This window comes from Talpa occidentalis, unplaced genomic scaffold (genome assembly GCF_014898055.3).
Source record: "Talpa occidentalis isolate TD23 unplaced genomic scaffold, MPIMG_talOcc4v2.1 talOcc4.16, whole genome shotgun sequence".
Lineage (NCBI taxonomy): Eukaryota > Metazoa > Chordata > Mammalia > Eulipotyphla > Talpidae > Talpa > Talpa occidentalis.
This window is the reverse complement of record NW_023601653.1, coordinates 59,532,949-59,794,774: the sequence shown is the minus strand read 5'-3', so window position 1 is coordinate 59,794,774 and position 261,826 is coordinate 59,532,949. Positions and strand designations below refer to the sequence as shown.

Here is a 261,826-nt window from a genome sequence, read left to right as displayed (position 1 = left end):
AGGTGCAGGGGGTGAAAGGATTCACCAGAGACAGAGTGGGGAGTGGAACAGGCAGATCTACTGAAATACACTGCTGAGGGGAGCAGTGGGCCAGACAGGAGAGGTCTGCTGCGCCATGTGGATTGCTCCCTGGACAGGGATCAAACTCAGGCCATCTCGGTGGGCTGTCATGGTGATAGCCCTGAGATTTAACCCCAAGGCCACCAGGGAGGCCAAAGAATGACAAGTCTTGAGGGCAGCCTGCCCAGATGGGGAAAGAGCACCGAGAGGCCCAGGGCTCCAGCATGTGCAACAGCTCATTAGAGTGCCCAGGCTGCTACATTTGGCATTGCCATGAGGATTGTAGAGACTTAAAAAATTTATCAGCACACTACACTGAAAGCAAAAAAATAAAGAAAGAAATTAAAAAGGAGTGAACAAGTGTTGAGAGAAAATCATTTTTACCCCACCTCATTCAGCCACGTAGGGTATGGGCAGGGGACCCAAGCGGTGGCTGAAATCTAGTCCACCTCCCCTTGACCTACGTTGACTGGGGGCTGCCTCCAAAAGTCCAAAATTCAGCTTAAAATTCACTTGGGGGTGCCCTTTGTGAGGGGTGTGGCTCATCACTCTCCCTTCCCTGCTGCATGAATTGGGGCTGAATTTTGCAAAGGGGACAAATCTTGAACTGGAGGTGAGATTCAGGTTTTCATTTAGATTTGACTGGAGATTTTCATACCTGAAAAATCATAATATTCTTATCATTCATAAGAGTGACTGGGATAGTGTGGAATCACCCGACAGCGTTCAGGGATGGGGGAGAAAGATAAAACAACCAACCCGGAGGTAGTGGTTGGAATAAGAATACAAAGCTACATTCTGCCTTTAAAGTCCAGCTCATGTATTAAAGTGGATGCTTACAGGCATTTTGGTCTCCACCCCACTGCTGCTGATACAAATAATCTGTGTAATATATTCATCACGAAGTTGGCACTGGGGGAAAAAGTTTCATTTCTCGGAAAAAAAAAAAAAAGAGGCCCAGGAGGGAAGCTAACATTGCTCGATGTGTAACTGTGGATTGGACCCAAATCCTCTTCCTCCCCTTTAATGGTCTAGCAACCCTCAGGCGAGTTGTTTTATGTTGAGGAAACTTGAAGTTCTGAAATGGTGAATGAATTGCTCCATGTCAGGGCAATGGTGAGTGGCAGACCGGAATGCACATTTAGGCCTATTGGACTGAAAGGTCTTTTAATTTCTAATGCTCTACCCTGTGAAAGCAGTAGCAGCCAAGTGGGCCCCTCGCAACCTCCTGCACATTCAGAGCCCACTTGGGAGCACGCAGGCGGATTCTTTACCCCCCCTGCTCGTCTGGTGCCACCAGCCAGCCTTGACCTCGGTCACAGTAAACTAGAACTGAACGGGCCTGTGTAGTCTGCTTTCTAATCCAAACAGCTGAGGAGCAGGGAATGTGCCTGCTCACTGAACTGTAAATGAGCGGCCTTCCTCACCGGGTACCCTTTCATGTGGAAGCAGTGAATTGCTTTCATATTTGTTGAGAACAACTTTTTTAAGTTAGATTAATGTATTCCAACTCCTTCCTCTCTTCTGGGAAATGTGTATCCTCACCTGTTTATGCTCGTTTCTTCTCTCTTTGATCCACTGCAACAGTTCTTCTTTGATATGGAAAAGAAGGACACTCCAACCTACTCTTTTATTTCCCTCCTGACAGTGATGTGTTATTTTCTGGGAAAGGGGAGTTTACTTCTTCAGAGATAGTTTTCATCTTCTATTCCAAGCATTCAATCTAATTTCCTCCAATTGGACACAAGAATATTTTTCTCAATTTCTAAAGAAAGAAATAATATTCTCTACTTCAATTAGATTTTTTTTTGCTGATTTATGACAATTAATTAGACCATATTCAGTCAGAATGAGAGACATTAGGAAAAAAGAGGGATTGGAAATCTTCTAGATGGTTTCATTTCATAGCTGATGAGACAGGAAAGTGAGCTGCTGGGTCCAGGCTGCAGAGCTAGTAAGCGATTCTAGTGGAGTGTTCAGAATGGTTCTGAAGTCATTTATAGACAGTATGGAAGCGTTTGCTGTGACTATAACAAGAGGGCAGGGGTCTCTTACTTTTAGAAAGGTCATGTTAGGCCACTTGGTTTTTATGTTAAGATCTACCTGTTTTTGCTAACTGAAAGAGATCTGGAAAGGATTATGCTGTAGGACAAAAGGTGAAAGGTGAGAAAGCATCGCCACAGCCTTTGCAGCAGCATAACTAGAGGCAGCAGTCCCTAGAGCAGCGCTAGCCCCCACCAGGACCGTCCCTGAACTGCCCTGTGTCGCGCCCCTTTTGCTGTGAACTAACTCCCAGAAACTTCTGTGCTTCATCTGGACTTCCGCACTCCCATTAGTGAAAGGTGTGCTAAGGTACCAGAGATGTTTAAGATTGCTGATAAGGGAGTCACAATGAACTCAAAACTGGAGTCATCGAAACCAAACCAACAGCGAACTGCTGCAAAGTGAAACCGAGCAGGACTCAATGTAAAGCACCGCCTGAGACGGGCTCCCAATGCAGGACCTCGGTGATTGCAGACAGGTGTGGCTTTAATAGCATAAGGGCACGTTGGTTCAGCACAAGCTTGCAGAGTGATTTGAGCATTTCCAAAGAACTGTCTGATAGAACAGGTGTGAAGCTAAGCCCTCAAGCCCCCTGTTGTATTTCCAGCATTCTGCTGCAGCCTCAGCAGATGACCAAATTTCATGGACACGTTGTTGGTGTCTGCCCTGATGGATTCAGGTGGAAATGTAACAGATGACCCTCCTCCTCTGGCCTACACTGCAGTCCCCTGGGCCTCCTGCACCCCAGCCTGGGAGGACTCAGGCGAACACCCACTGTGGCCCCCTCTCAGCCTCCCACTGTGCTCACTCTTCCCGTCTGGTAAGTGAAAACTACAGCGTTCACACACTGTTGCTACTTTATGCAAGCCGTGTGACATTCCATTGCTACTTACTATGAGAGTGTTATTGTGAGTTTTATCTGTTACTTGGAAGGTTATTTGGGGGGGTCTGTGAGTGCTCAAACTTTTTTTGTATAAATGAATGGTAATTGATTCTTTGCCTTATGCCATTTTGGCTTAGGAATGGCTGCATTTGAATAGTGAAGGAAACCGGTATGAGTATAGTAACAGAACAAATACCTGTCAGATACTCACTAACCATGGGGCGCCCCATGCTGTGCTTGCGAACCTTAATGTGCACACAGACAATAAAACAATTCAGTAGTTCGGCTTTATCTAAATTTTGGTTTCTCTTCATTCCACATACAAGTGAGACCATCCGGGCGTTTGCTTGTCTCCTTCTGACTTATTTCATTCAGCATTATCCCCTCCAGCTCCATCCACATTGCCACAAATGGCAGGAGTTAGAGCACTCGAAAAGTGGCTACACAGCCCAGGTTACCAGAGGGGCGGGGGTAAAAGAGAGCAGGGGCAGGGGAATAAAGTGCAGACAAAGCACAGGGGACTATGGGTGTTTTGGAGGTGGGTTTGGTGTGGTCACAACACCTGAGGGGCGTGTGCGGAGAATCCTATACTTATAAAACACAAACAGCTAGGTAAACCAGTAAGTCAGTAAAAAAGAGAAATAAAAATAAAATGATTCAGTAGGCAGGCTGAGGTGTGGTGGGGAGTAAGGGTATAGAAGTGGGAGGCAGATTTTAGGCATCTGCTTAAGTCAGAGACCTGTGGTCAGTGCACTACCTTTGGCACTACTAGTGTTATGATGGGAGGTGACTTTTTTATGCGTGTCTATGGCAGCTTTCAAGCTACAACAACAGGCAGAGTAGCAGTGCCAGACACCATTCGCCTACAAAGCTTCAAATAGCAACTCTCTGGCCCTTGAGATAGTTATCAGTCTGTGTCCAGGAGCTTTGGGGGCCCTCTTGATTGCACACTGCAATCACCGGGGGATCTTTCCTAACCCTGATGCCCAAAGCACGCTCCAGGCCAATTCATTTAGAATGCCAGGGGCACGATCTGCCCCTTTGGTAAACATCATTTAAAAGTGGACAACCTCTGTTCTGGAGCAGGGGTTCTAAAATATCAGTGAGCACAAGGATCACCTGCCCCCAGTTAAAAGTGCAGAGTCCTGGCCACATTCTCAGAGCCTCATCCTGTGGGTCTGGGATGGGGCCCAGGACTCTACGTAAACACATGGGCTCCCCACACATAGGCCCCAGGACCTCCCTGCTGAAGCAGCCAAGTGAGACTGACTTTTTCTAAGGTCACAAAACTTTCTTGAAAGTTCTGCATCCATTCTGGTGTTTATAAGTTAAGATTCACAAGAGTAACTGTTCCAAAGTACAACCAGTACCAGAAACTGCACGTCTTACCCAGAAACAAGGTTCTGCATATAAAATCTGTTTCACTGGCCTCCTGATTTTGCCTGACCTTTCAGTGTCATTACTGTTGTAAATTACAGATTATAATAATTACAGAAGAAAAAGGCAGCATTCTCCCTCAGAACTATTCACAATCTGAGGTTGCACTGAGGAGTTTGCTTTTTTTTTTTTGAAGAGCAGCATCTTTTTAAAGATGAGCCCTTCATTTTGTTTTAGGTTACCTACAAGAAACATCAGTTTTATTTGGTTCAGCTGAATTAAGTGTTTGCTTTTATTAGTGCAGAGAGGAGACAGGAATAACTGCTACTAAACTGAAACACCTGGGAAGATCTTGCATCCTCCCACCGCGTGATTGCTGTTTAAAGATTAGCAGGATAAACTGCTCATTTTCATTTAATTGTGATGTTAGGAAAGTTAATAACAACCGTTTCTTGGGTTGCAGTATAAGTGGAATCAACTCTAATCAAATTATGACAAATACTTACTGGACTCCTGTATTGAGGGGAACTGCTCGTCAAATAGGCTGCATGCTGGCAAAGATGTCAGGGCAGCAGCTCTAGGTCTCCCCAATTTCCTTCATAAGGTCGTGTGTTGCCATGTGTAAAGGGCAGGAACGGCCACAGGGCAGGTTTTCTATGATCCCAGCAGACAGAGTAAGGGAGGAGTCAGGGTCCTGGACCCCTCAGTGGCTTGTGCAGGCTTTTATTGGGATTTACCGGGTACATGGCAGGTAGGGGTGCTGGGGGGCCAGGAGGCTGGCAGGCCTCCCAGCCCCCAGCAAGTCTTCACTCTGTCTGGGCTCTCTGGCCTTCTGTCATGTTCTCTCTGCTTCTCTGCTCTCCTGCTTCTGCTGTCATCCCTGTGATACCGCCCTTAAAAGCCCACTCTCAGCCCAGGTGAATCCCATCTACCTAGGCCCACACCCTACTCTAGGTGCCCGCTGTCAGGCATGCATTGAGGACCGCAAGGATCCGTCATCGATCCTGATGGCGGGAGGGCAGAAAAGCCTGACACTTTTTACCTTACCCTATACCATGGCTTTCAGTGAAAAGTTCGTCTTGCTTTTTGGGCATCGCTAGGGCATGAAGATGGTTGTGGCAGCCAGGGAGATTCCCATCCAGCCTGGCTCTCATACTGGCTGAGAGCCAAGAGCACAGCCCCATCCGGTCTCCTGTGTTCCCTTTGAGGAATTGCCATCTCATCACTAATTTATCTGTTGTTCAGCCTCATGTCTACTACAGACTTATTAGGATCGTGGTTTATATTTGTGTGTTTAGAAATCTGTTTCAACTGAGAAGGTAAACAGACAAAGGGAAGGAAAATGAAGGGATGGGCATAGGGGATGTTAAATGCCTGTTTTGGTTTCCCGAGATGCATAGAAGCCAAATATCTCCTGTGTTTCTTGGGGAAAAAACTCCCACCCTATACATTCTGGTAGTTAATTCTTTTGGGTACAAGCCCAAACATATTTTTTTAAAGAGTGAAATGTGTACATGTCTTTTACTAGAAGAGGTACAGAGCTTCAAAGGGTGGATCTGGAAGGAAATAAATCAGCTTCCTCTGCATTGTGGGGAATAATGGTTCTAAAGCAGGCAATTTGTGGTAAAGGGCTGTTCCTCTGTCAAGTTCCAGAATTAAGAAAATCAACACATGTCATGTCTCAGGTGGCCACAAGGTGGCAGGATTTCAGCACCTTCCTGCAGATAGATGGCATCCTCTCCCCAGCAGGGTTAATGGATGGGAGTAATTTGGGCTCCACACTCTCAAGAGATTTCACTCGCTGATAAATGAAATACAAATATGGTTCAAGAACTTATGTTTTATAGTTTTCAAATGTCAAGAGTCAGCCATTCACGTACTATAGTGGCATTCACAAATGGATCTCTGCTCCTGGGATGAGGTCTGGGAACCCCCCTCTGGGCCTTCCCCTTGCTAAGGCTTTCTCAGAAGGGACAGGCAGTGCTGCCATCATGGACACACTGCTTCTGCAGCTCCCACGGACGTTGTGGGGGAAAAGGAAGGTGGAAGGTAAGGAAGGGTAGTAGAAATAAGTGAAATGTTTGTGGGAGAGGACAGAAGGTTTGCGCTTACAGAGAAGTGGGCCCAGCAGAGAACTGAGAACACGACAGCCCTATCATATCCCTCCATTCATTTCTCTGCTTAGTGTTCATTCCAGCTTTTTGATTAACTGGAGCCGCAGAAAGAGGAGTGAGACAGGCTGCCACCGTCACAGAGCCAGCCTACCTTTAGAGATGACCGAGAAAATGGCAAACTCTCCTTGACAATTAAACAGAAACACAGCAAAATAAATTGGGAAACAATTGGGAGAGAAATTGACCAAAGTGCAGGCAGGCAAAGAGAAAAGGGGGCAGAAGATGGGGGTTACCAAGAGGGAAACAGGGGCCATGAGATAGAGGAATAGAAAGGCCAATTGGGAGCCAGTGTGTGGGGAAGAACTCTGGGGTTGGAATAAAATGCAGCAGCAACAACAAAGCCCTTGGGTTTCCTCTGTGAGGCCAGGACCACCTCCCAGGGGGACCTCTGCCATTCCACCAGATTTCTATGTGGAGCTCGTGATGACTACTCAGGGAGTCAGTAAGAATATTAAAGGAGAAACATAACAAGTGTGTTTAGATATAACTGGGGTTTTAAATTAATTTTAATTTTATTTTATTGTGGTAACATAGATTTACAGTGTTGTTCATATTTTAAAAGTATAGGATCTCTCCTTTCAGGTGTTATTACCACACCATCCCTACCGCCCATGCCCCCACAGTCCTCAACTACAGTCCATTGTATCTCCTTCCCCTCCCACTATGGAAGCCTTGGTTCCATAGTTACAGCTTTCTAAGGTTTACTTGTTTTGCCTTTATTTTTGACTTCTCTCTATACACATATAAGTGCCACCATCCTAAGCTTGTCTTTCTTCTTCTGACTTATTGCATTTAGCATAATCTCCTCCATCTCCATCCATGTTGCCAAAAATGACAAGAGTTTATTATTTTTGATAGCTGAGTAGTATTCCACCGACTGGATAGAACTGTTGATGACAGAACAGTTGCCTTACTTCTCTTTCAAATCTTTTACAAAAGTTAGCAGAACATGTGAGGTGAGCAAAGGACCCCTCCATGCTAGGTACCCACACCTGATACAGGTTTGCGCCAGGCTCCTGGGATTCCCTCTGTATTTGTACCTGTGGTAATCTAACACCCTAGACTCAAAAGTCCTGGAAAGGCAGAAGCATTTCGGTGAGGGGGTGTGCAAAGAAGCTGTTTGCTTGCTGGTTTTACCAACATGGCCATGGATAACTGCTCCTTCTGATAGATGCAAAGAGAAGCCGAAAGTCAGTTAACTGCAACCCCCTTTTCTCTGCCATGCCTCTTTTCCAACCATAACCACATGTCAGTTTGCGATGTGTGTTCTTTTCATTTCTGGGATGTGGGGTGTGGTATGTGTGTGGTGTATGAGTATTGTCCACATGGATGTCTTCCCATATGTCCGTACATGTAACATGCTGGCCTCTCAAGACCTGTCTCTCCCCTTTTCCAGTCTTCAAGCCAAAGGTGCCTTCTGCTATGGTCTGCACACAGGACATTCACTCTTGGGAGTCATATGTAGTTGCAGGCAGAGTTCATTGGTGGACTCTTCTCTACAAAGATAATTGTCTTTGTCTTTCAGCCACCACTTAAGTTGGCTTCTCTTTGACCTTCCTCACCTCAGCCCCCTACTCTCTGTTCCCTGCCCCATGAAATTTGACCCACAGGGTTAATATACAGGGTTAACATACGGGGTTCTTCCCAAAGCTCCTTTTCAACAAAGATGGTCTCTTTTCACAAAATCATTTCTACACCAATTATAAAGATGAGGAGCTCTCTGTATTGTAATTCTATCTGAATAGAATGACATTCACAATTATGTATACATTTATACATTTGTTTTTTAGCATGAGATCATAGAATGATATTGTACGTATTACATACACTATACAGACATATTATACATATGTGTGCCTTGTGTATGGACTTGTGTACAAGCCCCACATGTGGGACTTGGTAGAGTTCTCTGTGCTCTACTTTTGTTCATGGCAGGAAACTGTATCATAATTCAGGATTACAATGAGAATTCATCAGGTAGGATGCCAAAGATTTCAGTTGCTGGTAATAGTGGTGTACTATGTCAATAATATAAATCAGGGCCTCCCCTGTGGTGCAGTGGGTTGAGCGCAGCACTGTGAAGCTGTCTGCAGCCTCTGGTTCAATTCCCGGCTGGCCAGAGAGAGACCCACATGGCACAGCAGACCTCTCCTGTCTCGTCTGCTGCTCTCCTCAGCAGTGTTTTCGGTCCATCTGCCAGTTCTACTCCCCGCTCTGTTTCTGGTGAATTCTCTCACCTTCCCACACCTCTGGCCTGTACCCCAGTTCTTGTATAAATAAATAAATCTTTAAAACATAATAATATAAATCATATTTGCCATGGAAAAAATCTGATGATTCAAATAGCTACTTATTGGCATTTTTCTATGGGCCAGCAACTATTTGAAGCCATTTGTATGCATAGTAGGAATAAGCTGAAAAAAAGTAGATTAGTAGAAATTTATGAATACAGAATTCGTAGTAGGAATATGAAGTAGAGGAAGGTTATTCCCATTTTATAGTATATTGGTCACGGTAACACAGCCATTAAGTAGCATGGCCAGGATGCAATAAGCCTGATTCTAGTGTCTGTGTTTTTAATCATTAAAGCAAATGTCACCGGGCCTCCCTGGTGGTGCAGCGGTTGAGCACTGGGCTGTGAAGATGCCCACAGCCTCTGCAACGCCAGTTCGATCCCCGGTTGCTGGCGAGGGTCCCACATGGTGCGCAGACCTCTCCTGCCATGCCCGCTGCTCCCCTCAGCAGTGTATTTCGTCAGTCTGCCTGTTCTGTTCCCAGCTCTGGCTCCGGTGAATTCTCTCACCCTCCCACTCTTCTGACTGTACCCAGTGCTTGTATAAATAAATAAATAAATCTTTAAAAAAAAAAAAGCAAATGTCACTCACTCCAACTGCAAAGACTTGGTGCAGGCTCTATTGCTAAAGACCCAAACTGGCTGTCACTGACCAAATTTACTAAAGGTTCTCACTCCAAATGGAACTCCAACTGTGCCTGGCCTGGCCTCTCTGCTGCTCAAAGTCAGCAGTCAGACCCAAAGAAGATGTGAAATGTCCTTGGAGAGCAATGTGTGACTGTTCTGCCCAGCAAGGCACGGCTTGGAGGGGAAAGTGCAAGGGACAGGGAAGCTAAAAGGAAGAGCATGCAGAGGAACCCACCAGCAGCTGGCCCCTCTAAAAGCCTCTGAGGTGAGCCACCAAACCTAGGCAGCTTTCAGCCGGCGCCCTGAATAGCCCCAGCAGGCTGGTTGCCAGTGAGTCACTTACTCCGACAGGGCCGGGAGCACTTCATCAGATGCATCCGGTGTGTTCTCCAGATACTGGCTGGACACATGTGGTTGGCGGCAATGAATTGGCTGCCCTGGAGGGGGGCAGTCCTTGCCGGAAGCCAGGTCTCTTACAAGTCAAAGCCTAATCTTTCTCTTCCCTGAGTGCCTGCTATAGCTCTAATTGGCTCTGTACATTTATCCCTATGAAATAGACTCTTGAATGAAGCGGAGATTTTTCTTTCTTGTGATGACTGGACAGAAATTCAGAGTATAAGCTGGCAGGCCACCTGCATGCCTCACTTGGTCCAGGTCCCCAACAGCCAAGGCGGGTGCATCCTGCCTCAGGCATGTGACAATGGTAAGGTGGACCATGCAGCAGGCCCGGGGAGACTGGCACAGAAAACATGACCCGGGAAAAGCTCCCTTTTCTGCTAGGAATGCCCACAAAGCACGCGTTTTCGTTGTTACCCATTGGCCTCCAGATCAGCCTGGACTGTGATCTTCCAGCTCGCTGTCTCCACCTACCTTGGGGAATTACTCATGATTTGAGTACTTTTTCTCCTGACTAAGAGGGTGTGGCAGATGCCTTGCTGGCCACTCCAGATTCCCTTTGCCAGGCCAGTGTGCCTCTCTTCCAGGTCCATGACTGCTGCTTTCCTCTCCTGAGGGTTGCCGCCTCACCTGGAGATGCCCGGGAAATGCTGCTGCTGTTCCCCAAAGCGGCCTCTGGCCAAGAATAGACTCAAGGTGGGTGAAAACAGCGCAGACTCCTGACCCTTGAGCACGACGACTTGTTGCATTTACACCCCACAATCCTTCATGGAGTAGTTCTGAAGCTAAGATTCTTCTAAAACCCCTATTTCACGGAGCTGCTTCTCTATACATATTCCCTCCCTTCTGTTCCTGAAAGCATACCCCCAATAAGTCACCTATACAGAAATCCCTGCCTCAGGCTCTGCTTCATGGGAATTGGACCAGCATGGAAAATATTTGTTGACAAAGATTGTAAGTTAAACACACGACTCTGCAAGCAGGATAAAAATGTTTCTCAAACTTCATTTTTCACACCTGCATTTTTGCCTTCTTTGCAGAGTATTCTTACGCATCAATTTACCCAAGAGTTGTTTTTGAATAGTTTTCAAACTAACTCCTTTCTCAAAAAATAACTCTACCCTAAAATTTATTTCTGAAACCAGGAGTCTATAATGCTAATTAAAATTTTAATACGCAGTAATGTGTGTGTATTTAAACATCATTCCTTCATCTACCATGAATCAAATGCACGTGGACCACCTTTCTAAACATGACACAATGAAAAGTGTGTTTGTGTCTGACTTCTAAGATCTGGTTTGACTGCTTGATAGGACTATTGCAGAGCTGTGCTCACAGGAGATATGGAATAAATTCTTGTTGATTTTCTAAAATTCAATAAATACACTTTTATTTCCTTTTCACTTGTGATTTTGCCTAATAGCCCTAAGGGAGATGCTCAGGATGTGCAGTGGAGAGGGAGAAGAAATACCAACTTGTATTTATTTGTTTAAATTATGTTTATTGAGGTAACATTGGTTTACAATAGTACATATTTATGGGTCACATTTCTGCAAGTGGGCGTCATCAACTATACCCAACACCAGCCCAGTGATCCCCCACCAGAGTTTATTGGGCGCCCTTGGCTCCCAAGTAGAGTGTTTTAAATACTAAAATCTTTAAAATATTTTTGTAAAGAAATAGAGAATGGCCATGAAAATATTTTGTGTGACACAGAGGTTTACCAACCTTTTAAAGTACTTTACCGAAACTTACCTGCAAACCAGTTTTTAAAAAGTAGAAATAATGCAACAACAGTCTTGTGATTTCTATATCACCCTTCCATGTTTGCATTTCTCTGGAATCATCTGACATCTTGTTGTCACAGAGAAGCCTCTCCCTGGGTGATTAAATTGAGATTTACTTGCCAGGGAAGCTACCGTTTTAGCAACCAGAAGCCTTGATTGCAGGGTGCTAATCTGGCATCAGTGGAGGAAGAGGTACAGGGGTGGAAGGTGAGGTTAGGAGGTGGGAAAAGCACAGTGAAGCTCTTGTCACCTAATCTTTTCTTCCTCTGCATGGTGGCAATGCAGTTAGAACACACGAAGGCATCATGATCATCACAGGTGGAAGCTGAGGTCCAGGGAACAGTCTTCAAGAGAGATATGCAGGGTGGATCCCTTCACCACAGGTGGGGGGACCACAGGCTCACAGAACATGGGTCTGAGGTGGTGGCTCTGCCTCCTATATGCTCCCACCTTCTTTGCCTTCACTTTGGATTCTGTCCATGGCTCCTTTGAGAGACACGGAGTGCTGCAGTGTGGAAGGTGAGGCACCCTTGTGCGTACCATGTTTGGATCAGGGCATTGCGTTGCTCCTCCAGCAAATAGTGTTTCTCCACCACTCATCCTTCATGTGTTCCTTTTAGAGTCTCCTAGTACTGAGGGCATGGAAGCCTGAGGTCCACTGTGACTTGGAGAGCTGGCTTGGTAGATTTGCAAGGATTGTCAGCATCTGATGGGACATGCTTAAAATAGACACTGAGAAAAAGTAACACCTATAAATCAGGGTACCAGAGTTCCTAAATTCCTGCTTTACTGAATCTTAAAATTCTTTCCAAAGTAAAAATCCAGTATTAAGCATGTACTTCTTGATGTTTTTAATCCATTTGTGTTCACCTGACTGAATGACAAGCTCTGCTGGTAACATTAGTTTCCTTAATATATCAGTTAATATCTTTGCCTGTGGGCTCCCCAGAGCAAAAAAAATATATAATCTGTATCTTATTTTGAATTTCTTCTTGAAGTGGCAAAAGTTTCCTGAGAGATTTGTTTTTATTTTCTGGAAGTTACATGAGCTGAAATGTTCACTGTGCTCCTGTCTGTCTGTCTGTTCCCAGAAATGTCCTCACAGACTTGTCCTTAACAGACATCAGTCCTGGGAAGAGGGTTTTTTTTTTTTTTTTTCCTTACAGGTTCTTGGTAGCTGTAAATACAAAGTCACCGTGGCTGTGGGGCACACATCCTTTTTCTTCCATCTCTCAGTAGCTATGGCCTTGGAGTCTGATTCTCTTCTTTCTGGTAAACCTCTAATCTGACGGAGGAAGTACATCTCCTAAAGCTAGCCCATTCCTTTCTGGGTTCTGGGCTATGGATTAAAATGCCTTTTGAAAAACTATATTTTTGAGTTAAAAAATAGGAAATGAAGCTTCCCTAACATGTCATGTATGGACAGATACAGACCCTAACTTACTCTATGTAAACCTGTGTATGTCCCCTTGGTGTCCCCAGGCACCTGGGGGCAGGCAGCTGTTCTGAGCTTGGAAGTGGCTGCAGGGAAGGCTCACACTTGATGCCACCCTGAACAATGCAAATAAAACAGAGAACTTGACCTAAACATAATACCAGTAATTCATAGGCAAGCAGCAAACATTGGTAGACACTTCTCTTTGTAATTTGAGATCTTTATCCATGCAGATGACAAGAGGAAGTCAGAATAGTTCCTAGTTATCCAGACTCTTTGAATTTTACATTAAGTGTGTTTTCTGCCATAAAATGTTAGCTGATGATAATGTGGAGCCATCACAATTAGCAAGACATTTAGAATCTAAGCATCCAGAAAATGCAGACACACCTTTACAGTTTTTCCCACTGATGTTTCCAGCTGCCTGGAACTCAATTTGCTCACCTTTTTAGTGAGAACAAGTGACTCACAGAAATAGGCAACTCTTAGGTTATGTTCCCCAAATAAACAGACTTATTCTGTTCCTTCAAGGGAATGGTGAGAATTTAACAGATTGAGAACCTACCTGCTTTTAAAAAGAGCTGCTTGTCAGGAAGAGCACATTTTGACAATTGCTGTCTGCTAATGTGTGTGAATGTTGCTAAAAATGATGTAAGTGAATCTTTTATGAAAACTATATTTACACAGTTTAAAATATGACCATAGATTGATATAACCTGTTCCAAAATATTTCCAAATAGTTTTGATAGATTTTGAATGGTTTAACATAAAAATGTATGTATTTATTTAAATGCATTTATAAGTATTTTTCAAGAACAATGGTTGGCATCTGAGAAGATCAGAATTCAAAAGCTACCTTCCAGCAAACAGGTTGTGTCATTAATGTAATGAATAGAAAAATCAGTATCATGGTATAATAAGCAGAGATGGAAGAACACTTCATTAATTTGGGTCCATATGTACTTGAAGATATAATTTTAGATATAACAGTCATTCAAATCAGTTTCAAGTAGTCTGAATTCAGGAACTTTTGCTTCTGCCAAAGATGGAGCAATAGAAACCAGATTTACCTTCCACCCTGAAATATTTAAAGCAATGATTTTCATAATGCTGGAATTCTAGTATAAAGAATAATGAATCTTAAGAAGTGGAAACAAGACATGCTTATGACTGTCCCAGCCTGCTGCCCCCCATCTCCAGACAGCCTCCACCTTGTCTTGCATGATTTGGCAGTAGGCTCAGGGTTTTTGAGACTTAGCTGAGGAAAAGTTGAGCTGGAGAGGCATTTAGTTTGGGTGTAGGAACATATTCACTTTGGTCCTAGTCACCTCCAGGAAATAGCTTGTGTGGGTAATGGCTTCCGGGATGCCTCCCAGTGTCCACTGTCCTCATAGTTCAGCATCGTGACACCAGGAAGAAATGGTAGACAGCACTGAGGACTGGAGGTCTGAGCTCATATGGAATCTGGAACATTCTTCCAGCCTTCAGATGTTGTGTCATAAGGAGAGGAATTTCTCTTCAGTACTTTGTTAAAAGAAATGTTGTCTCCTGTCAAGAATATTTTTTTGTGTAAAGAATAGTTTTAAAATACAGCATAGATAATTATGAACAGGTCACACATTTTGTTTTCTATTTTGAAAGGAATTAAAGAAAAAGAAAGCAAAATTTCTGTGTTGTTAGGATCCAAACAAAACCACATTTAAGGTGAAGACATGGAGAGTAAGTGTAGATGTTTTATGTATACCGAATATTGATAATGAAATATAAATTTTGATCAACCAGGCTAGAGAAGTAACTGGATTATATTTTTCTTCAGTGGAAAACAGTATTAGGATATTATCCTCAAACAAAATGGCAAGCAGAATATGCACCAAAACTGTGGGGAAAAAATTGATAAATGTATGATTGATAAAAGCAAAAGCTGTTTTCCTAGATGTGTATGATGTTTGTAGTAATTAGTAACTTAAAATTTTATAATTTGTTGCAATTTCTTATCATTTACTATCACACCCTATTTTTATTTTCAGTTTTTTGCTCCTATTTTTAAACAAGTTTTCCCAAATCTAGGCTCTGAATTTGCTTAGTGCCAGTTGATAGAATTTCTTCCTCACAACACAAATTGCAAAGCTGTCACCATAAAAAGACCATAGGGTAGTCATTTCTACTTAGTGCTAGTGTTAAGATGACTGGGGAATTTGGTTCTAATTACTTCTAGGAAATCAGAAGTAGAACTATTCAGACCCAAGCTTCCAGGACTCACAATATTACCACAAGTACCAAGGTAGGATACATTACCCACATATAAAACTGAGTCCATTTTAATTACATGTTACAACTAGTAAGACATTACAAAAGAATTGACAATACTTATTTATTTTTAAAGATAAACTTGTCTACATTCCCAGGTCTCCACATATACTTTCAGTCTTCAGCACCAGTTATCTGGAATCTTTGTATTAATTATTTAGAAACATTTCACATAAAATATGAAAACTCTTATAAAGTACTTTAAATTCTCTCTGATGTGATTTGAGGCTAGATATAAATGAATAACTCTTTGCCTGTGTGATGGAATAAATTATCATGTTCTAAGATTTAGAAGATCAGAAAGGACAAGTGACAAAAAATGCCCTAGAGTAAAAATGTGTGCTTGCTTGAGTCAGAAATATATAAGCTGTGTTAATCGTATATGCTCTGATATCAAATCCCATGTTGATATGTGTGTGTGAGTGTGTGAAAAGAAACAACATACATATATTCCTATTTTTCTTTTTTTTTTCTTGTCTCTTTCCTCATTCTCTAAAACCTGAACCAGATTTGAATAGTTATTCTTGCAAACAAAAAAATCATATATTCCTATTTTTCAATCATCCTTGTCCCTTCTAACCGCAAGAGGGTAATGGAGACATCTTCCTGGCTCATTATTTTGATACCAATAACCTCTCTGTCACTAGTGTCTCTCTCTGACATTTTAAGTACTGTTACTTTCTAACAAAGTTCAAAATCCTGAAGAAAAGGTAAACCTTGTGAAGGATCTCCCTGACTTGCTGCAGAATACTGAGCAGCACAGATATCTGATACTGACATAATCCATCATAGTGCATGGAAAGAAATTTATTCCAGGACCAGGGAAGAAATTTATTAGATATCATGCAGAATAGCATGTGTTTTCTGGGCTCTGGCTGCTGCAATGTAACATGCTGTAGTAACATTGATTCTTTTTCTCAAGACATAGATTGAGAAAAGCTTATTTGCAACTTGAAATTAATAGTCATCGTTATAATTGTGTCTTGTCATGGCTGTCCAGGAGCCACTGGTCAATGAACTCATGATATCTTTCTAATTATGAGGGACTCTGGAAGGAACTTCTTCCTGCAGATATTTATCCTCATGAAACAGTATATGACTAATCTTCTAATATCTTTTTCAAACGCACTTATTCTGCCTCCCTACATCTCTCATATCCATGTCTTTGATAGCAATTCATCCATATGTTTAGAAATTAACATGTAATTTTCCAGATCTTTGTTTAGTGGATAGCCTCTCTATGATTTGTTTTGTGTACGTTTTTAAATGCATTCTAAAGTCACGGGGCTCCTCAAACATACTCTCATTGTAAATTTTTTGAGCATTGTAAAAGTGTGAAGAATAAATGTAGAAACTCTTCTGTGATTATACTGCCCTCTTAAGAAATCAATACTGACAGGTTTTTCTGTCCTCATAGCTACATCATAAATGGTTCTACAATATATGTTTGTCTGTTAATGTCTTCTTTCAGCTTTTCTTGTTTTACTTTATCTTTAATTTGTGTCCTTTAAACTTAGATGTGTTATTCATTTGTTTTTTGGTTTGGATAATACCAAAATTCAGACCCACAAATTTCAGGTTATCTAGCATTTTCCAGAGTGTAGAGGATAGATGTCCCTTTCATGAACATTCATGGAAAGTTAAACACGTAACTAAATCTTTCAGATTTCCTAAATATATCTTTTTTTGTTGAGTTCAAGTAATAACATTTAAATTTTTTTGTTTGTTTCTGGGTTAAATTTCATTCTCTGCAGCAAGAACTTCCCATAGTAATAAATTCTAAACTCCTTTGTCCAGAAACACAGACTTCTTTCTCTTTCTCAGCAGCGGCTTTGGGACTTCTCAGGGCCTGGTACATGCTTGAACTTTTCTTGCACATCTGTAAGTAAACAAATGTTCTTACCCTTGATCTGGGTCTCCACTTTTATTTTAGCTGCATTTCCATATTGTGACCCAGTAACAGGAGGTGATTTCATGCTTTCTGAAGATATTTGTATGGTTTTAGATATTCTGTTTTTAAGAAATGGAAAAGCTGGTTGTTGAATTTCTGATTCTACTGATACCGTGTCACATGGTAATTTACATCAACTCAATTTTCCACCATGTTAAAGGTCAAAAGTCATAAGGAAGGTTAAGAAGGGACTTATGTTACCAAAACAAATGAATCACTTCTCTCTGAATCACTATCAACATGGTCACTTAATTTGTGAGACTCTAGGAATCTAGAGATTGCCTGTGCCTTTTAAAACAATGTTTACCTCACCTTGAAGTTATCATTTGAAAAATGACTCTACATTACACTGAGATTTTATATTTAAGGAAATAAAAACAACAGGAATTCTTGGTTATGAAGGATAATCAAGTGCCTTTCAGTTGGGAGCAAGAGGAATTTGGTAGTTGACAAAGATAAGTGAAGGTCCGAAAAAATCAGTAACTTCAAGAATTAAGCAGTAAGAGTCTCAGAACATCCTTCATCTCATCAAGGTCATTGCCAAAGAACCCCATAACTTTAATATTTAATTGGCTTTTTTTACTCAAAGTAACTTAACTCACTTGATTTTAAAATCTTGGATGTAGCAGTAGTGAGAGTTTTTAAAATTATTTTTTATAACATTTCTGAACATGAAATTTTGCCGATATTGCTATGGTTTTAAAATGGGAAATGCATATATATTTGATTTTTGCATATCTATTTTCAGCTCTCTAGAAATAGCAATAGTCACACTTGCTTTCTGCTAAGATATCTAAATGATAGTTTTTGAAAACATAAGGAATAGAAAAATAATAAAATTAACAATATGTGTAACCACATTGGACCTAGCCAAAAATTCTTGATACTCAGTAGACACTTAATAAGTACCTATTGAATAAAATAACAAATGAATGCTTGAGAGATTTTTGTCTCCTTGTGTATTAGCTAATTATAAAATAAATACTAAGCCAAATTAAATTGAAGTACTACTGACAAAATGTTTAATAAAGCATAAACATACGAGAAGTTTTATTTTGGTAGTTATCTATATGTACATATTCAATTTGCTCCATTAAGTTAATTTATGATATTTACCTTATAGCTTATACTATCATGTAACTATTGAAGAGCAACTCTCCTCAGATTATATAGAGGTATTACAATCTGTCTTCATCCTGATAGAGGGGGAAAGTAGGATTTTCTCTCCATCTGTTTCTGGAGATCCTATTGCTGCATTCTATAAAGCCAAGATAAACAATCAGACCAATTCTCAGTTCTTTGATTTCTTTCCTTCTGTATCTACACTTTCCCTTGGTGATCTCGGTTTCAAAGTTTGAAATGTTATTTTATAATTTGAATCTGTGTAAATGTGTAACTAGTTCAGACATAACCTCCCATTTCCATAATGATTTGTCTAACTCCTATTAAGCACCTCTATTTTCATGTCTAATTAAAATCTCAAAGTCAGGGCCTCCCCTGGTGGCGCAGCGGTTGAGCGCTGGGCTGTGAACTGCCCACAGCCTCTACAGTGCTGGTTCGATCCCCGGCCGCTGGAGAGGGTCCCACATGGCGTGCAGACCTCTGTCAAAAGTCACACCATTTTCAAAATGATGGCAAGTTCATTTTTTCTGTCTAGGTAAAAAACCTGAATGCCATCCTTGGTTCCTCTCTGTTTCTCCCTGTATCTAATTCATATTGAGTTCATGAACAAATCTGGTTGTCCTTGCCTACAGAAACCTGTCTTGACTCTCAGGATTTCTCAGCGTCTTCACATTACCATTATTTCTTGCATTATCCAGTAGCCTTCTGATTCATCTCCTGTCCTTGGCTCCAAGAATATTTTCTCAATACAGAAGCCTTGTGAACATCTAAGATGATTTCACTCCTCAACATGAGACTGAACTGGCTTTTATCAGGCTAGAAATGATGTTCTTTCAATGAACTTCATGGTCCTACTTAACCTTCCAACAACACCCCTGCTCTTATCAACCACAGCTGGGTTTCACTCTTACACATTTCATTCTAAACACACTGGCCTCCTTGAGTAAGTTAGCGACATCACTTGGTTCTATGCCTCACAGCATGAAGAGTGCACCTTCATGCAAACTACCGTAAACAATGGGTTTTGTAATTGATAATGAATCAATGTTGGTTTACGAATTGTCACACATGTAACACACCATCACTAGATGTCAACAGTAGGGGAAACTGTTGGGATGGAGGGTGGTGGAAGACATGGAGACTCCCCTCCTTATCTGTTGTTTTTTTAAAATCTAAAACTGTTGTGAAACTAAGTTTATTAATTAAAAGGTAATCATTAGCCCATATGATACTCCTGTAGACACTTCAAGAGACCAGCAAATGTTGACTAAGAACATGTGGTTGGTTATTGAGAAATCTGTGCCTAGATATTTTGGTTTTATGGTAAAATACTCCAGCAACCATGCCAGTATTTTTCTCACGGGTATGCTTGTTTGCCACCTGTCCCTGCCCTGCCTCCTTTGCCCCACTGAAAGAATCCTAATTTTGTTCAGCCAGTGAGCAGAAGTCTCTTGAACTCAGGGAAGGTGGGCCCCTCTGCCAGTAGGTGTCAAATCATGTTCAACTCAAGTCAGACACAGCGTTTCCACCCTGCTTTGCTAGATGCTGGCTTTCCCTTCCTCCCTGAGGCTGTGGGCCTGTCAGTCAAGTTCTGGCCTGAGACACAGACAGTGATCTGGAAGGTTTCTAGGAAGGGTTTTCTTCCTGATATACAACAGAGCATCGTGATCATCCCTTTCAGAGGTGGCCTTCTTTTGCTCACAGTGAGAAGATAGGACATTGGAACTTTGGAGCCAACTTTCAACCCTCAATGACAAGTTTGAGGACAAAAAGCTGCTACACTAATGTGAAGGACGGAAAGAGCCTGGGTCTGTGATGATCACCCTTGAAACCTTGCATCTCTAGCCTTCTTGATAAGTAGATAGCAAAGGTCCTCCTAATGTACATTTTCTAAAACTCTGGTAAACATGACAGAGAAGAGGAGATGAGTGAAAAAGCCTCTTCTAGAGAAGAATCCTGCCTAATACTGAGAAACAGAAATGCTTTTTAGAAAATGCTTTAGAAATGCTTTTTAGGGCCTCCCCGGTGGCGCAGCGGTTGAGCGCTGGATTGCGAAGCTGCCCGCGGCCTCTGCGGCGCCGGTTCGATCCCCGGCTGCTCCCCGGCCACCGGAGGAGGGTCCCACATGGCGCGCAGACCTCTCCTGCCGCTCGCTGCTCCCCTCAGCAGTGTACTTCGGTCCTTCTGCCTGCTCTGCTCCCCGCTCTGGCTCTGGTGAATTCTCTCACCCTCCCGCGCTTCTGACTGTACCCAGTGCTTGTATAAACAAAACAAACAAACAAACAAACAAATAAATAAATAAATAAATAAATAAAAAAAAAAAAAAAAAAAGAAATGCTTTTTAGAAAGCATCTTGCAAACCCAAAAAAATCTAAAATCTGATTCATGTGAGATTCATCAATGAATGCTAAAAATCATTGAAGAAAGACTTACAAGAAATGGACTATGTGGGGAGTTTAAAAACACAGCTTTCAAGTTACCTATTAATTATGAAGAAAATATACTTTTACCAACAAGAGATTTGCCAGTCACCAGCTTACCCATTTCTTCAATCTCAGCATCACAAATAATGGAATAAACTGACATTATGAGACTCAAGTGATCCAATATGAAATGTACCACACCCATAAAGTATTTTTGCCAAAAATACTTAGTCTGAGTTTATAAAACCCAAAGTTCCAATTTCTGACAAACACAGGATACATGTGGAAATATTTAGTTAAATGTAAAATACAGGGCATTCTTTAAGACAACTGTGTGTAAGTTGGGACTGCCAACACCACCAAAATTTAGAACATTTCTGTCACCACAAAGTTCCCTTGTGTCCCTTTTTAGTCACCCCCTTCCATCCCTTCCAGCCTGTGGCAATTATTGATCTGACCTCCTCCACCTGTGGTTGTTTCATTTCCGTAATGACACATCAAGGCATCATACAGTGGGTGGTTTTTGAGTCTGGCTTCTCTTCACTTAGCATAATGCACTTGAGATTCACTTATGTTGCTTGGATCAGTACTTCATTCATTTTCATTCCTGAATAATGGTATGTTGGCTATATACGCCATGCTTTGTTCATCCATTCAGAAACTGAAGGCTTGCCTGGATTTTGAGTAAAATTATCAATCCTTTCCTAACTGCTCTTTTGTGTTGTTCTCCTTGATAATTCTCCAACCTTAGGGGCTGCACAAGTTTCCGTGGAATGAGTTTTGTGCACATATTGTTAACTTGCCAACCCCCCCAACCCTCGCCTTATTTGTTGTTTTCTAAAAATGTGGAAGTGTACCTGGAGTAGAATTTGATTTCCCACACTGAACAATGAAACCAAGATATTAACATAAGTCTTTCACATTTCCATATTTTATAGTACAATTATCATTGGCAATTATGCTACTTTATTCATTCAACTAATATTTTTGAGTACCTACTTTACTCCTGGAACTGTCTTAAGTGCTCTGGAGAAAGTGGCAAGCAAATACTTAACATAATTTTTATGTTTGCAGAGTTGACAGTTTAATGATGAAGACATTAAGTAAATGGTGATAAAAATAAAAATAAAATATCAATGGTAAAATTACTAGATGGCTATGGAATTTTATTTTTTTTAAAGGATGGAAGTCTTTTTTTTTTTTAAGGATTTATTTATTTGTACAAGCACTGGGGTACAAGCCAGAGGCACGGGAGGGTGAGAGAATTCACCAGAGACAGAGTGGGGAGCAGAACAGGCAGAAGGACCTAAATATACTGCTGAGGGGAGCAGCAGACGAGACAGGACAGGTCTGCTGCACTGTATGGGAATCTCCATGGCCAGCCGGGAATCAAACCCGCACTGCAGAGGCTACAGACAGCTTCACAGCGCTGTGCTCAACCTGCTGCACCACTGGGAAGGCCCGGCTATGGAATTTTAAATAATGGAATTAGGCTGAGAGACTGAAGGCTAAGCAGAGATCCGTTTAAAGGAGAGGTCAGAAGGCTTCCAGGCAGAGACAACAGTGCATGTCTCAGTGTCAGGGGACAAGGGAATAGTGTGCATGAGTTTTGAAAGTTCAGAGGGCAAAGGAGATGGGAATGTAACCAGAGGCACTAGAGAGGTTGACAAAAAATAGATTTCCTTCTGTGGCCTGCTGAGAATGGTATCACTATCCTAGATGTCTCTGGAAGGCATTGCTTGTATTTATGTGAGCAATACATTTATGTGAAACAGAGTGATCCGATTTGAGTTTTAAAAAATGAAGCCAACTGGTTACAAATGGAGATACTTTTCTGCTGTGCTTCTGAGTGAAGTGTGGGAGCTATGGGGGCCCCTCTTGTTCTCAGAAGGTATGGCAATTGTTCAGTAGGCAATTGTTACAGAAGACTTTGAACCAGGAAGCAGGTGGTGGCATGCAAAAAAGTGAACTGGCAGAAGAAATATTTCAGAGATTAAAAAAATAAGGGTGTTAAATCAAATTATATGTGGGAGGGAAGCGAATCACCAAGGATGATTCATTGGTTTCTGGTCTAATGAGGCATCATGTATCGAGATAGGGCACTCCATATCATGAGTTCAATTTCAGATGTTTAAAATTTGATGTGTTTGAAACGTTCCAAAGGGAGTCAATTGTAGAAGAATTTCTGTGAAGGTCACTTTATTATCCCTGACTCATCCGCATTGGTGGGATTAAAGTCCCAGTTGAAGATTAGATTGGCTTGGGACAAGAATAGGAGGAAAATAGGAGAGGTTAGGATTTTGCCTTGAGAGTTGCAATGTTAAATGGACAGAATGATCCAGCAAGGGAGATTTGTTTCAATAGTCAGAATGAGGAAAAATCAGATGTGCAGGGTTATGACAAGCCAGTGGTAAATGTTATAGGGAGGTTCTTACTGTGCATACGACCTCACTGTGCTGATGAGGAAACTTCTGATTGAGGAGACTTCGGGGACGGGTTGAAACTGCAGTGAGACTAGCTATTAAGTCTGGGTGGGAGTCCAGCATGAAGGTCTGTTCTTTCTATTTTTTTTTTTAACAGTATATACAACACTTTGAATGATATTTGCTGTGAAGGGGCAGTGCTGGGGGATGAAAAGTGGCGGGGCAGAATGGTAGCAGCTGAGGACATGAATAATTCAGCAAAGGTTCTCTTTCCCTCACATACAAAGATATGAGCATAGTTTAAAAGCCAAGTGTTGGAATCCTTTAAAAGGCTACAAAAAAGAGGGCAAGTGGATTGGAAGGAACGGACTCTAGAAGGAAGGTGGTGGAGTGAGCCTTTGGTGGAATGAGAAAGAACTCCTTGTTCTTAAGAAAAATAGGAGCAGATATGAGCGAGGTTATGTTTACTGTCAGGGAACATGAAAAGTTGTCCCTGTATCCAGGGTCTCTCTCTTCAGTGTGGTGCAGCAGGTGAAGCCTAAGTCCTTACAGGGTCTGCAGGGCAGTTGGAGGTTCCAGAGAAGTAGAAGTGCTTAGAAGGGACCGTGCAGATGAGGGGTTCACAGAGAATGACCACAGGCTTGGCACATATGGGTCCCTGATTGGATTCCACTGCAGTCATCATTCACACATGCATTAAATGCTTACTCTCTATGACTTCTCCGCATCATCAAATTACCAAAGGAGAGAGATGGGAAGTCTGCATTCAACTCCCTCTCAAATTGCTCCTCTCACAGAGAGTCACACTCTGCAGGCACATCTAGAAACCCACCGCTCCCCACTTAATGCTTTTCCTTCGTGTCCCCTGAGGAGCAGGATATTATGTGCAGGATGATCCCTGGGCCACTGGCATTTCCCCAAAACATTCACGTCTTCCTTGATTTTTTTCTTCTAGAGCTCTCTGCTAAGACAGGTAAGGACACCAGTTTATCAGTGATCTCCCCTCCCCGTCTCTTCAGACTACAGTCCACTTCACCCCTTCCCTCACAGTCAGATTTGAGAATACTATTAACTTTGTAATTTTTAGCATGAAACTTGATTTGATGTGATTGATTGGAAGTATAATTGTCCAAGTAATATTATTACACCTATTAGTAAAATCCCAGAAGTTAAGGCAGTGCACTTTCAAAATATGTGATTAATTTTTCATAGTTTCTTCACAGCCCCTGAAATCACTGACAAAATTTTCCATAATTAAAATATTTTTTCCATAATTAAAACTTTTTTGGTGGCTCATGTGGATCCTATGTGTGATACCACACATGGTGTGTTGCGTCCTCTCTTTACAGGGAAGTGAAGAAGGGAAAGAAGGAAAGGTCAGTAGACACCATTTTCACTTAGTAAATAATATGTCTTGCTTGGTAGATCCATTATATTTAAGTTCTAATATGGTTTTTTTGGTTGTTGTTTTTTTGCCAAGCTCAAGTGAATCTTTCCACACAGGGTATAAATGGTTTAAATTATAATTGGTTAAAAAACCTGGTTATAAAGAAAAGCTAACTGAGTAGATGATATAATGCCTAGAATCCTCAGAAAAAAATCATAGCCAGCACATCACATGTAAACAAAATATGTGATAAAACGGTATAACTTAAGGATGTTTATTTTTTTAATTTTAGAGCAATTAACGGAAATGTTAACAATCAATTGTAATTCTAGTATATAACATTAGGAGGCAATGATATCTCAAGGCAAAAATTTACCTTCCTAACTTGGGATCATTCATCTCAGATACCTACAGTATCTGATGATAAATACCTAATTAGTTTTCCATAGAGCTTTCCTTATTGCTTTGAGCAGATGATTCTTATTCCTGGTAACACGGTATTCTTCTTTGATTTTCCTTAAAGCCATGTAAAAGTCAAACAAAAAAGGTAGATGCCTTAATTAGATTTATTTAAGCAGGAAAAAGAGCCACTGGGAAAAGTGTCTCCGTGTGAAAGCAAAAGTGACCTTCTGTTGATTTCACCATTCCTCAAGTGGGGCAGGAATAATAAGTCTTGGCAGTTGGGCCATGCTTTTCACCTGAAGACTGTCAGTCATTTTTACTTTGAAAGACACAGAATTTGTGAATTGTCAACACATCTTTTAGGTGAGAAACCAGTGTTCATCAAGAGAAGAACTAAAGCAAATGCTCAAATAAGTTGAATATTAAAATGCTGCCTGGTCATCTCATTTTAAGGACAAATTGCAAATCTACGGTTCACATGTTGTAGTAATTGCAAGACATGGGACATGGATGACAAATTGACTGTTCCTCTGCTTTTCAAGTAGAATACAATCTGGGATCAGCTGTTTCCTGCTTCCCATGTGAAGCAAACTATTCGTCATGGAGTAACCCTCATAAATACAGTTCTGATATCCAACCAACCAACTGCCTCGTAGGCGATTTCAGGGCTAGAGGCAGGACCAAACACACAGAACTGCATTACTCTTGGTCCCTGGAAGACAGAATTGAGCTTCCTTGGCAAGGGCTCTGTAAGAGTTCCATGTGACTCATTAAATGTCTCCTAGGGATTACAACCCCTTCTCTGAGGATACTATGGCTTCTCTTTCTCTAGAAGAGAGCGATGTGAGCACAAAGGCATGGGCATGTTTTTACAGATTTCAGAGAAGATTGCTTTTCCTAAGCAAAACAGCCTCCCACCCATTTAAAAAAATGTCTTCCTTTCTCTCGATCAGTAACATTCTTACTCCCATTTCCAGAGGAAGTAGAGAGCTTCATTTCAACTTTTGAGAATTTGTTTTTTAAGCACCTGTCTCAAGGCATGGAAGAGATTTTGGTTTTTCCACATTTTCCTTTTTTTCCCAGGAACAGCAACACCAGGAGACGGTCATTGGTGATAGAAATTTCAGTCTTCCTTACCCAGCAGTATTGCATGATATGAAATCAGGACAGGCATTTTGAAGCATTTGGTGAGGTATATGTTAGTAGAAGATGCACTCTGGGTGCATCTTAAAACTGGCACGAGAAGATTTATCATACTTTGGAAGTTTTTGCATCAGAAAACTCGTCAGTAGCTCAAAGCAATACACAGCGTGCTGTGTGGTTGAAACTCCCAAGTGCTGATGACACAGCATTCACATTCTTGGGAGTACCCACCAGGAAGACCCACAAGACTGTTAGTGTTTCCTGTGTAATAAAAACAAGTGAAATGATTTTATCCAGTAACAGCTATGCAAATACTTTCCTCTGGAGAGGAAGCTTTCTGTGATTATGAAATAAAACTTTCAGTCTGTAGGCTGTCTAATCATCATGTTGCTTAATGGGATATTAATAATGCTGATTACAAATACTTTACTAGGGACTGCTCTACTGCTTAATGTTTACAGTTATGTTTCCAAAAAGTGATCCATATGTAGAAGGGCAGAAAGAACTAAGCAAATGGTGATAATGTGATGAAAACTTGGAAAGACATGGACAAATATGATTACAGGTATTCCCCACTTTTTGAAAATTCTCCTTTTGCTACCTTGCTTTTATGTAAGATATGCATTAATACTTGTTTCACTGATGGAAAGAAATTTGAAGGGGATTTCCACTTTTACAACAAAAGGGAGGATGGGGTTGATGTGGGTTTTATGACACTATTGTAGAGACAGCGGCAGCCAGAGCAATGAGGGAGGCCCCACAGCTTCTGTACTTTATACTGCTGGGTATTTACTACATCATTCCCACTTTTACCCTTATGTGAGTGTTATTTTAGGTTTTAGGTGTAATTTGTATGATTTGATAGGTTATTTCTAAGGTCTGGGAATGCTCAAACATTTTTCCATATGAATGAATGATAATTGCTTCTCCCTTTACACCATTTGACTCAGGAATGATTTCATAGGCTCCACTTTACTTTCACGCAGCTGGAGAAAGCTGCAGATAGAAGTGTGCATGGCTGTGAAAGTTCTCTTTGCGTTTACAAGATGAATGTATGATCCGTGAAATTGCTTTCTAACACTCTACATACATCAGGTAAGCTTAAATCCTTGTGTCTGCCTGCTCACAAACACACTTGCATACACATGTGAATATCCTCAGACAAAGTTATAATTCACAGCACAGACACACACTCTTTAAAGTCAAACTGTTCAAAAGAGGAATCATTGGCATCACACCAGATGAGGATGATGTGGCCACTGGCCTTTAGTTCTTGGCTTAAGGTCACTTTTAGGAATGGGTAGAATAGAAAACAGCTTTCAGGAGCTTCAAAATAAAAGCAAAACGTACAAACTAATGCTCCTACCAGTGTAGTACTGAGGGTAAACTTTTCAGTGAGCCCATGAATCTGACCCAGGGGATTTAAGAAGCAGCTAGTATTTTTCCAAGAGGAAGAGAAAGTGCAGGTCAACAAAGCAGGGGTATAGGGCACAAAAGTGAGCATATAAGGGGGAAGAGAGTGACAACAAAAGAAGCTTCTACGGGACACCAAAGACAATCTCCTCACATATATTCAAACCATCACCCTATATTTATTTATGCATTTGTGTGTGTGAGTATATTTCTCCTATTATCTATATATTCCTCCTATTAGTGTATATTCCTCCTATTAGTTTAATCTGTCTTAAACCTTCTCACACACACACACTGCTTTTCTAGCCAAAGGCTGAGTAAACGTAGCCCTGGGTGCTTTGCCCTGCCACTAACTGTGTGACTTAGCCAGTATCTCAGCCTGAAAAGTCTCATCACAAGGAAAAAATTGTCACTATGTGTGTTGATAGATGTTAACTAAATTTATTATGGTCCTCATTTTGGAATATATACAAGTGTCAAATCATCATGTTGTACACAAGAAACTAATGTTATATATATATATATATCAATTATATATCAATTTGAAAAATAGTGCAGAGGAGTCCCATGTACCCTTCACTCTTTCCTCCAGAGATAACATATAACTAGTGCTGTATGAAAAGTAAGAGCTGAGGTTGGTTATTTAGATTTTGCCAGGTGTACATGAATGTGTGTGTGTGTGTGTGTACACTTCTGTTCGGTTTAATCATCTAGGCACATCTGTATAACCATCATCATAATCGAGACAGGGAACTGTATGCCTAACATTACTGCTTTTTAATGATGCACCTTCCCTTTTACTCTCCTTCCCACCCCCCGCCCCCCCCAGTGCTGGTGGGAATATAAAATGGCATAAGCACTCTGGAAAGTTGGACAGTTTCTTTAATCATCAAACATTATTTATGAATCTAAAATCCTCTCTCCTCTAGTCTGCTTCTGGTGACCCGACAGACTTTGGTATCAAAGGACAGCCCTTGAAATTTGCAAGAACAACTGATTTCAAATGGAAACTCTAATTGTGTGCTTTCCTCCTGGCTGAGTGTGAGCTGCAGGGAATGAGAGCGTTTAAATGGGATGGAGAGAATTAAAGCGGAGAGGGTTAGTCTCCACATTTTCCACCCACATGCACCCCACGATCCCATCACTACTTTCACAACTACCACTATCCCCCAAGGGCAGGGTCCTTTATAACAGCAACTGAGAGCAGTTGCAGGAGGACTGAGAGGTGACTGGGATCTGCCCCTGGGTTGTTCGAGAAGAGTCAGGAAAACCCCACACAACTCCTGGGTCCCAGCGACTGTGGAAAGGCTTGGGCGGGGCCTGGAGTGGGGGCTGCCCAGGGCCGGAGGCAGTGAGGCAGCAGCGGACTCTGGTGGGAGCCCTGCGAGGCTGCTGTCACCGTGTGAGTCTGCAGCTCAGAGTGAGTGTCCCTCCTGCCTAAGGACCTCGGAGGACTCGGCGCAGCACCCCCTCCCTCGCTTACCACGCGGACCCCCACCCCCTCTCGCAGCCACGGTGGCAGCAGCGGCAGAGCCTCGCCCACTCCAATCCCCACCCTCTCCATCCTTAGCTGTTGAGGAACAGCCGCTCGAGGCGCGTTCCTGGAGGACCCCGGGCGCGGAAGAGGAAAGGAGCAGTCGCAAGGGGGCCGGGAAGGCAGCATGTGTCCTCCGGGAGCAGCCTCGGCACCCACCGTCTGAGGCTGCAGCCCCAGTTCGCCATTGTGCGCTACCACCTGGGGAGCCCGGCAGATCCGTGGTCCGTTCGGGTCCCCGTCCTCGCCGCGATGGGGCACCTGCCCACGAGGACACGCGGCGGCCGTCGCCTCCTGCCTCTGCTCTGGCTCTTTGTGTTGCTCAAGGTAGGGAAGCCCACCATCCCCTCCCCCTTGCCGGCGGTCCTGCCTGCGGATGTGCGCGGGCGCCCTCGCTCTGCAGCTGGGGAGCAGCGCGCTCCGGGGCGCGGTGACCCGGCCGCGGGCAGCGCCGGCCGTGCAGCCCGGGGCACGCTTTGTTGTTCGGGCGTGTGCGAGCTCCCGGCTGCAGGGTGGACGGGTAGGGAAGTTTGCTCCCTCCAGCCTTCACCCTTTGTGCTTTTGCCGCTGCCGACATCCACATCAAAGGTGGGCTGGTGGAATAGTGCATCCTCACGCAGAATGAGGTCACTTTCCCTTCTGGTCGCGACTGCACGCTGATGCTGCTTAACCTTTTCGCCCTCCCCCCTGTGGAGTGTGTGGCTGCTTTGTCTTAATTTACCTTCTGCTGGAATTAGACGCTGGGGGCTGAGCTCTTGGTTGCAAATGCGCTGCCAGGCTGGATCGCGAGCATGGTTCTCTTTGAATAAGGAGTGTCCCATTGAGTCTGGAGAGAACTCTTCTCCCCAAGTCTTCATCTCCGAGGGAGGATTTCCCTTATAAAGTCTCTGGACGTCCCCAGACGGTATTTGCAGAGGACGCTACTAGTTACCTTTGCATTTAAATGGCAGGGGAAAAACTTGCACAATTAACTTTGTCGTGTCTTGTGTGGAATGTTGCTGCTTTAGGGTTTTTACTTTGAGGGATATGAAAAGGAAGGGGCTGATTAAAAAAAAAAAAAATCCGAGTTTGACAACTATCGTGTATGTGCATTTTTAAAGGACATTTCGGCTAGCGGTTTCCTCTGAAAGTGGTGTGAAGTTACGAGGTAATTTCTACCACTCGTGGGGCTACTTTAGTTCTGTTCTGACTGTCCTTTTTCCTTCTCACAAAGCAAACTCTTGTCTGTGGGCAGGTGACCGGGAGCTATCCTTTCAGCACCGCGATGCTACCTTAGAAATGCAGGCAACGTCAGTGGATGCTTGTCAGAGAGTTCCTTCCTGCTTACATGCATCATTAATTATGAATATTTGACAAGGAGATAGTAGAACAGGACAGTGGACTAAGAGCAGCATTAATTTTAAATACCCCATATTTTTATTTATCTAATGGAAAATAGAAAAAAATAGTTTCAGGGAGAAACAGTAACAATGACAGGTAAGAACCAAAACTCTATTCAATATGTGTTTTCATTTTTCTTAAGTCATCGATAATGCTTTCATATAAAGCTGGCATAGAATAAGCTTGATCTTGTATCTTCACTGTAGGAGGCTGCTCTTCAGTACACTTTAGAGATACATTAGATGATTAAGTTTTCTATTATTAATTTTTCTATTTGTGAAATTCTGTCCTGAACTGTCATAGCTGTGCAACACTTGTCATGAATCCAAAATGAGAAATTGAATCACCGCACATTATACTAAGGAACAGCCCAGGCTTACATGTGTGACCTCTGATCCAAACGCAATTGTTGACACAAGTACAGGTTCTTACTTGAATTCCTCATAATGGATGAAAATTCCAGAAATGCTGAAGTGGTGAATTTGGGAGTGGGGGTCAAGCATTGCAGTTAAGATGTAAAAAATGTGACAGAAGTTTGAATCAAAACTAGGTATCCTCAGTGACTGTGATAGAGGCTCACCCTGTTCCAAATAATAGGTGTGTGCCTGCACTTTTTCAGGTCAAGGTCAATTATGGCAAACTGCATCACATCGTAAATATAATGCTAAAAGTGTCATTTAAAAATATATCATAATTGGACAAATAATTCTGTAAAGGAATTCATTACCCTTTATATAAATTCAGTGTTTTATGTCACCTGAATATAAAGTATGCACAGAAAGGAAAAATATACATTCTGAATATATGTTCTTAATATGAATCTCATATGAATCTATGTACTGAATATACATATGTATACATATATGCACACATACAGACTGAATGCCCACTATGTGTAAGTCAGCTGCCCAGAAATTTCACATATGCTGTTTCATTTGATTTTGTTTTCTTGGCAAGATCTCTTCAACATGGTAAATTGGGCACAAGAGGATGTAGGGTGATGTCTTTACATCTTCAGAATAGTATATTGCATGATATATTGGTTACAAAGTATAATTTCCTTATAGTTTGGAAATAGTTTTGTATTCAAGTTCCTGAATGAATGTCACTAAAATTGGTGTAGCATGAAGGTGACGATAGGAACATGAAGGATATTTCCTGATTAAATACCAAATTGTTTATCAAATTTACTGATAAGATCTAAAAAGGGGGCTTCCCCAGTGGCGCAGAGGTTGATTGCTGGGTTGCGAAGCTGCCCCCAGCCTCTGCAGCACCAGTGTGATCCCCGGCCACCCAGTGAGGGCCCCTCATGGCACGCAGACCTCTCCTGCCGCCCGCTGCTCCCCTCAGCAGTGTACTTCATCAGTCTACCTGTTCTGCCCTCCGCTCTGACTCTGGTGAATTCTCTCACCCTCCCGTGCTTCTGAATGTACCCAGTGCTTGTATAAATAAATAAATAAATCAATCTTAAAAAAAAAAAAGATCTAAAAAGGTCTGTGTGCTGAATCAAAACAAATCATGCCTCAACTGCCCCCTGAAAATCTCTCAGTCCTCATTATGTCAGTCCTTTACTATTCATATGAAATATCTTCCTCATAAGAGAAAAATTCCCTAATATGAAGCTTGATTTATAGTTTCATCTTTTCCACAAATCAGAAATAAGCAGCTGGTATAAGTGGTAGAATAGTCTAAAAATTTGAATTTGTGCAAGTGACTATAAGCAGTTTGATTGAGGTGGCCTAAGTGTGTCTGGCCATGGAAGTCTTGATGCTTTATTCCTTATTCATGGCTTGTCACTGGCATATTTAATCAGGTATTCTAGATTGTCTAAATCACCTACTGGTTGTTATGATCTTAATATCGGCACAACTGATATTGCACAAGTACCTTATTGGCTCTGGAAATTTCATAGCAATATTGACAGTATACATAAAAATAGTAAACAAAAGTGAATTCTATGGTCAAATATATTGGGAGCAACCAATCTCAAATCTTCTACCTACATAAATGGAGGATTGGAGTATTTATGTGGTGAGGCTTACTTTTTGTGCATTGTCCCCTAATTCCAGTGAAAACAGTGTGACTTCTCTCACCTGTTCTTTCTTTATTAAACCTCTCCCTGAAATTACTTCCTGTCTCAGTCCATTCGATATAAGTATGTTGTCAGCCAAGATGCCAATCGTAGAGTATGACATCATAGGAATTTAAATTCAGCTTTCCCTGAAATGGTGCTCATTAGTAGTCAACTGGAATGTTCCTTAAACTCATAGGCTTGGCATGAAGCCTTCTTTCTCTCCTAACCTCCTCACTATATTTCCTTCTATTCGTGCTCTTACCTGATAGATAATCAAAGAACACTAAATTTGAAAGGGACTTACTATGACATTTTCTAAAAGAGGTTTGTGTTTCATTCCATAAGGCATGAGTGTTATGATGCTGGCTCAATACTTTCATTCTGGAGAAATATCTACTTCCCAAGGTCTCTACCTTTCTCCACTCCTGTCACTGACCTCTATCCTCTCTCATCCCTTTCTCCCCCGCCTCTGCCCCTGTATTCATATTTTTTCTACCTCCCTCTTAGCCCCACCCCCCAGACACACACACACATACACACACAAACACACGAACTTTCACTTTCCTTGTTGAGATTTCTATCCACATTCTGTCTTTATAATATTGGCAGAGAAGCCATGATCATCTTATGTTTCTGGAGCAGCTTAGATCACCCTTCTAACAGTGATGTTACTGATATTGACTCTTTTGTCAACTGTCTTCTTTGATAAATGTTACTGCCAAATGCTTTTACATATAATATTCCAGTAAGTTGAACAAGGTTCACTGGGCTGGGTGTCTGCAGAAAATTAGGTGATTATCCTTCCCACTGTGCAAATATGTTTGCTTTTGTCCTTTGTCATGTGAAAGACTGTTGTTGGTTAAAGAACAAAAAATTCACATTGTAAGAATAACATGGCCCATAAAAAAGTACACCCACCCCCCTCTCATTTTTAAAATGTGATGTACTTTCTTTTGGAACTTGGCACTATTCCTGGCATCTAAATGCTAAACTTAAATGTATTTATTATTATAAGCACATTGACTCCTGATTATTGTAAATACAATTTCAACTGGAGTCTTGAGGATTTGCAAAGGTCTTTGGTGTTGCATGCAATTGGTGACACAATAGAAGGCTGAGTAGCAATGACCACAAATATTTCTTTCTCATTTCCTCCCTAATATAGTGTCCTCAATATACAGTTTCAGTGCTTTTGTAGGTTCAGAGGCATAACCTCTATCAGATGATGAGCTTTACTGGAAAACAGTACATTTATCTAATTACAAATATGTTGTGACTTTTTATTGATGCAAAAGGGATGTTTATTGCACTTGTCTTTACTCTGCCTACTATATGCTATAAGGCATATAACAGAAGGTTGATAAACAGAATTCAAATCTTTGGCATTATGTATATTGTTTATGATGGAGAATGTTATCTATTGTAATATTGACTTTTGAACATATCTTTGGAAAAAATATGAGAAATTATTATGTGAATTGAATCAGTAACTACAATGCAATAGTTAACACTAAGAGCAACATTTTATAGTAATTTATATTAAGAACTTATTAAAATCATAAATCAAAATACCAGTGTGCTATTTTCCCAAATAAGTGATTGTCCATATTGCTCATTTATCTATCAGTGTCACCTCAACTGTGATACACTGCCATCCGTTAAAAAGTTGAGTTGAAAGCCCAAATGCCCAAAAATAGATGAACGGATCAAGAAGATGTGGTACATATATACCATGGAATATTACTCAGCATTCAAAAAGATAAACACATGCAATTTGCAGCAACATGGATGGCGTTGGAAGGGATCATGCTCAGCGAAATAAGCCAAAAAGAAAAAGAAAAATACCAGATGGTCTCACTCATAGCAGGAATCTAGAAAACTTAAATAAGGGACCAGGAAAATGAATATAAGAAAGTGAAAATCAAAATCAACAAAAAACTATGAACCAGAGACACTTTTTGGGGGTGGGGGCGGGAGGGGAGGGATTGGGGTCAGAATGGGGGGGTTGCAATTGTATGGGGGAATATAAAAATAAAATTTATTATTTAAATAAAAAAAAAAGTTGAGTTGAAGTATGGGGAGAATGGCTTTCCTTAGCTTTTATGTGACCTACAATTCCAGACAATACCCAAATAAGCAGGTTAATGTCCTTGCTTCTTCTTCTATATCATCTCTTTTTGTGACCACTATCAACCAGAACTGACAAAGATTTCTGCATTCCTCTAATAGGAATCCTTCCAAATTTTTGTCAGACCTTTGCTCTTAGAGATGATTACTTTTCTACACCCACCCTGATCTTGGTTATATTTGTGGTGGTGCTTAACCAGGAGTCATAATCCAGTGCCTTAAAAAAGTCATGAAGAAGTCTTAAAGAAGACCCATTGGTGTAATCTCTTTCTGCTTAAGTGAATATATGAGAAAGTTTTTCTGTGCACCTGTGACATTGATTTGAGGAGCCAAATGAAAATTAACATGGAAATTGACAAGTAGAATGAGCAAGGGATGGGATGAGGCTGGAAGCATAGTGGATCTTGTTTTCTTCTCTTTTGGTGCTATAGGCTCTAGAAGGTTCCATATTTTTTCTACGAGACATTCAGAAGAACATGTGGATAAACAAATAACTCTCATGAATTTGCAGTCACTAATTGATCCTAATTAAGTAAGTTTATCCTTTTGCAAACTTGTCATAGGTCTCCAGAGCACTGATTCTTATTTTTCCCCCTCTGAACAAAGTGCTTTCAAATTTATTTCCGTGAGTACAGCCATATTTTAACCCTGTGTCAGAAAATCATCATTACTGCATGTCTTGAGAATCCAATTCTCCAGTGAAAGGTTTTTGCTTTCCCTAGTTGTTCTTCTTCCTTAAAAGGCCAAATCCTCTTACTAAATTAAAACCACCACACAAAAGGAGGATTGAAACAATGATGTAGATATTTCTTGATAAAACAGGCTTTCTTTTCCTTTTTGTTAGGAAATTGAGATAAAAGAGAGAAAACTGATAGATGCCTAGAAAAATATTTTAGAAACAGAGTGAGAACTGGAAATAAGACTCTGAATTGAGAGTTGAATTGTGCATTATAATTATGGATGACAATTTCTATAAGAAAATGGATATAGGGAGAATTAGAGACTCAAATGAGAGAAATTTGCAGAAAACACACACACACATATATGTATATATATATATATACACACACACATATATCCCTCTTCATCTTTCATTAATATGCAGATAAATTATTGACTATTCTTCATTTATTTGGTCTTTCACGCTTTCCAAATAGGAATGCTGTGCACTTCATTTAAAACTATCATAAAATAAATTAAAACAAGATGAACCTGATAATTTTTGTATCTTTACAATAAATAAAATGAGTAAGGATACTCTTTTTAGATACTCTTTGTAGATACTTTACCTACAATATAGAGTTCCAAAATTGGAATTGTGGGGTTTTTTTAAACCAAAAATATGTATAGGTGATTGAAATGATGAATGTTTCCCTTTTTTGTATTATCTCATTTAACTGTTACACAAATAACTGAGACTTGTTATTTCTTTTCTCTTTCTGTCCATGGACTTCTTTTTTTCATATATATATATATATATATATATATATATATATATATAATTTTATTTTACACATTTTTTACATCGTTTTTTATTTTTGCACAATGTATGCATTTTTATCTTGGTTATAGTCCCCATACAATTCCCACCTATCTTGTTTTGATCCTACTCCCTCCTCCCCCCACCCTGTAGTGTACTCATGCAATTTGCAGCAACATGGATGGAGCTAGAAGGGATCATGCACGATGAAATAAGTCAGAAAGAAAAAGAAAAATACTGGATGGTCTCACTCATAGCAGGAATTTAGAAGACCTAAATAAGGGACCAGGAAAAAACCTAATTCTAATAAAGTAAAAATCAAAATCAATAAGCAACTACAAACAATGGACTTCTTTTAAATAAGTGATTTATGTGAGGATGAGAAAATATTATGAGTCTAACAGGTCCTTAATCTTGTTCCTTTATTATGACTCTTCTATTGGCCAAATGAAGTGCAAAGAAAGATCTGTCACTGCTCCCTTTGCCCACAACCCTTCCCAGAGACTGACTGTGGGACTGTGTATTGACGACACAGGTGGTCATTTCCTCGTGGTACCACCACCTCTGGGAGCTTGTGACTGGCACACACAAACTAATTTTTAGAGGATCCCACAGAACCTTCAAAGTCCTTTATAAATTTGACCCTATCTGAGATCTGGCTCCTAACTCCTTGTACCTGACTTTCTGAATTAAGGATTCCACTTTGATAAACTCTTCTTTTTTGACCTGGGCTTGGCTTCTCATGAATCTCTCCTTGTCTTTTAGTTTCTTTGAAAGAGGATCCTATAGCTTTCTTGGCTTTCCTCAAACATTAAGATGTTGTTTTTCTTCTTCAATATTAAGCTGTCTTTTGGATTCCAGAAGAATGATTAACTGCCCAATCCCATTCTGTTAATGAAACATGCATTGGGCATCTATTGTGTGCCAGGAATTGTACTAGATGTTGTAGATACTGGAATGAATAAAATTCAGTAAAATACCACAAATGCCATAATGGGGAAATAGATATAGAAGGAGGAAATATCATTAAAGTGTGGTCAGGTTTGTTGTTGCTTTAATACAGGAATGTAGAGGGTGCGTGAGGACAGACACTTAACTATTCCTTATAAGATGGTGCCTGAGTAGAGTCCTAAGACACAAATAGGAGTCAGGTTAAAAAATGTGGTTGTAAAGCAGACATAACCACATGAACAAAGGCCCTGTGCTGAGAAGGCATGACAGTGTTTAGGGAACTCTGCCATTTTAGAGAGAGCTGTTGGCTGTAAGAAAGGCTATCCCAAAGGTGGAGCAGGCCTGGAAACAGCTAAAATAACCTCATTATTTTAATGGTCCAGTTAGAAGATGACAACTGCCAACATGAGGAAGGGAGGTAAAGGAACTGGAGGAAGAGAGACCATGGTAAAAAGAGCTAATTCGACAAGAACCATCAGTGTGGGTAAGTGGGGAGAGAGGAGTCCGGGGCATACTCCACCTACCCCACGTGCCTGCCTCTGCCTGGGATAGTGCATGTGTGCTGCCTAGTGTCTGTTTGCCTCCAGATGCACTTACCCCTTTCTCATCCTGCACAGTACCAGGAAAATTCCCTACAGGGACCACTTTTTCAGCCTCCCTTACCCTTTGACCTGTATGAGTTCGACTAGTAGAAGCTACTAGCAGAAGATTACTGGAAGGAGAGAAAAACAAAGCTCTTACTTTGCAGTCTCCACTCTGGCTGGCCTTAGCTAGGAAGTGAGTTCATTCTCTCTTCCAACCCTGTAGTCCACCCCTTCTTAGAACTGACCAGGTTCTAGAGACAGCTCCCTCCCCTTGTCCTTTAGAGTAACAGCTTTTTACTACTGGGTTCCTTGCATCCCTGCTTAATATCATCATTCCTTTGGTAAAAGTCTCTTGATTAAACTCTTAGAATTTCTTTTAAGTATCCTGTTGAGAACAGGCTGATATAGGACTTAAGGTTAATGGAAGACCTCTTCACTTTGAAGCACCTGTAGAGAACAGGCACCTGGACGAAGGTCCGGCATTTAGGGGAGAGGGCAGACTTGGAGTCATGAATGAGGGTGAACCAGTAGAGCGGGCGATGGGGCAGGATGGGGCCTTGAGGAGCACCAACATTTAAGAAGATAGAGAAGCAGACAGGTACAAGAGGATAGCAGGATCAAGGGAATCCATTTCTGGGAAATTCTTAGTGGGAGCAATTGGCCAATAGCCTCAAACACAGTAGAGAGATCTTATAAACTTAAGGGATAAAAAGTGTGGATTGGAAAATAGGTAGGCTGTTGGTCTCTGTAGAGCTTGAGAGGGATAGCTTGCTTCTGGGAGTTAAAGAGTTGAGAACTGGCTACGTATTTGCTAAGAGCAAGGACATCCTGGGGCCTTCGTGGTGGCACAGAGAGTTAAGATGCAACCTATGAAGCTCTCCGCAGCCACTGCAGCATGAGTTCGATCCCTAGCCAGGGAGCTACCCACATGGCATGGTGGACCTCTCCTGTCTTGCCCGCTGCTCCCCTCAGCAGTATATTTCACTCAGTCTGCCTGTTCTGTTCCCCACTATGTCTCTGGTGAGTCCTCTTATCCCCAAACCTCTGGCCTGTACCCCAGTTCTTATAGGCATAAATAAATATATATTTTTTTAAAGAGCAAGGACATGTTATCAGAGAGACTTGATTTCCATCTGGGCTATCTCAACCATGACATTTACCAGCAGCAGGCCCAGGGCAATGGTTTCACCTCTCTAGGGTCCCTATGTATTTACCTCATAGGATCATTGTCCAGGAATAAGTGAGATAATCACTATAAAGCACTTTAAATGCTACTTAGGATACAGTCAGCACTTACGGAAATTTATATATAGAGAGAAAAAGGAAAGAAATGGAATAGCAAAAGTAGGCAAAGCAAAGTCAAAGAGGAAGAACAATAAAAAGGTGTGCAGAGCATCATCTCCCAAAATGTACTGCCTAGAACACAGAACTTGCAACATTAATGATGTTATTAAAAATAAATACTTCTGGTGACATAGATTTAGGAAATAACTCATTTAACTTTAAAAAACTAGTATCGGGGGCCTCCCTGGTGGCACAAGGGGTTAGGCACTGCACTATGAAGCAATCCACAGCCTCTGCAGCATGATTTCGATCCCTGGCTGGCCAGGGAGCAACCCACATGGTGAGGCAGACCCCTCCTGTCTCTCCCGCTGCTCCCCTCATCAGTGTATTTCAGTCAGTCTGCCTGTTCTGTTTCCCACTCTGTCTCTGGTGAATCCTCTCACCCCCTACATCTCTGGCCTGTACCCCAGCTCTTGGATGCCTAAATAAATAAATCTTAAAAAAAAACCTAATATCAATTCATTTCTTTTTTTTTTTGTACCAGGATTTCTCAGTATCTTTATTTTGTTACTAGGCCTTGAGGAGCACCAACATTTAAGAAGATAAAGAAGCAGACAGGTACAAGAGAAAAGCAGGATCAAGGAAATCCACTTCTGGGAAAATTCTTAGTGGGAGCAATTGGTCAATAGCCTCAAACACAGTAGAGAGATCTTAGGCACTATGTCTTCTGGAAGGGAGTCTAGTGTGTATCATTTATCAAATTTGATTACAGAATCTTTTTTCCAAAAATAACTTATGGGACTATTGAATACACTCTAAGAAACAATGACTATGCTTGTAAAATAGATACTATTTTTATTTTTTTAATAAAATGGGAAATGCAATCATAATATGCAAAGCATGGTAGCAAGAGTGATTATAATTTTATAATTCAAATCTCAGAATCAAATGAATTTGCTTAAATTATAGCAATGGCTCCCAATTCTCTTAGCAGAGTAATATTCAGGAAACTATCTTAGAGGAAAAAAATGTATGTTATCTTCATGTAATGGATTGTACTGATTATGGATTTGGAAATTGAACATGCAATAATTTTTTCCCAGGTTTTGACTCTTAAAAAGATGGCAAATTCATTTTAATACCATTTTATTATATGATTACCTTAAAATATTTCTTTCACTCATAAAACCATACTTCTCAAAAACCATACCAATTCAGAACTCATGCTGATGCTTAGGTCTGCTCCCCATTGCTCACAAATGGGGGATTGCTCTCAGCTGAGTGGTGGTGGTTCCACTTCAGACAGCCATTTGGTTGGTTGGTTTGGAATTGAGATGAACAGATTCTAGTCAAAGCTTTCAGCTATGGCTTCCTGCCTGTTCTGAGTAACTGCTTGCCAATTGATCTGACCGTTTATAAGGTGCCTGTTATCTCTGCCCTGTACTTAGCCCTCTATCACACCACATCCAGCTGTTCATACTAGCCCAAGTTTCTGCCCATTTTCCTTCCTTCTCTTTCATGACCGCAATCCTCACTTGGGTAGAAGACAATTCTCATTCTACCCAAAGGGACTCCACAATGATCTGTGGTAGGAGCTGAATGTGTTAGAGTGAGAAGAATACTTAGTGCATTGTTAGCATTCTATAAATGCAGGCTGGACTTTATTTCAATTTCTGCTCAAATAGCATTTCCTCAACATTGTCTTTGCTGATCAACCAAACTAAATCACCCCATCACTCTAAAATCTTGCCATTTTTACCCTGGTTTATTTTCTTTAGTGAATGCATCAATCACCATCAGACATTATGTTAGCTCTTATTAAGTTCCTCCCTTGGAATGCTCATAGAGCCATGAGAGCAAAGACTATCTATTTTGTTCACTGTTGTATCCTCAGCTGTTGGGAGTGTGCCTGGCCCATGGGAGATGCTCAGAAATATTTGCTGAATGGGGGTTAAATGAGTAAGTGAGAGAGGTCAGACAGAAGTATGGGACAGACTCAAGACAGAGGAGGAGCAGGACAGAAGTGTGCATGGTGGGAATGGAGCTTATGCACAGGGAGATGAATTAGCAGGGAGTATCTCAGGCAGGCAGCACTGAGGGGGTTTGGGGAGGGAGTGCGGTCAGTCAGAATGGGGAGATCACCTGAGTTGCTGTTCTGTTGGTCTTGTGACGGAAGCAGAGGACTTATCACCACAAGTGAAAATGGACTATTAGACATCAAGATAGGGTTCCTCACACATTTTTCTCTTGCCATTTTATTAGGGCAGAATAAATCATTGAGGACAAATGATGTATGTCCAAGTAATTGCTGGGCTCTCTTATGTGACGAAGCCTCATCTGTAAATGAAGAAAAACTCAGCTTTGCTGATCATCTATTCTCTATCTTATTCATTCACTGTGCACATAATTTACTTTAACTTCTAAAGCAAAGTAGTTTTCTGAGTTCTTTTTTTTTTAATCTAAAATGGTCTTTTCTTGGCTCTATAATTTGAAAACATTAAAATGAAAAGAATTTTTAAATCATGTTTTCCCTCATTTTTCTCTTACTATGCATGTTGAGATACCCAGATTGGCTCCAGACTCAAAAGACATTTCTGGAAACTCACGTGACTAAATTGCTGCTCAGCTGATACTATTTTTCATCAGTACTTAAAACTTATGATTTTACTTATTTTTGAAAATGATATTTTTATTTTTTAAAATACATATGATACATCAGGAGTTTTCAAGTGGATTTTTCAAAATAAATGTCTTTTCCTAGAAAGGTTCCATCAGGTAATTTTATATAGAAACAAATGTAATTTTCACACTTAGTTGAAAAACGAGATAATAAATATTGTCTTATTCAAACATGGGCAATGAGTTAACTAATCTGATTAAATTAGCACTGCATTCATTAAAATATTAGCACATATGCACCAAAAGCCTGGATTGTCAAAATTTCTGAAGACAAAAATGTGTGCTTAAAATCAATGCTATTACTTAGATAATTCAGTATTTCACTAAAGAATTAAAAGGTATTACATTATTTTGAAATGTACTGGTAAAACACAGACATTTGGATTAGTTGTAATTCTTTTTCTGTGACTTTAGTTTTGTTTTTGTTTGCTGATAAACCGATAGATCCTCTAAAGTCGAAATAGAAAGAAAATTGTGATCAGATCTTTATATACTTGCTTACATGACTAGAAAGAGGGTCTCCTTTCCACGAATTTTTGTTAAGAACCAATGCTCTGAAGAGTAAACTATAACAGTAATAACTCTGATTAAAAGAAAAATTTAATATTTTTATATATCAAATAAAAATTTCCAAGAAATTTTGTCTCTGAGCCAGAATGAGGATGATTGTTATTTGTCATCTTTTCTGTAAGATAAACCAGAAATTTCCTATTTAAGTCAAGCTGATGTTCCATAAAATAAGCATTCTAGTAATATTACTATGGGTTTTCTATCTAGGTTGATAATGTGCTGAAAACAAAAATGTACTTAAAAGTAGGGATGTTCTCCCCGGTGGCGCAGCGGTTGAGCGCTGGGTTGCGAAGCTGCCCACAGCCTCTGCAGCACCGGTTCGATCCCCGGCTGCTCCCGGCCACCGGAGGAGGGTCCCACATGGCGCGCAGACCTCTCCTGCCGCCCGCTGCTCCCCTCAGCAGTGTACTTCGGTCCTTCTGCCTGCTCTGCCCCCCTCTGGCTCTGGTGAATTCTCTCACCCTCCCACGCTTCTGACTGTCCCCAGTGCTTGTATAAATAAGTAAATAAATCTTTAAAAAAAAAAAATAGGGATGTTCTTGCCAAATACCAAAAAGTAGAGGCATCATATTTATAATCCACTTTAACATCATTACTTAAAATTCCTAAATTTTAATGTAGGAGGAAAAATTGGTTTCTAAATTTCTGAAGGTTAATTGATTAGAAAGGCGAATAATAAAGACCAGGGGAACTGTATATTGTTAGTCATGTGTTATTAACAGTGAGTCATGTGGTCCTCCCTTACAAGATTATAGAAAAAAACAGGGCATTGTTAAATGCACTGGTGCAATAGAGTTATTTACATATAAACATTATATGAAATATTGCCAAGTTTATTTCACTTTGTCATAGGGAATTTCCCCTAACTAAATTATAATTTTTAATTAGTCTTTCAGAAACGATGATAGGCTATTTTCAAAATGGTTAGATTCTTGGGATTTGTAGGATGGAGACAGAGAATTGTCGAAGTGGTCTAGAATGAATTCAAATATTAAGCACTGTGGACTTCATTCTAAAAACTTAGGTTATATATTTCCTTTTAGTTAGCCAAAACTGTTACATTTGCTAAAATTCACCACTCTTTGGATGTGCTCCAGGTTGCTTTCCTAAACTCACTTTTTATGTATTTGAAACTAACAAAAGTTAGCTGTATCTTGAAAGTTGTTTTTCATCTGATTGATGAAAATAAATCTTTTGGTTTTTTTTTTTAAAGTTAATTGGTAAAATAATGAAAACGTTTCTATTGAAATATTTGTTGCTATGGTGAGGTCTTCAACTACCCTTTTTACTCTGTGGCTCCTTGTTTTGAGGAAGAGAATTTTTTTTTAATTGAGGTAACATTGGTTTATAACAGTATATGTGTATATATATGATCATATTCCTCTGAATCATATATATATATGATATTATATATATGATATTTGGTTCTGATTGATGTTTGTTTTGTTTCTCTATATTTCACAATAAGTGATACCATCTAGTATTTGTTTTTCTCCTTGTGACTTATTTTGCTACAAATGGCAAGAGTCCATTTTTTTTTTTATAGCTAGGCAATATTCCATTGTGTATATACCACATCTTCTTAATACACTCGTCTGTCCCTGGGCACTTAAGTTGTTTCCATAACTTAGCCATTGTAAATAGTGCTGCAGTTAACATAGAGTTCGTATCTCCCTTCAAATTACTGGGCAGATACTAGGAGTGCATTGCTGGGTTATACGGTAGATGTATTTTTAATGTTTTGAGAAACCTGCATACTGTTTTCTATAAGGATTGGACCAGTCTACGTTCCCCATCAAAAATATACAACAGCTCCCTTTCCTCCAAATTTCGGTAATGTTTGTTCTTGTCTTTAAAGGATGCTATTGAAGCTTTGATAGGGATTGCATTGAATCCATATGTTGCTTTGGGTAAGATGGCCATTTTAGCAATGTTAATTCTTCCAACCTGTGAATATGGAATATCTTTCCATTTCTTTGTGTCTTCTTCTTAGAAGGAGGGAACTCTTAATTTAAAATCTTTAAGTAAATCTGAATTAGAAATGCCTTGCTATACATAGGGCTTTTATAATAATAGGTATGGAATTCAAAAAATAATGCATGTTCACTGTGCAAAATATATAAAATATAATAGGCAGATAAAGAAGAAATTATCATTCCTACACACACTATTTCAAAGTTACTACCATCTGGGGATACAGCATTCCAAATTTTTTTCCTCTGTCTGTGTATCTGAGTGTGTATGTAAAAAAAATGTATCAAACTGTCCTCCTGTTTTTGCATACTCTTTTCACTTAAATGTATTATAATAGTTTTTTTCAAGATCTGAACATTTTTAGTCCTCTGCAATTTAGGACATTAAACTAGAATCTGTTGGCCAGTTGTATTGTTTCCAGTTGTGTTTGCTTTAGTTAAGGACGCAGATAATCATAGCCATTGACCGTAACAATGGTGTGTCCTCTATGTGCCTCCCATTATACTTAAGAATTACCCACATGGAAAAACTTTACTTATATTGATAAGCATATATTTCCAATTTCTTCACATCTAAATACTATTTATAAAAAATCTCATAACTATAAATTTTCTAGTCAGAATGATATCAGATTGAATTCTGGTTGTGCTTTGTGCTAGCTGTGTGGCATTTGATTGTGTACTGACCTCTTCATAAAAGACAAATTCCGTGGCTACCTGAATCACCATTCTTCCTGTCACCAACTCTGCCATGTCCTCCCTTCCCCCAACTCTCTCGTTGTTCCTTTTCCCTCTCTCTCTCCCTCTCCCTCTCCCCTGAGAGGAAAACATTTTGATCTTTCTATTCTGAAAGGGGGATACCATCCTCCTACTTGACCTCAGTGTTTTGGACAGAGTGATCAGTCAAGGGGTCAACTGAGCCAAGCTAAGCCATTTTGGGACTGCATCTTATGAACACTATCTCTGAGAGTGCCATGTGATCTAATCCAGACTCATCAAAACTTACACCTGCAATAACTTTCAAACTGGCAGTGGTTGGGAAGACTACACTTCTCTTCATTTGTGGAGCTAAAACATAAGCTTGGAAGCTATCCTCAAGCATACAACTGACTTACAAGAAGAAATATTTTCTAGTATAAGAGAAAGAGTAGAAATAGTAGAAACTTCAGCATGACTATCTTTCATTTTATGAAAATGATCTCATTTCTCAGAGTCCAGAGAGTCAGTCCATAGGCACTCACACCAATTACAAAACAGCAGTCTGCTGAAGTACAATTCCACCATGGTCAGACAGGCATAATAGTGATGCTTGGAAGTTTTAAGTAATAAGAATCAGAGTGATTTATAATTTACACACCAACCTGGGCACTTTCAAGAGCGAAGGTATGCCAGGATAGCAGACATAAATTAGTGTGTTCTGGGAAAACCTGGACAGATGTGTATTCCTTCCTGAACATTCTAACAAACATGGCTGATGCAGTGTAGGAACTATCTCCTGACTCAACACACCTATTTCTGAAAACCTCTGTTCTAAATAAGATGAATTAGCCATATAAGAGGAGTTGTAATTACCTACATCAAAAACTAAAGCATATGTAAACTAAAGCATATGTTTGTAGCAGCTTTGTTTATACTAACCAAAATCTAAAAATAACCAAATTGTGCCTTAATGGGTGACTGGTGAAACACAAATTTTGATATTTCCATGCCATTGGGATACTACTCAGCAATGAAAAAGAATAAACTTTGGATACATATAGCAACTTGAATGAATCTTAATTATACAAATTTAAAAAGTTAATGTGAAAAAGATGCATATTATATGATCCAATTTCTCCAACATCCTTGAAATAGCAAAATTATGGAGCTAGAGAGTAAATTTTTGGTTGCAATATTAGAGATTGAATGGGAGAAGGGGTGTACCTGGCTATAAGAGAGTAGCATGAGGAAGAGTTGTAATAATGGAAGATTTGTGTCTTCCTTGTGGTGGTTGGGTATTACAGGCATGAGTTTATCTTTTTGGATTGCTGAGTAATATTCCATTGTGTATATGTACCACATCTTCTTGATCCAGTCATCTATTTTTGGGCATTTGGGTTGTTTCCATAGCTTTCCTATTGTATATAGTGCCGCTATAAACACAGGGCTGCAGGTGCTCTTTTGAATTAATGTTACTGTGTCGTTTGGGTAAATACCTAGGAGTGGAATTGCTGGATCATATGGAAGCTCTACCTTTAACAGATTGAGGAATTTCCACACAGATTTCCATAGTGGTTGGACCAGTTTGCGCTCCCACCAGCAGTGCAGGAGAGTTCCTTTTTCTCCACATCCTCGCCAACATTTGTTGTTGCTAGTTTTTTTAATATTTGCCATTCTCACTGGTGTGAGATGGTATCTCATTGTAGTTTTGATTTGCATTTCACTGATTACAAGTGATGCTGAACATTTTTTCATATGCCTGTTGGCCATTTGCATTTCCTCTTTGGAGATGATATATGAGATGTCAATCCTGGAGAGACAGAGTACAGAGTACATAGGACCCTCCCATACATGTTTTTGCAACTTCCTATAAATCTTTAGTTATCACAAAGATAAAGGTTAAAAAGCCTTATATTTTGCCTTGCTTTGGTATGTTTGTGTTTTTGTGTCTACCACTCTGCTAGGTATTTTAACTCACCAGCAGACAGATATAACCTCTTACTAGCACTGTCTCTCAAGGACAGTACACTTGCAGGGGAAGTAAGGCTATGTGAGCAAATGTAAAAAAAAAAAAAAAACAAAAAAAAAAACTCAGGAAAATACACTAAAAACATAAGGACCTTAATAAAACTCCATTAGCTGCAAACTCAAATGCATTATGAGCTAGATTGCATATTGAACTATATTTTATGAGATTCATCTGCTGAGTTCTAGAAAGGACTAAAAGTTAAAGCATTCAGGCATTCCTGTCCATTGTTCCCGTAAGACCCATGTTAAAGACAAAGACAACATTTTAATGACTCTTCAGAGAATCAGTTAAAAATGGAGTCACGGAAATTACCATTGTGGGAGGTAAAGGCAAAATACTTTATTGATTGATGAAGTAATGCCATTCTTCCATTCTTTTAGCAATTGCTACATAACATCTAGAAATAATAGAAATAAATTAGAATGAAAGACAATAAAAGGCAAGCCTAGGAGACTTAATTGAAATAGGGGTGGTGAATGGAGGAGTTAGGGAGATGAGTAGATGTTTAAATATTTCACAGTCAGTCATCAAATTGAACATATAATTAAGAACAGTATTTATCATTTCTGATAGTATAAAGCAAACTTGAGTTCTCAGGAAGTTATAATATAAGGGAAAATAACCTAACCATGTAACAGGTTAAAGAGTAATGTATGGCTTTATCCCCTAAAAGCAGCTTGAAATAGTAATATAGAAGGCAGACAACGACATGCAGCCAAGTGTTCTGGAAGTTGGTCCAGGAAAGAGAAGACTCTTAGCCTTGAAGAAACAGTGTTTCCACGAAGGAAGGCAAATTTTAAACTGAATCTTGTGTGTGATAAGAGTTCAGATACACTGACTGGGCTCAGGAAAATATTATAGATTGGAGAAACAGAAGAACAAAAGAAAGAAGGTGGGAAAATGTTAGTCATATTTCAGAGATTTGTCTAGAACAGTCCAGGTGAAATCAGGTATTGAGGAAGGGTGGTGGGAAGCAAGGTTGCGAAGGTGGCTTTGCCCCACTCTGAGCTTCTATCCATAACCCTCTGTTCAATCATGTACAAAGCAGACATTAAAATGAGCTTTAGCTCAGCAATGGCATGCAGGAAAGAAATTATCATACCTCATTTTAGCTTTAATTGCTTTTATAATTCTGAATTTGCTGTTAAATGCAAATGCTTAATTCTAAATACGTGTGCTCTGTCTTAATTAGATAAAATAATCCTCTGTTGCTTGGGTAGTTCAGTAAATTAGTCCCTAGACTTAAATTCCCCTGGATCGTGTTGTTTATGCATTAATCTGTATGCAGTCTTTGAGATAAATGGATTTTTTTCAAGACAAGTTGTAACTGTCAGCATACTTTCAAATTCATATCCTCTGTATGTGACTAAAAATTTGCCATGTTTGTTATAGTAATTATATTTCATGTCTAGATGCCCTCATAATTGTAGAGATTCTTCTGTGTTTTTGTACTTTATTTACAACTACAAGTTAAAATTAGATTCTGTACGTCAGAGCTAAATAGGGGAGCTACCCCTCTCTGTTAATATCATAAATATGCTATCTGTTTAACAATCGAGATCCTACCAATAGTGTAGCATTAGTATATCAGGGGATTCCCAAAGGAAACCATCCAGTCCCAAGTATCTCAGGCAGAAATGAGGAAATAAGTTCTTCCAGACCCTTTGCCTTATTGAAAATGATGATGATGGCACTGACATCACTATCATTTATTGAGTGGCTGCCGTTTATTGGGGGCTTCACCCAGGGACTTCACATATGTGCTCTCTTATATTTTTTGTATATCATGATCACCATTTCCATAATGGGGCAACTAGGAGTTCTGATGGTTAGGAATAAAACTCCAGACCATTTGACCATAATACCCGTGTACACTCTGCTGCAGGTGACAGTTCTGATATGAATTTTCTTGTCCCATTCACTAGTTTGCAACTTCTGCCTCTTCCTCTTATGACAGAAATTTCCTGAGACACAGGTGATTGAGCCTGTTTCTAAGTCCTTGATGGGTACAGCCACTTGGACAGAAGTGGGGTGTGGGTTACCCCTGGACATTTGATTCCTGTTCATCCAAAATCTTTCTTTTTTGTGAAGTAGGCTGTCAATCACATGTTCCCAGACCAAGAGCTGATGTCTGAGAGGATTCCCAGACATTCACAAGTGTCAGGTTTATACTCTTTGTTTATCAGCTTCTTCAGCTTAATGGCTGTGGAGCGTCTGCAGTTCAGTAGATAATTGCACAGAAGCTGAGTGGAATGGAATGTGCTGATGTGGAGAAGCCGTGCTTTCCATTTTTATTTGTCTAGAGCTTTTATAGTCTGTGATGTCAGCTCCCAGGAAGACTTCTGCCTTTAGAAGCCCACATGAGATCATGGGGCTTCCAGGCTTCATGTACCATTTTTGCCTGGCAGAGGCCATCCCTCTATGAAAGGCACCACCTGGACAAAACCAATTTTAGCACTCATGTCTTCCTTTTGATTGCATTAGATTTGCAAATTAAACAGATTAATGGTAGTGTTCTGTGTTCCTCTTAGCTCTTGTGTTTAATACTCTTATCTGATAAAGTGTAAATAGAAGACATAATTAATTACTCATGACTTGCATGTCAAGTTGCATAAAAATTTACATCCCAAGAGGCCCATTATTACATATCTGACTGTTCTGTGAAATCAGTTTTGCAAGGAGAAAGCATACCTGAGAATAAGAGTTTTATGTTCCTTTTCTTTTTATTTAATGCATGAGTGTTGTCTACAAAAATATGTGGAAGAGCATCATCAACTGTTAACATGTTAACACAGTTTTAAGGAGCTCACTTCATTGGTGCCAGGATATGTTATTGGTCCTGTTTTTAATTTTTCTGTGCATTCATGAGATACTAAATTCTGCAAGTAAAGGTTATAGAAATGAAGGGACTTATTCAGAAGGAAGTTACCAGAATATGACTATTATCTCTTTATAATAAGTCCTGCTGAGAAAATTAATAGCCAAACACACTGTCTTGCTATCCTCTCATAAACCGTCTCAAACTTGAGCTGGAAAAGTGCTACCATGACTGAAAAACAAAATAGAATAATTGTTCAGCCATTTCTTCTGTCTCATCTGTCTGGAGTTGATCTGAATGAAATGAGGTCTCTGCCTTAACTGGAGAGCTCAGCATTTCATATTTAACTCTCAATCTGTTCCATGATACTTTTCAAAGGAACAGACTGCTCATGGTAAAATGTGCTGTACTATTATTAAAGGTATACTGCCATTACACGTTTCTACCACTTTGCAGCAAAATGATGGCTGGGTAGAATTTTTGAATGAGAATATTTTTCTAATTTTTTAAAGCTCTTTAATCAAATGTCATGTATACATTAGGTTAGAGAAAAGTATGTGATGAAAAAAAAAGTATGTGATGAAAACTGATGCTAGTTAGTTATCAATGAGTAAGGCAGCATAGAGGAAAGATGACAGCCAACAATCATTTAGGCCCTTCTCTTTGTAAAAATGAGATTCATAATCACTTCTAACTCATGGGATCACAGTGCAATCTAAATGAGGTAATCTGCGAAAGCACTTTGTAAGTTGTAAAGCATCATTTAAATACGTGATATTATCTTATTAAAGTGATCACATCTCCTGTTTCATTTGCTCTGCTATAGAGGTGTTTTCTTTCCCCACACCTATGTGTATTTGTGTGGCAACTAGTGTGTCACATAGAATGCTATAGTGAATAACTTAGTACATTCTTTTTCTTTTTTATAATGAAGTTTGCCATACCCATTAGATTTGAGTCACCTGTAATCACAATTTGATTATATGACTATGATTATTTAATATTTAAAATTTATGAAATATTTCTGATGGCAAAATCTTTTTATTATTTATTTTTGCTGAGGCAACATTGGTTTGCTGCACAGTGTGTGATTCAGAGGTATAGGATCGCATCATAAGGTGCATGCCACCACACCACACCCACCACCAAGGTACCCACAGTCTTTCACTGTAATCCACCATGCCCACTCCCCACTCTGATCTCAGGCCCCTGCTTACCCTCCCTTAAATCTACAGTCCAATTTCTAGAGTTTGTTATGAATTGATTTTATCTGATCCTTTGTTTTGTCTCTTTATATTCCATGTAGAAGTGAAACCATCTTGTATTTGTGTTTCTCCTTTGAATTTATTTTGATTAGTGTTATACCATCCAATTCCATCCATGCTATCACAAATAGCAAGATTTTGTCTTTTTTATAGCTAAGTAGTATTCCACTGTGGCTGTCAAAAGTTTTAAGTCTGGGAATAGTCTTCAAGTATAAAGTGTAAACATCTTGTTTACAAATATTTGTTGTTGTTTTTCTCCCCAAATTATGTTTCTTGAGATAAAGTGCTTTTAAATATCTTTGTATCTGCTCCAGGGGTTATAGATTCTAGCCTCTAAAAATGCATACTTTCACACCCTGCCTGACACCAGTAATGGCAAAATATTTTTTTGTGAGGTTCACCTCTTATATACCCATCAAATAATTTCCATAAAAATGATTTTTCACCTGACTTACACCTAATACTGCCAAGCACTCTATCATATACTGTGTCGATGATCATCAGCCATCTTTCAATTGCTATGTCCAATCATCCTTTAATGAATATGTACTGAGCAACAATTCCATGCCAGATGCTGAGCTAGTCAAACACTGTTTCTTCAGGATTCATGCATTCCCACCACAGGTACATAACCACAGTAATAACTCCAATTGTATAGCAGTTGGTCCCTTTGATCACATGAGGCATCTACTTTCTTCTTATAAAGTGTTACTTCAGGTGTTTGTTAGACTATCCACTGGGCATTTGCTGTGGAACCCCAGCCCTCTGCATTCACTCTGTAGTGCCCTCCCAGGCACTACATTCCCCATAACAGATCCTCCCTACCCCCGCTCTAACTCCTCACCCTCACTTTCAGCTCCAGTACTCCCTATTGTGCTTGGATTTTCCCCTTCCCCTTTTAACTAAAGCTTTTTTACTGGATCAAGCTTATATTTCATCTTTCCCTTCACAACTTTTCAACTGTGAACCCATAAATTTCTGGAACTCCTGTCCCACTAATTCTTCAAGCATGTCTGAATTCCATTTAGCCAGAAGCTGAGACTATCCCTCTCCCTATTATTTGTAGTAGCGAAATCTACTAAAACTACTTTGATCTCCCCCTCATTTTCCTTGTCCACTTTCGGGTGAGCTGAATATTATGGACTGCGAGGTAACCAAATTTTTTTTTAAAGATTTATTTATTTATTTATACAAGCACTGGGTACAGTCAGAAATAAGGGAGGGTGAGGGAATTCACCAGAGCCAGAGCAGGGAGCAGAACAGGCAGACTGAAGAAACACACTGCTGAGGGGAGCAGCAGGCGCGGCAGAAGAGGTCTGTCGTGCAATGTGGGACCTTTGCTGGTGGCCAGGGATGTAACCGGCACTGCAGAGGCTGCGGGCACCTTCACAGCCCAGCGCTCAACCGCCGTGCCACCAGGAGAGGCCTAGATAACCAAATTTTTGATAGCATACAGGGAGATGAGAAAATAAAAAGATACTCTTACTGAAAAGAAAGAAAAAGGCCTGTGTCAATACATTGTGTTTTATGACCTTTATAAAACTTTGTCATTTTAATTGAAGGTGAAAATAGATACAAGGTCGAAAGTTTATTTGTATTTGATATTCTACTCCAGATATCTTTTTCTGAATTCCACACTGGTTGAGATACTGCAAATTATTACAAGACCTATTTATTTCAAAAGTATTTACATTTTGTTTAGCTGATCCAAATAAGTGTCCATTTTACATGAATTCAAAATAAAAATTAAAAGCATATTTTATCCTTCATATGAACACATCCTAAATTGAAGGAAAAAATTTTATGAGTCTGCAGAGTCATTGTCATATTCTAACTGAAATAAAGGTAGATATAAAAAGAAGACTTTAGGGCCTCCCCAGAGGCACAGCGGTTGAGCGCTGGGCTGCCAAGCTGCCCACAGCCTCTGCAGCGCCGGTTCGATCCCCGGCCACTGGGGAGGGTCCCACATGGCGCGCAGACCTCTCCTGTCACGCCCACTGCTCCCCTCAGCAATGTACTTCGTCGTCAGTCTGCCTGCTCCGCTCCCCACTCTGGCTCTGGTGAATTCTCTCACCCTCCCGCACTTCTGACTGTACCCAGTGCTTGTATAAATAAATAAATAAATCTTTAAAAAAAAAAAAAAAGAAGCCTTTACATAATGAAAGAAGGAGTAAATAATAAATTTGCACCATTTCAAAATTCCTGCTTTTGAACATTTAAAAAATCCCAGAATTAGGAGAAATATATCATACTGTAAGTGTAATACTTGCAGATCATATAATTTTCAGAATCACTAGTGAATATGGCCCAAATGGTTCAAAAATACATTTATTTGGACATTTCAATTCAAAGAGCAGATTGTCTTCAAGTAATATAATATATTTCATAAACCTAGCACTGATTTTTAGAGCATCCTTTTATGAGGGAATTCAGGATAGCCAAATTCCACTAGACCTCCTTCCACAGAAGTCTTAGAAACCTTAGATATATGCAAATACATAAATGAAAATAATAAATTTTCATTTATTTCAAGTAAATTTCTTCTCCCTAAGTCAACAATTTAAGATTAATAAACATCTAATTAAGAGAAGTGAAAGCAAATGTGATAGATGTTATTGATGTGGCTCTATGTCATAAATTTTATAAATTAAAATTTATGTTATCTTTCAGATCGTGACAATATCACTAATGAAGTTTTCAAAATATTCTAGAAAAAAGTGGGTTTTTAAGTTTGTGATTTCATACCTCTTTTCATATGCTGATCTCAGTTCAATATCAAGTCTCTCTCTTTTCACAAACCATCTGGGAGATTGACAAGTTGCATCTCACCAGATGGACTAACATACCAACCTCTCACTTCCATGGCACCCTACCACCGGGTAAATCCTGAGTGCTTCGATACGACATTCCCACTTAGGAAGAACTCCATGGTTCTTGCCTTTAAGGGTCAGTTCACCACTGTCCCTTTTATTTTCCATGGTTGAGAATGAATATGATTTCTACTGGGTGCTAACCTTTTCTAGGGTGGAGGGACTCAGTGATTCCAGCTTTGTACTTTCTCAGCTGAATATCTTCCTCTCACTCTACAGTTTTTCTTCTTGCTCTATCTTTTCCTCTCTGCTCCCTAGTCTATACTTTGATTATTTGCTCTCCATGTAGAGAGATTCCTTTCTTCTTTCTCCTCTCTTTTTTCTCCTATATGTCATTGGAATTTATACATGAGAGCATCAAAAAACTAGATAGGTTTGAGCTTTAAGCAAGTGATAATATTGTCCTGAATCTAGCTTGCAAACTGTTTATACAGCTGTAACAAAAAATGCAATTTTATGTGCCAATTATTTTATAGAGTAGCCACATATTTTAAAGTTATTGCTTGTAAAGAGGCTCTTATAGCCCTGCCTTCCTTTTGTTTTTATTAATATCAAAGAGTTCCTGGAGTAGTCATAAGGACAAGGGGCTTGGAAAGGACTCTTTCCCTCTCCCACCACTTAGAGATCAAATTTGACCTCAATATCTTCCCCTATTTCTTCTCCTGCTCCTCCCCTCCGAAATCCAGAACAGAATATGAGTCTGAAACTCTTAGCAATATGGTGTTCTTGATTCTCCAGTGTTGAGTAACTTTCTTTTAAAATACTGGATTTTAGCTACCAAGTTTTGCTTTCTCACCTCTTTCTGGACATTTAGGTTTTATTGCCTTTGTATTGTCTGACAAATATATATCCACAAACTTGTGTTTGAATGCCAGGCCTTAGTTTTTCTTCTCACTTAGTAGTAATTGATGGCTGTATACATACTACCTCTGTAAGAATAAATCCTGTCACATAGAAATTTACCTCAAGGAGCTTTTATTTCCAATCACCATTTTACTTAAATTTTCAAAATACTACCTTTATGTTGTTTCTTCCTTTGCATCTCACACTGAGTCTGATAAGAGTATATCTGCATCATACATGGGGGCTTGTTTCCCATTCTCTCAGATGCACAGTGATAGGAAGTTGTCCACATATTGCCAGAGACAAAAAGAGTTTGACAGAACTCAGTATCAATCTGATACTGATCCCAAACCAGTTTCATGCTTCTTTTGGGTGTGGCTTTGTAGATTAGAAGAACCTCAGTCAATCTTTCTCTAGAATCCCGCTTGTTCTAGTTGGTGTAGAAAAAGAGAGAGATTGGGATGATTGATGAAAGAGCAATTTATGGATATAAACCAAATAGATTAGCTCCAGTGTTGGGTGGGAACCACCGGCTAATTCAGTTAGCCAAAAGATGATGGAATTGAGCAAGATGAAAATGTGTCATCTCACTTTCCCGACTAAAACATTAATGGCTTTCTATGGTTCCTCAGAAAAAAACCATACTCCTTTATGGGCAACACTTTCTCTAGATCTGGTTTATTACTTTGCCAGTATTCTTCCCTCTTACTTGCTTTTTATGCTGTGGGTATTTTGAATTTGTTTTGGTTCCTTAGACTTGATGCACATTCTCATCATCCTCCTGCCCTTTGTATATGCCACTCTCTCTCCCTGGAAATTCCTTTCTTCTACAGCCTTCCTCCAGCCCAACATGTGCCTGTTCTTACTTCAGGTCACAGCTAAGATGACCTTTATCCACATATCCATTCCTGACCTTCTCGTCTCCCAACTACCCACATTTTCCCTTCCAGAATCCCGCCTCATTCCATCCCTACGTGTCCACCTGAAAAACTCCTGTTTATTCCCCAAGCCACAAGAATAGATCAGGGAGAGGCACTCGGAGAGCCTCTGTCCTTGCTGGCTTTGCCAATGAAGGGATGGGAGAGCAAACCAGGTAGACTTTAGAATTTGGGAATAGTCCTCAGTTCACAGCAAGGGAATAGGTACCTCAGGGCTATACCTGCAAGGAACTGAACTCTGACAATGACCAGAATGAGCAAAAAGGTAGATTCTCTCCTAGAGCTTCTGGAAGAAAGTCCTTTTGACAAGTTTAACCCTGTGAGACCCATACCACATTTCTGACACTAGATCTGTAAGATAATAAAGTTTATGGTCAGGTTTCTATACCAGTAGATTTTTTTTGTCTTTCCCCTAAATTTATTTATTTTATTTTGTATATATATATTTTTATTTTTTACATCATTGTTCATTTTTAAACAATATTTGCTTCCCCCCACCCCCTCAGGTATAGTCCCCATGGAGTTTCCTTCACCAATGCACCCGTGCACCATCACCTCAGTCCCCTGTGCTCCTCCCTCCCTCTGAGCCCTCTCCCGCCTCCTCCCCTGCTGATTTATAATTGTCCATTTTTGCTTTGTTGTGTTTTGTACTGTTATTATTTTTTTACACTGATGCATTATTTGGTTCCCCTATTTTCCTGCTATAAGTGAAACCATCTAATACTTTTCTTTTTCCTTCTGGCTTATTTCACTGAGCATAATTCCTTCTAGCTCCATCCACATTGCTGTGAATGGCATGAGTTTCTCTTTTTTGATTGCTTAATAATATTCCATTGTATATATGTACCGCATCTTCTTTATCCAGTCATCTATTTTGGGGCATTTGGGTTGTTTCCAGGTTTTACCTATTGTAAATAGTGCTGCAATAAACATAGGTGTACAGGTGTTCTTTTGAATCAATGTTTTTGTGTCCTTCGTAGATCCCTAGGAGTGGAATTGCCGGGTCATATGGTAGCTCCATTTTCAGTAGACTGAGGAACTCCAGATAGCTTTCCATAGTGGTTGGACCAATTTGCTCTCCCACCAGCAATGTAGGAGAGTTTGTTTTTTTAAGATTTATTTATCCATGTGTACAAGAACCGGTGTACAGGCCAGATGCGCAAGAGGGTGAGAGGATTCACCAGAGACAGAGTGGGGAACAGAACAGGCAGACTGACTGAAATATACTGCTGAGGGGAGCAGCAGGCAAGACAGAAGAGGTGTGCCGCACCATGTGGGATTCTTGCCTGCTGGCGGGGATCAAACCCGCACTGCAGAGGCTGCAGACAGCTTCACAGCGCTGTACTCAACCAACCGCCTGTGCCACCGGGGGAGACCCTGTTGCTTGTTTTTTTGATACGAACCATTCTTACTGATGTAAGGTGGTATCTCAATGTGGTTTTAATTTCATTTCCCTGATTATAAGGGTTGTTGAACATTTTTTCATATGCCTATTGGCCATTTGCATTTCCTCTTTGGAGAAATGTCTTTTAAGTTCTTCTGCCCATTTCTTGACTGGATTGTTTATTTTGTATTTGTTGAGTTGTGTGAGTTCTTTGTATATATATGTAATCAGTCTCTTATCAATTGACTGGAGTGCAAAGATTTTTTCCCAATCAGTGGGGTGTCTCTGTTTTGGTTAATGTCTCTTTTGCTGTGCAGAAGCTTTTCAGTTTGATGTAATCCCAGGTGTCTATGTTTTCCTTGCCTTTCTTTGCTTTGGCTGGTGAGTCTTTAAAAATGTTATTGTGATGTATGTTTTGTAGTGTTTTACCTATATTTTCTTCTACATATTTTATGGTTTCAGGTCTTATGTCTAGTTCTTTTATCCATTTTGAGTTGATTTTTGTGCACGGTGAAAGGTAGTGGTCTAGTTTCATTTTTTTTTTGCATGTGATGGTCCAGTTTTACCACCACTATTTATTGAACAAACTGTCTGTGTTCCATTGCATATTTTTTTGCTCCTTTGTCAAAAATAAGTTGTCCATATAAGTATGGTTTTATTTCTGGGCTCTCTATTTGGTTCCATTGGTCTGTGTGTCTGTTTTTGTTTCAATACCAAACTGTTTTAATTATTATGGCTTTGTAGTATAGCCTGAAGATTGGGAGTGTGATACCTCCTTTCTTCATTGTTTTCACCAGTAGGGCTTTGGCTATTTGTGTTTTTTTGTGGTTCCATATGAATTTCATCAGTATTTGTTCTATTTCTTTGAAGAATGTCATTGAGATTTTTATTGGAATAGCGTTAAATCTGTATATTGCTTTTGTATACCAGTAGAATTTTTTATGGCAACAATAGGAAACTATACAGCACTGGATCAAACTCTTGGGAGAGAAAAATAATTAACACAAAGTCTTAATCATAGTCTGTTATTCAAGACCTTCTTGAAGACCATGGAATAGTCTGGCCAGGAAAACAGATTTATGGGTAAATAATCCCAATGCAGTGTAATTAAACCTATAATAGAAATATACAAGAAATATACAAGTTCAAGAAACTGTGATGGAATGAAGGAAAGAGTCAGTTCCATTTGGTGTGGAATTGGGGAAAGTTTCAGAAAAGAGACAATTTGAAGATGGGTTGATAAGTGAAAATGCTAGGTTTCTCACTGATGGATGGATAAAAGGACAATATGCCAGTTGGTAAAATGTTGGACTAAGAATGGATGCAGTTTGAGATGGGATAAATAGATGAGTGAGTGACACAGGGACTTATTTATCATACAAAATATTTTTGGATGAGTAATGTAGAAAGATTTGCATTTTATGAAATATACTCTAGCTTGAGCATGTGGAATATAAAATAGAGAGGAGGCAAGACTATGTACAGAGAGACGGCTACAATGTTTGTAGCAGAAAGGATGGCATCCCAGCTTAGCAATAGCTACCAAATACCAGACCTTTATTAGGTGTCAATAACATTTTATATTGTATACCAAACTTTTATATTGTAATCTAATTTAATCCTTGTGAAGTAGATGTCACTTCCTATTCACAGATTAAGAAACCAAAGCTGGGGCCTCCCTGGTGGTGCAAGGGGTTAAGACGTAACCTATGATGCTATCCGCAGCCACTGCAGCATGAGTTTGATCCCCAGCTGGCTAGAGAGCAACCCACATGGCACAGCAGACCTCTCTTGTCTCGCCCACTGCTCCCCTCAGCAGTGTATTTCACACAGTCTGCCTGTTCTGTTCCCCACTCTGCCTTTGGTGAATCATTTCACCACCCCCACACACACCTCTGGCCTGTACCCCAGTTCTTATATGCATAAATAAATCTTTAAAAGAATAAAAAGAAAGAGGGCCTCCCTGGTGGCACAGCAGGTTGAGCACAGCACTGTGAAGTTGTCTGCAGCCTTTGCAGCGCGGGTTCGATTCACGGCTGGCCAGGGAGATACCCACATAGCGAGGCAGACCTCTCCTGTCGCAACCACTGCTCCCCTCAGCAGTACTTTTGGTCTATCTGCCTGTTCTGCTCCCCACTCTGTCTCTGATGAATCCTTGCCTCTGACTCTCCCGCGCCTCTGGCCTGTACCCCAGCTATTGTATAAAAAAATAAATCTTTAAAAAAAAAGAAACCAAAGCTTGAACAGCTGTGTCCCTGCCCCCCACCCCACACACATAAAGACATACCCACCAAAGAAGTGATTAACATGGGATTTCAGGCAAGGTGTTAAAGCAGTTAAAATCTGCACTATAATCCATTCTGCCCAGGCAGGAACGAGTAGGACACAGAGATTGAATAGGTAAAATAAAATGGGCAGAGACCGATTAGATGTGCTAATAAGGAAGTAAGAGAAGTTAGGACTTACTGCCAGTTTTCTGACTTGAGTTAGTGGATTAAGAATGATGCTGTTAATTAAGATAGAGGCCTTTGTAGAAATCTACTAAGTTAAGGTGATATAGGATAAATTTTAAAATTTGGATGAATTTAAGATATAAATGGGATATCCAAGTAGAGATTCCAAAAGCCAGTTAGGTATAAGTCTGAAGTTTAGATCGAGGACATGGACTGAAGATAAGGCTTTGAAAATCACCCGTCTGTAGCCAGTGCTCATAGACCAGAACATGTCATTTAGAAACCTTAGAGAAACCTCTATTAGACAGTACGTGAGTCTATCCTTAACTGTGTTATGAAAGAAATTCTCATCTGAGGCTAGAGGATGGCTCAGCCAGAGGTGATCTGCTAGATGCCCTGTGGGGGCTTCTGGCACAAAGGCAGATGACTGCGACCCTGGATCCTGCCGCTGAGTCCTTCTGATGGGATCAGAGCCTCATTCCCATGGAGATCCTCTGTGTCGTGCAGCTCTGTTGCCTTGCAAGCCAGTGTGAATGTAAACACTTTGCTCTAGATATGTTTTCTTAACCCTTTAATGAACATATAGACTTCCCACCCTTGCCCTCCCCCCACCCCCAGCTAGCAGAGCATCAATCAATTAGCAGATTGACAGCTCAGCCAAGGCAACACTGAAGGCTGGCATTGCAGAGAACTGTTAAAACTGGCTTGGGTTTGCTACTGGAAATTCCTGAACAAAAACAACAAATGAAATAGTTGCCATCAAATTTTCTGATAGAGGATTCTTGAAATTGCCTGGTTATTTATTAGAGGGAGAAGCAGTTACTAACTGCAAAAGACTACCTCTGTTGTACCAGACACACAAGAAGAGATTTTCACCATTGCAGAGCTATTTATACACAGCCAGCTTCTGTCTTCAGTTCACATGCACACACAACTCCCATTGATCTGAATGGAAGCTGCAGACATGTGGCCGCGAGCAGGACTTGGCCTGCAGAGCTGCAAGGCTGGCATTCTTTTGCTCACTATGACAACTTCAGAACTGCATCCCTTAACATATGAGCTTTTAGAAGATAAATTTGTGATTCCTTTCCTCCCCTCCCCCCATCTCTGGGAAATCTTGGCCTTGAAATACAAAATGGAAACTTGAGAAACTGCTGGCAGCATAAGCTGTGTGAGGAACTTGGAGAAACTGAGACCTTCTAAGGTTTCTGGATTCCAAAACTTGACAAAATAGTTCTGTGTAAGTGTGTGGTAGTCCTCTGGGAACAGGCTAACACTTTGACTGCACAGTCAGCCTGGCTATAAAAGCCAAAGATGTCTCGAAGCAACTTTGGAACCCATACAATTCTTAAGTCCAGCATTTAGTTTACAAATGACATATTGCAGTAAATATTTGAAGCCCATACCTTGTGTTCTTTCTTATAGAACCTATCCCTTCTCCAGTCTTCAAGATTCTGGCTTCCAGGACCCTATTATTAGGTTACATGTCAGGATGGGCAGTGAGGGTATCCAGTCCCTCCACAAACTGTGGCCCACAGGCAGGCACATGAGTCAAGGAGGATCATCCATGAATGCTATTTCTAAGACTATAAGGAAATTGAGGCTTTCCTGAGATGAGGAGGTGAAAGGACCAAAACTTTTAGCTTTTAGCTCTTTGGGGACAGTTTTCTGTCACTTTGAGAAAATATGACAAAGACTGAGGCCAACAGAGAGGACTGTAAAGATATTAAAGAAAATGACCATTTGGGGGACACATTTAAGTACCTGGATATTACCACGCACTACTAGATTACCCCAACATGGGAAGAAAAGAAATCTCTTTTAGTCCCAAGCCGCTTTGAGTTGAGAGAGATTTAACCAAAAGCTTTGTTCCCTTTAGATTGTCTCTTCCAAAATGTATTTTTTCCATCCCATGCAAGTGCTCCTATTTCACCAGCTAGATCCATACTGAAACTTTCCTAAATAAATATCCTCAGGGGAAACATGTCACTTGCAAATCACAATGCATGCTCTGCACTCTAAGAGAAAATGCAAAGCACACAGTGTCTCAAGTCTGCTCTGCAGGGAAAGAAGCGGCAGCAGGGGAGGAGTCTCTTTGGGGACACACTTTGAGGAAGGAGCTCATGTGCGGCCTCCTGGCTCTTGCCCAGTGGGGTGCCTGATGATGTCTGAGTCCCATTTGTGGACCTGGTCATGGGTCTGGCAAGAGGAGGGGTGTGTCAGAGAGCTCATGCCCCTTGGCCAGCTACCATCACTACACCAATTCTCCTCCAGTTATTTGAGAGCCCTTTTTAGAGCAAGTTGGAAACTGTTTCTGGTTTGTAGCTGCAGAAACTACTCTTTTCAGAGAAGTATAAACCAAGTGGAGAGGTGGGTGGGATTTTCAGAAGTGAGAAAACCTAGAAAGAGTGGGGATGACTTCTGCCATTGGGAAGGTGTTCTGCCCAGGTTATTACCCTAAAGATAGAGGAATGTGATTCAGCCTTGATACGCATGACTTAGAAGAAGCGCTTACACAAACAGGTTTTGTAAGGTACGTTTCATACAGTGATGAATCCACACAAAACCTTAATGGTTTTTCTGTGCAGATATGTCCATCGTTCATCCAGAAAATAGATGTATTAGGAGTAAATATCTGCTATCTTCTTTCCGAGAAATTTGATTATTGAAGAAATTCTTTGCTTTCAGTACAGTCTGATTTCTGGCATCATTATCAGTGTGTTTTCTCACACATAATAACTCCTATTCCAGACTTTCACCTTAATTCACACTCCTATGAAGGTTAAAATACCCATTAAGTACACACATAAACATCCTAAAGCCAAAAAAAAAAAAAAAAAAAACACCTGGAGTTTATGTAGTTTCACTCATCTGAGAGAATCACAGGCATTTATTTCACTGTAAGTAACAAAAAATCTCATTTTCCTCTATTTTAAGCTGTGTATTTATGTATTACAGAGTAGTAAGTGGAACCATCAAAGAGCGCTTGCTAGAGGTAATAAAAGGCACTTCTCCTGGATTGTCTTACTGAATAATCAGCCATATGAGACAAGGGAGGTCACCTCTGGTTTGCAAATGAGAAGAAACAGGGCTGAGAGACATGAAGCAACTGAGCGAATGGGTTGGACTCCAAAGCCCATTCTCATAGCCTCTAAGTAAAGTTAAGTGCATTGTTGTATTCTTTTTTCCTAAAGATTTATTTTATTTGTGCATACAAGAGCTGGGGTGGGGCCTCCCCTGGTGGCGCAGTGGTCGAGCGCTGGGCTGTGAAGCTGCCTGCAGCCTCTGCAGCGCCGGTTCGATCCCTGGCTGCTGGCGAGGATCCCACATGGTGTGACAGACCTCTCCTGTCTCACCCCCTGCTCCCCTCAGCAGTGTATTTCGTCGGTCTGCCTGCTCTGTTCCCCGCTCTGGCTCCGGTGAATTCTCTCACCTTCCCGCGCTTCTGACTGTACCCAGTGCTTGTATAAATAAATAAATCTTGGGAAAAAAAAAAAGAGCTGAGGTGTAGGCCAGAGGTGCAGAGAGGGGTGAGTGGGGGAGGGGTGAGAGGCTTCACCAGAGACAGAGTGGACTGACTGAAATACACAGCTGAGGGGAGCAGCGGGTGAGACAGGAGAGGTCTGCTGCACCGTGTGGGTCAGCACCCTGGCCTGGGTTTGAATTCATGCTGCAGTGGCTGCTGATAGCATCATAGTGCTGAGACTTAACCCCTTGCACCACCAGGGAGGCCCACATTGTTGTATATTTTAATGAAACTTTATAAAAGTTTCTCTAAAGGCTTAGATCCCACCTGTAAGGCGTTGCAAGTACAGACACTCTACTGCTCTGGGTATTCCCCTTCCTTACGCCACGATACTTGCTTTTAGTCTGTACTGAGTTCACTTCTCTTATATTTGACATTCTGAGTTCTAAAGGAATTTGGAAGAGGGAGGATGAAGGGAGACAGAAAGGAAGAGAGAGGCACACAGAGTAACATGAATCTAGAGCTTAAGGCAACCGTGACTCCTGTTGGTGACATTTTTCTGTCTCCTTCCTGTGCTCTGTCTGAGATGGGCCAGAGGTTAGGTGAGTGTCTGACAGTTCTCACTGCTTCACTGCCAACTCTCTTTTCTTACAAAAGTGACCAGAAATTATCTGTCCCATCATGAGTCACAGGTCAGTTAGGGTTTCATGACATAAACTCTGAGCATGCTCTCCCTCCCCATCAGCTTCCATGTTCACTTCCCAGTCTTAGGCAGATGACTCTGTGAGTCTCCCTTCTCTGCCCAGAACAGCCCAGTTCTTGCTGGGAGATTTCAGTTCCCACTATTAAGAAAACACTTCCAGCATGTAAATACATTGCCTGGTGAGATCCTTTTTGAGAAGCAGATTTTCTTCAGATATAGGACAAACAATATAGCAATTTATTTGTGATCTCCAGTGTGTGCTGGAGGTGCAACAAATCCTAGTCTCTCTTTTTTTCATCTGAAGTTAAAAAAATTTACTTGAAATCTTGCCCCACAAAAGAACCTTTTGGTCAAATCTTTTGAATTGAATAAACATGTATCTTCATTAAAAATTAACAGATTGTTTATTACGCTGAAGGGTTAGGATCCAAACTCCCCCTGAGTATAAACTGAAATTTTTCATGGCTACTTATTTTATTATATAAAGGAAAAAAACAACAAAAAACTGCTTTTATTAGTTTGAGGAGGTAGCTGGTATTTGCTAGCAAAGGAGAACTGCCATATAATTAACTGTGTCAAAATGTTTTCTTTGTTCACAGTTAATCTAACTGCAGCTGCTAGGAGGCAGAATGCATAAATATGACTGTGTACTTTTAATTACAGAAAATGACAGGCGTACGTTGTGACTGGAGCCTTGCCTGATATTGTTATAAGTGAAAATGTTGCTCAGAGACTCATTGAATTAATAAGTAGCCTTTTGTTTTGTGTGTGTGTGTGTCAAAATTTTATAGATGTTAATAGCTACTAAAATAAAATTCAAATTCAAAATTTTAATCAACCAGAGGAAATTTAAATGAAATCAGTGGAAGATATATAGCAAAATCATGGCATACAAAAAAAAACATTTTATTCTGAACTTTAGTATTTCATAGGTGTGACTTCGCCTTGGAGAGAGAAATGATCCACAAATGTGAACTTTCTAGAGACATCTTTAAAAATTAAAACATTTTCCTAATTTTCCTCTCCACTCTATGCAATGAAGTCACTCCTACTTTTACTTTTTGTGCTAGCTGTTCTGTTAATAAATGAAGAAAAATATTTCATATGTGCTTGTTTCTTTATTTCAATGATATGTGTTAATGCTCATAACTGGGCCCTGGAGTTTGTTCTTCTCTAAATCTTTATACCTGTGAGAGTATTAACTAGGGACAAAACAGCATGTCATTCTTCAGACACTGTTCTCTTGGTCCCCTTCTCTATTCTACATTTGACCATTGAATGATTATGCCAGAATATTCTCTAGGCTTTCCAGCAAGCATCATAATTTCACTTTTCTGTAACCCTGAGCAAAGTACTTCTCGAAAAATCAGTTTATTCTTCTATACAGATGTAATAGGATAACCAATGTAAAGTTTAAAATATTGTGATCTTCAAAAATGTTATTTCTTTTTAGTTCTTTCTTGAATAATGATTTTTTTTTAAGTCCCCCCCCCCTTTTGTTTTATTCTTCTGTATCTTTTCTATACAATGTTCGGCAGGTGGGGGTGTGGTTGTGGTTGGAGAGGTATAAGGAGTCATGATCAAGGCTGCAGATAAGTGCAGTTTTCGGCTTCTTTATTGCCTTTGGCCTACTGTTTATCCCTTTACTCGGTCACTGTGGGGGTGGCTGTCACCTTGGTGACAGCAGATTTGTGCAGCTCATGAGGGGAACAGTGCAGAGCATAAACAGGTCTGCTGTCTCGAGCAATTCAGTGGAAGCAGACAGGCGATTGCCTTTGTTCTCTTAGAAGCTTGGTGCTGAGATGCACTAATAATAGAACATGTTAGTTGAAATTGGGCCTCTCCATCTCTAATTACTGCATGCCAGTGTATTCTGACTGCTACTGTCAACAGCTGATGGCTGTGGGTGATTGTTTCAAATGGGGCTTGGGGTTCTACTCTTCCTGCCGTTGCTCCGCTGCCTAGTGTGTGCAGTCACTTGGCTGTTTTATTTCAATATGCTGAATGGTTAAATGAAATAGAAATGAACATTAAGAAAATATTTTCAAACCAGCCAATGTTCATGATGTGTTGACACTAAAGGAACATGGAACAGTCCTAGAAGTGGTTTATAGATCTTTCATCCATTCTTGAGTCCATTTTGGTGGAGGCCTTTATTTAATGCTATCCTTGCTCCTTCCTACTCCTCACATCTCCAAGCATTTCAGACAGGTATTCAACCTTCACCTGGCTTAATTCTAGCTACAGACAGTTCACTCTGCTCAGTCACGGTTTGAGGTCTTAAGAGAATCTCTCATCCAGTTTCCAGAAATTCAATGTTAAATGAATTGTCCAAGTTCTCACAGTAAAAGCAAAGTTAGAACAAATCTCCCCCTTTCTTATCTGTTGATCCTGTATACTTTCACTTCATTTTCTCCATCTTTCCCCATAAGTTCATGTCACAGAGGTTGCTGAACAAATGTGAACAGAAGTTGCCGGTGGCAGGTACAAATCCCAGACCAAAAGGGGAAGTCTGTTACTTTTGTTAAGTTTTAGTTACATCTGCTAAGGATTTTGAGTGTGGTTTATACAAATCTTCCCAAAGACTGTCAGCATTTTTTTTAATCACTTTCATTTACATCCCATTATACTTATGCATATTTTCTGTAAAACATTAGACAGGTGAGGTCATAATGATTGTGTACAGTTTACATTTTTATGCTCTGAAAGTTGAATTTTAGGTTTACTTAGGATTTGGTCTAATTCTGTAATATAAAATGCAGTGGAAACGAACCTCACTATCTTCATACATTTTACAGAAGATCCAACCTGCTATTTCTGAAAGAAAGAGTGAGTGTATCACTAAGAGACCAATAGAGACAAATTGTATTTTGTGGTGTTTTTAATGGTAGTTTTGATTAAGGGGATAGTTAACATCATTAATAATATTAAAATAATTAATAATTAATAAAATTAATAATATTATCACCCATATTTGGAAATAGATGTATCCATTTATTGAGTCCTTCTTTCAGGTCTTTCAAGAAAACCTTCTTTCTGTCTTTCTTTATGTTTAATGCTTTTGTTATTTGTCTTCAGATGTTCAAAAGTTTAGATTGCTATTGTGAATGGACCTTTTTTCTACCATGTTTTTAAAATTTGTTTTGGTGATCTACTGGAACATAGTTGATTTTTTTATGTTGACCCTGTGTCAAACATCACTGCAGAACTCTGTGATTTGCTTGATGAGTTTGTGTTTCCACTTCCTGGGCTCATTTTGTACAGCCTCCAGACCCTTGCTCATCCACACTGACCTTAACTAGTTCCTGGTGTTCCCCAGTCATTCTCCCTATTCAGAGTCTTTGTTCTTCCTATTTCCTGTGCCTCAAACATTCTTCAACATTTGAAGTGGTTAGCTCTTTTTTCTTTGTCCTTCAAGATTCCATTTAAAAATCAACATATTCAAAGAGTTTCTGATCATACCATCAAATATGGGCACTCCCTCTATTTCAGGCTCTCAATTTTATTTTACTTATATATGTGTCTATTTTTCTTCCAGATACCATACTATTTTGATACTTATAGCTTTATAGTATAGTTTGAAGTTTGTAAGAATAATGCCTCCTTTTTTATTTTTTTTGTCAGAATTACTTTTACAATTTGGGATCATGTGTGATCCCATACACATTTCAGTAATGTTTGTTCCATTTCCTTGAAGATATTTTGATATGCATTGCACTAAATCTCTATATTGCTGGGCCTCCCCGGTGGTACAGCGGTTGAGCACTGGTTTGCGAAGCTGCCCGCGGCCTCTGCGGTGCCGGTTCCATCCCTGGCTGCTCCCCGGCCACCGGAGGAGGGTCCCACATGGCGCGCAGACCTCTTCTGCAGCCCGCTGCTCCCCTCAGCAGTGTACTTCAGTCCTTCTGCCTGCTCTGCTCCCCGCTCTGGCTCTGGTGAATTCTCTCACCCTCCCGCGCTTCTGACTGTACCCAGTGCATGTATAAACAAAACAAACAAACAAACAAACAAACAAACAAACAAACAAATAAATAAATAAATAAATAAAACATGCCTCTATAAAAAAAAAATTAAAATTAAAAAAATAAATAAATCTCTATATTGCTTTGAGTAAGATGACCATTTTAACAATGTTAGTTCTGTAATTTCATGAGCACATTTCCTTGTCTTCTATTTCTTTTAACAATGTGTTATGGTTTCCAATATTCAGATCTTTAATCTCCTTTAAGTTTATTCCTTGGTATTTAATTATTTATCAAACAATTGTAAATAAATGTGATTATTTTCTTGATTTCTTTTTCTTCTAATTTGTTGTTTGAATATAGACAAACAACAGTTTTGTATATATTGATTTCGTAGTCTTCCACTTTACTAATTTAGTTTTTAATGGATTCTTTTTTTTTAAAGATTTATTTATGCATACAAGAACTGTGGTACAGGCGAGAGATGTGGGGGGTGAAAGGATTCACCAGAGACAGAGTGGGGAACAGAACAGGCAGATTGACTGAAATACGCTGCTGAGGGGAGCAGAGGGCAAGTCAGGAGAGGTTTGCTGTGTCATGTGGGTCACCTCCCTGGCCAGGGATCAAACTTGTGTTGCAGTTGCTGTGGATAGCTTCATAAGTTGTGTCTTAACCCCATGTGCCACTAGGAAGGTCTTTTTGTGGATTCTGTAGGATTTTCCATGTATATTATGTTGTCTGAAAATATTAATACATCTTTTCCAATTTAGAATATACATTTTAAAAGCATATAGTGATATGCCTTGTATTCATTGTCAAAGAATACAAATAATATGTCATTGCAATGAATATCCATGCCAAAATTTATGAAATATTCTGTTTCAAATATGCAGGAACAACAACAAAAACAACAAAATCAACATGTTATTAAGAACCAGAGTTTAAACAGTTGATAACCTCTTTAGTCATTTTAACCTATGATATATAGTTATATGTTAAAAGCAGGAGAATAGCATATAAACATTTAGAAAATAGTTTGGGAATCCCTGGTTTCTAAAACTCACAACAGTAGGAGGATGAACAGTTGAGGCTCATTAACAAATTTTTCTTATCAACCTTGAAACTACCACAGGGAAAAAAAGGTTATTCTAACCTGTCAGATAAATGGATCCAGTTACAGGAGCACATTGTTGAAGAGCACAAATGACTCAATGAATAGATGAGTTCTGAAAAATTAAGTGGATGTTTTACAAATGTGAGGATAAAAAAACCTTTAAATCTTGCTGTGTACATGTTATACTGTTTTAAAATATACAGTTCTTAGTGTTCAGCATTAAATCAAATTTTAGTGTGGAGAAGAATAACTACTATTCATTACCCTGTTCTCATAGCAAACTCCTATAACAGCATAACCTATTAGCACAAATTATCCCATACACTCCATTCATGGGTCCATTTCCATGTTTGTCACTATTCCTAGAACACATACTGACATTGCATTCCTTCCTCCAAGCTTCTGGAACATCCTTGAAAATCATTGAGGATTTTGGGTTTACCAGGAACTTTTTTTTTTACCAAACCACCAACAACTACTAAGAAAAATACATGAAGTGTAATCCTGTTTGGATAGTATTGAGGCACAAATGAAAATCTCCTCACCCTTCTGGATTCTTCTAGGGCTGGTCAAGTAATCGAAACAACATTAGATGGGGTTGGCAGAGGAAAAAGATCAATTCAATTGCATGCACACAGGGGAGCTGTAGAGATTATGCAGGTCTCAATTTCAGTCAAAAGAGTGGGATTTAAATCCTAAACTGAGAAATGAAGTTAGGGGTTTTTGGGGGGGCAGGCGGTCCAAGGAGAGAGGAGGAAACTTTACATAAGGAGGGGATGACTTCATCTTTACTCTGAAAGTAAGAAGCCTTTCTCATATAGAGATGGCATGTCTACACATAAACCTTCCCTGAATGATAAACCCCAAACTACATTCTGCTAGGTAAAGGGAGCAGTGATTGCTTCTTCAATTAGGGGTAGGGCAAAGGGCTTAGGAGAAAGGCAAGAGCTTCTCCTTAGCCTCATGGTCCTTCATTGTTCTCAACTCAAAATAATCTGCATGCCGAAGCAGGATGTGTTATGGAAACTGACTTTGAAAATCTCAGGGTGATCTACTTTGAGTACCTTCAACAGTAAATAGGAAAGTAGGTGTTGGGTCCACAGACATATTCTTGGTCATGTGCATCAAAGCTAGATGACAATTTTGTACAGTAGTGTTATATTTCTTTTATTTTACAAATGCAATGTATTTCCAGTGTTACAATTTCAATTATTCTTAAATGTGTTTCTAAATATATTTTATCTAAATATTTTCTCATATAGGATTTACTCTCTATCAGGCCTTTAGAGAGTGAAGAGCAGTTAGGTAATACTTGACATTTACAGAGCATTTTCTCAGGCTAATGTATATTATTATCATATACCCTTTCTGCTGTGATCTACGATACAGTGTTTGAGTTAACTGGAAAATGAATTAGGAGCTAGGAACTAGATCTATGAAAGAGAAACCAGTGTACAAAAGGAAAGATATCCTAATCCAGCAGTGGCTTAAACTATAATGTAAATTCTAGAGTCAAAGGAAAAATGTAATTATGACATGCATGTTCAGTAGGAATGAATAAATTACATGAAACTTCTTAAAAACATGAATCTGAGTTCTTTATTCTCATTTTTATAGATTAATATATACAGAACTTCTAGCTCCACAGTGGAAAAGGTAAATCTATTTACCAAGATATTTTCAGTGGAAGCATTTTAAAAGTAGTATATATTTATTATTGAATTTTTAAAAGTAGTGATTCACATTAATCTTGGAACACCCTGCAAAATGTGATTGGATAAAACTTGCAAGAAGTAATAAGCCATAAATTCAAGATGGCAGAAATTTAATTTCTATGCTGACCTTGAGTATGTGTAGGGAGGAAACTTGGCACTCTCTTAACAAAATAAACCAGGACTTAGTTTCTGTATGGAATTAAGTTTGAAATGAATATGGAGTGAAAGTAAATACTTAGTAGATTAATTCATTGAGCTTCCTCAATATCTTATTTTTGCAAGACTTTGAAACTATCTTCTCCAGGGACAAAAGAAAGTAATTACCTCTCCTCCACATAGTGTTTAATCATGCTCTATTTTTCGAAGAACAGCTGTGTAACACTGGCTGGGCTACAAATTAAACACACCTCCTTCAACTTGCCTAGATTTAAAAGATAATGAGTATGTTGGGTGACAAAAATCTGAATTCAGAAAGATTTTAATGGGTCAAAACTATAGACTGAAAAGGACATGAAAGTTGTCAGGAATAAATGTAAGACCTTATACATGGGTCCAAGAAATCAAATGAGCAAACACAGCATCTGGAAGATATGACTTAATAGCAACAGAATTGAACGAATTAAAAAATCACAAAATTTAGAAATTTCAACAAAAAGCTAATTATGAGGTAATGATTTGATCTGATTAACCAAAAGATGAATGTGATTTTAAAAGCATTCATAGTTCATGACCTAATTTAGGGAAAAATAACTGTAAAGGACTTGAGGCTCTTTGCAAACAGATGTTATCACTGGTAAAATTTCTTGAGATAGATCGAAGAATCTGAAATGACAGGATATTCATTTAACTAAAATTCCAGGAGTTCCTCTTAGATCAGAATTTCTAAGCTGGTAGGGACTTGGGGGCATCACAATATTATGTAAAAAATATTAGCATATACACTACACATAAATCAACTAAACATGGTACACCTAAAATGAGCTTATGTTGGAGAACAATCCATTTTATGTATGCCACACTTGCTAAATCGACATTAATTTCATAATTCTGGTAAATGCTGAGAATTGACCATTGTTCAATACAGAAGAAAAGATATGATCTACATGAAAATCACAAGAGGATCTCAGAAAATAACATATAAGACATTGCGAGGTTTTAGCCCTGATTATAGAGAGTGCAACATGACACATGTGCCAGGAGATAAAATAAACCTCTAAGCATATGTAAAAGAGAGAGGGCATTATTACCTTCGTGAATATTCATTATTACAGAATTGGTACATTTCCCAGGTGGAAAAAGTGTTTTCTTGGCTTCTCACTCGACAAATAAATCACTATAGTAAAAATTCTCAAAGGAATGTCAGGTGGGTCTTCCAGAAATAGTTACCATAATTGATTTCTGTGGGTTCCTAAATGCTTTATTCCAAAGCCTCATTTATCAACTTTCTGTCTATTTCATTGTAATTGCAGAGTTTTCTATTACTATATCATGATAGGTCAAAACAATACTGACAAGGAGACCCGTGTTAGAAGGGAAGAAGCACATTTCATATGCCAGCCCAGCAATCTGGATCTGGGCTGTAATTAAACTTACAGGGGAGTTATCTTTATTTCACAGGGAAGGAGGTGGAATGATTTGCAGGACTTATTAAGTCTTAGCAAAACACTGCAGGACACCTGTCCCAAAAACTTGCCCTAAATTTTCTGTCTGTACACATTTGGCTGAATGAGAAAAGATGCAATAATTTTGTTCTACTACAGAGTAGAACACATTTATATTGCTGAGCAATATACTGGAATCCTAGAATCATTCTTCCCACTAATGGAACAATACGAAGATGCTCTTTGAAGAAATTCATATATTGTGCTATTCTAATGCCACTTCCTTGCCGTTGGAGACGTTAGACCTGGAATCTTGAAACGATGCCATTTTTAATTGCTATATCGCTCAGCGTCTGCCTTTTGACTTGTTCTTTATCTTTTCTTCTTAACTTGACTCATTTTCCTTTTCACAATTGCACTTGTCCTGGCTGTCAATCACTTCTCCAGCTTTGACCATTTTGCATCTCACTTTGCCAAGAATCCAGCACCACTCTACGGTGCTTTTTCTACACTTGGCACACCCCCTTTCCATTTAGTATGGTCTTGAGGAAGCCTGGGTGCTGGGTGCCCTGGTTTCTTCTCCTTCTTCTACTTACCTCGCTTTCCTCCCAAATTTTGCCAATCCACATGGTCATTTAATTTTTGAATGTAAGTTTCAAACAGAAGTACAGAAAACTTGTTTTCAAAAGGTAAAAACTATTCAGATTTTGTAATATTACTGCCATGAACTCAAGTCCTTTGGATTTCAAAACTGCTTTTTGCCATGTAGGTTTTCTTTTGCTTAAGGTTGGGGGTAGGGGAATGGTCGTTAAATAACTGAAAAACTATTTAATATATATTTTCTACAAAAGCAAAACTACCTCTTAGGTAAATGGAAGTTGAGTTTTATCTAAATAATAAATTAACATTAAAAAAAGTCAGTTTGATGAAAACTCATCAAGCTAAATTTGGTACAACCCTAAATACTTCAAGTAGCCGAGAAAATTCTTCGATGGCAGATTCACTCCCAGGCAGATTCACTTCAGGCTCCTCGTGAATCCAAGTCTTATTAGATAAGAGATGACCACACAAGCTCCCCTTGCTAGCAAGCATTTCCAGTTCTCTCAGGCTTCTGTTGGCTTCTGTAGAAAGGTCAGCCCTTCCTATGGAAAATGGCGGGCACCACTCTTGCTACCAAACCCCGCTTTTGGCCACTGAATATGTCATGCTGTGATTGCTATTATTTTTTTCCTTTGGGAATGGAGATAGAAAGATTTTGGCAGAGAGTCTAAGACAAAGTTGAGAGAGCAAGAAAAGAACAGGATTCCAGGGTGCAATGTAGATTTTCTCTCTTTTTTTTTTTTTTTTTGCCTCTACTTGTGTTGGATTTTGGTGCTGTCTACAGTAATTCAGCATTCTGTCCCTACTCAAGTGCTCTTTATTACTTGTGTTTTATTGACTCTAACTTATTTTTAACTCCAAAATTTGACCTTTACGATTATCCTTATTTTACAGTTGAAGTTGAAGAACAGGGAGGCCAGGTCACACAGTTAGTAATTGGTAGAACAGACTTCTTAACCACTAAACATACTTCTTCAAAGAGACCTGACGGTACTCATCTGAACTGGAGTCCACACTGGTAGCAAGCAAACTCAGTAAACTGTCTGCTTTTTGTGACTCCCTTTTATTACAGGCTATGTAAAACCACCAATAGACATTAGAGTTATTTGAATAACTACAGCACAAAGTATTGGAAACACCTATTATAGTCCAGCCTCTGTATTCTGGATTTTTCTATGCCTGTCAAAATTTCACTGTGGAGTATTCTTTGGATGTATAAAATTCCTTTTATTCATCTGACATATACAATAAATAGATCAATAGAATGGAACAGTTCCTGTTTCTCCATTCCATGAACAAATAACCTTTTCAGCCCTAATTAGCTTGCTTGCAAGTGAATGCCCTTGGCATAAGAGAGGCAGACTCAGATTCTGAAGATGGATCAGTGTGCATCCATCCCTGCTAGGAGGACAGAGCCTGTTGTTATTCAATCAATGACAATAGCCAGTTATGTTGGGCGTTGTATTGATCCTGGATCTAGGTCCATTAGACAATGGAGCAAAGCAGAAGTTGCCTATGTACAGCAGTTCCCAGCATCAGTATTTAGCAGGTAGTTGATAGAGTATATGATACTACACTTAGATACATCTGCAGGTGAAGTTAATACTCAGTAGTGCCAAGCCAACCTGGTACAACACAATGCAAGATAGTAATGAGGAAGCCAGACACAACCTCAAAACAGGTGCCGCTTACCAGGTGATAAATACTATACACATATAAAGTGTGCATATGTTTTGTCTTGTTCCTCTTGTGTTATTTCCATGTGCTCTCTCCTGAAGATGAATTACATCTAATCAGTTTGACACAGTATCTAACCCATAATAATACTTGCAGGAAAAGCTTATTACTGAAATTGTTCCTTTTTTACCTGTTGGCCCATGTGTATATAAATGTGTATGTGTATTATTGCCTGGTTGGGGGGTTGGGGTAGGGTGGGGTGGGGTTCTATAAATAACTATGGAGTGACCAATTAGCTGATTAGGAGATGGTATAAGCTAGCAAATGTCAAAGCTCAGTAAGGGATCAAATGATTTCAATAGCAAAGTATTTTGCAATTATAAAATGATAAAGAAAAAAGTTACTTATTAATGACAAAATTTAATGAAGGAATGTGGTGCAATGTAAGGAAATGGTATAGTCACTCCACTCTAGCATGATACAAGATAAATACTATAACCGTAAACAGGAGATGTTATTTGTGATGACTCATTTCTCCAGAATACACCAATGTCATCACAGCTCAATTAAGTCAGTACATATTTTCCAGGCATCCACTTCCGCCAAAGCAATGTGCTCTGCTCTCATGGATGCAGATATGTACAACCTTTGGTGTCATTCCTAAAAGTAGGAAAATATGTAAAGAAATATTTATGAGACAGGACTCTGGTTATGGTGCAAGATAGTAAGAAGCACTGCAACAAAGCATTAACTAATGGTCTAAACCACCAGACTACAAATGACTGAGGAAAACCTTAGGTAGAGAGAGGAAGTTAGTTTTGTAGAAATCTGATGGATTGAATGAATGGAGAGGAGTATGTGTCAGAATAATGTGAGCAAAAGTTTAGATTCAGACAGTCTTGAGAATATTAAATAAGGCAATTTGGTTAGTAGAACCACGCTAAGGATAATAGAGGTTTTTCTTTTGAAGCTCCAGGAGAGATTTTACAGGCTGCTGGTTATTTTCACTGACTTGCCCATAAACCTTTCCATTGCTTTGTAATTGAGGTACCATCAGTTCCATTGATAATCTATAATGAGTAGACCTCAATTAACAGTGAACATGTCTTGTGGTTTTTATACCACAATACATTGAAGCTCTTAAATTAATAACTCTAGTTTGGGTTTACCCTGGAAATGCAGGGTCACATATTCAATTATATAGTTAGGATCATCTCTACTAGGATGTCTAATGGGCAGCTCAAATTTAACACTCCCAAAACTAGGCTCATCATATTCTCCCTCTAAGCCTCTTTGCTTGTGGTCATCCATCTCAGTGAGTGGCGATTCCATCTTCCCAGTGGGTCAGGTCAGCCACTGTTTCATCTTTGACACTTCTCATTCTCTCACAACCCCCTGATGCCCAAGCCCATCTCAAATGAGATGAAATGGATATAATGTCCTTTGAACTTGATGGGCTGCTGTGGGTATAACCACTATGCTCTACTCCTACCCTGCCCTGAGTTCAGACTGCAATGGAGAAAGTCGTTAACTCTACTTTATCTGGGCAGTAGTGTTCTTCCTCCCTCTCTGAGTCTAAGGTTGATAGAGGAGATGAAGAGGATGGCTTGCTTTACCCATTTAGTCATCCAATGAATGGATCAGTCATCTGATCATTTCTCCATAATGCATGTTGGTAGCTGCATGCCCCACTGAGTACTTACAATGAGCTCATACCCTTCATGGTCAGATCCTGCTCTTCTTACCCCTGTGATCCTATTCTGTGCCAGCCTTACTCTGCTTCAGGCTTTTGCTCTTCCTTCTGTGTGCCAGGGACACTCGCATTAGGAGCTTTGCCCCCTATGTTTTCTCTGTCTGGAATGCCCCCATCATTGTTCAGTATTCATCCCTTACTATATTGGGCTATATCTTCAAATGTGACTTTCTCAGTGAGCCTTTAACACTATAAGTTAATTCTCTCCCCATTATTGGCAACACTTTTTAGCATGATTCCTTGCTTTCCTTTCCTCTTTAGAACTTTGCCACTGAAAAACTATGTAACTCACTCATTAGTCATATGTAGTGATTATCTTAATTTGTATAATTTTGGCAGGGGTTTTTCCTGATTTTTGCCCAGCACTTCAGATAGCACATAACAAGAGTAGAGCTCAGCATTGTTGGATCAATGTGTTGTTGAAAATAAATAAATGTCAAGAAATAAATTAGAAATTTATTGATGAACTTTGCATTTATCCTCCAGGTAAATGTCTCCAAAATTTTGATCCTCTCACCCTCGTATTGTTTCTCTTAAAATGTGCCTCCCAAATTTTCATACTAGCTCAAACTCTGAAATTGTTATAAGTGATATAATTCTTGCTTATGGCTAAACCTTTAATTCTTGGAAGTAGTGAAATGGGCTTATTTCTGAAATGACTAAGAGAATTGTCCTTTAGTTGAAAATAATGCACCTGGTGGCACAGGTGTTAAAGACAGCGCTGTCAAGCTATCACAAGCCATTGCAACACATGTTTGATCCCCAGTCGGCCAGGGAGGTGATCCACTGGTGCAGCAGAGCTTTCCTGTTGCCCCTTCTGCTCCCCTCAGCAGTGTAGTTCAGTAGATCTGTCTGTTCTGCTCCCTACTCTGTCTCTGGTGAATCCTCTCACCTCCCGCACCTCTGGTCTATACCCCAGTTCTTGTATGCATAAATAAATAAATCTTTAAAAAAAAAAGAAAAGAATGCATCTGCTAAGGGGCACTCAGGCCCTGAGGGGTTAGAATAGGAGGAGAAAAAATAGACAACAACCTGACATATCTTTATATATATTTCTCTTCGACATAGTGAAGTCCCAGTATAGTGAACCATCTGAGGAGGCAAATTCTGTATCTGTGAGGGGAACTGCTGTGAATTTTGAAAGGAGTTTTAATTGGGCTTTCAGTTAATACAGTTAGGAGCATTGCCTCACTGGAAGGATTCAGTGGTCTCATAATCTGCAGTGAAAGGAAAAACCCCATAATCAAAGCAACTCTCCACTGAAAAGCTGTGACAGGGGAAAGTCATCATTTTTTCTCCTTGAAGTCTTCAGCTTTCCCATCACCTCCTCTTACAGCTATCCACTATCAAAAGTGCAGTGCTCAGTGCGAACCTAACAGATTAGATGTGATTTAGTTGAACAATCCAGCCAATATGACCTCTTCTATTAGCCTCCCTAAATTCAAAATGCATAGTGAGTTAGCTAAAACATTCATTTGGAATTACTAGATTATAAATTTGATACTTAACTCAGACTATAAACTTTTCACTGTATTTGCTGTTGTCTCTTTCCTCATTAGTTCACTGAATATAAAAGAAATACTTGTGGAATTAAAGTGATTTCTAGGCTCTAAATTTTCCTCCAATATAATGATAATATATTATATATATATTATATATATTATAATGACACAGTATCTAGAAAATTCTAACAAGTGAAAACTGAGGCGTGTTAATTAATAAAAAATATAAGTATAATTTCTACTCAAAGATTAATATGAATATGTTATTTTCAGTTATGTGACATATAACAGACATTCTCTAAGTAAACTTCTTGAGGGCATAAACTTTGAATAAATTTAACATCTTCACAAAAACTATAAGCATTTAAAAAATTTATATTGGAATGTTTTCTTTTTTGTTACTCTGCAGTCCTATAATCCCAGTCTCCTTTATGTCTAAATCTGTCACTGATTTTTTTTTAAAGGTAGCAAATAATGTTATGAATAGAAGCTTCAACTCTGTCGTAACCAATTCAGTGAAAAATATCTGTTATACCAAAATAAATTCCAGAATGATTAAGTCTTCAATTCAAACTATAAAATGATTTTTTAAATAATATGTGAATATTTAATTATAGCATGTAGAAGACTTCTCTAAAGCATAATTCTAAAGCATAAAAATTTAAACTTTCTATATCAAATGTCATTATAAATAAATGTCATGAAAAATTAAGAGGGAAGGATGATAGCAATATGTATATAAATGACAGGTAATTGAATTTTTTATATTCCTGATGCCAAATATATTGAGAATTTTTTGCAAATTACTTCAAAAGAAGAATATTTCAAGGGAAAAGTAGGCAAGGGGATTAATGAGTGATCTAAAATGGGAGAGTACAAATGGCCAAAAAGAATGAAAATGTATTAGAGAAGTGAATATTATAAAATTTACAAAAAAATTAATTCCTTTGCTTTTCTGAGTCACAAAATAATAAATCCTAATTCTCCTTCTTGGCAGTGGTACAGGAAAACTTCTATAAATTTCTTTAACGCATTAAAAACTGAAGGTATACATTTAATTTAGTAATCCCACTTAGGAATCTATCCTATGGGATTAATCAAAGATAATTCAAAGTCTTTGTCAAACATGAATGCTGTGATACATATAAAGAATATCCATTACAGCAGTACTTAAAATATTAAAAAAAAAACTGAAGCAGTCCTAATTTCCACAACCAGAGGTTGTAAATTATGGTAAATTCATACTCTCTGAGTAAGAAAAATAATTTTATACAAAATAACAGCAGTTTAGGAAATGTTTGTGATGTATTGCTAAATGAGGAAATAAATGACCTGCAGTTACTAGAATGGGAGTATAATAGGGAAAGATCTTCACCAAATGTTCATGGTAGCTATTTCAAGTTGATGAGATAATGATTTTTCTAATTTTCTGGGATGAGAAGGAATTATATTTGTAATTAGCAAAAACTGATACCTTTTAACAGTACAATACTTTACGATCAGCAAGTGTGATCTCTTAGTGTTAAAATAAGTAGCAAACCTTAAGCTCACATTTCAATTTTAATCACTGGTTACATGAAAATGACAATCCTCAGGCATTCACTAAATCTGCCATATATTGTATGCAATTTTGTTTGATTTCATATATGTGCAATATTTGCAATATTTTTGCAAATTAAACTTATCTTTTAAGGGAGCTTCACTTTGCAAACTTCTTGAAGTTATGAACTCCAGAAAGATATTCTGTGCACCAAAATTCTTAAGAAGTCAAGCATTTGTAGTGTATTAATGTTTGTATATATTCCCAATGAATAACTTTTTCACATATGCTGATAATTTTTATATTTTATTTATTTATTTATTTATTTATTTATATTTGCCTTCTTACCCTGTTGGGATCTAGTTTAAAACTTGAGATACTTGATTAACACGAATCTTTGGGCCTAAAGAGAATGAACTAGTATCAATTTCTCTCTGCTATCTGTAGCAGAAGTCACACATACAATAATGCCCGTTTCTAGTTTCATAGCGTCTTTCATCAGAAAGATTCTGAAGTCTATTAATTAGGAGAATTTTACCTATTTTAAAACCCAGCCCCTCTGATTTGATCACAGTTGCTAGTTGGCAGTAGAAATAGAATTTCATAGTTCCTTTTTTGTCTTGAGAGAGGAAGTGAAGGATAACTTCTCTCATAAAACAACTATTACTTGGTGGGATTTATTTTTCTTAGAGAAGAGGACAGTGTAATTACACACACTGGAATGCAGCCAAAACAGTAAAGCTCACAACTTGCAAATGAAATACTACATAAGAATTTGCCAACATTAATAAAAGTGTTGGATGTTGGGGGTGATGCGCATGAGAAGGTTACCCAAGACTCCCCTCTCTACTGGCTTGTGAACTAAGCCTGCCAGTGATAATCTAGACCTTGTTTTTGAAATATGATAAAAATACTCAGTTTTCCTCTATAATTTAACCTGGGAAATAAATAGACTCTTACCAGTGCCGAAATTTTCACAGGCAGTGCTGCAGAGGGTATTATTTTGTGCTGGATTCAGGCTGAAGCTGGTGCATGCAGGTGGACCATCTATATTTGTCAGTTGATTAATTAGAGTTGGTTCTGAGTCAGTTAATGACATGACTGTCACAAGGGCAAATTGGAGTGTAAGTTTAGAGGGCAGGCAGTAATTATTGTCTCCAGATGTTTTACATGGAATCTAGTTAAAATACATGGAAAAATTAAAGTAGAAGTAATTATAGTACCTTTGAGAAGCTGTTAACATATTCAGATCCATATCTAAAATGTTAAGTAAAGTGGTCACGGGGGCTTGGGGGAAACAAACATAATTATGGAGTCACAAAGTCCTGTGTAGGCTTTGCTGCCTGGAGCTATTCATGCTGGTAAACTGTCCTATGAGAGACAAGCAATAGGGCAGAGAAGAAAGTAATTTAGGTGCTCTAATTGTCATCACAATGGAAGCCCTGAGAAGAAATATTCATCAGTTATTTTACATTGTTTTATATTGAAAGATCTTTAGGAGGGGAGATTTTAGGAGTGGTGGGATTGAGAGATGCCTGAGGTTTCCCAGAGTCCATTTTGAATCTGTTCTCAAACTTAGGGTAACATTCACCTTCCCCCCCACTCACTCTGCTGTTTCTTGAGTGTAACATACCATCAAGCTATTCTAGTTTTTTATTAAGGGCAGTGGTTACCTGTCAAAATATGAAGAAACATTTAGGGAGACTGAAATAATACAGGTGAAGTCATATTGACTCAAAATACATATTTTAAACAAATATTATGCATACATCATTTTAAATAACAGTGACTGACATTTAATCAGCACTCAATAAATGTTGATTACATCCTTCTAGCTTACTATTAAGGATAAATTTTCTCAGATACAAAGATGATAGAAAACATAGGAACAAAATTATAAACAAATGTAGTGTAAAATTCCAAGAGACCAACTCTAATCTGTATTGCAGAAAGATCTTAGGGATTCAAGCCCAAAATGCGGGAGAAAAAGGATGTATTTTATACTCACATGTCTATATTTGGGAGAATGAGAATTGCTCCTATCATTTTTCTTCTAAGATTCTACCACTCAAAATATCTATCTATCTATCTATCTATCTATCTATCTATCTATCTATCTATCTATCTATCTATACATACATCTATCTCTATATATATGTGCACATATATATGTAAAACAAAAACTGGTTGTAAAAAAACAGCTTTTTATAAGCTGATTGGTATAGGCAGTTGTTAATAATTGTGCTTCAAAAATATTTAAAAACACTATATACTTCTTGCCTGATTTGTGAATGGCACAGAACAAGTAATATTCATAGGGAGGATGGTCTTCTCTCAAATATAAACTAGATCATTGAATTATTGGGAAGTGAAGCATGTGCATGTAAGGAGGTGTGAGGTTGTACTCTCAAATAATGTAGTTATATAAATAGCTGTCAAATCAGTAAAATTTGAGAAAAAAAATAAACTTCATGTAAAAAAATGATACTGGCAAAAGAGTAGTATAAAAATAAAGAAGTGATGGGAGGCGCGCAGACCTCTCCTGCCGCCCGCTGCTCCCCTCAGCAGTGTACTTCGGTCCTTCTGCCTGTTCTGCTCCCCGCTCTGGCTCTGGTGAATTCTCTCACCCTCCCATGCTTCTGACTGTGCCCAGTGCTTGTATAAACAAAACAAACAAACAAACAAACAAACAAATAAATAACATGCCTCTGAAAAAAAAAAAAAAAAAAAGAAGTGATGGGACTCAGAATGTCTGGAACATCACTCCTTGAGTGATGAACTGGGGGAAGGGGTAGGGAATCCCACAGTGCAGGCTGTGGGGGAGGCACTGTCAGAAGGGATCATGGTAAAGTCCCTCAGAGCCCATGCAGCACAGATGGTGGCAGCAGCAGGGGTGTCAGAGATGACAGTGAAATGGGGCCTAGAAAGATCTGCTTCACCATTCTTCAACCAAAGATTTTGTAGAGAAACAAGACAACATATTCAAGATCAGGGGACAGAAAAGAAGCCTTCTGAATAAATATATTCAGGTTCTACTCTTGGAGAAAGGGCAGTGTACCAAGGTTTGATTAAAACTGTATCAAAAGGACCATAAAAGTAAGAATTTTGTAAGACATTGCCACTAAACACAACTTTTGGCATTCACTTTAGATCTGTATATGTATTCTAATTCTTCTTGGTCAGCTTACTGTATTAACCACATCAGATTGACAGAATGAGCAAGGCGGGGGGAAGGAGAGGGGAAGGATTGAAAAAGGAAGAGAGGGGTATCTCTGTCTCTTCTTATAAGGCCATCAATCCTTATGACCTTATTTAACCTTAATTACCACTTTAAAGTCCTATTCCAAATACAGTCACATTACAGAGGGTCTAGTCCAGAAAACAGTCTGGAGGTTTCTCAAAATAGAACCATCATACAATCCAGCAATTTCACTTCTAGATATCTACCTGAAGGGATATATGTACTCCTGTGTTCAATGCAGCACTGTTTATAGTAGCTAAGCAATGGGAACAAGTTAAGTGCCTAACGACAGATGAGTTGATTAGGAAGATGTGTTATATATACACAGTGGAATACTCAGCTATTAAAAACAGTGAAATCTTGCCATTTGTAGCAATATGGATAGAACCAAAGGGGATTATGTTAAACAGAGTAAGTAAGAAGGAGAAAAGTACTGGATGGTTTCACTTATATGTAGAATATAGAGAAACAAAACAAGCATCAATCAGAACCAAACCAATAACAAACTGTAGAAGCCTGGTTGTAGAATTGCAGCTACCAGAGGGGGAGAAAGAGGGTGGAGCGTAGCATGTGAAGGGGTCCCATGGACTATGGTAGAGGACTATGGATGCCTTGGTGGGTTGTAGTGTGGTAGCATACAATCGGAAGGGCTGTGATTCTATACCGCTGAATCATATGTGGTGTTGTAATCCAGTAGTTTCTCAATAAAAAAAATATAAAAATAAAACAAGGACAATCACATTGGGCATTACAGCAGCAACATAAGAATTTGGGGGAGATACAATTAAGTCCATAGCACTCACATATCACAAAGAATAAATTGAGTTGTTAATATCGAATTTGAGTGATCCAAAACACTTTATTTTTTGGTGATTGTTATGATAGAAATATTTCTGGGTGCCAAGAATTTTCAGTTTTACCTGTATATGACAAAAATTTCATCTCTTGAAAAACAGATCTATGGAAAAAAATGGAGACTATTACTATAACTCAGAAAGCATTGTTACTTTGTCAGGTTTTCAGATAAGAAAATTTTAGATATTGATACTTTCTTAAATTGTATATGAACCATAAATGTATCTGTGCAGATTTATTTGAGCTTCAGCATAATATAGTTAGCAGTAAACAAAGTACATTTGATTAGCTCGTTTTTTTAAAGATTTATTTATTTATACATATAAGAGCTGGGGTGCAGGCCAGAGGTGTGAGGGGATGAGTGGATTCACCAGAGACAGAGTGGGGACCAGAACAGATGGATTGAACACTGCAGAGGGAAGCAGCGGATGAGACAGGAGAGGTCTGTTCACCATGTGGGTCAGCTCCCTGGCTGGTGATCGAACTAGTGCTGCAGTGGCTACCAATAGCTTCATAGTGCTGAGACTTAATCCTTTGCACCACCAGGAGGATCCTAATTAACTTCTTTTTACCAGAAGTTTCTCGGGGCCAATTTCCATACAATCATTCATTCAGATCAAGTTCCTAGAACCTGTTAGACATAAAGTACTTTGAAGGTAAACTTGAATAGAAGAACTGAAGAAAAGAGAGGGAAATACTGGTGCTGAGGTTGACAAGAAAGAGCAGAGAGCCAAGGAGAAGGACAATGGTGAAACTTCCTCACAGCTTGAGGGCACTGTGCGTCCACTATCCTAGAGTTTGATGCCAACACAGGACAGAGAACCTGTATGGAGACCAAGTCATACACAGTCAAATATGGACAGGTCTACACTGTGGAGATGAAAAGGTTGGTGGGGTGTGGACTATAAGAAACCTTGATCAGCTATGACAAAGAGCAGTCTGTATATGTGAGTCTTGACTTTGGAACTGGGTGGGGACTTTTTTCAGTCCTTTTTTGAGATTTTGTAAATATAAACTAAATCATTTTTCAGAGTTAGGAGCTGCATATCACACCAACTGTGGGCCTCTCAAACTGTAAGACATATTTTATTTATCATGACTGTAGTTCTGGGATTCTCACAAGTATTTGGAGCAATATATGCTTTCACTCAAGCCTCTTAGGACCCCAAAATAAATATGAACACACTCAGAGTCACCAAAAATCCCAAGGAAATAAGTCAGTGTGAACTGGACACTACAGAAACAACAAACCAGATGCTTGAGATTTCTATACTTGCCTGATAAGATACAAAATTTGCAATAAGAATAGGTGATATGTATACATGAATTAAAGCAGGAATAAAAAGTAAAGAGCCAGAGAGTATTAAAATCGGTCACTATAAGAAACAGAACCAAACATAACTTCTACTTATGAGAAAATTTAATGAATATTAAAAATTAAATGGAAGTTAGCTAGCTGAATATAGTCAACAAACAAAAAGATTTAGTGATTTAAAAAATTGCAAAGAATGCAGTATAAAGAATACCGATAAGGGAAATGTAAACAAAAAGATTGAGAAGGTACAATATATTTAAATTTACAAAAGGGATTAATTTTGAAAAAATTGAGTATTTTTCTTCATAGTATGATTTTGTTCCACTATTCTTAAAATATAATAATCATTTTGTTAAGAGTTAAAAAAATCTAATAGTTATGGTATCTGAATTTATTATTATAAATGCATTTGAATTTTAAAATTAAGTGACATTGTTAGAACAATACTCATTTTTTAATGTTTGTTATACAGGGAGTAATATATGATTATATACATATATAACTTATTTATGAAGTATATATACTACATAATATACATACATGTATGTATGAATATATAATGTGTTATACTGTATTATATATAATCTATATTCTATATGATCATATAACCTGACTGTGTATGTGTTGATATATGTAACATTGATATATGTAACCTTATGTGTGCATGTGTTTTACTTTGAACCATAACAATTTGCTATTTTGTATGTCAAAATTAATCACATATAGACTTTCCATATGGTTAAGCCTATGTATACATAATGGATTAAAAGTGCATTATATGCTATGGGTTTTCCAGATAAAGGCAAGAAAATTCCTGTAAGGAGTCTCAGAATCTGTCTCATAGCCAGTGGCCTGTGAGATAGCTGCCTTTTATTCAGGATTGGAGAACCCATACATAAGGTTATACCTGTAGGTTAGCATTGCTCATGATTAATGCTTAATCCATAACTGATGTTGAGACATCCACCAATATCTCCCCAGCTTCTTCCCTAACAGGCAGGTGTCTAGGTCTAAGGCTTTTATTTCTACAAACCCGCTTGTAGTAATAGCTATAGATTTTCCCTGCCATTTATTTGAGGGTCATCTAGTACTAGGACAACTGATATTAGACTTAAGATGAAGATTGGAGACTGACTTGAAATGTCAGAAAGTTTATCTAGGGCCTCCCCAGTGGCGCAGCGGGTTGAGCACAGCGCTGTGAAGCTGTCTGCAGCCTCTGCAGTGTGGGTTCGATTCCTGGCCAGCCAGGGAACTACCCACTTGGCACAGCAGACCTCTCCTGTCTCGCCTGCTGCTCCCCTCAGCAGAGTATTTCAGTAGATCTGCCTGTTCTGCTCCCTGCTCTGTCCCTGGTGATTTCTATCACCACCACCCCACTTCTGGCCTGTGCCCCAGTTCTTGTATAAATAAATAAATATTTTTAAAAAAGTTATCTATTTTCAAATTATATAGCCATGAAGACTCTACTAATCCAGCTCTGTCTTGGAACTAAAATAACATGAGCAACCTAAGGAAAAATTATTCCACATATACACACATATCAAGAAAAACACTTTTTGTTATGCCACCCTACTGCTCAAATACATTCAATGGCCTTCATTCCTTACATGGTCCTGTCTAGATTCCTTTTTTTTTTTTTTAAAGATTTATTTATTTATTTATACAAGCACTGGGTACAGTCAGAAGCGCGGGAGGGTGAGAGAATTCACCAGAGCCAGAGCGGGGAGCAGAGCAGGCAGAAGGACCGAAGTACACTGCTGAGGGGAGCAGCGGGCAGCAGGAGGGGTCTGCGCACCATGTGGGACCCTCCTCCAGTGGCCGGGGAGTAGCCGGGGATCGAACCGGCGCTGCAGAGGCTGCGGGCAGCTTCGCAACCCAGCGCTCAACCACTGCGCCACAGGGGAGGCCCTAGATTCCTTTATATATTATTCAGCTTCTTCAGAAAGCTGTCTCCAGCCTTCATTTCCAGCCTTGCACCTAGTAACTTAAGGATCTAGTATGTGGGCTTCAGAGTTATCATCTCCTAAAAAGGTTTGTTCTTTTGCACTGTCTCTAACACAGTTTCTGCCACCAGGAAATATTCCAAACTCCTTAAAATGATGTTAAAAAACAAACAAACAAACAAACAGAAAAAACAATGGAAGAAGGGATGTCCTTACATAGAATTTCCTGCACATGTCCACTTGCTCCTGATCTCCATCCTTTTCCTTATGCTATTGCTTGGTCCCTAAGTTCTTTTCACAGTCTGGTCACACCTACTTTTTTTTTTTTTTAAGATTTATTTATTTTTATATAAGAGCTGGGGTACAGGCAGAGGTGCGGGAGGGTGAGAAAATTCACCAGAGACAGAGCAGGGAGCAGAACAGGCAGATGACAGAACTACACTGCTGAGGGGAGGAGCGGGCACGACAGGAGAGGTGTGTGGCAACATGTGGATTCTTGCCGGCTGACTAGGATTGAACCCGCACTGCCGAGGCTGCAGGCAGCCTCACAGCGTGATGCTCAACCCACTGCACCACCGGGGAGGCCCTGGTCTCACCTACTTCTGTTCACTCTTCAGTGAAGCCCTCTTTGATGGCCTCAGAAGAGTTTAGCGCATTTTCCTTTATGCTTCCCTAGTGATTTATTACCTTTAACTGCCTCCCTCTCCCACTAGACCATAAGCTCAGTTAAGCAGGGTCAAGCCATGTCATCTCTGTATGTCAGTGTCTACTACACAGTCTACCACTGCGTTTTTCTACTGAATGAATGAATGCACTAACAAAAGCAAGTGAGTGAAAGGCCAGTAATGAAAGTTATTTAAATAAGGGAAATAATGCTGGAATACTATTATTTTTTTTTTAAAGGAGAACTCTTGTTTTTTTTTTTGTTTGTTTGTTTATTTATTTATATATTTATACTAGCACTGGGTACAGTCAGAAGCGCGGGAGGGTGAGAGAATTCACCAGAGCCAGAGCGGGGAGCAGAGCAGGCAGAAGGACCGAAGTACACTGCTGAGGGGAGCAGCGGGCGGCAGGAGAGGTCTGCGCGCCATGTGGGACCCTCCTGGGGCGGCCGGGGAGCAGCCGGGGATCGAACCGGCGCTGCAGAGGCTGCAGGCAGCTTCGCAACCCAGCGCTCAACCGCTGCGCCACCGGGGAGGCCCATGGAACACTATTATTTTACCATGTAACAAGCCAAACAAATATCTTAACCAGCAACATTCAAACTCAGAAGTGTATCTCTCTCCTGAAACCAGCCTTAAAGGAACAGTTTGTATACTAGAATTCAAAGGGTTTTTCTGGTTCTTCCAAAGCCATTAGCTAGCTTCATACCCTCAGGGCTGATGATTCCCCTGACCTCACAGTGTGATTTATGGGGATCGCAGCACCCTAAAAGAAAAGAAAAGAGAGATCCACTTAGCTGTGCCCAGTGCACATTATAGAACCACCTCTAGCCAGGCCAATGTAGAAGGCCTTCAGGAAGACTAAAGAGAGAGCACATTGTTTCCTCCGAGAACACATTACTTTTTTATTATAAAATAACAATATGCAAGTTTGTCTTCTTAAAGGAAGTATTATTAATTTCCATCAAGTGAGAAAGTAATATATGGAATACCCAAGGAAGTTTTAATTTCAAACAATTTCTAGGAGACATTATGCAAATTCAAGAATAAATATTACATACACATTTTCTGCACCTCTTTTGGATATTATAGAGGAGTTATCTACCACCCCACCTCCCAGTTTTATCTGAAGATGGTGTTTTTGAATTAAAAATACATCGAGATTTTTTTTCTTCCATATTTTGAACTGTTTGGGAATTATACAATTTGACAGACCTTTGGTAATAGACTGAGAATCCTGCCATTTAAAAATGTCCAAAAAATAATGAAACATATAAAATGATAAGGTGCTAGTGTCTGAGCTGAATAGTGCTTTAATTGGAAAAAGTTCATGTGTTAATATTCAACATTAAGCCATGATTAGCAGATACGCTATATGCTTGCTTTAGCAGGATAGATACCAACTTGTCCAATTTTAATGTAAATTTATTGGAAAATTGTAGCATGTTACTCTAAAATGTTCTGACTTGTTTCAGAAGAGAAAAAATTATCTTTTATCAGTGAGCACATCCATTAGATGTTAAGAGCAAAGTTCCTCAAGTAATTTTATTCTCTGAAATTGGCTGGAAGGGTGTTATGTTTAATAACCACGTCTCATATCCTATTTTAAAAGTGAAATACAAATGAGGTGTTCATTCTTTTCTCCAACCTAGAATAACTTATATTCTTGTTGACCTCTTTCTTTGCTCTCACTTCTGATCAGAAAAAAAAAAAAAAAAAAAAAAAAGCCTATGTTTTCTGTCTTTTTAAAGAAAGGTCTATTTTGATGATTTCTCTACCCTCCAGGGAATCTTTAAATAGCCAGGTAACAAGAATCCTTAGAGCAACTGGTACATGAATGTGAAAGTGAAGAATGACATTCAGGACAACTTCTCTAGTTTCACATTCAGGATGCTCAGGTTTTAATTAAGAGATTTAGTCTAAGTATATTTTCCATTTATTTCTGTCACATTTACTCAATTGCTATTAACTGTTTACTATAAGTTCATCCTTTCTCAAAGATTTGTCAATAATTGAATCCCGTCCTTTCACCTTAAATCCAATCTTGCAATACCAAATACTTTTTGGACGAATCCCATGTTCAATATCGCAATGTGAGATTAAACTATTAATCTCCCTGGGGCCTCCCTGGTGGCACAGCGGTTAAAGTCTTGGTGCTATCAAGCTATCACCACCCACTGTGGGATGAGTTCAACCCCAGCCAGTGAACTGATCCACATGGCACAGAAAAGCAAGGGCAGATGTCAGATTGCAGGGGGGCTTGAGAAGTGTGTGGAAACTGAGGTAAGCAATGAATTTAGATGATTTTAATAAGTTTACCCTTGAAAAGCAAAAGAGTGAGAGGATAATGACTTCACATGGAGAAAGAAGCAGAGCAAGGTAGTAGTTGTGATCATTTAGAATGGGGACAGAGATGTTTGAATTAGATGACAGAGAGAAATCAAAGATACAAGAGTGAAGACAATTCTTACTTCCCCCAAGAGTCTACATCCTTCCAGTTCCAACTTGAATAATAAAAAGTCTTCCCACAGCCTCCCCCCTACAATAGAATCTTTTAGTCTCTTGAATTGGCCAATTTTATGACCAACAGCTTAATTTTATTTTCTTATTGCTTGTAGTTTAGTGAAGTAAGATGCAAAACTATTAAAGGTCAGAATGCAGCATGAGAGATGGAAGTAATATGTCTGCAATTACCTTGCCCAAATTGAAGCTGTCCAAATTTGAATTACTAGTGAACAATAAAAACCTATTTCATTTTATCTCTTAACATATGACAGCATAGCAGAATTAAAGATCACACACTCTGATGATGAAAGTCCTTGTATTGGATAATAGGATCTTCTGGTGTGCCTGAAAAGATTGATTGAGCAATGAACAAAGACAAGTATATGGTTGTTTCAGGGTAATCAGGCCTTCGGGACTACTTAATGTTATAAACAGAAGCAGGTGTCTAATTTCTCACAAGTCCTTTTATCATTGAGAACACAGATCACCATTGTGTGTGTGTGTGTGTGTGTGTGTGTGTGAGAGAGAGAGAGAGAGAGAGAGAGAGAGAGAGAGAGAGAGAGAGAGAACATTTCCAGAATGTCCTATATTCCATAAAAGTTCATTTCCTTTCTTTTTAGAAGTAGGGTGCCTCTTTAGATGTGTTCTCATAGAAATGTTTCTGGATATACATGGTGTGGGATGTACAAATATGTGTGAATTTGCACATAAATATAGAGGTTTGTATATGTAAATATATTTTTGAATGTTTGCATGTACAAATTAAGATTTAAGCACAGGTACTGCACTCATTTGAATACCAATTGTTTCATCCATGGTAGTTTTTAAAAATGGGAAAATCATTCAATTCAGCATGTGTGATTAATTTTGAAAAAAAATGTAGAAATCCTAAATAATAGTGTAATCTTAAATGTTGATGAATTGCTAGATTTTTTTTAAACTGGAAAAAAGTTCTTTGAGCACACTTTTTATAGTTGACATTTAATTGTAAAAATGTGTATACAAAATATGATTCTTGAAGTGATGTGAGAATAATACAGATTAGGGAAAAATCTAGAGGAAACTACATTGAACAAAGAATCCAGAAACAGAAACCCACAGTGTTATATAGTACTGGGAAGTTCTTTTTTAAAATTTTTTATTTATATATTTTTTACATTGTTCATTTTTTTTCTACATTGTTTAATTTCTCCTCTCAGGTATAATCCCCATAAAATTATCACCACCAAGATACCCATGAACCATCACCATAGACTCTTGTGCTCTTCCTACCCCTATTCTGCTTCCTCTTCCCCTTCCCCTGCTGAATGTCTCCAATTTGTTGTTTGCCTGCTATTTTTTCTTCTTTTTTAATTCATTGTATGATTTCCCTATGTTTCTCCCATAAATGAAGCCATCTGATATTTTTTCTTTTTCTTATAACTTATTTTGCTGAGCATTTTCCCCTCCAGCTCCATCCATGTTTCCATATATGGCATGAGTTTATCTTTTTTGATTGCTGAGTAGTATTCCATTGTGTATATATACCACATCTTTTTGATCCAGTTGTCTATTTTTGGGCATCTAGGTTGTTTCCATATCTTAGCTATTGTAAATGGTGCTGCAATCAATAAAGAAATGCAGGTTTCCTTTCAAATTAATGTTTTGTTACCTTTGGATAGATTCCTAGCAGTGGAATTGCTGGGTCATATGGTAGCTCTATTTTTAGTAGTTTGAGGGTCCACCACACACCTTTCCATAGTGGTTGGACCAGTTTGCATCCCCACCAGCAGTGTAAGAGTTTCTTTTTCTCCACATCCTCACCTGCATTTGTTGTTGCCAGTTTTTTAATACAGGCCATTATTACTGATGTGAGGTGGTATCTTATTGTGATTTTGATTTGTATTTCCCCCACTACAAGTGATGTTGAGCATGTTTTCATATACCTATTAGCCATTTGCACTCCCTCTTTGAAGAAGTGTCTTTTTAGCTCTTCTGCCCATTTTTTGACTAGATTGTTTGCTTTGTTTTTGTTGAGTTATGTGAGCACTTCTTTGTTTTTGAGTTCAGTCCCTAATCAGTTGCATGGAGTGCAAATATTTTCTCCCAATCAGTAGGGTATCTATTTTGGTTTTTGTCTCTTTTGCTGTACAGAAGCTTTTTATTTTTTTATTTTTAATTCATTGAATTTTTATTTGTTGTTTTTTATTAATTTATATATTTTACATCATTGTATATTCCCCATAAAATTCCCTCCACCAATTCACTGTGAACCATCACCATAGTTCCTTGTGCAGAATGTTTTTAGTTTGACATAGTCCCAGCTGTTCATCTTTTCCTTCAATTTCTTTGCCTCAAGAGATGAATCTTTAAAGATGTTTCTGAGATGTGTATCATGCAGTTTTTTTGCCTATGTTTTTGTCTATATAGTATATGGTTTAGGGTCTTATGTTCAAGTCATTTATCCATTTTGTGTTGGTTTTTGTGCATGGTATGAGATAGTGGTCTAGTTTCATTCTTTTGCATGTGGCAGTCCAGTTTTCTCAGCACCATTTGTTGAACAAATTATTCTTGTTGCATGCATATTCTTTGCTGCTTTGTCATAGATTTGTTGTCCACATATGTGTGGATTTTCAATTCAGTTCCCTTGGTCTATGTGTCTGTTTTGGTTCCAGTACCATACTGTTTTAATTATTATGGCTTTGGAGTATAGTTTGAAGTCTAGGAGTGTGATTCCTCCATTTTCCTTTTTTTTTTTTCAGGAGAAATTTGGCTATTTGAGGTTTTTTTTTTGTGATTCCACATGAAATTTAGCAATATTTGTTCTATGTCCTTGAGAAATAGTGAGTTCTTGTCTCATGCCATTATAATTCAGGATATATACCATAAAGAGTGAATTTAAAAAAAAAATTCAGTGATAGGAAGGCAAAAAAGCTCCCTGCAGTGACAGGGAGGGAGCACCAGAGCAGGTAACTCCAAAATGCTCATGTTTAGATTCTTTTACTCCAAATACAGCTTTCTAGGGGGCCTGTATCTGTTGAATACACACACATGGTGAGGTAACTTGTTTAGAGTAGCATATAAGCAGCTAGAAATTCTGGAGACTTGCTAGAGATTAACACTCACAGCCCAAAATGCCGGGTCATCACCCCTTCCTTTTTTTTCGGCAACTCCTGCTCACAGACACAGGTGCTGTGCATTCCCATTCTGCTATAATTTTTCTTCTGCCACTTTCATTCTCCCTAGGGTCTCTACCCTGTTTATCTAGCCAGATTTTGTCTCAGTAGGGTATCAGGTCAGCTACCACCAGGCTCAACCCTTTGAAGGCTGTCATCTGACACATATGATTCTGTAGAGGAAGAAAGTAAAATGAATGTCAAGGAAGCATTTTTACTAAGTCATTTGCTCCTCCTAATATATTTCTTCCCTTTCATCATTTGCAATAAAACAGACTTAGTTCTTTCTTTTGCATGGGAAATCTAACCAATGAAAATGGAATTGTAGAAAAACTGCTCACAACACAAATTATTTTTAGACACTGCTCTCCCAGGAAGTGGGTGAGTTCTATGACTGATGTAATTAACAAAATCTTAGGGAATTCTTGCCCTTTGAGGATATCCAAGAGCTTGACATGAGCATGAGTTTTTGGATATTTTTCATATGCTTATTAGGCATTACTAAAGACTAAGACTATTCAACATTTGCCCTCATTGGGTAGATACTGTGATTCATTGAAATGATAGAATATTTTAGTCACTGGCCTATCATCAAAATTTGTAGCTCAAAAATTACAGTTCTTTCTAATTAGGTTTGCTTTCCTTAGCCACCAAGAGCTAAGCAAATGATAATATTTATATGTCTAACAACTGTGTTGTATTTATACAAAGGAAGAACAGAAACAAGCTTTCATTAAGCCACAACTATGTGCCAATGGTTAGGAAATATGCTTTCACATGTGTTGTTTACTCCTTTCAATAACCTAAGAGATGAATATCATTATCCCCATTTTATAGACAACCACAAAGAAGTTAGGTTCCAAGGAAGATCTTTCTGCTGAAAAGCCCCTGGCTGCCTCAGGCTGGAGAGGGATGACTTACTTCAGTTACACTGTTCTGAACTGCCCTGAGTTATCCAAAATTCTTCTAATCACACACTTCTGTAAACTTGGACTTCACAAACTCATAAATATGTACAACCTTCAGTGCATTCCCTTGAGCAGTTCAAACGGCCCTCAGCAGATAGGGTTTGTGGCTTTGGTCCTAGTTTACTCATGAGCATCTATGAGCCATCCACTATTTCAGGAGCTGGAAATGAAACAAAATAAGTTCCAGTCCTCATGGATCTTATATTATTCCATTGGATCCTGCAAGGGGAAGGTGGGGGCAGACGTGCAGATACTACACAAAGACAACTGAATACAAGTTGACCAATGTAAACCAAAAGCATACCTATTTAACAACTTAAATGCTTCAGGTAGGCCTTATGGAAGTTCAGAATATGAATTGTTAGGCCAATGGACTCTTTCTGCTGACTCCAGACTCTGTTTAGCTACTGTGAAGAATAAAGAGTAGAAGGAATAAATCCCAAATCGAAACTAATATCCACAAAATAGGCAGACTGGAGACCACGCAAGAGTTAACTGATGTCCCCTACCCTTCACCATACCATCATCTTTTATGTGAAATCAGTATGAAAAAGGTAAGGAGAGATCTAAAGTGGTCATATTATGGCAGGACTGATGGTAGGGAATAGTGAGCCACTTGATATACAAGTAATATAAACCATACATAGTCTGCTTATTTTACTGGTGAAATCAGCTGTTCATAGAAGTTCAAATGTTCCATAAATTTCTTAATTACCCCCGCCCTTTTTTTAGCCTTTTTGAATAGAGGTTCTTTGGCACCCCAAAGTCATGTATTCTTCCCATGGACATTTTAAGTTTCTCTTATTACTTTTGGCTTTTAATCCTCTGGGTACAGTGAAAATAACCTGACAGAGATGTGTTCCAATTCCAGGTCTGCTATTTATATACTTGCCAGAGCTATATTTCTTCAGGAAAATAACACTTTGAGTCTTGGTTTCTGAGTTACTTCATTTGTCCTATAAGAACAATAATACCCACCACTAAGGGTTGTGAGAATGGAATGAAATTTAAGCTGCCTGTCACATAAGTAAACATTGATTATCTTAAGTCCCTGTAATATCTGTTCAGTTTCAACGCCATATGAATAAAATCCTTTGTGAAACCCGTGATTTTTTTAATTTTTTGTTTTAATTTTGGGATTACATTTCTGTCTTTCACTATGTGTACATGTTCCACTCACCCTCCACCAAACCATCCATGTCATGCCTCCTGCCTCTCTCCTCCATCTCCTCCTGTCCCTCTCTGCTCAGTCTGGTAACCATTAAATTTTTTAAATTATATGCCTAAAATAGGTTCCTCAGTGAATACTAATGTAGTGAATGTTTACATTTTATATTTTAAATTAAATATAATGTAATATATTTAGTGAATGTAACCATCTACAATTTAGTAATTATCATGTTTTAGGCATATCAAATTATTACACCACTAGTGAATAATTTTAGAATGGGATCCCAGTCTTTTTAATGTGTTCTTTAGTGTTCTTCAGAATTTGTCTCACCCTAGAAAAGCTTCTCAATCATTAGATTGGGTTGTTCAGCAGTAAGTATCAGCTTTTTGCAAATGCTAACAAAAGAAGTAAACTGGGCATCCATCAGAAAAGTGGTAGAGATTTCTGAGTTGAAATTGCTTAAGAAGCAGTTTCTCTCTCAATGATAGTATGATCTAAACAGTATAGAATGTTTCATTTACAAGTAGGGAAGAAAAAGGAAGCTTTATTTTCCATTGCTTATTTAGCAGGGACACTTTTTTTGGTTTGTTTTTTTAAAAGGTTTATTTATATACGAAAGAACTGGGGTGTAGGTAGGCCAGAGGTGTGGGGGATGAGAGGATTCACCAGAGACAGAGTGGGGAGCAGAAAAGGCAGATTAACTGAAATACACTGCTGAGGAGAGCAGCAGGCAAGACAGGAGAGGTCTGCTGCACCATATGTGCCCTGGCTAGGGATCGAACTCGTGTTGCAGTGGCTGCAGATTGCTTCATAGTGCTGAAACTTAACCTCTTGAGCCACCAGGGAGGCCCCTTACAGGAACACTTTGAACATTATTCTATCCTAAATTCTCTTTATCAGCAAAAATTGTATCTAACAGTAATATAATCCTGCCAGGCTCTATTCTGAGTTCTTTATCTGCTTTAACTCATGTGATCCTTACAACAATCCTATGAGTCAGGTGTTGTACAGGTGGGAAACTGAGGCACAGCAACATTAATTAACTTGCCTAGGGTCAAGTTAGCAAGTGATGGAGCTAAGACTCAAATCCAGGTAGTCCAACACTAAATCCTACGTGCCCATTGAAAAGAGCCTCACATAGCACAGCACTGCTTCTCTTGATCCAGATTTTGTCCAGCTGAACCAAAAGTTCCATTAAAGACACAGACCTGTTTTTGCCTGCCATTAAACTCACAGTGGCTGACACGCTATAGGTAACCAATGCATGGTTTTATGGCATGAAGAGGATACTATCTGACTCCTATTTTTCATGTCATTTGTAGATTATTATTTACCTAATTAGAAGTAAGAAGTGGTTGGAAAATTTTTGTTTATCCAACACTTAGCACCAAGCAATATTTAGAATCACGTGGTATAAATACCTAAAACATGGTCAGATGACCTTACTCAAAGTAGGTAAGAATAAAAAGCAAAAGCAAGGGTAGAAACATACCATGGAGATGGATGATATGAACACAGAAACTACCCTCTACAGTTACTTCAAATGAGTCACGCATTTGTCCTTTGGTATTCAGCAGCAATGGGGGAAGGGAGAAGTTGATCCATTTCAAATTTTACCTCTCCTGAAAATATAAGAATATTTCTTAGGAGCAAAATCTCCTTCAAAGATCTTCAAAAGAAACATTGGCAAGGAAATGAATAGTCTTCCACCTCATTCCACCTCATTCTGTCTGTATTCTCTTTCTATACTGCTTTCTGATATGAGATTCCAAGTTTCTTTAGTGGTCCCCAAGGTTTTAACCATGAGTTACCTACTCCAATCCAGGAATGTACAAGCCACTTCTATTTAAAACTCACTGGTCAAAATTAGTGACCTAGACATATCCTACCTCAAGGAGTTAAAGGGGAAGGACAAAACTACAGTTATTGGCAGATGTCACTACTGACTAAGAAAGAGAAATGAATAAATATTTGAGGAGAAGATAGACTGAATCACAGTGAAGACAGGCTCTGCCACAGATAAAAGCCATGTCTCCTTTTCTGTGGGAATTTTTCTGTGAAATATATGTGTTCATATGATGTGTGTAGGATGTATAGATCAGGCTGCTGATAAAATGAGCTTGTGTGGCTTAAGCTCATATATGATGTGATGAAACCCAACTAGGGGTGACAGAATTTCCATACCCACATATAAAATCGATAGCTACAGCCAGTAACTGAGAATTTACTACATATCAAAAAATTGATTATTTGCATGGGCTATAAAATACTTTATGGGTTGAATTTCATGAGACTGTTTCACATGGCTGTTTTCTTTGCCCTGTTTTCCATGTCAGACTTACACACAGGCCACAAGGTTGATGGAAAAGCAAGATCTATTGCAAATGTGTTGCCTTCCCAACTGTAAGTTTGTGTTTTGCGTGAACATTCAATTTTCTGTATTTAATTAAAAATTAATTAAAATTCATTAGACTGTAAATTGTACCTCATCATTTCATTGAATCCTACTCTGGGTTACGCTTCTTAAACACAGAATTTTTTTGCAATAGTAGAATTGTCGGGATTATTTTGGTGCCCAGATGGGGATTTGATGTTCGTTGGGCTGAATTCTGTCTTTAATTTAGAGCATGAAAGGCGTTTTGGGGACTTAAATTAGAAGTTTGAGCCAGAGCAATATGAAAATCCAATAGGAATTCCTCTTTGAGACTAAAGGCTTTTGTGAAATTGGTTTGCCTCTGTTTAGTGGGGTTTTCAGATGCCAAATTCTGACAATTCTGAGGCCCTCTCTGAAGTACAGTCTACAATCCAATGGTAGAGAGCAGAGCCTCCCCACTGGGGTCCTTAGACATACTCTCACCTGAGTGATCTCCAGGTAAATTATTCATTGTTGTTTTTACTTGATAATGATCCAAATTTATATAAAATAGTTAATCGGGATGATAAATACTGACATTTCCTTTATGTCTGGCTTTTATTTTTTTTATATTTACCTGTTTTATTAAGAACCCAATATGAGAGCTATCCTCTTATATTATTGTTTGCTTCAGATACTGTCTTGTATAGCATATTGTCTAGCTTATTATTCTTACTTAACTGAAACTTTGTACCTGTTAATTAAAAACAACCAATTTCATATTCCCCACCTTTGATAATAACCATTTCAGTTTTTGATTTTTATGAAATTGACTATTTTTTTTAATTGAAGTAACATTGGTTTACAGTGTTGTATGTGATTCAGAGGTACACGTAGGTTCATACCTCTTCAGATGTCATGTTACTACCCCACACCCCCCTCCAAGACAGCCATTGTCCTCCACCACAGTTTGTTGGATCCCCATCCCCTTTACTCTTTACCTTTCCTCTCCCCTTCTGGTTTTCTCAATTTTACAGTCAGAATTCTAGAGTGCATTTTTGTCTTAGTTTTGTCTGACCCTTTGTTTTGTCTCTCTCTATTCTACATATGAGTGAAACCATCCAGTATTGTCTTTCTCCTTCTGGCTTATTTTGCTATTTTAGTTGCCTCATATAAGTGGAATCATACAGTATTTGTCTGTCTGCATCTGGCTTATTTCATTTAACATAATGATGGCCTTATGATCCATCCATTCTGTTGTGCATTGCAGAATTTTCTTTTTTTAAGGTTGAGTAACATTTCATTGTTTGTATATACCACATTTTCTGCATTCATTCATCTTTGATGGACATTTAGGTGAATAGTGCTTCAATGAATGTGGGATTGCTCACACCTTTTAGATATCTGATGTCTATTTTCACTGTCACCAAACAGAACTACTTTGGTTATCCTAACTATTTAGTATATGGGGTACAATAAGAAAAATAATGGATTCAAGCCAAGTAAGGCATAAATGATAAGCATAGTTTCAAAATAACTAAAATAAAAATTTTGATGTTAATGTAAGTATGTATAATTTAAATGAACCTGTACTGTCAGAGTTGGTACTAAATATACCCATCAAATTTGATTTAGCATTAGCAAAGGTCATCTGCACTTTAAACCAATGTTGACTATTAAATTTTACCAGTTGCTAATTTTATTTCCATTCTATTAGTAAATAGTTTATACTCTATATGTGCACTAAATCTTTGATTTCTTATTTATTTCTTATCTATTTATCTAAGAAAAATTTTGCAGATGACTCATGCTTAACCACATCTTATTCCAAGTCCATACTCTTTTCATTCTGTCAGCTGATTTCTGCACTTAGAATCCATATATCTCAATGTTTGGCAGTAGATAGTTGGTAGTCAAAACAGTTTATATCTGTTTTGACTCAACAAGAAGAAGAAAATTCAACCCCCTTACCATAATCTGTAGGACCCTTCGGGACTTGGCCCTTCCCACCTCACCATTCCCATATTTCCACTCTGTGCTTGGACCATGATGTTCCAACTCTACTGGCATTTCTGACAGTTCTTAAAGCACACTCAGCCCTCCCTTAGCTCAGAGCATTTGCACTTGTTTTTCCCTCTGGACAATATTTCAAACTCTTAACAAAGCTAGTTAATTACTTCTCATGTCTCCAATTTTAGCTTAATATTCCCATTGGGAAGGGGTCTTCCATGACCTCCCTATCTTGTCTACCATCACCTTCTATCGGAGTCCTCTGTTCATTTCCTTCATGATACTTAACTCAATTTATAACACTTTATTTATTTTATTTACCTGATCATCTCTTGATTGCCCTAAACACCAGACATACAAACACACTTCAGGATGGAAGGTTTATGAGTAAATTATACTCATTGTTTTACTCTTCATATTATCCTTGTTTCTTAAAAGAGTGCCTGGTACATAAAATACCTACATTTGACTGAATAACAAAAGTATCCCTCACTAGTCTCTGCTACTTCCTTTAGTGAAAAGTGGTGTGCTATTATTTTAGCTTGCTTCTGATTACTTATGACTTTTAGTGTTTTTATATGCGATTAAATAATCTTTACTTGTGTTATTTATATAGCCAGGACATTGCTTAATCATTTTGTGTATTACAAATATGTGATTTTTAATGCTTTATGATTTTTTGGTACCTAATTCTTTTTCTGTATGATGTGAAAGTCGGTGCTATCAATAACATTTGATAGGTGACTAATCTGAGACTAAGAAAAATTTTGCAGATGACTCATGCTTAACCACATCCTATTCCAAGGCCATACTCCTTTCACACAATGTGTCAGCTGATTTCTGCACTTGGAATCCATATATCTCATTGTTTGGTAGTAGATAGTTAATAGAATCTATATTTCTGTGCAAATGTTTGAGGGGAGAAATAAATCTGATTGCTTTATTGTCACATTCATGTGAATATATCATGAATATCATCTAGTAAAAGATCTAGGGATACAGGAACTCTCCATTTTAGAGAGGTAGTCCTGGGGTTTCTTATGCAAATTGTTCATTGGCCTGTACTAAAACTGTGTGGGTCAATTGAAACTTAATGCTTTTGAAGACTGGGTCAACTTTTTTTTTTTAATCAGAAGCTGATGATCCTCTATATATTTAGTTAATACAAATGGGAAACTGTTATTTCCCAATTGCCTGTGGGTAGGTAAAGAGATCTAATAATACAGAATTGACAAGGGGAGGAGAAAATCAATTCCTGGTGAGAGAATTTATTTTTAATTTTTTTAATATCCAAAAAGACAGGTTTATTATAAAAAGGGAGAGAAGAGTGAAGGAAACACACAGGAACAAGCAGGAAGAAAGAGCTGCCCCCGAAAGGGACAGTTTGTTGAAAGAGAGACCTGCATCGTCACAGGCAGGCAGTCTTAGGAGGAGAGCTGCCACTGCTGCTTTGCAAAGGGAGGTCAGTGAAGAGAAACACTTGCATAGGCACAGTAAGCAGGAGAGCTGCTGCTGGAAAAAATTTATAAGTCACTATGCAAGCTTATCTTTATTCTAATATGACTATATAGAACATCGCACTTTAAGAGAAGGAAAGACTTCAGAGTTATTGTTTCTCATTTTTAATTTACTGAAAGCCAATTAATTATCACTATTCTAAACAATATGTCCTTAATCACACTTTTTTTTAATACTAGAAGATACATTAATAAGGCCGTGCTCCATTTTATCAAGATTGATGGAATATACAGTTCTACCAATGGAGGCCGAAACAAAGGAGCAAGACATGAGTTACAGTGAATTTGGGGTGAAGTGGAAATCCCAAATATTTTTGTTTAACTGTTAAAGGAAACTTCAGATTAAGTTATTAAAGTCATTACATCTATTTTTTTTGTCTAATTTATTTATTTAAATCTGAAGTTCAGTCAAGTTGTCTTTTGCCTGAAATGCCATAAGAACTTGGTGGTGGTGTTGGGACCAGAACTCAGGGGTCACCTGAGTCCATTGCATTATTCTTGTAACCATGACTGACTATTTACAGCCTAAAGGATGGCTTGATTCATATCACCATAACTTATACAGTTCATCGGCTGACACTGTTTATGTGGCCATTGTACATGGATGCTGTTAAAATCACTTGGACAACGATGTATGATACATGCTGGAAAGCGGTTTTGTAAATCCAGAAGAGAGACAAAGAACCATGAAACTTCAATGAAATTCATGTTTCTGGAGCTGCCAAATCAATCAAGAGCCCAGCAACTTCACTCAAGAGTAGGCTTTGATAAGCATTGATTTTTATGGTAGTTACCTCTGAATACTCTCATTTTTGAAAAAGATTTAGCTACTAATTTATAACCTTCTTTGGAATTATAGCCCCTTTCTCTGATTACTTTCTGATTTAGATGCATTTTTCCTCTAGTCAACTTCTTCGGTTAAACAAAGATTAATACTGGGCCTCCCTGGTGGCACAGGGGTTAAAGACACAGCGCTATCAATCTATCACCAGTCACTGCAGCCAGAAGCTGACTCACATGGCACAGAAGACCTCTCCAGTCTTGCCCACTGCTCTTCTCAGCAGTGTATTTCCTCGGATCTGCCTGTTCTGCTCCCCACTCTCTCTGGTGATTCCTCTCATCCCCCTGCACCTCTGGCTTACACTCCAGTTCTTATATGCATAAATAAGTAAATATTTTTTTAAAAAAAGGTAATACTGACATGCCCTTAGATTAGCTTCCATTATTACTATTATAAATTAGGTCACGGTGAAAAATAAATGCTATAATTCAAAGTAAATGCTTTGTATAATTCAAAATAAATGCTATAATTGTACTTATGAAGGATATGTACAATGCTTCATCAACAATGAGGCTCAGAAAGGATCTTTACATATTTTGTTAACTTTCTGTTGCATTTGATGAAAAGGATGACTGAAAAATTATATTAGGAGTACAATTTTGCACCAACATTAAGTGAAATAGCATAGTATTTTGCTTTTCCTGATTTTTTCCCTAGAGTTATGGATTTAGAGATTAAATTGTATTATCCTAATTAACACAAAAAATGATGAAAGAGTCTGTGATTTTGGTACATAAAGCGTTTTACAGCTATTCATTATTTGCTCACAATCTGAGTGATTTTCCTGAGTTTTGGCTTGTAGGAATCAGAGGGTCCTTGATCCTCCTCCTCTGCCAGGCCTCTGTCCACTCATGATTCCTGTAGAAACCTTCATCTCTCAATTAATGGTAGAATTATATTCTGACCTCCAGACTATTATTATTTTAGACATAGCAATATTTAGAAGAATTGAAGAAAAAATATCAGTGTGGCTTCTGCTCATAATCCAATTTATTTAAAGGCTCATGGAAACTCATTCAGAACATAAACACCAAACAACAGGTTTCTTTTCCAATTCATTTGATTATCAAATATGAAATTATTGATTGAATTCTTAAAATTTAAAGCAATGTCTAATCCAAAAGGCATTTATACATACCGGTTTTGGGCAATTCTGGGTCCTGTTAGAGCAACACAAACAGCAGAAGGGGCATTTCTTTCTTCAGGTAGCTTACCATCTCCATTGATACCAAAGCAGAACAACTAAAAAACAAGAAATACATGTTGTAAAATAGCTTATGTACTAGAACCCATGCCCAATTTCCAAACCACAGTTACTGCCATGAATTTCTAACTTTCTTCTTGCAACTACCCAAAACATGATGTTATCTTCCCCTTTGTAATGTTTATTCACTAATGAAAATTAGAACTTACAGGATTACAAAAGGGAGTGGAAAGTACAAACTAAAATGGGAAAACATAGAGATCACCATTCCTTCAAATTTTTCTTTGATCTTTCGTGCGAGAGACATGAAACAATCTATTTATTTATCAGGCTCATTCACTTTGCTTCCCTAGCAATTTCAAAGTTGACTGCTCATACATGATAAGAAATTAAATGATGAGAGAGAGTCAACACTGATGGGGTGAAATGGGAGATTTGAAGGAAAGGACTGATTTGATCTCTTTAAAGTCCTAGAGTCTAGCTGAGATTATTTTCTTAAGTATTCTCCTTTATCATGATTTAATTTCGGTCTCTAGGATTGAGTTACTATGGTCCAAGAAAGAAAACACTTTATATCAGCCATGTGAATATTTCCCTCTTTTGGATATGTCAGTGTGCTTCTGAATCGGGGGTGGGGAGGTTAATGATGTTTGTAATTACCATTCTCTGCTAGAATCATCACCATTCTTGTTTTCATTATCCCACACTGGAAAAGAAATTTGATTATTATTACTTTATTTTTTATTTTTTTAAATATTTTATTTTATATAATTCTTACATCATTTTTCATCTTTGCACAATGTATGCATTTTCATTTTGGTTATATTCCCCATACAATTGCACCCCCCCTTATTTTGATCCTAATCCTTCCTCTCCCTGCCCTGTCGCCCCTCCTGCCCCATAGTGTGTCTCTGGTTTATAGTTGCTTGTTGATTTTGATTTTTACTTTGTGTTGATTAGTCCTTTTCCTGTCTCTTATTTAGGTTTTCTAAATTCCTGCTATGAGTGAGACCGAAAACTCTATGCAAGGCTGTACTATCAAGTATCTCTTCCCAAATAAAATAAAATAAAAAAATCCTATGTTTGATGAAGTAACCACAGTGTTGGAGAGGAAATCAGTCATGGGAGGTTCCGATCTTTCTATTTCATTTGAGAAAGTCTTTTTTTTAACCTTGTTGGAAGTTGAATTTTCTGTGCAGATTTTTTTTCACAAACCTTCTCTGAGGAATGAAAATAAAATGTCCTATTTCCACTTTAAAAGTGACATAACAAACTGTAATTTCACTTAGCCTGTGTCTTTGCCTTAAAAACAGCAATGCTAATATCAACTTCTTTGGCCTAATAGAAACCTCCTTGGACTCTAGATACTTAGAGATGCTATGTATCTTAAGTCTGTATTTGCTTCAAGATTGAATTCGAATCTAGTTCATTTTAGAAAATTTCTCATGAAAACTCAGCCTTCTTTGATTATTAACATTCTAAAAGCTTCTCTGTATTTGTTGTATCTTTTGGCACATGCTACTTCATACTTATGTTTATCCCTTTGGTAGGTCATCCAGTCTCCCCAGGTGGTGAGAATCTGATGAAATAATAGAGAATGAATCACGCCACTTTTTATCTCTAGGACCTACCTAACAGGGCGTTTGGTGATTAGTCAACTCTCATTAAAAGTTGAAGATAATTTAATTATAATTTCACTTCCTTGTTTTCTTGAGTAAATGAAATTTTTTTTTATTAACCTCCCAGAATTATAATTTTTAAGTATTTTATAGCTTAGATCTATAGCTTAGATGATCTAAGTCAAACTCTCACAAAATCCATTGCAGAAAAAATAGGATCTGGTGGAAGTCAACCAATAAATATCACAACTGTGTCAAAACATGGTAGCTGATTTCAAATACTGGCCATGTCTCTCACTCTGCCAGTTCACTTTCCCAAGATATCCCTGCTTTGAGAGGTCTGACAACAAGGACCTGAGAATTATTGCCAGTTTACACATATCCATGACGTGCTGGTCACCTCTGCTGAAAAGTGTAGGCTTACACAGGAGTTTTCTTTGGAGCTTAGAATTAGGGGAGAGTTCAAGCCAAGAGAACATTTGCTTCTAGTTGTCAGTGCAGCCTCAGTATTTCATATAATCAGTAGAGTGGGATGTAAAAGTAATGTTTATTTTAGTGATAATCCATGTGAAGTATCACCCATCAGCTTATAAGAAATTGTTCTGCTCCCTCTTATTCTTAGAGTAGGGACCACTAGTCACAGAGAAACAGAAAGAAATAAAGAAGGGGACAGAAGATTTACAGTTGTAAGGAAAAGAAGGATAAATGTACATAAAAATGACACAGAAATAGCAAAGCGGTAAACACATCTAGTGAAACATATATAATGAATATATTTCCCTAAATGCAACAAGATCTTTGGACTTTATTTGCTATGCAAGCAACTGTTAATCAGAATTGTCATAGAATAGTTAAACTCTATGACCATTTTTTCCTCACAGTTGCCTAATTATATTGGTAGGATTTTTATTGATTATATTACATTGAAAATCAGTGTGTCAGAGGGAGAGAATAATGTTTGCAAAGATAGATAATCTCAAATTTGAATCAGGTTTCTCTTACTCATTTCCATAATGTGTAACCAGAGCAAATGATTCTAAGTCTTGGTATCCTAATCTAATAATAGAGATTTCTTTCCTTACTGATGGTTGAGAGTATTTTCAAATAAATGTACTATGTTTGACATTCAGTATGATGGTTCCTATGTTGTATTTGTATATAAGTTTTGGACTTAAAGAACGATCGCAAAATTTTAGCATTTTGGTAATTTTGCATGTGATTGTTTTTGAGGAACAGCAAATAATATTTGGCAGGGTAGTACTTTGAGAGATAAATAGAGAGTTGGAAGAGCTATGAAAATGTCCTGCTCTGAGATGGTAGGAAAGGATGTATCTAGAAAAGGGAAGGAAGGAAAAAGGTACAGGCATTGGGTACAGGTAGTGAAAAGACCTTGCTGATAGATGGCAAAAAGTTCATTTTGTCATAAATGAGTTGGGATTGGTATGGATGGGGATGTCAGGGGGTGTGGTGGTTATTGAGGGGCATTGGTACCAAGAGGGAGGGACCATAGACTAGTGCCATTGAGTTGGGTTTCTCAGTCTCCAGAGTACCATCCTCTTTTGGAGGACATTTTACACCAAGCAAGGATAGTACTGAAATCTTGCATTTGATAAACATCTTGTCTGGGGAATCTGGCATCTCTGAAGTGGACTACCTTAGTAAAGATGAAACACGGGGGAGTAGAGTACCCGATAGGCCAGCCTGGTCCTGTTCCCCTTTGCTCTTTAGTTTGTGCCATGGATGTACCTCCAAGGAACAAAGTAAAGTGTATCCCAAGGGGAGATATTTTGGGAGAAGGTTTTAATTACACATCTAAATTATGGGAAAAATAGCAATGGTTTACATTAGAAAAAGTATGTAGTATCTGAGGGTTTTTCTTGAACAGCAGCCAAATTAGGTCTTCTGGGGGAGAAGGGCATAAGAGGAATGCTAATGTCTTTGTAATAGTTAACAAGGGATGTTCACAAATGATACTGGATTCTTAGAAATTCTAATCATGCTTGTTCAGTTCATTTCCAGTGTGAAATGAAATTAAGTGTCAATTTCTATCCATTAATTAAACTGAAATATTATCAAAATAACAATAATAATAATATATATTACTTATTATGTATCATTTACAAAATAGGAGTTTATGTACTTTCTGTAAATATTTAACATAATTTCATAATCCAAACAAACTCCAAATTGATTCTGTATATTATTCCTTTGTAGCTAGTAAGGGCAGGCATTTTTAAATCCTTTTTTGGCAATAGAAAAAACAGAATGAAAAAAGTTAAAAACATGCTGAAAAAACAAGTAGAGTTTAAATATGAGCCTGTGTATTCTATATAAATTAAGTTACTTTTGGTGGAAATAGATTTCATTCATAAGTTTTAGGTATAAGTACAAAGATAAATTTAAATTACTCTCTGTAATTAGATTCAAATCTATTTGTCATCATCAGTTACTGGAGAGGCCTGCCAATAGTGAAAATATTTTTGCATCTTCATGGGAATGTAAGAATTTTGATGAGAATGCTGTAGTTGGGGGATTGAACTCTGGGACTATTCATGAAGAGGAAACCACAGGTTCCTCATTGAAGGCATGATTTATTATTATTTTTTAAAGATTTATTTTTATTTATACAAGAACTGGGGTATAGGCCAGAGGCTCGGGAGGGTGAAAGGATTCACCAGAGACAGAGTGGGGACCAGAACAGGCAGATGGCCTGAAGACATTGCTGAGGGTAGCAGTGGGAGAGGCAGGAGAGGTCTGCTGTGCCATGTGGGTATCTCCCTGGTTGGCCAGGAATTGAACTCATGCTGCAGAGGCTGCGGACAGCTCCACAGTGCTGCACTCAACCCTCTGTGCCACCGGGGAGACCCAGAAGGCATGATTTATTATTACTTCCACATCTAATAAAGTTCCTCATATTTGGCAAGAATATTGGAAGGGTAGGTATTTAAATCTTGGCACATTGAAATTATGTGCTCCTGACAGCTAATTTTCCAAGCTGAGATCAGGATGCTATGCAATTAACTTTCTAAAGGAATTACATGGACAATTATGCAATATTTTTGGTAATGAGGAATTGTTAGCTTACTAAATTAAAGTCTGAGGAAGTAAATTGCTATGAGTAATGTGAAGTTGGTTATGATAAAAAATGACATTTGAACTGTGTCTTAAAGATAATGAATAACCTTTAGTCATTTAATACTTAGGAAAATTACTTAATTTAAAAAAGGTAAGAAGGGCGTTTGGTAATTCATAATGTATCTTTATTTCCAGAGTCAATAAAAGCAATTATCTGGATTTTTTTTTTTTTTTTTAGTAATGTTGGTTTATATCATTGTATTTTGGGTCATATAGGGTCATATAGGATCATATTTTGGGTCATATAGGATCCCCCTCCAGTGTTATTACCATTCAGCACCAAAGCATGAATAGTCCACTATCATCATCTGCTGTGCTCCATCCCCATTTGTCCCCCCAGACCCTCTGAATTCCTCAGGTCTATCGTCAGCTTTCAGGGGTTAGCTTTTTTTTTTTTAAGATTTATTCATTTATACAAGAGATGGGGTACAGGCCAGAGGCATGGGAGAGTAAGAGGATTTACCAGAGACAGAGCAGGTAGCAGAACAGGCAGACGGATCGAAAGCACTGCTGAGGGGAGCAACGGGCAACAGGAGAGGTCTGCTGCGCCTTCTGGGTATCTCCCTGGCTGGCTGGGAATCGAACCTGCGCTGCAGAGGCTACGGACAGCTTCACAGCACTGCGTTCAACTCAGGGGTTAGCTTTCAAGTTTGGTTTTATCTGACTCTTTGTTTGGTTTCTCTATATTCCACCTATAAATGACACCAGGTTTTTGTATCTGACCACCTCCTAATCATTGTGTTCCAATAATGACATAAGGTCCACATTAATTATTTGCCTAAATTGTTCTGGGTATTTGCCTCCATTGTTTACACACAAAATGTAGATTATTTCATGGGAAAATGAAATGGAGAATTATGTGCGTAACCTTTTCAAAGTGACTGAAACAAGTTTGCTTTAGAGGAAAAACCAATTTTTAACTTATTCAAATCATCTCTCCTTGTTCCTCCTGGACTTATGTCTCACTCCGACAAAGGGAACAGACAAACTAGGTATGCCTATGGAGAAGGTGAAAACAAAGTCGTAGTAGGTCTCTAGGCTCTCCAAGGAGTCACAGTGGCTATTGGTACAGAATGTTCTAATATTGTGTAATAGTGACAATTCTTAGACCTGAACATAACTCTGGGCACATTCAACCCTAACATACAAGTTTGGAGAGGCATTTGCTATTTAATATGGAGAATATAAAGGACAATATTAAATACTAACATGATGCTTAAATTTGGCAATTGGCCTACAGCCTACCTGTAAAGTATTTCATGTTATTCTATTTCTTTAAAGAACTTAATCTCACACAGTCTATGATTTTCACGACGACTCAAGAGTATGGGATCATTTTGCTTTATTTAACCTAACTCTTCCACAGTTCACAGGAAAATAGTTATATTTGGCCAAATAGCATGCTTTAGGCAGTCTGAAAACAAGCTAAATACTTATCACTAAGTAACAACAGAGTTATCCAGCCTCAGGGAGGGAGGAGCATGTTGGCTGTTGTGCCAAGGTCATTTGCTGCCTTGCTCATTGTTCACACCCCAGGACTCCTCCCTGGAGTTCTATGCAGACCCTCCTGCTGATCAGCAAAATGTGTTGGGGCCACTCACACATGGGTGAAACCATGAATCTTTAATCTGGAAATGCCAGATTTTTGGTAAGACTAGCCTTCGAAAATGCCTTATAGTATTTCAGAATTTGATGTTATTATTTCCTTTTCCTTTTGAAAGCCACATTTTAGAAATTAGACTTTTTTCAATAACTTATAAGTCCTTAAACCAATGTGCAGCGTCAGCTACACATGTTATACAAATTTTCAAAACTAGGAAGACTTGTTTATTAACAAATTTATATTTAGCTGTTAAAATGGTGTAAAATAAAATGTTTTGCTGGGGTAATGTCTACCATGAGGTCATCGATAAGTTGTCAGCAAAGGTTTTTTATGTTTGTTAAGACTTAAGTATAGCTGCTGCTGCTGCTTTAGGAATGAAGAAAACCCTTAATTAACAGTCCTGTGACAATCCATATTTTGTCATCCTATTTATAACTAATGAGTCATTATAAAAAAAAGCAACTTAATAAACCTAAGTAATTGTTTTGGATATGTTCTTCTAAATTGAAAATTTGATGATCTTTTCATTCTCCTGAAAGATTTATTCTCTGAAGCACTAGACATTAATTTCTGGAAGCAGTATTATGTTTTGTAAACCAGCTCTAGTATCTACGAGAAGTACAGGTTAATGGCTAGATGTCCCTGATACAATTAAAGATTGACTGTGATTTTTATAGAGAATGATTATATACTTTGAATATGAATATGCTAAAAGATTTTAAAATCACTCTTTTTTAAGATTCAAAATAGATTTTTAAAAGATTTTTTATGAAGCATTTTTAAGTGAAAATATTTTCTTAAAGGATTTCTTTCATGGAAAAAAAAAAAAAAAAAAAAAACCAGTAGCTTAAAACTACTGATTTGTGATCAACATGTTGAAAAAAAAAAAGTTTGTATCAATATGCTAAATATTTGTACTTATCTAAGTACAAAATCTGTATTGCAGAATACTTATAAGACAAAAAATTGATCCTTCCCCATCTGCTATTGTACTGATGTTTACATAGTTCTAGCTTTAACAGACTTGTCTACCCTTGCGATTTCTAGAGTTCCTTGTTAAAATTCTGACTCCCAACAGTAACTTAATGTATCACGATATACGTTTAGGAAATGTTGATGTCCTGTTTGCATTAAAGATGTGCTCCTCAAACTTACATCAATAACATAAGGCTTAGGAATCTTGTTAAAATGCAGATTTGGATTCATTTATCACAAGTTCCAGAATGATACTAATGCTGCTATTCTGCAGTTCCCACATTGAGCAGCAAAACATCTTAGAACCACACATACTAGAAACACACATACTAGAACCACACATACTGAGGACCTCATATAGCAGGTCCTCAGTAAGTGTTGCTCAATCAGAATCTAACTAGGTGCACAGGCATAAAACATTTTTTCTTTCCTCTATTTTCCTTTGCTCTCAGTGCATCCTCTGCATAAACTATTTTATTTTACCCTGGTAAATTGAATGCTTGGGCTTGTTCTGTTAGAGATGTGCCCTTTCTGTTGAGGATCCTTCCACAATTCAGAATGGTCTGAGTCATACTTTGACATTTCTTAAAATTTTATTTAACTGTTTGATCACAACCAGAAATTACCTTTTAGCGTTGGCTCCCTCAGTTACTTTGCTCAGAAACTTGATTATCTGAATACCTGTAAGAGAAGCAAGAAAACTTTTGTGAATATATTCTTTTTAAAAGCACTAGAAAAGAGGAAATGGATGTGATTATTTTTTCTTGAAAAAGGAAATTTGGTCCTCTAATAGTCATAAAGAAAAGTACCATTCCTGACTCTGTACTTCATCTTATGTACTAATTTGATCTAAATCTACCCAATTATTTTTTTAAAGATTTATTTATTTATGCATACAAGAGCTGGGGTACAGGCCAGAGGTGCAGGGGGTGAGAGGATTCACCAGAGACAGAGTGGGGAACAGAACAGGCAGATTGATCAAAGTACACTTAGGTACCAAAGTATCTCAGTTCACTGCTGAGGGGAGCAGCAAGCGAGTCAGGAGAGATCTGCTGCGCCATGTGGGTAGCTCCCTGGCCGGCCAGGTATCGAACTCATGCTGCAGTGTCTGCAGATAGCTTCATAGGTTGCATCTTAACCCTTGAGCCACTAGGGAGGCCCAATACCCAATTATTTTTAAGCCTATGTTGCAAACATGGACAATACAACGTCAGTACTGCCCATTTATTTCTTTAAGAATAAGCTCAAAAACTACCCGCACCAATGACAGGAATCTAGAAAGTATTTAGTGCATTAGAAATTCTAATAAGTGAAACACTGAAGAGCTGGTGTAGCTGAAACAGAGAGGCTAAGAAAGAACACTAGGAGACAAGAGTACAGAGACAGCTTGCCATGTTCACTTCACACAAAAATACTCAAAAGATTTTGGAAAATTCATAACCTAAAATGTTTTGTGTCTGGCCTGCTGCCCAAAGATAAAATGCTCTGCATGACCTCTTAGCAGTCTCCTAGCTAATCAGTAGTTTATTCAAAAAAAGGTAAGCAAAATTCAGTTTCAAATTTCCCTGGCTTTTCCTTCTTTCCCCTCTCCACTTTCTCTAATATAAATCAGGAGTTTTGACAGGTGAAATAATTTTACTATACACTCTGTTGTTTATGTTGGTAAAATAGTGTGTTAAGAATTACATGCTTTTCTTGAGTATTTAGTTTCAAAAAGTCTCTGAATGACAGCCACTTACAAATGTTAGAAGACTGATGAAAAAGAAAGAAAATTTTTCCATTTTTTTTTTTTTTTTTACTACAGAAAATCAAAATTGCGTCATCAGGCAACACTCCCAGAGAGAAAATTTTTTGTCCGACATGCTACAAAGCTTTCTTATCATCAGAATCCCAATAAGGACTTCTGCTTATGTTCAGGGAGGTATAACTCAGGGCAAATAGTACTTTTCATATGTTTAATACCTAATTTATTTGTCTGTAAGCCCATAAACAGTGAGCCACTTGAGACTAGGAACTGTTACTCATCTTTGTACTTTCTGCACCCAGTTCAGTGTCCAGCTCATATTCATGGGGAAAAAAATACCGAGCTGTACTAAAAGGCACAGACTTCAGACTTTGGAATCACCCTCAAGCCCACGTCCTTGTTACATTGAACAAATGAATGAATCACGAACCTCAAGCTTATTTAATGTTTGCCTTGTCTGGTGGTTAGTGGTCAACCCAAATCTCAGTTCCTCTCTGTTAATCTAATTCCCCAGGATCTTTATTGCCAGCCTCTTAGGAAACGAGCAATGTCTATATCCTATCAGTGGTTTTACCATTTCCTCTTTGCTTGCCTACTGACATGCTCTTTGCTGTGACTAAGCACAGATTTTTCTCTAGGTTGTAAACAACACTTGAGTTCTCTGGCTTTCCCTTCATTACCTTTGTGAATTTACCCTTGTGGCCAGGGGTTGGCCAGACATAAATAATAATAGAAAATCAATATACTGTATGTCTTCATACTGGAAACATGGCTGGAATATACCTTTTGTCTATAGAGCGTTATACAGATTGGATGTAATTGAAAGTTTCTCTTATTTTCACCCTCTCAGCTTCCACATGCACCTCCCTGTCACAAGACCCTAGACTGACAGTGCTGTTGGAAACTCTCTGAATGGTTTTCTGGAAATTGGTGTGACCCTTTATTCTTACCCAGTCTAACCGCAGGTAACAATACTCAGCATGAGGTATGAAGAGTTACTGTACCTGTGTGAATATAAGATATCAAAAGAGAAATGAGTTATTTCTATACATGTTCCCTATGAGGTTTGAATAAACCTGAACACAAGATAGAAGATCTTTAATTCATGTCTTCATGAAAACAGCAAAAAATATAGTGAGGACTACTGATTTTGCAGTAATGGTATATGCAATGAACTGTAAATAGAAACAAGTCTGGTTATTCAATGTGGCCCACTATTTGGCTTGTTAAACATGTAAAAACGAGACCCTGCACCTGATTTACTAAATTGGAATCACATTCGTAACAAGGTCCTCCGAGATCTGAATGCACAGTGTTTGAGAAGCTACTCTAACAAGTACATAGTGAGTATTGATCACAGCACAATTCCTCTTCGCAAAGGAACCAAGGTGATTAAAGGAATGTAATTGGAGAAAGGTAATTGGTCTGTACTAAATTCTCTTTTGTGTCTGTGCTGTCCCCAATGTCTACTCTGAACTAGGATTCTTCAGGGTATTACTAAGATTTAGTCTTACGCACAAACTCAAATGACAGCGTTGGTGAACTGGGTGTATGTGGATGACTCTCAACAAGGTTGGAGATCCAGGGAAGTGCAATCTAAAGTGAGGTCAGAAGACTGGCTGCCCATCTACAAATTGTTTCTTGCTATTCCACAGTAAGATAAGGGACTTTTTAAAATGTGAGCCATGAGATAAGGAGCTAGTGCCAGAATGTATATTACCTGTATCAGGCACACTCTTAATTTCACCTACTATTATTTTTCTTAGTAAAACGTTTTCTTCATTTGTGTATACACACACACACACACACACACACACAGACACATATACACATACATATTTATTTGTTTGTTTATTTTGGCATAGAACTGGGGTGTGGGCCAGAGGTATGGGAGGTTGAGAGGATTAACCAGAGACAGAGTGGGGAGCAGAACAGGCAGATCTACCGAAATACACTGCTGAGGGGAGCAGGGGGTAAGACAGGAGAGGTCTGCTACACCATGTGGGTTGCTCCCTGGCAGGGATCGAACTTGTGCTGCAGTGGCTGAGCATTGCTTCATAGAGCTGTGTTTTACCCCTTGCGACACCAGGGAAGCTCCGTCCTCATATTTTTGCAGGAATTAAGTGAAACACTACTTGTAGAATATTTAGCACAATGCCCTCAAATAGTAAATGACTATCATCACACAGTATGTTCTAATAATTGCTCTCTATAAAAGACAGTGTATACAACCCTAGGTTGTATATACATTTATCATAGTGCCTGTGATCTTTCATTGAACTTATGTCTGGTTCACTGTAGAACATAGTAGGGGCTTAATGAATGTACTTTTAGAAAGAAAGAGGGAGCATAAGGTAGGGGTGGGAGAGTTTCACACAACAAAGACAATTGACATTAAAAGATACAAAATATTACAATTAGTGTTGAATGGCAGTAAGGACCAAATACTATAGTTCTAGAGAGATGACTCAAACCTAGTAATGCCAAGGTCTGATTTGCAGGCAAGTGGTTGTTGCAATTCCTGAGCCAGGTATGGGAGAAGAAAACAAAAATTAAAGACAGTGCTATTCTGTGTCACCATGGTGTCAGAGTGTTCGTTTTGGAGCCCCCATCCCAGCAATACAGGATTTTGTTTATTCTTATTGAAGGACTCCTATGTTGAAAACTTTTGTGATATCTAGCATAAAGCAACATATATAACGTACAAACATCAGTTGTTTAGCAGAGTCATGTTCTTTTGTGCTTCAGTTCTACATTATTTATTTATTTGTTTGTTTGTTTATTTATTTTAAAGATTTATTTATTTATTAATACAAGCACTGGGTACAGTCAGAAGTGCGGGAGGGTGACAGAATTCACCAGAGCCAGAGCGGGGAACAGAACAGGCAGAAGGACTGAAGTACACTGCTGAGGGGAGCAGCGGGCGGCAGGAGAGGTCTGCGCGCCATGTGGGACCCTCGCCTGGTGGCCAGGGATCGAACCGGTGCTCCAGAGGCTGTGGGCAGCTTCACAAGCCAGCATTCAACCGCTGCACCACTGGGGAGGCCCAGTTCTACATTTTTTAAAAGTGGGCTGTAGTGGCACTTAACCTCATGGGACAGATGCAAGTATACAACATGATTAGGACCAAATCTGATTCATGATGGATATTTTTAAAATTTTGACCGTTGTTGTCATCATCATCTAGATTTAAGAGAGCAATGGAATAAATGCAGAGCTTTCCATTTACCAAAAAAAAAAAAAAAAAAAAAGAAGTAATGATTCCACTTTCTCTAACACAGAGTTGCTATAAAAGCTTGGCAACTGTTCCCAGGTAACTTAACCCAGGAGTAGGATTGGGTATTGCCAAACTGAGAAATTCATATGCTTTTTTGTTGTAATTTATCTTATCTCTGTCAAATATGATTGCAAAAGGAAAAAAAAATCACATAAAATGTTTTCTTATTTATTTATTTTGGTTTGGGGGGCTTGAAGCAACCTTAAAAACTCATACATGCTACCCACTGCATAAATATTAAGGTGATGACTTGGTGCAAAGATGGTTTAATAATAAATGGAAGGGAAAAAAGTTAGCTTGAGAAAGAATTATAATAATAGACTATACTTGACTACAACATGTAAAAATTTTTATCGATTAGGTTGAACTAAGTACTACCAACATTTCACATTTTTAGTCTGAAAAAAATGTCCATGGACTCAACCTTTTCATTCCTCCATAGAGCAATATTTTTGTGTTTTCAGGATAGAAATCAGGTCTTAGAGAGATTAGGTGATTTACTTAGACTATGAAGCTAGAAGTGTCAGCAGGGAGATGTGGGCTCATGTTTGGGGCTCATCTCATTAATGGCTAAATCCAAAAGCCTTTTGCTTTTTTCCTGGTCCTGTAAATAATACAGGATATAGGAAATGTTTGCTATAGTAAATGAATGAGTGGGCAATAAGATATTAAATATTTAATAGAGGGTAAATATTTACTGATTAGCCAAGGGCAGCACAAAGCATGCTGCTGTTCTAGCAGAAGATACAGATTTAAGATGTGAGTCCCATGTTGCATAAAACCAAAGAACATTTCTCCTCCACATAATAATGAGATAATTACTGGCTATCAATTTCTCTGCATCTTGTTGCCCTAAATACTAAAAAGTTATGGTCATTTGCTATGCAAAGAGAATTTCTTGTTTCCATGTCTTTCTAAGAGTTTTTTTTTGTTTTGTTTTGTTTTGTTTTGTTTTAAGAAAAAGAGAATTAGTCCTCCCTGGTGGCGCAAGGGGTTAAGTCTCAGTACTATGAAGCAGTCTGCAGACACTGCAGCATGGAAGCTACCCTCATGGTGCAGCACTCATGGTGCAGCAGACCTCTCCTATCTCTCCTGCTGCTCCCCTCAGCAGTGTATTTAGATCAATCCACCTGTTCTGCTCCCCACTCTGTCTCTGGTGGATCCTCAGACCTCCTGCACCTCTGGCCTATACCCCAGCTATTATATGCATAAATAAATAAATCTTTAAAAAAAAAAAGAAAAAGAGAATTATACATTCAGGGAGATAATATTTATAGAAAAATTAAAGCAAAGATGGGGGGTGGAGGGTAGGCAGGGTCACTTGGTAGATGATGAACTCCTAACCTGCTTCTCACTAACTGCCGTGAACCTGCGGTCAATCCCTTACCTCTCCCAGGTCTTGGATTCCTCTTGTGTAAAATAAGATGGTTTCACCAGATGCTGTTTTAGTTTCCTTAGTGCTTTTGTAATTTACTGATCTTGTAAAATTATGCCATCAGTTTTCTTTTAAGTACATGCTTTACAAAGTTTTAGGAATAAAATGAACTGGTAAAACGTGTGGGGCGCAAAGGAATTTACCCTGTACCCTCTCTGAGTTCTTCTAGGTTGGCAAGTAAGCAAGCATTTTGCAGATAAATAAGAGAGTAAGACATATTCTCATAGGATGTATACCTCTTTATACATGGGGGGACCAAACAGGATGAGGGACTTGGCCATGTGACTTCAGAAGTCATTTTATTTTTTTTTAAGATTTATTTATTCATGCATATAAGAACAGGGAACAGGCCAGATGTGTGGGAGGGTGAAAGGATTCACCAAAGACAGAGTGGGGAACAGAACAGGCAGACTGACGGAAATACACTGCTGAGGGGAGCAGTGGGCCAGACAGGAGAGGTCTGTTATGCCATTTGGGTATCTCCATGGCTGGTCGGGATCGAACTCACACTGCAGAGGCTGAGGACAGCTACACAGCGCTGCACTCAAGCGCCTGTGCCACCAGGGAAGCCCACAGAAGTCATTTTAAATAATTTAGTTTAGACAGGGGATATTGAGGGATGAAAGAGAAATTCAATCTGAGAATTTATGGCAGGCAAGAGGGGGTGGAGGGAGAAAGGAAGGGGAAAGTCTTCCTTCTACACCGAAGAGAGATAAGGAGAGTAGGTCTTCCTGGGAGAGAGCCTTACAGAGAGAATTTTACAGAAAAGTATCAAAAGCAACTTCCACCTAGCCTTCAGAGCCCCTCAATGAAAATAAATTTCTTGACAAAAAGACATTTTGGGGTGACTGACTTTTACTCCCTTATATATGAATTAACTTGATATCAGAACTATTTTCCATATTTAATTCATCATAGTATTTTTTTTTTCTTGTGGAAGTGTAAACTGAGGGTTATAATTAAATTTGTGTGGGATCAGCATGTGAAAAAAAACACTTCGAAATAGCTAAACACTTAAGTATTTTGGAAAATCAAGAATTATTCACTAGTCTGTATGTAAACCCGAATTTTACTACATGCTTAAGCCTTATGATGAATGCAAACATTTTATTTCATTTGGATATATAACATAATTTGGGGAACCTAGAAAGGTGGGTTTTTTTTTCCTGTTTTTGCATTTGTGCCATAACACTTCAGGTTTATTTGGTGTTAACAGTGACTTCTTTGCTTTCAGCATGGTGCTGAAAAAATCAAGTAATAGGATAATCATGGGTTCCATGCTTCTGCTTGTCAATACCCTAATTACTTCTGTAGCCCATTTAGATGACTCAGAGTCAGTGCCGTGAATACTGATGATGAGATGATGCCAGGGAGGGGGCTTTTGAGTCCCTTCCTGTCTTCCTGATTTTATATTCCTTCTGCTGAGAAGAATGCAAGGGCACAAGTTAGAGATGAGTCTGGTCCTCAAAAGGGAATTCATTAGCCTTTTAAAATATGAAAGACTCATGGGGCAGGCATCCTACAAAGAGAAGCACTTCCAACTATGGACAGTCTTCCCAATATCAGGCATCTCTGGCACTTTAAGTTATAGCTGAAGGTTCACAAATAAATATCATAAGAATATAAAATGTAACATGTGTTATCTTTTCAGGGAAATATATTCTTATTTATTTACATAGAGACATTCTATTTTAAATCTTGTATATATAGAACATCAAAATTCACACATTTGACAAGGTAATTTTTTGCTGAAGAGACTTTTCCACTAGACTTCAAAGATGAAAATTTAAAAATGACATTGATTGATGGCAAAATATCCCATTTTCCTTTAACATTTATAAATGTTATGTGATTATGTTTGAAGTGCTGTTATAGGCCTGACCCAAAGGAGTAGATTCTTGCCCTCTAGGGAAAAAATTCACCAGAGCGCTAGGTATAGTTGAACCTGGCAAGGCTTTATTAGAGACTCATGCATGGCTCCTCAGAGGGAGTGGGGAGGAGATATTTAAGAAGGGTTCTCCAGAAGGGGAGGAGGAGAGCAGCATCACAGCTTGTTCTAGGTTGGGCTGCACCCGGACATGGACAGCTGGGTTACAGTCCAACTGAGCATGCAGGCTCTTGGCCTTCTCCCTCCAGGAAGTTGTGAGATAATGATTAGTCAGGATGTAATGCTTTTTTTAAAAAAAAATATTTATTTATTTATTCAAGAACCCGGGTACAGGCAAGATGCATGGATGGGTGAGAGGATTCACCAGAGACAGCAGGGAACAGAACAGGCAGACTGATGAAATACACTGCTGAGGGGAGCAGCAGGCGAGACAGGAGAGGTCTGCTCGCCATGTGGGACCCTCGCCGGCCAGCCAGGATTGAACCGGCGCTGCAGAGGCTGCGGACAGCTTCACAGCATGGCACTCAACTGCCTGTGCCACCAGGGGAGGCCCAGGATGTAATGATTTTTGTATGTCGTGGTGCCTCATGGTCGGTGTAGTGCACCGAATCACAGTTTGAACAGGGCTCACCAGTCCGGATTCAGTCCACCTGTTCAAATAGGACTTGGGCAAGTCATTCTGTTAACTCAAAATCTCTTCTACTAGGTCATCTCAGTAGGAATGGATCTATTAAGGGCTGTAGAATCAACTGGTAATTCTCCATGGAAATAGGAAGGGAGTGTTTTAAAATAAATATTCATTCATCATTTAAAGTAATTTATTAATTTTTTTATTTCTCGCTTTTTTTTACGTCATTGTTCATTTTTGTAGAATGTATGCTTGTATGCTTTCTCCTTTTAGGTGTAGTCCCCATAAAATTCCCACCACACACTCACCCGTGAATCATCACCATAGTCCCTTGTGCTCTTCTTTCCGGTTTTATTAAAACTTTACTCTGGTGGCCTATGGGTAAAATCTCAGTGCTGTCTCTGCTGCATCCTGAGTTCAATCTCTGGCCTGGAGCTGACCCACATGGCACAGTAGACCTCTCCTGTCTGGCCTGCTGCACCCCTTTGGCAGCGTATTTCAGTAGATCTTCCTGTTCTGCTTCCCACTCTGTCTCTGGTGGTGAATCCTCTCAACCTCCCCCCCAACCTTTGGCCTGCACCCCAGAGCTTCTATGCAAAGATATAAATAAATGAATGAATGAATGAATGAATGAATAAATATATATATATATATATATAAATAAATCTTTACTCTGCAACTGATACTACAGAAATAAACTAATGATGGCTTGGGTCCTTAAGAAACTTGCAATCATTCAGGAGATATTCACACAGAATGCTAAAACAAGTCAGGAAACATCAATCAACTCATTGTTGACTTGTAAAAAAGAAAGAATGAATCCATGAAAGAGAAAATCTTATCTGTTGTGAGCAGCTAAGGAAGATATGCCAGAAGATAAAACACCTAAGCTGTGTTTGAATGACAGACTGTCCCCAGAGGAAGAAGTGGAAGCTGAACATTTCAGCCAGAGGAATGGTCCATAGATGTTAAGAGTGTATGGAGTATGTAGGGAATGGTTGCCAGACCTACCTGCCTCTGTTGAAAAGGTGATGGTGAGCTCGGACTCCTGGGCAGGACATTCAGTGCAGTTGAATGACAATGCAGTGACAGTCACCCACAGATCATCTGGTCTTCTTGGCATCATTCGTAAACCTTCAGTTACCCCTGCTATTTAAATCTATGTTTTCTCAGTTGCTAGAGATGATAGTAAGATTAAACCACTTAACTCTCATTTGTCTTTGATTTACATCTTTCATTTTTCTTTTAACATGTCGTTTACTCTATGACTTGTAGAAGCTTTTCACAAATACTGAAATCACCCCTTGTCATTTTTATGTTTGCTTCTACAAAACTTTTCTTGTTTTGTCTGATTTTTTGCAAGTTTTCTTTTTAAATTTAGTTAACAGGCAGTTATTATGTGTTGGGGTATTCTAGTGTACTTTAAAATCATTAGTACATTTAACTTCTCAAAACAACTCTATGGGGGAGATATTAATATCCCCAAAGTAAGGAAACTGAGTCACAGCTCAAGAGGTTTCATAACTTGTTAGTAGGTGAGAGTCCAGAAAATGCTCCATGCTTTGAGACTATGCTTAACATGCTTTCTTTAAAATTGACCTTATTCTGTTCTTTTGTAATACCTTTATTTTAGATCTCATTAAACAAGACCTTGCCCAACTCAAAGATTATAAAAATTACTTTTTAGGCATTCTTATAATAATCTTAGAGTTCTGTGACTTTTAAGTTTAAAGCTTCAATGAATTTATAATTCTGTCTTTTGTACAATTATCATTGGGGATATTTTCCCTTAAACATTAAGACTATTTAGCACATCGATTTGAAATCATACATATATTCCTAGAATATATTTTGAAATATTCATGGATTTCTTCATAGTTTCTTGATTCAGCTTCATTGCTGAACTTGTTCACTCCTTCACTAATATCATCTTGTTCTAATTACCCTAACTTTATAGCTTGGATGCTATGTTAGAGTTAAGTGTACTCTTTTTACTTTTTATTTTTTTAAAGATTTATTTATTTATGCATACAAGAACTGGGGTATAGGCCAGAGGTGTGTGGGGGGAGAGTATTCACCAGAGACAAGAGTGGGGAACAGAACAAGCAGACTGACTGAAACACACTGCTGAGGGGAGCAGTGGGGGAGTCAGGAGGGGTCTGCTGTGCCATGTGGGTAGCTCCCTGGCTGGGGATAGAACTCATGCTGCAGTGGCTGCAAATAGCTTCATAGGTTGCGTCTTAACCCTTGCGCCACCAGGGAGGCCCTATGTGTCCTCTTTTTAAAAAGTATGTGTTACTCTTCTCTTGCAATTACTCCTTGAAAGGATCAGCTTTTTAAACTTCATAATTGCTTTTTTTTTGGAGGGACTTGGGTTTTGACTTTAAGTATAGTGTACATATGGATTAATTTGAAGAAAACTGACATCATCAAAATTACCTTTTCTATGCTAGACTAAGGTGTGTGTCTTTCCATTTATTAAAGTCTTTCTTATACTTCACTCCATATTGGCAGTTTTCTTCCTTATTTGGTCTTATTACTTGGATATTGGCTAAGCTTATTATTAAACATTTTTTCATTGTTTTCCACTTTTAATGAGATCTCAAATTCCATTAAAATTTCTAATTGGATCCTGCTGAGATATAGAAAACCTATTAATGTTCGCATGTCTTTCTTGTGTATAATTGCTGTATCAAATCTTGAATTAATCCTACTAGTTTCTTAATTAGTTATCTTGGAATTTTCCTTGGACAGTCACACCAATGAAAATTGTTAGCTTTATCTCTCCCTTTGCAATATTTACACTTCTTAATTATATTGTCTTATTTTGTGTATATGTAGAATGAAATTTATTATTGATAATATTATTAATTTTCTAGTGGCTGGTTTTAATTGAAATGCCTCCAGTATTTCATCATTGAGAATGTTTTTACAAGGAAGTTTTATTTTTACTTCCAAAGTAGCTTATTTCACACTTCCATTTAAATGACACTCTGGCTAAGAAAGGACTTGATGTTCCTGATCCTTTGTCTCAACTTTATAGCATCCTTTGAAACACAGCATGTTTTATTTCAGAGGAGAAGTCTGATGCAAACCCCAGTTAGTCCATTGAAGTAATGTGTTAGGACTTTCAACTCCTTTTCTGTTAGTTTCTAGAATCCTCTTCATCTTTGCAGTTCAAAGATTTAATCTCAACTTCATAAAAATATGGAGAGATTTGGAGTGAAGCTTGCTAGGCAAAATATGAGACACCAGTTAAATTTAACACCATATGATTAATGGACAATAAATAAGCAATAAGAAATACATGGTCTTTTGTTTGCTAAAACAGATCATCTTTATTTACAGTTGTTGTTTTATTATTATTGTTGTTTTACTCTTTGACCCTTAATGGATTTTTTTGATCTAAATGTTCTTTTCATGTCAGAGAAACATTTTTGATTATTTCTTTGATACTTTTTATTAGATCAGAAAACTGTTTTTAAAATCACTGTGTTAATTGAAAATAGTGCTACCTTTGCTCCCCAGACAGGCTGTTCTTGTTTCAGTAGTTTGTCTTTGATACTTAGATGCTCACATGATAGAATAGGGACAAAATGGTTACTTTTCTTTCTCTTTTAGCCTTTCTTTCTTTTTTTTTTTTTTGTGGAAATAAATATTGGAAATCCTAAATCTATTCTCTGTGTCTCATAACTTTTCTATAGAGTTTATCTATATTTTTGTCTTTTATGTGCTATATTTTGGGAGTTACCTTCAACCAAGTTAGTTTTTTTTTTTTTAAGATTTATTTTATTTATACATACAAGTACCAGGGTACTGGCCAGATGTGCAGGAGGGTGAGAGGATTCACCAGAGGCAGAGCGGGGAACAGAACAGGCAGACTGATGAAGTACACTGCTGAGGGGAGCAGTGGGTGAGATGAGGTTTGCAGCACCCAACCAGGTTAGTTTTGGGCTGAAATATTTAGACTTTCAATTTAGAGTTTAGCTACCATGGTCTTTATTTTCTTAGCAATTTGTTCTTGCTCTCTGACATTTTTATTTCCTGTTTTTGCAGTATCGTGGGTTCCTCTCAGCTTTGTTCTGTTTGATCCTTCTCTTTTTTTCACCTGAATGTGTTGGTTTTCCTCAAAATCAATTTCTGATGATGATAAATGGTTCATTCTTATTTATTTACACTTATATTTATAAATGAAGCATTGGGTGTCAATATAGATAAATGCAGTGGTTTTCAGAGTAGTTGTGAAAGTGTTTTTGCAGCAGTGAGCCTCTTCCCTAGATGAAAGAGGTAAGTTTGGGGTCTCTGGGAGGGGGATTTAGGCATGCTGACTTTCCTTTGTTGTGCAAGCAGAAGAAGCATCAAAAACTGGTCACCTTCAATGATGACTAAAGCAAGTGGTGCTCTGGGCAGCACTTTCAGATCTAGAGCTGTAACAGAGGGCAATGTGGCACACTGTTTTTAGAACAAGTTGATTCATTCAGAACCAATTATTACTAATGGCTCTATGGCAAAGGAGCTCGATACTTCAAATAACATCCTGATGCGCAGTTCGCTCATGCCATGTGTAGCATTGTCTGCAGAGGGCAGGGGGAGAGGTATGGAGCATGCATGGTGTTATTTTCCAAACAGTGGGAGTAGAATCTCTTTTCTTATTTTGATATTCAACTCAGAAGAAAATAGCAGTCAAATTGAAAATATAGAGACTTATGACAATATCATTCAGTTCCTTAAGTACCTGACTGCACTTGTAAATGTTCTGCCAGCAAATGTGTTGCATAGCTCATGCTTTTCAACTAGATAGTGCAATTGAGCTCTTATGAAGATTTTCACAAACATATGCACACAGAAACGACTTTAAATTTCCGTTATTTTATGTAACTACAGGGAACCCTTGTACAATTCAAGAGTTAGGGATGTCTATCTACCCGCACTTAAAAATCCACGATGACTTACATTTGGCCCTCTAGATATGAAGTTTCGTATCCACATGTTCAACCAGCCCACATTCTCGGATGATTAAATCCATAAATGCAGAACCTTCTGACAGAAAAAGAAAACAAAATCCCTGTGTAAGTAGACCTCCCACTGTTCAAACCCACTATGTGGCTCAGAGGTCAACTGTACTTATCTCCATTATTTTTGTCTCTTTTTAAAAGCACAATTGTTCAGTCCAAAATACATTCTGAATATGTGTTTCAAACTGAGATGGTGCTTTGTGGTGTCAAGGATGAGAAGGCTTGTATCTTTCTACTTGCTGTCTTTAGAGAATGGTTTAACTCTTATGGTTCAAGATGAAACTCCTGTTATCTGTCCACATTCTAAGCAGCAAAGAGGGGAAGTGAAAAAGAAAAGATAAAGTTGCATGCTTTGTCTTTTAAGAAAAATTCTCTTTATCTACAAAATGATCCACCTCCTTCTTTAGCATTGCACAGAATCTCATCGCACAGCACACATTGCTCCTGGGAAGTTCTTCATCCAGATGTCCAGTTAGAAGTCAGGGGTCTGATTCTAGATTAAAGGAACCAAAGGGACATGAGAGCTAAATGCCATATGTGATCCCAATTAAATCCTAAACATGAAAAATCGTTTGCTTTAGACACCATTAGGACAACTGGTGAAAATTGAAATATGGGCCGACTTTTATATGATAGTATTGTGTCAATATTATGTTTCTTGATAATTATGTTGTGGTTATGTAAGAAAATTTTTTTAAGTAAATATACACATATTGATGAGTAAAGAGGCATGCATGATTTATGTAGCTTTCTCTCAAGTGGTTAAAATTTGAAAATAGGGCCTCCCCTGGTGGCGCAGGTGGTTGAGCGCCGCACTATAAAGCTCTCCGCAGCCTCTGCAGTGTGGGTTCGATTCCTGCCAGCCGGCGAGGGTCCCACATGGCACTACAGACCTCTCCTGTTGTGCCAGCTGCTTCCCTCAGCAGTGTATTTCATCAGTCTGCCTGTTTTGTTCCCCACTCTGTCTCTGGTGAATCCTCTTACCCTCCCACGCATCTGGCCTGTACCCTGGTTCTTGTATAAAATAATAAATAAATAAATAAATAAATAACAAAATCTTAAAAAAAATAAAATAAAATTTGAAAAAAATGCATTTTATTATGACATTGTGTGTGTGCACACATCTGTGTACATTGTACACATACACACACACACTCACACACACATGCACCCACACACATGATCTCATTTGGAGAGAGAGAGAGAGAGAGTATACAACCAAGCCAGGACCTTGTGGTACAACACAGGCCAAAGGTAGGACACTCAAGAGTATTGAACAAAGATTCTACAGAGGAGTCAAGGGCAGAAAGTAAAAAGACTCCAAAATGTCACTCCTAGCATTGGTTGTGACCAATAACTCTTCAAGTTCAGTGGTGTGTGGGTATGCGTATGTAGTATATTAATATTTGGACTGCTCTTAAGTCAAATTCTGAATGATCTTGATAAAATGTAGCTTTGTTGAAGACAACACTTACATAGACTCTATAGAAATAAGAAAGTTATTCATTCATTACAACACTGTTTTGAGGTTGACCTCAGTTAACCAATGTTTAATCAATTTATGAACTTCAGTCACTCAGAGGGCAAAACAGTTACCTTTTCTAGTCTGAGGTGCCAGTCCAAGATGTCTCAGTTAGTTCTTAGCTAAAAAAGTGGGTATTGAACTCATGGACACTGCCTAAATATCACAGACACTAAAACACAAAATTGTTTTTTGCTTTTAAGTCAAAGAAGACTTTGCCTTTTTTTTTTTTTTGCTTTTTTTTTAAACTTTGTTTTACATATTTTTACATCATTTTTCATTTTTGCACAATGTATGCATTTTCATCTTGATTATAGTCCCCATATAATTCCCACCCCCCCTTGTTTTGATCCTACTCCCTTCTCCCCGCCCCCCACCCCATAGTGTGTCTCTGGTTTATAGTTGCTTGTTGATTTGATTTTAACTTTATTATAATTAGTCTTTTTCCCGGTCCCTTATTTAGGTTTTCTAAATTCCTGCTGTGAGTGAGACCATCCGGTATTTTTCTTTTTCTTTCTGACTTATTTCGCTGAGCATGATCCCTTCTAGCTCCATCCATGTTGCTGCAAACTACATGTGTTTATCTTTTTTGATTGCTGAGTAATATTCCATGGTGTATATGTACCATATCTTCTTGATCCAGTCATCTATTTTGGGGCATTTGAGTTGTTTCCGTAGTTTACCTATTGTAAATAGTGCTGCTGTAAACATAGGGGTGCAGTTGCCCTTTTGAATTAATGTTTCTGTGCCCTTTGGGTAAATACCTAGGAGTGAAATTGTTGGATCATATGGAAGCTTCATCTTTAGCAGGTTGAAGAATCTCCACACAGGTCTCCATAGTGGTTGGACCAGTTTGCACTCCCACCAGCAGTGCAGGAGAGTTCTTTTTTCTCCACATCCTCGCCAACATTTGTTGTTGCTGGGTTTTTTTTTTTTTTTTTTTTTTTTAATATGTGCCATTCTCACTGGTGTAAGATGGTATCTCATTGTAGTTTTAATTTGCATTTCCCTGATTACAAGTGATGTTGAACATTTTTTCATATGCCTGTAGACCATTTGCATATCCTCTTTGGAGAAGTGTCTTTTTAGCTCTTCTGCCCATTTTTTGACTGTGTTATTTACTTTGTTTTAGTTGAGTCTTTTCAGTTCTTTGTAGATTTTTGTGATCAGTCCTTTATTGGTGTTGTGTGCAAAAATTTTCTCCCAATTGGTGGGGTGTCTCCTTGTTTTGGTTACTGTCTCTTTTGCTGTACAAAAGCTCTTTAATTTGATGTAGTCCCAGCTGTCTATCTTTGCCTTCACTATCACTGCTTTGGGTGATGTGTCTTTAAAGATGTTACTGTGATGTATGTCATGTAGTGTTTTACCTATATTTCCTTCTATGTATTTATGGTTTCAGATCTTATACTAGTTCTTTACTCCATTTTGAGTTGGTTTTGTGCATGGTGTGAGGTAGTAGTCAAGCTTCATTCTTTTGCGTGTAGCGACCCAAAAGTGCATGGTATTGCAAGAACAGACACACAGGCTAATGGAACCGAATAAAAAATCCAAAAATAAACCCACAGATTTATGATTAACTAATCTTTGACAAAGGAGCAAAGAATATGCAATGGAGCAAAGAAAATTTGTTCAATAAATGGTGCTGGGAAGACTTTGCTTTTGTTCTCCAAAACAATGGAACTGGGTTCAGGAAGGGAGTAGAATGACTGTCATTCTTTGCCATCTCAGAAGGAACTGATTAGCTGTTTTACTCTTCCTGGGAGAACTTGCTTTCAGAAATTGAAACTTTTAGAAAGCAATCCCACTTCATTCTCACCACTCAAAGCATCATGAATTCATTCCTTTTTTTCTCATATCAATTTCTCAAAGATATTCAAAATATAGACTATATTAAATTATCTCCTCTCATAATTGAAATATTTTTGTGGGTGAGTAACTTAATTGCTAAACTAAGAGAGACCCATATTTATTTTAATAGACAATTGCCATCTTAGTGGTTCTAATCATTATTGTTAAATTAAATAGTTATCTGGATGCAATATAAAAGCCAATGAAAACGCAACAAGAAACCCATGTTTTTTAATGTTCCTATAAATTCAGATAATTTTCAAAGGGACTGTTTTTCTTGTATTTAGCTTTTTGCTTTAGAAAAAATATTAGTATTACCAAAACTTTGCCCAAGGTTTTGGAATCATAACCAAAAGATTATATATTATTTCAAGAACTGTTTAACATTAGTTTAAATGTTTACCATTTCCTGAATACCTGATTTCTCAACTTAGAGAAGCATACTTCATGTCTCTCCATATTCATGCTGTGTATTATCACATGGCAATCTTAGCTACTATTCTGTGACTACTCAAAAATCTAGTTCATTTAAATTAATACCCATTATTATCTTGAGCTCAGCATCTTCTCTTTTTCCTTTCTCAAAATTAAGTGTCTTGTATTGCAAGTTTCAAAGTCCTCCAAAACTGTCTGCCCCTTTGCTAAATATATACTTGGTCTCTGGATCATGGGAAAGCCACCAAATTCCCTGTTTGTCTTGGTAGCACAAGTCCTTCTTTTTACCCAGACTGCTCATTAAAAAATGAACAGTCCAGTAAAATGTCCTTCATAGAATTATTTCCTTCTTTTACAAGGTGTGCAACTGCAAGAGACTTTTAACAATTTAAGAAGCATTGCTATATCATAGATGAAAACAGATATAGAGCCATATGAAATATCTTTTGTTCCAATGTGTAATCCCCCGTATCATATCAAATTCCAAAGTACATATAGGTCTTTATTCAGCATTTTGGTTTTAATCTTCAAGCAACCAGCACTGAAAATAATTCATTTTAATGGTATGTCTCTCATATAAGTAAAGATAAAGCAATTGAGGGCAAGTAAGTACTTCATCTTTTCTCAGGGTAAATGTAAATTAGCAAAGATCAGTATGTCCTGGAAAAGGGGAAGACCTAATACTTTAGTAGGGGTCTGCAACTTAATTTGATTATCAAACATTGTCCATAGACAATATTAAAAAGTGCTACTCATGCAAATATGCATGGGAACTTTCCCTTTAGGTTTTGTAGTTACTATCATAATTAATAAAACACAGATTATAGTAGTTTTTTTTGACAAGCTGACTAAATTGGGTCAATTTCTGTCAACAATGATTAAAAATTCAATCCAGTGAATGTCTGGGAAATCCTTTGAAATTTAAAAGAGCTATTGAATGTGCGCTCAATTAAACCATTGGGATGTTCAATGTATCACTAATGATAGCGTAAAAATGTGAGACAATCTAAAGAAATAAGAGTAGGAGTTTGATTAAATAATATTATATGTATAATATGTCCTTTTAGGGTGAAAGAATAACAGATAAAGTCAATTTCAAAGTAATAGAAATTGTTGCCAAGATGCATTAGCAGCTGTGCTGCAGAACACAGATCTGACTCTCAGCCTTCTGCTCTCAAGGTGTTGAAATAGCTCCCAAAGACACCAGTGTCCTCATATTCTTTTGAACTCAACTTCCCTAAACATAGAAGGTTTGATAAGCTTATTCAATCACTTGTCATTTATGGATAATCTCCCATAATCATGACAGGTGATCAAAAAGCTGATTTGGAATAATAGACCTACCCAGCAAGAGTAATTGTAACTCTCAAAAATTTAACAGACCTTTCAAAAAGATGTGATATTAGTCATTCAAATAATAACTCATAAGTCATGGTTGTATATGATTTGGGATAGTTTCACAAAAGCAATTCTCATTTATCTTAAAAATTAAAGCAAAGTAAAACTATTAAAAATTTTATATAAGTGAACTGACTTGACATATGGGTCCTGCAGTCTCTTCTTAGTACTTTGTTTCTCTTTTGAAAATAACATTAATGCTACAACCTTGAAGGCCCTCTGGCCCTCTTCAGCGGCCTGAGTTCAATCTCCAGCCAGGGAGCTAATGCACATGGTGCAGCAGACCTCTCCTTTCTCGGCTGCTGCTCCCCTCAGCAGTGTATTTCAGTAAATCTGCCTGTTCTGCTACCCACCCTGTCTCTGGTGAATCCTCTCACCCCAACTCACCCCCTTGCACCTCTGGCCTGCGCCTCAGCTCTTCTATGCATAAATAAAATCTTTTAAGAATAGCAGCTATTGTAATAGTTACATTAATGGGACAATCAGACATCCCTCTCTTATTTATATGGAGGTCAAAAACAAAGTAGAAAAAGATCCTCTCAATTTCTACCAAGATCCATCGCCTTGCACCAGAGGTGAGCAGTTAAAGAAAAAACTATTCTGTGTAAGCAAGCTTGGAAAGAACAGACCAAGTTGCACTTTCCTCTATCACAAGAAGACAAATACAAAACACAAAACCTTAGAAAGTAACACCTAAAGAATCCTGCAGTATGTATGCTTGTAATAATTACCTTGCACCATTTACTCCTCCCACCCCCCTTCTCTGATTGTTGGTACACAATGAGGAGCCCAACATCCAGTGACTTCTTTGGTCTTTGCTTCTTGCAGCCTTCCTTCAGCATTTGAATCATCCAGCCCCCAGCAGAGCACCGCCTGCAAAGAATAAGATTTAATTCTATGGGGACTATACCTGAAGGGATCGGGGGAAGCAAATATTGTTTAAAAATGAACAATGATGTAAAAAATAAAAAATAATAATTAAAAAAAGAAATAAGAATGAATAATTATAACTTCTAAAAAATGATATAAAATATATATATTAATTAATTAAATTTTAAAAAATGAACCAGCCCTGTGGACTGATGGTTACTTTTTAATCACATAACAGTGAGGGCAAGTGCAATATGATAACAACAAAACAGCCATGCTTTTCTCTTCATAATGGATTTCAGGGGGCTAAGGCAGGAGATAGTGTAAATGTCACAAAAGAATGAATATTCAACCCAAATTTGTGCTTAAGTAAATGGAAAAAAAAATCACAGCAGGTTCTTATTGCTCAATTCCAGTCCATTTGCAGAGAATAAAAAAGCAAAGCAATGTCAGTGAAAAAAAAAAAAAAACAAGATATCAAGCTCAGCAGGGATTTTCTCCCTTGGTTCTAAATGCCATTGCATTTATGAGTGTAACTGTTTTCCCACCAGTTTTCACGTATTTTATCTCCATCAAGAGAAATGGAGAGGGTTTGGATGAGCTAGGAAGCACTGACACAAATTGACTCTATTAATTCCAGGATGAAGAAATTACTAAACTTAAAGACAACTGATGAATTCTTAGTGGAATGCCTGATAGATGCATCCTAAAGTTAATTCTCAAATTTGCCACAAACCAATACCTTATAACTATTATTTTCCACCAAGAAAAGTACTTAGGAAATGAAGTTTCCAGGGTTAAATGTGGTTGGGTTGCATGTAATTGCCTTCAAACCAAAGGACAAATACAGGGATGCTGGCTTGCTGCTTCTTTTGAAATTAATGGTTCAACATCTTCTCTTAGGTTCATTTAAAAAGAATTGTCATTTATAAGAGAGAAATTGTGGATTTCATGTCAATCTACTCAAGAAATGTTTATTTTATCTTGAAGTGTAATTCCAGTTGAGCTGCCTCCAAGAAACAGCAAAAATTGTTTCTGTTGTTATAGTGATTTCTGATGTCAAAATTTCTTTTTTTTTTTTTTTTTTTCTGATAACATGTTGTTTTATTTGTTTTTTTTTTTTTTTTATAAATTTTATTGTTATATTCCCCATACAATTGCAGCCCCCCATTCTGACCCCAATCCCTCCCCTCCCGCCCCCGCCCGCCTAAAAGTGTCTCTGGTTCATAGTTTTTTGTTGATTTTGATTTTCACTTTCTTATAGTTATTCATTTTCCTGGTCCCTTATTTAAGTTTTCTAGATTCCTGCTATGAGTGAGACCATCCGGTATTTTTCTTTTTCTTTTTGGCTTATTTCGCTGAGCATGATCCCTTCCAGCGCCATCCATGTTGCTGCAAATTGCATGTGTTTATCTTTTTTGAATGCTGAGTAATATTCCATGGTATATATGTACCACATCTTCTTGATCCAGTCATCTATTTTTGGGCATTTGGGCTGTTTCCAAAGCTTAGCTATTGTAAACAGTGCTGCTATAAACATAGGGGTGCAGGTGTTCTTTGGAATTGATGTTTCTGTGTCCTTTGGGTAAATACCTAGGAGTGGAATTGCTGGATCATATGGAAGCTCTATGTTTAGTAGGTCCAGAAATCTCCACACAGCTCTCCACAGTGGTTGGACCAGTTTGCACTCCCACCAACAGTGCAGAAGAGTTCCTTTTTCTCCACACCCTCGCCAGCATTTGTTGTTGCTAGTTTTTTTAATATGTGCCATTCTCACTGGTGTAAGATGGTATCTCATGGTAGTTTTGATTTGCATTTCCCTGATGGCAAGTGATGTTGAACATTTTTTCATATGCCTGTTGGCCATTTGCATTTCCTCTTCAGAGAAGTTTCTTTTTAGCTCTTCTGCCCATTTTTTGACTGGATTATTTTCTTTGTTGTTGCTGAGTCTCATCAGCTCTTTGCAGATTTTTGTGATCAGTCCTTTATCATTAGTGTTGGGTGCAAAAATGTTCTCCCAGTTGGTGGGGTTTCTCTTTGTTTTTGTTATTGTCTCTTTTGCTGTGCAGAAGCTCTTTAATTTGATGTAGTCCCAGCTGTTTATCTTTGCCTTCACTATCACTGCTTTGGGTGATGTGTCTGTAAAGATGTCTTTGATGTGCAAATCCCGTAGTGTTTCGCCTATATTTCCTTCTATATATTTTATGGTTTCAGGTCTTATGTCTAGTTCTTTAATCCATTTTGATGTCAAAATTTCTTAATTGTGCAGTGAATACAATGTAATATATTCAGATGTTGATTTGTAATGCTCCACACCTGAAACCTATATATTGAAAAAAAAATTCCATGCTGCATTTACCTGTGGTGACTTTTAACAGTAGGGTCACAAATCTGCAGCAATACCGTAGCTTTGTAGAACTACTCTGAAATGAGTGACATGAATCTCATTTATTTAGCCTATACATAATTAAAAATGTTGTGATGTACTTCTTGCTTAGTACATCAAGTGTAACTTGTTTTTAGCCAAGTATATGTTCAAGGATATTTTTCTTTTTCTTTTTTTTTTTTTAATATTTATTTATTTATTTATACAAGCACTCGGTACAGTCAGAAGCGCGGGAGGGTGAGAGAATTCACCAGAGCCAGAGCGGGGAGCAGAGCAGGCAGAAGGACCGAAGTACACTGCTGAGGGGAGCAGTGGGCGAGGCAGAAGAGGTCTGCGCGTCATGTGGGACCCTCCTCTGGTGGCCAGGGAGCAGCCGGGGATCGAACCGGCGCTACAGAGGCTGTGGGCAGCTTCGCAGCCCACTGCTCAACCGCTGCGCCACCAGGGGAGGCCCTGTTTTTCTTTTTTTTAATATGTATTTATTTATGCATACAAGAGCTGGGGTGCAGGCCAGAGGTGCAGCGGTGAGAGGATCCACCAAAGACAGAGTGGGGAACAGAATAGGCAGACTGACTGAAATACACTGCTGAGGGGAGCAGCGGGCCAGACAGGAGAGGTCTGCTGCACCATGTGAGTAGCTCCCTGGCCGGTGATTGAACTCGTGTTGCAGTAGTTGAGTGCTACTTCATAGTGATGATGCTTAACCCCTCATGCCACCAGGGAGGCCCAAGGATGTTTTTCTAATACTAGCAATTTTTCTAATGGAATTTTATTGAAAAAAAATCAAAATATCTGCAGCGTGTTGGTTTTTTCCTAGAATAGTCAAAAGCTCTGATGGCAAAGGAAGGATGTTAAGGAGTAGGGAACTGGCATTATCTGCCTGCGCTTAGGGAACACTTGCATAGTAGGTTCTTCATTTGCTCTGATGTAGCCTTTTGCTTCGTCTCTCATTGCTGCTTGTGTACCACATACTGTCCCCAAATACAACTTCTTGAACTATCTGGACAGTTTCTGCATAAAACTGTCCTTGTCATTTTCATTCAAGGATAGGACTAAATTACTTTCAAGTTCCTTCTAATTTTAAGCTTAATGACTTGGGATTCAAGAAAATGTTACTGCCTTGTGATGCATTCTTTAATTCCCCTCTTGTTTAGTTCCCCTCATTTACAATCCCTATAGTATTCTCTATGTTATGTGTCTGTGTCCCTGCCTTGTACCCCTGCTGTATCTACAGCTTTTGTTTTCTTAGTATTGTTGTTTACTGCATTCCAGACACTATGCCTGCCAATACAGGAGTCTTACACTGTGGCTTTCTTATCAGTTTTTCCTCTCCTAAGTACTGGAAACCCTCAGCAAGAAGTAACTCAGGAAAAGGGTTTTTTCCTAGTATAATTCAGATTTTCTTCCTGTCTTTTCTTCCTCAGTCATTCTTTCTGTGTTGGTTGTAATGATTTGACTGCTTTACAGAAAACTTGCTGTTATCACAAATACACAAATTCCTTCTGTCCAGATCAATCCTGCGTCCATTATTGTTACAGGCCTCCAATGATCTCCTGCTTCATTTTGCCCTCCGCCAGTTCGGGCTCCACAACTGCCAATAGCTCTTAAAGGAAAACCTAATCATAACTTAAATGACCCCAAGGTAACATCCAAATACCTGGACATGATCTTTAGGCCCTTCCTGTTCCTTGAAGGTACTGTGCTTATCTTCTGTCCCTGAATTCACTGCTACTTACACTGCCTGTAACGCCCCCACACTGCAGCCTCTTCACCACCTGAGTCCTGCTCATCTTTCATGCATCATCATTACCACTGCTAGGTAAGTTGTTCTTGGTACCAAAGTATCTTGATGTGGGCCTCCCTAGTGGCCTAGAGGTTAAGTCTCAGTGCTACAAACTCGAAGGCCTACTACAATAGCCTGAGTTCAATCCCTGGCCAGGGAACTAACCCACATAGTGCAGCAGACCTCTCTTGTCTCACCAGCTGCTCCCCTCAACACTATATTTCAGAGCATCTGCCTATTCTGCTCCCCACTTGGTCTCTGATGAATCCTCTCATGCCACCTGCCCCTGTACCTCTGGCCTGCAGCCCAGTTCTATGCAAAAATAAATAAGATCTTCAAAAACAACAACAAAGTACCTTGACGCTTGTTGTCAAGGGACCATAGTACTTCGATGCTTCTTACTGCTATTGCTTATTTAGACTTAATCTTTGTGAGGGCTAAACCCAGTCTCCCTGGGTTACAATCATGCTCTTGGAAATAACACCAGTAAGCACTAACAATTATTGTTTCAATTACTTCTGTTTGAATGCCTAGCCCTTTAGTCCCTATTTATTGATGAACTAATACTAATAAACTCTAAATATTATTTTAAGGATTAGGCATAACTCATCTAAAACACCTAGAACAAGCCCTGGCATATATTAGGCATTTAATATATGCTGCTATCACTGTTGTCAGTGTTCTTTTCTCTCTTTAATTATAGCATTTATTATGGGCTTAACTATAATTACCTGATAACTAAAAATCTCTTTCTCACTTTGAATGCTAAAGGGAGTTCACAAAGACTAAACATATTAATCATCTAAACAAATACATCGGATTAATGGTATTTTTTGTTCCAGAGAAACAGAATCATATTGTTGTACACTAAATATATACAATTAATCATATTTGCTATAAATTATGCAGCAATATATTTGGAAAATATTGTATTGAATTATCATAAAGTATCATTAAATTCTGCCACTAAATGTTCCATGATTTGTTTCCTTAAAGCTTAAGTTAATGGAGAAAGCTGAAGAAAAATTGTCATTTTGAAGAAAACAGATAGATTCTGGATACTTATGACATAAAAACAATTCTGGCATGCAGCTCTTCATAGTCTCAGAAATTGCTCATAGATTCAACTTTTACTAATTCATAACTCTTCAAAGTTATGAATTAAAATATGTTCTCAAGTCCAGTCTCCAATCTGATGTTTGAATGTCCATGACGCCATCTTGGCCAGTGGATAGACAGCCTCTGCATGGGTAGTCAGACGATTAAATCCCTGTTAGTTCCTATAGCAACATATGAATCATTAATGATGTAATGGTTTATCTATGAGTCTTTAAGAATTTATTCTCTGCAAGTCAGAAACAAATTATAACTATTATAAGAGGAAAAACGGAAGGTGGACAGTGGATAAGGAAACAATTGAAACATTAATCAACATTTAACTTGATTTTGTTGGGTCAGGTATTAAATAATAACACAGATCAAAGTCTATCAGCAAAGAACAAAATGTCACTCTTGTTCTGTCACTGTTTTCTTGTTCACTATTATTTCTAATTTATAAGTTTTATTCTTTGTCCTCCAACCATTCTTTCTTTATATTCCGTTAGTCTTGCCTCTTCTTCCCACTTACCTCTCTGACTCTCTCCCTAACATCTCTCTGTGGCCAAATATTCTTTTATTTATATAATATGATGAGTTTATTTTGCCTTAATAATCCAGGAGCTTAGCTATAATATTAAATATTCTAATATGTAAGAGTAGGCTGGACTGACACAGTAAGACTATAAAATGTGGGATGGATGGATTACAGATAAATATTCATTAAGTTCCAAATAGCAAAGCAGTTTGTTAGATTCTATGATAGGTAATAAGTAAGATCTGGTTCTCCATCCTTAGAAGGTTAAAATCTACCAGGAAAATTATATATAAAATTGACCAAACATAGCATAAAACAAGCCATGTGAAACAGCAAGCAGATAAGAAAAATTGGGTGGGTGGGAGGGAAGAGTGGTATATCACTCAGGAAAGAGGAAGTAGAAACAGAGTAACTACCAAATGGAAAGTTAATATTGGTTATTAATTTTTATTAATTTTTATTTTTTTAAGATTTATTTATTTATTTTATACAAGAACTGGAGTACAGACCAGAAGTGCAGGAGGGTGAGAGGATTCACCAGAGATAGAGCGGGGAGCAGAACAGGCAGACTGACAAAATACACTGCTGAGGGGAGCAGCAGGAGAGACAGGAGAGGGTCTGCTGCACCATGTGGGACGCTCGCCAGCCGGTCGGGATTGAACCGGCGCTGCAGAGGCTGTGGACAGATTCACAGCACGGCGCTCAACCACCTGCGCCACCAGGGGAGGCCCTATTTTTTATTTTTAAATTATTTAATAAATATTAATTTTTTTAATTTTTATTGATGTACTATTCTTTCCTAGCATTATTCAGGTTTCAAGTGTATATCATTATAAATCAACATCTGCACATACTATATTACGTTCACAACAAAAAGTCTAATTCCCTCCTCCCCCAGTCAATTGACTCCTTTTACCTGATGTATCCTCTCTCCTTTCCCCCTTTTCGTTCTGATAACCACTAAATTTGGTCTTATATTCTAAGATGAAGTACATTTATTTTTATTTTATTTAGTTTATTCCTTTGTTTTTTATTTCTTTATGTACTACTTGTGTGTGAAGTTACATAGTGTTTGCCTTTTTCCACCAGACTTTAATTCTAGTTGTATATTTCAGAGGATTCAAGATAGGAAAGGCATGTTTCAGAACTTGAAACACATTGGCATTGGATCTTCTACTTAGTCTGGTAAAAGCACTCCATGCTATGACTTTAAGTCTTTATTGAACCTTCATACATTTTTGTTGAGGCTGTAGACATACCCAGCCCCTACATAAAACTGTATGGAGATTTCTCAAAAGATTACAAATAGATCTGTCAGATAATCCTGAAATTCCATTCCTAGGTATCCAAACTAAGAATGCAAAATCACTCATTTGAAGGGGTATATTCGCGCCTATGTTTACTGCAGCATCACTTACAATAGCCAACCTATGGAAACAACCTAAATGCTCAATGACAGATGAGTGTATAAAGAAGATATGGTATATATGCAAATGGAATACTACTCACTGTGTGTGGAATATAAAGAAACAAAGCAAAGGAACAGACAAAACCAAACCAAAACAACCCTTGGAATCTGACTGCAGAACCTAGACTCCCAGGAAGGGGTTTGTGGGGAGGTAGCAAAGTAAGAAGTGGACCCAATGAACTGTGATGGGAGATTATTAGGGCCTTGGTGGTGGGCATTGGTGTAATAATATATATGTTCTAAACCAGAGTTATCTCAATACAAAATCCAATTTAAAAGGAAAGGATCAAAAGAAAATAAGTCTTTATTATGGTTTAAATAAAAGCTTTTTAAACAGAGATCTTCGTTTTATGTCAATAGTGTAGATTATTGTAAATTGGTATTAGGCACCTGTGCCAGATCACCAAGAACAGCTAATGCTTCTAGCAACAGAAACTTTAAAATAATAAGCAGAGAAGTGGAAAGAGATTTAAACATCGCTGTAAAGAGTCCTGTGAAGGGCCTCCCCGGTGGCCCAGCGGTTGAGCGCTGGGTTGCGAAGCGGCCGACAGCCTCTATAGCACGGTTTCAATCCCGGCTGCTCCCCGGCCACTGGGCGAGGGTCCCACATGGCGCGCAGAGCTCTCCTGCCGCCCGCTGATCCCCTCAGCAGTGTACTTCGGTCCTTCTGCCTGCTCTGCTCCCCGCTCTGGCCCTGGTGAGTTCTCTCACCCTCCCGCGCTTCTGACTGTACCCGGTGTTTGTCTAAAAAAAAAAAAAAGGTCCTGTGAAACCCACTCAACATTGCCATTAGAATCCATACATCAAAATTGTCTAATGGTGAAAACCATTTTTTAAATTATTTCAATGATCCAAACTTTTCTATTTTTCACCCTTTAAAGTGCATATTGTACAGGGCAATAAGAAAATGTTTAATGACAAAATGCCAATTAACAAGGGCAGTATGTCAAGTAAAATAATGATATTTCCTTACCAAACACCCCACAGCATGATTTATATAAATGCCATCCTTCCCCAAAGAATGGAAGCCTTTCACTTGATGCAGTAAATTGCATACTGTCTTTTTACAGCTGTTCCCAAAGACAAAGATATTTTTGAGCTTCATTTATAAAACATAAATATCAGATTGTTGTTCCAGCCTTCTTGTAATTCAAAATAGCATCCATGCTGCCTGAATATATTACTCATGCTCTGGAAAATAAGAAATGGAGATGGCTTAAAGTTAAGATTGTAAAATGAAGATGAATATGCAAAAACATTAACTTCCAATGGTTTATGTAGCTGTTATAAATACTTAACACGAGGCTAGCAGGAACCTGGTAAAAGAGAAGAGCCATTTAAAATTCTTTCCCTCGGTCCTCCCCGGTGGCGCAGCGGTTGAGCGCTGGGTTGCAAAGCTGCCCGAAGCCTCTGCAGCGCCGGTTCGATCCCCGGCTGCTCCCCGGCCACCAGAGGAGGGGTCCCACATGGCGCGCAGACCTCTCCTGCCGCCCGCTGCTCCCTTAGCAGTGTACTTCGGTCTTTCTGCCTGCTCTGCTCCCTGCTCTGGCTCTGGTGAATTCTCTCACCCTCCCGCGCTTCTGACTGTACCCAGTGCTTGTATAAATCAATCAATCAATCTTGAATAAATAAATCTTTAAAAAAAAAATAAAAATAAAATTCTTTCCCTCTTACTATAAGAGCAATCTGCCGCTTCTAGGTTTGTATGGTCCCACATGCGGAGTGAATGTGTCCTGAGAGTCAGATGGAGGTCTGGGGGACTACAGGAAATAGCAGGCTGATTCCTTCTCTAGGGTGTTCCTAATGGCTACTTAAAGAAGTTGCCCTGTGCTGCAGAAACCTTATCAGATAAAGTTGTGGAGCAAAGGGGAAGGAAGAGCTATTTCAGGGAGAAGGAACACAACAAGTGGGCCTCTGAAGCCAGAAGGCACCTGGTGCATATGAAGTGGGGAGTTTGACTGGTTTTTGGGGTTAATGGAATTCTTGAAAGAGAAGTAAGAGTAGAGAAGGTGGAACAGTTAATTGGGGGCCAATTGGGGAAGGTTTTGAATGTCACTTTGGTCGTGAATAATCAGATCACTGTTTTCTCAAGTTTTCAAAACCATTCAAATGATCAGATCTGTGCTGTTTATTGGGCACTCTGAATACAGCTCCCTGGTCAAGATGGCTTAAAGATGCTGTCCAATACAGTCGTTATGAAAGTATGGTTTAGACAAGTCTTAGCCCATTTTAGAAACATGAGAATTGTTCCAGAGAAACTGTATGACTTGCCTGTGTCCAGCAATCTGGTATATAAAAATACTTTTACCCTACATAAAATGTTCCTTACTCTTTCATAATTCCATTGTTCTGCCAACTGTCTATTACTTCAGAATTCTGTTATATCCCAAACTTCAGTGTTTTCAAGAGAGAAATGTAAAGGAGCTAACTTCAGGCTATTTTATTTTTTTCAAATTATGTTTATTGAAGTGAGGTGTTTTATATCCTTGTATCTGCTTTGGGGGTTATAGGTTTAAACCTCTACAAATGTATGTTTTCACATGATGACTGCCACCAGTACCCCAATAATCCTCCACCATGTTCCACTGGATCCCTTTTCTCCCCAACTCCCTTCCCTCTGGTTGACCCAGTCCTGCAGTCAAACGTCAAGAGTTTATTATTAGTTTGGTTTTGACTGACCCTTTGTTATATTTCTCTAATTCCACGTAGAAGTGACACCATCTAGTATTTTCCTTTCTCCTCCTGGCTTATTTTGCTTAACATCATTCTTTCCAGTTCCATCTATGTTGTCACAAGTGGCAGGTAGTAATCTTTTTTAGAGCTGAGTGGTAGTCTATTCTGTGTATGTGTATCTGTGAATGTCTCTCTGTCTCCAATTTTTCTGATCTCTCTTCTGTCCTTAGACACTTAAGGCCTAAATGACTTTACAGTAAGCTTCACCTTCTTTAAAAGGGACTACAAAGCTCCCACTCAGTCTCCCTATTAGCTATTTTGATGATATTTTGGTGGTTTCAAGATGCATTGTGCTTTTTCCAGTCCTTAGATCCTCATATGCCGTGTTCTTCATAGATCCTGTTTCTCTAATTTGCCTTTACACATATGTGGCCTGTACTTACCTGTATAGATTCTTACTTCCTCCAAGTAATGTCAAGTGCCAGGTGTTCTTTTATCACCATGCACTTCTTCGCACTGCCTTTTTCACTTGTAATTATTTCATTATATTTTTATTGAAATGACCTTTCATTATAACATTACATAAGTTGCAGGTGTTCATTGTTGAGAATCAAAATGTGTATTTACATTAAGTTCACCATTAAATGTCCAAATCTATCTTTCACCATACTGTTGTCCCTTTTTTCTGATTAATGCATCTCCTTCCACCTTCCCTTTGATAACCACTAATTGGTCTTATAGGCAAAAGCTTTTTGCTTTATTTAGTTCACCTGTTTGTTTTATCTATATACCACATATATGTGAAATCAAACGGTGTTTGTCTTATGATGTCTGGCTTATTTTACTAAACATACTTCACTGTACATCCATTGTTGTTACAAATGTCAGAATTTCATCTTTTTTCTTTTAAAGATTTATTTATTTATTTATACAAGCACTGGGTACAGTCAGAAGTGCAGGAGGGTGAGAGAATTCACGAGAGCCAGAGCAGGGAGCAGAATAGGCAGACTGATGAAGTACACTGCTGAGGGGAGCAGCGGGCGCGGAAGGAGAGGTCTGCAAGCTATGTGGGACCCTCGCCTGTGGCAGGGGATCGAACCAGCGCTGCAGAGGCTGTGGGCAGCTTCGCAGCCCAGCACTCAACTGCTGTGCCACCGTGGAGGCCCAGAATTTCATCTTTTTTGTGGCTGAATAGTATTCTTATTTCTCCATTAATCAGTGGATGGGCAATTAGTTCCAGCACTTGGCTGGTATTAACTATTACTACAGTAAAGATGGAGGTGCCTCTATCTCTCTTCAAATTAGTAATTTTTGTATTTTTCAGGCATTTCTTGTCTTTCTCTGCAGACTCCAAACACTACCAGTGCCAGGTTCAAATTTCTGTTTTTAACTATCCTATCCTCAGCAACCAGTATACAGTAGGTACTTGATTTTTGTAAAACTACTTGAAGGTGTACATTGGGCAAAGTATGTGGATAAAAGCTTGAACTTTATCTCTTTTAACATCTGGGTTTTAATTTATCAGACATGGAGGCATCAATCTTTTAGGGGAAACATGAAATGCCAGTGCTGGTGGGATCTATGCACATGGTGGGTCTGATAGTTTTGTTGTTACTGATGTTCACTACTCAACAAGAAGAGTAAGGCAGTAATACTTACAAAAGCTTGTCAGGATTGCACCTAAATATGCGATGAGTTGTGTGTTTGTTTAGTGGGCCACACTCCTTGTTAGCTGTCATCAGGATTTAATTAGCTGGTGTCACAGTTGGAGAGAGGCTTCATGCCTGTAGGGAAATTGGACCGAATTCATCCATTCTAAAATAAATGATTAGCACCATCCTCTTCCCCATTATCCTTCCATAAATGGGACACCTACATTTTTACAAGCATTTTTCTTAGGTGAAACCATTTTAAAACTCAAGTACTGGTAAGGATAAAAGAGCGAGGTGGCGGATAAACATTTCAGGCAAAATTATGTTTGTCAGCATTTCATGTTATGCAAATAACACTTTCACAGGCTGAATTAACCTGTCAGGAATCCCTATTTCCATAACACATTAAGCCAGAAGAATATTACATATTTTTAGAATTTACCTGATCAGTGAACTGTTGAGAACAAATGTACTTTGTGGCTTCCTGGATTGTGGATGTACCCACCCCCTCCTGAGTCAATCATCACCACACAGCTTCACAGGTCTCTAAACTTCTCAGCACTGTAAGGCCTAGAAACTGTTCCCATGGTAACCTTCAGTCAAACAGGTTAGCTCAGGCTCTCATGCACAGCCCTAAGATAAAGAAAGGCTGGCTGCTCTTGTTCGTGGTGCCACAAAAAGAGTGATTCTGATTATTGAATAAATAGGCTGAAAATCAGAATGGTTTTTGAACCACAGATGAATCATGGCCTTCATGGCCTCATGAAATGTGTATGTCCCAAACAAAATTAACAAGAAACCTAGACCAAGGAATATAACTTTTGTAGTGACAGCTAGCTATTGTTTTTGGAGGATGTGCTAAACATCAGGTATGTGGTAGGATAATGTATACACATATAATCTGTTCCCCTACAACCTCCTCATCATAGCTTTTAGTGCTTTCATAATTTACCTGGCACAACTGAGGCTCAGAGAACTAAAAGGAGAGACCATTACTTAAATGAAATTTGAGAGCAGGTTTGCCTGGCTTCAAAATTTCTGCCTTTTCCCCATGATCCACACCTTTTAAGCATCTATTAAGCAAAATCTAGGAAAATAAGTCATAGTTTGCATGAGGGAATTCAACATTTATTAAGTACAGGAATGAAAGGTAAAATTTGGGAAATCATTTTGACTCCAGAGTCTAGGGACCACAGTATAGTGATCACAAAATGCGTAGTCAGAGTATCATCTTGAACACCAGCTCTTCCACATTACAACAGAGTAGGACTGAGAACCCATTTATTTATTTTATAGATTTGCTATTGATTTATGAGACAATATATTGTAAATTTGGGGGGTACTTCACTTCTATGTGGGTATAAACCTTACCTCACCCATCACCAAAGTTCTAGTGCTTTCCCCACCCTTGATCTCTCCTCCTCATACTCTCCCCTCCCTCTCAGGTCAATACTATATTTTTCAGAGACTAAGAATTGCTTTTGTTGCGATTACTTAGTTTGTTTGCTTTGGTTTTTTGTGTTTCACATATGGGAGTAACTCTCCATCGTTGTCCTTCACTTTCTGTCCTACATTGTTTTTTGCATAATCACTGGAAGTTCCATGCATGTTACCCAAAAAGCAAGATTTCATCCTTTTTAAATAACTGAGTAGTACTCCACTGGATTTATATACCACAATGTCTTCACCCAACTATGGGTCTATAGACATTTATTTAAAAAATCCATTTAATCGCTTCCTCAGTGTCTTCATCTGTGAAGTGATAATAACTTAGTGGGATGTTCTCAGAATCAAATGAAAAAAATATATTTGAATGTACTTTCTAAAATATAAAATGTGATATATGGCTGCTATTATATGTGACATAAAGCCATGGCACATCTCTTTAGCTGAACAGTTCCTTTCCACATAAAATTGAATTCTTTCTTCAAGAATGTTTTATTTAATCTTCCAAATTAAGAGTTCTGCAGAGCTTCTACTCCTAGTCCACATTGGAAGTCAAAAAGTAATTACTGCATTTAAATATAGAATACTGATATAAGTATATAATACAAATATATGGTAAAATGCCATTTTGCATACATGTATATAACAACCTGATAAAAAAAAATATATCATTTGTTTTTGTTTTAAGTGTATACTTAATGGGTAATGAATTTAATTATTCTGAACACTGCGTGGACAGAGCAAATGGTGTGGGTGGAAGCCAAAGGTACAAAGGTCAGCTGTTTGAACAAGAAAATGGCAGGGCATCAGATATAAGTGTTGTAATCAGGAAGCCTATGGGCTGAGATTGTCCTTCAAATGTGTTTTCCTTGGCCAGCATAGCTTTATCGTGTTTTAACTATGCTTTTTTATAATTAATATTTTATTTATATAATTCTTACATCATTTTTTCATTTTTGCACAATGTATGCATTTTCATTTTGGTTATATTCCCCATACAATTGCATCCCCCCCCCTTATTTTGACCCTAGTCCTTTCTCCCCTCTTCCCTCCCCCCACCCCATAATGTGTCTCTGGTTTACAGTTGCTTGTTGATTTTGATTTTTACTTTGTATTAATTAGTCTTTTTCCTGGTCCCTTATTTAGGTTTTCTTTAATGATGCTTTTAGACAGCTCGTGCATCCTCCCATTTGCTAACCATTCCATCATTCCAACCTCTTCTATCTGACTGCTTCTCACATTTGTATTACTTGCTTGACATTTGAGTTTGCACCCCTTTTCCAAAGAAAAGGCAAAAGAGACAAGACCTCTGTATTTTAAAATAAGAGAGAACTGAATGTATCTGAGGATGTAAAACATGAAAGGCAGAGGTGGTGTGAATGTGAACTCAGGTACTGAATCCCAGGAGAGGAAAGAGCTAATACAGACTACCTGAAAAGATACATTTAGGATGTAAACAAAAAGGCTTGATATTTTGCAGCAGATTGTAAATATACTCATCCAGCAAGCATTTATCAAGAATCTGCTGTACGCGCTTCAGCGTGAATTCTGGCAATTCACCATCAGCACTATATGAGATAATGTTTTTTATTATGTTATCTCAGCATCCTTATCATCACTTGCTGCTATTACTGGTCAGACACAATTCAAAGGATGACAAATGCACAAACGCACATAAGCCCAATCTTACTCTTTATTCCCAAATAGAATGTATCTCCGATGTCCTGAAATAGTTCCTGATACCTGCTGGGTGCTCAAAACTCAACAGAATAATGACTGAATAAATAATGAAGGATTAGGGAGAGGTCGTATCTAGCATTTGAGACTCAACATTCAGATTCTGACAGTTACTGAAATAGTGGTGAATGATTCTGAGAAGAGTACTGCCTTAGCAGGGCAGTGCTGGGACTTCATTCTTCCTGGAGGAAAGAATAACTTGCTGGAAAAGGTTTCTTGGAAGTGGACAGGAGGCTGAGTGGATGAAATGCATAAGTGCTTTATAAGATCCAGACGTGGTTACTATCACTATATAAAAGAATTGAGCATCCCATTACTCTTTATGTGGTAATCTTAGCACAGCAGAATTTTCTAAGTCTTTCCTCTCAAATGCCCTCTATTAAGTCTGACCAGTGATTGGGTTGCAGCTAGAATACTGCAGCTGTGCTGGAGGCATGTCACATGGGCAGATTGGGGCCAGAAGTGCTTGCTAGGCCCCTCTTCAGGTCTCTGAAGCATGGCAGCAGCCTCCTTATTATCTCCTGGTCTTAGATGTACCCATTTAGCCAGTTCCTAATACACCAGTCCATTCTCCTCACTAGTCTAGTTTTTTTTCACCTGTGATCTACTCATCATTTTTCTGCATTAAAATAATTAATGATCCCTTTGGCTTAAGAATATCAAGATCCCTTCACAATGCACATCTTGAAATGGGCTATCAAGTCTATCTCGTGAGCACCTTACCAGCTTCTAACCACTCCACAACACTGTGTGGTCTCTTCCCTTGTTTCCAAATGACTTTTCTGACCTTTCTTCCCCTGGTGACTCTTCAGCATTTTTTTTTTTTTGGTCTTATTTCATTTTACTTTTTTATATTAACTTTTTTTTTTATTTTTTACATCATTGTTCATTTTTAAACAATATTTGCTTCCCCCCACCCCCTCAGATGTAGTCCCCATAGAGATTCCTTCACCAAGGCACCCGTGCACCATCACCTCAGTCCCCTTACCTTGATATCTTATTTGGTTCCCCTATCTTCATGCTGTAAGTAAAACCATCTGATATTTTTCTTTTTCCTTCTGGCTGATCTCTTCCACCCTGAAATCTTCCCTCGCACCCATCCATAGAAGCAAATTTGTTGCTTCCTTCTCTGTGTCTGTAGTAATGAACAATTCTCTTGTATTAGCCAGGACCTTTGCTGTAAAGTTTGGAAGTCCAACTTATATTCAACCAGGATTTATTCATTCTTGTCACCCAACTGCGTGGCGGCTGGGCCTTCAGAAGACTGAGACCACAACCTGTCCTTTCAACAGCTTCAAGGGGGCAGAAACTACTGACACTGACTCTCCAGTTTTGCACCCCTTCTTACTTGAAACCAGAAGAGAAAGCCTTTCTTCCCACCATTCCAGTCATCAGATTTCATGGGCACAGGCAGCATTCAGATTGGCTGGTTTGGTTCACATGTGTGTGCCTGTAACTGCCTGGGTGGGGAGAGGGGTGAGGCAGGGCACTGTGAGTCACCCAGATTGAGTCAAGATGTGTCCTGCTCTGACTTGGGAATGGACCACCATGTTAATGACCCCCATGAAGACCCCTTAATTGGTTTTATAGTGGGGGAAAAAGCAGTGTTTAAAAAAAATTGTGCAATCTAAAAATATTCCAGACAAGCTAGAAAAAAGCAGGTAGCAACTAAACTGTTTTACAAAGCTCTTAACTAATACCACTTATTGTTTTGTGTGTTTGAATGTGTGTTTCTCACTAGTGTGTGGCCTCCTGGAGCCCAGTGTCCTGTCTTACCCATTTGCCTGTCAACACCTAGCATGATGCCTAATGCCAAGTTGGCACTTAGCTAATGTTTGTTTGTTGTGAATTAATAGATAGCTAGCTCTCCTCTGCTCTGTGGGCAAAACATCCGGAGAACATGAATACAGGATTCCAGAGTGTTGTGAATTAGTTAAATGAAGTGTTGTAAATTAGTTAAATGAATGTTTATAGAGCCCCTATAACTGAGTGGTTAAAAAAAAACTAAAACACCTTTGTAATACAACTAATATTTATTGAGTTCAAATCTTTCCCATTTTTATAAAAGACGTGTAATCCTTACAGGCATCTCATAAGCCATAGGGATCACCCCAATTTTATAAGTTGCAATGATGAAGAGATGACTGGACTTTCCCTAGCTCTCACCGCTAATTGGCTGTCCAAAAGGAGTAAAACCTGAGCTCCTGGGATTCCAGGTCCATTGCTGTGTTCTTAAGTCATTTAACCTTCCTGAATAAAATGGGGATAATAACACTTATTTTGAAGGATTGTAATAATAAAAGAAAAAAGTTACACATAATGTCCACTACAAATTCTGTTCCAAATTAGGACATCAGTTGATAGCAGTTTCTTTATGTGCCCAGGATGGCAAAGACATCCTAGGATGTCCTACTTGTACATATCTGTGACTGGTTCTGTCCTTGTCCAACACCCCAGCAAGTCCTCCTGCATTTTTCTTCTCCTTAGGGCCATCCCCTCTGTCTCCAGTAGCTTCTCCCTCACCCAGGACTAACTGTAAGACAGGTGATGGCTCCTGGACATTCCCTTCCTTTCTGAAGCCCAACCCCAGGCCCTTTCACATCTTAAGGATACCTCTAGTTCAGAAAAGAGGTGTAAGGACATATAGGTCCTGTGCCATGGTCTGATATCAATTACTTGTGTGACATTTGCTCCACTGTTCTCTCCAGTGTGAAGTGAGAGTGTTGAACCAGAGACATTTCTATATTAAACTTGCTTAGGCAAAGGAAATTTCGCTGAAAACATTTTCTCTGCACAGTCAGGCATTATCAGTCTTGGGGCGAGGGGAAAGTTTTACATATTTTCCTATCCACCAAATAAATCAGCATTGGCCTTGCCTAAGTTTATCAGATCCATTTTTACTTTAAACTCTTCCTTCTTGCTCTACTTTGCAGCAAAGTTTACCTGCCTGCAGCATACATTCAGAATTTTCTCCTGAATATAGGTTGCAGAAATTGAAGCAAGCAGATATAGACTGAACTAGCATAGATGGCATCTTCAGGCTCACTGGCTAGATCCACTTGGCTTCCTCCCTTCTCATTAGCCCCACAGTCTACATCTGCTTCACCCACCCTGATTTATGCTCAGCACCCCAGAGTGCATAAGCTGGTGTTTATTTTCATGGCTGACACGATCATCCCCAGAGCTGTCGTTAGCATTTGGAAGATGAGTCGCTTTCCCTGGGAGATTGGAGTATCTGTGAAGCCTCCTGACCTGTTAGACGTCTATGTCTCAACACTTTACAAAACCAAGTCTATTTATTTCCTCTTATCACAAGCACTCATAGTTACTTATTGCCTAAACAGAGCAAATGATTCTTATAATAATTGTAAATTTGATGTTTGTAAACTTACTGTTTTCTGAGTTAGTGAATCAGTCTACAATTACAAAGGAAGAAAAGTTAGATTTCAATGCTATTTGATATTCAGTGGTTGCGTTTGCTTGGATCCTGGCCGTTTATGAAGGTTACATTTTATGCTTGGTTCCTCAAGCACATAAGTCAATACTAGAAACCTGTAGTCATGTCTCAGGATGAGAAACAGTATGGATAATGGAACATTTTTAAACCTCAACCCATGAAGACTCTCATGTTATAGAAATCTGCCCAAGATCACCCAGATTACAAAGCACTTAGCATAGGTAGGTGTGATTCCAGAGCTGCAAATGCAGACATGAAATAAGATGCAGTCCTTGCCTCTGGAGGACTGAGGGTCTAGTATGGTTTGAATGTCATAAACACAATCAAGTATATTAAGTATTAAGATAGAATCAAATTTATATTAATGTCCTGATATGTTTTTCAAGTACTAGGACCTGTAAAAACTAGATATCTAAAAACATGAAATTAAAAGAAAACATTCATAAGGAAAAAAAAACAGATCTGAATAACCTCTCATAAGGTAGTGCAATGTACTGTCTGCTTGATTTAGATGATGACAGTACATGATTGCCCAAATCAGTAAGTAGATTAATTATGAGAGGCGGGTGCCTACATGTAAATAACGCAATTAGCAATACTTTCATTCATTTATCAAACACTTATCAGCTGTGTCGTGTGTGTCAGACACCTTGTTAGGAAAATAAATGAAGAGGGGAAAACAGACAGACAGGTGGATTCAGCATGGAGCCCAGTTTGGGTGCCTGTATTACAGCTAGTTGGTTACGATCCCCAACTAGCTGTGTTACCAGGGGCAAGTGACTTAATCCTTCTGAACCTCAGTTTCCTCAGTGACACACTGGCATTAAAAATAACAATACAGACCTCCTGAGGTCATTTTGATTATTATGTGAGATGATTACCTTTAATAGATTACCTACTATAGTACCTGGGTCCTTGTACATGCTTGACAGGTATCAGAAGTTTTCTGTCCCAATTTGATGGAGGAGACACTTAAGGCTCAGAGCAGTGAAATAATGTGTCCAGGACACTGTAAAACTAGAAGATAAATTCAAAACAAAGGAGCACATGACACAAAGTACATAGGATGAAAGAGCAGAAGGACTAACTGTGCCTCTGGAGTCTGTGAATGATTTTTCAAATACTGTCCATAAACATTTGTTTGGAGCCATTTTCCATTGGCCAACTGCTGAGTTACACACACACACACACACACACACACACACACACACAGGGGTCCACAGTCTGCCCCCACATAGACTATCAGCTTCTTTCTCTAAGGGCTGGCTAATCTTTAATAAGGATTATCACAGGTTTCTCAGTCTTGACTTTTATTATTTTCAGAACTGACAGGTGAGAAGTAAGAAAGGCAATAACTGTCTTGAAACATTTTTCTAAAATTTTGCTTGGACTTCCTCCAAAGTAAAAGTGTTTCTTCAAAATATGGAAGAAATATGGAACTTCACCAGCATAGCTGAAACCAAGGAATTCCCTGGAAGTGGCATGGCAAGATCATATTCATTCATTCATTTTTTACTCATTTCCATCATGTTTATTTTGTGTTTATAACATGGTACAATTGATGAACAAGAAGCAGCTTCTCAGTGGAGAAAAATCCCGAGACTTAGAGGGTTGATTTCTCTCTTTCTGTTCTTGTTTGTGAAACTAACTTTCCATGAATGAATACTTATCACCAAACTTTTGGAAAAATCACCTCAATATAAATTGATTGCTAATCACCTGAATGTGACCTCTGGTTCCTTTTTTTCTCTTTTCTGACACAGAATGCTGCAACATTCCAGGTGACTGTCCAAGATGATAATAGCATCACTGTCTCTTTAGAAGCTTCAGATGTTGTGAGCCCTTCATCTGTGTATGTCGTGAAGATAACTGGTGAATCAAAAAATTACTTCTTCGAATTTGAGGAATTCAACAGCACTTTGCCTCCTCCTATTATCTTTAAGGCCAGTTATCATGGCCTTTACTATATAATCACGCTGGTGGTGGTAAATAGAAATGTGGTTACTAAGCCATCCAGATCAATCACTGTGCTAACAAGTAAGCATCAAGTGTTTCTCCTTTGGGTATGTTCTCACGGGGCTCACCTTGAAGAGGACCCAACCTAGAATGGCTTTGAAGTCAAGTGACATGGATTCAAAGTTCAGTTATGTTAAGATTCCAGCTCCTTGCTGTAGCTTTATCACGTTATACTGCAAATTTTTGTTAAACAAAAACTGGTTTTAAGACAAAATGAATAAATCTTGATAAGGTAGTACATTTTGAGACTGACAATTTTAGAGTGTGCTATGTAATTTTCTGCTCTGTGACTTAAGAGTATCATAACTATGCATTTTTTTTTCCCAGAACACATACTCTCATGGTAAGTAATTTTGGTTTTGAGACAATGAATTTATAGTCATATTTATCCTACTCAAATCCAATTATACATTTTTCAGCTGAGAAAGAGAAATAGATGTTATTATCAGGTATTATTCCACCGTCTCTCCTCAAAATAGTTTTGGCTTCTGCTGCCCAAGGAAATGTCATTGGCATTTTAACCTTCAGTCACAGTCAGTAGGCCACATCTTAAAGAGTTAATGCTGACGTTAGGAATTTTTTTTTTTAATTTTTTTTTTTAAAGAGGCACGTATTTTATTTATTTATTTATTTGTTTATTTGTTTGTTTGTTTATACATGCACTGGGTACAGTCAGAAGCGTGGGAGGGTGAGAGAATTCACCAGAGCCCGAGCGGGGAGCAGAGCAGGCAGAAGGACCGAAGTACACTGCTGAGGGGAGCAGCGGGCGGCAGGAGAGGTCTGCGCGCCATGTGGGACCCTCCTCTGGTGGCCAGGGAGCAGCCGGGGATCGAACCGGCGCCGCAGAGGCCGCGGGCAGATTCACAACCCAACGCTCAACCACTGCACCACCGGGGAGGCCCTGACGTTAGGAATTTTTTAGGAGTCCTTTTAACTATTCATGATTTTAATTTTGCTCTCTGATTTTAATACCTAATGACAATTTAAGAGGAGATCCTACTGTTTATGTTGAGGTATGAACAAAAAGCTATTATATGGAAGGCAGTGGAGTTCCTCACTAGAGCAACTGAATGTCTTAGCAAAGTTCTTTTTGCTCATTGTTTTTCAATGTAAATTTTCCAGCAGCTGCAATACTTTAAATACCAGCTGAATATGGCTATTCTGGCCATATTAAGGAAAGGACATAGTGATATTTTCTGTTGTGATTGAAGGAAAGCAACAAGAAATCAGAATCAAGCAAGATGACATATTTTTAATTTATCTGTCAAAAATTAATTAGTTTCCCTTGGTAAAGTCCAAGGATAACAATTGAGTCCTCAAAATCAGGGATAACTCAGAGCCCAAAACCTTCAAGGTCTATGGATAGAATAAGCAAATTTAAGGCTTAGTTGAATTAAAGAAAAAACTTGCCTGATAAAACTCCATTTTAAACACGTTTCAGAAAAAAGTGAATTAGGACTTCATAGATCCAGGCCTACAATGACAAGGATACAAATTCCTTGATATCAGCATCTCTGTCTTACTCATCTTCATATTTCTATTATCACTAAGTATGAGCCCTTAATAGGTGATCAATAAATAGCCACTCAATTTAACTGAGCAAATAATATGAGAAAGTGCCAAGAAAAACATACTAAGCCACAAAGCAAGATAAAACTGTAGTAGCTGGTGCTGACCCAATATTCATTAGCAGGTCCTCAGCCACTCCCTATCAGACAAAGCTGGAGGAGTCAAGTAAGGGTTTATTAAAAAAAAAAAAAACTTAATAAGAAGTACCGAAATGTTTCTGGACTATCTCCTGATATTTTAGCATGTGCAGGATGTTTCAAAACTTTCCTTCAAACCTTTTCAAGATATTTTCTGTTTCCCTTTATGATTGCTTCTTGGGCATGTGGGCTGAATGTGTGGTCAAGCATCTAAAACTGGCAGTGGTGCAGAGTTCTTTATGCTGATATCTAGGCAAATGCTAGTGTGATCAGAGAAAATACTTTGTGTGAGTTAAGTTAGTTGAAAGTTTTTGAAATTTGTCTTTCTGTACAAAATATTGTCTATTGTGCATATTCTGTGAACACTTGTTAGGTGAAGTTTCATGAATACCAGGTCAAAGTTGGGTGTGTGTGTCATCTGCTCCTTACAGACTTTCTGTCTACTTGTTCTAGTGATGACTGACCGAGTATGAAGTCTCCACCCACACCTGTAGATCTGTCTATTTCTCCTCTCTTTTAACTTACACTGTATGCATTTTGAACCTCTGATAAATGTTGTTAGGTACAAGCACTTTTAGGTTTAGCATGTTATCTTGACCAGCTGAATTTTGTTATCTTGATCCTAGGTAATATGCATTATGGTGGACCCTGATATTAATACAGAGATCTCAATTTTCTTGTGTTAAGAAAATGGTCTACTTGTTTTATCCTGTTACTTTCAACCACTTATGTCTTCATATGTAAATGGGTTTTCTTGTATTCAGTGTGGAGTTGGAGCTCACTTTTTCTCCAATTTGAAAATTTGTCTTTTAATTGGAGTGTTTAGACAGGAACTATTCAGTAAAAGAGAGATAACCACATATGTCATTTTAAATTCCCTAACTGACATGTTAAAAAACTTTCTGAAAAGATTAAATTAATTTTAGTAGCATAGCTTATTTAACCTATTGCTTTCAAAATGTCATTTCAGCATATAATCAATATAAATGCACGTGTCTTATTTTTAAGCATAATTAAAATTAAAAATTCAGCTTCTCATTTACACTAGCTTCAGTTTAAGAACTCAATAGTCTTATGTGGATAGTGGCCACCAATTTTGATACTGCAAATTCAGATCATTTTTATTTAATGTGATTATTTATATGGCTGTATTTAATTTAAATTTGCCATATTGCTAGACTGCTAGTGTCAGGGGTATAGGGAGTTGAGTTAATTTAGTCAGAAGTTGAGCTAGTTTTAAGGTTTTAGTAACCTTCAATTCATTACAGATTTCAGATTCTCCCAATGGCAGTCTGCCAGCAGGCATAGAGGGTCTATATCTGTATTCCCACCCTCTTGTACCCACAGAGTTCAGCCAACCCTGTACAGTGTCCCCACAGAAGGCCTCCAGGATTATGCCCCTCCCCAGGCAACAGACTGCAGCTTCTTTTTGTTCAGTGCTTCTCTTGGTAGAGACAAGGAAGATTCCTGGCTCCCCAGGTCCAGCCTCAGGCTTAGGTGCCTCCTGTGACCCTAATTGGGGCATCCACAGCATTTCTGCCCTTTGCTATCACTGACAGGCAAATTCTATCTTAAATCTTTGATGTCTAGAGTGGGAGTTTCCTGCTTCTGCCTCAACAGACCAAGCTCTGCTTTGTATCAGTGCATGATTGCAGACCCAGGCAAGCCTCTGCCCCTCTCCCAGGAACACACACCTTTCATTGCTCCCAGGTCCTGAGAAGGGGGCATCTTTGCCTCAGTATTGATATTGAGAGGAAAATTTTCCTTTCCCCTAAACCCCAATGCCTTAAGGCTTCTGCTTTGTACTCAAGAAAAGTTCCAGACAGTGAGTGATGTTTCTCACTGAGTGAGGTTTCTCTTTGAGCTACCAATTATCACCTGCATTCCTTGTCCCCAGGAGTAGTTCTTATGCCCCCAATATTTCTGATGAGCCCCTGATGGGGGCTGGAGAAAGAGTTAGAGGGAATGTATAAACTCCACCTTTGTCTGGGACTCCAGTTATACTAAACCAGTGCTGTTACGGGACTTTTGGATGATAGACATGTTATTGCTGTGTTGTCCAATATAGTAGCTATTAATTTTTCATTTATTTCATTTTGAATTTTATTTCAATAGTCACACGTAGCTAGTAGCTGGCTTACTGGACAAAGCGGTTCTATGCTGTCATTTAGACCACACAAGCCTTTCTGAGCTCATTAGAATCTCTGATAGACTCTAGAAAAGTTATGATCTCATAGATTATTTGACTTATTGCTGTGTGTGTGGAGACTGATCTGCACTTGCTTGCAGCTTTCCTCATTCTAAGTGCAAAAGGAAAGTTGCATTGATTTCTAAAGAGTAAAAATTAATTGATGATGGCTGATTGCTTCTCATCTTCTCTTCTACTTTTAGAAACTCAATTGCATCATCCCAGATTTTTAAAGTGACAATAGGTTAGGAATCTAAGAACCAGGGATTAATGCACAAATATTTTGTGATGTGGGGAAGGAGGCAACATTAGGTGACGTTTGGATCCCAGCTCCCTCCTTTAAAAGGAAGGAACTGAAGTCCACACTACTAGTTTACTTTGAGATCTAATGGTGGTAATTTTAATATGTCAGTTAACCATGCATTTTTGTCATCCTTATATTTCTAATAGAAATCATTTTTTAAAGTTCAGAAAGCATTTACAATTTCTGCCCGTAGAGTTGGCACATTGCTCTTGAAAATAAAAGGGCACATTTGTTGCTGTCATTTATTGTGTGTTAGATGCTACTATTGATGAAATAAGCAATGGCAAAGCAATTGGCCCTGGGGCAATCCTTTGATATTTTTCTCTAGTTGTTTTGAGTCTGATGCTCAGAGAAAACTGAGAAACATGGTAGAGAATAAATTCAGCACAAAACAAGTGACTTGGCCAGTTCAAAAGAGCTTTGCAACCCTTAGGATCAGACAGCTGATTAATATTTAATTGATTGAGAATCTTCAGTATATTGCATGCACTTTAGAAAGAAAGAAGAGTATCTTAAGGTAAAATAATGCATGAAAATAATTGCTTAGAAACTGGGGAATGATGATTGACACACAGCTCTCTCACATCAATTAAGTTACAGAACTGGTGACTGTAAACATTGTAGAATACATAGAGACACTCTACAAATATGATTTTCTATACAAATCCTTTTATAAATAAAATAATGTGTGAGTTATTATTTTGCAAATGTGCATTCTCTATGGCATGACCTAAGTGCAAGAGAAATGAGAATCAATAAAAATATTCACATTCAGAGATGGTACTAGAGTAGAAAAGAAAAAAAAGATGATCTACGCTATGAGAAAATAGTGTAAAAGAATGCCCAGTCTTTCCAGGGAATATTGAGCAGACACTACAGAAGAAACAGTTTTTGAAACATTGATGAAAATTTCCTAAATTGATGAAATTTTCCTAAATAAAGTCTAGCAGTGTGACAGTCAGAGTCAAGGGAATAGCATGTGCTGGGAATGTAGGACCACCCAGCATGGCATACTGGGGGACTGCAATGGTGGTTGGTTGGCAAGCATCCAGGCTCCAGAAAGTAATAGGGAAGGTGACTGTAAAACTTGGAAGATCTTTGAAAACCTTGCAAAGTTTAGACTTTAATTGCTGAGTGATGATGAGTGATGACAGATTTTATACAAAGAAATGGTATAATGATTTTGGACTGGGATACGCTCCTTCTTAGAACAGAGTTGCAAGTCAGAGCATCCTGCATCCCAGACTATAATGAACAGATTATCAAGCACGCATTCTGAGAAGTGTTTCAAAGCATGAACCTCAGAACCCAAGAAATCTGGAAATCATATGGGTAATATTAGGCAAATTATTAATCTTAGTTTCCTAATCTATAATCTAGTCCAAGGATTAGCAAAGTTTTCTTTAAAAAAAAGATTTATTTTTATTTATTTATGCATATAAGAACAGGTATAGACCAGAGGTGTGGGGAGTGGGGTTTTGTGTGAAAGGATTTATCAAGGAACTAGTGGAGAGCAGAATAGGCAGATCTATTGAAATACACTCCTGAGGGGAGCAGTGGGAGAGACAAGGAGAAGTTTGCTGTGCTATATGGGTTATGTCCCTGGCCATGGATTGAACTTATGCTGCAGTGGCTGGCGATAGCTTGATAGCACTGAGACTTTAACCCCTCTGTCACCAGGGAGGCCCTAGCAAACTGTTCTTTTTTTTTAAGATTTATTTATTTATGAATACAAGAACTGGGGTATAGGCCAGAGGTGCGGGGGCAGGGGTGAGAGGATTCACCAGCGACAGAGTGGGGAACAGAACAGAGAGATTGACTGAAAAACACTGTTGAGGGGAGCAGTGGGCGAGACAGGAGAGGTCTGCTGCGCCATGTGGGTAGATCTCTGGCAAGCCAGGGATCAAACCGGTGCTGCAGAGGCTGGGGACAGCTTCACAGCACTGTGCTCAACCCCCTGCACCACCAGGGAGGCCCCCCTCACAAACTGTTCTTATAGAGGCCTAGATAACAAATGTTTTGTACTGTGTTGCCCATGCAGTCTATGTCACAATTACTCAGTTCTGCTGTTGCCACACCAAAACAGCCACAGAAAATACATAAGTAAATAAGCAGGGCTATGTCCTAATAAGACTTTATTTAAAGACACCAAAATGTGAATTTCTTGTGTCATGGAATAGCATTCTTCTGTTGATTTTTGTGAACCATTGAAAAGGATAGAAGCCATTCTTACTCTACACGTCGTGTGGAAGTAAGTGGGAGGCTAGACTGGCTTGTGATTCTAGTGTGCAGATTTCATAGTGGGCACTGAAAATAATGTAATGGCTTTTGGTAATATCAGAAAAGTTAAACTCCCTAACAAAGTGTGTAGTGCCTAGTATAAGATCAGTAAATATAAGCAACACCATTGCCTTCTTTGTGTGATGTGTGTTTAATGCCAAACTGCAAAATGGCACTAAATAAAAAATTCCTCAAGGGGTTGGGAGCAAATGAGAATCAAAACTAATCAGGCAGGGAAGCCAGGAAGGTGGAAGTGACTGGTTTAAGGCAGAGAATCTGACAAAACTAAGTGTCAAGTGACCTGCAGTCTTAGAAGTTTTGAACAGAATCAAGTAACTGAGGAGGGCTGGAGGTAGGGAGTATAATGGTTGAATTATTGCAGAAAGGAAACAATGGCTTGAGCTGAGATAGTAGTTATGTGACCACCCCCTTCCTGGGCTCTAGGTGGCTACTGCCACCAGCTCATCTCAGTGCCCTGCTTGGGTCTGGCTGAGCCATCAGGTGAAGGCTTCTGCATCTAAACCCAGAGCAGTAACTCTGATCTGGGACCCAGGATCTGTCTCTTTCCCCTACTCCTGCCTTCAGATGTGAGGGCTCAGTCACTCAAGAGAAATTTGTCAGGAGAGGGCCTCCCTGGTGGAGCAGCGGTTGAGCGCTGGGCTGTGAAGATGCCCACAGCCTCTGCAGCGCTGGTTCGATCCCTGGCTGCCGGCGAGGGTCCCACATGACGCGACAGACCTCTCCTGCCATGCCCGCTGCTCCCCTCAGCAGTGTGTTTCGTCAGTCTGCCTGTTCTGTTCCTCACTCTGGCTCTGGTGAATTCTTTCACCTTCCCGTGAAAGAATTGCTTTCCCGTGCTTCTGACTATACCCAGTGCTTGTATAAATAAATAAATCTTAAAAAAAAAAAAAAAAGAAATTTGTCAGGAGAGACACATTCTTAGGTTGGCAAAGATGCTAATAATCACTGATCTAGCAGCTTCCTTCACTTTAGTCCACCCAAACAGAGCAATCCCAAGAAAAGTTGCTCATGTCACTTCCCTTGCTTTCCTTAAACAACATTTGCTGTTTCTTCTTCTAGCTGAAATATTCACATCCAGAACTCTATACAACTTCCTATTTATGTTCTGTCATGAGTGATTCTAAGGTAATTAAGGGACATAAAATAGTCTTCATTGAGAACATTGGTTTTCACTACACTTATATGAAGGAAACACCAAATCCAGAGGAATAATTCACTTCTAGCCTTGGAGGGAGGCAAATGGGATCTGGGTGAGTTATATGGGGAAGTTTCAACTGTATTATATAACCCTTAATTTTTTTTTTTTTAGCTTTGTTAATTTTATTAAGGACAAGGACAATAATTAAGCAGTTCACAAAAGTTAACACTAGTAATCTTTAACCACAAGGTTGACTTTGAAACATGAAGAACTAAAACTCTTTCTCACAAATAGTTTCTTTTTTTCTCTTCACACAGCTCAAAAATCCTTAAAACACAGACGAGTAAAGCATTTTGGTATAACCCTTAATTTTTTGAAAAACAAAAAGACCTAGGGCAAAAAAAGAAGTAATAAACAATCAAAGATAATAAATGATTCATGTTTTCTAACAACTCCGTTTTTCTGCTCTAGCATGGTTCTTTAGATAAGAAAGGGAATTGTCATGGGGTGACTGGTAGAGAAAAAGTAAGTTAGATAGAGATTTATCCTTTCATCACTGAAAAACACACAAGTAATTACAGTTTCAGTTTAGGACACATCACTTAATTTTGCAAAAGAAAAATAATGAGGAAATGACTGGAGAGAGAATAAAATATTTTTAGAGAATGTATTTGTGTTTTGTTGAAATTAGTAATTCTTGATTGAATATGCACCAGTAAGGCCTGATATTAGAGGTTAGTGCCGACCTGGGTCACTCATGATGAAGATGAAGGCAGTATATGCAGCCCACATAGCAGCAGACATTTTAAAAAGTCTCTTAGTTTAAAGTTTAAGTATCTTGCAGCAGCCCAATAAATAAATAAATCACAAAATAAAATAGCTGCACTAATCCTCATGTAATCGCTTGAATTTCAAAGTTTAACTGTGGCTTTGATGTGCAGACCTAATGTCCCTGGGCACAAATGATTGAGTGGACCCTTAACTTTTCTTTGGAGTAGACAGAACCCTGGTGAGCATGTGCAACTGGACCCAGCAGTGGGAGGATTATGCCTCTGTGGTGCTCTTTGCTGTTACCTTTCATTTTGATTCTCTTAGATCCAGAGTCAAGAGGTGGATTTGCTAGACTCCATGTTAGTAATTAGACTGGATTGAAAGACCTTCAAATGGTTTAAATCTTCTTTACGATTAATCAAAGAGAAAAACTCTGAATCTTCAGGAGTTAGTTGGTTTGTTTCCTCAGCACTTAAGTGAGTTCACTCTGTCTTACTTTAGTAGGAAGTTCAAGAATTAGACAAAGATAAAATAGAAACATTTTAACCAGAGAATATAACAGTCCACAGAAACAAGATCCTAACTTTCTGATAGATGTTGATTTGGTTTTTGAGGAAATTCCAGGAGATGGCAAAGCTTTGACATGTAGTTTAAAACACTCTGGATCTTTATAATCAGAAGCAAAGGTCAGTTAAGATCTTGAGGAACAAAATGAAAGCTGCTAGCTACATACTGAGATGAAGTAGGCACTCAATAATTATTCTTTGAATGAACTATGACAAGTTTTGGTTTCTTACATTATTGAAACTGAAATTTGAAAATGTGAAATTTAAACTAAGGATATTGCTTTCATGGATATAGATTTCCAAGTATCCTCTCACTTCTAAACCTTTAAATCAAACTTATTTTTGCAATAATACATTAGTTGATTCCAAACCAAATTAATTAAATTTACTTGAATTAAATGAAGCAAATGAAACGTATCCAATGATTACTTCAGAAGGGTGGGAGAGCTGTGTGATTTTATAAGACATTTGCTAAAGGGTGGGATGTGGAAATGATGCTGACATACATCAATCATAGGTTTTTAAAAAGGGAATATTTAAAAAAAATTGTGTGATGAATTAATTCAAGCAAATAGGAATATATACTTTTAAAAACTTCTGTAGAAAGTAGTTTGATGAACAGCATAAGCTACAATTCTTAAAATATAAGGTGGCTTGCAATTATCAATAAAATATAGAACAATAAATGGTAAGTTCCCACAAGGAAATAATTGATTGCATAAGCATTTGTCCTTGGTCAGAACCCAAGTGAATTTTCTGTTACACTTTTGTTAAAACATCAAATATTCTTGACCTGGGGAAAAGAAAAATGAACTAGGAATCCCGAAATGGAGATGCTGCTGTGTTTGTTATCTTTCACATGTAATTTAAGGTCTCTGAGTTACTGTTATTTTTATTCATTGAAGGGCAATATCAATATTTGCTCTTTCTAGAATTAAAGGTTGTTGCAAAAGGAAAAATGAATATGGAAGTTCTCTGAAAGGCAGAAACACCATATGAAATGAGGTTCATTAATTACTACTCAAGAGAACACTTGAGTATGGAGAAGCTTAGTACCCCCAGATAATAAAAATGTGTGAGGTTCTGATGGGTGGGACCTTTGTACTTCCAAAGATTAATTATGGCCTTTGCCTCTTCTTCCCCAATTCCCTTTTCTCCATTTCTTTCTTTCTGCAGAACCTCTTCCTGTAACCAGTGTTTCAATATATGACTATAAACCTTCTCCTGAAACAGGAGTCTTGTTTGAAATTCATTATCCAGAAAAATATAATGTTTTCACAAGAGTAAATATAAGCTACTGGGAAGGTAAAGACTTCCGGTCGATGCTATATAAAGGTAAGAGGCGAAAAAGAAGACTGAATGAGTGATGACTTCTACTTTTTAAATTTTATTTTATTATTTACTTATTTTTAATTTTCTTACATTGCTGTTCATTTTTGAACAATTGATTTTTCCCCTCAGGTGTAGTCCCTATAGTTCTCCCCCCACCACAGCACCCATGAACCATCATCATATTCCCTTGTGCTCTTCCCTCCTACCCCCTTTTTTTTAAATTTTAGCATAGAAGAACTAGGGTATAGGCCAAAGGAAGAGGGGGGTGAGAGGATTCAGCAGGGACAGAGTGGGGAATGGAACAGGTAAATCCACTGAAATACACTGCTAAGGGGTTCCCTCCCCTGTTTTGACCCCCTCCTTCCCTTCCTCTGCTGGATGCCTCAGATCTATGGTCACTTCACTAGTTCTGTCTTTTTCTTGACCTTTTATTCAGTTTCTATATATTCTTTTCTTTTACATTTAAAAAATCCTCTCTCTATATATATATTTTACATCATTATTCATTTTTGTACAGTTTGCTTTCTCCTCTCAGGTGTAGTCTCCATAAAATTCCCTCATGAATCATCACCTTAGTCTCCTGTGCTCTTGGCTCCCATGTTTTAATCCCTCTCCCTCCCCTGCCCTCCTGTATATCTCTGAGTTATAGTTGCCTGCTAGTTTTGTTTTGTCTTTTTTCCCCCAGTCCCCTATTTCATTCCCCTATATTCCTCCTATAAATGAGATCATCCAATATTTTTCTTTTCCTTCTGACTTATTTCACAGAGCATAATCCCCTCCAGCTCCATCCATGTTGCTGCAAATGGCATAAGTTTATCTTTTTTGATTGCTGAGTAGTATTCCATTGTGTGTGTGTATATATATGTGTGTATATATGTATATATATGTATATATGTGTATATATATGTATATATGTATATACATATATATATGTATATATGTATATATATGTATATATATATACATATATACATATATATATACACATACCACATCTTCTTGATCCACTCATCTGTTTCAGGGCATTCAGGTTGTTTCCGTATCTTAGCTATTGTAAATAGTGCTGCAGTAAAGATAGGAGTGCAGGTTTCCTTTTGAATTAATGTTTTTGTGGATAACTTACTTTTTGCATGATTTTTGACAAATGGTCTTCACATCTAAAGAGGCTTTAAAATTCTCTATTTGATCTATAAATAAACACTTTGAAAATAGTTGTTGTTTATTATTGAAAATCTTGTTATGAGGTGTCTTAGAACATCCTGCTCATTGGTATGGAGACCCTTGCCAGGCATAAGCCTGAGAAATACTCCATTTATGATCATGTACATGGCATTCTTGCCAAAAGCAGCATTTCAGGCACAGAGAAAAAATTCAAATGGAGGTCTGAAATCAAGTCCTGACTGTTTTCTTCTGTGTGTGTTAAAAGGGCATTTCTAGAACTAGGAAGGCAGAGGTACCTCCCATCATGTTTTACTTAAGAGTTAGTCCCAGGTTACCCCCAGATGCAGTGCTTTTTTGTTCCTTTACTTATGTTTATCTGTATGACCAGCTAGATGATTGCATTAATATACAAAAATTGATTTCGCTATTTTTACTGGCTTCATGGGGACCCTATGGGAAAGAGAAAGAGAGTCTAGGGAAATTAATGATTTCAAAAGGGTCCAGTCAGCTTCTGAATAGACCTCTTGGGTCATGGAGGAGGATTTAGAAGGAGATGGAGAGAGTGGGGGTGGGTGTTCAGTTTTTTTGGTAGTGAATTACAGTAGAGAAACTAAAATACTTTCAGGTCATAAGATCATAATATTTCTCTGCAGGGGTCAATGGAGAATGTTGTCAAAGTAGACTGGTTGTATACCAGAAAGGTGGAGAATGCACCTTTGAGAATGTACATTCAGCATGCATCCAGAAAAATGCCACTCTGACTTGCTGTTTTTCCAAAGTCCTCTTTTCTCTAGGTTTTGTTTTTATTATTAATTATTGATTAATTCTTAAATATTGTTTATGTGCATTTAGATCGTTTCCATTGTATAATATTTGATTTCTCCTCTCAGGTGTAGTGCCCCTAAATCTCCCACCACCACATCACCTGTGAACCGTCACCATAGTCCCTTGTGCTCTTTCCTCCCCTATTTTGACCACTCGCCCTTCCTCTCCCCTGCTGTAGTCTTGGATCTACAATTTGCCTGCTAATTTTGACTTTTTTTCTAACCCTTTGTTCAGTTTTCCCACATTCCTCCTATAAGTGAAACCATCCAATATCTTTCATTTTCCTTCTGACTTATTTCACTTAGCATGTTGCTGTGAATGGCACGCATTTATCTTTTTTGATTGTTGATTGTGCATATACCACATCTTCTTGATCCATTCATCTGTTTTTGGGCATTTAGATTATTTTCATATTTTAGCTATTGTAAATCGTGCTTCAATAAACATAGGAATGCAGGTTCCTTTTGAATTAATATTTTTATGTCATTTGGGTAGATTCCTAGGAGTGGAATTGCTGGGTTATATGGTAGCTCCATTTTAATAATTTGAGGTTATTCCACACAGATTTCCATGGTGATTGGACCAGTTTGCATTCCCACCTGCAGTTTTAGAGGGTTCCTTTTTCTCCACATCCTCACCAGCATTTGTTGTTGCCAGTTTTTGTTTTTGTTTTTTTAATATGGGCCATTCTCACCGGTGTGAGGTGGTGTCTGATTGTGGTTTTGATTTACATTTCTGTGATTACAAGTGATACTGAACATTTTTTCATATACCTGATGGCCATTTACATTTCCTCTTTGGACAGGTGTCTTTTTCAGTTCTTCTGCCCATTTTTTTTTTTTGATTGAGGTTGTTTGATTTGTTTTTGTTCTGTTGTGTAAGCTCTTTTTAGATCTTTGATATCAATCCCTTATCAGTTGTATGGAGTGCAATATTTTCTCTCAACCTGGAGATGTCTCTTCCTCTTGGTTATTATCTCTTTAGCTGTACAGAAGCTTTTTAATTTGATGTAATCCCAGCTGATTATATTTTCCTTCATTTTCTTTGCTCCTGGGAATTAGTCCTCACAGGTATTTCTGAGATGTATATCATGGAGGGTTGTGCCTATCTTTTCTTCTGTATATTTTATGGACAAACTCCTTTTTTAATGTGGATTGTCTTATTGAGACACTTTGAAATACATGCAGTGAATTTATGGTTTTTAATTTTTTTTAAAAAATTCAAATAAACAGAGACATAGATTCCACAAATTATTACTTTTATTTTCTTTTTTTTTTAAATAATAAATTTTATTTTTATATTCCCCATACAATTGCAGCCCCCCCATTCTGACCCCAATCCCTCCCCTCCTGCCCCCGCCCCCCTAAAAGTGTCTCTGGTTCATAGTTTTTTGTTGATTTTGATTTTCACTTTCTTATAGTTATTCATTTTCCTGGTCCCTTATTTAAGTTTTCTAGATTCCTGCTATGAGTGAGACCATCCGGTATTTTTCTTTTTCTTTTTGGCTTATTTCGCTGAGCATGATCCCTTCCAGCGCCATCCATGTTGCTGCAAATTGCATGTGTTTATCTTTTTTGAATGCTAAGTAATATTCCATGGTATATATGTACCACATCTTCTTGATCCAGTCATCTATTTTTGGGCATTTGGGTTGTTTCCAAAGCTTAGCTACTGTAAACAGTGCTGCTATAAACATAGGGGTGCAGGTGTTCTTTGGAATTGATGTTTCTGTGTCCTTTGGGTAAATACCTAGGAGTGGAATTGCTGGATCATATGGAAGCTCTATGTTTGGTAGGTCCAGAAATCTCCACACAGCTCTCCACAGTGGTTGGACCAGTTTGCACTCCCACCAACAATGCAGAAGAGTTCCTTATTCTCCACACCCTCGCCAACATTTGTTGTTGCTAGTTTTTTTAATATGTGCCATTCTCACTGGTGTAAGATGGTATCTCATGGTAGTTTTGATTTGCATTTCCCTGATGACAAGTGATGTTGAACATTTTTTCATATGCCTGTTGGCCATTTGCATTTCCTCTTCAGAGAAGTTTCTTTTTAGCTCTTCTGCCCATTTTTTGACTGGATTATTTTCTTTGTTGTTGTTGAGTCTCATCAGCTCTTTGCAGATTTTTGTGATCAGTCCTTTATCATTAGTGTTGGGTGCAAAAATGTTCTCCCAGTTGGTGGGGTTTCTCTTTGTTTTTGTTATTGTCTCTTTTGCTGTGCAGAAGCTCTTTAATTTGATGTAGTCCCACCTGTTTATCTTTCCCTTCACTATCACTGCTTTGGGTGATGTATCTGTAAAGATGTCTTTGATGTGCAAATCACGTAGTGTTTCGCCTATATTTCCTTCTATATATTTTATGGTTTCAGGTCTTATGTCTAGTTCTTTAATCCATTTTGAGTTGATTTTTGTGTATGGTGTGAGGTAGTGGTCAAGCTTCATTCTTTTGCATGTAGCGACCCAGTTTTCCCAGCACCATTTATTGAACAAACTTTCTTTGCTCCAATGCATAGTCTTTGCTCCTTTGTCAAAGATTAGTTGACCATAAATCTGTGGGTTTATTTCTGGATTTTCTATTCTATTCCATTGGTCTGTATGTCTGTTCTTGTTCCAATACCATGCAGTTTTGATGATTATGGCTTTGTAGTAGAGTTTGAAGTCTGGGAGTGTGATGCCTCCATTCCCTTCTTTTTTTCAGGAGAGCTTTGGCTATTCGGGGTTTTTTGTGATTCCATATGAATTTCATCAATAATTGTTCTATTTCTTTGAAGAATGACATTGAAATTTTGATTGGAATAGCATTGAATCTGTATATTGCTTTTGGAAGGATGGCCATTTTAATAATGTTTATTCTTCCAATCCATGAGCAGGGGATGTCTTTCCATTTCTTTGTGTCTTCTTCTATTTCTTTTAACAGTGTTTTATAGTTTTCTTTGTATAGGTCCTTTACCTCTTTTGTTAGATTTAGTCCCAAATATTTGATTTTTTTTGTTTCAATAAAAAAAGGGATGGTTTTTTTGATTTCTTCTTCTTCAGATTTATTGTTTGTGTATAGGAAGGCTACTGACTTTTGCGTGTTGATTTTGTATCCTGCCACTTTACTGAACTGATTGATGAGTTGAATTAGTTTTTCTGTGGAGTTTTTGGGGTTCTCTATGTATAATATCATATCATCTGCAAATAGTGATAGTTTGACTTCTTCTTTTCCTATTTGGATTCCTTGGATGTCTTTCTCTTGTCTTACTGCTCTGGCTAGGACTTCCAGTATTATATTGAAAAGCAGTGGTGAGAGTGGGCATCCTTGTCTTGTTCCAGATCTTAATGGAATTGCTTTCAGCTTTTCACCATTGAGAATGATACTGGCTGTTGGCTTGTCATAGATGGCCTTTATGATGTTGAGGTATGTTCCTTGTATCCCAAGAATTTCAAGGGCTTTTATCATGAATGGGTGTTGCACTTTGTCGAAAGCTTTCTCGGCATCTATTGATATTATCATATGGTTTTTATATTTCTTTTTGTTGATGTGTTGGATAACGTTGATTGATTTTCGGATGTTAAACCATCCTTGTGTCCCTGGAATGAATCCTACATGGTCGTGGTGAATTATCTTATGCATACATTGTTGGATTCTGATAGCTAAAATTTTATTGAGGATTTTTGCATCAGTGTTCATTAGGGAGATTGGCCTGTAGTTTTCCTTTTTTGTGTTGTCCTTGTTTGGTTTTGGTATTAGTGTAATGTTGGCTTCATAGAACGTGTTTGGTATTGTCCCTTCCTTCTCAATTTTTTGGAAGAGTTTGTGAAGGATAGGCACTAATTCGTCTCTGAATGTTTGGTAGAATTCATTTGTAAATCCATCAGATCCTGGGCTTTTGTTTTTGGGGAGGTTTTTGATTACCATTTCAATTTCGCTGCTTGTAATTGGTCTGTTTAGGTGTTCTATTTCTTCTTTATCTAGCTTTGGGTGATTGTAGAGTTGTAGGAATTTGTCCATCTCCTCTAGATTGTTAAACTTGTTTCCATATAACTGTTCATAGTAGTTACTAATTATTCTTTTGATTTCTGCTGTGTCCGTTGTGATTTCTCCTCTTTCATTGATGATCCTGTTTATTTGTGCTTTCTCCCTTTTTCCTTTGTGAGCCTGGCTAGGGGTTTGTCTATTTTATTGATTTTTTCAAAGAACCAGCTCTTGGTTTCATTGATCTTTTGGACTGTTTTTTTAGTTTCAATTTCATTTATTTCTGCTTTGGTTTTTATTATTTCTTTTCTTCTACTGGTTTTGGGGTTTTTTTGTTGTTCTTTTTCTAGATCTTTGAGCTTCGAGATTAGGTTGTTTCTTTGAGTTCTTTCTTGTTTCTTGATGTGAGCTTCTATTGCTATATATTTTCCTCTTATTACTGCTTTTGCTGCATCCCATACATTTAGGATATTGGTGTCCTTCTTGTCGTTCAATTCAAAGAATTTTTTAATTTCTTCTTTGATCTCCTCATTAGTCCAGTGGTCTTCCAGTAGTGTGGTTTTTATTCTCCATGAGGTAGGAAAGTTCCTTGCCTTCTTTTTATGGTTTATTTCTAGTTTGATGCCTTCATGGTCAGAAAAGATGGTTGATATGATTTCAATCTTGGTGTATCTGTTGATGTTTGTCTTGTGCCCCAGTATGTGATCGATCCTGGAGAATGATCCGTGTGCGCTTGAGAAAAATGTGTACTCCGTTTTTTGGGGGTTTAGTGTTCTATAGATGTCTGTTAAGCCCAATTGCTCTAGGTCTTTATTTAGAGCTTTGGTTTCTTTACTTATTTTTTGTCTTGTTGATCTATCCATTGTTGATAGTGGTGTGTTGAAGTCTCCCACTACGTATGTGTTTTCTCTGATGTCTGTTTTCAGAGAGGACAACAGTTGTCTGATATATTTTGGTGCTCCTTCGTTTGGTGAGTATATGTTAATGAGTGTTATTTCTTCTTGAAGTATTGTCCCCTTGATCATAATGTAGTGACCATTGGGGTCTCTTTTTATCTTTTTGAGTTTGAAATCTGCTTTATCTGATATAAGTATAGCTGTTCCTGCTTTCTTTTTTGGTCCATTTGCTTGTAGGATTGTTTTCCATCCTTTAACTTTGAGCCTATTTTTATCTTTTGTAGCTAAATGTGTTTCCTGGAGACAGCAAAAGGTTGGGTTTTGTTTCTTAATCCAGGCTGCCACTCTGTGTCTTTTTATTGAAGAGTTTAGTCCATTTACATTTAGAGTTAATATTGATATGTTAGCATCTGAATTTGCCATTGTGTTTGTCTTTCCTTTGATTTTATTTATTTATTCTTTTAATGACTTTTTTTTTTTTGGCCTTCTTTCATTGTTATTCGTCCCTCTGAGGTTCTGGCTTTAGGACTCCTTGTAGTATTTTTTGGAGTGGGGGTTTAGTTGTAATGAAATTCCGGAGTTTCTGTTTGTCTGGGAAGGTCCATATTCTTTCTTCAAAGAGGAAGGAGAGCTTTGCGGGATAGAGTATTCTTGGTTGGCATCTGTTTTCTTGGAGTCTGTTGACTATGTCCCTCCACTCTCTCCTTGCCCGTAGTGTTTCTTCGGAGAAGTCTGATGTCAGCCAGATTGGCTTTCCTTTGAATGTTATCTGTTTCTTCCCTCTTTCCAGCTTCATTATTTTTTCCTTGTCCTGGATTCTTGTGAGCTTTACTATTATGTCTCTTGCTGTATTTTTCCTTTCGTCGTGGAAGTTTGGTGTTCTTCTTGCTTCTTGTATATCAATTTTCAGCTCCTTCTTCACATTTGGGAAGTTCTCTTCAATTATCTCTTTGAATATTTTCTCTGTTCCTACATCTCTCTCCTCTCCTTCTGGTATTCCTATAACTCTTATATTTCCTTTCCTCATGGAGTCAGATAGTTCCCGTAGTCTTTCTTCGTTCTTTTTCCTTCGTACTTCTCTTTCCTTTTCTGTTTTGGTTCTTTTTATTTCTGTGTCTTCAAGAGTACTTATTCGTTCTTCCATTTCATCTATTCTGCTTTCATTGCTTTTCCCAGAATTCTTTAGTTCTTCCATTAATTCTTTGATCTCCTGCATTTCTTTTACTTCCTTCTTTAGGGACTCAATTTCATTCTTCTGATCATTGATTATTTTTCCCTTATCATTGTTTTCCTTTATGACTTCTGTCAGTTTTTTAATCACGGCAATTTTAAATTCTCTTTCTGGAAGGCTCAGGAGTTCTTCCAAGTTACTGTCGTTGCAATCTGGGGGCTGGTTTTCTTTTTGTGGTGTGCTTTTTCCCTGGGGAGTTGCTAGGTTGCATGTGGTTCTTCTCCTCCCTACTGTCTGTTTTCTAATTTGCCATATGCGTTGGGACACTGTGTTGTTGGGACTGGCCGGCATCTTGGGTGAGCTTCTCTGCTCCCCTCTGAAAGGTCCCTGTTCTAAAATGCTGATGTGGGGACACACTCCCTTGTGCGCCTGGTCTGCCCCGGCGGTGGGTTCCTGCTCCCCCTCTGGGCTTGGACTGCAGGCCAGAGGGGGTCTGGTGTGGGCGAACTTCCCCCGCTCACCTCTGGCTCCTGAGGAAGCCTTCTGCAGGTAGTCTTTACTGAAGAAATGTCCCTGTTCTAAAATGGTGATGTGGGACACACTCCCTGCGTGTCCAGTCTCAGGCACACTCTTCTGCGCGCCTGGTCTGCCCTGGCTGTGGGTGCTCGCTCCCCCTGTGGGCTCAGACTACTGGTCGGAAGGGGCCCGGCGTGGGCTACCTCCCCAGCTGGCCACTGCCTCCTCCAGGAGCCTCTGCTGGTTTCAAGTCGCTAGGTGGCGCCATAGATCTCTCCTAGAGTCCTTGGGGAGCTGATTTTCCACCCCATGGGACAGGGAGCAGAGCGAGAATGGTAGGGTAAACCTCAACGGCTTTGGGGTGCTGTGTCTGCCTTGTGCCCCACCGTCGTGGGGAACCCATGCCCCTAATTTCGTGCCCCGGGTCTCAGTTCCAAAGCCCTCAGTTCCAGGACACGGGCTGTAGCCCAGTTCAGTGGCGCGGGAATGGCGCCTTTTGAATCCCGCTCCTGTGCCTGGGCGCCTGGTTCCTGCTCACTCAGTGAGGGCCTCCGCGCGTCTCCCCGCAAGCCTAGGTCGCAGGCGCGGGGACCTGGGCAGCTGTGATCCGGATCTGCGTTTGCTTTTCAACTGCACTGCTTTTCCGCGCGATCCCGATTCCGATCTGCACTTGGTTTTCCAGCGCGCCGCTTTTCCGCGCAATCCCGATCCCTATCCGCGTCTGCTTTTCCAGTGCGCTGCTTTTCCGCGCAAGCTTACCGGGCGGCCCAGGGCTGTGTGCTGGTGCTGGTCTTCTCCTGGGGGGCGGGGTCTCTCTTTAATAGCGCCCGGAGCTCACCTCCACGAGAATCCTGCAGGGTTCTCCGCAGCTCCTGTTCACGGGGTGTGGTGGCTGCAATAGTTCCTTTCCACTCACAGTCCCGCTTGCTGCGTAGTTTGTTCTTGTTGGTCGTTTTAGTTTTTTTTTTTTTTTTCCCTCCTCTCTGCTGGTCGGAGAGTGCCGACTCTGTGGGCGGGGGAGGGGAGCAGGGTTCTGTGCTTTCCTCCCTTCTGGTCCTCTTTTATGGCAACTTTCTTCTTCGGGCAGTTTGCTGGAGTCACCCCTTTATCTTCCGTGTCCCAGTTCTCACTGGGACCTGCTGCTTTTCCTCCCTATTAACTTTTTTTAATGGGAGATCTTACTCGCAGCGTCTCCTCACCACCATGTTGCTCCGCCCCCTCTATTACTTTTATTTTCAATGAAAACAGATTATCTGTGAATTAGTAAGTGGGATCTTATTTGCTTATTGATCACATACAAACACCAGTGCATGAATGATGAAAAAGCAATCACTGAAACTTTTATTGACTTAATAGGCATGAGTTTAAAAATAAGTGAATTAATATGTTCATTTTAAGTCAATTATTTAAATTTGAGGGGAGTATAGCTTCAAACCTGTTCTAATGTATGTCTTCATAACATGCCCACCACCAAAGCACCAACAATTCTCCTAAGACAAACGCAGTGATGTAAACCAACTTTAATTCAATAAACATAATTGGGGAAAAAGGGAAATGTTAAAAATATGAAATAAGATTATTTTTGCCTTTTAATTCAATAACATTATACTTACTTTCTTTCTCTCATTTCTTCATAACTTAAATCTTTAGGCTTATGATTTTCTTTAATGTTTTTCAAATGAAATCCAAAGTTTTTTCTTCTTTTGAGCAGGTCCCATCTGACAAATGGTAGATAAACTATACTAATTGGAAAACAGGCCAGTTTTAAAAAATGAACTTAGTAAAAATGTTTCTTGTAAAATTACTTTTTCTGGAGTCATAAAGTAGCAAAATATCTTGGATTTTTATCTTAAAATAGATGACTAGAATAAATGTATTCTGTGATTTCAATATATGTATATAAATATTATACTTTCCACTTAATACACCAAAAGTTTCTATAATAAATATTTAACTCCAATTGTATCCTATCGCCTTAGGATTTTTTGAAGAAAACGCCTTTAGGGTTGAGTCTAAAGATCCAAAAATCTAGTCTTCTACCATTGTTTTGGTACTGACTATTCCAGAAATGAAAGAAAGTGTTATTTTATAGATATTTAATCATAATTCTTTAGGGCTTCTTAGAAAATGTGTGAAGAGTTAATTTTTAATATATTTATATATAATTTATAATATATTTAATATATTTTTTATATTTGATTTTTCTCTTCTCAGATTTCTTTAAGGGAAAAACAGTATTTAATCATTGGCTTCCAGGAATATGTTATAGCAATATCACCTTTCAGTTGGTCTCTGAGGCAACATTTAATAAAAGTACTCTTGTGGAGTACAGTGGTGTTAGTCATGAACCCAAACAGCACAGAACTGGTAAGTCTACTAAAGAATCAAATTCAGTGACAAAATAAACTATATGTTGTACATTCAATCATTGTAAGAACAATTCTTTTCTAGAACTAAGAAAAATATTTTTTTATAATGAAAAACAAATGTTTAGAAATGTAAAAGAAACTGGGCAAAATATCCCATAAGAAAAATATAAGATATGTTATAATCTTTGAATTGGAAAGTATATGATACTACCAAAAGTTATAATTAACTAATTTAATTGAATCAAGTAAACCTTCTATAACCTGGCAAAATGTTCATATAGCAGAAAAATAGATGGGGTGGGGGGTTAATGCAGAGTATAAGATTAGTACAGGAAATACTGGGATTCAGATGTATTGCAAACTTGCAGATCTTAATTTTGGTAACATTATTAATATGAAAGACTATGATAGGATGCATTGATGGGTGGGTGGATGAATGAGTGGATAGACAGATGGAAGAGTGGATGAGTAAAATAAATATGCACCTACTAAACACCCATCACCAATAACAGTGTAAGTGACACTGCCTGTGCATAGTATGCTACATTCTCAGTAGGGCTGCCTGAGAGGCCTTTTATAAGTGCATTGTGAGTGGATTGATAGATGATCCCTGAAGCCCTTCCAATGAAATGCTAAGATGTTGTAATTCTCATTAATTAGACCAAGACAAGGAAACTATTTCAGCTAAATAAGTAATTCACCTCACATCAATAGCTAAGATTCTATTTGCGTTTTTCATGACTCAACTCAAGTAAGCAGCACTAACTGAGTATCTTCTCCCTGGGAATTATTCTAAATCCTGAGAGAGTTGAAGACAAAGTCTAGGGAGTTATGTCCTCGAAAATAGTGGAAGGACTCTACAAGTGACAGAATGCAAAGCGGAATGTGATAAGTATTACACAAGAGGCACAAAGTTGTATAACAGCAGGAAGGAGGGAGAGATCATTTGAAGTTCTTGGAAGAGGTGATATTTTAGCAACTATTTGAAAGACAAGGTAGAAACTTGCAATGTGCCTTCTTAATTCTCTCGAACTAAGCCTGTTTCTGTCATTTATAAACTCATTTTGAGTTTGTGATTTCTGATGACAGCCTGAAGGTTCAGAAATGCTTTCATCTGACTGCAGTGCTTGTATATTTCACTTTGGAGAAGGGAGGAGGGAAGCCATATTTCCAATATTGTGTTAATGTTTCTAAATGCAGCTCATAATGAACTCTCCTAAGTGCAACTGTGTTATATGGATTGTTTTTATCAAGATAGCTATATATACACTGTAGGAGATTTTCTGTAGGAAAGATCCAGGGACTTCACTTTTTTCAAAAGGAGTTTGTGGTAAACTGAAGATGACTTCCAGAACTTTTCAGAAGTGGTTAAATTACCACACAGACAAGCAGAGTATCTCAAGTTAATATATTTGAAGTGTGAGTGGTGATAGGTTCCTGTGTTCACATCATGCACAAGATCTTAAATATGTGTGTACTTCATAGTTTTCTTTGATGCATGTGATAGGTTGAAAGCAAAACTCAATTATATTTTGTATGCGTGACTCATCATTAAGTATTCATGACAATATAGTTTAAAATGGTTTGGAAACAAAACTTTCCTCTCTTGCAGCCCCTTATCCACCTCGAAATATCACCGTTCGTATTGTAAACATGAACAAAAACAATTGGGAAGAACAGAGCGGCAGCTTTCCAGAGGAATCGTTCATGAGATCACAAGATCTAGTGGACAGAGACAAACTCTTCCATTTTACAGATGAAAGTCCTGAGATTCCCTCTGGCAACCTTTCTTCTGGCTGGCCTGATTTTAACAGCAGTGATGACGAAGCTACATCTCAGCCCAATTGGTGGGATAGTGCATCCTCCACTGTTGAAAGTGAAGATGAATTTGTTAGTGTACTTCCCATGGAATATGAAAATAGCAGTATTCTCAGCGAGGCAGACAAATTGGGCTCTTCCTCTTTCTTCCCCATGCAAATGATTCTGAGGTGGTTACCACCAAAACCACCTACAGCCTTTGATGGGTTCCACATCCACATAGAAAGAGAAGGTAAAGTAATAGGAAATTGCAAGAAATAAGAACTGGTCAAAGAAAAGGAATTTGAAAATTTTTAAATTTAAATTTAGAAGTAAGACTGCTGGAAGATAAAAATCTATACAAAAATGGTAAAGAGAGAAGAATTTAACTGCATATCCAATGTGAAAACAAAATGAAAACAAAATGAATAGGTTGGATAAGAAAACTTAGGTTGGGAAGGTTCAGTTGCAAGTACTTGCAACTGTGTTTTTCACTGTCCGTTTCTATTACCCCTGGCCACTGAGGATAACCTTCTATTTGCAGAAGATTTTGAATTGAAAGTCTAACCCTCACAAATTACAAAATATCCTGGAGAAATACTCTGTTTTCTGGTATACAAATTTTAGCAAGTATGCAGTAAAAGAATCTTTCTGACAAATGACACTTTCCTAAGAGATCAGACCTGTAAGCTATTCTTATGCCCAGAGGCAAGCTCCTCTGACATGGGTGCCACTCACATTTTCCCAGAGGAGCTGGTAATAACTCAGAAAATACATAGCAACTGGCATTTCTATGATAACTGCTATATCATATATTGAATTCACTTCTCTAACATCTGACAGTCATTCTTTACATTATGGTCCACTCATTTGTGAAGGCAGGGTGATGGCATTCTATAATTTTGGGTCATGAATTCTATCTGAATTGTTGATGGGTAGATTTTTATAGTTTTTGTTGTTGTTTTTAAAATAACATACTGCATTTTATACTTTCCAGTCTAGTGATTTGGGTGGCAAAGGTTGTTGAGTTGTCAACATTGAAGTCAAAATGACAGCTTTATTTTCAGGGTAGGGTATTAGGATCATGTCACCTCATACATGACATTTTGTGTGTCCCTATTTTATTTAATAGAATAAGATACAAAATCTGTGAATTCCTTTGTACTAGATGATAAAGCAATCGACCCTTCCCAAATACTATATAAAGTTGAAATCCTTTGTCATTTCCAGTTACTTTAGTGTCTTTCCCGGAATTGCTTGTCTTTAAAATAATTTCCATTAATCTTTTATTTTTCTGTTCCTCACTCTATTCTTTGTAAATAGGATCTTATAACTTAGAAAAATTTTTTAATGCCTAGTTGCATGCAGGTTTAGACATGCTTTCATCTGACTGCAGTGTGTTCTTTTGAAGACTATTGTAGTCACTGCCTGATGAGAGCAGCTTCAAATGAAGTAATAAGCAGCAGGGGATGGACTTGGAAGCCAAGTAAAAATCATTTTGACTTTTAAAAGTTCTGGAAGCAAATAGACGAAGGAAAAGTATTACAAGTCTCAGGAAAAAAGGATCTAGAATTATTTCTAACCAGCAACAATTCAATTCAAGGCTTTTCTGGATATTTAATGCTAGCTCAAAGAACTTATATTTGGTACTGGTTATTTTTTTATCCTTAAATTAAGATGTTCTTATTACTATTATTTTTTTTCTCCTAACATTTTACTTCTATTTTATGCATATAATTGTGTTGAGTAACAGTACAAATAGGCAGTAGATACCCATCCCTAGTTTAATTGATTTGGATACTATATTTTAGTTTGGTTATTTAAAGGGATCATTTAAAGGGATCATGAAAAACATTTTGAACCCTGTGTCATCTTTCTTTAGTAATACCTGTCATTTGGAGGTATAATTGAATTTGACCAAAGGATGGCAGTGGTACAATATATATATATTCACATATGTTCTGTTTTTTTATATATGATTTAGAAAATATTACTGAGCATCTGACAGTGGATGAAGAAACACATGAATTTGTTGCAGAACTGAAGGAACCTGGGAAATATAAGTTATCTGTGACAACCTTTAGTTCCTCAGGATCTTGTGAACCTCGTAAAAGTCAGTCAGCAAAATCACTCAGTTTTTATATCAGTAAGTACCAAAGAGGTTATTTGGCATCTCCACGGGAGGTGGAACAATGGAATCTGTAAGATTAATGGTACTCAGGAGTCAATTATTCATCAAACGTTAGAGATTCTGAGCCTCATCAAGGTCAAGAGAAGCCTGGATCCACAAGGTTTTGACAGCAGAGGAAATATATGTGCATTTGATAGTAGCAAACCTGCCCAGGGATTTAATTTGAGGATTTCTTTTATTGTGATAATTGAACAATTTTTAAACTGACTTTCCATACTAGCCACGACAGAGTCTCCAAGGACATGGGCACACACTTCGGGGAATATGACTTTTGTTTGAGTCTGCCATGAAAACTGATATTGTTGGACTTGTGAAAAGTCTCAGAGTATTGAGTTTGCAGAGCTGGAAAGGAGAGCAGAGATTCAAATGTACTGATATTATGATAATAAGGTCACAGTTAGCACAAGAAACAAAGCTAGAGCGTTCTGAAAGCCCCTTTGTCAAGTCTTCGGCTGATTTCTGCTAATTTCATCAGGGGTAAAAGCCGAGCAACAGCTAACCTGTGAAAGCGGAACAAATAGTGTGTGTCTGTGAGGTTGATAGCTAAACTGACAATGATCTATGCCAGTTTAAAGGCCAAAAATCAGTTACCTAGCTTTTAGGAGGCTAAATGTGTCTCTGATCAGCAGAAAGAAAAAGCAGATGGCAACAGCTAAAAATTGCTTTCCAAAAAAACTTGAGCACCATAGACTGTATCCCCTTCTGCAAGGGCAAAATATCACCTTTCATCAAATAGTCCTCAAAAAAGTTGATTGGGAGGAAGAAAAGGAAGGCAATGGGAACAGATTAGTCAACTTATTCCCTTAAAAATATTGAAAATGTCCCACATAACATTTTTACTTAAAAAGTCAAAAATGTCACCACAAGTCAAAGGCTGAAAAGATGCACGCTACAATGCAGGAAAGGTGTTTATATCTGCCTTGTCTACTTTCAATTGTGAGAGATCTTTGACATGACATCTCTTAACAAAGAACAATGTTTAATGTTCAGTTTTTACCCTGACACTAAAAAACATTTCATTAACCAAAAGGTCTCTTCCTCTGCCAGCAGAAATCAGGGCAAGTGTGGGCAACATCGTGAAACTCACTCAACTATATTGGCCACACTGGTTTTCCTCACCTCTGGCTTTCTACTCTGTGTCACAAAGCACACTACCAAATACTGAGTTTATTCGAGGGTGCTACCTTTTAGATGCACTTTCTTTGTGTCTGTCTTGCCTCTCATACCAAATTAGAAAATGCCAGGCTAGGGTTATGTTATATTATTTGTTTATTAATTCTGTTGTACTTTCAGCAAATAGTTATTGAGCCACTTTCATGATCAGGAACTCTGCTTTATTTTTAGAATTTCTAAATTGATTAGAGCTGTTGAGAATGTGTCAGAATTGCTCAAAAGTGAAATTATTTCAAAGAGAGGCATATTAATATTCATCTAGAGAAATGTAGGGCACTAGAAATTTTGTTTTTTTTCTCTGCCAAGAAAAGGGTGATATTTTTAGTGTTTAGGATATGCCATTCTGCAATGATATTCAGGTGTACTACTGTGGTTTAGAAAAAAGATAAAGATCCTATATTTAACTGGGTAAATTCCCACAACGTAGTGTCGTCACACACCAACAAATTATACTCTCAGTCGATTTTTCTGACCAAGCTTGTTCGGCCATTCAAGTGTTGAGCTATGGCATTAAGATTTATTATATTACATACACATGTTTATATTGGTGTATTCTGGTTTGTAATTGTGTAGTTTAAAGACTTTCACATTAGTCCCCCAGTAGCCTCAGGAAGAGTATATTTTTATTATCTCCATTTTTCAGGTAAACAGAATGGTCACAGAAAGCTTAGTGGCTTTCCCCAGTGTCAGAAGAAGGCTTGCAACCTAGGAACATTTGATAGTAAAGCCCATGTCTGCATAGCCTGCAATGACCGTTACTTCGGTTGATTATTAGACTGGTCCTATTAGACTGCTACCCCAAGAATCTTCATGACAATAGAGATCACTTTTCCTGATCTGTAACACACAGGACCCATTTCATCCCAATGATTGCCTGAGATGTCAGATGACAGATGAGACAGGAGGTCTGCTTACCAGTTCTGTGACAGTGAACAGGTCGTTCCTGTCTCTGGCTATAGGATAAATGAAGTTGCTTAGGCTTTTACGCCATTGGCCTCTGTGACTATCACCTGTGGCCTTGATCTTTCTAATGCTGAAGGCATGTGGGTGTGGGGCATGTGTGCCTGATGTGGACACCTGGAGCAAGGTGTGTGTACATGTGCAAGTGTGCACACCTGTGTCTAGGAGGGAGGGGATAAAGTGTCACCTTGAGAGAGGAAGATGATTAATAGTACTTACAGGTTTGTCATGAACATTAAAGGATTAAAGTGTGTAACTACACAAAAACTTAAAACACATCCTGTGACACATAGTGTTACAGGTATTATATCTCAAACATCATAAATTATCATTTTCTTAATTGTTGTAATGATTTCCATTGCCCCATTTACTATGAATCTGAACAGTACACATCACACACTAGGATTTCTTTTCCTCTCTTGGAGTCCAGCAGAGGAATACAGCTTTCTGTCAAGGAATTAAGAAATGCATCCTGAGCAAATAAAAGAAAGTTGCATGTTTGCATTTCAGCAGGGTATTTTTGTAGATAATAATCACCTTAACATTTCTTGAGTCCTCACTAGTGTCAGGCACTGTGCTAATAACTACTTTAAAACCTAAGAGAACAAAGCTAATGTGGGCTCTTGTATGGGGAATCTTGATAATGAGGAACCCACGGTGTTTCTCAAATTATCACCCGGGTCCTAGCCAGCTTCTAACATTGAACCAGCCTGTTGCCAGTTTCTTCTCTAATATACTCTCACCCTGTGTCTTTGATTTGAATGTTGCTAAATTTAAATATTTTTCATGTGATTGTAGTAAAGGCATATTGGCACCTGAAAGTAATTATTTCTAGAACCCAAAATTCCTAACAGCAAAGAAACTATACTCACTCGTGAGATGCCACACCCACTCCTTGTTAAAAGAGGCGAGTTCTCGCTGGTAAAAAAAAGTACCAGTATAATCTCAGGTGCACCTAGTTGAAGCAGAGTGTCTCTCCAAGTAGAGGGCAGGCAGCGGAAGCCTGCAGCTAAGCAGCTGATCGCGAGACGCCCATTCCTGTTGAATGTCTTTGTAAGGACAAAGGATTTTAAAACCTAGAATCTTTTATCTCAACCAGCTCAGCGTGAAACCTCCTTTGCATTCTGCTTTGAAATGTTCAGGTCCTTCGGGAGAGTGGATCGAAGAGCTGACTGAGAAGCCCCAGCATGTAAGCGTCCATGTCCTCAGCTCCACTACGGCCTTGATGTCCTGGACATCCTCCCAGGAGAACTACAATGGCACCATCGTTTCCGTGGTCTCACTCACCTGCCAGAAACAGAAGGAGAGCCAGAGGCTGGAGAAGCAGTACTGCACTCAGGTAAAGCAGAGGAAAGGCTGAGGGGCTTGCTCACCTCCCAGGCCTGTGCTCTGGATCCCTATCTCCAAAGTGGGGTTACCAGAGCCAGAAGAGGCGCCAGGAAATGCAGGCAGGGGCTGCTCAGCCAGTCACCTTCCATATCCTCCTTATATGGGCCAACTTTCTTTCACTTTCTTTCCTTATTCCAGAGAATTACTGAGCATCCATGTGGGCTGGGTCATAGCGAAGATGCTGGGGGTTCACATACTTTATATGTGCCCACTCTTGCTGAGCTTATAATCCAGTGAGAACTGTGATAAGTAAACATATAATTACTACAGCATTTCCTTTATCAAAATTAGGATAAAATAAGGCTCAAGCTAAAAGTAAAATGTCCCAGATGCCAGAGGCATTTCACAGAAAGGAGGAGCTGGGTGAGTAAGGATGGACTTGGGCAAGAGAACTTGGAAACCAGTCAGAAAAACTTCCCAGGGATGGAGACAACCAAGCAGAAGGTTTGGGGTGGGAGGTGAGAGATATTGATTTGTTTCCTTACTTTTTTCCCATTATTTTCATTGTTATTTTTGCCATAAAAATAATGCATGTTCATTGGGGAAAAAATAGCTAAAAAATTACAAGTTACATTAAGGAAAAAACTGCCCCCTTACTGATTATGGCAGAGGAGAGTGTTGAAGGATAATGGAGTTAGATGGGCACAAAGGAGCAAGTGTAGCTCTTTTGCTAATCGGTAGCTTTGGGAGTGGCCACCAGAACAAAAGGCCATGCCCTGTCATCGGAGGACCTTGCTCTCAGATGCCCTGAATACCCAGCAGGAAGCCTGGGGCCCAGTTCTATTTTCAAAAATTCTGTTTTTTTTTTTAATAAGATCAATTATTAGTGTCTTTATGATATTTCCTTCCATACAGGCAAAACAATTATCAGCTCCATGGAAATATAAAGCTTCCCAAAAGGTGTTTGTTGTGTGAAAGCTATTTGGGGTGTTTCTGTTCATCCTGCAAAAATTAGGCACTTGGGGGAATTAAAAAGGAGAAGTTTTCAATTTATAAGACCATGATTCTTGACTTCATCTTAAGAGCAATAGAAAACAGTGCAGAGATAAACCCTTACTTATAGCTGAGACCACCCCTTGACTTAAATTGAGTCAACATACTCAACCAATTAAACTGGTAATCACAGCTCTGTGGGAGCTTATTAGCTTCCTTCCCTGAGTATCCTAAACACAACTATCTCTACATTAGGAGAAAAGTGTATTTCCCTTAAGGAACACGACCCAGAACTTGACTGCTCCCAGGTATGTGTCTTCCTCGTGCCATCTAATGTGTAACTACATTTCTTTTGCATAGACATCAGGGGCTCAAGATATAGATTTTCTAAATTATAAATGAGCCAGAAAAGGCTGGTCTATGTGCGTTCTGACCATGTCTTTTTGAAATGCAAACATGAAACTGCTAAGTGTTACAGGTTGCAGGTGAGGAGGCTGTGTTTATAGTGGAGTGTGGGGACAGGATAAACCTTGCTAGGGTTTATCTCAAATTACTACAAGAATGCTTTGAGGATTATGCTACTGTTACATCATCATCCATTTTGCTACCACACAGACATGCACACGCACTTTCAGATGAAGAGACGTCCATTCAAGAAGTCTCAAACTTGTCACGTGGCTATTAAAGGAACCTGTAATGAACCTATTAAAGGAACCACAAAAATAACTTGGGTTATTTTTGAAAGCAATCTTGATCTAGAAAGGAAAAATATCTTTTTGTTATATATTTGGTGGTACTGTGATTATATTAAATAAAAATTCAAAATGGAGCTCAAAAATAAGTGATTCTTAAGGAAAACACAGATAGTCCTTGAATAACAGTGTTTCACTCAACATCCTTTCCTTACAACACGGAGAACAAAGCAATCTTGCCAGTGTTGAGCAAAAGGATGTTGTTAGAAGATCTGCTTTCACAAGAAGAAAAAAACAAAACTGCTTTTATTGTACCTTATTTTGCTTAAAATTGCAGTTTCCAAGAACAGATCCATGACTGAGCAATCAAGGTACTAGCAATTAATGTCTCACTATTTTATTGTTTCACTTACCCAATTTTGCCACCACTGCCGTATCATGTTAACCTCGATCAACCTGAGAGTTGGCAGTGCCCTCACACCTCCACTGAGGGAGGTTGCCCTCCTTATGAGTTCCAGTTGCCTGTACAAAATTCAAGAAAAAAAATGTAAACTTCGATTTCATGAAACTTGGAGTCTGGCCTTGCTATAGTGTAGGTACATAGTACCCACTAATTTCAATATTTCTTCATCATATGCATGTTCATGTCTGCTTGTTGTTTGTGTATGCGCTTATATACAGATATTGGTGGGAAAGGAAATTTTGTGGGATAGCCCTCCTAACAACCATTTTAGTGCTGTTCATTAAGAAATGTCTGTTGAATATAAAGTCACTGCTCAGTGTTACATAAATGATAGTCGCTTCTCAAAGTAAATGTGCTTTTGGCAGTTTCTCCATAAACTCATACACAACCATCAATTTTAGAATTAAGAAACATCGTGTGTGTGTTTGTTTATTAGATCTGCATAAGTCCATAAAGTGCTTTGTGGCAATTTACAGAAATGTTTAATAATTAAATGATAAAATCAGGAGGAAGGAGCAATCAATCTATTAGCTTTACAAATTAGGAATGGTCGAACTGAGAGGTCAGATATTTAAAGGAACATCCCAGAGACACATAGCTGATTAGCATCAGCCTGAGTCCTGGACTCAAAGTTGCTGACTGCCAAGCCAGTGTGGTTTGTGTTGGATTGTGTATGCTATCCAAGGGGAGATTGTAACTAGAGCCACTGACTCCAGAATCAAACAGACTTGAGTTTCAGACCCAAAATTTTTACAGGTACCAGTTATGAGTCCCTGGGCAACTTTCTTCATGTGGTAGGTGTTGGTATCTTAATCTGTAAAATATATATATATATATATATATATATATATATATATATATCCGAAGTCATAGGGTTAAATGCAAAAGGACTTGATGTGTAATACATTAGAGCATAAGAAATCATTAGATTTTGGTATTGTGCAAACTTACATAGATGTTTTTTAATCAATAGACAAAGAGAGGTTCTAAGGTGTTCTGTGGAGAACCTGAGTGACTGGAATAAATGTATAAAAAAGAGCCAATGGAAGAGGGTTACATGAAGTAGAAAAAAATCCATTCCAGACTCAAATGAGCCCTCTCCATCTCATTCAAGCCTGTTACTCAGCCATTTTACATCTCTTATTGTCTATTTTTTTTTAAAGATTTATTTATACGAGCACTGGGTACAGTCAGAAGCGCAGGAGGGTGAGAGAATTCACCAGAGCCAGAGCGGGGAACAGAATAGGCAGCCCGATGAAACACACTGCTGAGGGGAGCAGCGGGCTCGGCAGGAGAGTTCTGTCGCACCATGTGGGACCCTCGCTGGCATCCGGGGATGGAGCCGGAGCTGCAGAGGCTACAGGCAGCCTTGCAGCCCAGTGCTCAACCCGCTGCGCCACCGCCACCGGGGAGGCCCCATTTTACATCTTTTATTGTCTTGAGTAACTTTTTTCCTCCCAGTTATTTAGCTGAATAGGGAAAGGACTCATGCTTAGCTGGAGACACTGGGTTGACTGAATTCTCTGGAATGGAAACAAAAGCCAATCAGGAATGGGAGAGAGGAAATACTTTAATGCAAAGAAGGCATGAAAATTGGTTGAAAGGTATGGGGTGATACTCCAGAGAATAAAATGGAAATTATTTAGTAAGTAGAATGCAGATACACATCCATCCCTTCCTGCTCCAACTCACCTCCAAGAAGGTCTAGAATAAATTAAAAGGCATGGCAGCATAGACATGTAGCTATAGGTTCCTGGGTCACCAAACAGTGAAAAATTGGTGGGAAAATTGGTATTTATGATTTGTTACCAAGATAAATCATTTGCAATACCATTAGCCTCATTTTTTAGTAGTCATATATAAACATAGTTACTTATTTTTAGAAAGTATAATTTCGTTAAGATGAATTTATTATGATGGCATATTTAAGTGGATATGATTTCAAGTAATCATTTGAAAAATCAGAATCAACTACTGCTTAAAATACTGTCTAACCAAAGAAAGTTCAGCATCCTAAAGCAATCTATGTTCTTTATGTGCTGTGTTAAATATCCTAAATGAATGATTAATCAACCCACTCAGCATTTACAGGTATGGCAGTTCAGTAGTGTTTAAAGGAAATGTTTGGAGCAGTATTGATATTATAACCCCTCTATGGGCCAATAGATACATAACTAGAAAGACGTATGGATAAATGGATGGATGGATGGTTGGATAGTCAAGAAGTCTGAAAGATTGCCTACCAAATGTTAGCAAGGACGGGAGGAGGACATAAAAGCTTCCAGATTATTTCATTTGCTCTTCCACTGTGTATTTTTCATAATGAGCATGTATGGGTTTTATCACTTGAAAAGATATTTTAAACAAAGCAAGGAGTGCTGCTTAGTTGTTCCTTACACATTTTGTTTTTTCCCATAGTGTATATCTTCTCATGTTCTCTTAGAGAAGAATATTTAGATGACTAACTTTGTGTAAATGACTTCCAGCAAATTTAAAATTCTGAAGCATGTGCAAGAAACTCTGACATGAGTGTAAACAGGAAAGGAAGGTGGCAAATACTAACATGCTAATTCACCTTAATCTTACTTTGGCCCAGTTACTGGGGAACCAAGTATTTGTTTATTGCTCCCCTTACTTAAATGTAGAGCAAGTTGTACTAATTCAACATAAATGATTTTACTGTTTAAAATTTTACTGTTTTTCCAGTATTAGAAAAGTTTAAAATTCATTTACCATCAGTGTTATAACCACAATGAGACTTTTAAAGAAATCCCCTTATAGCTTAGGTGAGCTATCAACAATATTTTCTATTGATTCATGCTCTTACCTGTATCAGTTGTACAATTCTTTTGTGCCCTGGGAGGCAAAAAGTTGGTAAGAGTAATAAGTTAGTTTTATTGAAACTTTTGACTTAAACCTCCTCACAATTCTATGTGATATATAATTGTCTATAGTATTGTCTGTAGTTTATTGATGTGGAAGTCAAGGTTTAAGCATTACAAATAAATTCCCATGCTTATAATGGGAATTTGATCCCAGGCAGTCTGAATAGCAAATTCGTGTTCTTTCGACAAAGACTGAAATGCTGGAGGTGCTGACGGTCAAAGCAGCACATGTCTTAACCTGTTACTTGAATCATCACTCCTTGTGCATGCCAACACTCAACTTGGATATTGAAAATTCATCTGCTCTCGCTATTTTTCTCTATGAGACTTGTTACATAACCAAGAGTTTTCAAAATGAGTAAAGGACAGCTTGTCTAAATGAGAAATGTTCTCTACAGTGTTATTTTATGAAGTCACGATGCCTTGCAGAGCACTTAACACTGTATCTCAGGGCTTAGCACCATAACTTGTTCATAGCATGGATTAGAGGTCACGATGCTGACTCTAGATATGTGACCTTCGCCACTCTCTGTCTTTACTCTCTTCATTTATTAAATGAGAGATTTAGACTAGATAATCTCTGAGGTTATTTCCATCTCTATAATTAGATATTACATGCTTCTAAGTGAGGAGAGAGTAAAGTCATTTCTGCAGTGCTCTCTGTATGGAATCAGCTGACACTACAATTTAGGATGTCAGGCTATCCTTATGGTATTGCTGATTTGATTATGGTTAGAGGCTGTTGTGTCTCTTGTGTACATGGTTACAATTGACATTGATTGGTATAAAAGCCGTTCATGGAGCTTATTAAATCCAGCCGTAGAATTGGAATGTTCCTCTGAACATTTAGTGTCCATATAAACTATAAATTATCCTTATTTTGAAATCTAACCTTCTCCAGCATGAGTAAAGACCTCAGATTTCAAAGGTATCTGTGGTTCCACAAAGAGTCCCTGAATATGCTTTCAGCCTCTCTGTCACCTTCTAAAAGCCCTGCTCTAAATATATCTTACTTGGTTTTTGGTTTAAAGGTGAACTCAAGCAAGTCTATTATTGAAAATCTGGTACCTGGGGCCCAGTACCAGGTTGTGATGTACCTAAGAAAAGGACCTTTGATTGGACCACCTTCAGATCCTGTGACATTTGCTATTGGTAAGTTTCCAACACAAGAGTAATAACTCTTAAATACAACAGTCATTAATATTGTATTAATACAGTATTAACATTAATAACAGTATTTTGGGCCTCCCCTGGTGGCGCAGCGGTTGAGCGCTGGGCTGCAAAGCTGCCCGCAGCCTCTGCAGCGCTGGTTTGATCCCCGGCCACAGGCGAGGGTCCCACATGGCGTGACAAACCTCTGCTGTCTCTCCCGCTGCTCCCCTCAGCAGTGTATTTTGTTGGTCTGCCTGTTCTGTTCCCCACTCTGGCTCTGGTGAATTCTCTCACCCTCCCGCACTTCTGACTGTACCCAGTGCTTATATAAATAAATAAATAAATCTTTTTTAAAAAAAACCAAAACAGTATTTTATCAGTGAGCTGTTAGGAGGGGTTCAAGGTCAAGTCATTATCATTATAAGTGGGGGACCCATACTTATCCAATATTTTACCTTTAGAGTAATAAATGACTATAACTGTACAACTGGAGTACATCCTAAGCATTTCTTACTCAGGATGAAGAAGAAACAAATAGGCGAACATGTTTCATTTTCAATAATAGTGCCAGAGGGGTAAGACCTTTGTTGTTAGTAGAAATTTTAAGCCATTGCTAAGATACTAAACATTCCTTCTGGCTCTTTTTTTTTTTTTTTCCCACCCCCTCCCTTTCTTCTTAGTTCCAACTGGAATAAAGGATTTAATGCTCTACCCCTTGGGCCCTACAGCAGTGGTTTTGAGCTGGACCAGACCTTACTTAGGAGTGTTCAGAAAATATGTGGTTGAAATGTTTTATTTCAACCCTACCACCATGGCGTCAGAGTGGACAACCTACTACGAAATTGCTGCGACGGTTTCCTTAACAGCCTCAGTGGTAAGTGTCTTAATCAGCTCTTAGAGCCTCAAACTCTCCTGTAGAAACATGTGACTTTTTATACCCAACGTGTCAGAAAGTGAGCCATAGATGAGGTTTTTTCATAAATATGTACAGGCAGCTTCCTACTTTCAAGGTTTTTTTTTTTTTTTTTTTTTTTTAGTTTTTGCTTTTAAGGTGGTGGTTGTTTTCAAGGAGGAAGAGAAAAATAATTGTGTGAAACTAGCTTTTACCCCTAATTGAGCTGATTTGTTAATCCACAGTTTTAGTAGCGCTGTCAAGGGTTGATTACCTCTGTCTGCCCTGAGGGGGAAAGCAGAGGACAGAGCCTTCAGTAGTTCCATGCTTTGTTGCCACTGCTTAATTCTAATGACAGCAGTTCTTGACATCTGCAGATCAGTTAAATAACCCTAATGAAAAGTCAACAAAAGATACTTTTCAGGAGAGCAGATAAACCTTGTTCTTTCTAACCGTGGAGTCATTTTTAAAGTGCAACTTAGGGCCTCCCCTGGTGGCGCAGGTGGTTGAAAACAGCGCTGTGAATCTGTCCACAGCCTCTGCAGCACAGGTTTGATCCCGGCCGGCTGGCAAGGGTCCCACATGGCATGGAAGACCTCTCCTGTTTCGTCCGCTGCTCCCTTCAGCAGTGTATTTCGTCAGTCTGCCTGTTCTGTTCCCTGCTCTGTCTCTGGTGAATCCTCTCACCCTCCCGCGAATCTGGCCTGTACCTCAGCTCTTGTGTAAATAAATAAATAAATAAATAAATATCTTAAAAAAAAAAAAAGAGTAAAGTGCAACTTAGTACACTTAGCACTGGTAGTCACCCTCTTCCCAGGGAATCAACCTGTTAGTGTAACCCACCAGACACATGCTTGTGGACCAACTTGGGAGAAATGGGGGGGGGTGTCCCTGTAGCACTGTTTCACTTGTGCAAATAGCAGGAAACAGCAAAAGGAAGCCAATATCAGATGTATTTGAGTCTCTACCATCAAGTCACTTTTCAAAGGTGTATTTTCATTTATCATTTGATTTATAGCACACTGCATTCCTCAAAGAATTTTTTGATTGAAAATTTGGGAAATACAAACTGGAATATAAAGAAAGGAATATAAAATTTTTTGATCATGACCAAATAGGAGTAGCTCTTTTTATAATATGATCCCTTTACCTCACCTTAGCCTTTTGTCTTCTTGCCTTTTATAGAGAATTGCTAATCTGTTGCCTGCCTGGTACTACAACTTTCGCGTTACCATGGTGACCTGGGGAGACCCAGAATTGAGCTGCTGTGACAGTTCCACCATCAGCTTCATAACAGGTGAGTGACATGTGTGGGGGAAGTGGTTCCGTGAGCAGAGAGCACTATTTTGAGGAAGTTCTGGAGGGACCCATCTCCAAAAAGGGCTAGTCATTCACCTGTCACCGAGCATCAGTTTCAAGGAAGATAAAATGCATGATTCTGAAAATTCATTACTTTTTGAGAGGATGATCTTTTAAAATTAAAATATTTTAATTCTGAGTTGCTGGCCTTGATCTATGCATGACTGATTTGGAATGGATTTGAATGGAGATGTGGCAGGTAGAGGCCTGAACTGTACATGACACTCAACTGATTTTGGCCATGAGTTGATGACATTTTCTAGAGTGTCTCCATTTCCCTGTTAAGTAAACCATTCTTAAAGTCACAGGCTGAATCCAGTATGGTTCACTGCAGACATTAAAGTGGACTTTGGTTATATTCAACCAAAATGAAAATGCATATACTGTGCTAAAATGAAAAATGATGTAAGAATTATATAAAATATTTTATATATATATATATATGAAATCCCAAAAGGGGAAAAAAAAAAGTGGACTTTGGATACAGGCAGACCTGGGTTTGAATCATGGGCCTTGGCACATGTGACCTTGAGCAAGTGAACTTTTCTAAACCTCAATTTTTTCATGTGTAACATGGTTTACTGCTCAATTAAATAAGCTACTTAGCAAAATAAATGGCACAAAGTTTAGTTAAAATACTGGGTAATGTTAGCTCCTCAGTCTGGCATTATGTTCTTCCTCATCAGAAGGTAGAGATAGCGAAGGCGATCAGAGGTAGCAATGAAAAGGGGAAATCCAGCCTTGTTGTTAGAAATAAGATATTTCAAGAATTTTTGTTTGGACTACAACACTGTATACTGAGAATTATACTGAGAAAAGAAAAGAACAAAATAGTTTTTAAGGATTTATTTATATATTTATACAAGAACTGGGGTGCAGGCCAGATGTGAGGGATGGTGAGAGGATTCACCAGAGACAAAGCGGGGAACAGAACAGGCAGACCGACAAAATACACTGCTGAGGGGAGCAACTGGCAGGACAGGAGAGGTCTGCCACGCCGTGTGGGACCCTCGCTAGCTGGCCGGGATCAAACAGGCGCTGCAGAGGCTGTGGACAGCTTCACAGTGCTGTGCTCAAAAGTCTGTGACACCAGGGGAGGCCCCCAACCCAAAATAGTTTTTTTTTAAAGATTTCTTTATTTATTTATACAAGCACAGGGTACAGTCAGAAGTGCGGGAGAGTGAGAGGATTCACCAGAGCAGGGAACAGAACAGGCAGACTGACAAAGTACACTGCTGAGGGGAGCAGCGGGCGGCAGGAGAGGTATGTCACACCATGTGGGACCCTCTCCGGCGGCAGGGGATTGAACCAGTGCTACAGAGGCTGTGGGCATCTTTGCAGCCCAGCACTCAACCACGGCGCCCCCAGGGAAGGCCCCAAAATAGTTTTTAGATGAAGAACAACGTGGGCAAAATATTTTCCTGACTGGACTTCTAGATTTACTCTGTTGAAATCAATTAAAAAAATATGGAACGAAATGAACCAGAGGTGATAAAATCTTACACAATCTACTTACATAGTTCATCACTTGTTATTTACTTGCTAATGTCCAGAACTCCCTTTGTTCCAGATGTTGTTAATAATCTGAGAAGAGAAAAGTGAAAGAAAACCCCAAAAGGAGAAAATAGCAATAACTTAACATGTGCTATATTAGGCCTTTGACTGTTTTCGTTATTGCATACTTTATAATGAAACTTCACTATTACAGAAATTCATGAAATTTAACTTACCGAGATTAAGGATAGTCTTTCCTTCTCAGATACAACAGCTGTTTGGGAAAACCCAGCCTTTTGCATCTTCACCCTGATTGAGCAGTCCTGGGTCTGCTCATTTCTAGCTGTAGAACTTGGAGCAGAATCCCTCAGTAAACCTGGACTTCTGTGTCCTCATGCGTACCACTCTTCAAAATACTGCCTAACATCTGGCTGAAGAGCAAATCTCGGGTGTTACAATTCATGTAGTTAGGCCTAAACCTCACCCTCACAGAGCCTCAGTGGGGCTCAGAAGGACTGCAACACCAAATAGAAATAGGGTCTAAACCCCATTCCAGTGGTTTAGGTTTGCTTTTCAAAGCTGGGAGCTCACTGGGGTTGATGAAGATGGTGATGTAACTGGGTGATGTAACTGCTTAGGGAGACATAACAAATCTGTATACACAGATGATTCTAATAAGTGAGCTGCTCACCTGGGGGAGCTGTGTGTTGTCAGCAGCAGATTGGGCTTTGGGCATTTCTTATCTTTTGCTGGGATAGACTAGTAAGTCATGCGGACACTGCCGTATTGACACAAATGATCTCCTCACATCTATAAATGGGCATAATAGTACCTCACAGGATAGTGTGAGAATTAAATGACATAATGCAAGTCACTGTTAAAATATATATGCTAGCTGACTCTTATTTCTATACTTATTTTCAGCACTAGTTGAAATTTTGGATCTTTTTTTTTTTTTTTTGCCAGTGTTATTTTAAAGCAAATAAGAATCTCATGCTTTGCTTCCCTGTGATTTCAGTTGTCACCCAAATTGCCAAAATATTTGAATAAGGTGTGATTTATTAGAATCTTTTTTTGCAAGTGAAGTTCATGGTAATTATGCTAGCATACCAAATAATGTTTAGAAAACAAATAGTGACATCTTGTGGCCTTTGAGCAATATGCTTGATTTTAAATCAACATCAACAGCCATAGTGTATAAAAATCTGAACACCGGGCCTCCCCGGTGGCGCAGCGGTTGAGCGCTGGGTTGCGAAGCTGCGCGCGGCCTCTGCGGCGCCGGTTCGATCCCCGGCTGCTCCCCGGCCACCGGAGGAGGGTCCCACATGGCGCGCAGACCTCTCCTGCCGCCCGCTGCTCCCCTCAGCAGTGTACTTCGGTCCTTCTGCCTGCTCTGCTCCCCGCTCTGGCTCTGGTGAATTCTCTCGCCCTCCCGCGCTTCTGACTGTACCCAGTGCATGTATAAACAAACAAAACAAACAAAGAAACCAGCAAACAAATAAATAAAGCATGCCTCTATAAAAAAAAAAAAAAAAAAAAAAAAAAAAAAAAATCTGAACACCTCGTACCGGTGAGGGGGGAGATACATACTTCTGGGTTTGCAATTTTACATGTGTTTCTTGTCCTCACTAGAATTAGAACATGAAAAAATACCCTTTGAAGAAATACCCATGTAGATGCTTGTGTATATTGAAGTGCATAGAAATATGTTAAGAGGCTATAAAGAAACCAGCATTATCCTTTATTAGGATATTATAAAATATGATGTGGGTTCATATTACTTGCTAGACACATTACTGATATTCCAATATTTTATTAAACATAGAAATACTGCTCTTATTTCACATGAAGCAATGTTTTTATTGTCTGTTATAAATATCATCAGTGAATAATTGCTTTTGTTCTGAATGTTTGTTATGAAAATGAGTAGAATTTTATTTTTTTTTTAAATATTTATTTATATAAGAACCAAGGTACAGGCAAGATGTGTGGGAGGGTAAGAGGATTCACCAGAGACAGAGTGCGGAACAGAACAGGCAGACTAACTGAAATACACTGCTGAGGGGAGCGGGAGGCGAGACAGGAGAGGTCTGCCGCACCATGTGGGTTGCTCCACGGCCAGCGGGGATCGAACCAGCACTGCAGAGGCTGCAGATAGCTTCATAACGCTATGCTCAACTGCCTGCACCACCAGGGAGGCCCAAAATGAGTAGCATTTTGAAGAAAATAATTCTTCATGAGTTGTAGATGTACTCTTCCAAATGTTTTACTTGGCTTTTTGCTGTACCTTGAAATGGAACTCATGCCTGTCTTCAAACCAATACGCACATGTGATTTAAATACAACAGTCTTTGCTTTGAAAATCTTCAGAATTATCAGCTACTTAATTAAAATGTGCTTTCAGGGGATACATATTATAAAACTTAGGATGAACTCTCCTCCCCACTGTTTGCTTCTTACTTCGCCTGCCCTTGTAGCCTTAATTCAGCAATCACATTTCTAGGGTTCCTTTTGTTTTGTATGACTTTACATTATTGAAATCAGCCAGAATTTCTTTCTCCTTCTCCCTTATTTTGCTTAGCATAATCCCCTCCAGTTCCATCCATATTGTTGCAAATGGCAAGATTTCATTTTTTATATATAGCTGAGTAGTATTCCATTGTGTATACATACCACAGTTTCTTTATCTGCTCAGCTGCCATTTGGACCCTTAGGTTGTTTCCACAATTTGGCTGTTGTAAGTAGTGCTACACTCAACATTGGAGTGCATATACCCGTTCCATTTAGAGTTGTTGTATCCTTCCACTCGACTTAGATACCTAGGAGTGGAATTGCTGGATCATATGGTAGATCTATTTTTAATATTTTGAGGCACTTCCATACTGTTTTCCACAGAGGCTGGACCAGTCTACATTCTCAGCAAAGTACAAGGTTCCTTTCTCTCCACATCTTCACCTACCCTTGTTTCAGGTCTGTTTGATGTGGGCCATTTTCACAGGTGTGAGGTAGCATCTCACTGTGGTTTTGATTTGCACTTCCCTGAGAAGTGACAATGAATATTTTCTCATGTGGCCACTGGCCATCTGTATATCTTTGGAGAAGTGGCTATCATTTTTTGATTGGGTTGTTTTGTCCAATTGTATCAAGTTCTTGATCTTGAGTATTAGCCCCTTGTCACATGTATGATATGTAAATATTTTTTTCCCACTCTGCAGGGTGTATTTTCATTTTAATGATACTTTCTTTTACTCTACAGAAGCTTTGTAGCTTGATGTAGATACATTTGCTTACTTCATTTGTGTTTCTTTTGCCCTGTTGTGTCCCCAGTGGAGTGTTTACCTATGTTTTCTTTGGTATATTTTATGGCTTCATGTTTTCCATCCAAAACTTAGTACAGTTTGAGTCAATTTTCGTATATGGTGTGAGAGAGTGGTCTGCTTTCATTCTTTCACATACATGTTCAGTTTTCCCAAACTTGTTGAAGAGACTTTTCTTTCTCCATAGTATGCTCTTAGCTCCTTTGTCATAAATCAACTATCCATTTAAGTCTGAGTTTTTTTCTGGTAAACGCCTACCTTCTAAAAGCACTGGGCTATATACCATCAGTGATACTGCCTTGTTACTTTACGAAGTAATGGTTATTTTTCCCTTTACTTGTTCATTCAGTTATCCTTTACGCCATAAATACCTTCACTGCAACATATTATAAAAAGATTTACAGAACCCAAAGTTTACAATACTGCTTGAAAAATGTCATCAATGCCTAATAAAATTAATATATTGATGTGTATTGATTGACAAGTATACCCAGGCCAGAACATTTTTGGGAACCTGATAAATGTAACACTGTATAAGAGACCTTGATAATTGTCAGGTTTAGGTGGTCTGCCTGTCTTGTCTCTTAGCTGTACAACACGAGGTCCCATGAATCAACGCCCCCCCCAGCCCCAGTATTACCAACTTTGAGCACATTACTGAGAATATTGGAGTTCCCAGGACCATCATATGGCGTGCCTTTTCATTCTCTAAATTAGCTCTACATGGTATTACATGCTCAGTGGATAAGCACGTTCAGAATTATTAGTCTGTTAAACTAATGTGTACCTCTTTCCTTCCTATAGCCCCAGTTGCTCCAGAAATCACTTCTGTGGAGTATTTCAACAGCCTGTTATATATCAGTTGGACCTACGGGGATGACACCACTGACCTCTCCCATTCTAGAATGTTGCACTGGATGGTTGTTGCTGAAGGAAAGCAGAAAATTAAAAAGAGTGTATGTTTTCTTGAATCCTAATATTATGCAATTGCCCATTAGTTTGCATGAACTATCGAAAATTATTAAGCAAACACTGAAACATTAAACAAATATTAGTATTGTTTTAGGCTTGAAGAATAGAGAGTGAACAAAAATTAAATTCTTCCTTTCATAAGGCTTACCTTTTAATCTTTAATAGTTGCAACTATTGATTTGTAGTTAAGGCTATGAGTTGACCTGTTTTTCAGGATGCCAAACAATTTCAAGAAAACTATAGGTAATATATATAGGTATATTCTCTATCTATCCCCAACATCTACATATTTGGGTACATTGGAAATATGATTTCTTTTGTCCTGGTTTATTAACCTTTTTACCATTATATCAGTTATGACCCTTAGGTCCTAATTAAACTAGTATAATAAAACTAAACTAGTATAATTAAACTAGTATAATAAAAATATAAACAAAAAAGATATCACCTCAAGGAAAATCAAAGCACATCTCCTCACACTAGCCCAGGACTTACAGGCCATCTCTTCTGTCAGGGACCATCCATGGGTCCAGGCTCTCTCTGTCTTATTGCTCCATCTATAACTATGCTAGTCTTTATCTGCACAGCTGAACCATCATCATCATCACAGCTGTGTTCCAGGAAGTGACGAAGAGGGAACATGCAAGCCCACCACTTACAGGGTGTGACTTCCACTTATAACCCATTAGTCATAATCATCACATGGTCAACTCTAGCTAGAGGGTGACTGGGAAATAGTCTTTCATTAAAAAGCCAGGTGTCTACAGACATGACTGGGTTTCTTCTGCTCTTCTAAATAGAGCTGAGCAGTGATCATATCAGTAGTTACCCAATGGCTGCCTTTTCTAAAATTTGTTGTGAATATGAAGAAAAATAACACGATCAGGGAATTAATTGCAATTTTTTCTAATGTGGACTGTGTATGTTGAGGATTACCTTGCACTTGCCTCAGTTGCAGAATTTATATCATTTTCAGAGGAATAACACATTCATAAGGTGCAGTCCAGTCTGGAGTGCAGCACAGAACTGAGAGCAGTGTCTGCTATAGTCCTCCAGTTACCTGGGTGGCATTCTAGTTCAAGGTATCAGAAACTTGAACTCTCAATTTAATAATCTTGCAGGTAACACGCAATGTCATGACTGCAATTCTCAGCCTGCCTCCCGGAGATATCTACAACCTCTCAGTAACTGCTTGCACTGAGAGAGGAAGCAATACTTCCACGCTCCAGCTGGTCAAGCTAGGTAAGACTAGGGTGGGGGTATGTGTGGGCAGGCAGTCATGTTGGAGACAGAATGCTTGCATCTCTTGGTTTAGTGTGGCCTTCTTGAATCAAAGAAACAACAGAGAAATGCTTACTCTCTTTTATATGCCAAAATGCACATTTTTATATTTCTTATAAGACATTTTATACTATCAGAAGAGTGTGTCATCCGGATATAAGTTTCTGTGAGTGAAATGTTCACTGCTGGGAATGCCCACCATTCACAGAAGGTTAGAGGAACCAAGAGGACTTAGGATTTTAGCAGTCAAAGGACCTTCGAGTTTATGTAGTGCCATATTTTTTACTCTATTAGGTATCATTCCCTTTCTATGTAAATGCTATGCAATGCCATCTTTAATACTTACATTGAAATTCATAGATGAAATGGTCCACATACTAATTTTTAAGTTGACATGTCCTCATTCTAATATAAAATCAAGATAACACAAAATTTTACACAATACTATGATTCTCTATATGTTCAGATATTGCTGTTCTAAAAGTCGTAATGAAATTACCTGGTGCTTACACATAATTAAAATACTAAGGTTAAATTTACAAGAAGGATCAGTAGTTCCTCTATGCAAATCATGTAAAAATAAGCAAAGAAATGAACAAATTCTATTGATTAATAATAGCTAGCAAGCATTGATATAAGCCGAACCTAGAATAAAATATAGGATGATAGTATTGGTACTAAGAGACCAGATGTATTTTCATATGATGAGAGAAAGAAGAAAATAACCTTAATTAAAGGTTACATGCAAGAAAAAAAATGTGGATAAAGAAAATACAATATTCTTGAAAAAGAGCTACAATGTACCGTGTAATGTAAAGTAAGTCTTTGTTGTGAAATACAACTAGAAAGTTACACTGTGTAAAACAAAACGCATTTTCTCCATTGACCAATTACCATATGTTGAGGTATACATTTAGTTTCTGGTACTTAAAGTGTCAGTCTCCTATCAGGTAGCCTAGTAAAGAAGTTGTGTGATCGTCTTGGGAGAAGTGTCGGCAAGAGTTCCATCCCGAAAATAAATGCTCTTCAACACACGAATGTCACAGCAAAGAGCTTATCTTTATATTTTGAAAGAAGTGTATAATATGGCGGTAAAAAATACCACCCAAATATGTAATGCATTACTGTTGAGATGTCTGCTAATTTATCCTCTGAGTCTATTCATAAGAGTTACAGATGACCACTTATTACATGTGTTCACATGTGCAACTGTAAGTACAGGATGATTCAGCTTAAATATCCTAGAAAGCATGGTTAACAGTGCCGTATTTTTAAAAAGACTTAGAATTCAAAATAAGCAAGTCACACTCATTCCTTAATTTACCCAATAGTTGCATTTCTCTAAATTTTGGTACATAGGCACTGAGTTATTATTGTATTTCATGTGTGCCATATCAAAACTAAAATCTTGCACCAAAACCCCTCAAAATTAAATTAACTGGAAATTCACGATGTATCAGAATTTTTTAGTATTTTTCAGTATTTTTAAACAGCATCAGTATTTTTAAACAGCATCAGCATTTTTAAGTAGCATCTTAATTTCAGTATTTTCAGTATTTTTAAATAGCATCTTAATTTCATCTAAGTATACTTGTTGACAACTCTCTTCTAAATTATCTTAATTTCTTGGAAGAAAATTCCAGTATTATTATAGGATAAAATAGTTACATTTCTATTTGTAGTGAATTTAGTCTGGTGTAACATTAGAAAGTTATGTGGGATGTAGCACATAGGGCAATTTTTCTGATTGGCTCTTTCTAGATCATTGCAGCATATCTAGCATTTCTGCTCCTTGCCTACATGAGTCCAGTTACCAGCCTCCCTTGTCACTGATTACTAAAAACAGTGCTGCAAGTTTCTGAGCGCCCTCAAGGGGGCGGTACTGCTATTGTTGAGAACCACAAGTAGAGTTTAATTTTTCACTCACTGTAGGTAATCTGCAGTTACTCCCTAATTACTCCATTATCTTGGATCTTGTCCTCTGTGAATATAAACATCAGTCCAAAATTTGTTTCCAAGTAATTAAAATTACCCATATTCCTATGCCTTCATTATTACAGTTAGGGTTAATTGTTCACGTCCTAGCTGCATTCTCCAACTCACTAGGTTTATGTGTCTCTTAAAGTGTAGACTCAGAAGTGGTCTCACCTATAGCATTCAGTGGGCCTATTCTGTGCCTCATTGTCATTTTTATGGGACACTGTGGATGTGTGATCAGGAGTTTGGGTCATGAACTGGTACAGTTATACCTACACAAACCTGTGGTCATTTCCAAATTTATCATGAGATTGTGAACCCCTGTATCTTTTGCTTGATAAACAGGACTACTTAAACCACTTTAGAAACTTCCTGTAAACTTTTCAGGAGGAGAAGAAGACAAGTTTCCATAGAAATGATCTCTGGTGAATTATAATTCTTAAAAGTCAATAGTTTTCCTTGTTGGTTTCTTAATATCAGGTGGAATAATGCCTTTATGCTATTTATCTCTGAAAATAGAATTTGAAGCAGAATATTAAACCTAGGATCTAAATTGATTGGGGTAACACTCAGTAAGCTAATTGGCCTAACATACCCAGTTAGTTGGGCTAACCTCCAACTAGTTAGGTTAGCTCCCAATTAGTTAGTTGGACTAACCCCCTAGGTAGTTGGGCTAAACCCCCAGTTCAATTTCTCTGTGACAGAGGCCTCTTTAGAGTGGCTCCATTTGCCGTCATGAAAGGCAGGATTTCTATCTATGGAAAGAAACCAGACTACTGATGAATTCAGCTTAAATTAATTCAAGATGGCGAGTGCAAGGGTAGAGAGCCCTCCAAACACTTCCCAAGAATTTCAACTATTACATTATCAGTGAACATCCTTGGAAGACATGTACCACCAGTGGTGCTGTTTGCAGGGCATTGAGCCAGTCTTCCCCTTATGAATTTTAGGTTGCCAGCATTTTCATGGCACTGTGGTGGTATGTGGTGACAGCTCTCCTTGGCAGTCAGTATAAATGCCTATCAAATCTGCCCTAAAACTTGTCATCTTTGGTCCGTATGTGACTGTGTCTTCAACCAGCAGCCAGTTCTATCTTCTGGTCAGGATGGAACTATCTAGAACTCTGGGTCAGCTTTAGGGGCATTTGATAAGTCTTCATTGTAGAATCAGATTTCCAGCCTGAAAAAAAATGAAACAGGAACAAGACATGTTGGACACTAAATAGCTCCACAGTAATGTAATACCCATTCATTCATGTAATGGATAAATGAATTATTTTTTATACTGAGAACCTTTTAAGGTCTTCTCAGATGCCAAACTAGTTGCAGTCATGAGCCCTCATTTTCTGTTCACATCGAGCCTGTGAGCTAGTGAGGGAAGAGGTGGTAAGGACTTTCAGAACATTGAAATAAGGTGTCGTGGTGCAGCATGATTATGCAGTAATTGTTTTCTCTGAGGAAATGGTCAAGACTGAGATTTGAAAGGATCAGCCTTGTAAAAGTTGGGAGAGAGCTTGCTTGGGCAGAGTGAAGAGGCAGAGGCCACATTATATAGGATTCATTGGGCATGGAGTTGAGATTTTTATTTTGAGTGCAATGAGATACCATTTAGAGAATTTTAAATAATATGACATTTAAAATAATCCCTTTGGCTGCTCAAGGGAGAAAGACTTGTTCATCAAAATTAAGGTAGAGAGACCATTAGAGGATCATTAATCTTAGTTTTTGAAATAACATTCTAATTCACATAAGTGCCTTGGGAAATGATGGTAACTTGGACTAAAGTGGTAGGAATGGAGATGGAGAAAAGTGAGCAGAATTCAGGAGCAATTCTGGAGGGCGTGTCCTCAGGACTTCCTGGTAGGGTAAAATAGGAAATGAAGAATGACTCTTAGGCTTTCATCTTGAGAAAGAAGGCTGGACAGGGGTGCATTTCACTGAAATGAAAAGACTAGGGTGAGATGAGAATCAAGGATACTTTCTTGGGCCTAAAATAAATTGCATCCAAGTAAGCCATCAAGTAAAGAGATTCTTGATAAATGTGTCAAGTTTAGGGGAGCCCTCTGGGCTGGAAATGGCAGTGTGGGAATGTGATTGCAAAGCTTGATGAAGTCACCAAGTAGTAAGTAGAAATAGCCTTGGATCTGGTGTAAAGCACCACTCTGGCAGCTAAGATTGAGAGGAAGAGAAAGAGCCAGCAGAGAAAATGGGAAGAACAGCAAATGAAGTGACAGAAAACCCAAAACTAGCATGTGTGCACCACTGTTGTCAAACTTCTGCTTTATCCTGCCCTGTTCTGGCAGCTTGCAGATAGGAAATCAGATAACTTCAGTGCTAGGAGAGATTTGGAAACAATTTAGTGCAACATCCTCATTTGAGCAAACTGGGATCTACAGAATTTTGTCCCACTTTATACTTTGTTAAGCTTGAATGTAGAAACAATTCAGTACTTTTTCTGCATTAGCTGCTTATGTTTCCCTGAATTGGGGTGTACTTCTAAACTTTTCATTTTTCTATTTACACATTGAACAGGGTAATGTGGAGCTTCATACCCATTCCTGCAGCTTCCTTCCTGTTTTTGATTTGGGTGTTGGTGACACTGACTTGATTTTCTTACTGTCAGTCATGACAACTTTTATATAGATTAGAAATCATTTAACCCTAATTTGACTATAGATAAAGAATCCAAATACTTCTAGATGTTAATCATTCGGGAGATATTACAATCTGCTCATGCTTTCTCAATTCAGTACAATAATTCAGTAATACAAGCAATTATATATATTTGGATGTGATATAATTTATGAATTTATAAAGGCCCAGCCACTACATGGTACTGTCCTTCATGGTCTTACTTCCAGTTTATGTCAAGTCAGTGAACCTACAAGTTAGGAATAGCTGCTTGACACATGCAGTTCTTATTCTGGGTAAGAAGAGTTAAATGCTGTGATTTCTAGAATACTAGGCTATAAAGTACCTCTCCCTATTCTCTCTTTCCCCTTCTTGAATCCTCTCTTATTATCTCATTATCCTCTTTACCCAACCAAAAAAAAAAATGACTAAGAATGTGAATACATTGTGCTAATTAATAGCTTAAAGAGAAGGAAAGGAACATGGATGAATGAATGCTTAGAAGGGAGCGAGGAAGGTGAGAAATAAACAATGTGTTCATACTGTGTCCAATCAGTTGGAAGAAAGTTAATAAAATAATTAAGGGTGCTCTACATGAATTCATTCTGTCAGCCAGCAAATGTTTATTTAGTATTTACTATGTTCTCCACGATAATCTAAGGGCTGAAGCTACAGAAATGAACCAACTGGCAGAATCTCTCCCCTCATTCTGGTAGAGAAAAAGATGAAAACATTAGGCTGTAAGTTGTCAAATGGTGATTAAGGAGAAAAATTAAGCAGGAAAGGAGAATGTGGCATGGGGGCATAGATGCAATTTTTGTAAGGGAGCTGGGAGAGCTTCACTGTGAAGGTGATGCTTCAGTCCAGACTTGAAGGAGGTGAGGGTGTGAGTCCAGCAAGTAGCTGGGAGGACATTCAATAGGCAGAGGGAAACCATGCAGAGCGTCAGAAGCACCAACACGTGGGAGGATGATTGGAAAGCCAGGAAAACAGAGTGACTGAAGTGAAATGAGCCAGAGGGAGAGAGGTGGATAAGAGGGCGCCGAGGAAACAAGGGAACGGAAGAAACATTTTACTTCAATCTGATGCTCCACTAGTGAATGACATGACCGTGTTCAGAGGGTCACTTTGGTGAGAACAGACATGGAAGGTAAAGCAGGAAACCTGTTAGATGGGCCGATCCTAATCTCCCCCTTCTCCAGGATCGCAGTTTACACCAGTTGTGGTCAGTTAAAAGCTGGTCACCCCCTTTAGCTGTCTTTTCTTCTCCCATAGTATTCCAGTTTGGACTCTTGCTAAGTGGCATGGTCACCTTAAAATCAGGAAGCTATTTCATCCACCCAGATGAGAGATGATACTTGCTTGGAGCTGGTGACAGAAAATTTATTTTGAAGGTGGAGCTGAGAAAATCTTAAGAGTTTTGGTTGTTTCATTCTTTGGTGAATGAAAAATCCAAGTACATGCCAAGAGCTGGAGCCTGGGCAACTGGAAGGACTGAGGTGCTGTTGATTGAATTGAGCCTGATTATGGGAGAGGCAGGTTTGGGCAGAAGACCAGAAGTTCAGGTTTGGATATATCAGCATTTGAAGTCGCCTAATGAACTTTAGAGAACAGATACTGAGTAGGTGGCTAGATAAGGCAGCGTGGGATATGGAGAGTTTAGTCTGGTCATGGGGCGGTGGTTGGGAAGCAGACTTGATGAGTATATTAGGAAATAAAAAGGGCTATCCAATAGCTAGCCCACAGGCACTCTAAGAAGTGAAAGTGGTAAAAAGGAAGCAACAGAGCTTCCAAAGAAGTGACCCGTGAAGTAAGCAGCAGTACAGGAAAGTGTGATCTTCTGAGAGCAGAGCAAAGAAGGGCCCTCAAGGAGCAGATACTGACCTGCCTGAGCCCACTGGTAAGTCAAGGTGAAGAATGAGGATTAACTGAGGATCTTAGCAACCAGAAGCCACTGGAGATATGGACAGGAGGCCTTCCGGGGAGTATTGAGGAAGAAGTTAAAGGAGTTTGAAAGTGAAAAACTGAAGATAGAATAACAGAACTTTTGATTAGTGCTCTTAGAATGAGCAGAGAAAATGAGCAGGAGCTGAAGGATGAAAGGATTCCAGAATTGTGATGTGTTTCCTTGGCTTTTGTTTTGCTTTCAAGTGGGTAGAAGAAGACATCTTGTCAATAGGCTGTTCAGAATGACAACAGAGCAGGGAAATGGCTGTTGCAGCATAGAGTTGAGACTTGAGACACTGCTGGCTTTGACTGGTGGGGAGTCAGTGCAGGGGGTGGCTGTAGACTGGGGGAAACTGGACTAAAACATATCAGGACATTCACGTGAGGGAGGGATGACGGGAGCTTGCAGATGATTCATCCTATCGACGTCTTATAAACCAGCATGTTCTTCAGGGTTCCATTGCTGTGTCACTCTTGTATGGACCCGCGTGCTAAGCTTCCCCTTGCAAGCTTGGCTTTCTGGGTTTGGCTGCCTGGCTTGCCACAGTTTTCTGTTTCTCAGGCTGACACAAATTGATCACATGCCTTAATATGTGGCTGTCCCATTTCTCATTGTGGTCTTCTGAGTTTCACTACAATTTACCAATTGTCTGGCGTTTGGGCACTTCCTTAAAAGCTTATCTCCTGCCCACCAGAATGTGGTTTGCAAGTCTTTCTCCAATATGCTAGAAGAATCAGGATGATGACTGTGATATTGGCATGGATAGAAGTATATGAACAAGTGCTCACTTAGGGAAATTGGTCTCTGCACAAAGAAACTTTGCAGGGGGCCTCATCAGCCCCAGCTGGGAAATAGAAACACATGGAAGGCTCCCTGTTTATAGGCAGTAGCTGGGTATAGCAAGGATCCTTACATTGGGTGTAGAGGTTTGGCTTGGTCTCACAAGCAAAATGGATCACCTTAGAAAAGTGGCTCAGACCTTGGGATTTCAATTGCCTCATCTGTAAAACTAGGGTCTGAACGAATTTAGGTCCTTAATTTTCCTTCACGTTTTAGGATTTACTCTTACCTGAACTCAGAGTAAAGGCAACAAGATTAATAATACAAGGAGTCGTGATGTCTGCTAAGAATTGTGCAGTAAATAACTTCTATTTAATATAAAATATTAAGAAAAAATACTTATTCCTGGAACCATAAAAGGAGGAAGTCAAATATTTCATTTTGAAACTAAACAATGATAAATGAGAACGTCCTCTGAAAATAATCTACCAATCATTAGAAGTTACTTGAGCTGGTAAAACCATGAATGTACTAGGTCACTCATAGAAGGGTTACTGCATTTGCTGTCATTAAAGCCTAAAGAACTTAATTAAAATGTACCGGAAATCACAGGTATTTCTAATTTCTGAGATAATTTTGTTTTGCTTATGAAAGGGGCTTAATTATAATTAAATGCTAAATGCTTGCCTGAATGTTTTCTATATTTTCCATTGTTAAATGTTCTATTTACTTATTAAATGCAGTTAGAAAAGAATCTAACGTTAGCAAGAGAACAGGTTAACAACATCTTATGTGACTTAATATAAATTTCCCTTTTCTTAATTTCATTGTGCATCAATCTGACCCTGAGTAATTTCTCTACCTCTCTTCTTTCAAATGGTACTTTGTTTTACAGATGTTCCTTTGGCCACGTTGTACATAATTAATACAGCTTACACTGCTTAGATTAGAGTTTCCTTTGGCCAAATTGAGTATAAGTTACATAACTTATTCTATATAATGTAGACTTGCCTGATTTAAGGGACATTAAAATTGATTTAGAAGATTTACCATCTAACATAGATGGTAAGGACCATCCTTTGTACATGAAGAGGATGCTAGAAAATTATCATCAGAGGCTGAGCATTGAATATAGATGTTGCCATGTTGAACACTTTTAACAATATTTTCTTACTGCCTTCCCCTTATCATCAATGTCACACATTTGTGAAATGATGGGCCAAGTTGACGTAGAAAATAAAAGCAGAATGGAAGTAGTTGACCCTTATGGATATAATGTTGGCCTCATTAACATCATTCTTTTGGCAACTAGCATGGGTCACATTAAAATAAAAAGTGATGTAATAACAGAGAAAGATGGATTTTTAGATATTATTCTATTCAGCTGTCAGACTGTTATACCTGACTCCCTTTGGGATTCCCTAGGAAGAGATTTGCTGCCAGCTTGGAGAGTAAGAATCAGACACTAGCTCATACTTCACCTAAGGTTACTTTCCTCCCAGGAGATGCAGGGTAACAGCTTGAGCCTCTCATAATCCCATCTAAATTACATGGGAGCGATAGCTTTACAGCTTTTCACCTTCCCCATGTTCTCTGCCTGGTACTTGATTTCCTTATAAAATTAGTTTGGGTTCCCAGTTCAAGAAAGAACACAAGAAGTGAGGAGAAAAAGAAGTAGCCAAGTAGTTGATTATATAGCACAGCAATGTTTGAAAACTTTTAGAGCGTGTTCAAAAGCAAGCCCTCTATAATTTGGTGAAAGTAATATATCTGTCTCCTTTAACATATCAATAAGTTCTCAGATCATGGGCTCTGAAATTATTTTGATGAAAAGGAAATCTGACATTACTCTGCAGAGGGATTTTGAAGTTAAGACTTTGTCATTTAGAGAAAAAAGACTTTACAATGGAAAAACAAATTTAAAAAATGTCATTTGGAAGGATAGAAAGTGATGAGATGTTCTATAACCAATTTCTACTTGATTCTTCACACCATGTAAAGTTACCTTCTGTACATTATTTTTTTTAAGATTTATTTATTTATACAAGCACTGGGTACAGTCAGAAGCGTGGGAGGGTGAGAGAATTCACCAGAGCCAGAGCGGGGAGCAGAGCAGGCAGAAGGACCAAAGTACACTGCTGAGGGGAGCAGCGGGTGGCAGGAGAGGTCTGTGTGCCATGTGGGACCCTCCTCCGGTGGCCGGGGAGCGGCAGGGGATCGAACCGGAGCCGCAGAGGCTGCGGGCAGCTTTGCAACCCAGCACTCAACTGCTGCGCCACCGGGGAGGCCCTGTACATTATTTTAAAACCTACTTACTGTTCATGACATTAATGAGGTCATCCTAACCATCTCCTTTGAGCTAGACTTTGCTCCTTTGAGCTAGACTTTGCTACTTTGAGACTGTATTAGTTGGCTAGGGCTGACGTAACAAAGCACCAGAAATTGGATTGCTTCAATAGCAGCAGAGATTTCCTCACAGTCCCAAAGACCAAGATCAAGGAGTTAGCAGGTTGTTTCTCCCAAGACACCTCTCTGACTTTCAGATGACCCCTTCCAACCCTATCCTTAGTCTTTTTTCTGTCCCCATTCCTCCTGGGTGTCTCTTTGCCCAAATTTCCTCTTTATATAAGGATGATGCCCCAGAAGCCGCATTTTAACTTTATCACCTCTTGAATGGCCTTGTCTCCAAGTATCGTCACACTCTGAGGTATTGAGGAACCAGCTATTTAACATACAAATTTAGAAAGACACAATTCAGCCCTCAACAGAGATAGAAACCAGTCAAAAGTCTGTATCATTTTATTCTCTATCACATAAAATTACCTAAACAATATTTTATTGTTTTGGACCTGATACTAGGAAACATGAATTATCTAACTCTTCCTAGCCATGTTGCTGAGCTAACCTTGCCTTCTCACAAGAAAGGCGGCCTCTCCAACCAGCTTGTGCCAAGAATCTGTAGATTTCTGCTCTGTCAAACAGGAAGGGTGTTTTCTAAGCCAATGGTGTCCAGTGGAAATGTCAGGAGAGCTCCATGGGTAATTTTAAATGTTCTAGTAGCCACATTACTAAATAGAAAAAAAAGAGAGTGAAATTGAGTCTAATAGGCTTCATTTGACCAAATATAGCTAGAGTAGTATGATTCAAACATATGACCAGTATGAAGAATTACTGACGAGAGGCTTTTGTTCTTGTTTCATACTAAATCTTGCATCCCAACTTTGTATTATATACCTGCAGCATTTCTCAGTTTGGCCAACCCATGTTTCAGGTTCACAGTGGCTGCATGTGGCTGGCAGTGACTGTGCTGTACACTGCAGTTCTAACATAATACATTCCCTGGCACAGGTGTTGTCCCGAATGGTGAAAGTTATAAGGCCCTCCCAACCCCATAACACCTCTACTTACGAAGTACTGTAATAACTTTTGTTTCCTTTGGAAGCAAAGTGAAGTTTCTCCCTGATATAGCTAGGGAAAAAATAGACCTGTCAGAGACATCAATAGTCTGCCAGAGGAGAAAAACAAATAATGTGGGTCATTCAGGTGAGCAGGAAACACTGTCAAGAGAAACCAAAAGGAAGATCTGTGACAAAGAGCAAGGCCAAGGAGGTTGGCAGGCAGCTCCATTGAAAAACTTGGGTTCAGACACTGCTCAATGGGTACCGGAGGAACTCGAGAGAAAGGCAATGCCTGAAGGAGATTAGGAGAGATTCAGGAAGAGGGGAACAAGACAGCAGACCAGTTCCTAGAAATGGGGATCAGGCAGGGGCTTGGTCTCAGGCCAACTAGGCCAGACTCGATGACAGGAAATGAACATGAAGAGGCCCAGACAGCATGATTTACTTAACTATGGATTAATTTATTGATCAAGATACAATGTCGAAAAGAATGAAATAAATCAATCCTCTAACATTTTTTCAGTCATCCAGTCTCCTCTCATCAATCTTTTTCATAAAGAATTTTATCTATTGAGCTTGACCCTTCTGAATTTAGACTATTGTTTCAAGGAGCGTCTGCTCAGACTAAATTACTCCAAATAGCCTCCTAAGGAAGGCAGGTTGTTGGCTAAATGCCAGGCAGAGTCTGCACATTAGCTGAGCACAGTATTCCATTGTGTCTGTGCACCACTTTGTTTTCTCTGCCTTTTAAGTAAAGATTTTCCTTCCTCATCCAGAAAGTTCGTTATCATCAGGGCTGGGCTAGCTCCACTGCAGATGACACAAAAGCTATTAATAGATAATGTCTATAATAATGCTGAACTGAAAAAAACAGAAGTGTTCCAAAAGAGAAGTATAAATGGAAAGGGGGAGAGGGGCAGAGTAGCCTGCATTTCAACTTAGATGACTGTTTTTATAAAAGGATATATTTCAAAAGCAATATAAAATCGTCGTGGTGCTTCTTACCTATATTTGGAATGTTTGCCCATTTTATCCTGCTGACAAGTGAAAGAATATGTTAAAATTTAATTCTTTTTTTTTGCTCAGAACCAGCTCCTCCAAAATCCCTTTTTGCAGTGAATAAAACCCAGACTTCAGTGACTTTGCTGTGGGTGGAAGAGGGGGTGGCTGATTTCTTCGAAGTCGTCTGTCAGCAAGTTGGTTCTAGCCAGGAAACAAAACTCCAGGTGCTGTATGCTTTGATTTTCCATTTCTGAGTCACTTTTGATTAAGGCTAATTATCTGAGCAAGACAAAATCTTCTGTTTCTGTGACCTGCAGAAAATGAAAACTGTTCATGTGTTCTCTTGTGTTCTGGTGATAGAAATGAACCCAGTGCTTAGATCAAGTACCAAAGATGTTTCAAGAACCTGTTTGCCAAATCCCAAGGTTTATTTTTATCATTCTATTTCTCTTTTGTCCCCAATCCTTATCCATTCTAGGGCAAACTGAAGAATTGGAGTGGTTCATTTTCCTATTGGTCATTGAATTGATCAAGGGGATGAAGGCCCGGCCATGTAAAATATAATTTAACAAATGTAAACTGACTGCCTGTTACATGCAAGGCTTTGATTAGAACACAAATGGTAGAATGAATATTTGCCTTCCAAAAGCTTTTTCACTTAATCGTAAATGTTGCAATAATATAGAAAGAATGAAAACAAAAGCAAAAACCACAAGAGAGATGCATGTTATTGAGAGGATGTAAAAAGAGAATGTTATCCATGTCTAATTAGTAAGGAGGACACTTCTGTGTGGGAAAATGAGGGCTGATAGAAGTGATTGCTTAAGGCTTTAGAATCACAAATGGAGAATAGGGTGAAGACTGCGCTGCTCACCAGGTGAAATGAGCAGGATAAGCAAAGGCACCAGAAAAAAAAAAAAATCACAGCTGGACGCAGAAGGAAAAGGGCAAGCTTGTGAACTATGTCACAAAACACAGTGCAGAGACTAATACTGTGAATGTGAATAGTTGATGCTTTTTATTTAATGAAATTCATGAGATTGAGAAGAAAAGATTTCTGGGAGCACAGATCTCTTCATTCTGAGTGTCAAGGTCATTTGCTTTGATTCTGGTCCCTTTTTAATATTTGCCTATAAACTTAATCTCTTCTTTGATCAGTACTGAACAGCTGGATCTTTTTCTAAGAATCCTTTTTGAAAATAACTGCTCTGCCAGAGGCAGGTTTTATTCTCTGCAACTGCAGTGCTGCCTTTTTTTTTTTTTTTTTTTTTTTTTTTTTTAAAATATTAAATTTTATTTTTATATTCCCCCATACAATTGCAAACGCCCCATTCTGACCCCAATCCTTCCCCTCCCGCCCCCCACCCCCCAAAAAGTGTCTCTGGTTCATAGTTTTTTTGTTGATTTTGATTTTCACTTTCTTATATTCATTTTCCTGGTTGTCTAATCATTGTTTTCTTAAAAGAAGGCAGTGCTGCCTTCTTTTAAGAAAACAATGATTAGACAGTTTCTCACAACAACTGAGTTCCGCTAGCAAAAGTCTTTCCTTAGACCCATTCTTTTATAGGAGAGTGAGAGATGAGAGTGGAAATAAATTCTGATGCCTCCCATCTGTTTAGGCAAGGGTGCTTCAGATCCTTGTTTTGAAAAGATTGTTACCCTGGCTCATCAGTTAGTAGTATTTCTCTCTAATCCAACCACGGCCCACTGAATTAACACCTTGTCCTACTCAAGGATAGGTTCCATTTTTAAATGTATTTAATTTTTGATTGAGGCAACATTGGTTTACGACATTGTGTAGGTTTTAGAAGTCCTACTTCACACCTCTTCAAAGGTATTACCATATCACACCTACCACCAAAGTTCTAATAACCACCCATCATCATCCAGTCAACCTCCTCCACCCATTCCTCCCATCCTACCTCCTTTCTTTCCAGAAACTAATGTGTCAGAATCCCAGGGTTTACTTTTATTTGGTGTTTCTTGTTTGTTTTGTTTCTTATAGTCCACTATAAATGAATCATCCATTATTTGTCTTTCTCCTGACTTTTTTGCTTAGCATAATCCCCTCAAGGTCCATCTGTGTTGACACAATTGGCATCTTTTTTTTTTTCCATGTTTTGATATGTATTTTTATTTCCCTGCAGTTTTCACTTATCAAGAACAAGTAACAGGGAAAGTTGTCTGAACTAGTGCATAAATAAACATTCTGAAACACCACTACACGTATCTAATTTACAAGAACCGTATAAAAAAAGTCACTAAAACACTACACTATGAAGGTGTCCAACGTTTACAGTCAGACTTTTTCCGACCCGTTACTTCCTTGTAGCCACAGGAAAACTCTCCAAAATTGAAAAGACAATCTTGCCACAACCCTCCCCCCTCCCAACACCTGGGATGGCTCGATAGCTAGACTTCCAATAATTATTGCAATGATATAATGCAATACATACCTGGTAAAAGATCCTTTATGTGGTGTGTTACAGTTTTAAAGCCAGTTAAAATACAATTGGCATCTTTTTTTATAGCTTAGCAGTATTTGATGGTGTGTTTATGTGTGTATATGCATATATATACAGATATACACATATCACGTGTGTGAATATATATATATACACACATATCACATATTCTTAATCCACAACTCTTTGTTATTGGCCATTTAGGGTGTTTCCATGTCTTGACTATTGTGAATAGCACTGCAGTAAACACAGGGGCACATGTATCTTTTCAAGTCACTGGTTTCGTATTCTTTGGATATAAAGATAGGCAAAATGCATATGAAAAAATATTTATTGTCACTTAGTAGTAGGCAAATGCAAACCAAAACCACAAAGATACATCAACTTTTAGGTATGATAATTGCCTATATTTGAACTTGCAGTAATGGACTTAATGTAGTGTGTGCACTTTGATTCTCAATGGTAAACACTATTATAGTACAATGTTACCTCAAAGTTAAATTAAAAGTAAATGAAATCACTGAGCAAGAATTTATTTAAAAAGAGGCAAGAAACTGTGGTGCTGAGGATGAGGATATGGAGAAAAAGGAACCCTTGTACACTCTTGGTGGGAGTGTTAATGAGTCTAATGATTATGAAAAACAATATGGAGTTTCCTCAAAAAACTGAAATAGAACTACCTAATGACCTGATCATTCCACTCTAGGTACCTAGTCAGGGGATAATAGCAAATGTTTTCGATAACATAGTCACTATGTCATTGGTAGACACTACCTAAAAGCTGACAATACAGCCCTTAATATATAGAGCTGCTACAAATGAAGGAGATAAAGACCAACAAACCAAATATTTCATAGAAAGTAAACACAAAAGACTCTTATTCATGAAAACATTATCAACTTTCATGACATGACATTTGTCATGACAGAAATGCAGTAAAACTACAATGAAGTACAGTTTTCACTAATAAGATTGAAATAGCTCCAAGAGTTTGCAGCTACACAGTGTTGGAAGGTGTGTAGGGAAACAGGCATTGTCACACTTTGATAGTACAGAGATAACTTGGAAAGTGTCTAGGGAGGACAGTTTGTCAGGAGCTTTCAAACTTAACAAATACATAGCATTTTGACCCAACAAGTCAACTGCTTGGTATATTTGTTTGTGTATATATTCACTTGTGTGCACATGCTATATTCACACATGTCCATGCACACACAGGTTTTACATATGAAGATGTGATACATTACACACATATTGAGTGTATGCATATACCTGTGTTCCCAAATTTATGAAATGACATTCACTGTAGCATTTTGTATTAGCAAAAAAAAGGGAAGACCTCTAAACCTTTACCGATAGGGACCTGATTATGTCAATAAAGTCCTTTCAATGGATTTCTATGTAGCCTTTAAAAAACAACTTTACCTGTACCTATCTGGGATAGAGCAGCAAAATACACTGATAACTATGGTAAAAAAAATGAGCAGAACCATTGTCACTTAAGATTTTCTTTTTTAGCTATGTCTAATATGTTTAAATAGCCATAAAATATGGAAAGAAAATACCTTCACAACAGTGATGACTTCCATATACAAAAATTGGGCTAGTAGAGACAGATGGAAATTTATTTTTTACTGTTACCCTTTTTTGTATTTGAAATATTTTATTCTGTCCATGTATTATCTACTCTGTGAAAAATAATTTAGAAAACAAACTCGATGAAGATAACATAATATATATCTTGTTTCCTGCATCTCCAGGAACCCATCTCTGTTTCTTCTCATGTCGTGACCATCTCCAGCCTCCTTCCTGCCACTGCCTACAACTGTAGTGTCACCAGCTTTAGCCACAACAGCCCCAGTGTCCCCACCTTCATAGCTGTCTCAACAATGGGTAACTACATGCTCTGGTAGAACCTGGTATCTTTGGAAGTTCTGTCTTTCAAATTTTTTTATGTAAAAACTTCAAGTTTGGGTTTCAAAGTTCTCAATTTTAATCCCAAACTGCTGTTACCAGCTGTGTCTCAGAGAAAGATATTGACTCTCTGAACCTTTGTTTTTTCATCTGTAAAATTGGAATAATACATACCTTGCTGAATTGTTTTGAAACCTAGAAATAAAAGACATGAAGCCCTAGAACTAGAATATGCTATCTAGATGCTAGTTGTTATCAACTTCATCCATATCATCCTCCTCTGTGGTTGCCCTGTTATCCTAATCAACTCAGGTTCATCTGTGTTGTCTATATAGCCTCCCTTAGCTGTGCTTGAAGAGTTTATGACAGCACTAATTACTGAGTCAAAGAAGGAGTTTCCAATCTAGTAGAAAGTATGAGTGGGGAAATTAGAAATTGAAGTGTTAGCAGGCAAGAGGAAGACTATCCCAGGTCCTCCAATCCCGCCTGCTCTAAATGGGTTCTGCCATCCGCTGCATCAAGACAAAACATACTGCAGTGCATAAGACCTTCAATAGAAAATAACTTTAATATATTGTGCAGTAAAGAGAAGAAAAAGAATATGGTTAAAATAGATGCCAGTTAAACACCTAAAATTACCCATCCCCTCCTGGGTAAAAGCCCAGCCAAACAGGGTTGGCCCAATGTAGGACCACTTAAGCCCACAAGTATAAGGCACCTTCTGGTCCTGACCCATAAGAAAGGGGCACAAGGGACCCCAGATATCTGGAAAAAAATAACAAAATCAAAACCCAAGTCAAGATAAAGGCTGCCATTGTCAGCCTCCCCACAGGCCTCTCACCCATGGTGCTCTCTTTCAAGTGTCTCCTTCCATGTCCAAGTTCCTGGTACAAGTCCAAAGCCAAGAAGCAAGTGCAGCATCTTCACATCTCTCTCTGCTCCTTGTGTCTCCTGCAGGTCTTCTTGATCCCCTTTCTCCCTTTTCCAGCCCCCTCCAGCAGCCCCCTCCCTGCCCAGCTCCACCCTTCCTTAGCATAGGGGCAGGGAACCTGGAACTGCCCCTTTCCCTGGGGATTACCCTGTGACAAAAGTTCTAGAATAATGTTTCCTTACTCTTTTTCTAAATTACGTGTTTTATCTGCTCTTTGTAGACCATCCTGACTCTGCAGTCTGAGACCCTCTGGGAAGCCACCTGTAATAAAAGCACTGTTAAACAATCACATTTCCCCTTCATTGGGCTCATTTTCATTTTTGTAATGTTCTGTATTTAGCTTTTCTAGTCAATGATTTCCAGAATGGACCTCCTCTTTTTTTTTCTTTCAATTTTTGTTTTCTTCACAAGAGAAGACAAAAATGAACCTGAAAAATATATTACTGGTCTCTGACACCTACATCCTTTTACGTTTTTTTTCTAAGTAACACTTAAACGTTCATTATTCCTTGTCAACTCTACAGCCACCCGGTAAAGCAGATGACATTATTGAACTTATCTGCAAGTGAGGAAAATGAGACCAAGATAGACAGATAAAATAACGTCCCTTAAACTGCAGCTACTTGTCAAGTTAATGTGAACAAGCTCCTCTGACCATGAGTCCAAATGTTCTTTCTGCTCAAGTGCTCTGCCTACAACCTGGGGCCGAGGGGTCCAAATATCCCAGACCTCAGGGGATGGCATGTGCTGGTTGCTTCTGGGCTCTAGTGCTCAGTGCAGAGGATGGTACCATTTTTTTCCTCTTCTCTGGTCCACTTTCATGTTTTATAAAAACATTTGACATAGATTCCTATCTACAGTCGCCTGCTCATTCATGTAGTGTGATGAACAGGGCAACGTGTCAGTGCCTTAGATGACCAATTGTTATCAAAAGTATATGAAAAGGACACAACCCCTCTTCTTTAGGGCCCTACAACTTATTGATAGGTTTAATCTCTTGCATTGTGCAGATGGAAAACCTCACAACATTTGGTTGTGAGGCAGGCATCAGAATGCCTGCTCCTAGCGACGTGTTAAGTGCTGCAGCAGATGGCAACTTGCTAATGCCTTTTTCATATACATTATTAGTCATGAGCAAAATATCCAGTTGCACCTTCCAACTTTAAAGTTATAGGCATGAACTAAGAATCTGCCCCTCTTTCTGTTTCTGAAAATGTTAAACAGTGTTAAGACATGAGAATGACCTCTAGGTTCTTTTGATTTCAAATGAATTTGAACTATGGCCGAGGTATTATTCACAGTAGATAGTGTCTCCATATATGGCTGTAGGTCTTTGAGATGGGCACAATTCTCCGGGCCCCTGGCACCATTTATCAGGCTCCTTTCCTAAGTTAGAGTTGACTAGGAAAGGTCTGGAATCAGTTAGAGAAACACTTTTATTGTTTTTGTCATCTTCATAAGTCCACAGCTCTTAAAACCAGATGGAAAGTGATAGAATGTAGGTTTATTCACTAGCAGTTTATTTACTGTTTGTTTTTTATATAATGGAAGCTCTTTCTTTAGTTACAGAGATGAATCCTAACGTGGTGGTCATCTCCGTGCTGGCCCTCCTGAGCACATTATTAATTGGACTGCTGCTTGTTACTCTTATCATCCTGAGGAAAAAACATCTGCAGATGGCTAGGTAAGTTACTTTCATTTCATCTTTCACCCACACCTTTAAACATTTGTATTAACCATATGTGTGGGTTTTGCAAACTGAAATTGTACAGTGGTCAGTTTGATTTTTGCATGTTTTCTAAGTAGATTTTAAAATATTATTTTAGACAACATTCCCATAGACAAGGTAAATCACAGGACTGTGTGTTTACATAAAGTCAGACCTATCAGTCTTGCCATTTTAAATAGCCCAGACATAGGCATCCTGTCATTACATTGGGTGCTTTCAAATATATTTGGGAATAGAAGAATGATCTGTGTCTACTTGCTATGATGAATGCATGGAATAAATAAATATGGAGACCACAGAAAAGAACAGGAAAAAAAATCTCTCTCCCCATTAATTATGTTGAAGCTGTTTTATCAGAAAATATTTGTAGAATTTATCACTAGCATCATTAAAAGTCCTTGTTTAGTTTTGTTTCTATTACTCAGAATTGTAAGCAGTTTTGTTTTTCTTGCAGTTAGAATAAGACTTTTGATTTATGATTTTGGTGATTCTTTTATTCCCCTGCTGCATTTCTTATCAGAGCATAGTCTCAAGGACTCCCGGTGGCCCTAGATTATCAGAACATTCATCAGTTCTCATTTTTAAAAATACTGCTTTGTTGAGTACTACTGGAAAATTTGGTCCAAATTTACATTTGTCCAGTGTTAGCCTGCTGAGTTGTCAATCAACATCTGTCTCATTCTTGGATTTATATCATTCACAAAATCATAGATAAATGCATCTGTCCAATAATGATTTCATCAGTGCCTTGCATGGCACAAAGAAAAGTCAGACATCTGAACTTCCCACTGGGCACTTGGAACCCAGATGGAGACATGTGCATATATAAATGTATTTAAGATAAAATCTGACCTGTACCATAAAGGAAGTAAAAAGGAGAGACCATAAAAGAGAGAAAAGAGGTCAGTTCTGAATGTGAAAATCACCCTTCTGGGAAGCTGGCATTTGGATAAACCTTAGAAGGATAGAAGGGAATGGTACTGCCTTCTGAGGCTAGAGTGTGGAGCTCTGAAATGACACTCCTTGGGGTCAGAAGGAATTTACAACCTGTGTGAACTTCTACAGCTCATGGAAACTTCATCTGAGAACTCTTAATGGACCCCTACCATGTGGTAGACTCTCCAGTTGCTTGGAGAAAAATTGATGAAAAACTGTGCCTTTGTGGAGCTTACACTCTAGTGAGGAGATAAAACAATAAACAATAAAGATATAAGTAAAAAGACTGCATGAGAAACATACTAGAGAAGAGAAACATACTAGAGCAGAGTAAGGACAGTAGCAGTGTGGAAGAGAGAACAGAAGTTCTGGCAGATGCAAAGATCTCACTGAAAAAGTCTGGGAAAAGACTTAAAGAACATGAAGGAATTAGTCATGTGTTATCTGGGTGACTAGTGTGTCCACCCAGTGGGGGTAACTATCAGAGCAAAGGCTCTGAAGCAGGAACATGATTTGCATGTTCACAGAATAGCTAAAACAGTGTAGCTAACGCTGAGGAGTAACAGGATAGGATATCAGATTGCACTGGGCTTCACAAGTTATTATAAGGACTTCAGTTTTTACTCTGAGTAAAATGGGCAGCCATTGCACAGTTTGGGGGTAAAGATTAATGAGCTCTAACTAAATTTTAACATTATGACTTAAGGTAGAACATAGGTTGTCCTAATACCAGGATATAAAGCAGGCACATCTGCTCAGGGAGCCCCCAGAATCAACTGCCAAGAGAGATGGTAGTGGTTGTGTTTAGAGCAGTAGCAATGGAGGCAGAGAGAAATGATCATATTCCACATCCTTCTTAAAAACAAAAACAACAGGTTTTCTAACACATCGTATGTGGAATAAAAGTGAATAAAGTACAGGATGTTGTCAAGGTTTTTGGCCTCAGCAACAGAAAGGATGAAGTTGTCATCAACTTGAGAAAGGATTCCAGATGAAAAGAATCCAGTATTGGAGGAACATCAAGACTTCACGTTTGGAAATGTGAAGTCCCAGATGGCTGCAAGTGCAGGTGTACAGTAGGCGGTTGAATATAAGAGTACTTTGTTCAAGGGCAGAGTCTGGGTTGCAGATAAATAGGGAGTTGTTAGCATAGAAAGGGTAGTACAGCTAGAGACTGGATGAAATGCAGGAAGTGAGGATTGGAGGAGAAGTTTCTGGATGAAGCACCAGGACAATGAAAGATTGAGATATTCCTGGAGAAAAATAAAAAGATAATAGCAACAGATAGTGAGGTATACAGAACAGTGAAAAGAAAACTAAGAGCGTATAGTAACCTAGAAGCTAGGGAAAGAATGAAAACCAGAAGAGAGGATAATCGGCCTTATGTTCATGCATAGTTAGCAACAAAAAGGTCTACTAGGATGACATGGTACTCAAGTCATAGTAAGTGTGCAGTAAGAGATCATAACAGTAACAGTGGAGAGGTTGCTAATAGCTGTAGGAATGGAGGTAGCGGTATTTATGAGGATCTGTGGTAGGAGCATTCTTTGTGGTGCAAACAGCAAGAAATTGAGGAGGAGTGGTTGTGCTTCAGCCAGCTGGTTGTTAGAGCAGAGATTCTGAATATTTTGTGTGCCATAATTCTCTCTGGCAGTCTGATGAAGCCTTAGATCTCTTCCAAGAATAATGCTTTCTTTTTAAGTGCATAAAATAAAATACATAGCATTAAAAAGAAACTTAAAATATGGCAATTGAAGTATTTTAAAAATGTTTCACAGGCTTCTTCATCAATTTATTAGATAACACTGTTTACCTAATGTATTAATTAGTAGGGTGTCTAATAACTCATACTGTCATCATAGTGATCAATATGGACAATATTTTAATACCTGCAGAAAAATATCTGCACTGTCTTAGAAAAATCTCACAATTATCGATGATATTACTGTGGCTTGTTGCCCACTTTAGTAATAGACAGAATTGCTGTATTTCAGTTTTAGGTTATGTAAATAAAGATATACTTTTTTCCTTGGACCCCAGATTTAAAACCCTTGAATTAAAGGTAAACTAAATTCCTTATATTGGAAATTGACATATGAAAATGAATTACTATAATTTATAACACAGTATTTTTATAAAAGTATGTTAATATATTTTCCAAAAGAAGAAAGCTATTAGAATACTCTGATAAGAAATACATTGTACAAATTTCATCAAAATTGCTGCTTTAATTCTGCATAAGTACCATGAATTTCATAGAGAGGAAAGCAGGAGGTGCATGAGCTATGCTATTTATCATGGTCATGACAGGCAAAAAGGTGGAGAAGGTACATGAATACCTTTGTTCTCTGCTTCTGGAAAAACACATTGACAGTATTTTTTTACTAAGAGATTAGTAAACAATCATCTCAAGAACTCTGTACTGCAAAGCTGATCTATTTCCAGAGGAAGCACTCTTACTTTTACCTCAAGTGATAAGTAATAGAGACATCACACATGAGGGAAAGATTTTGGAGGAAGAGAACAATCCAGCTTAACCCACCATCATGATAAAGAGGAAGCCAAAATGTTTTAAAAAGAAAATCCCACAATGAATCTACTAAAAATTAAAAGCCCTCAGCTGATGTCTGGGAGTGTCTGTATTTTACCATTGAAGGCTTTGTTAAAAAAATACTATATCCCAAATAGATCAAAGATTTATATTAGAACCATCAGTGCCCTTTGGAAAGGATTAGGTAGTGAATCCTTTTGGCTTCAATTGATTTGCTAGAGGGGTGTGCAACCTTTTGAAAAGTTGTTTTATCTTTATATTTTGCATGGTCTGTAAAAGAGGAACACAGGGAACTCACATTAGCTTTTTTGTCTAATGTCCTACTGTGATAAGCCAGATAAGACTCTCATGTCAAGGTCACTTGATTTTATGGTTCCTTTTAAACAGGGAGTGTGGAGCTGGAACTTTTGTCAATTTCGCGTCCTTAGAGAGGGATGGCAAGCTTCCCTACAACTGGTGAGTACTGGATTGTTTGCTTCCTCCAAAATCTTTCCCTGGAACTAGCCCCAGGTAGCTAGGCAAAGCAGAGGGTGCTCCAGACTTCTTTTTCCTCTCTTTTGGGAATAAACTATTTGGTGTGATTAGCCTTTTATAGTTTGATAGTGGCTTTCAAAAATTAGCTGCTTTTCAAGAATGCACTGGTAAACATTAGTTTAATAGAGCTCTAAAGTAGCGACAATATCATCATCTGCTCTGTTTTACTATATTAAAGTGTGAGGCAGGACTTACATGCAGCCCTGCACTGAGAAGTGTGGGTGCAAAGACCAGGGGAGGTTCCATTGAAGCTGTGGAGACCGAGCAGTGTCTCTACTAAAAACTCACATGTTGGCACCTGCGGGCGGGGTCCCATTTCTGTGTACAACTCAAGTAGCAATGTCCAGCCAGGGCGCTCAACTCTCACACTTATATGTAAACAAACAGCAACAGCAGGCAATTCCCCTGAGAAAACACCCTCACTTTTCCTAATGTTCACGTATTAAGGACCCGGAGGAGAAGGAGGTATTGTGAGAATTACAAAAGTATTGATTGTCAGAAGATTCAATTGCTTGACATTATAACTAACAATGATACCTGTGAATTAGTATTTTATACTCCACAATGAATACCCAACAGAATGACTAAATAATCATTTAATATCAAGTCAGCACTGCTTCTAGGATCTATCAATAGTTTGGTTTGTTTCTTTTGTTGCAAGTAACCATGTAAAGCATATTTAAAAATGTACATTTCGTATTAATCCTTGAGAAGTGATGCTGTACTGGGTTTTTTTTTTTATGCCACCAAGGTGGTTATCCTAAAGAATAGGTTTGTGAGACTAGAAAGTTTACTCCATTGAATCAGTGAGAGAAAGGGCTTTATTTAAAATATAAATTGTACTTCTCTGAGTGAGCATTGGATTCTCGCTTTAGTTGGAAATCTAGGTGACATAGGGTTCTTTTTAACAAGACACTAGGTTGGACTATTTTTCCATTGTACCCTGAATAGAATTTTGCTATGGATACATGATTAATCCAACCGTGAGAAAGAGGAATCCATAAACCCTAGATGGTGAAAAGTTAGAAACACTACTAGAATAGGTTAATATATTAACATTCCTTCCAAGATGCAGAGACTAATATTTGTCTTTTGTATGGTCCAGAAAGGTCCAGGCACAGAGCACTCATGAGTGATGCAGCTAAGAATTGATCCAATTATATTCGTGCCTTGTACGTGCTGACTGACCAAAGAAACAACTGGTCACAGTTGACTCAGTGAGGGAGACCAGGTTTGGGAGAAAAGAGGATAGAAAGAATTCACTTCAGGACATATCTATAAGATCAAGAACATTCTACAGCTGTTGGCAAAGACAGTTTTGCCAGCACTAGCATCTTCTGACTGCCTGGGAATAGATATCTCAGTGGGGACTTGTCATCGTTAACATGACAAAGTGACAACATTCCCTCCTCCCTAATTCTCAGAATAACTATCCAAGCAGCCACAGGATATTTTTAAAACTTCATTAATGAATGTTCTATTTTATAAGTGGTTTAAATATCTGAAATTGGATTCAATCCAGACACTTTAGATTATAGTCTAAACTAGAATTAAAGTGGAACAAGTAGTTTTGTTCCCATTCAGTTGATATTTCTAAAAGTACAGATTGAGCAGTGGATAATAAGCTACTTATCTGCAATGAATGCTCCCTGAGTGTTACAACTCAGCTCTGTTTTCAGGGTTATTCTTTTGGAAATCATATTTATTAAACTAAAAGCAACATGGAAAGTGACAGCTCGTAATGGAGTCTTATAAGAATGTGTCCCAAAAGCTGAGTCTTTACCAGACTCCGTATATGTAAGCTGATCTTTTATATTACCTAATGAGAGCTGCTGTTTAGCTATCAAATGATGTTACAGAGGTTTCTTAAAATAGGATTAAGCATTGGAAGTTTACTATCTAAGAATAAGACTTGAGATAACTAACAAGACACTTAAGAACCTCATTTAACTGAATGCAAAATGTAATCACCTAATAGCAGACTAATTAACACAAAATAAGTGGAAAGAAATATATCTGATTACAATAAGCCTATGTGTGAATAAAACTGATTTTGCCAATATGATAGCACTTAAGCCCTCACATTTAAATTTCACAGAATGGAATAATATTTAATCATAATTAAGATGCTTGTCATTTTAATTGATCCCTGTAGGTAATTTACTGATACCTGTTCACAGTTTATATTACTAATTCTTGCCACTTTTTCATCTTTACATCTGTTATCTATTAATGCTCACAGGCGTAGGAGTATATTTGCTTTCTTAACCCTGCTACCCTCATGTCTTTGGACTGATTATCTTTTGGCATTTTATATTAATCCTTGGTAAGTGACTTTTTTTACTGTTTACCTAACAGAGTCTTTAAAAGTTAGCTTTCAAGAACTAAACAAAAAGGAATGTTCTTTTAGGTTATTTTATGTGTTAGTCATCTAAAATGATTAAGCATTTATTGAAATGAATTGAAGCAGTTAAAGGTACCAGTTAAAGATTGCAAGAAATATTGTTTTCTCAACTAATTTTGCTTCTTGTGATGTTCTTGGCAAGTTTTCTTCTATTTTTACCAGACAATTGTTTCTTCATTGAGCTAACACATGGGTCTCTCATCTCTGTAAATGATGCTTTCTGTTTGCCTTACTATCTGAATCCTTTAGAAAGCGCCCTACTTCTTAGAAGGGGGAAAATGCATTAAGGTAGAGACATACAGAATAATTCTGTATTTGGGTTCTTAGTGGTTTTATTAACAATGCTAACTTGGTGAATATTGAACAGACTGTGTATACCTTTCGTGGAACTGTTCTGACAACTCTGAAGAGTATTAGCTAACCCACTTCAGAGATGAGGAAAAAGAGGTTTAAGGAGATTGTCTTAACATCACACTATCTGGAAAACCCAGGTTCCAAAACCATATGTCTGAAATCTGTTCTTCTCTCTGTAAGTTTCCTTTAAGTTCTCATTTTCTTGACTTTTGAATCATTTTAATATTCAAATTGTCAAGAGTAGCCCCTTTAATATTAAAAAATAATAACCTTGAATTCTGAGGCAAAGTATCTAGAAGGACCATTTCTTTCCTGAGCAGTAAGAAAAAAAGGAACAACTTCCTAGAGAACTGACTCAAAAATTATTGTCCATGGGATTTAGGTATAAAATTATGTACGGACAAATCCAGAAACATGGCCATTTGAGGAGGACTTAGGAAAAAAGCAAGAGAAATAGTTCAAGGACTGGGAAAAAATGGCCTATGGGGGTGTGGAAAAGCATTCTGGAGAATAATTCAAATACACAATTGATCAAATGTTCTTCAGTTCCCCCGAGGACAGAAGAAATACAGCTGGCACAGTTTAGGACTTGAGATTGCAGTGGAAAAACTATTTTTAAAGAGACTGCCTCACAATGTAGAGTGTTAAAGCCAGAATTTATATTCTTCTTAAAAAGAGCTTGGGGGGAAGAAAACATTGTTCAAAAATGAGCAATGATGTAAAAAATATATTTTAAAAAAGGAGCAAAGAAAAACTTTTAAGACACTGATGTACATGTCATGAAATCAGAAGAATATTCTGGGCATTACAGACCCAGGTGCTATTATTCCAAGTTTGTTAACAGTCATTTTTAGCATGGGGTGGTTTGCAAGTGTGAATGGTAAATATAAATTACATTTTGATCTTCAAAATATATATTTATTCTTAATTCAGCATCTACTAATCCTATGAGTGTACTTGGGAGTACTTTGTTCATTATGATGTATGTAGCAAAAGTACCCAACTCGCTGATGCATTCAATGAAAAGAAAGATCCATACAATAGTACTTTCATTTCTCTGCTTAATCTCTGATTTTTTCAATTTCTCAAAACAGTTCATTTTAAATATATGTTGGGCCTGTGGTTATTTACATGTCTTCCTTATTATACTTCACTGTTGGAAAGTCTTCAAGGCCTGCTAATTAGGGAGCTGACCCCATAGCATGAGACCGAGGTAGGAGAGCAATTCCCCTCAGTCATTTTTTAAAAAAGTAGTGGCTCTGGATGGTCTCCAGGTGGGAAGAGAAGGTGACTTGGAGAACCATGTGCGTTCTTTCACTTTTGTGTAAACCACACATGTAGCAGCCAATGAAAATATACAAACAGGAGCCATATTCTCCACCCTGCTTGGTCTGTGACAGATAAAGAAGAAGCACAAGGCATGGTACCTGCTTTCCAAACGCAGTCCAGAACACACAAAGCTGCCCAGATCCCTTGTACTTGCTGCTTTTCTCTTCATCTGCTAACCAGGGAACTCTCTCTCTGCTTTCATCCACTGAGTAATCATTTGTATCCCTCCTTCAGAGGTGTTTGTTGTCACATTTCAGCTACCTTGCTGACCAGCACCACAGGAAATTGAGGTTTAAGGAGACTGACTAGAAAACCCAGGTTCCAAAGCCAGATCTTTGAAATCTGTTCTTCACTCTGAAAAAAAGTTTCCTTTAAGTTCTCGTTTTCTTGACTGTTGAATCATTTTAATATTCAAGTCGTGAAGAGTATCCCCCTCAGTTTTATAAAAGAATAACCTTGAATTCTGAGGCACAAGTATCTAGAAGGACCGTTTCTTTTCCTGAGCAATAAGGAAACAACTTCCTAGAGAACTGACCACTCTTCTTTGAACTCTCAACTTCTTGGAAAGGTGTGTTCCTGTGGACTTTCTAAAGTCCTCCCAAAGCCTCTGGGTGGAAGGTGTGCTACTCCTTCATAATCTTTTCCTGGGTGGGTAGGGAATCTGCATGGAACCACAGAATTGACATGCAGCAGTCTCCCCACCGAACTCGGCCAGCACCTCGGCCTTAAAGGCTTTTGGGTGATGTCTCCCACTCTCAGTAAACCCCCTTATTTGGACTAGGACACCAGGACTCCCTGCTCTCCCTTCCCTTTTTCACTCCCGGTCACCCTGCTACCCTCCAGCATTCATTGGCCTGTGTTTGGTCCATGTCTCTGGTTTACAAAGCTCAGCTTGACTTGCACTCGGGGCATGTTGTGCTTGGAGAGAGATGTCACTGTAGTGACCTTTTTAAATTTGGGGGTCATTTCCTCTCAGCTCATAAAGAGTAAATAGTGCTTAGGAAATCTGGAACATCTAGGGTCTTTGTTTTCTATCAGTATAAATCCCATGCCTTGGCTTCATATTCCTCTCCAAAATACATTTTAGTAATGGTACAAGACTGTCCAAATCATAAAGAATTTAGAAAAAAAATGCATCTTCTTGAAGTTCTTGGAAGGTTTTGAACCTTGCCTAATGCAAGTGTAAGAGAAAAATTAGAAGTACCTGATCCTTTATGGAGATAAAATGCCTGATGGGTATTGTTCATCAGTTAGATTAAAATCAGTTAGACTAAAATCTAGACCAAGCCCTATTCATCACCCATCACGTTCATGGTGACCTGCACACAGACTGGCTCTTTCCAGAATGCCCTGAAGTTCAAATTGCTAGCAAAGGTTTCACTTATGTGTTGGAAAGTAAATTTTCCTTTCATTTTAGTCTTAGAATTAGCACAGCAGAGGAAAATTCTATCAGTGTGGCTGTGAAGTTATTAAGTCCAGTCATGTCCCACAGTTTTAGGATATAGGAACCCTTTGGGATCTTCAGGAATTCAGTAGGACCTAAGTGGAACAATGAGAGTTGTCCACTAGTCATGAAAACATATGGCCACATGACCATCGGTCCAGCAGAAACCGTGGTGGAATTGTCCATCACTCTCACAGTTCATTCAATGCCTGAACGAGAGTGAAAGGAAAAATTCATCTCCCCCACGAATTGGGTTTTGACACAGCTGCTGAACAGTAGCAGTTTAATATTTCAGCACTGAATTTATTCAGTGTCGCCTCCCACATACATTTCTTTCCAGTTTCCCTAAAAGTCTGTTTGAATAGAAAAGGTTGTTTTTTTTTTTTTTTTCATTCCCAATCATAAAATATGTTGGCAGGATCCTCGCTTCACCAGACTGCTGGCTATCTGTGCTAACATTCTGCTTTTATAAAGCACTAATCAGCTCCTACTACAACCAGCAAAAGTGGGATTCCTAGACTCGACTCCGTTAGCGCTGCCAGAGCCAAGGATAAGATGCTGCTTCTTCAGCTTCCCAATGTCTGGGAGAGACAAAGTAAAAACTGGAGTGTCTTCCTGTAATTCCGAGGATGGAAGACGAGAAGAGGTTGAGAGCAGGAAAAATCAGAAGAGAAACTGTTGAAATGAGAAGAAATAAAAACTACCTGAGACCAGAAAATGTGAACCAGAAAGGCCTCTCGCCTTTGTGACTCTTCCCCTACATCTCGCCTGCACTGCGTCCCCTCCAGCCACAGGTCCTGCTTCCCCAAGGGCACTTCACACAACTACTTTTACTATCAGATTCATATTTGAATCAAAAGTCAAACCGCAAGGGTAGCAAAGAGTGCTTTCAATTCAGTAGGCGTCTGCTGACCGGCCACCTCGTGTTCCGCTGACTGTGCTCCACTCTGAGGGCGAAGGGCTGCTGAGCAAGGGGTGTAAGAGTGGGCAGGGTACAGGCTGGTAATGAATTAAGAACAAACAGGTAGTGAAGTTCTTCAGATAACTTTAAAAATGAGTTAGAAGAATAATGCCGTAGAATCACATGAGCTATAATATCAGCCCATGTTGATAGCACAAATTCACACTCCTAACAAAACCACTTGAAAGGTCATTTTCATTTTAAATTAGGAAACCAACACATCCACACCCCCATCATAACCTCTCACTTTTGTCCCCCAAGTTTTTCCTTCTTGCCTGTAGAATCCAGAGCATTCAGGTAATAGGTAGTTCTATTTATTTGAGAAATACTTTAGCAACTTAATTGGTAGCAAGAAGGTAGATTTCTAGAATTCAGTTTCTGCCAAATACAAAGTATAAAGTGATTGTATGTTCCTGTAATCTAATGGAGTCTAAAAAATTGAATCTGAAATTATCTTCTCTTTTAAGGAGACATAATTAAACAAATCTGAGGTATGTTTAAAGAAAAGTAAATAAAATTGAGGTGTCTGATGTAATTATTTAAGCTCTTCAAGTTTAATCACTATGTCAATCAATTCTTTTGCCCAGATAAATTTGTCTTTTTTTTTTTTAATTCTCAGGAGTAAAAATGGTTTAAAGAAGAGGAAACTGACTAAGTAAGTTTTCTTACTATTTCATTTGAAAATATTTCACTTAAAAATGTTCTTCATGATGATTGTATTGCCTTTGTTATATTCTTATTGTGATCATGATTGGATTGTGATAATCATCTTGAGATTTTCAATTTGGAATGATCTTAATCCATATCAAAAGAGTACTTATCTTCAAATGGAAAGGATGCTAAAGAAAGAGACAAATACATATTCTAATAGCTTAGCTGTCACATGTTGATGTATCCATACATAAGAAAGCATATCAGAAAAAAGGAAGATTCTCACTGTATGGACTCTGAGAAAGAATGAGTTGTTAGGGACTATGGAAGTCTTGCAGAAGGACATCTACTAGTCTAAATCTGTTAAAAAATAATATTTAGCTATATAAAACTTGTACAAAAGCTTTGCCCTTTTTTTTAAATTCTGTACTAATTGCAAAGCCTTTAACTCTGTTTGGTGTTGTATTAAACACTTTGAGAAATGCTGTCTCAGAAAATCTTTATAATGAATAGAAAAGGATAATTACTCCAGCTAGCCTGTGGATTCACTTGCCTACTGAACTGTTAAGGCATAAAAAATCAGATTCTGATGGGTAAGCATGAGCTATCAGTTGACTTCAAAAGCCTAATTGTGTTATGACCTCCAGGCCTCTAGTTAAAACTCTACATATAAAGGGTAGAACATTCCCATAAATAGAGTTATTCTTGATACTTACCTAGACTAGAACATTGGTAAATTAATATAAGAATGTAGGTAAGGTTTCCAGCCAAACCTTTAGTATCCAAAGGAAGTAGGTAGAAAGATGGGAAGAAATCATGGCATATATAATACAAAAAAAAATGGCATAGAATATTTCTATTTATCCTTGAGTGACATAATTTTGGGGCACACGTAGATAAAATACTGTTTTCCTAACTATGCCTCAAATCAGTTTGCTTTCCTTGGGCATCTATCAAGTGATGTAGGACAGACAAGATGAGCCTAAACAGAGATGTACCATCACATGTAAGGAGTGAAACGAAGACTTTGTTGCCCAAAATTATTGCTCAGGTTACTCAGTGAGGTGTAGAAGTGTAGGCTAGAGGTGTTAGGGCTAGAGCTGTTAGGGATCATGCTCTTTAGACTAAGAGGGGAGACTCCAACAGGGCTTCATTCTCCCAAGACCCAGGCAGAAAGGAGGAGGAGAAGTAGGATGTGTCTAGAAGTTGGGGTGGAGCTACAGATGGAAAGAACCCAAATCTCACACCCAAGCAGCTTCTGCTTTCCTTCCCTCTTCTCGTTTCCCTTCTAATCCTCTTTCTTTTTCTAACACCCTTTTCTTGAGAAACTCTCCCCAAAACTTCACACCTTCAATTGACCTCTTTGTTTTTTTACTCCAAATGCACGTGCACGCGTGCACGCACACTCACTCACACACACACGATACCCTGGGTTTCCCTTTCCTGTGTCCACTAGTCTGTAATCCACAACTTCTTTCCCTCTCCTCTCTCCCTCTTCCCTCGGAATCTTTGTCCCGTTGATCTCCTGTTGATCTCTGCTCCCTTGCAGCCTTCTTTTTCTCCTCCTTACCGTCCTCTCCCATGTCCTCATGTTCATTCTGTTCCTCCTCATCTCTCTTCTCTCTCCTCCTTGCTTCTCTGATCCATGAATGTTTTCTGTGATTTTCATTCTCTCTTCATACTGGGCAAAGCAATAGCAGCTAAAATTCTGAAATCCAGCTTTTGAGTGAATCCGCTCCATAAAGACAGCCCCTAGAGGAGGGAGCTCAGGCCAGGACACTCTGGAAGGATGGCTGAGTGTGGGGCTTCTAGGCAGGGTTCTGCCATGTGGTGGTCATGTGATCTTGGATCCTCAGGCTGCTTCTCATCGGAGCACATGGCTAATGTACCTGCCTACCTTGGAGGCCCAAGAACAAAATGACGTGGAAATCGTCACAGACAAGGGTGTTTTGCTGCTACAAATCATTGTCACTAAGTAAAACGTTTAAATGTATTATCTAAGAGGTAAAGTATCCTTTAAAATCTGCTAAAATTTCAGCATAAATCCATCAGATCAGCTTATCAATGCCTTTAAACAAAATCTATTAACTATTATATATTTATGTCATGTACTATTTGTACATAATGTAGTTTATATTGTGTGTGTGTGTGTGTATTCAGTAGAACCACCTGTTCTGCTCCCCATTCTGTCTCTGGTGAATCCTTTCACCTCCAGCACCTCTATCCTATACCTATACCCCAATTCTTCTAAGTAAATAAATAAATGTTGTTTTTTTGTTTGTTTTTTAAAAGAAAGCTAACCACCTAGAAGTAACACTATCTTGTCTGAGGAAGTTGTTTGTGTTTGAGAAGTATGGTGTCAAACAATAGATTATGCCTATTGACAGATCTTTAAAATATGTATTTCGGGCCTCTCTGGTGGCGCAAGGGGATAAGCAGTGCACTATGAAGCAATCCTTAGCCTCTGCAGCACGAGTTCAATCCCTGGCCGGGGAGCTACTCACATGGCGCAGCAGACCTCTCCTGACTCACCTGCTGCTCCCTTCAACAGTGGATTTCAGTCAATCTACCTGTCCTACTCCCCACTCTGTCTCTGGTGAATCCTCTCACCCCCTACACCTCTGGCCTATACCCCCGTTCTTGTATGCATAAATAAATAAATCTTAAAAATAAATAAATAAAATATATATTTCTTTGTTTTTGACATAGCCCTGTTCAACTGGATGACTTTGACGCCTACATCAAGGATATGGCCAAAGATTCTGACTACAAATTTTCTCTTCAGTTTGAGGTACATGCATTCAGTATTCCTGCCTTCTGAACCTCTGTGTTGGGTGGGCATGGAGTGAACAGAGTGGCTCTGGTATAATTTCTGCTCACTGGGTGGTCTTGGGTGTGGTTTCTGGCTGCAGGGTAGTGACTTGGCCCAGGGCTGCCTAATGTGATGGCTCAGAATGAGGACTTTGGCCTTGGCTTAGTAGGTCAGGGCACAAGTCAAGCTCAGGCGAAGACAGTGCAGGTCTTGGCATGAGTGATCAACATGGTTATAGGAGAGACTGTTGTTGAGAACTAAGACAATCGATTGTGCAGAGGAAGGCAGCTGAGGACTGAAATCTGAAACAGAATTTCACTTTCAGGACCTTTTCTATGTGTTTCCCATGCTATTTAGGACACAGGAGGGGTGGGTGGTGCATGAAATCAGTCTCCTTTGTCTTCTGGGCCTATAGGAGCCTGGGGGGTGGTGTATAGCTGAAGGACTGCTATTATTCTGCATTTGTGGGTTTTGGTTTTCCTTTCTTGGAGAAATTGGAGAAAGAGAGTTTTACCGAGTTTGCAAAAAAAGAAAACAGTTGGCAAATACCACCATTTTTGGAAGCACACATATTCCATTGAGTCTAAGACCACGTGTCAGAGTAGGTGGGAATGAGTAAGGCTGGATCTCAGCAGTGTGGGGAGTATGGCCAGCCCCATGAATGTCACAGTTCACAGCGGCCTGCTGCCTTCAGATTTCTTTAGCCAGTTTCCTGGAGTTTATGCTTCAGGGAAACTGGGGAAAGATAAAGGACTTCTCTAGTTCTTGATTTTAAAGCCTCTTCAGGCCTCTTTCCTGTGAAACACCAGGTTGTAGTGTGGCTGCATTCTCATTCATAATCATCTCTGCTCTCCTCTTGCCAGCCAGGGGCAGCTTTGGCCTGTGAGCAGCAGCAGTAGTCCTCATGTGGATTAAAATTATCAGGAAAGTGAAGGGTGAAAAGAACCTTATACATAAATTCAACCCCGCCCCCTCCAATATCCCCATCATGAGAAATCCCACAATGGAGACAGACTTAGTTGCCCACTGCATGCAGGCAGGTGTGGAAGACACTTTGGGAGCCACACACAGTGTCACCACAAAAAACAGACGTGTGATTTCTATTGCTCTACGGTAAGGGTGGCTTTTCTGAAAAGTATGTCAATGAAAGGAGAGTTTTTATAAGAAAACACAGCCAAAGCTCAGGAAAGAAAATCTAGATAACTCTGATAATAATAATAAAATTTGTGATGTACACTTCCATTCTCAAGTCACATTTTCAACTCCCTTGAAGTTTCAACAGCCTCTTAACTCCTCCTGGAGTATTACTCTTGGTGGCAGAACAAAGATTTTACCAGAAGGATTTAGATACCTCCCAGTTTGCACCATCAAACCCCATTGTGACTGTTACTGTTTCTGAATGGCATCCCTATTTAAAAAAAAAAAAAAAAGATTTAGTGAAGATAATTTCAATTGGCAGTGACAGAAACATAATTTAAACTATTGGGTTGTAAGAAAAGCCATGATACATTTTTGTTTGAAAAATTTTGAAAAAATGGGCCTCCCTGGTGGCCTAGGGATTAAGTCTCAGTGCTATCACCCCTATGGCCTGAGTTCAATCCCTGGCCAGGGAGGTGACCCACATGGTGCAGCATACATGGTGTCTTGCCTGCTGCTCCCCTCAGCAGTATATTTCAGTCAGTCTGCCTGTTCTGCTCCCCACTCTGTGTATGGTGAATCTGCTCACCCCCTGCACCTCTGGCCTATACCCCAGTTCTTCTATGCAAAAAACAAAAGAAATCTTTAAAAAAAAAATACATCATGAATTTTCCTACAACCCCCCCAAAAAAGTTTAGACCAAAGAAAAAGGAAGTCTGTTCACAGGTTATGAGGTATTGCATTTAGTCATAGGAAGCGCGAAGGAACTAAACCCAGAGGAGGGCAGGCAAGCAGCTCAGTGTCAGGCAGGAGTGGACACGGGTCATATCTCTGTAGAGACCCCCTCCTTGTACTTCTCATTTCCATTTCTCTCTGCCTTGGCCTCACTGTCTTTCATTGCAAACCAACCTTTTAGAGTGAAAAACACAACTTCTGAGCCTGTGTCCTATGGTTCCCATGATTTCCAAAGGAACCTATTGACTCTTTTTTGTGTGTCATTTGGAAAATAAGAGGGGAGGATTGATCTCCAGTTACAGCAGAGTGTGGGAGGGTGTGGGCAGGGCTGTGGGGAAGTGTGATCACACAGGAGGAACAGGTCAGGTCATACGGGAACCATGTGGCTAGATCAAAGAAAGGTGGGAGTGTTACCCCAAACAGAAGGCACTGGGAGACCCAAGCAATCAGGGACTAGCATCCTAGTCCAGCTGCTTCAAAACTATGGAAAATAGGAATTCTCCTTTTTCAGCCATGCCTGCATTTTCATCCATCTTGGGTAAACTTCCAGCATCTCCATAAGCAAATACAAACCAATGTGGATACAAACATGCAGACATGGATGAAAAAGGAGAATTCCTATTGTAGGTCTCTATTGTTTTGTTTTGTTTTGTTTTTAAGGCAAAATACATTTATTGGGATTAAAGTGTTTGAATTTTTAACCATGATATATATCACTTCTCCAGATTAAATAAACAAATGAACATTCAGGAAAAAAAAATCTATGGAAAATAGAATTAAAAATTGCATGGGCTAAAGGTTTGATTTACAATCTGGTGAGGGGTTTTATGTATTCTGTGTAAAAATAAGCACATTCAGGGTCATTTCATAGGATTTAATAAGAGGTAGGAATCTGAAAACTTGGGTCTTCACTGTTTGTCACTAGTGAATATTGAAAAAAAAAAATATTTCTTGTCACCCCAGTTTCTCCATCTGTGAAATGGGGAGGTTGTAACATTAAATATGTGCTTTTCAACTGGGCAGGCACGAAGCAGGCCTGGAGTGGGACTGTGTGGGGCGGTTCTGGTTGTCATAATGACTTAGGAAGAAGCTACCTGTGGTTATTTAATGGGATTTAAATGTTCTACTGTGGGTGGGACAGACCCACACAACAAGGAATTAATCCAAAGTCAATCATATTTATTGAGACTCACTAGATTAAATGTGGGCCAGGGGTCTATCCAAGCTTTATAGCTGAGGCATGATAGTCTGGGCTCTGCAGAGAACAAAACCAATAATATATTTATACACAAATACATGTGTACATGCACACACACATGCACACGTGCATGCGCACACATGAAAAAAAAGAACGGAGATACATTTGTGATAACAGGATAGAGAATCAATAATGTAATAGGATGGCGAGTGAATGAGATGGAAAGGAGGTGGCTAACACAACTGTGGGAACTGGCAGAACAGAAATTTGTAGGGTGAGCTGGGGACCCAGGGAAAAATTGATGTTGTCACTTAAGTCCAAAGGCAGGCTGGTGGCAGGATTGTTTCCTCCTGGGGGACATCCGTCTTTTTCCTTAGGGCCCTCAGCTGACTGTGTGAGGCCACCCACATGATGGAGGGGACTCTGCTTTACTCTGCCTGCTGACTGAAATGCTGATCCTATCTAAGAAATATGTGTATGCAACACCCGTGCAACTTAGCACTAGAACCTAGCCAAGGTGACACAGAAAATCAACTATCACGCCCTGATTTGAAGGAGTGTTTAGTGTTTTTATTTCAAAGCACTTTTTTCACATATCTTTGTTCTTAGAACATTATTGGTGGTTTATGTAATTTATTTGGTGCAAGTCCTAATATTTCATCCATACTCTGGTGAGAAAAATGTGAATTACTGTCCAGAAGCCTGTTTTAAATCACAGGCTCAGACTGTAAGTGTTAGAATAGTATTTGCTCAAGCACTGACCCAGTAATCTGCCTCACTTCCTTGTGCATTGTCTGCCTCCCAGGCATTGTGAGTTCCCTGCTCCCCCGAACCTCACTTCCTGGGTATGTGTCAGGAATATTACTCATCTGTTTGTAGAGATACATTGTGCTCCCTTCTCTGATTTCAGGGTGCCACCCTTTGACATGGCAGCCCTTGAATTTTCCTGAAGTTGATAATTAATAGTGGCTTAAGAGAAAAAAAGTCTTTCCTCTTCTTAGGGGTGCCTGAGAAGGAATTAAAATGGCTAAATCAGCTGGTCTGGCTAAATCCAGTACCTGAACTGTCATTTGTTCTGTTTGTATTAATGCTTAATACTTGTATTCATTTTGCAACTGACATTGAAAGATCACACTCATATTGAGAAATTACATCATTTATAACATTATGCAAATTGAAACTAATGTCTGGATTTACATATATTACCCATACAGCTATAAGTCACACACGATTCTAGATGGGCTGCTGATTTGCATTCACTAAATAAATTACTTTTTCACTCTGCATCTGATTTTGGGGCTGCTGCAAAGATTGATTCCCCCTCTGACGAAAATATGTCTTTTCATAGGGATGTTTGGGACCAGGGATTAGGTTCAATTCCTCATCCTTTATGTCTCCCCTGGGAAAGGTTTTAATGAGCCAGACTTTAGAGCTTGCAACTTGAGAGTCCACCAGACAGAGCATGCGTTAATTTCTGTGTTTGGTGTTTGGTCGGGATGCTACTGAAGGGCCTCCCCATCTTTGTTCCAACTGTAGGATAGATAGTGCAAGTCGCAGAGATGACCTTGGCTTCTGGTGGCAGCTTCTGTGGACAAAGACTTTGACTTGTATTTCAGTCTAGTTGCTGAAGCCCCTCGAGCCCTCTCCAGCAGTTCTTCCTTGTCCCAGATCTGAGTTTTCTCTCCTCTCCTTCCTTACTGCCTAGCTTTGGCTCTGTTTCCAAATGTCTGTGTTCATCATTTGGTTCAGTAATTGAAACGTTGCCTGTAAATCATGCTCTGGAGCCCAGGTCTGCCAGCTATTAGGAGACTTTGCTGATTCTCTCCCTCTCACGCAGTCTTCTATTAGCTGCCCAAGATTCCCATCATTGCTGTTCCCCATCCCCTCTTTCGGTGACTCGTTATGGGTTGAGTTGTGATGGATCTCACTGTGTACCTGAGAATGTGACCTTATTTGGAAATATGGCTATTGTTGAAGGAATTAGTTAAGATGAGTTTGCACTGGAAGAGGCTGGAGTTTGAACCATTATGATTGGGGTTCTTCAAAGAAGAGCAATGTGAAGCTCAGGCATTAACTGGGAGAAGGCTGTGTGATTAAAAATAAATAAATAAATAAATAAATAAATAAATAAATAAATAAATAAATAAATAAATAAATAAAAGGCCAAGACTGGACTTACGCAAGTGAAAGAATAGCAAAGGCTGCCACTAAACCACGGGAAGCCACAGGACCTGGGTAAGGATTCCCTGTGGGTTACAGAGGCTCTGTGGCCTGCCAGCTCGCTGTTCTTCCCCTCTAGAACTGTGAGACACTACATTTCTGTTGATGTCCATCCTGCCTTGCTAAGGCAGCCCTGGGAAGCTGATTCAGAACCCTGTGACACACTTTGTTTAAACACCTTTCTCCTGTTGTGTGTCCCTGAGAAGGTCACTAGGCCTTCAGCTTGCTGTAGATTGAAACTCTTCCATCGCAATGTCTCCCAACTTGTATCTCCTGAGCCGGCTTCTCTGACCCTGGTGCCAGGCCTGTCCCCAAGCATACAGCAAGTGCTTCTACACCGCCGCCACCACCACAGACTCTCCTGCCGGGATGTAGCTGTATCTTCTCACAAGATAATGGCACGTGTGATGGCCTAACTGTGTCTCCTCTTCCCCAGTTCTTTGTTGAGGCCCCAGCCCTCAGTGTGATAGTTTGGGGGGCATGGTCCCTTTCTAGGTGATTAGGGTTAGATAAGGTCTTGAGAATGGGGCCCATGTGGTGATCTGAGAGCTCTCAGAAGAAGAGACCCCACAGAGCCTGCTCTCCTCACCCCACTGTGGGCACACAAAGAGGACGTCAGGTGAGGACACAGCCAAATGGTGACCCCCTACAAACCAAGGGAAGCCTTGGAGCAAACCCTGCCTTGCTAGTACCTTCTCCTTGGAGTTTGCAGGTTCCAGAACTATGAGAAACCAGTTGCCTCTACTTGGGCCCCTAGTCTGTCCAGGGTGTGCTGTGATGGCCCTGAGCTGCCTGAAACAGTTAGGTGTTTGTGCTCTGCTTCCAAAACAGCCAGCATAGCGGGGCTTCAGAGACTTGATTAGTTTCCTGGGGTTGCCGGAACAAATCACCACAGTCCTGGTGACTTAGAATGGCAGAAATTTATTCTCAGTTCTAGAAGCCAGAAGTCCACATCCCAGTGTCGGCAAGGCCATGCTCACTCTGAAGGCTTGAGGAGAGGAGAATCCTTCGTTACCTCTTCTGCTCCTGGTGGCTGCTTGGCAGGCAGCTGATAGCTCTTATGCTTCCATATTTACAACACATCTGTCCTTAGGGCTAAGACCCTCCTGGGGACACAGCATCATCTCATCTCATGGTGCTTAATTACATCAACAACGATCCTTCTTCCTATCAAAGCCCATTCTAGGTGTTAGGATGTGGACATATCTTTTGCGGCACCACCATTCAACCCACCATGGATGCTTGTGTGGCTCAGAAAAAAAGAAATGTGATGCTAAATTATATGAGAAACAAAACTGGCAAAAGAAAAATAAAAAATGATTTATTCTGGTTTCAGGCCGTTATCTCATACTTTGCCTTTATGAAGATGTAAGTCTGGAATTTCCATATGGTTGGAAAGAAAATAACTGCAAACCTACTGAACTGGAAACATAGTATTTGATTTTCCACTTAGTGACAGGCTAAATTACAAAAGATTGCAAAGCATTTTATGTAGACATGAAGCTCTTGCTTTGCTGCAATTCAGCTTTGGCAATTTACATTAACAGTGTTCAGCCAATTACACCTCTCTTATCAACTTAGGGCATTTACAGCAGGGAGACCACACACAATTAAAGTTCTACCAGTCAGTCAGCTTCCAGATGGGTTCCCGCTCTCAGCCTCAATCTGTTTCCACAGTTCTTTCTCTCTGAGGCCTTTTCCTGTGGCTTACCAGTCTGTCCTCAAAGCAGGGAGCTTGGGGGGAGCGCTGTAGATCTGTTAGTGCAAATGGCAAAAGAGAAAGAAATTATGGCACCACAAGAAAAAAAAAGAATCAGAAGCATTTCCCAATGATCATCAGTAGAGCTGCATTAATATTTGTTGAGCTTAATCATTTTGATAGTCATGCTAGTGAGGTGTATAGAGAAATTACATCTTATCTCACAGATAATGAAACTGATGATAAAAAGATTTGGATTGCTTTTGCAAGTCCCTACAGTTTATGAGTGGTATCCCCACGCAAGCCAGGTGTGTTGACAAAACGTAAAGACACTCTATAAGGCAGATAAATTTCCAACATATTTTAAGCATTGGAAGGATCATTTAAATAAGCACATGGGGCCTCCCTGGTGGCGCAGCGGTTGAGCGCTGGGCTGCGAAGCTGCCCGCAGCCTCTGCAGTGCCGGTTCGATCCCTGGCCACCAGCGAGGGTCCCACATGGCGCGCAGACCTCTCCTGCCGCCCGCTGCTCCCCCCAGCAGTGTACTTCTGTCCTTCTGCCTGCTCTGCTCCCCGCTCTGGCTCAGGTGAATTCTCTCACCCTCCCGCGCTTCTGACTGTACCCAGTGCTTGTATAAATAAATAAATCTTTTTAAAAAAATAAAATAAATAAGCACATGGATGCCTAAAGAGTCTAACCTAAAAGTCACACTGATTTGTGTAAAGTTTGCTAAAATTAAGTTTGTTTTCTTATAAGAACAAGATAGTCGATCTTTGAAAACCTTTTAAAATGGAAAAAAAGGTCAGGAAATAACAAGACTAACTTTTGTTTAAAGGCATTTGGCAAGCAAGGATTTTGCTTGAGATGGAAAAACTTCTAATTTTGTGAGTACAATCAAGGTCAGCAGAATGTCTCTAAGATTGGCTTCAATTTAGGCTCAAGAGCTTGAGAGCTTGAATGTTTGTGATCTGAAAAAAAAAAGACAAAAGATGAAACAGAATCAAAAGAAGGGAAAAATGTGGACAATTTGAGCTAGTTCATGCAGGTTGAGTTCAGGCTTACATCCCAGTGCCAACAGGCCTGTTACACTGCTGAGAAACTACTCTATTGAAACAACAGAAGACCCCAGAACTTGATCTATAAATCATATATTTGCAAAAAGCACTTAATTAAAGATGGAAAAGGTATGAAAAAGATACCCTTGTTCAGTCACATAAAAAGATCATCAAATATCTTCAAACCACTTCAAAAGTCTTTCACAGACTCCAAAATTCTTCTCCCAGGGAAGTATTCTATTCTGTGACTCATTGAAGTAATGATTGGGAGGAATTATAGAGAGTATAACTTGTACATGATTTTAACATTCTATAAGGATAAAGATGTCCAGCAAGAGGCTCTTCTAGACTACCTCATTTAAAAGTCATTCAGGTGCCCTTTGGAATTAATGTTTCTGTGTCTATATCAGCACTATTTACAATAGCTAAGCTATGAAAACAACCCAAATGCCCAAAAATAGATGACTGGATCAAGAAGATGTGGTACATATACACAATGGAATATTACTCAGCAATCAAAAAAGATAAACTCATGCAGTTTGCAGCAACATGGATGGTGCTGGAAGGGATCATGCTCAGCGAAATAAGCCAGAAAGAAAAAGAAAAATACCAAATGGTCGCACTCATAGCAGGAGTTTAGAAAACCTAAATAAGGGACCAGGAAAAAGACTAATTAATACAAAGTAAAAATCAAAATCAACAAGCAACTATAAACCAGAGACACTACGGGGGGAAGGGGTGGGGAGAGGAAGGACTAGGGTCAAAATAAGGGGGGGTGCAATTGTCTGGGTAATATAACCGAAATGAAAATGCATACATTGTGCAAAAATGAAAAATGATGAAAGAATTATATAAAATAAAATATTAAAAAAAAGTCTTTCTGAAAAGTACATGTGATGTAGTTGATCCTACCTGTAGGTGGTTATATATGCTGTTTGCTAAATTTCCCTCACATCTGCACAAGAATAGAATTAGGCCTGCTGTATTGGTTGTATCCTGAACAATTCTAGGGAACATGATTCACACAGGTCACAGTGTGAAGGTTCACTCCAAGAAACTCCAGGCGTCCTGATGACAGCCCCTTGTGTCCTATCATCACATGATTTGGCAGCTTAGAAACCCCCCTTTCCAGTAACAACTTCTCTGAAGTGTGATGGTCACCTGTTTATATAAAATTACCCTATCACTGCACCTTTTATTAACAGGCTGTGGAAGTGTACTGGTACATAAAGACAGGTATTTGGATGTTCTTAGTTTCACTGTCTATCAATGGATAGAACAATTCACCTTTATTCTTGACATTTCATTACCCAGAACTTAGTGACTGTCAACCCTGTATCTTCTGACATGGAGAATGTTCCCAATCTTTGCTCCTCACTCTCTTTTACTACTTTATCCAAGGCTCATTGGCGTCAGGAGAAATACCTTTATGTTCTCATAGAATCGGAAACATTTATGCACGTTTCATAAATAACAGTTACTCTGTACCTCCAGAAATGTGAAATACATATAATGTATATTATATGAATCGTGTATGTATATGAATGTAATACACATAATTCATACCTCCAGCACACAATCACTGAGCTGCAACAGCATTTGTTTCCCTCTCTCGAGGGCTTGTGGAGTGTGGGGCATTTCTGCTTCTGGCTACCAGTCCTCAAAGTCAAGCCTGCCTGTCTCCTTGTTCTGTGACAAGCAGTTTCCCTGGGTGTGTTCTTTTCATGGTGGATGGCAGAAGCAAAACGGGGCAAACCAAACTTAGCAACACATTTCAAGCTTCTGATTGGTCATGAGTTCTACCTAAGTTCATTGGCCAAAGCGAGTTGACAACACTGGGGTGGAGACGTAACTTTTGACCCAAACGGCAGCTACTGCCTCATTGTATGGCAAAAGGGGGTGTGATAATTCTACAGGGAGTGAAGAACAATCCAGTGTGAGCCATAAGCCAATCCACACCATGTATGGAAATCTCACATCTATTCTCTGTCCTTTACAGGAGTTGAAATTGATTGGACTGGATATTCCACACTTTGCTGCAGACCTTCCACTGAACCGCTGTAAAAATCGTTACACAAACATCCTACCATGTAAGATTGTCAGTAGTGCTGATCCCACTCGTGTCTTTCAGAGGATGAGGGGCTGTTACTCAGATTGATTTGGTACACCAATGTCAGTCCAAATTTTGTTACGGTCTGGACTCTCGTGGTCAGCCTTGCCATTGACTGGATCACACTTGTGATCAAATCCTCTTGTATGTAGGGAGATTTAATATGCTTTGGAATGAGTTGTATCAGATCAGAAAAAGACTGAACATTTGCCCTCTGGACATCAAAAAATCTTAGCCAAATTTGGAGATGATGATTTGTGTTCTCAACTATTTTTAATTAATTCATTGACAATGGAAGGAGTAAATGGAAAAGGGAGGGAGATGTTTTAAATGCCTCCTCTTTCTTAGCTCTGGCAAGTTCTGTCATTGCTTAGCATTTTGTAGTAAAAGCTACAGTCAAGAACAAAGTAATGCACAGTACTATAAAGCCTAAATTCAAATTCAGGCTTTTTCAAATTCAAATACATTCTAGTGTGGACTTATCAGACTCCCCCTATACTCTGGGGCAGGAGAGTATCTGGAAAGAATGGAAAAGCGAAAAGAAGGAATCTGGGAAATGCTCTGGAAAGAGAACCCTCTCCTTGATAAGAGTTCTTTTTTTTATTTATACAAGAACTGGGGTACAGGTCAGAGGCACGGGAGTGTGAGAGAATTCACCAGAGACAGACTGAGGAGTAGAACAGGCAGATGGACTAAAGACACTGCTGAGGGGAGCAGCGGGCGAGACAGGAGAGGTCTGCCGCGCCATGTGGGTTTCTCCCTGGCCAGCCGGGAATCGAACCCGTACTGCAGAGGCTGCGGACAGCTTCATAGTGTGGCACTCAACCTGCTGCGTCACCCGGGAGGCCCCAATAAAAGTTCTTAATAACATCTGGTGGTATTACCACTGTAACCCTTTATATCTGTGCACACTTCACAGTGTACTTTTCTCATTTGGAGTCCATTTACAAAATGCTCAATGCCATCTCCTTCCCTCTTGGTTTTCAAAAGTTTGTGAGTTCTCTGAATTTCCCTATGTGATACAGAAATCGTGTATTTAGGCCTCACTCTGTGGTTTTACATGCCATCTCCCAGATGTTTTAATTCCTGTAAATATTCTGCCCAATCCCACTAAAAACCTGGAAGCAGTTCTCCCCAGAACAGGTGAGCTGGGGAGGAGAAAATATACTGGCTGGGAGAAATTTATGTGTTTATTTCAACAGCAACTAAGCTTGAGGAAGGCCTAGAGGAAACTTTGCCTGATCTCTCATTGACTTCACTTGATTCGGGTAGAGAGAATGAAGACTGCCCTGCCTTCCATTTCTGATTCTTAATGTTTTTTTCTCGTTTTTTACAGATGACTTTAGCCGAGTGAGATTAGTCTCCATGAACGAAGAGGAAGGGGCAGACTACATCAATGCCAACTATATTCCTGTAAGTAAAAGTAAAAATAGACGAATCAGGCATCCACATTCTAGGGGCTAGACTTGGCCACAGGGATGTGCCTCTCACAATTCTGAACATCCGATATTATTTCATTTAAGAACAAATAATTGGGGGAGGCAGAGCTAGGAGATTAGTAATATTCAGATTCTTTGTCAAGGACCAGTGAAAGTAGATACTACTAGTAGAGAATGCATTTCCTTAGTGGACTATGGGTGATTTGGTTGTGGGTCTACTACAGTAGCAATATCTTGGGGGAATCCAAATATTCCTTCAGTTATTGATAAAAATAAATCAATTTTAAACAAATTAAAGACAAATATTTATATATTTCTTGTTTCAGTTATGGCAACCAAACTAAAAGAGGTTCACCTGAACACTTGAGATTTAAAAATATCTCAAGAAACTGGACTTTGAGTGAACTGAGTGTAGTATTTATAGATGTTGAGTTATAGGGATGCACACCTGAAATTTATGTTATACTGTAAATTTCCTTAAAGAAATTACAAAATAGCTATAAAAATTGTAGTTGATGTTATAAAAAGATGCGAGTGTGATTTTATACATTTCTGGAAAACAGTGTTTAAAATAATACAGGACTACAAGACCAGTTGCTCTGATTTCCTCTTTGATGCCCAAAGCGGGGGGACTGTAACATCAGGGCATGACCCCTTGCCAGGTTCATCTGCAGTAAATTTTCAGTTCTCATTTAGGTGGGGCAGTGTGGACACTGGTTCCTTAGGCGACAACTTTGTCACTAATCTCGCAGGGATACAACTCACCCCAGGAGTATATTGCCACCCAGGGGCCACTGCCTGAAACCAGAAATGACTTTTGGAAGATGGTCCTACAACAGAAGTCTCAGATTATTGTCATGCTCACTCAGTGCAATGAGAAAAGGCGGGTAAGTCCTCACAGGCTGGCCCAGCGTAGCTCTGTCGTGGATTAGGTGGTAACTGCCTCCGAGACTGAGGCCTCCTGTCCCTCCTACTGTTGTCCGTACACTTGTCCCCTACGGTTCCTCTAGGCCAGTGGGGACTGTGTGTTCCTGAAATGTGCACGGCCATTCCTTCCTCCCCAGCCTGTGTGACCTGACAGCTTGTGTTATCACGTCAGGTGAAATGTGACCACTACTGGCCCTTCACGGAAGAGCCCATCGCTTATGGAGATATCACTGTGGAGATGATCTCGGAGGAAGAGCAGCATGACTGGGCCTGCAGACACTTCCGGATCAACTACGTAAGTCACCACATGCTGAGGCGACCCTGGTGGAGCCAGGGGACCTAGGCCCCATCCCGTCAGACAGGGGTGTGGCAGGCTGGTCAGCCCTGCTTCCTTTCAGAAAAGGGCCCTGAAGGCAGACAATGGAAACAAAAACCAGCCATGTCCACATACCATGAGCCCTTATTCATCAGTTATGAGTTTACATTCAGAAGAACGATATCACTTCCTTCATTACTGGCAGTTAACTTTGGCTTTTGTCACAAGGAGAATTTAGACAAATCCTCACTGGACCATAACAGACTATGCCTCATGTTGTTGCCTCTCTTTGAAAAATGCTCATCTCCTCCTATTCCCTGAGAACATTCCCACCCTCACCTGGAAATTCCTCTCACACATGGAGCCTTTGCAAGTGGGAGTCCCTTCCTCGTTGCTCGAGCCCCCCAAGGTCCTACTCCATCCAGTCTCCACGCCTGCCTCCAGGGCCAGTGTGCTGGGAGTTTGGGTAGCAGATGTTCTGTTTTAGGAATCCCTGTATCCCAACATAGCACCCCCTGATAAATCTGTGTGGAAGGAGTAAGTCAGTGCGTGGGTGGGTGATTATACTGATACTAAAGCCCTGAAAGCTGCAGACTTCCCACCAGAGAAGCTGCCAGCCATCTAAATGCCATTTGAACTCTCCTTTCTTTCTTGACCATGTCAGCCAGAAAGCAGTGCAAGTTGCTAGACAAATATAGAACAGAGCTTTCCCTACCTTTGCATCTAGAAGAAAAAGACAGCAGAGCCCAATGTAGGGTCCATTTCCACCATGTTCCCTTAACAGGGAAGAGTCAGAAATCAGGTTAATACTGTGCTTCCTGTCCTTGGTCAATTTTTTTTCCTTTGGCACTGCAGATCCTTTCATTTTTTGTTGTCATTTATATATAATATTTCATTGAGTAGGTCCTCTGGGTCTTAAACGATGACCTCTGTTTCAGTGACAACTATGTGACAGGTTTATATATAAAGTGTGTATATGGCACTGGAAAGCACTTGGTCCCAGAGTCTCCTTTTTGGGCAATAAACATACAAAATCTCAAATTTAACCTCCTGCAGTGAAGGTTAAATGGCCAAAGATCATATATTGTGCTGATATTTCCTTATGTCATTTTTTATTTATACTCCGATTCCCTCCATGTGTGGAATGTTGCAGAGTACAAGCTCAGCACAAATGAGGAAATCAGGGAAAGAAATAAGGAATTTCCAAGTAAGAAGTAGCCAGATGAGTTTCCTGACTTAACAAGAAAGGAGGAAAATGACTAAGACACAATTTGTCACTCGCCAGTACATGAAACTTGGAATTAAGAACTGGAAACTAAAAACTAGCACAACTATGGTCTTCTGCACTGTGCTATTTAGCTACAGTGGTGAGCCTGGTGCTAGACCTGTCTTGCAGCTGGTGGAGAGGAATTAAGAACTGGAAATTAAGAACTAGAATTAAGAACTGGAAACTAAAAACTAGCACAATTACGGTTTTCTGCACTGTACTATTCAGCTGCAGTGGTGAGCCTGGTTCTAGAAGCCTGGTGGAGAGGCTAATACTTAAGTGTTGCCTATACTCAGCAATTGAGGAAAATGAGCATTTTTGTGAACTTTTCTGGGGGAAAAAGCAAATTAACTGGTGGTTGAGTATCCTTAAATCCTTATGGAGGTGAGTAATCAGTACATTGTGCACATTTAACTGTGCTTGGCTCAATTTCTCACCTTCCTTCCAGACACGGCCATGAAGGCAACCTGCACCTCTGCAGACTACCCTCTCTGGGGGTCTAAGAGTGGGTTGTGGACCCAGTGGGGGGGAGGGGAGGGCGGGCACTGCATGCATCTGGGATCTGGCCTCTAGTGCCAAAGAGACAAGAGAGGGTGACTGAAGTGCTGACTGACTTATTTTCATACAAATGTTGTTATATATTTATTTTTACACAATTTTTACTCAGCCCCAAACCACTGCCCCCTTTGGAATTTTCATGCCCGATCCCAGACTCTTCCACATTATGGTATAGTAGTCCATCCACTGAGAGGATTCTAGATTCTTAGCAAGTTTGAGGGATGGGAGATGAATTAGATCTTTGTGAGCCCTGGGTTTGGAATATTTCTGAACTTAGTTCAGAGAGAACAACTTGTTTGCTGTCTGGATTAATTTTGATACAGTAAATAGGAAAAATACACACCCTTCATGGGGACCCCAGAAGCCGGCGTATCAGCACTCTGAGCTGGAGAAGCAGTGCATTTATGGGGTGGTGTTGGTGATGGTGATGAGATCCATGTGTCCCCTCCTTCAAAAACATGATCATATATAATCCACAAATAGTCATTTTGGTTATTACGAGACCCTCTGTAGAGATGAGAAAACTGGTGCTGAGTGAGTTTGTCTTGGGTCGGGCCCCCTAGGATCAGAGCTGAAGACAGGGTGGTGATAGAGGTGACTTGTTGAAAGTATTCCCTCCGAAAGCTGTGAGCAACAAGAGAAACAGGATAGGACAGGACAGGGAAAAAGCTACACATGGCTGTGGATTTGGTTGAAGTCCAGCTCTGGCCAGGGCATAAAAGGGTGCCCCTGGGGAGGGTGGTATACCCCAGCATCAGCTGGTCATTGGCTGCCATCCTCAGTAGGAGCACACAACTCTTAGTCATTTCAGCAAGGCAGCTCCTTTCAGGGGAGAACAGCTATCAGAAGGGTGCATTGTATGTACTTAGCAGCAACAATTGTGGGAAAGCATTGTATCAGCCAGGGCGCCCAAGGGCGCCCCCCACTGCACCTGCCACAGTGTCTAATCCTTGGCTAATGCTGATATAACTGCTCAGAGGCAGACCCAAGAGGCAAACCTGAATTTGCTGAAGTTCTGCTTTATATACAGGCTGGGGGTAGCCTATTTATCCTGCTCTTTGAAGTTTTATACGATTAACACTTAAAATTTGCAGCCTGCTTTGTGCCAGGCACGATGCTCAGAGCTGGCAAGAGGAGTGAACTGGCCAGGAGCGGAAGGTGGCTTTCCCCTCTCCCGCCATGAACATGTGAGCCTCATGGAGGCCTGGATCATCCTGATGGAGATTAACGCTTGTTTTGGGCTTTCTCCTCAAGGCTGATGAGATGCAGGATGTGATGCACTTGAACTACACCTCATGGCCTGATCACGGAGTGCCCACAGCAAATGCTGCAGAAAGTATCCTGCAGTTTGTCCACGTGGTCCGACAACAAGCTACCAAGAGCAAAGGCCCCATGATCGTGCACTGCAGGTAACCTTGCCCCGCGCCTGCCTGCTGAGCACCACGGGGCTGATTCATAAAGAAAACTGCCCGTTGTACATACACTCCCAGGCAGATTGAGTTGACAGTGCAGTGAATTATGATTTTATTTTATTTTATTTTTAAAGATTTATTTATTTATTTATACAAGCATTGAGTACAGTCAGAAGCATGGGAGGGTGAGAGAGAATTCACCAGATCCAGAGTGGGGAGCAGAACAGGCAGACTGACGAAACACACTGCTAAGGGGAGCAGCGGGTGCGGCAGGAGAGGTCTGCGCGCCATGTGGGACCCTTACCGGTGGCCAGGGATCGAACCAACGCTGCAGAGGCTGCGGGCAGCTTCGCAGCCCAGCGCTCAACGGCTGCACCATCAGGGGAGGCCCAGTGAATTATGATTTTTAGAATTCATGATTAACTGATGTTTTATAACATACAAGGTCTAATTATTATATGGTTATTTTATATCTTGTAGCCTGTAAGACAGGTATTATTCCGATTTTCAGATGAGAAAAATGGAGAACTAGGAAGGAATTCATACAAGTTCATGCAACTAGAAGTTGGAGAAGTTAGGTTTAAGCCCAGACACACAGTCCCTAAAGGCCATGTCCTTCAGCATGACCCTCGCCTGCCCTAGGATGCTGAGCGCTGTGTAACTGGGCAAAATGGAAGGCAGATTGATGATAGCTAAGCATAGTCCATAAGTATATAAGTAGAGGTAAAAGGAAGGAAACAGAAAATTGCACATATTTAGCTCATTAGAATGAACCTATTGACTGTGTCCTTCACAACAGTCTCTAATTCCTTATGGGGAGTTATCTTTGAATTTAAGCTTTCCTTCCTACCAAGTGAACAGGGCCCCATCAGAATCCACCAGTGTGACCTATTACTGTTTTAAAATTGTTATGCAACCTCAAAAGAGCAGGGGATATGAAAGTATGCCCCTCCTGTGTCTCAGAGGCAAAAGCCAGTTAAGGATGTGGCAGGAGGCACTGGCAACCCCACGGCAGCCTAAGCCAAGGCATGTAGGCCAAGAGATGGTGCCTTGGCGTATGTTTGTGTTGGGGGAGTGGCAGGCGAGTAGGTCTCTCCCTGGAAAGAAAAGTGCTTCCTAAGCCACCAAGTTTCTGGTTAGGGCCTATCCTTGCTGTCAGCAGACCCTAGGCAGTCACAGGTAAAACCTGGGCTGGCAGATGGAATTATCTGGTCTCAGGATGGTTCTTTCAAGAGTAGAGGATAAAGCTGCTCGTGTATGGGGTCAAACTGGTGGAGTCCCTTCAGAGCGAGTGGCAGGCACACTGTGGGCATGACTTTACAGGTGTTCACCTAGAGTGAGAGTGTTTTATCTGAGAAGGTAAATCCCTGTGGCAGTGAGAAAGCAAAGCAGCAGTGTCTCCGAGCTGCAGCTGTGTGCGGCCATGGTTGGTGTTTCTTCCAGTGTCACAGTTCTGATAGTCCCTGGGGAGAGTCTGCATGCTGGCCTCCCCTCCTTGACTGCTCTCTTCCTGAGGAAAGTCAAGATTCCTGAGTGAGCTTGCTGGGGAGGGGCCCTGCCCTCAGGCAGCTGAGACATGGAAGCAGGTCCCTGTTTTGTGAGCAGCTTGGCGTTAAGGCCTCACACCCACTTCCCAACTGCAGCCCCAGGGCCGTGGCTGTTTGTGGAGGGTCTTCAACCCTATGATCTATTCAGCACCCCAGATCTGCAGAAGAGCACATCTGCCTCTGATAGATCCTGGGCCTGCTTTAGTCACCCAGAGATCTTTTAAAGGCAGCAATAAAGTGAGACACACATATTTTTCCGTTGCCCAGCATATATAAAAGTTATGTTTATATTCTACCATGGTCTAAAGTCAGCAACAGCATTATGGCTCCAAGAAAACATGGATATACCTTAGGTAAAAATATTTTACTGCTAAAACAAAGTGAGCACAGGCCAGATACGTGAGGGTTTTCAGAAACCTCGAATGTGTAAGCAGCACAATATCCATGAAGTGCAATAAAGTGACACACAGTGAAACCAGCTGCACCTGTTTAAAAAAACAGGTGAGTGGAAAATGCCACTGGAATTTGGTCTTCTGTGCCCTTAATGGTGTCACTGGTGATTTCATGGCCGGCCCCCACTCAGGGGTTCCTGGGCTGCTGAGTGACAACTGTCTGTGCTCTCTCGCAGCGCCGGGGTGGGGCGCACGGGGACCTTCATCGCACTGGACCGGCTCCTACAGCACATTCGGGATCATGAGTTTGTGGACATCTTGGGGCTGGTGTCGGAAATGCGGTCCTACCGGATGTCGATGGTACAGACAGAGGTAGGAGCGTGATCAGTAGGTGGTTTTTAATTTGTCCTGTCATTCAGTGTCAGGCTTCGAAACAATCTTCTCAAAATGTGTTTTGCCTTTGCTGTTCCAAGTTTCTTACTGTGCGTGTTCAGACTGTTTCAAGGCATATAAAAGAAGCAGGTATTCGCATTTAGAAATCCACTTAGGTGTACTCTTCCATGGGCACCATGTGCCCTTTAGCAATCCAGGGCACATGGGTGTGTCTGTAACAGAAGAAAACCTCTTTGAACAGACTGAGTTCGGGGAAGGCAACAGTCTGCCTTGGTCAATCCACCAATGGAGGCTGGGATCTGATGGGGCTAAATTTAAATTTGAAATGCTAAATTTAATACACCTATCTTTAGTTTGTCCTTCATGTGATTCTGTCTCAATCCATTTTATTTACCAACTAATGCACCTGATTTAGTCAAAAGGCACTTCTTAGAATTTTCTGAGCTAAAACAATATGAACTGACAAAGATAAATTAGCTGCATTCCTTATTCTAAAAGATTGGGGAGTCAGGCACCCCCAGTGCAGTCTAGGAGAAAGCGTGTCCATCTACCTGGGGATGTCAAAGAAAGGTCCATTGAAGAAAATGTTTCACATAGGTTGTGATGGATAGGTTTGCTCTACTGGGGATATCTGAGGTGACAGTCTATGGAAGGAGCAGAGGATGGGAAACTCATGGATTATCTAAGGACCCAATTCATTCTTGATGATGATCATGGGTCAGATTTATGCTTCATCGCCCTTATGACTTTAAGGATTTCCTGCCCCCTATCCAGCAGAGATTATTGGCACAACAGAATAGCATCCCCAGCAATCTCTAGACATGTCCTGTTCCCTCTTCCTCCCCTTCTCCCTGAAAGCCTTGAGATGTCCTCAGGCTGGAGAGGCAACTCCAGGTCATGCCAGCTTTTCCCTCCTCCTCCTGGTGCAGAAGTGCACCTGGACAGCCCCAGACCTAAGCACAATAGCCAGTGTATAATCCTAGTCACCCAGCCACACTTGAGACTTCTTATCATCAGGTGAACAATCATCCTTTTCCTAAAGCGTGTGCATGGGCGGAAGCTGGTGGCTAGAATTCCACCTGGCTGACCTCTTCCTAATCTCCAAGAGATTAAAAAGGGCTCTGGTCTTCCTGCTTTTCCCATCACCCACCACTAGATGTCAGTAGAACTCAAAAAGCGGCAGTCGGTGCTGCCTGCTTTTGACACTGGAGTTTCTGCTTTTCCCACCTTTCCTGCTTTTCACTCCCCCACCCCCACCTGACCAAGGCTTCACACTGTGCTTTCACTGGCTTTATGCTGAGCCACAGCAGCATCATACAGTTTGGAAAAGGCCATCGATTCACATTCAGATGTCTCATCGGTGATTAGGAAACAAGTCATATATTTGTTTCCTCATTTCCCTGGGCCTGTTCACACCCCAGTTTTGCTGCCTTCTGGTTTCTGCTGTGGGACGTGAACATTACCTCGTTATCACGCATGTAAAATGTCTTGGTTTCCCAGAGAAGCCCACTACCTAGTCATTAAACTGCTTTACGAACAGGTCCCTATTTTTGGCTTTCACTTCCATAAATTTACATCCTAATATGTGATTAAAACTATTATGTAAATTAATCCCCAAGCTTCAAAGGGCCACGCCTTAGTTAAATATTTTGGATTGGATGAATTGTTTGCCCCATTGACTTAATTTATACCTTTTATAACATTACAGACTTTGATTATAGCCTGCTTGCTCTTGCCTTTCCCAACTACAGAATCTTAATCCCTTTTTAAAAACTACCTTCCCATGGCAGACCCTCCATCCAGTTGCCAGCACCATTCTCTTTCCTAACGTGTGGGAATCACACACAACTTGAGCAGCAACCACGCAGCTCTCTGCAAAGCCAAGAAAATGCTTTTTCTCCCCAACTGTCCTACCCCACGTTCTGCTAGCTTAGCGTCTCTGTGTTGCCCTTTAGGTTGCCTCTCCAGGGTCTTAAGCAGGATAGCCCTTCCCTCAACTCCCATGGGAAAACTCGGCCAGTTGAGGAGGCGGAGGTCACAAGTTACTTATTTTTCTCAACCATTTCCAACTTCACTCTTGAGTTACCTCCACCGCACTTTGTAGTGGACGTTCTGTAGTTCAAGTTAGTTATTTGTCGGTTTTGTAAATGGAACATCTTGTCCCTTTAGCTCTGCTTGTCCTCCCTTCCTGTCCTCTTCATGGCTGAACCCGTGTCTTGAATGTGAGGACTTTGCTGACCTGTCTCCTCGACCCCCCCCCCGCCCCCAGTCCGCTGCCTTCTCTCTCACTGCTGGTCATTAAAAGCAGGATAAAAAGCATTTTTTTCGGCTTCATCAACCTTTGACACTAAAGGTTTTCAAGAGGCCAAAGCAATGCTCCAGCCGATTCCTGTATGTCCATATAAGTCCTGTGTCCTGGGACCGGATTTCCCCTGGGCTGGTGTCCAAGCTCCTCCTTCTCTAGACCCCCCATCACTGTGACTCCAGAACCCACCCCCTCACACACGAGGGAAGTGCACGCTCGAGGTCCCTGCACCTGGTGTGTGGGCTGTTTGGACACACCCCCTCTCCTTTCTCACCTGACCAGACCCACCCTCTGGGCTCAAGGGGTAGAGAGAGGAGGGTTGTTAGCCAGACATGTGGGGAAGGCTGGGCACACTCACTGCACAGCTCACGCCACCACAAAGTTCCAGTTTTGCAGCTGTAAAAGGGAACGATCAGGTTCCTGACTGCTGTGTGTGGACATTCGATGGAAAGAGAGCATCTGGATAAATGTTTTTGCAACATCAGAGAATAGATGGCATTCAGGGCTCTCAGGTTCTCTGCTATTTTTATCAAATGTTTTGTTTGATTTTCCTCTTAGGGTTTGTTTTCAGCACTTAGTCCTTTGGTCTGCAGCTTAGACTTCCCAGGGGCTCTCAGGAACAAGTCTGTCAAGTCTTTTACTTACTTTTCCTGTGTGAGTTACTGAGTAGTTAGGGGCTGGAAAACCAATGTGTCTCTGGCCTTGCTATGCTCTGTGCTCGACACAGCAGAAGCAGTGTCCTGATGGTTACTAAGCAGAACACCCAGTTACTGATGTGCTACATACACAACAAGGGAAGGTATTTTCCCCAAATGTTGAAAAATAGATGTTAGGTTGAGCTTCAGCCCAGTGAGGTATAAAGTCGTAAACATATGCTTTGTATAAAGTCATACAAAAGGATCCTTAAAATCCTATGATTATTTGGACGTGTTCTCATTTAAAAGTTATTTCTAAAGGCAGAGCTTATAAACTCTAGACAATAAGGAGAAAGGTTATGAAATTACCTTGACAACATGGTACAAAGACTGCTCCTCGATATTGTGACGTCTCTCATCTCGGCCTTCATGGGAGTCTAACTTTGACACAATTGTGCTCAGATGCAGATACACAGGCTAAATTCTACATTCACATTTTTCACTTATTTTTGCTATGTGTGTAATCCCACATTGCCTGTGCCTCTGTAACTCTCGTTTTAAAGTCTGAATAATGTGTCATTATAGATACACCTTTGTTTATTTTTATAGAACATGACACTGGATACTTTTGAAATTTTTTATTAACTGTGTCCACAACACCATTTATTACTATTTTATTATTACTTCCACGAACAGATAAAAACGAGAGTTTCAAGAAACCCGGATCATCCTTGAATAGTGTTCATAGATTTAAAAAAAAAAAAAAAAACATATTCCCTGCCTTCAGGAATATCTGGTCTACTGATCAATGTATTTTGTCAATTTCATTATACTGATTTGGAAGAATTTTAAACAAGGTGTCAACACTGAGCCATAATCCTAGAAAGTATTTTTCTTCAGTTTATGGTTCATCTTTTATTTTTACTTGAATGGTAGTTTGGATTCCTTTTTACGAACAATGGAAGTAATGCTGGTTCATAACATTATATAGGGTTTCAGGCCTATAGACTTACGTAGAAACAACTGAATAGATGATGTTATGCTCATCACCTAAAGTCAGTTTCCATTCTTCACCAGATAACTGATCCCTTCTGCCCATTTTCCTCACCAACTCCCTCCCCCTCCCACCCCCGTGACCACTGATTTGTTCATTCGTTTTTCTGCCATGTGGGAGAACACATATGCTATGTCTTTGTAATTTATTCCATTGCTTTCCCATATACAAAGTCCTTCCTTAGTGTAATCAAAGAGGAGTTTGTATTTATCTCTATTTTATGGCTTATTAAATTTTCTGGAATTTATTTAGGTGTATTATAAGGGGATGTATTGCACTTTTCAAAATGGCTCCGTGATTTACTGATTGAATATTCACTGCCTCTAGCACTCAGTAGTGATGGTCTATCTTCTATTGTCAGTCAAAATGTTATAACTATTGGAGCTTATAAAATTACCTCATAATGAAAACTTTTCTTGGACATCACATCACAGTATTGAATTCTGCCATAGTATTAAATGTTACAGATTGGTACACACAGGTCCGCCTCTGAACAGTGTCTGTCTTGGGCCCCAGGAGCAGTACATCTTCATCCATCAGTGTGTGCAGCTGATGTGGATGAAGAAGAAGCAGCAGTTCTGCATCAGTGATGTCATCTACGAGAACGTCAGCAAGTCCTAGCCCAGGGTCGCAACGGTAAGTACCTCACACTTGCCATGGGCACCACCCCGAGAATGCAGGGTGGTGGTGATGGATTAGCATGCCAGGGGGCAGCAGCACCTGTGTTGACTCCGACCCCAGAGGTCGGACCTCCTCATTGCAAGAGGATACACGCTGGCAGGCCTAGGGCTTCAGGGCACTAGGTAGGGAGTGAGAACGGAGCCTAAAATTCTGGTATTGGATCTACACCTGCAATGTCAAGGTATTTCTCTAGCTATTCTGTGGGGATATTTTACTGATGGCAAGGTGGACCCTTGCCAAGGGGTTTCAAAATCCACATGAACTGGAGTAGACAAACAGCCTCAACAGTGTCAGGATAGTAGAGTCTAGAAATGCCTTGATGGCAGCCACTACATGAGCACACTCAAAGTCAGGTCCTCAGAGTTGGTAGGTTAAGTCAGCTTGGAATGTGTCTGGATATACTGAGGTAGGGAGACAACGGACAGGGGAGGGGCAGGACAGGGCTGCATTGTAAAAGAGAAAGGCAGATGGCATGAATGAGCCCTGGACCTTGGCTTCCACTGAGACAGTCAGAAAGTGCAAATAGTGAAAGGCAGATTCACAGGTCTAGGCAAAACTATTCAGGCCACAGAAGGAGCAACTGCACAGGGAAGGACGCACAGACACCCACGTGCAGATGGGGAGTGGGCTTGAGCAGGAGGAAGTCTTGAGCACTGGAATTCCCACCACAGAGCTATTGCTGTGGCCTTGTTCTCCCAGGGAGCTGACTGTCTGTCTCTCTCATTCACAGGACACGATGTGCAATCATCCTCCCTTGCTTCCAGAGTTTTTTTTGGGGGGAGGGGCTCTGCTAGCCCTTTTGCTAAAAGAGCCCCTGCTTTGCAGTACGTGGCCGCGGTGGTGATAATCTTTCTCATAGAAGCACCGGGAAGACTTAGCCTTAAAGAGCCTACAGTGTCTTCTGGACATCTAATCATGGACCAAATTCAGCTGAACAGCAGACTGGTGTAGGCGCTCTGCAGAGGGTAGGGAGCGCCCCCCCTGAAGCGTCCCCTCAACCCTGGGCAGGTTGGGCTGAGTTGACTATTGTTGCTTTTAAGTGCAATGCTTTTGTATGTGTGTGATCTTATCAGAAAGTGGAATTGTTTTCTGCCCACATGGTTGATCCAGCCCACGGCCCAGAAAGGAACAGGCATTGTTAGTGTCGAATTATACCTCATGTTATGAAAAAGCCCAGGCCACACGTGAAGAGACAGCAATGCTACTTCACGGAGACGGAGCCAGCACTGGCTGTACCCTGATCTTGAGCTACTGGAGCAGGAGTGGGAGGAGAGAAGGGCTTCACCTGGCGATCAACCACATTTCTTTTCCAAATACGCAAAGCTGTAATTCAGCTTCACAGTAGAGTAGAAAAAGTACTTAAGTCTTCAGTGTTCTAGTTCTTGATGGTTTTCTTATTAACTTTCAGTGTTTCCTCCTCGGCCCCTGTGGACTAACTGCACCTCCTGTCCTTTTCTGACAAGCCCGGTCTGTCTGGTTCAGACAGGCTGGAGACCTAAGCAGTCTCGGAATTTTGTGTTCCTTTTCTGTTGATCTGCACACACGTAGACGCTATTTCTTTGAGAACTATAGGCTGTGAAAACGCACTTTCCTTCCCCCAAAGAGCTGGGAGTTGGGGACGTTCTGACAAGGAACTGCAGCATGCGAGGACGATGATTTAGCTACCTTGGGGGAGGGGTGATGTTGTCAAATGTCTCCATTCTTTGGATTTTGTATGATTACAGTACATGGCTGTGTAGTGTGACATGAATGCTGTCAAAGTGGACCCCGATGGCCTGCTACTTTGTGTCACTTCCTGAGCAGGGAGAGGCGATGGAAGGGCTAGAAAAAGGAAGACATTTTGAGTCGAACGTAAATACAAGCTGGCTGCTTCACTGTGGCTGTGGTATGCCCTCTTGTGTGCACTGGGGTGGGGTGGGGGGCTCTGTGTGGGATCTCTGCCCCCCACCTCCCTGGCTCCCCTCCATTCCCATGGATGGTCTTTGTGAAGCAATGCACATAGGAGTGGATGAATGTTCTACGATGACCTCAGTGCAGGTGAAGGGTGCCAAGTGAACAGCCCTGCACCCCACCATCTCCTGTCACTGAGAACACCTTGGCATGGTTCTCTGCATGACCTGGCCAGTGAGTCTCAGTTTCAACTGGCAGGGTGGATGGCAGAGGATGGCCATGTCCTGCAGGCTGACAGCTTGGGCTCCAGGGGGACTGTCAGTTCCTACTCACCTCCCTTCCTCTCCTCACGCCTCCCTGTTGCCTGACACCTTTTCTCACACCCACCCCTCACGCCCCTTCTTGGTTAATAATGTATCACTCCATTCTCAGGAACACACCTGGTTAAAGAGAGGTGGCAAGTGCATGTGTGACATTCTCAGATTCACACAAGTGGGCCAGTCAGGAGTAAAGCGCAGCCTTGGAGAGCTGGTCTGCAGCACGGGAGGCTGGGACGCGTCTCCGATGTTCATGCACTGGAACATCGCGGCCTCTGAAATTTAAAGCACCTCATAAATATTTCATGGTTTTCTTGAGCACCCCTTCACAGTAGGGATCAAATAGTACAGATCAGTTTTCCCAAAAGAAAAGAAGTATGTAGCGTTTAGACTGCACAGAGGTCACACTAGAGCACTTTACTAGAACATTCCTTCAGGGGTCTCAGCCGGCATTCTGCTCCCTGGCGCCATGAAATTGTTGAGCTTCCAGCGGAAAGAAACATTGACTTGGAACTTCTCTCTCCTGAGTTTTGGTTAATAAACTGTAGGATGACCTACTAATAGCTCCGATTTTTTTCAGATACAAGGAGAATCAGATATGACGACTCACCCACAGGAACTCCACACTTGCACTTGCCCCTTCATGTACCATAAGGACATTCGAACCAGCTTAATTTCCACTCCAGGACTCAGATTTGTGTATTCAGGGGGGAGGCTGCGAGAGCCTCTGTTATTAACGTAGGCTGCTGTAGCATTAGCACCTGAGCTGTGCTCTGTGTGAACACTGGCATTCGCACATGCTGGTCATAATCGCGCCTCTGCAGGGAAAGCGCTGGAGCTTGGAATTGGAAAATGTCTGACTTTGAGTGCTGTTGAGATCCAACTCCTTGGCTGCAAAAGTGACCTCCTGAAGTTAGCTACGAAACTACCATTGGGGGTCTCCTTTAGCAATTTATTAGTAGACACCAATATATTCATCACCTCACATCATTACATAGTTCTATTTAACTTAAGGGAAGAACTAGATGGCAACATCATTTTTGGACAATCTAATTCAGGGTTCACAATTCCCCACTACAAAGATAATATTGTCCCCCTCACCCCATTTTAAAATTAGAAAATTGTTTTTTAAATGTCAGGTTTTTTTTTTTTTTCCTAAAAGCTGTCCCTTCCTCCCAAAAAAAGGCTGTGATAGCAACATGTAAACCAGGAGACTGAGACTTTGTATCTAAAATGTTTGCACTCCATATGAGAGCTGCTTGTCTGAGGACTGGCCCTTAGCCAAGGAGTTTAAAGCTCACTGACTCTAATCCCTGAGAGCCAACTCCTCCCTGCTTTCTAGCAAAGAGGCTTCCTTTCCACCTCAGGAAATGTCTGATGTCATGTGCTTCAACTAGCTGGCTGGGTTCCTCGCTCACCTGGCCTTTGGCATAGGACATCCACTTTGGCCAAAGGGCTGACAAAGCAACAAAAACATCCCACAAAAATGGTAAACCTGTACCCCTGCTTCTTAATAGTCCTACATTTAAGTATGCATTTGAAGGAAACTGAAGCTATGACAGCTCTGAGCACTGACCTTCCAGAACAACAGGATTTTTGTTTTCAGTGGATGGTTATCACAAGGCCTGATCATGGTGGGTCACTCGATTAGACATGGGGTATCCTGTTTAGCTCTGGAACTTGTATCATAAGAGGCACTTTGATAAACTTAAGGTTGTCCACATAGTATTTCCAGAACAGCTAGGAATGTAGAAAATAGGTCATAGTAACAAGGCCTGGACACAGTGGTGGGGCTAAGTCTGGAGTAAAGGAGAGCCACTCATTCAAGCATTCATGTAGCAAATATTTATCTAATGAATGAATCAACCAGTGAAAGCTTTCTTTATACTTGTGACATTGTAGGCACTGGGATAATAAGCATGGTACCCTACACTAACTTGTAAAAATGTTACAAATCCATTTTGTTGTTGGAAGAATGGAGCAGACAGTCAAGTCTTTGGCAACATTTTGTCACTTAGATATCCCCAACTTTGCCAAATCAGAAGCACCCTGTCCATCTGTGGTTTCAGCCATGCTCTGGGTCAGCCATGCTCTGAAAACACAGTAAGATTTTTGGAGAGCAACAGAGGCCACACTCACACAACTTTTTCCAGCATATTGTTCAAATTTCCCATTGTTAATCTCTTACTGTACCTAATGAATGAATTCAGCTCCATCATAGGTATGCATGTGTTCTGCAAAAAACTACTGGTCAAGATACTAGTGTTATACTTTCACTCCAATTTTATAAAACAGAATATCCAGGTTCTCATTGTTTTTGTTACTCATCAACGACCACAGGTTCCTCCTTGATGAGACTCATTAAGCTCTCCTACTCAAAACAAGCTCTCCACTGCAGGCCTGGCAGATGGCTAGTCTTCCCTACTGCACACCTCCGGTACCAAGCACTGCCACCTTGGCAGGCTGCCCCTGCATTTTCCAGAGAGCATTTCCTTTTATTTATACCTCAAAGGATCCCTACCAAGAATACAAGTGGCAGAAGCAGGTTCTAACCCAGGTTGTCTAGATCCCAAACCCCCCTTTTCCCACTACCTCATGCTGTATCCTATTCATCATTGCTTAAATATGGTAGCACAGAACCAACAGCTTCATTTTCAGGTGATGTGTCTGGGTGCTTAAACTTCCAATTTGAAAACATTACATCTCTAAACACATCAGAAAATCACTTACCCCACATCCCATGTCAGGCAGTGGAAGGGGGTGGAGTTATGAAGACAATTGAAACAGACCTGCTTCAAGGAGTTCATTCTGATAGGGAAATCAGTAGTGAACAGATGGATTGTTGGAATCTATAAAGGATCCGATATACACCCAAGAATGACAGGTTATTTTTTTTCTGGAAGGGTCAAGAAAGATGATCCTGCCACATTAACATATTAAAGACTATAGATGTAGCCACATTGAAGAATACAGGTTATGCACAATCATTCACTCCTGCACTGGCAAGCATTCATAAACACCCACTGCACATTTATCCCTTGGCCCATATGGGTTATGAAACCTCCAACCTGCCTTCTGCAGCTTTGTTTTATGGCTGATCCCAAAGTGACAATTTCCTTCCAGCTCTCCACAGACCACTCCAGCTCATCTGCTACTTAGCAGACTTACTGTAAATGTAACTAATAACTTATTGGGACTGCATTTCCTTGTAAGTGGAAGGTAGGCAGATGACAGATTTCCCTCCCTGCCCCCTGAAAAATCACACATAAGCAACCTTCTGCCTCTCCTATCCTCTCTCGCTCTCCTCTTCTCTCTCTCCTTTTCTCTTTTTCTCTGTCTCCAGAGATGGTGGTTCCAAAAAAATAGAAGCCTGGGTCTCCGAATAACCACCTGGAGGAGGAATACCTATCTGCACTAGCCCATGATCTGATCAACAAATTCTGTTGTGTTGTCAATGAGATTCTGCTCTCACAGGCCATGGGAGCTGAGGATAACCTTGGCAAATGCCCCATCTCGGTGACAGGGGAGCATGACTGCCCCATGAAGTTCCCAGAAAACACGTTAAAGATGAAACAGCAAAGCCAGGTTACTCCCCAAGGACACATGGGCTCTGCTGAAGGTCACAGACAAATGTTAATACATTAAATAAACTTTTCTATGGAAATCAGCTCATTCTTCTCCAGCAGTATCCTTCCAACTTAGATTTCCTTCCTTGTTTGATTGTCCTTTTTTGAACCCTGTAAGACGACTACTAGCTAGGAAACCCGCTCAAATTTTTGAGCCTGCACAAGCGTCCCAGATTCCAATCAACAATAGCCCCACAGTGTTTTCGCATCAGTGACAGCCTCAATGTGCAGGAGGCCACAAGGCTTGGCATGCAGGGTGACACTGAGCAAGCCAGGACTTCACCTGTGTATCATGAGGGGACTCCACGTCAGCAGGAAGGAGTTCAAACCTAGCTGACGTCAAACATTTTTGTTCAGTTCTAAGAACACTAAAAAGTCCCAAGGGCTGATTAGGGAAAGCTAACTACAAGGTCAAAACAGTAACTACTGACATCCAGGAAGTGTGGGGAGCAGCTAGCCAGCAGGGTGGGGCATCAGACTGAGAGGGTGGGGCATCTGACCGTGACGCTGCTGTCTCAGCTGTGAAATGGACATGGTGATGAACGCTTTCTCATGGGGCTGAAAACAAGATCTGATATAACTCAGTTTATCACACGGCTCCCTGGTGTAAGCAAACCTCCCAGTATCCAAGGACCATCTTGGAATTCCTGACTACACCTGAGAACAACATCTGCAGATGGGCCAGTTCAGTTTCCCCAGAGCAATACAGGAAAATGCCATCCCTGCCACCCCCTCCAACTCACAAGTGACAGAAATCAAAATATAAAGGTGCAGCAGCCTGGGGACCCAGAGGAGAACCTGGTCCCACAGGCACGTATCTACGGAGTGGATCCTCTGACCAGTCCTGGGTTTTACTTTGAGTCTCTCCCAAGTTCATCAGCAGTGTGTGTTGTTTTGTGTCCAGTGCATGTAACAACCCTCCCCCAAACCCAGCATTTCCCAGCAAAGCATTGCAGAGCCTGATGCACAGTGGGTGGGAGTTTGGGACACTGCAGGCAAAGCCACAAATGAGTTACATAATAGGTCTAACTGAAATTAGCTGCTACTTTTGAGACAAGCCGATCTGTACAAACTATAGGTAAGAGGCCTGCGCAGAGCTATTAAGCAAATGCCACTTTTGGCCCTCTCAGCCAGTCTTCCTGTTCATAAAGGGGAAGTGCTTTCTCCACAGGCAACGCTGAGGATGACACGCAGAGCCTTTGGCGTCAGCCTGGAGGTTTGGGGATGCAGTTTCTGCCCTGACATAACTGACCAACAAGAGACTTGAGCACAGCACCCTGCACTGACACTTAACAGTGGTTTGCTCTTGGGAAGTCACCTACTCTTTCTCCCCCCAAAGTCAGACCTACCTGCGGAGTGAGGGTTAACTCAGGTGGCCATGTGGAATGCCAGCCCCACACGTGTAATGAATATGATATGACCCCCCAACCTGTTGGCTGTCAGCATGTTTATACTACCAACCCCCTCGCTAAAGCACCGCGACTTCTGTAAGGATGTGTGCCAAACTGACTCCCCAAGCCTCCTGGGGGTAAGGGGGGGCCTTACAGTGAGCACCCATCCACCAGTCCTGCTCCAGGGTGGGGCAGCAGCCTCCATGCAGCTCTGTAGACACATCTGTGCACACGTCTGGCAGGGCCGTGGGAGCTGATAACTTGCATTTTGTAAATTCACAGAGCTGTGGCCAAGGGCAGTCCCTTGCCATTTTTTCTAGAGCCGCAAGATAAATGAATTAATTACCCCAATATCTAAATTGTGCCCTATAGTCGGATTGATTTTAGAGATGAAGCAACAAGCAGGTTTCCCTAACTCCCCTGCACTGATTTCCTAAAGGTTTACATACTGGCTACGGGATCCAGGGTTACTACAGGTTTGTAATAGTCTAGGCCTTCTCACCTTGCAAAGAGCTGTGTTCTGGAGCCAGATAAGAGATGATGACAGTTGTCTTTGCCCAGGGCCCAGTAGCTCTGCGCTTCCGTTCATTCACCGGTTCGAGCCACATCGATCCCAAGACTGCATGCATTCCAGGAGCAGAGAAAGGCTGCCATCTCTTGTTAGACAAGCCCGCCACAGGCTAGCTCCCAGCACAGGCACCCAACCCTGGTTCTGGCCTGGGAAGACTGGGCCAGGAGCCATCATCTTTTCCCTGATTTATGAGCATTCTACATTTCTTCTCCAAAGCACAGATGTTGGGATTGAGAAGATATCAAAAGCAATTTCCACATTTAAATACAGTAGTGATTGGGGCTGGGGTGATCAATCAATCCTCTGAAATTCCCCATAAGTGTAAATGACCTTTGAAACCAAGGACTCCCTTTCTGGGTCTAAGTGTTGCCATGGGGTGAATAGCTCCCAAGCTGCCCTCACTCTATCTGCAAAGGCCTTCAAGGTGGAGGGACTACAGACCTGACCCTTGACTTCCAATGAGGCTCCAAGACTCCCTCCTGCAGTTTCAGTGAGAGAAACCAAGCTTCCTTATTTCATAGTTTTTTTCTCATATCATTGTAGCCCCCATGGTTCTCCCACCACCATATCACCTATGAACCATCACCATATTCTCTTGTGTTTGTCCCTCCATTTTTCCCTCCCCTCCTTTGCTATATGTCTCAGATCTACGGTCAACTTGCTAGTTTTGACTTTTTCTTAACCTTTTGTTTGGTTTCTCTATATTCCACTCAGCAATCAAAAAAAGATAAGTTCATTTTTAAAAAATGCTTTTTTTTTTTTATATATATACTCACCCAGGATATCTGAAGAAAAAATTTGCAGGATACATAGAAGTCTAAATGGAAGTCAGTACTTCCATTCTCCTTACTGTGTAACTCTGTGCAGGTTACTTTTGTCTAAGTTTCAGTTTACTCATCTGTATAATGGGGTAGATGTGGGAGTTCTCAGCCCAGATGAGACAGTTCCCATTTTCCTTTCCTTTCCTTAAGAATAGATGGGTGGGAAAGGCCTCAGCATCTGCCAGCTCTGAATGTGTAACCAGGAAACCATACAAAGTGCATAGGAACTATGGGTATTAAAGCGTATGTGTGTGTGTTATTCCCTGCTTGTCTATTACCTGGAAAGACTATTCATTTTGGGGAATAACAGGAATGGCTGAAGCTGAAAAACTACAATCAGGCTTGCTGGTCAGAAGTAACTACTTCAGGGCTGCCCCAGAAAAGCAGGATTTCAGCCAAGTACCTGGGGACTATGAGCAGGAAGGGAGGAGACCACGGGACCACCCTGGATCAGAACCATCTGGGCCTGGCAGGAGTCCTGGTTCATTGCCCACCTTGCCCCAGCACCAAACTAAAGGCACTATATCAAATGCTCTTCAGGAAGTGTGTCAGCTGGTAAAAATTCCAATTGATACAGAAATCAAAATTCAGAATTCTGAGAGCAAAAATAAATAAAAAGGAGAGGAGTCTACAGGTGGTATGGAAGAGGTCAGCAGGAAAGAAGGGATAGAGGAAGCAAGATGATGTGAGGAAAATGGTGGGGAAAGCTGTGAGGACAGATTGACATTCCTGGATGGGACCCAGAACTGTTGGAAATACCACCTTTCTTTAGAGTCACCTATAGCGACCACAGTTTTGTGAGAATTTTGTTTGTTTTCTTTTGTTACAGGGAAGTTCCAACAGAAAGGTGGCAGGATGGGACTGCCTTCTCCTTCCAACTCATTCCCAGGGGCGCTTTACACAACCCCACAAAGACCTCTCACACTAGACTAACTTACAGGCATGCCCTTCAGGAAAAGCAAAATTTCCCAAGCATAAAATCACAGCCTCTGGGAAATAAGCACTGCTGGGTTTAGGGTATAATTTTGCCCCAGGAGATCAAAGGTGTAGCTCCAGGGATAAATAAGGCAAACAGTTCTTAAATTATATGTTCCTGATGGCAGAGGCTGTATCTAGGATTCTCTTTGGATAGCCAATTCTTGAAGTAAATACTTAAAAATATTTCATGAACAATGCTGTCTTCTCATAAGCAGTCTTTATATAAACCACTTTAATTAGTCTGTAGGACTTGCAAATGTCCCAGCCTCCTTAGGAAAGCATGAAGCAGCAAGGAGGCCTAACCATAGTGAGATCTCTACCCAACCCCCAATGCTGCCCCTACCTATACATTTAATTTTTAAAAATAAGTATCAATTTTTCCTATAAATTTTCTTAGAGAAACATATGAAAGGAAGAATTTTAAGTGACTGGAGTTCTCTCACATTAGCATATCACCCAGTACCTCTCATGGGAAAGAAAATAAAATGGAATGGTCACCTTCTATAAGCAGAACAAGGCTACAATCCTTGGGAGAAGGTGACTGACTGCTTGAAGACAAATCCACTGAGGATCCAAGCAAAGAAGGTTAATCCTGCTGAGCTGAGGAAGCAAAGATCAGTGTTTAGGGCACTCGAAATAGCCAGAGTCCAAAGGAAGACACCAGAGTGGAGGCATTTGTGCAGAGTGAACAGAGGCATCTGTAAGTGAAACCACCCAGTTCACATAGAAAATCACCCAAGTCTTCTTGGCCAGTGGCTGCCCCAAGGCTGAGAGAAGACTAGAGCTAACAGAGGTAGACCTGCTGGGGGCAGTAGAGATATGATCAGCAAAAGTGAAGAGAACTATTTAACACCTTTTTACTGTGAACATCCAGTGAGATGCAAAATATCTTGGAATTCATCCCAAAATGGACATGCAATTAAAATAAGGACTCCACAGTGAAAACTACTCAACATCACCTGCAGCACCACTGCAAACCCTCAGTTACCAGTGTTAAGAGTCCAGGATCCTCTCTTCAAGGTCTCTGGCACAGCTCTCCTGGGGACCATGGACTTTCAAGCATGTACAGAAGAGAAAGTGCAGAGGTTATGCAGCAGGATTGGGGTGGGCAGGTTAATGAGCTATTTTCTCACTTTCAAATCTAGCCCCAATTCTCACTTCTGTGCTTCAGGGCTTTGGCAGTTGTCTCTCAACGGGATCCTGCCCCGAGTGTACTGCAGGGAGATAAGAAGCTAGAGGGGACACAGTACTTGCTCTCTCCTGTTTTGCTCCGTTTTTATCAAGTCACAGCAATAACAGCTCTTTAAGCAGAAATTGATTTCCAGTGGGTTCTAGTTCTGTTTTGTGTGTCCCCACATTCTCAGAAACAGCTTTATGGGGCCCTCTCAAATTCAAGTGCCAGGTAGCTGACAAATGCCTCAGAAGTCAGGTATAATGTGTTGGAAAGAATGAGAAATAAAAGGTGAGAGACTTCTTATCCCTCATGATTTTGGGAAAATTAGCCCCAAGGAAGCTAAGTCTCCTCATCTATAAAATTCCACTCATATGACAAATATAATTTATGTGGAAGCATTAAGTAATCCTAAGTGTTATACAGATATTTTTTTTAATAACCATAGCCAATTGTTATCAGGTAATAAAAGGAAAAGATG

General features: G+C 39.3%; 1 protein-coding gene across 4 annotated transcripts; it reads left to right on the top strand.

The window, feature by feature from the left end:
* The first annotated feature begins 29,045 nt into the window (after positions 1 to 29,045).
* Positions 29,046 to 256,883, top strand: PTPRO (protein tyrosine phosphatase receptor type O). 4 transcript variants are annotated; one of them, XM_054696420.1, is made up of 27 exons: positions 29,046 to 29,507; positions 150,345 to 150,618; positions 160,748 to 160,906; positions 171,646 to 171,798; positions 173,413 to 173,850; positions 175,582 to 175,743; positions 179,064 to 179,260; positions 185,315 to 185,435; positions 186,116 to 186,309; positions 187,513 to 187,624; positions 193,302 to 193,453; positions 194,591 to 194,711; positions 206,570 to 206,709; positions 210,711 to 210,843; positions 213,359 to 213,479; positions 217,399 to 217,467; positions 219,788 to 219,871; positions 224,657 to 224,692; positions 227,398 to 227,479; positions 237,544 to 237,634; positions 238,991 to 239,067; positions 239,846 to 239,980; positions 240,193 to 240,315; positions 243,416 to 243,570; positions 245,749 to 245,884; positions 250,416 to 250,535; positions 251,311 to 256,883. In XM_054696420.1, exons 1-26 carry the CDS (start codon positions 29,433 to 29,435, stop codon positions 250,518 to 250,520), a joined length of 3,645 nt encoding a protein of 1,214 aa, XP_054552395.1. In that variant the 5' UTR covers positions 29,046 to 29,432; the 3' UTR covers positions 250,521 to 250,535; positions 251,311 to 256,883. The 4 variants fall into 4 exon arrangements, with proteins under 4 accessions (XP_054552395.1, XP_054552396.1, XP_054552397.1 ...); XM_054696421.1 differs by lacking the exon at positions 219,788 to 219,871; XM_054696422.1 differs by lacking the exons at positions 29,046 to 29,507; positions 150,345 to 150,618; positions 160,748 to 160,906; ... (1 more) ...; positions 173,413 to 173,850; positions 175,582 to 175,743 and adding an exon at positions 178,950 to 178,974.
* Positions 256,884 to 261,826: the final 4,943 nt, after the last annotated feature.

Bases quoted from the DNA above. Each gene is read 5' to 3' on its own strand.
- PTPRO (XM_054696420.1), top strand. From the start codon at position 29,433: ATGGGGCACCTGCCCACGAGGACACGCGGCGGCCGTCGCCTCCTGCCT. The intron at 193,454-194,590 runs GTATGTTTTCTT...ATAATCTTGCAG, and splicing joins AGCAGAAAATTAAAAAGAGT to GTAACACGCAATGTCATGAC. The intron at 219,872-224,656 runs GTAAGTGACTTT...TTTAATTCTCAG, and splicing joins GCATTTTATATTAATCCTTG to GAGTAAAAATGGTTTAAAGA.